The sequence below is a fragment of the Meles meles genome, chromosome 5 (assembly GCF_922984935.1).
Source record: "Meles meles chromosome 5, mMelMel3.1 paternal haplotype, whole genome shotgun sequence".
NCBI classification, from domain to species: Eukaryota; Metazoa; Chordata; class Mammalia; order Carnivora; family Mustelidae; genus Meles; species Meles meles.
In genome coordinates this window covers 22,127,325-22,415,682 of record NC_060070.1, presented here as the reverse complement: position 1 = coordinate 22,415,682, position 288,358 = coordinate 22,127,325, and the positions used below count along the sequence as shown (strand labels likewise).

At 40.1% G+C, this 288,358-nt stretch overlaps 2 protein-coding genes and 1 pseudogene across 5 annotated transcripts in view; 1 reads left to right on the top strand and 2 right to left on the bottom strand.

Annotated features, from left to right (window-relative positions):
• Window positions 1–16,322: 16,322 nt before the first annotated feature.
• On the bottom strand, window positions 16,323–23,769 carry LOC123942096 (annotated as a pseudogene).
• A 47,304-nt stretch (window positions 23,770–71,073) lies between these two features.
• CDK19 (cyclin dependent kinase 19) lies at window positions 71,074–243,578 on the bottom strand. 4 transcript variants are annotated; one of them, XM_046005668.1, is made up of 14 exons: window positions 243,287–243,405; window positions 197,540–197,601; window positions 175,640–175,715; window positions 121,454–121,564; window positions 119,040–119,180; window positions 96,864–96,921; window positions 91,804–91,935; window positions 87,294–87,437; window positions 87,056–87,125; window positions 82,595–82,667; window positions 82,092–82,189; window positions 81,124–81,202; window positions 80,160–80,420; window positions 71,074–75,404 (listed from the first exon to the last, which is right to left on the bottom strand). In XM_046005668.1, the coding sequence occupies exons 3-14, from the start codon at window positions 175,661–175,663 to the stop codon at window positions 75,273–75,275; spliced, it is 1,323 nt and encodes a 440-aa protein (XP_045861624.1). In that variant the 5' UTR covers window positions 175,664–175,715; window positions 197,540–197,601; window positions 243,287–243,405; the 3' UTR covers window positions 71,074–75,272. The 4 variants fall into 4 exon arrangements, with proteins under 4 accessions (XP_045861624.1, XP_045861625.1, XP_045861622.1 ...); XM_046005669.1 differs by lacking the exon at window positions 243,287–243,405 and adding an exon at window positions 235,819–235,841; XM_046005666.1 differs by lacking the exon at window positions 197,540–197,601 and having other exon boundaries at window positions 243,287–243,578.
• A 43,203-nt stretch (window positions 243,579–286,781) lies between these two features.
• Window positions 286,782–288,358, top strand: part of AMD1 (adenosylmethionine decarboxylase 1) — a 21,827-nt gene continuing 20,250 nt past the window's right edge. Inside the window, exon 1 of the mRNA XM_046005000.1 lies at window positions 286,782–287,222. Within this exon, the coding sequence (XP_045860956.1) occupies window positions 287,113–287,222 (110 nt within the window). The 5' untranslated portion in view covers window positions 286,782–287,112. The remainder of the gene's footprint in view (window positions 287,223–288,358) is intronic.

The following is a 288,358-nucleotide window of genomic DNA, read 5'->3' as shown; positions in this document are numbered from 1 at the left end:
TTTAACATTTGTCTGAGAATACCTACATACTATATAGACTACTATAGAATATACATATATATATCCTATAGTAGGATCTAGAATAACAGACTATCACAGCTGCTTGGACCTTGAAGATCATTCTGGAACAACCCATGTTTTTTACAAATATAAATACTGTGCTGAGAGAGGCAACCTGGCAAACAGCAAAGTACAAACAAGGTGGAAGTTCGTCTGTTTGAGTTTGTTTCCATTAGACCACAAGAGGCCCCAAACTATGGTTACTTGTACTGAAGTGTCACCCACACTGCCAAACGGAGAAGTTCTGGAAGAAGCCGAAGATTCTATGAGAGTAAGATCTTCACCTTTCCAGACCAATGACAACTACTTTGCTGATTACTGGGGGCACAATCAGAAAAGTTTAACACATAGTACCTGCCTTAAATAGCTTCATTACCAACAAAACTATTCATCAGACCCATAGAGGCAGAATTGAAAGCTAAGAAAATTCAAAATAAGTTTGAAACCTAGTGGTCATGTCTCGTTTGTGTCACTAGATGTCCTTTCGCCCTCATTTTTATAAAATATTTTCTTCTGGGGGCAAACTTCTCACCCTTCCTTCAGCAGGGATAGATACAGGTTTTGTGAAATTTGAAGTTTATGCAATTTGGAGAAACCACTATAGAGGATAAAAAAAATATTTAGAATGAGGAAAAAAATTCAATGCATCTTGCATTACAAATTTCAAAAAGCTGACAAATACAAAAAAACAAAATCTCAAAAACTAACCTAATATTTTTATTACTGAATGCTCTGACACTCTTTATAATCCTTTTATCCTCTATAACGTTGTGCGCTGGATCAAACCTTACCTGAACTAACCACATCTGGACTTTTCTGTTACATAAGCCAATATTTCTCTTTGGAATTATTTGCAACACAGGATACTAACTGATACAGAGATAATGAAAAACTCATAATAAACCTTAAGGATAAATGGATCTCCACACACAAGGAAAAGCACTTGCAAAGCACAGCTTACAAAATATAGAATGATTTGTGCAATCATACAATTACCTCCACTAGCAGAAAGAACTTAGAATCACTTAATTTTTAGTACTGTGCAATAAATATAATTAAATCACACAAGGATATATGACAGAATAAAAACACTTGTAAAGCCAGAACAATAAAACAAAAAGATTGTTATTGCCTTTACTAAGTACTTATTAATTAGCACTTAATGAGAAATGGTTAATGGCACCTTTGATGTGGTTGCCTAGAATTAATCGTTGCCTAATACTGTTTTATTTCCAACGCAATTATTTCCAAGCAATAATTGATCTGTGTAAAGATAAAAAAAAGTGGGGAAAAGTTTAATTGGCTAAAAGTCTATTTACTTAAAATCCATTAAGTGACAACATTTGAAAGCAGCAAGCAGAAATCATAACATACAAACAGGCATTAGGTAATATAGCTTTGAGACATAAATGTGCTGTGGGAAAACAGCAGCTCTGAATAGAAAACTCTATACAACTTCTTGCAGTATGGGGAAACAAATGGTCATTTTGAAACTGTTTGGGTCTGTTTGGAATAATGAAAGAAAGGAACCAAAACAATAATTGCAGAATATGATGGAAAGGAATCCTGCTGGGATTCATGGCTTAATTACTGCCCGCTAAATAACAGAGAAGGCAAAGCACACTAGGTTTTAGCATGTCTTCTACAATTATGGTTCATTTAATAATGACCTTCTTGTATTTGCCTGGAACCTTAAAAAGGACAAAAGGACAGGATAACTTGAGAGCTCTGCAAAAACAGTTAATACTGGGGATGAATTTTCTTTACAGCAATTTGGCAAAACAACTTCTCTAGTTACTGCTCATAATGAAAAAATGGGTTCCTTGGCAGAATCACAGCACTGGGGGGTGGGACCTCAGAAAGCACCTTATCTAGAATGTACTTTGCCCCTAAATTAAAGGACTTGTTGAAGACCACGCTGTCAGTTGGTAGCCCAGTGGGCAGTAACTAACCCTGTGTAATCTTGGTCAAAGAGATAGTTAAGCTTAAGGAGAAATATTCCAAGTTACAAAATGTATGCTTCCCATCCCCCTGCAAATTCTCCATCAGTTCTCACCACCTTCCTTCTCTCCACCTACCCTCAGCAGATACCTGAGAATATCCCCTTTCCCCCAGTTACTTCAGTTACAAAATTTGAGATTTATTCTTACAGGAAAATACACCTCCATAGGTTATGTGTTCCAGAAGGGATCTCATCCACCATCGCGTCTTGACCTCCTAGCCTGGTGGTGGCCCTCAGCCAATGTTTGTGGAATGACTGCTGTGCCACCAAAGGTAACTGACTTTCTAAGTAAAGCCTTCTCCTGTTAGCTGGCCTTCAGTTTCTTGGGTCCCCTAAGACATCTCATCAGCCTGCCTTGCCAGTAGGCACGATGGTCTTTACTTGCCAATTCATTTATCTTCTATGATACAACTTGGACCAGCTGGACTTCATCATAGGCAGAACTTTTCCCTCACCCCTGGTGTGACTGCCTTCAATCACCCAGCCCCTCAGTCTCAGCTGACACTTCTTATTTCACCAATGACACAGTAGAGAAGAATTAGTAAAGGTCTTGTACACACTCCCAGCACCACATCTAACCTCTCTCCTGCCTCATATACATACTCTACTTTCTCACCACTGTGAAGGACAGACTCTGTTCCAACTCGGGCCACCCCTGCAACCTGTGAGCCGTGTCCCCATCTCCTCTCTCTTACTCAAGGTCATCAGTCATGCAGGTACCTTCTCTCTCCCCCACATTCCCCTCTGCTTGGGATCTCTTGTCTGCATATAAGAATGTCCCAATATCTTGAACCAACCATCCTCACTCCCTGGTTTCCTCCTGTCTTGATCGCTCTTCCTTCTCGTGCCCTTTCCTGAATCTTTTCCCTCTTTCCAACTTCTAAATGTTAGATTGCTGTAAGAGTTCATTGACCTCTTCTCACTCTGCACTCACTCTCTCACAGGTCTCATAGTTTTAAACACTGTCCTTACACCTGTGACTCCCAAATCAGGATCTCTGACCCTGAACTTTTCCCTGAACTCCAATTTCTTGACACGCCACTGGAAAATCTGATGGGCGTTGAATCCTGATTTTTTCCAAAACAAAATTTGTAACCGTTGATCTCCCTAAAGCTCTCATCTCCCAATGTCCTATATGTTAGTGAATGGTACCTTTAGTGTATGGTACCCTCAGTCCCTTAATTACTTAGTCCCAAAACTTTGGAATCCCTTTGACTCTTCTTTTCTTCTCATATGCTACACCTGAGCAGCAGCAAATCATGCTACCTCTACCTCCCAGATATACCCCATTCCAACCACTTGTCACCACCATCCTTGCCACTTCCCTGGGCTATTGAAGTGGCCTCTCAACCGATTTCCCTGCTTTTGTTCTTGTTCACTGACCCCAGTCAATTTGCAACACAACAGCCAGAGTGATTCTTTGGAAATATGGGAACTGCTACCTTAAAGAAACTCTCACTAGGACATGTACTAGAAATGTTATGGTTTGTGATAGAGGAAAATTGGGACCAACCTGTCAGTGGAGAAATACACTGTGGCATATTCCTGCAGCAGAATACCATGCAAGAGGGGAAAAGTGAGGGTGATCCGTGTGGGAGATACAGGAAGATCTTGAAAACACATTGCTCTGAAAAATAGCAATTTAGGAAAATGGCTAAATAATTTATGATGCATCCATACAATGATAGTGAGTAGGTAGAACAATATGTCCTAAATGGAAAGATGTTGAGGTACTTGGGTGGCTCAGTCTGTTGAGTGTCCCACTCTCGGTTTCAGCTCAGGTCATGATCTCATGGGTTTTGAGATCGAGCCCCACGTCAGGCTCCACACTCAATGGGGAGTCTGTTTAAGATTCTCTCTGTCCCTTTACGTGGACCGCTCCCCCTACTCGCACACATGCATGCTTATGCTTCTGTGCTCTCTCTACCTCTCACTGTCTCTAAAATTAATAAACAAATCTTTTTTAAAAAATAATAAAATAATTTTTAAAGTAAAAATTAATGAAAAGATGCTCAGGATATATTGTGAAAAGGTAAACGGATCCTTTTTGCCTAATAGAAATGTCCCGTAAGAAAAGGAATTATAGGCATATGCTTAAATATATAAAGAGTATCTCTGGAAGGTTACACAAAGGATGGATAAATTGGTGTCTTCTAGGGAACAGAACATAGGGGTTAGATGAAGAAGGGGACCTTTATTTTTCACTTTACACTTGGGTGCTGCAAACTTTCTGCCATAAGTATATGTGTTCTTTTATAGCCGTATTCTTAATCCTGAGAAACTGTGCCCACCGTGCTCCTTCTCTGCTGATGTGCTTTCAGTCCAGCTCTGTGGGTGCATAACTGTGTGTTTAACAAGTATTCACCTGGATTTATAGCATCATTTTGCAGGAAACTGCCTCCAAACCAGCATGTGGTTAGGACTGTTCATCTCCCATTTAAATGTTGCTGCATAACACTCCCAGCTGCCAGGTGGGCCTAGGGCCCACAGGAACTGATCTCAGTGTTAAAAAAGACTTGGAAAATTTCAGCTTTTACTGGGTTCCAATCACTTCTCTTTTCCCCAGTATATTCAAAAGGCAAAATCCTGCTCTGTTTCTTCTGGCCTTCCAAATAGGTAAGTTCTCTCTGTGTTCTACAGTGTGATCGCGCTGCACAGAAATGCTCTGTACATTCCCTACAATTAATCTGTCACTATAATGGTAACGGGAAAAGAATAGCAGCGATCACGCAGTGGAAAATGAGTGTAGACTTCTGTATTACAGATTCAGTTCTCTGGACAGCCCTCCCCCTACACACCAACTAAAAATGCCAGATGAAATTATTTGAGTGGTTTAATTTACCTAAATTTAAATATGTAAGAAAATGTTAAATTGGGAGTTTTGAGTGAGACACCAAAATGCAATCAGTATCAGGCACCAAACCAGTTATGAGACAGACCAAGATGAAGATGTTCATCACAGGTGGCCAAGAATACATGCCACTGGAGATGAAAAATAGTGCAGTGACTTTCCATCTGGAACCCCACTGTGGTGGACTTGTGGGAAGATTTCCCTGGTGAGAGCCTCACGATGCTGTGAGGGGTGATGGCCTCTCTCCCAGGTCTGGTAAGAGGAGCTTCCAGGAAACCTCTTAGCTTGATATGTGTTTCCAGAAATTGTGAGGCACAGGGGACAGGTGACTCATGGGTGAGGAAGCTAAAGGTAGAGGTCCGGGGCAGCAAGGCAAACAAGCGGAGTGTTTTTGCATCGTGATGAATCTGCATTCCAAAATTTATATGAAAACGCAAAGCACTAAAATGGCCAAAGGTCTTTGGGGGGAAAAAAAAAAACATAGTTGGAAAACTTATATTATTTGATTTCAAGATACATTATAAAGCTACAGGAATGAAGACAGTGCATGTTGGCCTAAAGGTAGACATGCAGAGCGACTGAACAGAAAGTCCAGAAATAGATTTACATTTATACAGTCAATCATCTTTTGAAAAATGTCCCAAAGCAGTTCAATGGGAAAAGGATAATGTTTTCACCAGTTGGTGCTTGGATAAATGGATGGTCCTAAGCAAAAAAAAAAAAAAAAAAAAAAAAAAAATGATCTATAAAAAATTAACTTGAAATGGATCAAAGACATACACGTAAGAGTTAGAATTCTATATATTCTAAAAGACAACTGTACTAGCTATCTATTGTCTAGTAATAATATTACCACCAACTTAGTGGCTTCAAACAACACACATTTGTTATCTCACAAGTTCTGCTGGTCAGGAGTCCAGGCATGGGTAATGAGTCCTCTGCTTAGGGTCTTACAAGACTGCAGTCATGTCAGCCAGGCTTCAATCTCATTCAGGGCTCCACTGGGGACAATTACTGGCAGTTGTAGGACTGAGGACTTCTATATATTGCTGGCTATTGGCCAGAGGCTGCCCTTAGCAACTAGACGCCCCCCACCCCACCACAGTTCCTTACAATGTGGGGTTCTCCAAATGAATACTTGCTTCCTCAAAGCCAGAGAGAAAGAGACCCCAGCAAAGTGGATGTTAGAATTTTAAGTTACATAATCATGGTATCACATATTTCTCATCAGTTTTGCCATATTCTGTTGATGAGAAACAAGCCATAGAAACTATCTACACTCAAGGCCAAAAGCAACTGAACAATTAAAGAAAATATATAGCTTTTCTGCACTAATAGGGGAAAAATGTGCATGACCCTACAAATCCTTTGTTTAAAAAATAGTTCTACATTGCTGTTTCTTTTATACTGAACTGTATGGTGATATCTTTTCTATGTATGCTTTTTTTTTTGGAGGCACAATTGACATACAACATTATATTAGTTTCAGGTGTACAACATAATGATTCAATATTTGTATTTATTAGCAAATGATCACCACAGTAAGTCTAGTTAATATGCATTGCCACACACAGTTACAGAATTATTTTTCTTGTGATGAGAACTTTTAAGATTTATTCTCTTAGCAACTTTCAAATATGCAGTCTAGTATCAACTGCACTCACCATGCTGTACATTACATCCCTGTGACTTATTTAACTCCCTTCACCCATTTTCTCCCAACCCCCATTCATCCCATCCCTGGCACCAATTTGTTCACTGTATCTATAAACTTGGTTTTTCTTCTTTTAGATTCTATATATAAGTGAGATCATACAGTACTTGTCTTTCACTGTCTGACTCATCTCACTTAGCAGAATGCCTTCAAGTTCCAACCATGTTGTCCCAAATGGTAAGATTTTGTTCTTTTTCATGGTTGAATAATATTCCGTGTGTGTGTGTGTGTGTGTGTGTTTTGAAGCTAGCCCCATGCCCAATGTGGGGCTTGAACTCATGACCCCAAAATCAAGAGTCCCATGTTCTACTGAGCCAGCCAGGTGCCCTGTATACAATTTACACAATTTTTTTTTTTTTTTGCCCATTTCATCCATCAATGGACACTTTGTTTCCATGTTCAGATATTGTAAATAATGCTACAGTGAACATGGTGGTGCATTTTAGATCTTTTTTGAGTTAGTGTTTTTGTTTTCTTTGGATAGATACCCAGAGTGGAATTGCTGCGTCACATGGTGACTCCATTTTTAACTTTCTGAGGAACCTCCATACTGTTTTCCACAGTGGCCACACCTATTTACATTCCCACCAACAGTGCACGAGGGTTCCCTTTCTCCACATTCTCACCAACATTTGTTACCTCTTATCCTTTTGAAAATAGGCATTCTAACAGGTGTGAGATATTATCTCATAATGATTTTGATTTGCATTTCCCTCAAAATTGGTAATGTTGAGCATCTTTTCATGTACCCATTGGCTGTCTATGTATCTTATTTGGACAAATGTCTATTCAGATCCTCTGCCCACTTTTTAATTAGAATAGTTTGGTTTTTTGCTATTGAGTAATATGAGTTCTTTATATATTTTGGATATTAACCCTTTATTGGATATATTATTTGCAAATATTTTCTCCCATCCAGTGGGTTGCCTTTTCATTTTGTTGATGGTTTCCTTGGCTGTGAAGATGCTTTTTAGTTTGATGTAGTTTATTTTTGCCTTTGTTGCCTTTGCTTTTGGTGTCAAATCGAAAAAATCATCACTGAGATTGATGTCTGGGAGCTTACCCTTGTGTTTTCTTCTAGGAGTTTTATGGTTTCAAGTCTTGCATTCAGGTCTAATCCATCTTGAGTTAATTTTTGTGTGTGGTATAAGTCAGTGGTCCAGTTTCATTCTTTTGCACGTGGCTGTCCAGTTTTCTCAACATCATTTATTGTAGGGATATTCCTTTTTCCACTGTATGTTCTTGCCTCCTGTCATATATTAATTTTCCATACATACATAGGTTTATATCTTGGGTTTCTGTTCTCTTCCATTGATCTGTGTGTCTCTTTTCATGCCAGTACCCGCCTGTCTTGATTACTATTCCTTTTTAATATAGTTTGAAATCAGGGATAGTAATGCCTTGAGTTTTGTTCTTCTCAGACTGCTTTCACTATTCAGGGTCTTTTCTGGTTCTATACAAATTTTAAGGCTGTTTGTGCTATTTCCCTAACAAATGCCATTGGAATTTTGGTAGAGATTGCATTGAACATAGGTTGCTTTGGATAGTACAGACATTTTAACAATATTCATCCAATTCATGAACATGAATATCTTTCCATTAATTTGTGTTGTCTTCAATTTTTTTTATCAATGTCTTATTCTTGTCAGAGTACAGATCTTTCATCTCCTTGGTTAAATTTATTCCTAGATATTTTGTTATTTTTGATGGAATTGTTGTTTTCTTAATTTCTCTTTCTGATAGTTCACTATTTGTGTATAGAAATGCAACAGATTTTATCAGGGCACATGGCTAGCTCAGTTGATAGAGCATGTGACTCTTGATCTCAGGGTTGTAAGAACAAGCCCCACATTGGGTACAGAGATTACGTAAAAAGATGATCTTTTAAAAAAAAGCAACAGATTTTGTTTCCTGCAACTTTACTGAATTTATTTATCTGTTTTAATGGATCTTTTGAGTATGGTCTTTAGGGTTCTCTGTATGTAATATTATGTCATCTGTAAATAATGACAGTTTTACTTCTTCCTTCCCAATTTGGATGCTTTTTATTTCTTTTTCATGCCTAATTACTCCAGCTAGGAATTATAATATTATGTGAATAAAAGTGGCAAGAATGGATATCCTTGTCTTGTTTCTGATCTTAAAGGTAAAGCTTTGAGTTTTTCACTGTTGAGTGTCCATGTGGGTTTTTATTTCCCTATTTAGATTATAAGTTCCTGAAGAATGAGGAGTATCTTACACTTTATCAGTCTCGAGGCACCCAGCAGTGGTGTCTCACATGTCTTAAACACTCAAGAAACATTTGGGTAGAGAGTCAACTTGGCACAATGGAGAAAGTATGCAGGCTTGTGGAATAAGGGAAAGATGAATTCAAATCCCAGCTCTGCCATTTATTTGTTAGGTAAACTCAGTACTTAATATCCTGAGCCTCAGTTTCCCTCTATAACCCCACAGTTTTGAGATAAAATAGGTAAATGTATGTAATATACTGTTATGTATAGATGTAAAATGAGTGCATGTTAACATTAAAGCAAATAATTAAAATGACAGCTTCCTATGATGGATATTTCTTTGCTATCAAAACATCATGATTCCTTTTGATTCCTGCTCCCCTTAGTGTAAGAATAACCCCACTCAAATGTACATGCTGTAAGGTGCCCCAGCAATGACTCTTTTCTGCAAACCATCTTTTCCCTTGAATAAACTTTGCCAAAAATAAATCCGATGAACAACTAAAATAGGTCAGAGCATCTTCTGAATTCTAATTATAATAATATTTCTGCCACAAGAGGGCACAGTGTGACTGTGTATACTGTATGAAAGAGAGGTTAGTATTACACAACAGATACTCTGCCTCAGTAACCATTTTCATTTGAAAATTGTTTTTATATACTTACATTAATTTTATTCTTTAAAGCAAGAATAATTGAAAGCAGCATATTTCTACCACTTCCTTCTGGAACATCTTTTCTCAGGCTATAACCAGTTAAGTACAAACTTAGCATCATTCTCTGTTTAAAGTAGTGATTCATCTCTTTTCCTGGAGTCATTTCCTGTAGGTCCTTAAGAGGCCTTCTAGCTCCAAATTACTGTATATTCCCAGTTCTTGTTATGTTTCCTGCAGGCCATCAAGTTCATGGGTTTTATTATAGCCTTGCAAATTAGCAGGAAAAAATTTACTAGCCCATAAACATTTTATCAGCTTCATCTTGTTCCTGGGGGCAGATTGGTAACAAAACAGCTGAAAGCACTGTTATGCATAACTTACTCGGCTATGAAACTAATGATTGTTATGCAACCCGTCTCTAACTTTTTATTTCCTCCTTGCAAAGGGTGTCAATGTACAGTGGCTATGGGCATGAATGTAACCAAATAAACCCGTGACCCAACACTATGCAATCTGTGGCATGCATGGTGAAAGTGATGCATGCCCAGATGGATTTCATTGGCAAATGGAAATCCCCCTCTCCTGAAAAGTCTGCCTGGCCTCTGCTCAAGGGAATGACTGGCCAGAACATGCCAGTTCCCTCCTTCTCCTCCTTGTCCCTCTGCTCCCCCTACCCTGCACCCAGACGCCTAGAGGGCGAGTGGGCAGAACCTTGGCACACTATTTTATAAGGGTTTCTGATCTCCAGGCTGAGAAGGATGTTTCCACACTCAAGAAGTTGCCACCTGGGTGCTGTGGTGCCGTGGCCTAAGTCACTATCTACTTTTATCCCTTTGCAAAGTCACATGTATTTCTTTGTGGCTGCTACTCCCCATCTCAACTTAGACTTCATCCTGGCCAGCATTAACATGGCTGAGGATAAATATCCTTACCCCTATACTTTGGGAATGTCTGTCCCTTTCTGTAAGAGTAGTTGTGGTTCTACATCTTTCTCTTCATACCAGCTATAGCTCTGCCCCCAGGACCCCAGCGGTCCACCACCTAGCACCAGGTGGGAGAAAAGCCACACAATAATTAGTAATGCATTCAGATGTGCCACAAAAGAGAAACAGTTTCACGTAGGCAAGAGGGCAGGTGAAGACAACCATGGAGAAGAGGCCAGTTCTTTTTCAACCATCAGGACTTCCCTCTAAAGTCAAGGCTCTGCGTAAGTCAGTGGGAGTCTAATTGGTCTCATTATTGGGCACTGGCTCATGATTTGAGCTCTGCCCCATAAGCAAAGGGAGTTGGTAAGGAAAGTGGAGAGTTGGCAGCAATAAGAGAGGGCGGTTGAAAGTAGGATCGCCAGCAGTTCCTTGTCCTGGGTTGCCGAGCAGGATGTGAGGATGCTGACAACATGAATTTCAAGACAGACTGTAGGACCCCCCTTTTCCCAAAGAATATACCAAGAGAGGTGAATTTTGGCCTGTGAAAACGAAGTTCCACAAAGTTTTCTCCACTACAGGATTTCTCAGAGTCTTTCACAGGCCAAAATTTGTATCTCCCAAAGGGAGAGATTATTTTACCACAAAACCTGTTTTTGGAATAATGTCATACAAACCTAGTGTTTTAAGTTGCACACAAGGGAACTGTTTTTCTAATCGTCTAATTTGAACCAATTATCTAAAAGAAAAAAATGTGGACAGCTACATGTAAAAGAATGAAACTACACTGCTTTCTTACACCATACACAAAAATTAAATCAAAATGAATTAAAGACTTAAATGTGAGACTCGAAACAATAAAAATCCTAGAGGAGAACACATGTAGTAATTTCTCTGACAGCAGCCATTTTGGTAGAAAAAAATCAACATCTCCTAGATATGTCTCCTATGGCAAGGGAAATAAAAGCAAAGAGATGTTTTGTTGAGATGGCAACAAAATAAAAAGCTTCTGTACAGCAAACGAGACAGTCAACAAAATGAAAAGACAACTTACTGAATAGGAGAAGATATTTGCAAATAACATATCTGATAAAGGGATAGTATCCACAATATATAAAGAACTTACACAACTCAACACCAAAAAAGCAAATCATCCAATTCAAAACAGGCAGAAGACATGAACAGACATTTCACCAAAGAAGATGCACAGATGGCCAACAGACACATGAAAAGATGCTGAACATCAGTCATCATCAGGGAAATACAAATCAAAACCATGATGAGCTATCACCTTATACCTGTTAGAATGACTAAAACTAACAACACAAGAAACAACAAGTGTTGGTGAGAATGTGGAGAAAAAGGAACCCTGTGCACTATCAATGGGAATGCAAACCGGGGCAGCCACTGGGGAAAAAGGTATGGAGGTTCCTCAAAAAATTAAAGATAGAATTACTATATGATCCAGTAATTCCACAACTGGGTATTTACCCAGAGAATATGAAAACTCTAATTCAAAAAGATACATGACCTCTATGTTCATTGCAGCATTATTTACAATAGCCAATTTACAGAAGCAGCCCAAGTATCCAATGATAGATGAATGGGTAAAGAAGATGTGGTAATATATATAATGAAATATTATTCAGACACAAAAAAGAATGAAATCTTGCCATTTGAAATGACATGGATAAATCTAGAGGGTATAAGGCTGAGTGAAATACTTCAGTCAAAGAGAGACAAATACCATATGGTTTCACTCATGTGAAATTTAAAAAAACAAAACAAACAAAAAAGGAAAAACAAAAACAGGCTCTTCAGTATAGAGAAAAAACCGGTGGTTACCAGAAGGGAAATGGGTAGAGGGACGGGAGAAATATGTGAAGGGGATTAAGAACACTGAGCTTATCGTGATGAGCACTGAGTAATGTATAGAATTGTTGAATCACATATAACATTGTTATATTGTTGTTATATTGTTAATTGTTATATCACATATAACATTGTATGTTAATTATACTGGAATTAAAATAAAAATAATTTAGTTTAAAAATGATAAGTGTTATTCCTTACTAAATAAGAGCAAAAATGGTTTTTCATGTGTCACCAAAAATAAGACTGAGGAATACCTCTAGGAGGTTTTTAGGGGGTTGGAGATAGTATTACCCTATACATTTGCAAATACCCAGGGTCCTAGTGAAGTGTACAAAAATTGCTTTTCATGCAGCTGCATCTTTATCCCAATGAGCTCTTAATGCTTCTCAGATGTCACCTTGTAAGAATCCCCAAGTTCTAAAGACTGGTTTAGAGGTTGCCTGCCCCATGATGTGATAAACTGATAGATGAAGAGGCTACATGTTCTTTAGGCAGGCTCTGACTGCCTGATATCAGGCAGACCTGAAATAACTTGTAACTAGGTGTTGTTACCATTGTCTTTAATAATTGCCATGGTAACGCAAGAGATGAGCATGCAAGAAAATGTTTTGGCTGGGTCATTTGGAGGATAGGGAGTGCTCCTTACCCATCTACAAGGCTTCCATGAGTCCTGCTGATCTTGCTCTGCTCTGCACTGTGAGGGTGATGATGAAGAATGTTGTCCTTAGAGCATGTCTGAGTAAGTGGGGAGAGCCAGGAGTTACCATCTGAATTCCAAACAGAGGAAACCAACCATCAGTCTTCAGCACTCAAGAATAAATGACAATAGCTCAGCATATATTGAATTGGGTTCGTGTGATCTAGCCATAAACCTATAGACATTGTGCACCTATAGAAACTTCCTCTAGAGTGTCTTGTGTGAGTACTTGTGTCAGATTGGCCTAAAAGGTAACCTACAAAACTCTGACCTATGAAACTCAGCCATCTATTCTGAGAAACCAACGTCTGACTTTGAGATGAAAAAAAAAAAAAAAAAACAGAAACTAAAGAGAGAGAGAGAGAGAAGGAAGGAAAGAAGGAAGGAAGAAAAAAGAGAAAAGAATCCATAATCTCCTCCAGAAACCCAGGGAGAGGGAGGAGGTACATACCAATACTTGTGGCCACACGGAGAGAGGACTTAAATGGCCCGAGAAAAAATGTGTCATTCTAAGTGGAGAAGAAAACGGCTATTGTCTAACACTTAAATCAGAAATACTGTATAAACAGCTAACAGCTGTTTTTCAGCCTCTGCTTTTTAGAGCAAAAGCCAATAAAAGAAAAGATGTACTCTTTCAAATGTGGTTTTTGTTCAGAACCCAGATTTTCTACAACTAATTTCCAACCCAGAAGTAGGTTCTGTTTTGGATCGTCTTGTTCTGAAGACCAGAGAAAAGGACAATGTTTAGTGCTACAGCACAGATCTGGACGGAGGCTGAGCCAAACGGACTTGCCATACCACAGGGAAGGCATATACGTGTCCAAGGGAATTTTAGTATTAAAAACCAGAAGCCAGGGGCACCTGGGCGGCTCAGTTGGTTGGGCAACTGCCTTTGGGTCAGGTCATGATCCTGTAGTCCCAGGATCCAGTCCCACATCGGGCTCTCTGCTCAGTGGGAAGTCTGCTTCTCCCTCTGACCTCTCCCTCTTATTCTCATTCTCTCTTTCTCAAATAAATAAAATCTTTAAAAAAAAAATAAAAACCAGAAGCCAGTCCTCTCAAAACGCTCCTCAGTAACTGCATATTGTAAGAAAGAGATGTTCACTTTGCATGCGGAAGTAGGAAACAAGGTGCATGTCTTTGAGGTATTGTTTGATTTCAGGACCCTGAATTCCAAAATCATCAAGGAGAGTAAATGACATGGTTCGTTCTTTTGTTGTCCACATATGAAAGCCACCTGATAAGACCAGGAGGACTCTAATGAGCACCCATCTTGTAAATAAGGAAATTACAGGGAACTTTTTAAAAGGGATATTCAGATGAAAAATTACTAGCTAAGTCTTATAATTATGAAACCAGAGGAATAAAATAACAGTGAGGCGAGGTCTGGTTTATAAACAGACTCAAAGATAAGGCCTTACTTATTCCCTCTCAGTGCCTCTGTTAATGCTGTTTACTCCACCCTGAACACCAGCTTCAGTCCCTTAAAGGAAGTATTATACCTGCTTTGGGTAATAGCTCTTCACTCATCTCTAACTTTTCTATTATAAAAGTGTAATGTATGTATATACACATACGTGTATGTGAGGAGTGACAGACAGAGCTTTGAAATGTTCTCTTTTTCGTATGTTTATCTTAAAATGGTGATGTGCAGGCTGTGTTTGCTTCCGTGTGTGTATATCTTGCTTCTGTGTCCGTATGACCTGAATACTATAAACACATGATACCCGCTCCCAGCATCGTGGCAGAGCTGACCATCTGAAGGCCCTCCTGCTACAATTCTATTAGATCCTAAACACAATGTCATTTTTTTAAAAAGATTTTATTTATTTACTTGACAGAGAGAGAGATCACAAGTAGGCAGAGAGACAGGCAGAGAGAGAGGAGGAAGCAGGCTCCCCACGGAGCAGAAAGCCCGATGTGGGGCTCGATCCCAGGACCCTGAGATCATGACCTGAGCCGAAGGCAGCGGCTTAATCCACTGAGCCACCCAGGTGCCCCCACAATGTCATTTTTAATGTGGGGCCTGCAGAGAGCAAGGGAACCCTCCAGAGTCCAAAGAAATGAGTAGAGAGCTGAAAGTCGAGCAAGGGTGGTAAGGTGAGTACAGGACCAAATCAAACCCTAAGTCCTGGGCCCATTGCAAGGTGCAGAAGCCAAACTCAAGTCCTGGTTTAAAATCTAACCATCCATGGGGCTATATCGTCATTTGAGTCCTGGAGGAACCAAACCAAAAACTCTTTCAGAATAAGTAACTCTGATTTAGGCCCTCAGCACTCCCACAGATCAAGAAAATGAGTTCAGAATCAAACATCACCAAACAGCAAGAAAATAAACCACAACAGGTAAGAGAAAGCAGAAAGCACAAATTCATGCTTCCAAGACTTTGGTACTGGAATTATCAAATACAAATTTTTAAATACTATATATGAAATATGACCAGGCAGATTTGGAAAAGAGCTAAGTAAAACATTTTTAAATGAAAAATATAATTGTTGAAATTAACAACTCAGTGGCTGGAGTAAACAATACCTAAGACACAGCTGAAAAGAGAATCAGGGAACCCGTGTGTCTGAAGAAATTACCCAGAATACAACACAGAGAGACAGAAAGCATATTAAAGAGGGGTGAAGACATGGAGGACAGAATGAGTTCTAACTCATTCTAACTCATTCTCATGCTGATCCTAAGAGCCCCAGAAAAGACTAGGGACAATAGGTGAAAGGCATTATTCAAAGAGATAATGAATGAGAAAGTCCAGCACTGATGAGTGATAGGAATCCACAGAGAGGGGAGCACAACAGAGACTATGCAGGATTAAAAAAAAAATTAAATCTGTACTAAGACACATCTAGTCAAACTGCAGAATGCTAAACTCAAAAAGAAGATCCCCCTGTTGTTGAAGGCAACAAGGGGGAGAAAAGGCAGATCACTGACAAAGAAACCTATAAATGCGTCAAGAAAAATGGAAACCAGAAAACAGGTAGAATAATATCTTCAAAGTGATAAGAGAAAAGAACCCAGAAATGCATGTGTGGCAAAAGCTGCTTTTAAGAATGAGTGTGGAAGAGGTGCCTGGCTCAGGGGGTTGGGTCATGATCTCAGGGTCCTGGGATCGAGCTGCATCGGGCTCTCTGCTCAGCAAGGAGCCTGCTTCCCTCTCTTTCTCTGCCTGCCTCTCTGCCTACTTGTGATCTCTATCAAATAAATAAATAAAATCTTTAAAAAAAAAAAAGAATGAGTGTGGAATAAATCATTTTTAGATAAACATGATATATGAAGGAAAAAATGAACAATATGAAGGATGCTATGCTTAAGCCTCCTTCTGGGCATCATACCAGGAATGCTTTTCTGTGAAGGAAAAAAAAGATTTAAGCAGGAGTTTAACATTTACTTAGTTGAGTGACAAAGAGGGTTTTTGGTGTTCTCTGACTCCCTGGGAATTCAGGAAACAATTGAGTTATTGGTGGTTTAAAATGTCAGAGAGCAGTAATCACAATGTGCTTCCCACTCTCAATTACTTCAAGTATTGTCTGATTTTGAGGCTATTCTTGAGAACTAAATGTTTTTCTAGTATATATTGTGCAGTTTCCACGTGCTCAGTATGACTAATGCATTAGTCACAAGTTATAAAATGAGACACTCAAGAAAAGACAGTCTTGGTCTCTGGAATGACTCTCTTCCCAATACTTAGTCCCCCCATCCCCCACACCCCCCCCCCCCCCACCAAACCAATTATTGTCCCCTACCTCTGATACTGGCTCTATTCTGGACAAAAGATACCTCCAGAATACAACCTATTGCTTCTTGGAGCCTTTACTTCCCTAAAAAGCTCCAACATGGGCAGACATTCTTCCTGTATTTCTCATTCCTTTCCCTATAATCTCTTGTCTACTAGTGGGGAAATGTGTGAGCTCAGCTGTTAAGAGAAGAGAAAGGGGGAGACAGGAGAAAAACTTAGCTAGGGTTGACACAAGTCCAACAAAGATATTTTAAGCTGTAGTTTTTGTAATATGGAAAAGCAGGGACCAACCCAAGTCTCCACCAATTAGGATCCAGCTAAGCAAATTTTAGCAAACTTTAACATCTAAAAAAAAAAAAAATGGAATCTGATCTTGCCATGGCTGATGACAAATGCAAGCCTCTGTGGACTCTGGGTCCATGTGGCTTATGGGATCACATCCAACTGCTTACGTAAACCCATGTCAAACTGATAAACATAGATCACAGACTCAATTGTGCACCAGGGTTACAACTGGTCATGCAGATAGAGGGCTGAGAACTAATAAAAGATACAGATTTTTCTAACTTATTAATTTGTTACTTATTAGTAAATTTATAGTGAAAATGTTTTTATGTTGTTTCCAATGCTCCATGAATTTTTACATGTTTTTCCATAGAAGAGATACAACTTTATTTAAAATGGCAGACTAAAAAAATATATATGTTATGGTAAATATATTACAGTGTAAACAGGAGACAGAAACCACACAGTAATCTACAAGGGAAGTTAACTATAAGGAACTATTAACGGGGAATTGGAGTACAAGAGATTGGCTAGTAAAAGTAAAGACTGCTCTACAGAAAACAGGAATAACAGGCACAGAGAATAGCTGTTGCCCTTGTGACTAAGACAGAACATTCAGGAAGAGGCCACCTCTTCCTAAGACTGAGATCTAGACCTTATTGGAGAGGGTACAGCCATGGCGCTCTGAAAGAGTTCATAAGGGGATGCACTGGTGAGACTTTCCAGAGACCCGCTGTCTGGAGTAGCGAGGAAGCCATCCATTGAACAAGATACCATGTCCTAGAAATCATGACCGAGCTTTCCAATGGGGTGCCAGGGAAGACATCCAATGAGAGGTAGCCCACCTTTGGCACTCCATTGTGACCCTCCTGTGGGGGTTCCAGCCGGAATCGTTCACAGGGATGGCCCCAGGAAGCTGCCCACAGGAAGGCCCCATTGTGGCCGGCCAGCTGGCAGGGCAGAAAGAGCCACGCAGGCCACAGGAGCGTGCCAAGGCAAGCCCGCCAGAACCAGACAGAGAAGCCCCAGCCTCTCCCAACATACCCGTCTACTGACAGAACTGCACACCACACTAGCTGGCAAAGCAGAGCCACGCAGAGGGTCCTGGTCCATTATTGCAGAGCAAGTAATGAAAGGTGAATTGGGATGCGATAGGCGACCAGTTGGCAACTTCCACAAGGAATTTAGCTGATGGCTCTACCTACGTTCATTCCAGGTTGGAAGGCCTGGATTTTCCTATCGGAGAGCCAAGCCCGTGCCGGAAGCCTGGGCTGCTGAGCAGACAGCTGCGTGAGCTGGTTCTCAGCCTCCCTGTGTGCAAGAGCATCTATGAAAGCCCGCTGACTTTCCTTACAAATCATTCCTGGTCTACCCAAGGCAGGATGGGCCAAACGGATCTCCCAGTCTGGTTATTGTAAATGCACATCTAACAATACAAATGGGTCTTTTAGCTATGTCAAGGAAAAGAATGAAGTGAGAATACTGTAGGAATGAGTTAAGAATAATGAACAATGAATAAGTTTAGTGGTTAAATAAATGCCATTCGTGGTGTAAAATTTCTGCAGCATACCTTGGGACAATGTTGTGAACAAGAAAGAGCACAGGCTCGGAGCGATTTACTGATTGCATCAGCTGGGGCAAATTACATCACCTCTCTGTGCCTCGGTTTTCCCTTCTGCAAGTGGGGATAATGACAGTACCTGCTTCAGAGGATTGTTGGGAGGACTAAGGAGTTCATGGTAAAGCTCTGCAGACCAGGTAGCACAGAGCCCCCAGGGAGCCAGTTATTTGCCAGTTATCATTGTGAATATTTGAGAACAGATACACTCAGGCTGATGTACCGAGGCCCCTTGCAAGTCCCTTACAATCTCCCCTCTCTCCTCCCATAAAACGTTGACCTTCCCCTCCAGTGCTGTTCTCTGGGGGGCAGGCAGGCACCGGGCAACCGCGGAATCATGCCGTGTATCCCCTCCATTCCAGTGGTCACCCAGGACACTGGCTTAGCGCTCCTCTGTCATCAACGCTGGACAGAGAGGCTGAAAGCCAAAACAAGTAAACTGGCCCCCACAGAACTGATCCAAACGGTCTGGGGCCTGGCAGTACCGGTGGAAGGGCTTGAAAAGAAAAACAACCAAAAACAACACACAGGCTTGTCTTTGTCATGACTGACCCAGCTCGCAGCCAGGCATGGAAACAGAGCAGCTTTATGAGAAAATGCCTTTCTTTCCACGTGGTAATTGAATCCAGTTGTGGCTTGAGGTTGCACATGAATGAGTGGGGTTTAAGAAACGTTTGCTTCTTCGATACATCTCCTCCAGCTGAACAGTCTTTTCTTTCTATTGAATTGTCCTTAAGCAGGGTGTTAAAGCTCCCGCAGACCATAAGATGCTTTGGGATCTGGCTCTCACGCTCACCCTAGAGATAACTGGCCATCCCGAAGGCACTTCAAAAACTAAACTCGTGGGCGAAGTCCAAGATGGTCCCTCTGGATCCTGGACCCCGCTTTGTAGCAAACAGTGTTTGGGGCAGTTTGGGGGACAGCTGAATGTCTGGAACTTGTTAGATCAACTTTGACAGAATTCCTCTTCAAAGGGGCCCTCCTTATCTGATTACCATCCTGCCTCCGGAAAACCCCCACAGGGCAAGTGGGCTGAGGCTAGGACAGGATGTTTCGGAGTCCGATTTGGTTGCGTCTTGTCCCATGGCTACTGCTGCCCGCTGACAGCATGCTTTGCTCCACTAATGAAACGAAACAGTCCCTGTTCTAGCAATTGCCACCCACGTGAGGACAGCAAGTCTTCCACCGCCCAGCTGGAGTCCTGCCCTGGAGCCCTTGGGGCACACATTCAGAGACCTTAGCCAGAAACTCCTCAGTAAAGCATGTTTTTAAAAAATTTTTAATTATTTTGGTATTCTTGCACGATGAAATGCTCCACGTGGGAAGTAGTGTGGGTTCAGTGGGAAAGGGTACATTTCCTTTAGAAACATAAAAGCAAAAGATATTGGGCATTCACTCCATGTACTAGAGTCTGATGGGCAGACCTGACACCATGTTGGCAGTCTCTCCTGTCCTCCGACTATGAGCTGCCTCTTCCAGCCTCCCCGGGGGAAAGGCTTTCCACCCGGTTAGGGCAGGGTGCAAACACTTGGGGGGCACAGACCTCAGGGGCCACCCACAGAGGTGTGGGCGGGGTGTGCAGAAGCCACCAGGATGGACAGTGCAAAGGCATGGGGCCAGTGACAGTGGGCACAGGTACCACCCCTTGCCCAAGGATTGAAGGCAACCAACCACTACTAGATCTAAAGAGAAAAAGCAGTGACAACGCCTACGAGGGCAATTCCATAGCAAGGAGCCAGGGGAGCAAGAGCCCCCCACCCGCCTCGCAGGGGATCTCCACCAGCAGAGCCCGCCGGAAGCTGGGGACCGAGGGGGCCTGTAGATGGCCCCACATAGGTCAGCCTCTCAGGCATAAACAGGTCAGCAGAGGGATGTGGAAGAGCCAGTGGGAGACACACCCAGCACACACACCACACCCGAACCTCCTAGAAGGTAGGGCCTAGGTTTTACTCCTCATTATATTCAAAGGCCTGGCACATAGTTGCTCCGTGGTATTTGTTTCTGAACAAATGCATGAAGGAGAGAATGAGAGCGAACACACATCCATGAAAACTATCAGTGGCAGAAGAAAAGTGAGAGGAACGGGGGATGACAGTATTCCCAAACCAGAAATTTTCACAGGAAAGGGAAGGCACTGTGGACTGCTTAAGTGGAAAGGGCTTTGTGAAGAAAGTAGGAAAGCCGGGTCTTAGACGAAAGGCACGGTTAGATCAGTGGCGACACCATGCCAGGTGGAGGAAACAGAACAAGCAAGAACCCAGAGCCATGTGTTGAGGAAACAGCAGCCCAGAGTGGGAGGTTTGCACAGAGATCAGAAGCTGTCATGGGGACCAAGTTCCAGAGGCCACAGAGTGGTGGCCCAGGAGCCTGTGACGTGCCCTGCGTGCCATGGGCAGACTCAAAGACCCAGAGAGCTGAGCACGCAGTAGTCACACCAGGGAGGGGATAAACACCAGAGGTTCCAGATAGGGACACCTGAGCAACAGGAATGAGAAGGAAAGGAGAGAGAGGAGCCAAGTGAGAGAGAAGAGAAGGACTCAATGCATTGCTGTGGCGGGGGATGGGGGTAGACCATGACCACAAGAGGCTGAGAGGCTGGGGAATGACTGAATTGGTGATGGAGGACCCCGTCGGAGCTGTGCTCTCCCCATGGGCCACCCTACCCACCAGTCATGTCTGTGGCCACCTATCACTGTCGCCACAAGAAAACTGAGGCAGCTGCCAGACACTCCCCAGCCCTGCCACTAAAGTCCTCTCCTCAGACTTTGAAAGCTCCCAATGCCAGACTTCCAGGATCTGTGGGGAGCAGGCAAGTTCAGTGGGGGGGAGGGAGGAAAGGCAGCGTGTCAGCCCCGCCCCACCTCCTTCAGGCCTCAAAATAGTACCCACGTGGGTACTGGAGGGGGATCCTAGCCCACACTCATCTCCCCGTCTCCACCAGGATGACGCGGAGGGTTTGGTGGGAAGGCAGACATGTCTGTCCCTGGGGAGCCTGGCCCCCCAGGAAGGCCCACCAGGGCTGGAATTCGGAAGGATGGGCATGGCTGAAATCAGGAACTACTGTACGTCCCAGTTGTGAGGGGCAGACCCATCTCCAGGCCTCTCTGGAGCTTCTCCCTTTGCCACCTGGTGCCCTGCTCAGTCACAGACTCCCAGTCACCTGGGCCTGTGCAGATGAGCACAAGGTGTGAGCTCGCAGGGAAGATTTCCCCTAGAGACCTCTGGAGCTCACGCTGGCTCCACTGCCATACCTTCAAAGACACAAAGTGAAAGAGAAAGACCTGAGCACTGAAACCTTTGTTGGTTTTCTGAAACTGAGTGAAAGAGGAAAAAAATGAAGGCAAAGGGAAATTACACCTGTAAATGAAATCCTGCAATTTCTGTTTATTTGAGGCCAAAGTTTCTAAGCTCATAACCAAGCACCTGGTTGTGCTGGCCCTGGGGGGACACAGAACACTAGATGCCCAGGGTACAGCCCCAGGTCTGTTTCAGGACCCCAGGCTGGCCAAATACCTCCCACCTCCTCCTGCGTTCATGTCCCAGGCTGCTGGAACAAATGCCCACCGACATGGCAGCTTAAAACAATCACCACATTGTCTCACTCATATGTGGAACATAAGCAAGAGCACAGAGGACCACAGGGGAAGGGAAGGAAATCCAAAAGGGGAGAAATCAGAGAGGGAGAGGAACCATGAAAGGCTATGGACCCCAGGAAACGAACTGAGGGTATCGGAGGGAAGGGGTAACAGGGTGACGGGTATTAAGGAGGGCACGTGTTGGGATGTGCACTAGTTGTTATAGGTAACTAATGAATCGTTGAACACCACATTGAAAACTAATGATGTACTATACAGTGGCTAACTGAACATAATTTTAAAAAAACAATAGAAATGTATTCTCTCATAGTTCTGGAGGGCAGACGTCTGAAATCGAGGTGTTGGCAGGGTCATGCTCCCTCCAGGGGCTTTGGGGAAGATTCCTTCCTTGCCCCTTCCAGCTTCTGGTGGTACCAGGCATCCCTGCCTTGTAGCTACACCCCTCCCATCTCTGTCTTTGTCTTCATATGGCCTCCTCCTAGTCTTTTTGTATTTTCTCTCGTGTCTATTGCAAAAGTACTTGTCATTGGATTTCCAGCCCACTGGAGAATCCAGATGATCTTATCTCAGGATCCTTTCATTACATCTGGGAAGACCCTCTTTCCAAATAAGGTCGCATTCCCAGTTCCAGTGGTTACAATGTGGACATACCTTTTTGGGTGCCATCATTCAACCCACCCCTCATCTTTATTCTCCCCCTGCCTCTGGATCCTTACACTCAACCTAGAAACATGGTCAAGTTGCCGCATCAAAAGAAAAATAAATTCTTTCTATCCCATTGCCCTTTCAAGCTGGGCCATCCTTCCTTTTCTTTCTACATTGAGCTACTGATCTCTCTCAAAACGAATCTGTATTTGTTACCTCCATTCATGAATTACCACTTAATTTTTTCCTGCTTACTTTTTAAATCAGTTTCTTTCGAGCATAGAGAGAAGTGTCGAGAATAGTATGACTTTTTTTTTTGGCATGTATTTTATGCAGAATTTACTCTGGGACCCTAAGTTTTGTTTCTTCACTTTCTTTTGGGGTATCTTTTTCTTCTCTGCAACCTTCTGTTCTGATTTAGGAATGGTCTGCACTTTTCCAATAAGGACCAGCTCAGTATGGCAGGGAGAGCTCACATAAGGGTTAATCCGACCCTGAGCCCTGTAAATTCTACACCTCACCATGGGGCTTTGTTCACCTAGATGTGCTCGAAGACCAGAGAATCTACATCTAGCCCCTTGAGTGCAGCAGTACTCTCTGTATTTTTCAGCATGTGCAGTAACAATTCAGCACTCAATTTGGGCCACTGACCCTATGTCCAGCCCCGCTATTTGGCTGGGCACACCTTACCCACTCCACCATTGTCGTGACACAATGGCACACACTTCCACAAAGTGATGTCCTTCAGAGACCCGGTGGCTTTTCCGATACACGTACCCTTGATGGCCTGGGCAGTTTCACGTGTGTTCTTAAAGTGAACATGAAGATTTGAACCTTTTGGTTTGTATGATTTTGTAGGATTTTCTGGGTCAAGTGAACAGAGAGCCGTTTTCAGAGATCATCTCAGGCCACTGGTGAGAAGAGATGATTTTTTTCAATGTTTACATTTTTTGCCCACTTACATGTTTTTTTGTGGTAAAAGGTGACACAAAGTTTGCCATTTTAATCATTTTTAAATGTACGATTCAGGGGCACCTGGGTGGGCACCTCAGTGGGTTAAGCAACTGCCTTCAGCTCAGATCATGGTCCCAGGGTCCTGGGATCGAGCCCCACATGCCTGCTTCTTCCTCTCCCTCTGCCTCTGCCTCCTCCTATGCCCTGCCCTGCTTGTGCTCTGTCACTCTCTCTCTTTCTCTGTCAAGTAAAGAAAATCTTTAAAAAATAAATGTACAATTCGGTGGCATTAATTATAGCCACTTACTTTTCAGTGTTCTGTCATTTGGTTTCGACCCCCACCACTGTCCTGTAAGCATTCTCTCAGGGATCAGCAGCTCCCGTCCTCAGCCTTCTCTGCCCCTTTACCAAACTGGATACTGCTTCCCACCCCCTTCTTAAAACTCTTCCTCAGCTTCACAGACGGCTGTTCTTTTCCAGATGGACTATTTCTCTAACTCCTTCCTCCCATTCCCTAAATCAGCATTCTTCAAGGACTTGCCCAGTTCCCCTTACTTTTGATTGCTCCCTTAGAGACCTCTCATATCCTCATCCAGAGTTATGGCTCCGACCAAACCCTCGGTGCAGGCATGGGCTAAAATCATAGCTAATAGTTTAATGGGGCGCTTGGGTAGCTCCGTTGGTTAAGCTTCCGACTCTTGATTTAGGTTGTGATCTCGGGCCATGAGATGAGCCCCACGTCAGGCTCTGTGCTCAGCAGGGAGTCTGCTTGAGAGTCTTTCTCTCCCCCTCCCCTCGCACACACTCTCTCTCAAAAAAAATAAATCTTAAAAAAATAAAAACTTAGCTAATAGTTTGAGCCTCTGAGTTGTAGGTACACATATCCAGTTGCCTTCTATCTAAGCAACCCCACTTATCTATCTCATCGATCCCCCAAACTTAGTATGTCCCAAAGGGGTTTCATGGTCCCTTCTTTTAAACTTGTGCTTCCTAGAGGGCAACATGGAGTGTCTCAAGCCAAGCAGGGGCCTGTGTCCTGCAATGACACAAGCAGTTAACGTACTGCAGCCAGGGGATATCGTGGGCACCCACATTAGCTGACGCCCCAGAACTGATAAGGAGCAGAACCAGAGGAGGTCTCAGAGACCCCAAACTGATTCAATCCCTTTAAAAAGGGGGAGGATTTGGGCAGCAAATTGTCAGACTCTCCAGGCCTGACCCCTCTACGTCTGACCACTTTAAAAAGGCAAGTTCCACTAAAGGCTCTGCCCAACTGATCTCCGAACAGAACCAAAAGCCTTCCCTGCTCTAACATCAGAAGCGGTGAGTGCCTGAGCTGACCCGGACCAGCTGAGACCTCATCTCAGCTGCGCTCCCCCGGAACTGACTTTGCGTTTGGTGCGTTCACTTCCTGCGCCCTTCTGTTAGCTTGCATGTTATATGGCTTGTCTTCTGTCCTGCTGTGTGCCGCGTAAGAAGCCAAGTTCAGCCACATGGTGAATTGTCACTGAGTTTGGAATTCTGAACCTGCTTTAGAATTGTGAATTAACTTTGCTTTATGATCCAATACAGCTGATATTGTGGAAACAAACAGCTCATGTGTGCGCCTTCATAGTGTGCTCGTGACATGCTTCCTCCATCTTCTTCCTACCTCTGCACACGGCACTACCCTCCTCTCCATGTGGAAATCTTGGCACCGCCTGTGGCTTCCATATGCCCTCTGATCCTGTAACTTCTGTCTCTATAGTAGCATCCTCAGATGCCATCTTTTCCATCCGACACTCTCCAAATGCTAATGCCTGCCTTCCTGCTTCAGCCTGGCAGACTCTAGAGGACCTCTCTCAGGTCTCCCTGCCTCCACTCGCTCTATATTCCATTCTGTTTCACATATTGTTAATAAATTGTTCTCCCTGAAACACAGTTCTGCTCCACCACCCCAAAAGCCCTTGGCTCCCGCTGCTTTGAAAATAAAGCTGAAACCCCTCAGATGAACCTTCAGTGCCCTCCCTAAAAACTGGCCCTGACCTCCTCCTGACCACCACGCCCCCTTCACTCCAGCCACACAGATGAACGGTCTGCCCTCTGGACACATCCCACACTTCCTTCCTTACACCAATCAAAATATGGGTTTCACAGTCTTCTAAAAGACCTCTTTTCTTTCTGTTAAAATATGAGTAACAAAATAAGGGATACTGACGAAAGAGAAGACTGCCAAATTCCACCAAATGGGATCACCCACCTCTTATTTCCTGTACGGAACAGAGAACACATCCCAGATTATTATCTGACAGGGTTACAAACAGAGCTTTGTTTGCTCATGGCATTCACCAACTTGGAGTGGAACCATCACCTTCGGAGGACCCAAACATTTTCTTGGTGACTCACCTGTTGGGGGGAGGAAAGCATCATCTTTCCTGCTCTGAATTTCTGTAACAGGAAAGGGACTCTGGAAGCAGATAAGATGGTAACAGAAACTATCACTGCAAACCTGAAATCTTGTGACTGAGAGTTTCAGGAAGCCAAATAACATTAGAGATGTAGAGCAAAAATTAAAAGAAAACCAGCCCACAGATACACGTGGAGGTACAAAGAGAAGAGACTCTAAGATGCTCTCCCTGGGTGCTCCCTTCTCGTGCATTTCTTTCTTTTTTTTTTTTTTAATATTTTATTTATTTATTTGACAGAGAGAGAGAGTTAACAAGTAGACAGAGAAGCAGGCAGAGAGAGGGGGAAGCAGGCTCCCTGCTAAGCAGAGAGCCCGATGTGGGGCTCGATCCCAGGATCCTGAGATATTGACCTGAGCTGAAGGCAGAGGCTTAACCCACTGAGCCACTCAGGTGCCCCTTCTCGTGCATTTCAATTTCCAAGCCCTTGTCCCGACCAAGAGATGGCATCAGAATGCTTTCATGAACCCCACGCACGCCTCACCAGTCCAGGTACAACAAAAGGGAAGAGGTTCTTTTGGAAAACCTAGGTGTGGCATCCTTTAATCCATATTAAAAGACCCAATTCGTGCATCCTTTGGCCTATACAATATCTGAAATTTTAGATTTCTTCTTTTAAATCCCTTGTCCGTGTAGTGCTATTTCTGTCCCTGTGGCCTTTGAGATGTTCAAAAGCAACTAAATCTTTGACTTCTGAAGGTGCAAAAGCACTCTGAGCACTAAAATCCCTCCAAAACACAACCAAACACTAGTTTAGGGAATGGGATGTTTTCTTAGCAGAGAATGATACTCTGGCCGATACAACCTGGGCTTGAATCCTGTGGTGAGAGCCACTAGTTGTGTTGCTCTGGGAAAAATTATACACCCTCCCTCGGCCTCAGTTTCCTCATCCCTGAAATGGGATGAATCGGCTACTCTGCAGAGTCCTAGGAGGATTAAAATAAAATGTCAAGGGTGTAGGGCAGGACCTGGCACTGAAAAAGTTCTCCTTAATAGTGAAATTGTTTTTAACGGTGAGAATTTGGTTGGAAATGAAGACTAGGTTAAGACACATGAGCGTTTTTTTCTTTAAAGAAAAAAAAAAAACGTAGTAGTAAACAAACTAAGGTGTACCCTTCAGATTTATGTCCATTTGACATGATTTATTTAGTCACACCTCCAGTATGATTCTGGCACTCACTACACTTGAAAGCAAAATCTTCCCATAATCTATTCTGTCATAGTTCTTCTGTCTATGCAAAAAACATTTCAATGTTTTTCTGAGATAGAGATTCCCAGGATATTATTCCCCAAACAGAGACTAATTTTCAGGTGAGGATCTACCTCTCCCCGCTCTCCGCAGCTCCCGATCTCCCCACCACCCCACTGCGCCCAACCCGACCCCCAGCTTCCTCCCATCCCCCCATGGTAGCCCCTCCCTCCTTTAGCTCCTGTGGGCTGGATGAGGGTTCGCCCCCACCTCCAGGGCTTGGGGAGTGGCCCAGAGGTAACCAATCAAAACATCGTATTCTCTGGCCAGTCATTGGTTCAGAGATAAGCATGTGACCTAAATCTGCGTCCCTAGGGAATTGTGGGAGCCACTAGAAAAGACGCTATCTTCCGTTTGCCGGTCAGCAAATCCGAGAGGATGTGAAGCAGAGGCTACTAAGGTGGTGTTATCATCTAACTGCAGTTAGGAAGTAGCACAAAGGCAGGGGGGCAATGGAGAGAAGGTTCAAAGCCCTAAGACAGAACAGGATTGGAGGGGAATAATTCAAATTATTGAAATGGCAGAAGGGACGATAGTAAGACATTAAGGGCTGAAAGGGAAGTAATAAGAGGATATAAGAGAAAAAGAGTAGGGTGCCTGGGTAGCTCAGTCGGTTAAGCAGCTGCCCTCTGCTCGGGTTGTGATCTCAGGGTTCTGGGATTGAGCCCCCAAATCGGGCTCCCTGCTTGCCAGGGAGCCTGCTTCTCCCTCTGCCTCTCTGCTGCCCAATTTGTGCTCGCTCGCTCTCACGCTCTCTCAAATAAATAAATAAAATCTTTAAAAAAGAAAAAGGAGTAGATGAAACAGGTAAACAGAAGGAAGAAAAGGACAAGAACAGCTTCTCCAGGCTTCTCTGAGTTTTAGCCATTTCTTTTCTTCCACCTCTTCTTCTCTTCACTTACCTGTACTCATTTATTCAACTAAGAATGTGTATTACTTGAAGAGTAAAAAGGAGATAAAATAACCAAGTGTCCAGGCTTCAAGTGGGGTGGAGCTCGCCAGGTGTGAAGGGCTCTTCCCAGGAAAGCCAGACACCCACCCTATCTTCAGGCAGAGGCATTAGCTGCAGTTCTCCTGTGGCACTAACCTGGAAAGTAACTGCCCGAGCCTAGGGATGTTCCAGAAGCTGCGTCTGGACTCAGAAACCATCCCTCTGCTGAAAAGGAACACATGGCATATGAGGCCTTTCCTTGCCTTGAACAGGAGAGAGGTTACCTCTCTCCTGTTCTCCTTCTGAGCAGGCAGGCCATGCACTAAAGAACAGCCAGCTGCAGAGAAAAGTCACAGTCCAAGAGCCAGGCATGCTGGGAGTTCCCTAGGAGCAGGGTAGAGAGGGTGGATGGTCTCATGAGCCCCTTTCTGGCCTCATTAGCATCTCCCTCACTCCTGGGAACCAGCACATTAAGATGAAAAGTCTTCACAAAAGTAGTTGTGCCCTTGGGAGGAGGACAGTTTTTGTTTGTTTGTTTTCAAGGCATTAAAGCTTTTTATTTTTCTTACTCTTTCCAAATGTACTATACCAAGTCTACCTTCTCCAGTGGGTGGTATATCTCTTAATGGCATTGTCAGCAGATCCATAATTTTCCAGTTGTTTTCAGATATTAAACCTCAGTAGAATTTAAAACATCCATTCCAATCTCAGTTCCATTCTCACATTCTTAGCTCCCCCCACCCCTCGTACAACTTGGAACCTGATTGATTGAAGGTCTAATTCGGGGTCACTTCCTGCCCCTGCTTTCTTCTTCCAGATCAGGTTCCTCTAAGAGTTAAGACAGGGAGAGGGCAGGTGTCTTACACTAACAGACCACTGCTGTAGGCTAGACTGACAGTTGATGCCCTCTGGGCGGTGGACACCCAAACATTGGCCTCCTCTGGGGGATACATGTGAGTTCTTCAGAGGGACTTTCAGGGCAGGTATATGGTAAATCTAGGTTCAACCCTTCCATGCTCTTCAGCTCCCATCACTGAATGTACACCTACAGACTCGAGCTAGAGCTCCCTGGGGAATAAGAAAGAACTATCTTAGGATGGAAATGGAACAAATCCAACTACTTTCTAAGTAACAAGCACATGAGCCACAGAGAACTCATTCCCTAGCCTTGGCAAACTGGGGGTGTTCCAGCTTCTCCCTGCAACCCTTCTGTGTGCCTTCTCTTCTTTCTCCAAGACTCTTCTCCGCTCCTAATGATGTACTGGTAAATCAGCAAATCCTCTCTCAGTTGTCCAACTGGAGAACTACTTTCTACCCCAATCTGTATTAATAATTTTCTTATAACTCCCTTACTGGAAAGAAAATACAGCTACCTCTATTTTTCATCCCCACAGGAAGGGGAGGAATTGTCTTTCCTCATACCCACTATACTCCAATGACTCCTGGATTGACTTCTCTCTCTCTTTCCTCATCTTTTTACATAGAATACGGTGGTTGGTGGTAACAGAGCCACATCTGTCTCATCTTAGGAACCCTTGATTTTCCGGCTCCTATGGATGTTGGCTTGAGTATCGAGTAATTCTCTTTTCTCACTCTTGGGTCCTGGTACCCAGGTCAACAGAAAGAGACCCACCTAAGAGCTTGTTATGTGTATAAACTAAATGAAGTTCCACCTCCAGAGTTCTCCATCCCTTCGTGTAGAGGCAGAATTTTATCCCGTTTCATTTTCCTTCTGCCTGAAGGACTTTCTTTCATGTTTCTCTAATATTTCTTCCAGTACAGGTTTGCTGGGGCTCAATTCTTTCAGGTTTTGTGTATCTAAAAAGCCTTCCTTTTGCATTCATTTCTTGAGATTATTTTGTTGGGTATAGAATTCTAGGTTGACAATTTTTTCTTTCATATTTCTGAAGATTATTGTTCCTTTTTTTTTTTTTTGCAACTTGCTCTATTTCTGACAAGAACTCTGCTTTCATCCTTACCTGTGTTCCTCTGTTCATAACTTTTTTCTCTACTTTGAAGAGTCTCTCTTTTTCACTGGTTTTGAGCAATTTGATTATCTTATGCCTTGAAAGAATGCTCTTCATGTTTCTCTGCTTGAATTTCACTCTACTGAGTGCTGGATATTCTTTTATTTTTAATATATTATTGGGTGTTATTCTGGGACACAGTTACTTGGAAATAGTTTGGTCCTTTCAAGGCTTGCTGTTAAGCCTTGTTAGGAAGGGCCAGAACAGCATTTGGTCTTAGGCTAATTAAGCCCATTCCTGAGACAATACCCTTCTGAGTACTCTACTCAACCCCATGAATTTTAAGGTTTTCAACTCTGGCTGTTGGTGTTAGGGACTATTCCCTGTCCTAAGTGAGCTCTAGGGATTGTTCCCTCTAATCCTTGTGGGTGCTTCTTTCCCTGGTCTCATGGAGTTCCCTCACACGCTATGTGCTGTTCAGTACTCAGCTGAACACTTGAAGATGATACTCTGTAGAACTCTGCAGTGTTCTGTGTGTACAGTTCCCCCCTCTCCAGGATTCTGTCCTGTGAATTCTAGCTTTGTTGGTCTCTCTGGGATCCCAGCTCCATCTCCTCTACTCAAGGATACTGCTGGGGCCCACCCATATTCCTTTTCACTGCACTATGGCCTGGAAGTTCTCTGAAGGTAGTCCACTGGGGACAATCACAGGATTCACCTCATTTGTTTCCACTTCCCCAGGAATCAGTGCTGGCAGTCCAATGTCTGAAAATCATTAGTTCAGTCATTTTTCTGGTTTTTCACTTGTCAGAATGCTGGTTTGAGTGTGCATTTCCTGGAATTGCCAGAATCCAAATGTTAGCTCTTAGATGGGCTTTATAAATCAGCTAACCTCATACCTCCCATTCGCCATGGGTTTAGTGCCTTCAATGACGTTGGCCCCTTACCTCGATTTTTGCATTAATGAAGAGGCTTTCATTCTTTCCCTCCATCCTCTACCATGTCAGTCTCCTAGAAGGATACCGTGAAATCTTCAGAACCACAAAGAGGCAAATAGTATAATTGGAATTTGAGCTCATACCCCAGAGACTTCCCAAGAGAGTCTGAAGGTCCTCTGAGCATTACTGTGTAACAAGGAAACTGGGACCAAACAGGTTCACTGGTGCACCCAAGCAGGGCGTAGATCTTGGTTTTGCCCTCAGATGCCCATGTCTGAGAGACAGTGTGTTTAAGCGTTAAGCAGTCAGCTCTTAATGCTGAATTTTCAATATAACCTCAGCTCACTTTGTTGTTTCCCTGCAAGAAACACTTCACACCCAGCTGGGTTTATGTGTCAGAAACTTTTCCAAGTCTTTCTGTCCATGTCTTCAGTGCACTTAGACCAGTCTGTTTTGCTTGTTTATCCATGCAGTGGGGTGAAAACTCCAGACACAAACCTGGGGTCACTGTGAAAGGAAGTTTTGGAGAGGAGGACCAATGCCAGAGAGGAGGAGGAGGAAGGAAGGAAGCAATGAAAGCAATAAGCCCATTTCTCAGGTCACTTCAAAAGCCTCCAATTCAAGATACCGAACAGATAAACATCTATTTTTCTTCGCTTTAGGAACTGCTCCTCCCCATTTACTTTAATACAATGCTAAGCACACACTTCTCAGCACGTAAGAAGTCAGGGACAGTCCAGATTTTGATGCAGGGGGCAAACTTTGCCTTGCCTTGTTGACTAGTCAGCACAATGGGGCCTTTCAGTGCAAAAGCACATGGTTCCGGGCAACGTGACCTAAGAGCTGGCAAAGGCTCTGGGCAGCACAAAGGAACGGAACTTGTCTTTGTGCTGTGAGCTCAGTGTTAGTGTTTGGATTGCCCCGTGGTTCAGGGCTCTGTTCAGGGCTCAGGCAATGGTCAGTGCCACTCGGTTGCACTTCCTGACCCCTTTCCTACACCTCGCCAGCCCAGCCGATGGGGAGCCCGCAGCAGACCAGGATCCAGGAGGAGGAGGAGGTGAGGTCTGGGTGAAGTTAACCCGCGGAAAAACACCTGTGAGCATATAAAGCCGTCTTTGTAGTGGTCAGAAAACACCCCTCTCTACACACCGTGCTCATTGTTTTCACCTCTTTGGTGAATGTGTAAATTTTCACAGGGTGTTCATTTTTTTTTTAAAGACTGTATTGATTTAGAGAGAGTGAGCAAGAGAGAGAGAGACTGAAAGAGAGAGCACTAGCTGGAGGAGGACGTGGGGCTTGATCCCAGGACTCCAGGATCACCACCTGAGCTGAAGGCAGACACTTAACCAGCTGAGCCACTCAGGCACCCCCAGAGAGTGTTAAATTAAGCAAAGTCTGAAAGTGGAGAATTTTCACATAGATAAAAGTGGGGAAATAAAATTGGGTCATCAGGAAGAGCCTCATGGCAAACTACATCTTATATCCAACTGGAGGAAGAACTATTTTGAACATTGTCCTTAAGGCAATTTAATGGGTGTTACTTAATAACTCCCCCTCCATGGCCCCTACAGCATGAGGTGGGGTCTTCGGGGACTTTTCATCTCAACCCACAGGGTGAGGGGGAGGGAGCACCAGGGACAGCTGGGCTGGAGTGACATTCTGTCCTTTGACCAATCTTCACCTCTTCCTTAGGGCAGCAAAATACTAACCTGGCCTTCTTTAAACAGCAGCCCCAAAACCTGAGGAGGTCCTGATGTGCTTTCCAAGCATCAGTTCAGCATGTTCAGCACAGTTTGGGGGATTCACTGGAAAGGGCACTCAGCGTATGGCAGTTACTGAAGACCTACTATGTGTACTTTGGACCTGCTGCCAAGCTCCCTGATCACGGTTTCACTGAGCTCCGATCACCAAGAAAATCAAGAAGGCCATGAGACTATTAAGGATTAGATAAAGGATGTTTATGGAACCCTGTGGGACTTTGTACTAGGCTCTTCCTTGCAGTATCTCATTTAATGTTCAAAACAACACCGTGAGGAGGGACCAGCCTCTCCCATCTTCCAGAGGAGCAAACAGGTTCAGCGAGTTGAAGTGGCCCAAGATCACAGAACTAGAGCCCGGACTCACACTGAGCGAGTGGACCCACAGACCAGGCACTTACCCACTAGCTATTGTGGGAGCTGGGGAACAAGGAGCAGGAAGTAGAAAAAAGGAGGAGGCAGGAAGATGGGGTTGTAAGGCAGGTGGGGTTCAGACGACATCCCCTGTGAATCTCCCCGAGCTGAGATGGAGACTTCCTCTCCACTATGCCAGATGGAGAGACCATAGAGAGAAAGAAGAAAAAAAAACAAAATCCCAAAACACAAAAACCACCCCAGCTCCCAATGAGGAGCCAGCAGCGGAGTGTTGATGGCAAAGTCTCGGTGAGACAATGTGGTTTATGCTCTTTGTCTTCCTTCTCGGGCTCCCCTAGCAACCGAGCGGTAACACCAGTGCTAACCCACAGCACAGCACGCTTACTTGACTCTTGCTTCAGGCAGGAGGACTGCTAAACAGAACCGCATGCTAATTTCTGCTCTGTTAAACAAGGGAACCGTCACCAGGGTCTGCCTGGTGGAAAGGACCGAAAGCAGATGGAAAGATGCTTAAATTTCAAGGTTATGCAAGAACAAAGAAGAAAGAACAGGTTGCAAATTATTTTTTGGAATATTGAGCTATGAACAAAACCCTGACACTCACCAAGACAGACAGCAGAGGAAGTAAAATGGGGGGCGGGAGGGGGGATCGTGACTGGGGCTGCTTTGGCACATCTTGCCGCTGCCATGTTTTTCTAGAGTGTCTGAAAATCTTGGTCTTTAAAATACATATGCATATTTTTTTTTTTGAGCCCTGTGTGTGTGTGTGTGTGTGTGTGTGTGTAGCCTCAGGGCTGAAAAACAAACAACTCTATCTCCATGAGCTCATGCTGGAGTCCGTGTAAATTGTTTCCCTCCGATGTATAATGTTTCTAATTAGGACTATTATGGAGGATGAGCTTTGTGGGCTGGTGAATTGGCTCTTTGTGCTAACTGCAAACAGAGGGCTCTGTGCCGGCCTGTACTGGGCTGACCTGCTTCTTAGATGCATCACTAGGTGGGGCGACCCCTCCAACCCCGCTCCCTGCTGTCCTGCATCAGGGGAGTCACTGAGCGGACTTGCTCTCTCCCCCTCATCACGCTGGTCATTGAAAACAAGACCACGCGAAGAGATGATGACCCCGGCTTCTAGCTGGCCCTTGTACTCTGATAAAACACCTTTCATTCACAGAAGTCCTGGGTGAGGCAGTTTCTCTGAGAGGGAACTATTTCCCTGAAAGGAGGAGGGTGAACGATACACAGATCTCCTTCCTCCGCATCAAGAATTTTGGAAGGATCGCACTTGGACATCTGTGAAATGAAAACTGGAGAAGGCCTCCCCTTCCCTGACCCGCTGAGGCCTCGGAGGAGGAGGTAATCTGGAAGGTTTGAGACTTCCTGGCTCGGACTCCACGGTTCCCCACTTCCCTGGGTCCATGAGAAGGACTTAAGGAATCCATCTTCCACCACCTGAGCAACTGACTAAGCTCAGGTAATTGCCTTCTACAGGTAAAAACCCTGGTCATCCTTTTAAGAATCATCTTATTAATTACTACCTTCCGGGTCTGGCCGAGGTATGCAAGGCCTAGAAAAGCAGAGTTGGCTTGGCTTGGAGGTCTCTGCCTTGGTCACAGAGGCCCTCGGAAAGGTCCCTTGCTGATCCAGCAAAACGTTTCCATCGTAGGACTAGAGGCTTCAGAGTCCACGAGAGAGGCAGAATTTTAAGGTGGGTGGAAGCTGGCACAGAAAAGCCTACCCCAAGGATCCTGATAAGCCTGGATGGGGTGATGGCAGTGGTCTTGGGCACGCTTCTCATTGCCTCGGGCCAAATGTATCAGTGCCTCGTCCAGGCCTGCAGAGTTAGGATAGCCCAGCTCACAAGCCAAAGCCACATAGAAAGGAGCTCAAGCTGTGGCCAGAGAGCCTGGTGCTGCCAGAAAAAAGTACATCCTTGCCACCCCAAGGCAAACACAAGACAACGGGCAGATCCTTCTGCCTAGGGGCCCATTGGCAGCTCCCTGGACCCAGGAACCCAGCAGGGCGGAGAGTCCCCAGAGCCAGCAGGACACGGGGTTCTGGAGCATCTAGCTGCAAGCTGGGTCGGGGGATAGAAGCAGACTGCTGCCCTGAACCCCCAGAGGCATTCATGCCTAATGCCTGCTGATCCGTCTGGGTGCCCTACCCGTGACTGAATTTTTTACTTGGCTTAAAAGGAGAAAAACCAGTATTGCATAGTGTATTTTTTGTATTTTTAATGAATCAATTTGTTCAGTTTTGGAGAACTACCATTCGTTCTGGGACAATGTCTTTCTACTTTTTTGGTAGGAAAAAAAAGGGGCTTATTATTTCAGAAACATATGGGATAATGTAATAGATGATAACATTTTTTGGCTTTCTTTTTCATATTCCTATTTATCAAAATAAGCTATGACAATACTGTTAGTCTTCCCTTTTGTTTGTGTGTTTCTGTTGGTGTGTGTAGTAGCTTGAAGTGGTAACAAATTCTTTGGCACTTCTCCCATGGAGAGGGATGTCTAATTTGTCTCCCCTTGAATCTGGGCTGGCCTTATTGACTTACTTGGCTGATAAAATAAAGTGGACATACCAGTCGAGATCTCCAGCAATTAGGTCATAGGAAGCCTTGCAGCTTCCTCTAAGGCCTTCTGGAACACTTACTCTCAGAACCCAAATGTCGTGCTGTTGGAATGCCCCAGAAGCCATGAGGACAAGCCCATAGAGAAGGGAAGCAAGGCCCCTGGCCAGTATTGGATGAGATCCTCCCTGATAGCCACCTCCTGCTTGCTAGACATTGAGTGAGCCCTTTCGAAAGAGGATTCTTCCGCTCCGGCTGATCTGTCACAACTGATACCGCATGGACCAGACATGAATTCCACCAACGCTGCCCAAATTGCAGCTTTGTGAGGACAATAAATGACTTTTGTTGCTTTCAACCACTAAGTTTGGGAGTGATCTGGTACACAGAAATGGATAACCAAAACAGCTTGTTTGTCTAAACAGTTTGTGAAATTCGAAAGTCAGAGAACTGCTGTTCATGGTGTTTGTTAAACATCTATTTCAGGTGGAATTATGGCCCTCCTCCCCCAAAGATGTCCATGACCTCATGTCCAGCATCTGTAAATACATTCTGTACATGGCAAAAGGGAATTAAGATTACAGATAGAATTAAGATTGCCAATAAGCAGACCTCAAAATGGGGAGACTTTTCTGGGTTATTTTGATGGACCCAATATAATCACAAGGGTCCTTCAATACGGAAGAGGGAGGCAGAAGAGGAGGTCAGAATGATGCAGAACTTGACCTCTGTGGCTGGCTTTGAAGATGGAGGAAGGAATGTGGATGGCCACTCAAAGCTGGAAGAGGCAAAAAAAAAAAAAGGTTCTCCCATAAAATATCCAGAAAGAAACGCAGACCAGCCAACCCCTTGATTTTAGCCCAGTGAGGACCCATGTCAGATTTCTGACCTTCAGACTGTAAGAACATACCTCTGTGTTGTCTTAAGGCACTAAATTTGTTGTAATTTGTTACAAAATCATAAAGATCAAATACAGTGCCTAGCCTGTACTACTATATACCATTGACCTCTTACCCAGTGTCAGAATAGATGGTTTAATATCCTTGAAAATCTTGTATAGCTCTTATTTTAAAGATGGAACTATAGAAGCCTGCAGACTTAAAAGTCAAACAGCTCTCAACACCCAAAGAACAAACAATCCAATCAAGAAATGGGCAGAGGACATGAACAGACATTTCTGCAAAGAAGACAAGCAGATGGCCAACAGACACATGAAAAAGTGTTCCACATCACTTGGCATCAGGGAAATAAAAATCAAAACCACAATGAGATATCACCTCACACCAGTCAGAATGGCTAAAATTAACAAGTTAGGAAATGACGGGTGAGGATACGGAGAAAGGGGAACCCTCCTACACTGTTGGTGGGAATGTAAGCTGGTGCAACCACTCTGGAAAACAGCATGGAGGTTCCTCAAAATGTTGAAAATAGAACTACCCTAAGACCCAGCAATTGCACTACCGGGTATTTACCCTAAAGATACAAACATAGGAAACCGAAGGGGCATGTGCACCCGAATGTTTATAGCAGCAATGTCTACAATCGCTAAACTATGGAAAGAACCTAAATGTCCATCAACAGATGAATGGATAAAGAAGAGGTGGTATATATACACAATGGAATACTATGCAGCCATCAAAAGAAATAAAATCTTGCCATTTGCGACAATGTGGATGGAACTAGAGGGTATCATGCTTAGTGAAATAAGTCAGTCGGAGAAAGACAACTGTCATATGATCTCCCTGATATGAGGACGTGGAGATGCAACATGGGGGGTTAGGGGGATAGGAGAAGAATAAATGAAAGGAGATGGGATTGGGAGGGAGACAAACCATAAGTGACTCTTAATCTACAAAACAAACTGAGGGTTGATGTGGGGAGGGGGGTTTGGGAGGGGGGAGGGGGTTATGGACATTGGGGAGGGTATGTGCTATGGAGAGTGCTATGAAGTGTGTAAACCTGGCGATTCACAGACCTGTACCCCTGGGGATAAAAATACATTATATGTTTATTAAAAAAAAGAAATAAATAAAAAATTAAAAAGAAACAGAAAAAAAAAAAAAGTCAAACAGCTAATGTGTAATATACCCAGGACTAGAACTCAGGTGCTCTCAAATCTAAACTCCTCGAGGAAGGGAAATGTGGGGAGCGATGGGGAGTTCTCTTTGGTTCATCATTCTATCCCTCATGTCTAGAACAGTGCTAGTACATGGCAGGTATTTGTGGAAAGAAAGGGTAAAAATTAATTCCTACATGCTGCTGTCACTTCCTCCAGTAAACTCACCAAAGGACAAAATCCACAGCTTCATCAAAGACAAAAAATTTCTCCATCACATCTTATATTTTACATCAGGTTATGTGGCTTTTAACAATGTTCTGTCTTCAATCTTACCATTTGCTCAATGTCAATTATAAGATATATTTTTATATAGATACATGGCACAAAATTTTAAAAATATGAAAGAATACAATGAAAAATCTCATTTTCATCCTACTCTCTACACATCACCACAGTTACCACTTTCTTGTGCATTCTCCCAAAGATATTGAGCCGTATCTTTGAGACTTGAGGTGGAATGGTTTTAAGTGTGTCTACTGGAGTCATTGGATTTGTACCTTCTCAGCACCTCTGTTGTCATTTGTCACTTTGGCTCTGAAAGAGTCTGAATTACTCCCTGTAACTAGGCAAGACTCAACCAGCAAGGCACCTCCTGCCCAAGGTGGAAGTCAGGGGTCTTCCCCGGTGCTGGGGCTTACACAGACCTCTGACAATAGGGTTTATGGTTGTTACTTAGCTCCAGGGCTGGTTAGTTGAAGCCCAGGCAAATCCGACACCATGTCCCATGTCCCACAGCTGGTGGAAGAGACATGAAGATCTCAGTCATGCTTTCTGGAAACGCTCTATGAAGGTTGATGTACACTCAGTTTCCTGCTTGAACCACTGGTTACTGATATAGTCCAAGAGGCAAACTGGCTCCTTTTCCTGAACCAGTCTAAGGAGTAGCTGGTAGGATGCTAAGTGGAAGTGGGGGGAGCCAGGAACTGTCACACCTGTCAGCCGTCTGCAGATGCTCCTCCCCAGCCCAGGTGAGAATCCTCATGGTACCCTCTTCACACTGCACAAGCCGCCCCCTTGCAGCTCAGTCTCTCCTTATTTACATGTACAATACTACTACACAAAAAAAGTTTGTAACAAGTACAACTGATTACATGTAATTATTTGATTAAAATCTAAAGACACTTCATTTAGACTAGAAGCTTCCAGAGGGCAAGAACGGCACTTCTTTGCCTCATGATTGTATCTCCATCAACTAAAGCAGCTTGTGGCAAATGGGTACACAATACAAAGGTGCTGAATGAATAAATAAATGAGCGGAGAGCCAACCTTTGCGCCAAATGCCAGGCATTCACAAGTGCCCGATATGTACTTATTCTTCCAATTCTTCCAACAACCTTCTGAAAACAGGCCGTATTATTATCCCCTTTTACATAGAAGGAAACTAAGGCAGAAAGTGCTTGAGTAATTTGCCCAGTGAATGGCAGTCTGGCCCAGAGCCTAGCTGCTTAACCACCACATGACATTGCCTTTCAACGAAATTTTGGGCAGGTGCCCAATGACCGAGACTCAGAGGCCAAGCGAAGCAACGAGGGCTTGTGGAGCCCAAGGAAGCGGAACTGTGTGCAAGACCAGGGACACTGGAAGGAGAGGAGAGCCGCAGACTGGTCGTCGGCCTGTCAACCGGGACTCTGGTGCTGGGCGTCACAGGTGGGGAGTAGGAAGGCTTGGCCTTCAAGCCTGAGGGGTTTCTGCTCAAATTCCTCCTGTGCCTCCTGACCAAATGCCAGCACCGCAGATTCTGAGGTGAAGCGGAGCCGCGGTGGGATTGAGCGTTTGAGGGGGAGGACAGAAGGCCAGTTCCGCCCCCTCGAGGGAGTCAAGCCCTCACCAGCCGTCAGCCTCTGGGGAAAATGTTGGCACACAGGCACACCAGGGACCCCAGGCCCTGGACTCAGTGGGCCCCTGCAGCCTCCTCTGCCCGTCCAGGGCCGCTCTGGGAGCCCGGCACACTTTCCCGGAGCCCCAAGCCCCTCGTGCCTCCGACTCACCCTGGAAATGGGCTGTTCTCACTCTGTTTCCCTCTCGCGGCCTCTTCCCCATCAGCCACCCTCCAGCCTCCCGCTGTGCTGGTCAGAAGCTGCTGCGCCAGCAGCCCCCGCCCTCCTGTCACGGCTCCTGCCAGTAAGTCAGACTCAGCACCCTCCGACCTCCGGTGAGGGACCTACCGTGCATGCGGCGCTGCTCGTCATGTTGTCGTGAGATGGCCTCCGCGTGTGGACCGCATCCTGCGGGAAGCCCCCTTGCGGGGATCTGGAACTCTCCGCCGTTGGTTCTCTGCACCGGCTCTGTCTCACTGCGCATGTCAGTTTGAAAACCAGCGTGTGGCGGCCTCTTCTACCGTTCTTAGCACTGCGGACACATAAGTAAAAGTTTTTTGTTAAAGGAAGATGGGTTATTGCCAAGGAGGTGGGGAGGCATTTGGGGCGTAGGTAAAGAGGGACCCCACACATCGCAGGCCCGCGCATGCCCAAGCCGGCGCCCCGCTCATCATGGCATCAGCACCAGCTCCGTGGCCTGCCTCCGCTGTGTCAAGGTTTAGTCTCTCCATGAGCCCGCTCGGGCCCCGGGGGAACTGGGGGGCTCAGTCAATCAAGGGTCTGTCTTCCACTTAGGTCATGATCCCAGGGTCCTGGGATCGAGCCCCATGTTGGGCTCCCTGCTCAGCGGGGAGCCTGCTTCTCTGTCTGTCTGTCTCTCTCTCTCTCAAATAAATAAATAAAAATCTTTAAAAATATATAAAAAATAATAAAAAAAAATAATAAATGAACGCCTTTGGGTCCAAAGGGAGGAGCAAGAAGTTGTAACACCAGAGCTGTGAGTCAGAGTTTCAGGGAAGGAAGGAGATTGATAAGGTCTTCTGTCAATCGTCATTTCCTTCTCCAAACTGCATAAAAAACATAAAGTAAGATATGAAATAAAATAAAATTTAAAATCCTTCCCGGTGCTTTCAGAGGTAGACCAGTCTTGGCCTCTACCTGGAAGACACTAATAACCTCATTCAGTTTTGGTATGAGAGCAACTATCTATTTATAATAACGTTCAAGGTCCCCGCTAAGAACAGGGGATGAATTAATGCTTAGGAATTTCTCTTCTCTGCAAGTGCCCTGCCATTTAAAAAAAAAAAAAAAAAAAGCTGCCATTTTGATGACTCACATTTCCCTCAAAGACAAGATAAGCACCTTGATTCATATCCATGTGCAAACGCCCCCATCATGCAGGGAAAGCGGTTCCTCTGAAGGGCTGGGGGGCTGAGAAGCCCCTGGTTTTCTCTCAGGACTCTTCCGGCCCCCTGCTGGTTTTCAGGAAAGAGCAGCCATCACTGTCTCCTAATTCTTCCTTCATGCTTTCCTTCTTGCTTTCTTTCTTTCTTTTTTTTTTTTTAAGACTTCATTTATTTATTTGACAGAGAGAGACTACAAGTGGGCAGAGAGGCAGGCAGAGAGAGAGGAGGAAGCAGGCTCCCTGCCAAGCAGAGAGCCCAATGCGGGACTCCATCACAGGACCCTGGGATCATGACCTGAGCCCAAGGCAGAGGCTTAACCCACTGAGCCACCCAGGCGCCCCCTTCCATGCTTTCATTTTAGCTTTTACTTTGTAGGAACTGAAAAGTGTTTTGTGAATCTTTCGCCCCCATTAGTATTTCAGTACTCTCTACTCCAGGAAATACTGCAAGAAAATTCTTACTGAAGAATTTGGATCTGTAGTGTGTGTGTGTGTGTGTGTGTGTGTGTGTGTGTGTGTGTCTGTGTGTCTGTGTGTCTGTGTGTGTGTGTGTGTGTGTGAAATGTTGTCTGGGTTTGGGATCAGGGTAATGCTTCCCTAATAAATGGAGTTGGAATGTGTCTCCTCCTCTTCTGTATCCTGGAAGAGGCTGTATAGTATTGGTATTATTCCTTTAATGTAGTAGAATCTGCCCATGAGAACATTCAGAGTTTATTTTATTGAAAAGTTTTAAACTACAAATTCAGTTTCTTGTTAAAGATTTATACAGAATTTCTCTTTCTTCTTGAGTTAGTTTTGGTAATTTGTGCCTTTTCATGATAGTCCAATAAAATCCTTTCATTTTATCAGGGGTGCCTGGCTGGCTCTGTTGGCAGGGCATGTGATCCTTGATCTTAGGGTTTTGAGTTCAAGCCCCACATTGGGTGTAGAGATTATTTAAAATAAATAAACTTGAAATAAAATAATAAATAAAAATTTAAAAATACTTTTATCAGATTGGTAGTGATATTTCCTCTTTCATTGTTGATGCTGATAATTTGTCTTCCCTCTTGTTGTTCCCTCCAACTCTAACTAAAGGTTTATCTTTAAAAAAAAAAATCTTTTCAAAGTACATAGTTTTGGTTTAATTGAATTGATTTCTGTGTTACTTTTCTGTTTTTTATTTTATTGATCTCCACATTGATCTTTATTTTTTCCTTTCTTCCACTTACTTAAGGTTTCATTTGATCTTGTTTTATAATTTCTTAAGATGAACATTGAGGTAATTGGCTCATAATATTTCTTCTTTTTTTAAGATTTATCTTATTTATTTTAGAGAGAGTGTGTGTGCAAGTGAGCATGGTGGGGAGGTAGGAGGGAGAGGGAGAGAGAATCTCAAGCAGACTCAGTGCTGAGTGTGGGCCCAACCCTGGGCTTGATCCCATGACCCTGAGATCACGACCCGCACTGAAACCAGGAGTCGGATGCTTAACCCGACTGTGCTATGCAGGTAACCCAATATCTCTTCTTTTTTAATAGAAGTATTGGGTGTGAATTCCTCCCCACCACTGCTTTAGCAGCAGTTCATAAATTTTAATATGTTCTCTTTTAAGTTAATTATGTTTTGAATTTTCCTTTTAAAAAAGATTTTATTTATATATTTATCTTACAGAGAGAGGAGGGGAAGAGGAGAGTGAGAAAATATCAAACAGACTCCACCCTGAAAATTGTCAATTTCTTCCTTCAATTCTGTCAATTTTTGCTTCATATATTTTGGGGTTCTGTTTTAGGTGTGTATATACTTATATCTTCCTGATTTATTGAGATTTTAAGTATTGTGAAATACCTCCCTCTGTCTCTCATATATAGCTTGTTTTAAAGTCTGTTTGAGGTCACCTGGGTGGCTCAGTTGGTTGGGCGACTGCCTTTGGCTCGGGTCATCATACTGGAATTCTGGGATCGAGTCCCGCATTGGGCTTCCTGCTTGGCTGGGAGTTTGCTTCTCCCTCTGACACTCCCCCTTCTCATGTTCTCTCTCTCTCTCTCTCATTCTCTCTCAAATAAATAAATCATTAAAAAAAAGTCTGTTTGATATTAATATAGCCATTCCATCTCTCTTATGTTTACTGTTTATAGAGCAAACATTTTTCCATCATTTTATGGTCTATTTTTATCCTTAAATCTAAAATTTGCCTCTTAGAGACAGCAGATTATTGAATCTTATTTTATACCCAATGTAAGAATTTCTGTCTTTTCTTTTTTTTTTAAGATTTTATTTACTTATTTGACAGAGAGACACAGCAAGAGAGGGAACACAAGCAGGGAGAGTGGGAGAGGGAGAAGCAGACTCTCCTGCTGAGCAGGGAGCCAATGTGGGACTCAATCCCAGGATCCTGGGATCATGACCTGAGCCAAAGGCAGATGCTTAATGACTGAGCCACCCAGGCACCCCAGAATTTCTGTCTTTTCGTTGGATGATGAGTAATGTAATTTAATGTGATTAGTGATAGGATTGGATTATGTCTATCATTTTGCTATTTAATTCCTATATGTTGCAGGTATTTTTGTTCTTCTGTTGCTCTTTTGCTGTTTTCTTTTGTATTAAACAAATATTTTAAGTGCAACATCTTTATTGTTGATTTTTAAAGTATTTTTAAAATTTATTAATGATTCCTCTAGGGATTAAAACCTTACCTTGTCATAATCTAGTTGTTCAAGTCAATTACTTGACTTAATTCCAGTAAAATATAGCAACCTTGTTCCAATATAACTCCATTCCCCCTTTCATTATGCAGTTTTTGTTTATGTATTATATATGTGTTCATTATAAACTTAATCTTAGTGTTATATTATAGCTTTACAACATATTGATTTTTAAAGAAATTAAGAGAAGAAAAAGTATACTTATACAGTCCTTTATATTTACCCACATGTTTACTGTTTCCCATGTTCTTCATTTTTTTCTATTCTTTTCTTTCCTTTCTCTTTCTTTTTTTCCTTCCTTCCTTTCCTTTCCTTTCTTCCTTTCTTTTTAATGATGAAAACTTTACATTTAGAATTAGCCAGCTGGACTCAGTTTGAATGACCCAATTTTGTTGGCAACATCCAAAGCGTCATAGTGAGGAGCCAGACATATATGTCTTCTTCTGTTCATCAGGCCTCATCAGGGTATTGACCCTGGACATCATGTCACAGAGCTTCCTCATGGTCTATGTGATCTGGTTCTTGTTGACCTTGACATCCACAGTGAACACAGTGAGTTGTTGTCTTCTAAATTCTTCATGGCTGACTCAGTGGTTAGGGGGAACTTGATGACAGCATAGTGGTCAAGCTTGTTTCTCCCCAGGCACTCTCCCAGAGAGATTGGGGTTGGCCCCTCAGCTGCAATGTCTTGGGCCATTAGAAAGTAGGTGATATGTGGATCTTTCTGTGTGTGGCTGTGAACACATTTTAACACCACATCTTTGCCTTCAGAGCCTTTGCTTTGGCTTTGGGGAAGGAGAAGGGATCTCCTTCTTTGCTTTTGGCACCATCCTTGTAAAATACTTCATTTCTTCTCTGGATTCAAGTTACCATCTTGTGTCACTTACTTTCAGCCTGAAGAACTTCCTTTAGTATTCCTTATAAAGCTGGTCACCTAGCAACAAAAATTCTTTCTATCTTTATCTGGGAACATATTTATTTCATTTTCATTGTTAAAGGATATTTCATTTTCATTGTTAAAGGATAGTTTTACTAGATATAAAATTCTTAGCTGACAGTGTTTCTTTTTCCTTTGTGCAATCTGAGAATCTAATTCTATTGTGTTTTGGCTTCCATGGTTTCTGACAAGAAGTCGACCATTATTGTTCCCTTGCACATAGAGACATTTTCTCACAGGTTTCAAGATTGTCTTTTGTATTTGGCTACCAATAGTTTGACTATGATGTGTCTAGATGTAGATCTCTTTTTATTTATTCTGTTTGGAGTTTGTTAAGCTTCTGGGTCTGGTAGTTTACTGTTTTCATCAAATTTGAGAATTTTTCAGCCATTATGTTATAAAATATTTTTCTGCCACTCTTTCTTTTAGCCTTCTGGGACACCAGTTACATGTATGTTTGTATGCCTTGTGTTATCTCACCAGTCTCTGAGGCTCTGATTACTTATCTTCAGTATTTTTCTTCACTGTCTCTCAGATTGAATAATTTCTAATAATCTGTATTCAAGTTCACTGATTTTTTTCTTCTTCTGTGACCTCTCCTACTAGAGCTTTAAATTTCCATTTTTATATATTTCAACTCGAATTTTCCATTAGGTTCTTTTTTATAATGCATACTTCTTTGTTGTGATTCTCTACTTGTCAAGTCATTGTCACTGAACTGTTCTTTAGTTCTTAAGTGCAGTTTCCTCTAGTTCTTTAAACATATTTATAATAGCTATTTTGACATTTTTTTTCTGCTAAATCTAGTTTCTGGACCTACTCAGAGAGTTTCTCTTATTTTGTTTTGTTTTGAGTATGGGGCACCTTTTTTTAGAGTATGAATCAGATTTCTTGTTCTTCTCATGTCTCATCATGTTTCTTGAAAATTTGACATTTTCGAAAATATTCTATAGCAACACTGGATTCTAATTTCTTTTTCTGAGGTGGCTGTGTTGTTTTTATTAACTTGTCTGGACTTAATCTGTGGAATCTGTGTCTCCTTCAGTGTGCAGCTATGAATATTTCTGCTCAGTTTTTTGTTTTTAATTCTTACATTTAGTTTTAGCCTAGTTCCCAAAGCATTGTCCCTGTCTGCATAATTTAGTGGCCAGTTGATGACTGGGCAGAGGTTATGCTCAAATACCTTAAGCCTGTAAGATCCATCCTCTGTTGATGGCTCCGTATGTGGGTTGAAGAATGCATTTAAAGGTCAGTCAGTTTTCAAGTCTGCCTGACTTGTACTTTCTTCCAGGCTTTCTTGACTCTTCTTTGTAAATATGCATAGTTTCTTGGTCAACTAGAGATTCATGGAGAACTTACATAGCTTTACTATGGCTCTCTTATTTCTGGGGTTTCCCCATTAAATGTCTGACTGGTCAGCCACTCACTCCAATCAGGACTGCAGTCTCAGGCTAGCCGCCCTTCTAAGTTTCCTTTTTAAATCCTACTGAGTTTGCTGCTTGTACTGACAGTAAAACTGCTGGATATGGGTTTTCACCTTTCACTCCAAATCAAATCTACCTCCGTCTGACAGTGAGACTGCTGGTTTTCACAGCCAGTATGGTGCAGGTAAAATGACCAGGCTAGATGTGTTGGGGGCACAGGGAAGGGAGCCCATGAAGGCCTCAGACTCTCATCTCATCATTTTAACCTAAAAGGTTAGCAGCTTCTCATGACTAAATGCTTCTCAATTTGTTCTTTCCCTTTGCTTGATTTCCCAGACCCTGAAATTGTTTTTGCCGTTTTGGTCAGTTTTGTATTTTATTTTTGGGGGGTGGGAATTTGTCAACCTTTCACTCTGCCATAGGCAGAAGTCCCACCCAATATATATTTTCAAAATACAATCACACTGCACATTCTGTTTTCTATACTGAAAAGTCTATCTATTGTTGATTTTCAGTTTCATTTGTGAATTTGATAAGTTGACTTCTTTTAGTTGCTTTTCTGAATTCCCAAATTGAACTCTGGGGATCTTTATCTCCTTTGACCTAGGATCACTTTAAAAACTCAAAGGAATTTTAAATGACCATGTAGTTAGGAGACTCCTAACCTGGACCCCTTAAACCTTGGGAGTAGGAGAAAGTAGTGACAAGGACTGAGAGGGGCAATTAATAAGATAATTTCCATATTCAAAAAACACTACATGAGAGGAGACTCAAGGTGGCGGAGAAGTAGCAGGCTGAGACTACATCAGGTAGCAGGAGATCAGCTCGATAGCTTATCTAAACATTGCAAACACCTACAAATCCAATGGGAGATCAAAGAGAAGAAGAACAGCAATTCTAGAAACAGAAAATCAACCACTTTCTGAAAGGTAGGACCGGCGGAGAAGTGAATCCAAAACGATGGGAAGATAGACCGCGGGGGGAGGGGCCAGCTCCTGGCAAGCGGTGGAGCAACAGAGCACAAAATCAGGACTTTTAAAAGTCTGTTCCACTGAGGGACATTTCCAGAGGCTAAACCGGGGTGAAGCCCACGCGGGGTCAGAGTGGCCCCAGGTCCCGCAGGGTCACAGAAGGATCGGGGGTGTTGGAGTGTCGCAGAGCTCGCAGGCATTAGAGCAGGGAAGCCGGCTACAGAGACAGAGCCGAGGACTGAGCTCTCAGCTCGGGTTACCTTGAAGTGGTCGCAGGCTAGGTGAGCTCGAGAGCGTGGCTGGAGGCCGGGGATATGGGAGTGATTGGGTGCTGTCCTCTGGGGGCGCACTGAGGAGCGGGGCCCTGGGCTCTCTGCTCCTCCGGGCCGGAGACTGGGAAGCCGCCATTTTCATTCCATCCTCCCGAACTCTACAGAAAGTGCTCAGGGAACAAAAGCTCCAGAAAGTGAACCTGAGCGGATTACTTAGTCCGGCCCCTGGTAAGGGTGGTGCACTTCTGCCTTGGGCAAAGACACTTAAGAGTTACTACAACAGGCCCCTCCCCCAGAAGATCAACAAAAAAATCCAGCCAGGACAAAGTTCATCTACCAAAGAAAGCAGGTTCAATACCAAGGACAGCAGCAGCATTCCAGAGGAGGAGAAAGCAAAGCATGGAACTCATGGCTTTCTCCCAATGATTCTTTAGTCTTGTGGTTAATTTAATTTTTTTTCAATTATTTTTTTCTTTTTTCTTCTGCTAAATTTTTTTAAACTTTTACCCTTTTCTTTTTTAATGTTTTTTTAACTAGTTTATCTAATATATATATTTTTCTTTCTTTTTTATATTTTTTCTATATTTGTTTTCTTTTTTTAATTTTTTCTTTTTTTTTTTTCTGAACCTCTTTTTATCCCCTTTCTCTCCCCTACGATTTGGGGTCTCTTCTGATTTGGTGAAAGCGCATTTTTCTGGGGCCTTTGCCACCCTTTTAGTACTTTACTTGCTCCTTCATATACTCTTATCTGGACAAAATGACAAGGTGGAAAAATTTACTACAAAAAAAAAAAAGAACAAGAGGAAGTACCGAAGGCTAGGGACCTAATCAATACAGACATTGGTAATATGTCAGATCTAGACTTCATAATGACGATTCTCAATGTTCTAGCTGGACTCGAAAAAGGCATGGAAGATATTAGAGAAACCCTCTCTGGAGATATAAAAGCCCTTTCTGGAGAAATAAAAGAACTAAAATCCAACCAAGTTGAAATTAAAAAAGCTATTAATGAGGTCCAATCAAAAATGGAGGCTCTCACTGCTAGGATAAATGAGGCAGAAGAAAGAATTAGTGATATAGAAGACCAAATGACAGAGAATAAAGAAGCTGAGCAAAAGAGGGACAAACAGCTACTGGACCATGAGGGGAGAATTCGAGAGATAAGTGACACCATAAGACGAAACAACATTAGAATAATTGGGATTCCAGAAGAAGAAGAAACAGAGAGGGGAGCAGAAGGTATATTGGAGAGAATTATTGGAGAGAATTTCCCTAATATGGCAAAGGGAACAAGCATCAAAATCCAGGAGGTGCAGAGAACCTCCCTCAAAATGAACAAGAATAGGTCCACATCCCATCACCTAATAGTAAAATTTACAAGTCTTAGTGACAAAGAGAAAATCCTGAAAGCAGCCCGGGAAAAGAAGTCTGTAACATACAATGGTAAAAATATTAGATTGGCAGCAGACTTATCCACAGAGACCTGGCCGGCCAGAAAGAGCTGGCATGATATATTCAGAGCACTAAATGAGAAAAACATGTAGCCAAGAATACTCTATCCAGCTAGGCTATCATTGAAAATAGAAGGAGAGATAAAAAGCTTCCAGGACAAACAAAAACTGAAAGAATTTGCAAACACCAAACCAGCTCTACAGGAAATACTGAAAGGGGTCCTCTAAGCAAAAAGAGAGCCTAAAAGTAGTAGATCAGAAAGGAACAGAGACAATATACAGTAACAGTCACCTTACAGGTAATACAATGGCACTAAATTCATATCTCTCAATAGTTACCCTGAATGTTAATGGGCTAAATGCCCCAACCAAAAGACACAGGGTATCAGAATGGATAAAAAACAAAACCCATCTATATGTTGCCTAGAAGAAACTCATTTTAGACACGAAGACACCTCCAGATTTAAAGTGAGGGGGTTGAAAACAATTTACCATGCTAATGGGCATCAGAAGAAAGCTGGGGTGGCAATCCTTATATCAAATCAATTAGATTTTAAGCCAAAGACTATAATAAGAGATGAGGAAGGACACTATATCATACTCAAAGTGTCTGTCCAACAAGAAGATCTAACAATTTTAAATATCTATGCCCCTAACGTGGGAGCAGCCGACTATATAAACCAATTAATAACAAAATCAAGAAACACATCAATAATAATACAATAATAGTAGGGGACTTTAACACTCTCCTCACTGAAATGGACAGATCATCCAAGCAAAAGATCAACAAGGAAATAAAGGCCTTAAATGACACACTGGACCAGCTGGATATCACAGATATATTCAGAACATTTCATCCCAAAGCAACAGAATACACATTCTTCTCTAGTGCACATGGAACATTCTCCAGAATAGATCACATCCTGGGTCCTAAATCAGGTCTCAACCAGTATCAAAAGATTGGGATCATTCCCTGCATATTTTCAGACCACAATGCTCTGAAGCTAGAACTTAATCACAAGAGGAAATTTGGAAAGAACACAAATACATGGAGACTAAGCAGCATCCTTCTAAAGAATGAATGGGTCAACCAGGAAATTAAAGAAGAATTGAAAAAATTCATGGAAACAAATGATAATGAAAACACAACAGTTCAAAATCTGTGGGACACAGCAAAGGCAGTCCTGAGAGGAAAATATATAGCGGTACAAGCCTTTCTCAAGAAACAAGAAAGGTTGCAAGTACACAACCTAACCCTACACCTAAAGGAGCTGGAGAAAGAACAAGAAAGAAACCCTAAACCCAGCAGGAGAAGAGAAATCATAAATATCAGAGCAGAAATCAATGAAATAGAAACCAAAATAACAATAGAACAAATCAACGAAACTAGGAGCTCGTTCTTTGAAAGAATTAATAAGATTGATAAACCCCTGGCCAGACTTATCAAAAGGAAAAGAGAAAGGGCCCAAATAAATAAAATCATGAATGAAAGAGGAGAGATCACAACTAACAGCAAAGAAATACAGACAATTATAAGAACACTATGAGCAGCTCTACACCAACAAATTTGACAATCTGGAAGAAATGGATACATTCCTAGAGACATATAAACTACCACAACTGAACCAGGAAGAAATAGAAAACCTGAACAGGCCCATAACCAGTAAGGAGATTGAAACAGTCATCAAAAATCTTCAAACAAACAAAAGCCCAGGGCCAGACGGCTTCCCAGGGGAATTCTACCAAACATTTAAAGAAGAACTAATTCCTATTCTCCTGAAACTGTTCCAAAAAATAGAAATGGAAGGAAAACTTCCAAATTCATTTTATGAGGCCAGCATCACCTTGATCCCAAAACCAGACAAGGATCCCACCAAAAAAGAGAACTACAGACCAATATCCTTGATGAACACAGATGCAAAAATTCTCACCAAAATACTAGCCAATAGGATTCAACAGTACATTAAAAGGATTATTTACCACAACCAAGTGGGATTTATTCCAGGGCTGCAAGTTTGGTTCAACATCCGCAAATCAATCAATGTGATAGAACACATTAATAAAAGCAAGAACGAGAACCATATGATACTCTCAATAGATGCTGAAAAAGCATTTGACAAAGTACAGCATCCCTTCCTGATCAAAACTCTTCAAAGTGTAGGGATAGAGGGCACATACCTCAATATTATCAAAGCCATCTATGAAAAACCCACCGCAAATATCATTCTCAATGGAGAAAAACTGAAAGCTTTTCTGCTAAGGTCAGGAACACAGCAGTGATGTCCATTATCACCACTGCTATTCAACATAGTACTAGAAGTCCTAGCCTCAGCAATCAGACAACAAAAGGAAATTAAAGGCATCCAAATCAACAAAGAAGAAGTCAAACTATCACTCTTCGCAGATGATATGATACTATATGTGGAAAACCCAAAAGACTCCACTCCAAAACTGCTAGAACTTGTACAGGAATTCAGTAAAGTGTCAGGATATAAAATCAATGCACAGAAATCAGTTGCATTTCTGTACACCAACAACAAGACAGATGAAAGAGAAATTAAGGAGACAATCCCATTTACAATTGCACTCAAAACTATAAGATACCTAGGAATAAACCTAACCAAAGAGGCTAAGAATCTATATGCAGAAAACTATAAAGTGCTCATGAAAGAAATTGAGGAAGACACAAAGAAATGGAAAAATGTTCCATGCTCCTGGATTGGAAGAATAAATATTGTGAAAATGTCTATGCTACCTAAAGCAATCTACACATTTAATGCAATCCCTATCAAAATCCCACCCATTTTTTTTCAAAGAAATGGAACAAATAATGTTAAAATTTATATGGAACCAGAAAAGACCTTGAATAGCCAAAGGAATGTTGAAAAAGAAAGCCAAAGTTGGTGGCATCACAATTCCGGACTTCAAGCTCTATTACAAAGCTGTCATCATCAAGACAGCATGGTACTGGCACAAAAACAGACACATAGATCAATGGAACAGAATAGAGAGTCCAGAAAGACCCTCAACTCTATGGTCAACTAATCTTCGACAAAGCAGGAAAGAATGTCCAATGGAAAAAAGACAGCCTCTTCAATAAATGGTGCTGGGAAAATTGGACAGCCACATGCAGAAAAATGAAATTGGACCACTTCCTTACACCACACATGAAAATAGACTCGAAATGGATGAAGGACCTCAATGTGAGAAAGGAATCCATCAAAATCCTTGAGGAGAACACAGGCAGCAACTTCTTCGACCTCAGCCGTAGCAACATCTTCCTAGGAACATCGCCAAAGGCAAGGGAAGCAAGGGCAAAAATGAACTATTGGGATTTCATCAAGATCAAAAGCTTTTGCACAGCAAAGGAAACAGTTAACAAAACCAAAAGACAACTGACAGAAAGGAGAAGATATTTGCAAACAACATATCAGATAAAGGGCTAGTGTCCAAAATCTATAAGGAACTTAGCAAACTCAACACCCAAAGAACAAACAATCCAATCAAGAAATGGGCAGAGGACATGAACAGACATTTCTGCAAAGAAGACATCCAGATGGCCAACAGACACATGAAAAAGTGCTCCACGTCACTCGGCATCAGGGAAATACAAATCAAAACCACAATGAGATATCACCTCACACCAGTCAGAATGGCTAAAATGAACAAGTCAGGAAATGACAGATGCTGGCGAGGATGCGGAGAAAGGGGAACCCTCCTACACTGTTGGTGGGAATGTAAGCTGGTGCAACCACTCTGGAAAACAGCATGGAGGTTCCTCAAAATGTTGAAAATAGAACTACCCTATGACCCAGCAATTGCACTACCGGGTATTTACCCTAAAGATACAAACATAGGAAACCGAAGGGGCACGTGCACCCGAATGTTTATAGCAGCAATGGCTACAATCGCCAAACTATGGAAAGAACCTAAATGTCCATCAACAGATGAATGGATAAAGAAGAGGTGGTATATATACACAATGGAATACTATGCAGCCATCAAAAGAAATAAAATCTTGCCATTTGCAACAATGTGGATGGAACTAGAGGGTATCATGCTTAGTGAAATAAGTCAGTCGGAGAAAGACAACTATCATATGATCTCCCTGATATGAGGACGTGGAGATGCAACATGGGGGGTTAGGAGGATAGGAGAAGAATAAATGAAAGGAGATGGGATTGGGAGGGAGACAAACCATAAGTGACTCTTAATCTCACAAAACAAACTGAGGGTTGATGCGGGGAGGGGGGGGTTGTGAGAGGGGGAGTGGGGTTATGGACATTGGGGAAGGTATGTGCTATGGTGAGTGCTGTGAGTGGTGAAGGTATGTGCTATGGCGATTCACAGACCTGTACCCCTGGGGATAAAAATACATTATATGTTTATAAAAGAATAAGAAATAAATAAAAAATTTTTAAAAACACTACATGAACATTGTATGATTACAAGAGATAAGGCAAAGCTTCCCACAGTGTCTCATTTCTAAGTTTGGGGCTGGAATTACTTCAACTCAATATAAGGGTTCTGGCAACCTTATGCTGATCAGAGGACTTTGTTGGTAGTTATAAATAGTGCCAGTTAACAAAAGTGGGAGAGTAAGCCAATTATTACCTAATAAAGAGGTTTATTTTAAACATGGGTGTGGGTCCAAGGGAACAAAGTAACAAAGTGACCTTAGAGATAAAATAGATAGAAACCTCTGATGTGGCCCACACCTTCCTGGTATAGATCAGGAAACATAAAGCCAGTCCAGTAGGCCACATGGCAAGTTAATAGCAGGACCCAAACCTACATCTATGGGCAACTCAACTTTCCCTTTAAGCCTAGAAACCTATTACAGCACAGAGTACACAGTCACTATCAGTTAGGTCCTATGATTTAAACAATATAAAATACAGATCGATGCTATCTAACAGAACTTTCTACAATTAAGGAAATATTCATATTTGTATTGTCCAAAATGGTAGCCACTAGCCACATGTGGCTATTGAGTACTTGAAATATGGCTAGTAAAACGGAGGAACTGAACTGAATACTTTAATTTATAGTCGCTAATGTTTTGGAGAATGAAGATGTAAACAATGGAGTCATTCATAAAATTAAAGTCCTCCTCTAAGCTACTCAAAGCATAAGGCAGTTATTTTCAAATTTTATTTTTAATTTTTTTAAGATTTATTTATTTATGAGAGAGAGAGAGCATGAGCAGGGGGAGGTGCAGAGAGAGAGGGAGGCAAGCAGACTTCGGTGCTGAGCAGGGAGCCTGATGTGGGGCTCCATCTCAGGACCCTGAGATCATGACCTGAGCCAAAGTCAAACCCTGAACCGACTGAGCCACCCAGGTGCCCTTCAAACTTTAAATCACAGAATCCATTCTTTAAAAAAAGAAAATATTGTTCCCAAACTAATAATGTGTAAATCACCAAAGCAAACAGGAGAGTGGGCATGAAGCCAAACTGTCCCTCCTCTGCTTGCCACCTTTACTGAGCCTCACCTGACCCACCCACGGGGCCCCTGGACACCTCCTCAGAAGCCCTCAGACTGCACTGAGCATAGTGTGACAATCACCAACAGAAAGTGCAGGAGAAGAGAGCAGCAGCAGGTAATTCCCCCAACAATATTAACTGAGCAGCAGCTGGAACTGGACACTGGTCTAGATACTAAGGAATTACACAGGAAATATGACCCCTGTGACGAAGAGACAGGAAAAGGCAATAATGCTTACCAATAATATCTTAGCTAGATGCTATCCATACCTTATCTCATTTTGTCATCATTTTAGCTCTGTGACATGTTATGGTCTTCATTTCACAGACAAGCACACTAGGCTCTGGAAGAGAAATAACTCCACCCAAGAACACACCCACAACTCATCAGGAGGCAGTGAGACCCAGGTCAGCCAGACCCAAAACTGTGTTGTGCCCCCATCAGGGCTCACCATCCAGATGGGGGGAGTTGTCTGTACCTGGGGGCTCAAATATGCTCCCTTGGGAACTGGAATGAGAGGAATAATATTGTTCTGAGGGTTAAAGTGCCATTGGATGGAAAAGGACAGAGTCACAAGTAGCTCCCAGAAGCTTCTGCTGTCACCAGATAGGTCAGCCATAAAAGAACAGGAAAAGAGAGGCTAGGCTGATAAAGACAAAGCAGAATTACAGTCAGGGCACTGGAATTTGGCAAAGGAGCTGAGTAGTTCTAGCCCTTACATAGCCTTGCAGGGCATCCAACGGCAAGAGGGAGACAACAGTGTGATACTGTGATATAATAAGAAATATATATTTGGGGGCACCTGAGTGGCTCAGTGGGTTAAGCCTCTGCCTTTGGCTCAGGTCATGATCTCAGGGTCCTGGGATCGAGCCCCACATTGGACTCTCTGCTCAGCAGGGAGCCTGCTTCTCCCTCTCACTCTCCCTGCCTCTCTGCCTACTTGTGATTTCTGTCAAATAAATAAAATCTTTAAAAAAAAAAAAAGAAATATATATTTGGTCTTTGTTCTCAGTTCCTAGCACAGAGTTCTCAAGCCCCTGGTAATTTCCTGAATGGTAGGGGTAATAGGAGCATCTTCTGTTACCATATTTGGTCTTAGCCTCTGTTTCCTGACACAAAAACTTCCAAGACCCTAGCAGTCCCCAGAGTGGAGGGAGTGCCTTTTCTTATGCTAATGAGATTATGGGTGGCTAGGCCTCTAAGACAGCTTTGGGATGGAGGACTGGTCACCAGAAAGACAAAGGCATGATATCAGCCCGGTTCCCCAACCTCCAGGGAGTGGAGAGAGGCTGGAGATTGAGTTAATCACAAAAGGCCAGTGATTTAATCAATCTGCCTCCATAAAGGAACCTCCATAAAAGCTCTGGACAAAGGGTTTGGGAGAACTTTCAGGATGGGGAGCACATCTGGGAGGGTGATGTGCTCAGAAAGGGCAAGGAAGCTCCATGGCCCCGCACTTCCCACCATACCTTGCTCTATGCATCTTTTCCATTTGCCTATTCTTGAGTTCTATCCAATACAATAAACTGGTAGTAGTAAGTAAACTACCTGAGTTCAATGAGCCGTCCTAGCAAATTACTGAACCTGAGGTGGGGGTTGTAGGAATCCCTAATTAATAGCCCGTCAGTCAGAAGTATAAAAGGCCCAGACACATGACTGGTTCTGAAGTGGGGGAAGTCTTGTGGAAATGAGCCCTTCAACTGTGGGGTCTTCACTAAATCCAGGTAATTAGTGTCTGAATTGAATTAAATTATTAGACACCCAGCTGGTGTCTACAGAGAATTGAAGAATTCTTGGTGTAGTAAACCCACATGTTTGGTGTCACAAGTGTTTTGAGTACAAAGGATCATATTAATCAGCATCGTGAGCTTAGAACCAGAGAATCCTCTGGTCCTCCAGCTCCCTCGTTTCTGTGTCCAGGCTCCCCGTGCCCTCTCTCTCCTGTCATCTACAAGAGAAGGAGGTACCAGCTAAAGGACATTCTCTTTGGTGATGCCTGTCACTGCAGTTCTTCCAGAATGCCATGACCTCTGAGCCATACCACCCAGCCCTAGTTCATACTTCTTTCTCACCCTATAGCCCTCTATGCTTCCATGCCCAGAGGAGGGTGGGTTTGCAAGCAAGTCCATAGCCTGGGAAGCTTCTGTCATTGGACAGGGATTTCTCCTGGTTTTCTGTAAAGCCATGACCCCAGGAAGTGACTTTACTGATTGAATATTGAGATGTGAGAGTCAGATGAGATGTGAGATGTGAGAGTCAGAATGAACAGCAGAGCTCACAGACTCTGCTTAGGCCCAGAAATTATATGAAGCAAAGACTTCAAAGCAGCTATTTTAAATATATTCAAAGAATTAATGAAAACTATGATGATGAAGATTGAAATACATACAGAGTCTTGACAGAGAAGTAGAAACTACTAAAAAGAACCAAAGGGACATCCATTTATAGCACAAAGGGCTGTGAAGGTCAACACTTCCTCTCACAGAAAATAGAAATCTGGATAAAACTGTCAAAACATATATAACATTTTCTTTTTGAAACGGAAGATCCTTTGCTCAAACAGAAGTATAGATGGGAGCTCATCTGGTAAATGGAACAAATGAAAACACCTGCTAGTCAAGAGACCACCCTCCACCCCCAGCTGAACTGGCAGCCTCCTTTGGTTCATCAGCAACACCCCCTTCAGAACCCCAGCAGTGGACCAGTACACTGATATTTGGGAGCTCACCTCCTGCTCCTAGATCCTTTAAAGCAGAGATTCAGGTTCTGGATTGTCTGGTAGTAATCCCACCCCCACTGCCCTTGGTTTAGCTCAGGGGATGTCTTTAGAACCAGCTCCCCCAGAGGTTTTTTTAGAAATCTGTGGGGACTTTTGGGGTAATCCAATGACTGGAGAGTACTGCTGGCCTGCAGTGGGGGAGGGCCAGAGTGACTGAGCACAGTAAACTGTGCAGGCTGTGCCCCACAAGAATTGTCCTAGAACCAAATTTACCTTATATATAAACAAAAAGTATTTTCTGCATAGTTTTCATATACTGAATTGTTAGGAATGAGATTACCACATAAATCAAGGTAAATTGTACTTTGTACTTTTTTGCTTATCATTAAGATTGTTTATCATTCATTTATCATTTCAGAAAGTCCCATCACTAACAGTATCATGGCTTGTGGCATTCGAGCTGCCAAGACCACATGTTACATCGGCATGCATTGTCTCAGTAATTCACTGTGGCTTCTCCTACAGCTGTGATGTTTACATATTGATAATTATATTACTTTATCACAAGTTACTTTTCCTTTTCTTCTCTTTTATACTACAGCTAGAGCACTGAATTGATAAATGGGTGACCTTAAACGCAAGGGTCACTTATGTGCAGGGGGTCACTGACTATGCAGATTTTTTTAACACAGTACAGAGCTGCAAATGTATTCTCTCTTCCTTAGGATTCTTTTAACAACATTTTCTTTTCTGTAGCTCCATCGTAAGAATACAGTATATGATACATGTAACATACAAAGCATATGTTAATTGTATCTTTTTTTATTTTTTAATTAGTATATAATGTATTACCAGTTTCAGGGGTACAGGTCTGTGACTCATCAGTCTTATATAATACCTGGTGCCCATTACATCACATGCCCTCCTTAATGTCCATCACCCAGTTACCTCATCCCTCCATTCTCTCCCCTCCAGCAGCCCTCAGTTTGTTTCCTATGATTAAGAGTCTCTTATGGTTTGTCTTGCTCTCTGGTTTCATCCTGTTTTATTTTTTCCTCTCTTCCCCTATTATCCTCTGTTTAGTTTATGAGTGAGATCATATGATAACTGTCTCTCTCTGATTGATTTATTTCACTTAGCACAATACCCTCTAGGTCCATCCACATTGTTGCAAATGGCAAGATTTTTTTTTTTTTTTGGTGGCTGAGTAATATTCATATATACAAATATTATATATTTCTTCATATATATACATACATACTGGTATTCCATATTATATATAGATATATACATATCTCTCACATCTTTTTTATCCATTCATCTGAATCAACTGAGTATATTATTGATAAAGCTGCCAGTCAACAGTAAGCTATTAGTGGTTAAATTTTAGGGGAGTCAAAGGTTATATAGGATTTTCAGCTGGATGGTTGGTGCCCCCAAGTCCCATGTTGTTCAAGGGTCAACTGTATTTTGAATTTATATGTATAGGCCAGTTGCCTTATCTATGAACTTCATGCTAGATAAAGGGGTGTTACAAAAGTATTTCTTATAGGGGCACTGGGTGCCTTAGTTGGTCAAGCACTGTATTCTTGATTTTAGCTCAGGTCATGATCTCAGGGTTGTGAGATCGAACCCTGTGCTCAGGGGAGTCTCCTTGAGATTCTCTCTCTGTCTCTCTCCCTCTGCCCTACTCCCAATCATGTGCACTTGAAGTAAAAAACCAAATAAATAAAGAAAATCTCAAAAAAAAAAGGCATTTCTTATAAAATAAGTTTGTTGGACAGGACAGAGGTGAGCCACTGACCTGGACAATAACTCTTGTCATGTCCGCCTTCCCTTCACTCCTTTCATCCAACAGGGGGCCTACACGAAACACAAACAAATAAGAGAAAATGTAGGGTGTTTCAGTTAAACGCCAAAGTGAATGATTCAGACTGGGTATCTAGGAAGAATCCTTCCAAAAGCTGTTTAATGGAAGCTGGAGTAACTTGGGAGATTCCTTGCAGAGGGGACTTCAGCAGGGCTGTGATGGGGAGTAAGATTAGGAGGAAGGGGAGGGGACCTACCCAAGTTTTGCACACAGGAAGAATTCAGTGCAAAAGAGAGAATAGTCTCAGCCCCGAAAACACGCGGCAGACGCCAGGCAACCACAGGGAGACACAAGGCTGTTGTGTGTGTCCTGCTTCCTATGCACAGTTCTGGCTCCAGGGCTTGTGGTGAGTTATGGATTTCACCGTGACAGCATTCTGATGATTGTTTATCATCTCAGCCTGCCCCTGCTGGGAAGGAATAAAGGTCTCATTTCTAATTCAGAGCCACTAAAAATGGTAATATTAGAGTCATTCACTTAAATATTAAATAAAGATGGCAGATTCTGGTGATAATTGTAGTAGACACTCAATATGTAATAGGCTATTGCTTTGTAACAATTAACGTTTCCAAAAAAATTAACATTTCAATGCTTTGTTCTATACTTATGCCAATGGTATTGAGGCTCTGACTGGTGAGAACCCCATATGTGGATGATTTTGACTGCAGATATGGAAAAAAAAAAAAAGGAAATTGATGTTTAAAGTAAGGACTATTTATAATGTCTCAGAAGAGAACTCCAGAGATAGGGCAGTTCTAGGGCTGCCCAATGAGCAATTCAGTGCAGTTCTCAAGACTACAGGCTCTTTCCACTTTTCTTATCAGTGATCCTTGGTATTTCTCTGAGGCTCCCTTCATGGTCTTGAGATGGCCGCCACAGCTCATATTTAGAAGTCCAGAAATAAAAAATGGAATGTTGGTGTCTTGGTTATCTTTTTAAGCTTAAAACAAATTCTCCTAAAAACCCTCCCTGAAAGTTTTCCCTCAAATTTTATTAGCCAGGATTGCATTACATCCCCATGCTTGAACCAGTAGCTTAGTAAAGGGAATGAGACCAGTGAGTTGAGTTTGGTCCAATCACTTGTCATCCTCTAGAGCTGAGGAGGGGCCCAGCCTCCATGGAAGGAGAAAGCCACCCTAGAAAGGGTAAACCAATAGGACTTCTGACAGCAGGGAGAAAGCAGGAAAAGGCCAGGGAGGAGGCAACAACATTGCCTGCCACAACCAGGGATTTCCAAATTGGTTTCCACAGAGCATTCTTTGGAGGTGCAAGAAATGAAAGGTCTTTGATCAATTAAGTGTGGGATGGGGTGCAATAAATCATCTTCCTGGGAATTCACAATGTCATCAGCATATTAAAGCTCTGAGAAAACCTGTAATTCATGTTAAACCCAGAATTTCCAGATGTGTGTAAACTTTTGTTTGTGAAAACCTGTGAACAACCCACTACTCCACTACAGGAGTGGTGTTTCATGAAACGTCTGTTTGTGAGACACTGGGTTGGCTATTGGATCCTTGTTCAGCTTTTGTAATATTTTAAGTCGGATTTAAGTGTTAATAAGTTTTGTTGTTTTTTTTTTTAAGATTTTATTTTTATTTATTTATTTGACAGAGAGAGATCACAAGTAGGCAGAGAGGCAGGCAGAGAGAGAGAGGAGGAAGCAGGCTCCCCGCTGAGCAGAGAGCCCGATGCGGGACTCGATCCCAGGACCCTGAGATCATGACCTGAGCTGAAGGCAGCAGCCTAAACCACTGAGCCACCCAGGCGCCCCTAAGTGTTAATAAGTTTTATGTGTCAATGCACTTATAAGAAAATTTTAGACAGTTTTATTTTAGAATGTTTTGCTACTTTTTAAAAAGACCTTAAAAATGTTGCAGAATTCATTTGTTCCCTTCTCCAAATTAGAAGGGGTGTGGTGGCGGTGGTAGACTGGAGACCATCTTGTTTGCTGAAACTAGATCTGGTGTAAAGATCTAGATTCTAGATCTATTGTTTTCATTCTTAGCCTCTGGAGCAAACAAAAGTTAATTCTGTTGGCCAGGGTAAGCTCCAGATAAGCTGTCCAGCCTTTCTGTAATTTTGTTTTCCCACAGAACACAGGGACAGGAATAATTCAAAGAGACTATCCAAGTCACATGGTACATAGCCCACTCCAAGGGCAATACAACGGTTAATAGTTTCCAAAATGAGGGCATGCGGCCTTGCTTAGGTTCACTAACCACTTAGAACAGTTTCAACTTAGGAAGTTGCTCTATATGCTCAACCTGATTCTTTACAGCTCACTCACAAATTCAACTTAACGTTGACTATGTGTGTAAGGCCCTGGGAATTTCAAAGGTGAACAAAACCAGAAGCATGGTCCTTGCTTTAACAAGTGCACTATCAGGGCGCCTGGGTGGCTCAGTCAATTAAGCATACGACTCTTGGCTTCAGCTTAGGTCATGATCTCATGGTTGTGAGATCAAGCCCCATGTGGGGCTTTGAGCTCAGCACGGATTCTGCTTGAAATCCTCTCTCCCCCTCTACCCCTCCCGTTAGTGCTCTCTCTCTCTCCCTTTGAAATAAATGAATAAATGTTAAAAACGAGAACAAAAAACAACAAACAAGTGCACTATTTAGTTGATGTCAAGATACAAGTCCATGTTAACATGATACCAGGATAGCTAAATGATGCAAGCAACTTCACCAGAGAAGTCACCAGAGAATATTAATTAAGACTACAGGAGACACACCCTGAATTGCTGTCTAAAAACTTATTTTCCTTTGTCCAATTTTCACTGGAAATAAAGAACGTGTTACAACAAATTGTATAAGAATTTTCACATAATTTTGTTGTTGGATGCCCCCACTTAACTAGTTCTTTGGATCATTTTCCTATGAAAGTTCCTATGAATTACAAATGAGTAATTATATATGAAAACTATGTACATACATATATTATAATCAAAGCTAAGCTCTTTTTTCTTAATATGGATGGGGAAACAAATATAAACCTATTTCTTGTTTATACGGAAAGAAGTACGTGGGATTTTTTAAGCTACTGGAAAAATCAAGAAAGTGGTTTTTGAAAAGATTTTTTAGATGCATGTGTACAATGGAAGTGCTCATGATTAAGAGAGCTTAATACATTTCTACAAATACCTTAGGGGGAAAATGCCTTTGGATTTTCTGGACCCATCTCCTCTGCCCCATGCCCTATTTTCATTTGGACCTTCTCTTTCCTTTTACGCTGTAGCCTAGGCCCTGCTCAATTTGGATGTTGATGGCTTTCTAGAAGGGAACTTTGTTTTATTGGTTTGGAGTTTGGGCTCAGATCGCTCCCACTCCAGCAGGCCTTTCCTCCATGTCACTCCCCAGCAGACTGGAGTCTCACCTGCTAAGGGCTGCTGTTCTCAGTGGGACCCCTCATGTTGTCTAGGTACAGAGAGAGGAACTCTTTCCCTTTCTTTCTTCCCTCCTGCCCCTTGAGTGGCACAGACCTTCCAAACTCAGCCTATAAGGGCTAAAGGGCAAAACTCAAAGGCTGTTTTTATTCCTGGTGATCTTTCTCCAATGAGTGGTACAAAAGTGTTCATAGCGGAGGGATTTTGCCAGTCTCTGGACTGTGTCTTTTGTGAGATGTGATGACTCAGGAATTGGAAGTACAGATGGTAACTTCTGAGAACCACAGTGAAGAACTGGAGGAATTACGTTCTCTTTGGCCCTAGATTTTGTGGGTGGCTTCTGCTTCATGTTACAATTTCATGTCCAGAAAAGATAGCTGCTCTCATTGGTATAATCATAGCTACAGATGGTACAGAAACAGTACCTAATGCATTTATTCTCTCCTTTTTAAGTTTTTATTTGTTTCTTTAAGATTTATTTATTTTAGAGAGTGTGTGAGGGCATGAGAAGGAGGAGGGGCAGAGGGAGAGAGAACCCTCAAGCAGAGTGGTTCATGCCCCACTGAGCATGGAGCAGGTCACAGGGCTTGGTCTCAGGACCCCAAGATCAGGACCTAAGCCAAAACTAACTGAGCCACCCAGGCACCCCTAAAGTTTTTATTTAAATTCCAGTTAGTTAACACAGAGTATAATATGAATTGCAGGTACACACTGTAGGGAAATGTGGGAAAGCAAGAGAAAAGGTGATGGGTAATGCCGCCAAAACACAGTGAAAGAGTCCCTCATCTTTTGATGGTGTTTCCATAATGAATGAACCCAGATGCTTGTTATAGAGCCTCCTGCTTCTAAGAGTGCTCTTTGGCACAATGGGTGGTGTCTTTGGCATTCAAATGGCTGACCAGTAATCTGTGCAGATATAGACATCATTCTCTGTACAAAGAGAGAGCATCAAATAAAGGAGATGAAGGGTAGTAAACTTCCTACTTATACTAGAAATTCATTCAAGCACATAGAAATTTCAGAGGAAGGAGAAAACCAACGGAATCCATATTTACTGAAAGCTTACTGTGGGGCAGGCATTCTTCTGGGCATGATACATATTAAATGATTTAATTATTTTTTAAAATATTTTATTTATTTGACAGAGAGAAATCACAACTAGGCAGAGAGGCAGGCAGAGAGAGAGGAGGAAGCAGGCTCCCTGCGGAGCAGAGAGCCCAATGTGGGGCCCGATCCCAGGACCCTGAGATCATGACCTGAGCCGAAGGCAGAGGCTTAACCCACTGAGCCACCCAGGCGCCCCTAAATGATTTAATTCTTAAACACTATGAGGTAGATGCTTTTTTTTTTGCATCTAAGATCAGAGAGGTTCAGTAACTTATCCAAGGCCACATCGCTCAAAAGAAGAAGTGCTGAGTTTCAAGCCTAAATTTGTCTTCAAAACTCATGTTCTTTCTCTTGTGCCATGTTGATATGACTGATTATCACAACCCAATAATCATTAGAGACTATAAATGGAAATTATCCCAGTGATTTTTTTTAAACCTTCTTAGGTTATTTATCCCAGTGATTTTTAAAGTAATCTTTATGCCCAACATGAGGCTCAAACTCATGACTCTGAGATCAAGAATCCCATGCTCTACCAACGGAGCCATGCAGGTGCCCTAGCCCTGTGATATTTAACCAGCTCAGTTTTTATGGGGTCTTTTCTGTAATGTGGTGAAAATATAATGGGAAACACCATGAAATTGAATCATGGGGACCTTTGGTGAATCAAGGCTTTTCTGTTCTTGACATGAGAAATATACTCTCTTCCCCTGAAATGTCAAGATCAGGGATTAGGTTCCCCCAAACACTTCTGAAGCTGTCACTTGGGGTGACTGCGAATCTCTTTGCTCCTACACCTACTGTCCTCATTGATATTCAGTGCACTGGCACCACAACTGCACAGAGTTTCAAGGAAAATACACATTTTTAAAAAAGGACTGTCATTAACAAAAGCTGAAGAAGACTTGTATTTCATGCTCAGGAAACAAAAAAAAAGATTTTTATATTTATGTAAGAAAACCCATTTGCTTCTCCTTACTCCTAAAGAATGAGGTTCATTTAGTACTCAAGCACCACATGGTTTCCTGGCAAGGTTAGAAGCGTTAGACTTGAGAACCCCCAAAAAAGGAAGGTCAAAGAAGTCAAAGGCCATGCAGAAGACAAGAGACCCAAGCAGAGCAGGAGAGGGGAGAGAAAATGACTCATTGAAAGGAGAAGCAAAATACATATTTTTTAATAATTTTTTTAAAGATTTTATTTATTCATTTGACAGACAGAGATCACAAGTAGGCAGAGAGGCAGGCAGAGAGAGAGAGGAGGAAGCAGGCTCCCTGCCGAGCAGAGAGCCCTATGTGGGGCTCGATCCCAGGGCTCTGAGGTCATGACCTGAGCCAAAGGCAGAGGCTTAACCGACTGAGCCACCCAGGTGCCCCGCAAAATACATTTTTTTAAGGAACAAGACGGGGCGCCTGGGTGGCTCAGTCAGTTAAGCATTCAAGTCTTGATTCCAGCTCAGGTCATGATCTCAGCGTCCACGATCAGTAGGGAATCTGCTTGAAGATTCCCTCCCTCTGCCCCTCCCTCCATGCTCTTTCTCTCTCTCTCAAATAAATTTTATTTATTTATTTATTTATTTTTGGTAAAAGGAGTCAAGACACTATTTTTTGCCTATCAGACTGGTACATAATTTAAAGACTGCTCATAATGAATTTTGGTAAGGCTAAGGGACAGGGGCACGCACACAAATTACTGGTGAAAGTAAATTAATCTAGCCTTTTTAGAAGGCAATTTGGGAGTATATGTAAAAAGAGTATGGTACAAGTCTGGAGTTCTCAAACTCTAGCATGCATCAGAATCACATGGAGGTTCATTACAACCAAATTGCTGGTCCCCACCCCCAGATTCAGAAGTATGGGGGAGAGTCAGAGAATTTGCGTTTCTAATGTTCCCCCATTATGCTAATGCAGCTGGTCTAGGGAATACACTTAGAGAACTACTGGTGGAGATGGCTGGGAGTCTGGCCCTGACGCTTGTCAGTTGTGTGACCTACACAAGTTACTTAACCTCTCTGTTTTTGTTTTTTTTTTTTCTTTCTCATTTATTAAAAATGGGGATGACAGGGTACCTGGCTGGCTCAGTCAGTGAATAGTGCAACTCTTGATCTTGGGATCGTGACTTTGAGCTCCACATTGGGTGTAGAGATTACTTAAAAATAAAATCTTAAAAAAAAAAATGGGGATAATAAATAGTGTCTACCTCTGAGAATTGTGAGAATTAAAAGTTAATAAATGTAAAGTGCATGTGGGAAGTACTCACACTAAATGTTAGCTCAATAAATGTTTTAATTTGGGGGGCACGTGGGTGGCTCAGTGGGTTGAGCCTCTGCCTTGGGCTCAGGACATGGTCTCAGGGTCCTGGGATCGAGCCACGCATGGGGCTCTCTGCTCAGTGGGGAGCCTGCTTCCCCCCCTACCCGCCCCCGTCTCTCTGCCTGCCTCTCTGACTACTTGTGCACTCTCTCTGTGTCAAATAAACAAATAAAATCTTTAAAAAAAAATAAATGTTTTAATTTTTTATTAAGATTTTACTTATTTGAGAGAGAGAGTGCATGTGTGAGCGCAAGCACACACATGCACCAGCAGGGGGATGGGGCAGAGGGAGACTCCTGAGGAGCAGGGTGCCTGATGTGGGATTCTAGTCTAGGACTATGACATCAAGACCTGAGCCAAAGGCAGACGCTTAGCTGACTGAGGCGCCCAGGTGCCCTTCAATATGTTTTCTTAATTAAAAAGTTCATTCTTTTTGATTTGACAATTCCGTGTCTAAGTATGTATCTCCAGAGAAATATTTATATTACAACCTAGATGAAATAAATTCATTTAAAAATATAGCTTAATAAAGTATTCTTGACTCAAGAAGAGAAAATCTGTATAGCTCTATAATTTTAGAGTAATCCAACTTATAATGAAAGTGTTTCTCATAAAGAAAACACCAGAAGTCCTCACTGGTATCTTCTACCAAACTGTTTAAGGAAGAAATAATACAAGTATTGTACAAACTCTCTCAGACAACAGAAGAAGATAAAACATTTCCCAAATTATTTTATGCGTCCTGCATAACGTTGACACCAAACTTGACCAGGACATCATGAGATAATTAGAGACCAATATCCTTCATGAATATAGATAACAAAAATTCTTTTTTTTTTTTTAAATACAAAAATTCTTAACAAAATATTAGCAAATCTGTTGTCGAAAACTGACCTTTGTGCTCTGGAGCCAAAATACGTAATGCAAAGATAGAGTTTGCATATAAAGAGGAACAATAGCTTTATTGCTTTGCCAGGCAAAGGAGGTTGCCTTCAAAACTGCAAACCCGCCCAGAGGAAGGGGCTGGGAGTTTTACAGAGAAATACAGGATCTAGCCAGTTTGGGTAGGAATTGTGTACGTGCTGGCAGCCTCCCTTGCCATGTCTTCAGGGTGGGATCAGGTTCCTGAAACAAAAGGCTAAGATGGGAGGGGAGGTTTGCAGAAGAGCAGGGAAAAGGTTATTTAAAGGTTTATGCATTTCTTTTCAAGAGAGAGAGAAAGAGTGTGCCCGCACATGTGTGCAAGTAGCGGGGAGGAACAGAATCTTTCAAGCAGACTCTCCAATGAGTGCAGAGCCCCACTCAGGGTGCTTAATCTCACAACCCTAAGATCATGATCCTGAGATCCTGACCTGAGCTGAAACCAAGAATAGGATGCTTAACTGACTGAGCCACCCAAGGACCTAGGGTGACTTTAAAATCAAGCTTTGCTGAAGCCTAGATGTAGCCATTTTGATTTTGTTCCACTTTATGCTTTTAAGCAGTTTCAAATTAAAGCTAGCAAATTAGAAAAAAAATGGTAATACACCATGACCAAAATCTGTATTGGTTTCCAATGTTTGTTGTAACAAATTACCACAAACTTGGGGGCTTGAAAAAACAGAAACGTATTCCTTCTCAGTTCTAGAGGCCAGAAGTCTGAAATCAGTGACAGCAAGGCCACATTCCCTCCAGAGGCAAAAAGACAATTCATCCTTGCCTCCTGTAGTTTCTGGTGACTGACAGCATTCCTTGGCTTGTGGCTACATCACTCCAGTCTCTGCTTCCATCTTCACATCACCTTCTCTTTATGTCAATTCCAGGAATGCAAGGCTGTTTTAACATCTAAAAAACAGTCCATGTCCACATCCTGCATAATTCCCTTCACTTAAGCAGGGCTTGTGGAAAGGATGGAATAGTCATATTGGTGATTACATTAGATTATATAAAATCCCACTGCAATAGACCAAAGAGGAATTTTGCTGGTGGCCCTGAAGAAGCCAACCACTGTGTTTTCGAGAAGGCCATATGGCAAAGTACAGTCTCTAGGAGCTAAGAATGGCTCTCCACAGACAGATCCTACAACCACAGGAGCTGAATTCTGCCAAAAAACAGTGATCTTAGAAGAGAACCCTAATCTTAGATGAGCTCAAAGTCCCACTTGCCACCTTGAAATCTGGTTAGACCCTGAGCAGAGGACCTAGTCAACATAGGACCACACTCCTTAACCAAAGAAACAGTGAGATCATAAACTTGTGTTGTGCTAAGCCAAAAAAAAAAAATTCTTAAATTTATGTATTTAAGTAATTTCTCCGCCTAACGTGGGGCTCAAACTCACAACCCCAAGGTCAAGAGTTGCATGCTCTTCTGCCTGAGCCAGCCAGGAGCCCTTGGCCAAAAATATCTTTTAATGTAATTCATCATATATTTTTTTTAAAGATTTATTTATTTGACAGAGAGAGATCACGAGTAAGCAGAGAGGCAGGTAGAGAGGAGGAAGCAGGCTCCCCGCTGAGCAGAGAGCCTGATGTGGTGCTAGATCCCAGGACCCTGAGATCATGACCTGAGCTGAAGGCAGAGGCCTAACCCACTGAGCCACCCAGGTGCCCCAGTGTAATTCATCATATTAACAGCATAAAGGAGAAAAATCTTATAATCATCTCATATGCAGGAAAGGCATTTAACAAAATGCAGCACCTCTTTGTGATTAAAACTCTTGTCAAAACAGAAGTAGAAGGAAACTGCCTCCATTTGACTTAGGGCATCTGTGAGAAACCTTTATCTAACATCAGACCTAGTGGTGAAATATAGAATAGTTTCTCTCTAAGACTGAGAACGTTACAAGGTATTCATTCATACCAGTTCCAGTCAACATTGTATGGGACCTGCTAGCCCATGCATTTAGGCAAGAAAAATAATAAAATTCCTTTACATCAGGGAGGAAGCAGTACAACTGTCTTTATCCACAGATGACAAGATTGTATATGTAGAAAATCTAAGGGAATCCTCTCATTTTAGAACAGTGAATGTTGCAACAGGATATCAAGGCAATATGCAAAAACCGATTGTATTTCTCTATATAGCAACAAATAATTACAAAGTGAAATTTCACCCCTCAAAAATTCTACCTTCCATAGAACACTAGAGAACAATTGGCCATGTTCTTTGCAACTTTGTAACAAGGACTGCCTTTTCTCCAGTTTCCAATTACCTGTTCCTCATTTCCATCTGAGGTCTCATCAGAATGGCCTTTATATCCATATTTCTACCAACATTCTGTTCATGATTACTGATGTGTTCTCTAAGATGGAAGCTCTCTCTCCCACTCTCCTCTTTTCTTTCTGAGCCCTCACCCGAATTGCCTCTAACATTTCTCATTTCTACCATGCACCTCAGACTCCTCCAGCCTCCTGTTATCCCCCAGTTTCAAAGCTGCTGCCACGCTTTTAGGTACTTGTTACAGCAGCAGCCCATTTCTTGGTACCAAAATCTGTATTCGTCTGCATGAATTGCTGTGACAAAATACCATAGACTGGGTGACTCCAACAATAGAAATTTATCTTCTCACGGTTCTGGAGGCTGGGAAGTCCAAGATCAAGGGCTGGCAGGGTTTGGTTTCTGGTGAAGGCTGTCTTCCTGGCTTGTAGATGACAACCCTTTTTCTGTGTCCTCACATGGTAGGGAGAGAAGGCTGTGGGGAGAAAGAAGAGAAAGTCGGGGAGGGAGGGCGCAAGGTAAAAAGGAGAGGGAAGAAAGCTCTGAGTGCACACCTCTTTTCTTACAAGGAAATTAATATGATTATCAGCGTTCTGTCTCCACCCCCACCCCAGCCACAGTCTTATCCTTATGACTTCATTTAACTATAATTACTTTGGTAAAGGCCATGTCCAAATACAGCCACAAATACAGGGGATAAGGGCTTCAACATAAGAATTTTGAAGGGACACATTCGGTTCATAATAGCACCTTGATGTGAAAAACTTCAGTAGTATTTTCTGGAAAAAAAAAATCTAAGCAGCAGAAAAAATCTGAAAAAGCAGAATGTACTTAATACATCTTAATGTTGTAAGTCAGTATTTTCATCTCTTTCCCTTATATTCTCTCATTTATAACAAATGAGCAAACGTTTCTGTTGGGCATGTGTTTTGCTGGTCCAAGGTGGCTTTCTACTGCCTGAGAGATAAAATGATACTATTTGAGGTGTTAAAATGGAATATGATCCAGGAATTCTATGCTAAAGAAAAAAAAAAAAGATGCAAATGACTTGCCCTATTAATTGTTCTGTGTTGGGTATCATGACAGGTGCTAGGAGTGCAGGAGGAGTAAAACCCAGGGGGCTGCCCACAAAGAACTTACAGTTGGCCAAGGACACAGACCCATCCTTTCAAAGTGATTTCCCCAGGAGTGGTAAGGGGCTTGTACAGTCTTCCACATTCTCTTATTCAGGTGGCTGGTTAGAAAGGCGCCTATGGTCAAAGAATAGTCTTCCAAGGGAAGCTCTACTCTCCAAATAGAACCGTATTGAATATACATATGGTCTGTGCCAAGCTGTGGAGCCTGGACATGTGCAGTATCTATTTTAAACAGAAATGCAAGTTTTGTGTTTGTGCCCCTTAAACGTTCTTCAGTTCACTCCATGATGCCCTTGACTTTTGGAGTAACCATGTTAGGTACATCAAGTAAATTAGTAAGGGGCAGCCCAGTAAAACAGAGTGTTCTTGTAAAAAGGAGTAGAACCCATTGCCACTCTACCCAAAAAATGCTGCGTATTTGTGTTTTCCTAAAAGGCCATTCTCATCTTCCTTTTTTAATAAAAAGGATGTTTTCCCGAGAAATGTTTTAAAAACTGTGATTTTGCTTCGGAGGCATATGTAAGCAGTGTGTCTGTGGTTTTGTGACATCATAAGCATCCTGAACAAAATAACACATTGCAACTTCCAGGGAGACTTTGCATCTCTGCAGGACGAGTGTCATCTGAAAAGCTTCTAGGCATGCAGATAAAATTTTGACACTAAAACTTATTCACAGTTTTCCTAGACTCAAAAAATCCACCAAGAAACAAAGTCAATTAAATTTTATTACAACCAAGAATATAAAATAAATGCAATGTAATTTATTTTAGCTTTAACAGTCATTTCAAGAAGGGTGTCAGGACAACTCAAATGCGGGGAAAACACTCTGGACTCCAAAGTGGCTGCTCTCCTGCCCCCCACGGAGCTCGCTCACTCACTGGGGGGACAGCTGGCTCTGAGTGCATACCTCGCCGCAGAGTGTGGGAAGCGTACGCGGTCATCTCTATAATCATAGAAAGAGGGGTGCGTGCAGAAAATGGCTGAAAGAAGAGACAAAGACAGGTACACTTCACAAACAGGAATTATGGGAGTTACAAACTAGGCAGTTGAGAAAGGATATACTACATAACATATATAAAAAGTACTTTAAATTGCTGTTAAAAAGGACATCTTCAGTCCAGATTTTGTGTAATACTTTTAGTGTCTATACAGACAAATCTTTAAAAAAATTAAATAGTATTAATTTACTAAATATTTAGGAGATAACAGTGCATTAAGGATTTTTTTTCAATATAATACATACGTATCACTCCTTTGCAGTGATAGCACAGAAGAGTAAGTATGGCCTTAGGTACAACACATTTCTTTAAAAAATCCTAAAACGATGAACTTTGCTTTATGGTATCTGTGACTACTCTTGAAGATGATGGGGCCTGAACTGCTAGGTTTGATATAAAACATTACTTAATCCTTGAATCCTTCGAGCCTCCTTCAGGCTAACTGCTGTCTTATTGCCTTTCTCCATTCCCTCGAAAGATATCACCGGAGAGGTAAGGATTTCCAATTTTCCTAGAATTTTTCCTTCATTGTATAGTTTCTGCCACATCGTTTTATTCAAAAGCAGATTAAGCTGCAAATCTTATTGTCCAATGATTTTTCCTATGCCCTGGAGCAGAGAAAACAGCTTCGTTTCAGAGGCATACACCCAGCAGCGGCTTCACCATGAGTGAGGCAGTGAACATGGAGGTAAACGTCGTCCCTTTCCATTCTTCTACGTCAATTAGGTTTACAAGAGCGAAAGAGTAGTGCAGAAGGCCAAAATTCTAAGTACTAAAGTTTTAAAACCACACAGATATAAAAATATACAGGCCCTTGGTTTTCGTATGTTACTGCACGACCTATCATCACAAAGATTGCTTCAGCCTCGTAGAAACAGCCCCGCCACCAGGCTACCTTATCCTGGAGCTGGCTCTCCTGAAACTAGAATCCCTTTTCCCAAACACACAGCTCACCAGAAGGTAATTGGAAACTGATTTGTAATATGTAGGGCAGAGAACCTTCACTTGTATTCCTTCCTTCCTTTCAAATAACCTCCCTCAGTTTGGGTGTTCTCGTGGGCTTGGCGGGGGCTCCCTGCGTTCTCAGGGAACAAGACAGTAATGCGTCTTCAAAGAGAAATGAGGTCATTTGGGGACCACAAAGGTAAATTTTAACCTCAAAAGGCGTCACAGAGCTCCCTTGAGGTCCCACAGTTTAGGGTCCATAAGAATGTTAAAGGCTTTGTTCCCTTTTACCAGGAAAAGGAAATCATGAGTCTAAATTATTTCAAGGGTACTGGGCCCAACTGGCGCCCCCAACTCCGAGGCAAGAAAAGGGCCAGTACCAGCACAGTGACCAGAATAATGGGGGTATCTGCCTGTAACCTGGAGAACACCATGGACTAGAAAAACGGATGGTTATCCCCTCACGGTTTCTGCATCAGTTCTGCCAATAAAATTAGCTATCTGCAAGGAAAGCAGGGTACTCCGGTGATTACATAAGCACGTATCACAAGAACAGTATATCAAAGTTGCTTATAAAGTATGAAGGGGCGTGGTATTTTGGTCTACGCCCGTAGGTGGGCTTTCCTCTTATTAACTCTAAGTGCCCCCCCAGGGCAGCCACGGAGCTTCTGTTTTCCCTGTAATTTCCCACAACCACTTCAGAAGTGCGTTCTGCTTATAAGGGCCACCAACTGTTGTTGAGAGGCTGCTGTGAACATTTCAAAGCCGCATTAATGCCTGTTGTGATATTTAATCACTGGCCTTCTCTAAGGTCAATAGAAACCTCTCGATAACACTATTGATCACACAGCAGCTTTGGAAATAATAACTCTATCCAAGGGAGTTTAGATGTAAACAAAAGGACCCTCAGACTCTTAAAAGCCAGTCCTCTCATCCCAGGAGAACTTGTGGTCGGTCGTGGAATGGATCCTAAGCTCCTTAAGGATGAAGCATGTCTTGCCCTTTGAGTCTCCCAGCAGGAATGGCCCCGGGCACATGGTGATGGTGCAGTGAGCAGCTGATGGCCAATAACTCTGGACAGCGAGGCTTCAGGGCACAGGATAGAATTTTATACAGGCAGCTACGTTATGCAAAGGGCTACTAATTTCCCATTAAAAAAAAAATGGAAGGGGTGAATTACCATTGAGATGATCAGAAATTCCTTCCAATGGAGCATGCCAACTGCTTCATCTTCCATGTTCACGAGTGTCACTATATAGCTTCTATTATTAATAAGCATTATTATGCTGAGATCAGTAAGGTCCTTGCTGGCTACAGTATCACATTAATAGTGCAAAATGTATACTGGCTTCTGTCTAAAATCTTATTTGTGTATGGACCCAGAGTATCATAACCAGGTAGATAAGTTCACAAATAGTTTTTAAAAAATGCATATAACTTGCATATACAACAATCAGCTATTTCTTCTAGCTCAAGAAAACATTTAAAACAAGGCTGGTGCTGCTAGTAGCATTCAGAAGAACACAAATTTCTTGCCCCTTACATTACAACGGGAGCTCTAAGCCTTTACATTTCCTGTGACTCTGGGAAGCGAGGGGCTCCTTTCCCTGGCTGAGAAAGAACTCAGCCTCTAATTCATAGATCATGGAAACGTATAGTCATGTATACTATCTGCCCATAGTTTTTTAGGCACAATTATTAAGTTTTCTCCTAGGGGCAAAGAAAGCATTCAGTGCAATGAAAAGATTCTTGATAGAATTAAGTTTCAGTTAACAACAGCAAAATTATGCATACATAATACATCCTCGAAACATGAATAAAACCTAAATTTTTAACATGCTTTAAAAATAGTCACTCTATGTCTAATGCAAATATGAATGGAGAACACTGCTCTTTATTTTAAAAGCAGGTTAAGTTGCAAATTAATTTGCAGGCTTCTGTTTGAGTACTCTTGATTATGTAAGAAAGTTACTCAAGCTAACCCCCGACGTGAAGAAACCAACAGTTCTTTAGAGAAGCCAACTTTATGTACAACACACACTAAAAGCTTTTCCTTCAAAGGTAAGTAACACATCCTTTGATCGACGTTACTCCTTAAAGAAACCCTAGTGCAGTTAATACTCTCTTCTGCTTTCTGGTGTGGGGCACCAGAGGGCTGCAGTTCCTCAAAGCTCTTGAAACCCTTTTTAAGTTAGACTTAGCTACGTGATGGTTAAGTGAGAATTCTTCAGTACTGAATACTCTTCAGAACAAGGTGATTCGGGAACTACGTTCCATCTGAATGATTGATTATATAAAAACTAGCACAACAGTTCTTCGTAGCATAAAGCATAGTAACTGTAAAGATCTAGGCTGTTTTTGGTTGTAGGTTCCCTCTGTCCCACCATTTGTCTTTTTTTTTTTTAGACCTTCCCTGAAACTAGATAAATAAAAACGTAATAGTAAAGTACTTTGGGACAGTAACAGTTCCTGTTTAAGACTTCCATGAGCAAAACAGTCATATTCTGCAAAAACAACGTAGTGCTTTAAAAGGTGCATTTTTACCTGTGTCGCTAGATCAGTTCATGACGTATAAAACTATACACCGCTGGAGTCCTGTTTCTAAAACATTAAATCCTATTAAAAGAGCTTTGAAAAGATAAATCATAGTGATTGCTACAGCATGAGAAAGGTGCACCAGGAAATCCTTCGAAAAAATGCTGAAGGTTACAGAAGTGAAGTGCTAGGATTAGATCAGACGCTGGATCAGAGTCGCAATGGAACACATGCGGGGAAAGGGCGCTGGGGAAACTTCACAAAAATCTTCTTGAAGTCCATAAAGAAGACACATCAGTTAGTCCTGCAAAAGTCAGGATGGAGTCTTCCTCCTATGTGGAGGAGTTTGAGACGGCATCATCGTTTGCATTTTTTGGTTCTTTTCAATGCGGACATCATATTGCTGGAGTCTGCGCCCTGAGCCGCGGTCAGTAGCGGTGGCCCGGGTGAGACGGGTGGTACTGCGTGCTCTGCTGGGACGAGGACGAGTAGCCGAGAGTGCTCTGGGACTGAGAGGATCCCTGAACGCTGCTTTGGTAATTCAGGCGTGAACTGGAGTGCTGGGGGAAGGAAAGAGAGAAAGGGAATCACTGGGGGAAGCAGAGAATGGCTCAGGGTGTTCATCCCGACAGCACGGGCTCCTGGTTCAGATCCATGGTAGCGGACAGTGGACGTAAGCTCGTTAATACATTTTGCATATTTGAACCCACGGCCTGCCACCACTGAGACAACATGTTTTGGCAGGCATGAAGCATGGCTGGATTTCTTTGGGGCATAAACCGCAGTGGCAAAGAAAAGCAGAGGGGAAACGCAGGCTGACCCCTACTCTTGATACTAACTCTGCTTAGCTGTTCTTTGTGTGACTGAGATTTGCAAACAAGAATGATCAATTTGGCACTGAATTAGTGGTATTCGTAATGTATCTGGATGTGCTGTTAATGTCCTCATAAGAAACAACAAAGTGATGACTAAGAAATCATTTCTAGAGGCACCTGGGTGGCTCAGTCGTTAAACGGCTGCCTTCGGCTCAGGTTCTGATCTCAGGGTCCTGGGATCGAGCCCCACATCAGGCTCCCTGCTCGGCAGGAAGCCTGCTTCTTTTTCTCCCACTCCTCCTCTTGTATTCCCTCTCTGTCTCTTTCTCCCTCCGTCCAATAAATAAAGAAAATCTTAAAAAAAAAAAAAAAAAGTCATTTCTAGAGAAGAGAATTTGCAGAGGTGGCGGCTACAGTGGCCTCAGCAGCACCACCCAGAGGACAAAACACGGCAGGGTGGACGGGATGGGGCAGCAAGAAGTGCGTTGTATGAACCTCAGGTAACATTTAGAATGAAAAAAAAAAAAAAAAAAAGTTCATGCATGAGAATGCCCTCAAGAGAAAGCAGGAACAAATGTATTTCAATTCAATGTTTTTTTATTACCTTAAATGAAACATTCATCTTCATGGTGTCAGGAGCAAATACAAAAAATATGTTTAAAAAATCATCTACAGGGGCACCTGGGTGGTTCAGTCAGTGAAGTGGCTGACTTCAGCTCAGGTCAGGATCCCAGGGTCCTGGGATGGAGCCGCGCGTTGGACTCCTTGCTGCACGGAGAGCCTGCTTCTCCTTCCCCCCGCCCCCCGCATGCTGCTCTCCCTACTTGTGCTCTCCATCTCCCTGTCAAATAAATAAATAAAGATCTTTAAAATAAAAAATAAAAAATCATCTATAGAATAAGAACATGTGTCTAGTTAAAGATAAGTAAGCTGGAACCAGTGTCTTTAGCTAAGCTTGGAAGCCTGGTTTTTCCCATGAGCAAAGTGGGAAAGAGCTTACTAATAAAACCGTTACTCAGAGTAAAAAATGTAAATGACCTTGTGCTGGCACTGAGGGTTTAAGGAAGGATATAGCAGCAGGGTCCCCCCGCTCAGTGTGCAAAGGCTGCCAAACCAAACTTGCAACATCTGGTCTAAGACAGCAGGGCCAGAAGATAGTCTTGGTGAAAAACAGCTCTGCCTGGCTTCTTCCCCGTTACAGAACTCTGGCTAGTTGCAGAGAGCAAGATGGAGTCACACACGTCAAGCAGCCACTAAGGGACCTGCGGCTACCAGATACTGCCGAAACCAGCACCAGCTGATGACACTGCGGAACTTATCACGAGACGCAGGGGAGGCTGGCAGGGGCCCAAGACTCACTAAATCCCTCTAAAAGTGGAGAATTTCTGCAGCACGCTGGCCCACTCCTCAGACACTGACCCCTCTATGCCCGACCACTTCAAAAAGACACCAGCAGCCGAAGGCTCTGCCCGACTGATCTCTGAACAGAACTGAGTGCCAAAAGCGGACCCAGACTGGACCGAGACCTCATCTCAACCACGCGCCCCAGAACTGATTTCTGGTTTGGTTCGGTAACTTCCTACCCTCTCTTCTACCTTGTTTGTTGTGTGACTTGTCTTACGTTCTGCTCTGTGTGCCATGTGAAGAGCCAGGGTAATCGTGTGGTGAAATGTCACCGAGTCTGGAATCCTGCATCTGCTTTACAATGATGTGAACCCTGCTTTGTGACTGAATAAAGCCGACATTGTGGAAAGACGCAACTTGTGTCTACGCCTTCCTGGCGTGCTCATCACACTGGATGTGTTAGTGTAAGAACCCTTTCAGGCTTCCAGATCCCCATGTTTTATTTTTAAGTTTATTATGAAAAACATGTTCTTTCCACTCACAATTGCTAGGCTGGCTATGATCACTTTACTTCAGCAGATTAGATTCAGCACGAAGGTTCCTCCACACTCGGCAAAGAACAAACATGTTGAAATGTGAGTCACGCGTAGGTGCAAGGGGCTCTCCCACCTCCACATTGCACAACCTCTCCAGCTGAGGAGCTGAAATATCTACCCGTTCCATAGATCACGCTGTTTTTATTTTTAAGTGGATAGCATAGTATGGGAGAAAGAAAAGCAGCTTAAAGAATTCTTAGATTTGAAAGGAATACAGTAGGGTAGTAATCTGTCCGTAATGGACTATTCTCAGGTGAATATAATACAGTCAGAGACACAAAGATGAACCAGTTTATGATAGAGGTTTGGTGCTCCCATAATAGGAATAAACTACTGTTGGGGTGAAACAGAATTTATAATAAAATTCAAATGTGTTCATGACTACTACCCAAATAGCAAGCTGTTTTCAGTACATCAAAATGAAGCCTTGATTAGTTTCATTGTGTTTAGAGAAGAAAACCACAAGCCCAAATCGTGTCACTTGGGCCAAATCACCAAACCAGAGCTTAATACCAAATCTAACTGCAGTTTCAACTTTCCCCAGAAATGGAGTTTACCAGGTCAGCCAGGAAATTTTCTGATGGGTGCCAAAGAGTCTGCCACCTGGGTCCTCTCTATTCCCCCAAAGGTAATTTGCATGTAAGACCCCTGCTCTTTCCCCCTAAGGGAAAGTGACCCAGCCTGGAACCAGCTCTTCTCTTTTGCTACTCACTTTCTTGCCCCGCCCTCCTTCCTAGAAAAACCTTCCGTTTTATACAACTCCTAGGAGCTCCTCTCTACTTGCTAGATGGGATGCTGCCAAATTCACAGATCATTTAATAAAGCCAATTTGATGTTCAAACGTACTCTGTGGAATTTTGTTTTTTAGCCTGTGGAACCAGTCTCAGTGCTCGTGTGTACTCCCCTGCTTGTGTGTACTCCCCTGCTTGCACGGACTCTTCCAAAAGAAGTTTTCAGAGAAGACGTTTTGTGAAAACACATTCCTTTGTAGATATATTCAAAATGTAAAGCCGGTTGAGGAAGCTATTTATTATGTCTTTCTCCTTAATGTTTCTTTTGATTCCCATTCCTTATCAGTGAGTTTATGGCTCCCTTGCCTGAGGGTTTTGTTTTTTTATTTAATCTCCATCCTCTTTCTCCTCTTCCACCAGAACCCTGAGAGTCTACATTTTTTTTTTTAAGTTTTAAGGGTGTTTTTTCCCCCCACCGCCACCCCCAACTTCCTAGATCTTAGCTGATTACTTTCCTTGAAAATGAGGACTTTAAAAAAAAAAACAAAGAAAATGAGGGTTTTGTGGGGTTTTTTCATTTTTGCAGTATTCCCTATGGTTTTCACAGGTATTTTTACCTCTCTCTTCCCAAATACTAATTATCCTTAGACTTTTTTCCCTTTAATTTGCCAAATTAGTAGTACCATCTGTAGAGGCCACTTTTAGACAATAGGCTCGAGCAATGGGAACTTGACCAAGGCAAAAGGGCGCACAGCAACCCCCTGGCTGAGCACAGGCCCCTCAGGGGACCCACCTCAAGGATCCATAGACCCCAACTGATGAGTGTGCTACTTACAACCAGGCACAGTTAGCGGAAAAAAAGGAGAATTCCATAGTCACCATACCTCCTCACCTTCCCGCTTTAACTACAGCCCCTGACCCACCGCCTCCTGGCACACAGCCTCTCCTCTGCTGTCCTCCAGGGCTCCCTTGTGGTGTCCTCAGTAAACTTCTAGCTCCTTTGTCGCCCTTTCACCGCGGGGACCACCAGCTGCCACTGGTTTCCACCCACCCCCGCCCCGCACTTGGGAGCCCCCCTCCCATTGAGAGAGACACCACATTTAGACAGATATCACACAACTGTAGGGTGTTTTTTATCTTAATAATAAAAAGTACCTTCTAGTCTCAAAAATACTTCTAGTGAGACTTAACAGTGATTTCTGAGAAGTTTCTATCTTAATCCCTTTCTGTGTTTTCTCGGCTACTTACTGATTATTTCCTCTCAGTGACAGCAAATCTTTCTCTAGTATGCAGCTTATTTTGTCCAAAATAAGCCGCTGCTCCTCTCTCAGTTGCTTATCTAGTTATCTTTTTCTGACCCAAAGCTGACAGGCAGCTAGAAGGATAATAGGAGAGATCTTCTTTGAGGAGGGAGATGCCTGCCTCACCTTCCCTCCTCAGGAGGCAAGGAAAACAAGGCAAGAATGAAATGTTTTGCAATTACATGCAATATGATCAAAATCTTCATTTTCATATAATGACCTAGAAGTAGGATTGTAGCATTTGTACATTCGAACTTTAGAGTTAGGTACTACATAAGTCTAAATTGACTTCTGGGTTGCCTGGGTGGCTCAGTCTGCTGAGTGCCAGCCTTGGTCTCAGATCCGGATTCTAGAGTCCTGGGATCGAGCCCCTCTGTGGGGTTTCCCGCCTGCTTCTCCCTCTCCCTCTGCCTCTCCGCATTGCTCAGGTTCTCACTTGAGCTTGCTTTAAAAAAAAAAAAAAAAAATCCTACTTCCCATTTCACAAAATGTATGGCCATTAACAAGAAAAAAAAACAAGTTGAGTACCTGATAATCTGAGGGCAGAACAGGCCCGCCTGAGTTTGCGCCCGAGGGCCCCAGGCGGGGCTTCTTGTTCGCAGGCACCTGACCGGAGTCCTGACTGTGCTGCAGGCCAGGCCCCGCAGCCCCGGTGCCCGTCCCAGCCCCGCCCGCAGTCCCATTGGTCTGCGTGCTGTTCTGCTGCGGTGCGGGTGCCTGTGGGGGGGCTGCCGCCTGCTGCGGGGGCGCTGTGGGCTGCTGATGTTGGTTCTGCTGCTGCTGCTGATTCTTGGAAGGAAGAGAAACAGGTCAACTCGGTATGGAACCACATTAATAGGACGGTGCTTTCTTTTCCTTTTCCTTTTCTTTGTAACAGGACATAACTTTGAGAACTTGATAATGCACACGTGACTGCCCACCCTGCTGGACAAGGTGGGACAGGCAAGTACTGCAGCCGGGGAACGCAGCATCCCCAAAGGTCAAGAGTCCCGAGTCCTGAGCGGGATTCAGTCTCTGAAGTTCATTTAGGATTGCGCAGTCAGCCTCCACCCCAGTCCCAGACACCCCGCTGGAGAGCATGCGGCACCCAGGAAGTAGTTCTGCACTCTTGGAGCAGTGATGGTCTCCATCACGGGTTTGGAGAAGCAGAGGGATAGGGGGAGGGCCTGATATATTCTATTAGCAGCGACGAGAAAGATGCTTTGAAAGCAGGCGGCACAAAGCGATGATGATGACACCCAACAAGCAAAATGCACAGTTAAGAATTGGGGAATAAAATTGGCTCTAAAACAAGTCAGAGGATCATTTATCTGTAAACTTATTATATTTCAAATCACAAAGTACAGCTGCAATCACTTAATTAAAGTGATTTAATTAATACATGCTTAATTAAAGGCATTTAAATACACAGGAATCATTAAATTATACTTCCCTAAATTCTTTCTGCCTCCTTTACTCTCTGGACGTGAAGTATATACTGTGTAGTTTATACCTTGTCACCTTTCTCTTCAGGTTCATCTTCATTAAGGAATTCTCGTTTGGGGTATGGAATCTGGCAGCCAGCAAACACACTACAAAATCATTAAAAAAAGAATATACATCATGGCATAAAGTCTACAATATCAGTGACCTTGTTAACTTGAAATTCCACTTTTTTTCTTAACATATTTCCCACTTTTCATCTATAACTACTATTTGCTAGATGCCTCCCAAGACAACTCAATTCAAGCAAATCAGAAAAGAATTTGTGGTGTGCCTGGGTGACTCAGTCAGTTAAGCATTCAACTTTTCATTTGGCCTTAGGTCATGATCTCAGGGTCGTGGGATTGAGCCCTGTATTCCGCTCTGACCACACTGGGCGTGGAGCCTGCTTAAGATTTTCTCTCTCTCCTTCTGGCCCTTCCTCCCCTCTCTCCCTCTCTTAAAAAACAAAACAAGACAAAAAAAGACTTCATTGTCTACATTTTTAAAATATTTTATTTATTTATTTGAGAGAGACAGAGATAGTGAGAGCGAGCATAAGTTGGAGGAAGAGGAGAAGCAGGCTCCACACTGAGCAAGGAGCCAGATATGGGGCTCGATCTCAGGACACTGAGATCACGACCGGAGCCAAAGACAGATGCTTAACCAACTGAGCCACCCAGGTGCCCCTATTGTCTTAAGTTTTATACCCAACTGTATAAACTCATCTGGCTGACTGACCTAAAAGTCCCACCTGTTAGCTTGAACTTTTTTCTGTAATACCAAATAATGGTGATTCCTAAAATACTTGTTTTCATTCACACCTCTCTATCACTTTGCCTGTTTCAGAATACACGCCCTTTCTCTTGAGGACTTTTTCTTCAAGGCAGTAATCATGGAGAACTTCAGTAATGCTGCGGTAAAGTGTCCTCTTACTTTCAGACACCATCAAACACCCTCAACCTGGAGCAGAGGACACAGAAAATGTAGGATACATACTCTAATGTTGGCAAGGGGTCCTCCTGAAAATAGGGATCCTGCAGAGCCTGCTCCGAGGTAATTCTCTTGGTGGGATCCATAGTAAGGAGTTTCTGAAGCTGGAGTAACACATAAGAAATTGAAAGCAAGTGGAAAGATCACTTATAAGTCAATGTTTTGACTTTTGTATAAATGTCTAGCAGGATAAATATCAAACGCCATTTTGTGGAGCTCACCACGCTATTAATACACTACATGCATTAACGTGAGATTGGCAGAAATCATTAGTGTTAAAGCTCTTTAAGAATGTAATTTTTTTTTTCCTGCTGATAAATTGCTGGGAAAAATTAAGTCTAGAAGTCAAGGGGGACATCTCAAAAGAAAAATGTTTAACTTTGCTTCAGCATCCACCAATTTCTTTTCTTTCTAAAGAGGAGGAGTAGCTAAGACAATTCCATGGTGAACGGAATGAGGTGGGCCTGTGCCACAGACCTGAAGTCCTCGTCTGGAAGACAGGCACCTACCAAGAGGAACACTTTGCTGTCAGGCTTGACCTTGTGTTTCTCCATGTACTTTATGAGGCTACTGTTGGCATACCTGCAAAGACATGACAATCACACATCACTGGGAACTCTCACACATTCCATAAAATGTTTATTACTGAAGTACAGCTTACACACTTTGTATTTTTTAACGGAAAGCTCCCAGATTGGTTTTCCTATAAGGCATAGGTTTAGACCATTGTTTTTTTCTGATTAATCAAAGAACACATAACCAAATATTGGTTATGTGTGAAGAATCAGAAATTGTTAAACAGCCCATGTAAGAGTTTCTATTGTACAATGGCTTTGGAAAACAATTATACATTAACCATTAGAGTTGAAAATGTGAACAACCTAAAATCTAGCAATTCCTCTCCTAGGTACATACTCTAAGAGATTCCTTTGTGCATGGATATCACAGGATACATGAAGAATATTCTTAGCAGCATATCTATAGCAGAAAACACTGTAAATAACACAAATGTCTACCAACTAAAGAATGGCTACATTGTTTTATATTCACAGAATGGAATGTTACACAATAGTAAAAATGAATACAGAGGCTGAGTGCAGAATAAAAGCAAATAAAAGCAGACTATAATACAATTTATATAAAGTTCAAAGATATCTTAAACTGGAACAATAATCCATTTAGAGATACAAACATCTGTGGCAAAACCAGAATAAAAAACATGGAATGAACAGGAAGGCAGGGTAGAGGGTACACAGAGCACTTCGGTAATCTTAGTAATGTTCTGTTTCTTCTGTTGAAGGTTGAGTAGTGGACTATTTGTTTTATTATTCTAAAAAGACTATGTATAATATTTTTGTCACATATGTTCTTTCCTAAATATGAAATATTTCATATTAAAAAGGTAAAAAATAAGTAATATATATGTTTATGGTAGAAAATTTAGCAAATAGAGAAAGCATAGAGAAGAAAATTGAAATTACTCATGGTCCAGCCATTCAGTGATTTAAAAAAAAAAAACCCCACTGTTGAGATTTTGCTGATTTTCCTGTCATTTTTGCTACATATCTATATATGATATAAACACAGAAGAGTTTTTGTTTTGTTTTTATAAAATTGGGATCATACTAAACAAACTGTCTTACCTCTTTTCACTTAATAATAATGTTTCATAAACATTTTTCCTTATCTAACGCTACCTGAACTACTAATCTGCAATGGTTGTATATTCCTACTGTTACTGATGTTGCTTGTTTCACGACAGTTAAGAAATATGGGTCCTTGTAGGTTAATCTGATCCGCATAGTAGGAGACAGTGCTGCACAGCCTGTGAGAATCAGAGACCCCTTCCAGACCCTGACTCTGGCATTTACCCGCTGTGTGATCATGGGCAGTTCATTAACCCCTGTGAAAGCCTTAGGTTCCTCCTCTGGAAACTGAGGATTATAATCATACCTATCTTACAGGGTTGTCATGAGGACTGTATGAGAAAATGCAGGTAATGGCTTAGCACCAAGCCTGACACACAGTAAGGACTTAGCCATGTGTGGCTGCTCTGATTGCTTCCATAGGAAAAATTCTTGGATTTATTAGGTCAAAGGATATGTACATTTCAAAGCCATTTATATGTGCTCTAGAACCTTGCTACACAAAGCTGGCCCTCAGATCAGCAGCATGGGCCCCTGAGAGTCTGCATTTTTAACAAGGGCTCCAGGTGATTTGTATGTACATTAAAGTTCGAGAAACACTGAGAAACAAGGAAGCATGCCCATTTTATCATACCCTTGCCAACCGTAAGTATGTTCACTTTCAAAATCTCTGCCATGTATGTTAATTTAAAATTTTCTCAGAGTGCCTGGCTGACTCAGTTGGTAGAGCATGTGACTCTTGATTCAGGGTTGTTAAGTTCAAGCTCCATCGATCATGACAGAGACTGCTTAAAAATAAAATAAAATTTTTTTTTACATTTTTGCTCCAACACCAGGAATATTTTGATTAGCAAGGTAACCACTAAGTTTGTTAATGGGAAGAAATTTTAAAGTTTATATAGAAATGGAGTTTGTCTACATACACATCTTTGGACTTTATGCTTAATCAACTGATTTCCTGGGTTAACTCCAGATTCTAAGTTATGTGTTTCTATCATAATATCAGGCCATGCTTACTGGAACATTCAAATTGAAAGTCAGCTTAGAGATTTCCTTTTAGTCCCACTTTCACCTTGCCTTCTACTGAGCTAATAACCCCGGATAGATTATAGAAAGTCCTATTCACTATCCTTCTCAATTCACTGAAGAGTAATTTTTTTGGTTCTTTTCATCTGATACAATGAAAGCAAGCTGTATTACTTTTTATGTCATTTCAAGTCATGTTTTCTGGAATTTTTAAATTATATTTTACTTTAGTGACTTGTATGTACTCCATTAGATTTAGCTAATTTTTAATATATTCCTTTCATCTTATGTATCAGTAGTCTGCTTTCACTGGGTTAGGACCATTTGCATTAGACATATGGGCTCTTATCACTGAGTTTTTCCTACTACTTTTCCAACTGAATTTCATTTATCTTTTAAAACTTCTCTCCTTTTATTTCTGGTTACTGTAAACACTATCATTTTATGTGAAAATTTTCCTTTGGTCTTTAAATACTAAGATAAATGTTAAGTGCTTACATTAATTTTCCCCATCTTTGATGCTATTAGCGTGTCTTCAATTACTTGTGCCACTTCCATTAATACCCATTTGACAAGTAACTAATGAGCATGAACTATGTGCCAGGCCCTGGGGATACATATAACAGCGTTTAGAGAAGACACAACCCACACCATCTAGAGGGAAAGGCAGGTGAGCATTGAAAAGCAAACTGTAGGGCCAAGTCATCAGTGCTGAGAGAAGCAGCAAGGACGCTGGGGGAGTACCTAACTCAGACACAGAAGGTCAAGGGAGACCTCCGCAGGCAAGCGATGCCTGAGCCAAGACCCAAAGGATAAGGAGAAAGGAAAAACAGGAATTAATCTGAAGTGTTAAAATGAGTGGGAGGAAAGAACATCCTAGACTGAAGGAAGAGCATGTATAAAAGCCCAGAGGTCAAAAAAAAGCTCTGGGTTTTTCAGATTCTTAAAGAAATTAATGATGTCCAGGTTACAGAATACAAAGTGGACAGTGGTTTAGTAGATGAATTTGGTGATGTAGAAGCCACATCTCTATAAGCGATCCTTAAGAACAGAGAGCAGCGGTGAATTAAGAGCAACTAGGAGACCAACACGATCCAATTTGCTTTTGGCAATGACTGCAGTGTAGACAGTGAGCTGGAATAAAGACTGGAGGTAGAAATACCACTTGGAAGGCCACAGCAGGATCCTAAGTGAGAGACGGGGGTGGTCTGGACTGTAATAGCAGCAGAGTAGATGGAGAGAAATACAAAGAACTGACTAGACTTAATAACTGTTTCTACCCTGCAAGGTCGATTGGGAGAGAATGGGATAAGAGAAGGATCAGGGATATCTCAGGTCTTCCGCTTGAACAACTGGGTGAATCATGGAGTCATTTCCTAAGATAGGAAATACAGCGGGAGGACAGTGTGGGAGGACAGAGGATGAGTTCAATTTTGGACATGTAACTGAAGTATTTATGGAACATTCAAGTTGGGATTCCATAAGGCAATTAGACAAGTGGGTCTGAAACTTGGAAAAGAGATCTGACTCGGATGCATAAACTGGGAGTTATCAGCATAATCAATGGTAAATTGTGGCCAATAAAATCGGAGAAACTGCCTGAGGAAAACATCCAGAGTGAGAAGAGAGCCCAAGAAAGAACCTTGAGCAACACACGTGTTATCTTTAGGAGACAGATAGAGGAAAAACACCCCACCGGGACCGTGTACAAGAACTGCCAAAAATGAGGACTGCCATTTCCTGCTTTGCTTTATCAGGTCTGCTTTTGTTCCTCCAAGCCATCCTGACCTGAAATCTTCTGTTCAGTTCAGAGAACCTCTTTCGCCTTTTCCTCTAGGCATGTACATTGATAGCAAACTCCTCTCATGCTGTCACCTTTATTCTCTTGTTTCCGCTCAGTATACACCAGTGTGTTCTACTTAGCTTCTGGGCCATGCGTTCGTCCTTCTGCTATCCTTCCTGGTTGCCTCACCCAGCATTTCGGTCACTAGTCGTTATTCGGATAAAGATAAAAATCACAGTTGCAGCCTTGAACTCTACCCTCATTATGCTAAAATAGGAGAGTTGTTTAAACACTATATTGATCCTTAAAATTCTTAAAGGTTTGTAAAATACTACAGCCTAAGCCTGACATGTACATTTGTAACATCTGGGACATCATCTTTCAATCAAAAGCATAATTAATATATTAAAATCTAAATTTCTGGTTTAAATGCTAATCTATATCTGGTTTTTAAAAGGATTAATTTAAATATTCCCACTGAAGTTACTACTTATATTTAATATCAAATTACTTACGTTGTTCTTCTAAAGTCTTTCTGAAGTGTGGGGTATTCCGGCATCTTTCTAATATCTTCCCAATCTTTATCTTACAAAAAAAAATCAAATATTATTATAGAACATAAGGTTACTTACATAAAACAATCTACTTATTTGAGCTTAAAAATATACATAAAAATACTCAAAATATGCTTTTGAAAAGGAGTTAGTTTTGAAATATGACTCCAATATTATTTTGAAAAGAAAAATAAATTACCTGCAGGAAACCCCATGACACTAAATATCCGATCTAGTTGATCATGATGAAAGGGATTGCTTGTTTTTATATCTTCCTGACGACAGTGAAAAATAGGTTCTGAAGTCAACAATTCAGCAAATATGCAACCTATTGCCCATATATCTATGAAGGCAGGAAAACATTTGTTATATTTCTTGGGTTATATAATTCCTGAGTATAATCACAACCTACATATAAAAATACTTTTCAGTGATGGAATATACAAAGTTTGACAACTATATTAAATATATATATACATATATATATGACATGAAATAGCTGTATCATCACATAACAGATTAAAAGCCAAATAAAAAACATTTACTTATAAATCTCCTAAAGAAGATATACTTGGGAAACTCAATTTACACTTACATGAATTTACATTTAGGCAAAAGCCTTTCTAACAACTATTAATAATGTAGTCACTAAAGCATTCAGCCGATCATCTAATGCAGGGTTAAATACTCATGACCTGATAGACTAAAACAATATCAGCATCAGGTTTAGTGATATATTCCTTCTTAAAAATATATTCCTTTAGAACAATCAAATGAATAATGATAGAGCATAATTTCTGATTTGTGAGTAGACAGTACAGACCATAAAAAATGATTTGGAAAAACTCAACTTTTGTATGAAAGACTACCAACTTCAACATTTTCAACAAATTGTAAGATCTAGAAGCTGATAAACACAAGTATCTCCAGATACAACATGACACCCATAGAGATCGATTTTATTTGAATATATTCACTTGGATTAAACTGCTCCAACCCTCCAACCCTCCAGGACAAAGTTAGGCATCTTTAAAAGTTTAACTATTTTAAATCACCAGTTACAGATTATTCTATTTGGATTTTACACGTTGAAAACTGTAATTTCAATTCTGACTATAATATTACATTCACAAAGTTTTGCCAAATATACAAGCGAATTAATTTCTGTAGATATATAATTCATACTTGCCCACTTAAATAAATGCTATTTAATATTTTTTTAAATGCACAGACCACGGTATAGGATAGAAAAGCACAGTGTTCAGTAGCCTACTAAATGTGGGAATCACATTCTGTAGAGAAGCTAAATAAGAAAAAGTCTGATCATGTCCATTAGCTAGAATTAAAGTTGGTAAGCTATTTCATAAAACAAATTGCCAAATGGGGGGAAAAAAAACCCATACAGTAATGTCTTACATAGCTGACTCCATTCAGGAGCGGCTTCCTTTCATGTACGGTAGACTTCTGGATAATGGAAACATACCCCTTCAATAATCGCTTTTTATTACACCATTACCTGCCATCTTAAGAGGCTACAAAATGTAATTTAATCTTTCTTAATGACTCAGAAGAGTCCTCCTAAATATCCATCATGACAGTAGGGTAATAGTACTCTTCAGTGTCTACTTTTAAATTGGTCTCTCTCTCCCACATCGTGTTGTTGTCACTCTTGCCCCTGAGGTAGCTGCTTCTGACACAGTCCCATCTCTCTTCCTGCTGGCTGCCTCTGCTATGCAGTCAACTGGGACTGGTACTGCATATTCCTGGTCATGCCAGTTCCTGGTTTGCCTTCATTTAAAGGACGGAAGCCAGGATCTAGATTCCCCTGAGAACTGCTAAGAGAAGGAACCTCAGGGTAGCAGGTAATGTTGAGTTCTAGGGTTTCTTGCTTCATATTAGCCTCTAATTTTAAATGGTCATCTGGCTCTTGTATCATTTATACCATTTCTCAACTCCCCTTCCTTTGTCAATGACTTGTTCCTCCCTCCTCTACACACACACAACGCACGCACACGCACACACACACAATTGTTGTCACTTCCCTCCTCCTCTAAATGTTGCTCTATAAAACTTCACTGATATCAAATCATCAACTCTTATAGTCTCTGGCTAGAAATAATACTCCTTTCTGACATGAACCAGGTATGGAGGAGAGTAAGAACAAGTGAATGTGTACATATTTATTATATTTATAATGTCTGCTATGACTATCTTTGAAGTCTAAAAATAACTGATTTGGGGATTTTTTTTTTCTGTATCTTTTCCCTAATTTCTATCCAGAACGGATAATAGCAACTTGACTAAAATTGGAAGTTAGTGATTACATTTTTAATCTTTATCTGTAAGTTGCAAACTGGTTTAAATTCAATTTCGATTGTCCTTGCTCTGAGGAAACAGGAAATACAGCTGATTTCCAATTCATACCCAATTATCTTTATTTCCCCCCCAAAACATCTAGTTTTATTTCAACAGTAGAACAGTTAATCAGAAAATATTCATAGAACTGTGCTTCTCAAAGTGTGGACAAAGTATAGGGACCACATACACAGAATCATATAATGGCACGTATCAAAAATGGGACTTACTACCACGGGTTTGCTCTATAAGAATCTCTGAAAGTAGGACAGACTTTGGTGGGGAGTCATTTAGTTCAATGGAAGGTTCTGGCAGAATGTGCCTCTTTTACTGGAAATCTCCCTTCTGGCTATAGACTGTATGGAGCTTGGTAGGAGCCCAGCGCCTGTGGATTTCTGCTGTTACCATGTCCTCTACTCCCTGCCTTGTGTCCTGGGTTATCTCATCATCTGGTCTGCTCTGAGGCACCGCCTGTTACTTCCCAGCTAATACTCCCTTTCTCTGGCATATTTTCAGTCTCTTCCTGTCCCCTTGGTGCCTTCCGAGATTGTCTAAGAAACTTCACTGTTCATGACTGAGAGATATAACAGAAAATACAGACATAATTCTAAAAGTCGCAAAGAGGGGCACGTGGGTGGCTCAGTGGGTTAAAGCCTCTGCGTTCGGCTCAGGTCATGATCCCAGGGTCCTGGGATCGAGCTCCGCATCAGGCTCTCTGCTCAGCAGGGAGCCTGCTTCCCTTCCTCTCTCTCTCTGCCTGCCTCTCTGCCTACTTGTGATCTCTGTCTGTCAAATAAATAAATAAAATCTTAAAAAAAAATAAATAAAAGTTGCAAAGATACAGCTCCCCAGCGAAAATCACTCACTAGAATGTAAGCAGAGTCAGGTTCTGATTTTAAGCCCTCATTTGAGAGTACTCCATTCCTTGCCTCTGCTTGTGTGGTTCTCCCTCCTGCAGCCTTCACAGACAGCTGCCATGGGCCGGCCCAACACCAAGAGCATGGCCTTGGCGGCCTCCGAATGAGCCTTACTCGGGGCTCAGCTGCTCACAGAAGGGTTGAGAGTCAGTCTCACACTCCCCTACTGTCAAACACTCATAGGCTTTTTCACGAATCTAATAAAATCTTTCAGCAATGTTCATAAAGTATAACAAAATGCGAGCACCGTCCTGGCATCTCCATCTTTGGACAAAGGATAAACACGTGCTGGGCGTCAGAATTCTGCAGAAATCAAATCTCCTGATGAACAAAGCCATCACTATAGTTTAACCTTTGTTACTCCTTTTGCCCACAAATAGGTTAATTATCGGTCTAATCTTTTCAAATGTAGGAACTACCTTTGTCGTTCTTTGCATGCCATCAGGCTTTTTGTAAATTTAACAGAGAGAGGCTTGTGCTCATCTATTTTTCATAATTTTATACTTTTATAGTGCCTTAATTCAATAGAACTTAACCAAAGCAGCTAAACGTAGTAAAAAATGATACTAGTCTAATACCAGTAAATGGAAAATTCAACAAAAGGGAAATTTCAAGAAATACAACCTGGCAGATTTTGGTACCTTATAGAACTCGCCCATCACAGTGAGAGAATTATCTGCCCTTCTCTGTCCTCTCTTTTTAACCTCATTTAAAGAAATCTTGAGGTTTGAGGAGAGCTCTCTCTTCCTGACGTCCCCCAGTTCTTAGCTGGGCCCTCCCGCGGACAGTGGAGTGATTAGGTAGCAAAATCCCTGCTGTCTCTGTTCGGGAGCAGACTTTAAATCCTACAGAGAGAGGGTTTGTAACAGGTTTTCTTACCTACCATTTTTTCACTTAGTGAAATGGCAAGATGCTGAGCACAGCTAATGCACCCAGACTCTATTTCCTGCTGTAACGGGGAAACCGCCATTCTGATAACGGTAATGGCAGGAGAGAAAAATTAGTCACATTATTTCTTGTTGAGGGAAGGACTGACTGACTGACTTTTCCCCAGATAGAAGGGGTTCTCTTCCACACCACACTCTGCTTGGTTTCTGTTTTTCCTTCTGTGGAGAAAACAATTCTAAACCTCTCTCCAGTTCTTCTGATCAATGGTAGGTAAGTGCAAAATAAAATTAGCGCGTTATCATCTCCATAGCAACGCAACAGGATCAGATAACTCTATTCCTAACAAAAAATGCTTTCTTCTTTTTAAAGAACCGTTTCTCCTATAAAGTTAAAAATCCTAATCTACCAGAATATAGGAATACAGAAGACAACAGGACTTTTGAAAGTAGTATAAAAGTGGTTTTTACAAAGCAGCTTCGTTATTATTATACCATTTGGAGTTCATGATAATTCGATGCTACGACAGTACATCATTTTAGACTAACTTACCAATGGCCTTGGTATAATGCCTTGCACCAAGCAGAAGTTCAGGAGCCCGATACCAAAAAGTCACAACTACTGGATCCAAATCTGCCAGTGGCTTTAGAGGAGAATTGAATAATCTGGCAAAACCCATGTCAGCTAAAAAAATGAAACAAATTAAGATAAAACTCAGTTTGGCATGCTACTAGAACCATGCAAGGTTGAGGGCAATAGCCACTAGCCTTATAAAGCAATCCTTTTCCTCCCTTTTCAACCAGGGGTCTGCACCAGGCACCAGATCCCCCCTTTGGAGGTAGATATTACTACTGTGCCTATTTTACTGATAAGGAAACTTAGGCTTAAAGATAGTCTGACTTGCCCAAGGTCATAGAACTAGTAAACGACACAGAGTCATGATGAGAATCCAAGTCTGACTTCAGACCCCTGGCTTTCAGAAACATTGCAATAATCTTAAATTGTTTTATAAAATCGAAATAGTCTATAAGTTTCCAGGATTAATTATGACCCCTGTACGTCTGTGCATCTAAAGACTGACTGTATCTTAGTTTGGTGTGAGCTGGAGTTGTCTCATGGACACATGAGAGCCAATTTACACACATTTCTTCCCAATTCTGAATTCACTGATGTCATGCTGGTGACTGGAAATTGGCTATGATGGAATATCTGCATCCTGAAAAACAGCAAATGCTACAAACTGGGGCTTTTTAACCTCAGAGAGTCACTGCTGTATAATTACCAGCACATCATAAACATGTTTCCAAGAACATTCCATAGAATATGTAAGACATAATTTGTTATAATTCAGGATTTAACAAAGGTCTATATCAAAGCTAACTGATTTAGATTAGAGATGTACACAAGTAGTCAAAAGAATAGTTATTACTATAATAAGTTCCTGGAGACTATCTAATTTTCTTAAGATTTCATAAAGAACAAATACCTTTGATCTATCAAGCACTTTAGAGTTTACAGATGGTTTTCACACATATCATCTATCACTTCATCAGATCCTCATACGAATGCTGGCTCAGTTAAGTATTTTGTTCACCACCTCTGAGATGAAGAATCGAAAGCCCATGGCAGTGAAATGACTTGCCCCAGGTCACAGGGATAGACAGAAAAAATGTACTCAAACCATGTTATAATTTAGCAGCTGTATTCTTAATCATTGATCTGACATCCAACAGACACGCCCATGTCACAAAGGTAAAACCATGAGAATAAAAGACCTCTATCATTTGAAATACATAATACGCACAGTATATTTTGATTGCATAAGGAATAATGTACATTCTGTAATAGCACATTAAGGTTTCAACTATACAGAATCATTTAATCTAAAACTAACATGTTATGATATACATTACAATTTTAACTTACAGTGACTTTGTTTTTTTGGAGTTGGAATAGTTTACAAGGCTTTCTGAGAATGCTCTGGAGAACACAGGTCATAAAACAGAAAGCTATCCAAGGAAGACTGTGCTATGCCTGCTCTTTCTTAACTAAATTGCCCTAGAGCAAACAAAAACATTCAAAATCATCCTACCAATATTATGCCTACTTAAAGCACCGCTTTATGTATTTAATAGATGCTGATTGTTACTGATGACAAAGTTATATGAAAAGCATGTATTTTTAAGTTAAAGCTGTATTTCTCCCCTTATTCTCTACCTTCTTAGTTTTATATAAACCTCATCGATTCTCTGTCAGATGAAACTAAGTCCAAAGGAAACAATAAGCATTTTTCAAAAATAATTTTTGTTTATCATTTGAACTTTAAAGGAGTTTCAAACCCTTTCAAATAATTACTTTAGGGGCACCTGGGTGGCTCAGTGGGTTAAGCCTCTGTCTTCGGCTCAGGTCATGGTCTCAGGGTCCTGGGATCAAGCCCCGCATGGGGCTCTCTGCTCTGCAGGGAGTCTGCTTCCCTTCCTCTCTCTGCCTGCTTCCCTGCCTACTTGTGATCTCTCTCTGTGTATCAAATAAATAAAATCTTTAAAAAATAATAATAATAAGTACTTTAGACATAAGTAACCAGCCCAAACATTACTAACAGTTGTTTTCCTAAAATTAGATATGAGTGAAACTGTCCAATTCAATGGACTGCAGAAATAACATTCTGGTGTGAGTGCTAATTAGATAGTATCAAATGACTGAGAAAAACAGGAAAAGGCAGTGTCTACCACTAAGGGACTTACAGGAGGCTGAGGTGACAAATACACGGAGTAGATAAAAACAAAAAAGGGTAAGGGCTGTAAAGCTAAAGGCAAGTTGCTGTGGCTTCTACTAGACTCGATGTCCTTTGAGGGGAGGGCTCTTGTCTCCTTCCTGGCTTTAACTGGAACAGTGTTTGGCAAACCTCTGCAGCGCTGGACTACATTAAACGTGGGACTTGAGCTATATTTCTGAAGGGTGAGCCACTGTGAAGAGTAAAGGGAGCGAGCAAGCATTTCAGGTGAGGCCTGAAGTCTTTAGGCTGCTGGGGCAGGGGGCAGCTCAGGTGCAGCAAAGGGCCCGACGCATTTTCCATTTGTACTTTTCTTTTCAAGTCCTTTTCAAAAAAGGACTATATTAAAATGTTAAGCATAGGCATCCATTTCTAAATAAAATTTAGAAACAATTAAGTCAACCAGATTGTTGACTGGACTGTTGACATTGCTTATTGCTTACTTTTAACTCTGACTTTATCCCTAATCTTGGATAGAATTACAATCCTAAAACTCTTAACAGGAGGGCAACTGATGGGCCTGGCTGGAGAACAGAATTTATGCTGCGGAGAACTAGAGATCCCTGGAAGTGGTGAGAAGACAAGTGCAGTGGATGAGGATAAACGAGACAACTGATACAAACAAGGGAGAATACGAGATGGTGATGATGAATTTGGTTTGAAACAATGGAGGAGAGGTTGCCAGCAACAAAAAGTAAAGAAAAAATCAAAGTAAGGATTTCCGCTACGGTGAGAGAAGAGAATCTGAGATTCAGATTGTAAAATGATTTTTTAGAGAATCCATGATTTTAAGGGCACAACTTAGCAGTTCCTTAAAGAAGTAATTGTAGAGAGAGGCCATGCCCCAAGCCAGTGCCTAGGGGATCTTGAAACAAAGGCTAATAGGAGTAAAAACCAATAGTGAATAAAATGCAGAAGAAAGAGCAAAAAGAACAAATAGAAAAATAGAATTCTGTGATGCCACAGATCAAGGGAAAAGACAGTCCTGAATGAAGCCAGACTAGTCAGAGGAAGGAATGACTAAGGCAAGACAGGAAAATGGTGACTCACTATGGGCCACCGGCTCTGGTGAGACAGAGGTCATAGGTGACTGTTGGGAGAGCAGTTTCGACAGAGGGAAGGAATTAGAGGACAGATTATAACAAATTAGGGTGAGTGGAACCCGTGGGTTAACACTGTGTGTTCTAGAAGTAGAGGAACAAGGGGGAGAAAAATGAACACATGGTAGAGAAGACACAGTGGATATGAGAAGATTTATTCTAGCATTGGGAATAGGGTTATCAATGTTGAAAGGTGATGAAGAGAAACCTGGGAAGTGGAGAGTGGAGACACAGCAGTGTGAGAACTTAACTACAGCCGGAAGATATTTAGAACCTGGGGGTGGGAAGGGGAGGTCACCAGCCTGCACTCAGGAGGGGAGAGTCACTCTGTTGGAGACCCTTTCAAAGGCAGCACGGTGCTGACAGAACGTGGTTGGTGAGGGTACAGCAGACATCTTTGATATGGCCGGGCAGCAGCGCTGGTAGGGAAAGAGACACCAGACGTGGAATTTAAGTTCTCCGAGAGGCTGTGTAAGCTGCAACCTCTCTAAAGCCAGCTCCCCTCCTCGCTCACATCCACCGGGCAGGGGGTAGAGTAAAGTCAGTGAGGTAACATGTGATGGCGTTTACCACTGGACGGTGAACTGTCTACGTCACTGTCCCTCACAGGGAAGGCTACCCATCAGTACCCTTTCCCTTCCACCAATGTCTAGCAAAAGGTAGGGACTCGAGTGCCTACGAGAAAAAAGTGTGAGCACGAGACAGGAGCAAGTGAGAAGTGGTGGAAAGGCGGTGGCAGTGGGGGGAAGGGGGGAAGGGAAGGAAAGCAGCTACTTGGTTCTTAGTGACCACAGACAGTATTTTTTTAGGATTCTGAATCTCAGTAAACTCAGAGTAGAGGTATGAAGAAAGGGAAGTTGGTATAAAACAGCTTTTTCTGAAACTGGGCTAGCAAACTAATTTGAAGAAGCAGAAAACCAAGGAGCAGGCAGGCAGTTGCAGTAGGACAGGATGGACAGACAGGTAGCAGGTCAAGTCAGCACAATCTCACATCACCCCTACTATGATATATTCGAACAGCAAAGAAAGCAGGTTGATGAAACAAAATTTCTTTTAAAATTCTAAAAACCATTGAACATTTAACAAATGTAATTTCTATAACAAAAAAAAAATCAGAATAAAGCATTTCTATAGCTCATTTTTTTCCCCAATATGTCATGGGTATGAATGATGCCAATTTCTTTTAGAACAACCTTCAGGGTTGCAAAGGAAATTTTAATATATAGATAGGATTCCTGCTGGTGCCTTAACCTAAGACCACCACCAAGTAAAAGAGTCTATAAAGATATGTATTCATTTGGAAAAAAATATGTTGTACCTGCCCCAGGCATGCAGGGGGCAGGGGACAGGTACCTGGGAAGATGTGTGTATTAGGTCAGGTAGCAGAGAGGCATTCGGGAAAAGAGCACTGGTGAAGGTGAGACAAAAGCAAGACTTAGCAGATTATGCTTAGGGTCATGTGCAGGACAGTAATCACAGCATAAACACAAGCTTAGGTACTGTACGGGAATGAAGTTTTGGTGGGCTTGCTTGACTGAGCTTAGAATCACAGAACCTTCTTTGGGGAATAAACCTAAGGAGTTTTATAACTATTGATCTACACTCCCCAACATATTGCCTAAAAATATGATGAGGAAGTCACTGAAAATTAGCTACTTAAATAAGAGTCTTAAAAAGGCGATACCACCTTTGCAGCCACTTCAGTTTCTTAACAAATTATTTTAGAAATAATTACCTACCTATTTTGACTCTCCCCCTTTCAGGACCTTCTCCCATTACTAGGATATTTGCTGGTTTCTAGAAATAAAAATAGAGCATTCAAATTACTATGTTTATTCTTTTGACATGCTCTAAAATGGAAAGAAGTTCTTAAAATATGAAAATATCATTTCTATATTTGCATTGAAACCATAAGAGAATATTAAGTACCCTCTATATAAAAGCATTTGACATACTTGAAGTTAGCACTAAACTTCTATAAACATCGCTGCTTTGAAAACATCTTATTTTCAAAATTATAATTATAAAGAAATTGAAGCTATCATTTCTGTTTACTCCATGGAAGTAACAATAATTTTTTTAAAAACCTGCACATATTATAAAAAGTCCACTTGCTGTCCATAACGAAGAGTTTTTGTGGTTGAAAATTTTTATGTAAAATTTCCACCCACAACATCACTGCCTTCATTTAAATGATTCAAATGGAATATTCCTTGCTCAATATTTCTAAACTACTATAGAAAAGCATGATCAACATTCACGAGACTCCATTAAAATCCATATGCAAAGTGAGAAATTCCAAATAGAATTTCAAGATGTAGGAAAATAAAAACCAGGACTAATACAGAGCTATATAAAGAAAAGAATGAGCTGCAAATGTATCCACTGTTTTTTAAGTCATCCTCATTTGTAAATCTTTGGAAACAGAGGAACTGTGGAAACAGGCTTTTGGGCAAGTCAGTCTCCTCTGTAAACTACTTAGGAAGAAAATTTATGATTCATTCATTCAATCAATGAATATATTTTTAGCGTCTTCTAGGGAGAAAAAAAACATATTAACAATTAAAAGAACACAAGTGCAATGATGAACCAAATTTCTAACCTCCAAATGCTCATTACATAAGTAGAAAGAAAAAACAGCTCTGTATCTTAAAAGCTAATGTCATTTATGAGTTACAGAAAGAAGTGAGGTCTTGGGTTAGAGGTTAAACCAGATTACTTTAAATCCCCTCCAATTTGCTGGCTCTTTTCAAAGTTTCAATGAAAACAATAAGCACTTAAAAAAAAAAAAAAAAAAACCAGCTCAAAGTCGGAAGTGATTAACCAGAGTTTCCATTGTTGAGGGAAATATTCATTGTGGGTGAGGGCAAGGGTGTTTTCCATTATCCAGATCCTGAAAAATGAACAGGAACTAGGATGGTAGAGTAGAAGGGTAAGAGAATGACAGAAGGTGAAGAAGGCTATGAATGAGGTAGGCTTAGGAGACAGTAACCTGGACAGAACTCTGGACAGAAACCAGAGGACTCGTGTTGAGGGTAGTAAAGTGAACCTAGACTTGGGACAGTCTTAAATGCCAGGTGAAGTAATCCGACCTTATGTGACAGGCGTGAGGTGATAGGAAAAGGGGCATTATCAGAACTAGGCTCTGTCTAAGGTCTTCTCGGCTGAAACGGAGTGGGGGGTATGGAGCTGAGGAGTAACACTGTAAAGAAGAAATTAGCAGGACTTTGCATCTAGTTGAAGTCAGAAGAGTAAGACAAAGGGTGATAAAAAAAAAATTTCAGCAAGGTTTTGAGTTTCTGCAACTAGAAGGATGGTGCCTTTATTATGGAAAAGTTATGAGAGGTCCTGGTTAGGGAGGGGGAAACAATGTGAGATGCCTAAGTCCCACTAGCCAGGGGAATGGAAATAGGAAGGTTTGGATTGCAAAATCATTGTCACTGGAGTATGATGACTGAAGACGACATGAGACAAAAGTAGTTTATCACAGCCAAAAGAGAAAATAGCACTAGATGAAACCCAAACCCACAAGGTTCAAGTTTGACAACAACTTATCAACAATCCATTATAGATAAAACACCATACTGCAGACTTTCTGGGAAGAAAGAAAAATAAAACATGAAGCTCTTAATTTCAAAGAGCTTTCAAATCTAGTAGGGAAAGATAGACAAACTGCTTTTTAGACTATCAAGGAGGTTACGAAAAGTACTAAAATAAACCAAAAGTAAGTAGAAGTAAAAAGATAATGGTAAGGGCAGAAATCTATGAACAAGACAGTATTTATGAAGCCTCTAGGACAACGATGCAAGAGAAGGTACAAATAAACATTACAAATTACAGGAGTTGCCATAAAAACAGGTCCAATGGAGGTTAGAAGGATAAAAGAACCCCACAAAGAACTTTATATCGATTAATTTTAAAATGTGTACAAAAGAGACCAAATGAAGAAAATGTAACCAACAAATTGACTCAAAATGAATTATAAAAGCTTAAGAAACCAATACGTGCTAAATAAATTTAAAGTTAAAAATCTTCCTACCAAGAAAACACTGGACCTCAAATCATCACAAAAGCAAGTTCTCCAAATTTTCGATGAACAGATTGTTCAATCTATTCAACATTTGCAGAGAACAGAAAAAGAGGGAATGCTCCCATTACATTCGAGAAGGCCAATATAATCTTGGTAGAAAACCCAAAGTATGAGAAAGAAAAATTTCAGGCCAACCTCATAAATACAGATACAAAAATAGTCATGAGTATAGATGTAAAAATATGAAACAAAATATTATTAAGTCAAAAGCTACTAACAGGAATTCCTGGATGGCTTAATGTGAGAAAACCTATATATGTCCTTCACCCTATTAGCATACTAAAAAAGAAAAATAATATAATTATCTTGATAGAGGCTCAAAAAACACTTGACAAAACTTAACACCCATTCATGATAAAAAATCTCTCAGCAAGTTAGGTTAGAAAAGTACCTCCTTAACCTGATAATGGATAATATATCAAAAACTAAGAAGTAGCATGGGAAGCATTCCCATTCCCTTTAAAATCGGGACTAATGCAGAGATACCTACCATTACCACTTCTAAAATCAACATCGCAATGTAAGTCTAGTGCTATAAAGCATTAATTAAAGGAATATGGATTGGAAAGGCAGTAACAAAATTATTCTTTGAAGATGATATAATTATTTACATAAAAAATTCAAAGTATTTACAGACAAATTATTAGCAATAGTAAGAGAGTTTAGTAGGATGTTGGTCTAACTGAACAATATGAAAAAGCCAACCGTATTTCTATATAACAGCGAAAAAAAAAAAAAAGGTAGGCGGGGCGCCTGGGTGTCTCAGTGGGTTAAAGCTCTGCTTTCAGCTCAGGTCATGGTCCCAGGGTCCTGGGGTCGAGCCCCACATCGGGCTCTCTGCTTGGCAGGGAGCCTGCTTCCCCTGCTCTCTCTCTGCCTGCCTCTCTGCCTACTTGCGTTCTCTATCAAATAAATAAATAAAATCTTTAAAAAAAAAAAGGTAGGAAATAAAATTTTTGAAAGGCAGTATGTCTATAGTAATAAGAAACTATAAGGTTCCTAAGAATAAATACACTAAAGGAGGTACAAGATTTTTATACAGAAAATCTTGAAACTTGTTCTTAAATGACATTAGTAAGTCCTAAGTATATTAGGAGGCCAGCTTATAGATAAGCGGACTCTATAAAGACATCAATTTTCCCCATACTTATCTGTAAATCCAATGCAATTTCAATTCTAATTCCATCCAAGTTGTGTGTGTGTGTGTGTGTGTGTGTAAACTTGAAAAGCTGATTTTAAAATACAGAATATAGGGGCACCTGGGTGGCTCAGTGGGTTAAAGCCTCTGCCTTCGGCTCGGGTCATGATCCCAGGGTCCTGGGATCGAGCCCCACATCGGGCTCTCTGCTCCGCAGGGAGCCTGCTTCCTCCTCTCTCTCTGCCTGCCTCTCTGCCTAGTTGTGATTTCTCTCTGTCAAATAAATAAAATATTTAAAAAAATAATAATAAAAAAATAAATAAAATACAGAATATAAAATGTATGTCTAAGGGCAAAGACCTAAGGTTGGCCAAGATAGTCATGAAGTGCTAGAGGTAGGGGATGAGGAGAAGCGTCTGGCTGGAAACAGGACATCGTAATTTATTTTAAAGCCAGTAACTAAGACAGTGTTATACTGGTAGAGAGAGAGAGACAGACATATAGATCAATGGGATAGAAAGGAGAGCCCAAACAGAACCATGATACTGGGAGAAGAGGAACTTCAGGTCAGTGGAGAAAAGAGGAACCATTTACTAAATGGTGTTGGCACAACAGGTCATCCAAGTGGGGAAAAAATAAATAAAATGAAAGCTCACCTCATACCATACACACAATTTCAGGCAGATTAAGGATTGAAACATGAAAAACAAAACTTTAAAACTGTGGAGGGTAAGGGAGAATGCAGAGAATATCTTTCTGACCCTCATGTAGGAAAGAATTCTTTAAACAAGATAAAAAAAAATCATAAAAGACAAGACTGATAAATCTGGCTATTAAAAATTACTTTCGGGGCGCCTGGGTGGCTCAGCAGGTTAAAGCCTCTGCCTTCAGCTCAGGTCATGATCCCAGGGTCCTGGGATCGAGCCCCGCATCGGGCTCTCTGCTTGGCTGGGAGCCTGCTTCCTCCTCTCTCTCTCTCTGCCTACTTGTAATCTCTATCTGTCAAATAAATAAATCTTAAAAAAAAAAAAAAAAAAAAAAATTACTTTCAAGGGTGCCTGGGTGGCTCAGTGGGTTAGGCCTCTGCTTTCAGCTTGGGTCATGGTCTCGGGGTCCTGGGATCAGGACCTACATCAGGCTCTCTGCTTGGCGGAGAGTCTGCTTCCCCCTCTCTCTGCCTGCCTCTGCCTACTTGTGATCTCTCTCTGTCAAATAAATAAATAAAATCTAAAAAATAAATAAATAAATAAAAATAAAAATGAATAACTTCCAGGGTGCCTGGGTGGTTCAGTGGGTTAAGCCTCTGCCTTTGGCTCAGGTCATGATCCCGGGGGTCCTGGGATCGAGCCTCGCATCAGGCTCTCTGCTCAGTGGGGAGCCTGCTTCCCCCTCTCTCTCTGCTGCCTCTCTGCTTACTTGTGATCTCTGTCAAATAAATAAAATCTTTAAAAAATTTAAAAAATAACTTTTAACCATCAAAAATAAAGAAAATAAAAAGACAAAGCACAAACTGCCAGAAGTATTTGCAATACACATCAGTAACAAAAATTTTGTGTCCAGAATAAAGAACTCCCACAAGTCAATATAAAAACAACCTAATAGAAAAATGAGCAAAATGTCCGAACAGGCATTTAACAAAAGAAGAAACATTTTACTCCTAAGCATATGAAGATGCTCATCCTCATCGATCATGAGGGAAATGCAATTAAAATCACAGTGAGATACCATTTTATACCTAATATATGGGTTAAAAATTAAGAACTATTGAGTAGGAAGCAGGTCAGGGGGAATTCCAATACATTGTTGGTAAGAGAATAATTGGTACAACTTCTTTGGAAAGCAATTTGGCATCATCTTGCAAACCTGAACAATTACATGCCCTTTGACTGAGTAATTCCATTTTTAGACACACCAGAGAATGTTCATAGCAGCATAGATTGTAACACACACACACAAAAAAATCTGGACACAACCCAAATTTCTAGCTAATAGAAAAATGGAGAAAATAATTTTGGTAGAATCACACAATGAATTTTAAAATAGCAGTGAAAATTTGGCAGTTACTAATAAAGGTAAAAAAAAAGTCTGAATCTTGGAAGCATAATGTTGAGTTTAAAAAGCAAGTTTAGAAGACTATATATAGCAGAATGCCATTTTCATAAATCTTAAAAACCAAGCTCAGTGGATTGGGCCGCTGCCTTCGGCTCGGGTCATGATCTCGGGGTCCTGGGATCGAGCCCCGCGTCGGGCTCTCTGCTCCGCGGGGAGCCTGCTTCCTCCTCTCTGTCTGCCTGCCTCTCTGCCTACTTGTGATCTCTCTCTCTGTCAAATAAATAAATAAAATCTTAAAAAAAAAAAAAAAAAAAGAATATACTGTACAGGCACACATACTAATGGGATAAACCTATTTTTAAAAAAGGAGTGAATAATGGATTCAAAACTTAGGATATTTGTTAACGTCTTCAGGAGGCAGGAGGTTGGGATGGAGGGAAGCATAAACAGAAGCAAGCTATCAGTAATGTTCCAGTTACTGGGGTAAGTGACAAGCTCTCAACTGTTGTGCTTTTGTAAGGTACATAACATTCCAAATACTCTTTCGTATATATCGTATATTAGGACGATAATAAAGACAAAAAACAAAGCGAGGAATGGGGATATGCATTGCTGGGAGGTTGTCATTTTCAAGAGTAATAAGCACTATTTTAAAAGGCTCAGAGAATGCCTCCTTTTGAGAAGGTAACTTTTGGGATAAGCCCTGAAGAAAGCAGAGTAATGAGCTGCTGTAATCTAAGGGAAGAGCCATCTAGGTAGAGGGAAGGGGAAACTGAATGGTTTGAGACAGGAGCTTGCCTGGTGAACTGGAGACCTGCTAGGGAGAACAGTGGGCATCAGGAAGCACAGGATAAGGCGCTGATGATTCTAGAAAATCTGGAAAGCCAACAGAAGGCTTGCTTGTTGTTTCCGGTTGGTTCTGCTTTTGGCACAAGTCATCGGAGTACCAGAATTCGGCAAGTTCTTGAGCACCGTCTGGTAAACGCTCTGAGAGTAGATGAGGGCTCCCACGAGATTTGCAGAAGGGCAAGACCATGGCGTAAAGCAGTGAGGAGAAGCCTTGGTGAGCTAGCAGGCTGGCTAACTGGAGAAGGAGTGAAGAGGTCAATGTGGCTGGAGTCAATGAGACAGTAGGAGAGTTAGCACGGGAGAACCAGTGGAGAGATATGGTGAAGCTTATCAGTCATACAGAATGATGCAGGAACTTGGAAAGACAAGGTTTTACATGACTAGAATTCACATCATTCTATTATATATTACCTTTTGTCCTACCCATAATTCTCATAGGTAGTACAATATGGATTTTGCCATTTTGCCAAATCTCTGATAGAAGGATATGGAGAGACTATAATGTTCTATAACACATATTTCTATAATGTTTGACTTTGTATTTTTTGGTATACATTAGAGAAACAGGTTTTTTTTTTTTAAGATTTTATTTTATTTGATGGAGATCACAAGTAGGCGGAGAGGCAGGCAGAGAGAGAGAGAAAGAGAGGAAAAAGCAGGCTCCCTGCTGAGCAGAGAGCCCAATGTGGGGCTCTACCCCAGGACCCTGAGATCATGACCTGAGCCAAAGACAGAGGCTTAACCCACTGAGCTACACAGGTGCCCCAGGAAACAGTATTTTTTAATAAAAAAATAAATAATGCTAAGAGAAATAAAAGGTGCTTCGAGGAAAACGAAGCCAATGAAAAACCCTGTGAAGGAGCAACTAAGGTAAGAAAACAGCATTAGGGTTCTAGAAGCTAAGAGAGCTTGAAAAGAAAGAGGTGGTCTTTAGGTGCAATAGAATGAAAGATGGGAAAGACAACTTCTGCCCATTTACAGACACCATAAATGAGACCCAAATAAGCAGAAAGAAGGTAAAGGCAGAATCAGAGTATCCTGTTGAAGGCCTTAGTAAGAATAGACTCTCCGGGATATAAAAATTCTTTGGGAGTCTGGTTGGCTCGGTCAGAAGGGCATGCAACTCCTGATCTTGGAGTCATGAGTTCAAGCCCCACACTGGGTACAAAGATTACTTAAATTAATAAAACTTAAAAATTATCAAATTATCAAATAAACCACCTTACATACCCTTTGCTACATTATTTGTAATTCCTAAATTTTGAGCTTACACCCTTTCAAAATAAATCTGTAAGATAAAAACACAAAGTATGTGATGCGGGAGCATAGCTGCTTCACATAAGAAATGAAAATAGATTATGAGCCTTTGAATGGGAGAAAAGCAGGAAGCTGGTCTCCGATCACTGCCAGCTAACTCTCAGAAGTTTGTGCAGTCATGATCTATAGAAACAGAGAATGTGAGCACCACAATGGAATGAGGTTACAGAGATAGAGAAAAGAGGATTCTAGCTGGTACCGAAGTTTGTAAGGAATACCTTTTATAGAAGATACTTGAAGCCTATGGAAGCTCTAAGTGTGGGGTCCCCCCGTAGAGCGTGAGTTGAGGGCAGAGGCAATGACGTGGTTGAGGGGAGCAGAGGCTATAAGCTCTTTTGTACAACCTAAGAAAGGAATCCAGGGCTTGGCAGTATCCACAGAGAGGGTTGCCATAGTCAAGTTAAGAGTCAGAATTACACAGGAAGTCATTTTAAAATACGTACCCCTTAACTGGGATTACATGCCCCCCCCCCCAGAACAAGTAAATAAATATTCAGGTCACAAGATATGTGATTGTTTCAAAATAACAATGATAACAACAAATAAATATTATAAGCATCATTAAAATGCATTTACATTTTCAAAGCATTTTCATATCAATCATGTCCTTGAAATACTCATGGGCCTCCAGGTGTGGGGCAAGTCTCAGAGCTCCACCTGATCCTCAAGGTTCCAAACCCAGTCACATTTACAGATACTATGCTTCATTTTCAAAAGACTAACTTTAATAGTGATTACTTTAAGTGAAAGTATATGCTTTAAAAAAATTAAGCCAACTGCAGCTCAAGCACACGCACCCACACCCACGCACAACCTCAAAGAACGGAGAGAGGATACCAAAGTTGTTCTGACCTACTTACATCCCAATTAACACGGACTACGCTTTACTAAAACTCCTCTTACTGTGAACACAAAATGCCAGCTGTGAAAGAAAGTGATACTGCTGGGTTTGCACACTTTTGTTACCATAGCAACAGCAGAAATGGCAGGAGTTGGATGCCTCGCATTTAAGTTATCAGCAATAAAATCGGATAGACAAATCAAGGCTTCAGGGTTCGTTTCGGTTAAATTGTACTTTAAAGGCAAAAGTCAGGGAGATCATGTGACAATGTGATTACTTAGAAACTATTCTTGAAATAATCAGCATTTTAGCAAAATTTAGCTAATTCTGAAGTTACATTCAGGATGCTTTGCATGTACTTTGGATTTGCTTTCTCCTTCTATAGAACCAATTTTCTCCCTACAGGTTTAAATTTATTTTAGTTAATTGGCACCTCATAAAAGAACAGCCTAAAGATACACAATCATCCTTTACTATATTTCCTTTGTACTCCCCACCCCAGGACATTTGCAACAAATATATGAAGCCACAAGATGACTCTTACCAGCACCAATAAAGACGACAGGAAAACACAAACACAATTGTCTACCATCCTGAATAATAGGGACAAAACCAGTCAGAATATCAATCAGGCTCATTTCTGAACAATGAATAGCACGGGCTTCATATGGACAGCTAGAACTATTCTTTTACTTCAATATACGAGGGGCACCACTCTCCTCACATTTGATATGGAAGTACATTCCCGGGAGAAAACCTCCCGTTTATGTTCTTTATACCATTTTCCATTGTTCACCCTGAACAAAAAAAGATGCTGTGTTGTAACAAATTGTGCAAAGAACGAGTGAGATATACTTGCTTTGTTTCCTTAGCAAAGACAACAGTCATTTGCTAAGAGCCTCAGTTTATCATAACTATTTATGCCTTAAAATAACCTTGATCGTATAAAAAAAGCAATACCTGCTTTTTCTAACTGAAAGAAATACGAAGATTTCGCTTTTACAAAAAAAAGGTGAGAAGCGAAGATCGTGATCAGCCTTGTTGCACAGCAGCCCTCATGGTGGCCATGGGTCCGTGCAGGGAGAATGGCTTGCCAGCTCCTTTCCCCATGCAACGCTCAGCGTCAACCTGCCATTGCTTGCAACTATGAGCATCTGGGCTTTCTCTGGATTTATTGTGTGCATCCGGTAGCAAGATGTGTCCTCAGGCATCAGAAATGCCTGAGGGAGATTATTTCTTGTGTCTAGGAAAGCTCAAAAACCTCCATAAAAATTAATGGTTACCATTTCTTTACTCCATTTCAGCCTACAAAAGATTTCATAGGAACATTCTACTTTGGGATACGGGTAAAAACCCACAGAGGTTGTTTTTTTTTTTTTAAAGTCCCAATTTCAGTTTATTTTAGAGTTTCAGCAACCACTCATATGCTAATGACACTCAAATCTATAACCACAGGTCTCTAGACGTAGATATAACTTAGAGTTAGGTCAACGGTAGGTTAGCTATCTCCAAAGTCATCTCCACTTGTTCAAACAGATTTTTTACTGCCTTTTTTTCTGTATTCCCTTCTCAGTCAACAAAAGCAGAAGTCTGAACACCCTGTTCTTTATCCCTCAAATCGAATTCTCAGATCTGATTATCTTACTTTCTAAATATTCAGCTACTATTTCTGCTCCTGTCTATCTTGATTACCTCTGCCAGGTCTTCCTCATTTCACCACCACCTGATTATGTATCTGTCATCCCGGCACCCTCACATCAATTCTCCAAATCCCTGCCTGAGTGGTCTCTCTTAAGCAAAAACCTGACCAGTTCAGGTCCAGGCGGTCACAGGAGAAGTCCACGCTTCTGAACATGATGGTGAAGAATCACCACAGTCGGGTCCTTACTCTTCCTTTTTGCTTGTCGGTCACTACTTCTCGCTTCATTCCAGTGATACCAACATCCTTGCAGTTTCTTAGCCCATGCTCTTACTCCTGCTGTCTCCTCTACCTGGAATGCTGCCCTGCGTCTCCCCCCTTTCATTTTATAAATTTCTATTCCTCCGTTAGAGTCAGCTCAGTGTGAGTCCTCTCAGACCGCCCCCATCAGGCGTCCTCCTGTGTGTTCACTACCTTACGCATAGCGGATACCTGACTGTATCTCATACTGTCTTTTTTTTTTTTTTTTAAGATTTTATTTATTTATTTATTTGCGAGAGAGAGCACGTGCATGGGTGGGGTGGGGGAGGGAAGTAGAGGAAGAGGAAGAGGAAGAAGCAGATTCCTCCTTGAGACAGGAGCCCCACGCAGAGCTGGATCCCAGGACCTGGAGATCAAGACCTGAGCCGAAGGCCGACACTTTACCAACCCAGGCCCCTCCTTCATGTTTTTTAAGCCCTGTTGTTCTGTGATGATCCCTTTGTGTTTCTTCCCCACCCTGCAGTCACTGAGGGAGGGGACTGTATTTCATTTATCTGTATAGTCCCAGCACCCAGCATAGCTCCTGGTACATATTAGAAGATCAAAATCTGTCTGTAAAGCAAATATTCTGAGTCTGTAAGCCACCACTTCCCCCACAGAATTTCAGTTATAAGTGAACCATCTACTTACAATGACAATTAGGTTCCATAGTTCTATAAGCGTCCCACTTCAGCTATATTGTGGGTGAAACAGGCCTTTGTATTCAGAAAACCTAACCACTGTTCGAACTGCTGTTTCTAAGCAAAAATGCCTTCACAGTTCAAAATTATTTATCTACAACTAGATGCCGGCTATCTGTAACTCAGGAGCGGTCTACAGTATTAAATGCTGTGATTCATTTCATTTTGCCTTAAAATGGTCTGGAGGCATCTGTAATAGGTTAATCTGAATAACCTCTGTTCATCAAACCTTGGTGTTCATAGTAAACAATGCCTGCCAACCCAGCCGGCACAACAGTTAACAATGCACTTCTTTGTTTTTGCCTTTTAGGAGTGGTTACAGGCCTGGACACCAGAGATAAGGTTTTCTTTTCTCTAACAAGAACCAATAAAAAAGCAGCCATTATGAAAAGTTTAATGCAAGACAAACAACAGGTATCTAGAAGACCACTTAGCTAACTTACTGCAAGGTCACTAAGAATATAATCAAGATAAATCCTACATTGATGGCAATGCCAGGCCTAATGCTAAAGACACCCAGATTCTATCCTTCTCATTAACGAGTACAGTCTGTCCTCAGAACAGCCATGCCGGTAGATAGAAGTTTTCTATTTACATCTGTGGCATTCATATTTAAATCAAATAATTCAGTCTCACTATCATGAGACACTAAGAATGGCAAAGGCCCGGCTCCTCGCTCTGTTTCTCCGCCATGGTGCTGTGTGCGGTTGACTGTTCCTGGCCATGTCTTCTCACCAGACTTTGAGGATCAAGCGCTTCCTGGCCAGGGAGCAAAAGCAGAGTCGTCCCATGTCTCACGGCATTTGGATGAAAACTAGTGAGAAAATCTGGTGCAGCTCCAAGAGTAGACATGGGAGAAAAGCCAAGCTGAGTCTATAAGGGACAGCGTATGAGACAGCACGTGCTCACGCTGCACGCAGGTCACGTGCTCACGCTGCACGCACGTCACGTGCTCCCGTCCTATCACTCTGTACACGCCTACCTCAACAATAGACATGTTTTATGCGGGAGGGTGGATGGCTGTTCTCTGTTGGTTCAGCAATAAATAGGGGCAACCTTTGGTTTGGGTGGGGGGAAGGTCAGAGGTAGAAATTATGAAACTGAGCCCTCTCTTGTGACTCAAGAAGACACGCAGGTGAAAGACCTACAGCCTTACCCAAGTCCCGTGTCTCCCTGACAGTGGCAGACCCAGGCAAGATCAGAACTCAAGTCTCCCAGAAATGCACCACAGGGGCACCTGGGTGGCTCAGTGGGTTAAGCCGCTGCCTTCGGCTCGGGTCATGATCTCAGGGTCCTGGGATCGAGCCCCACATTGGGTTCTCTGCTCAGCGGGGAGCCTGCATCCCCCTCTCTCTCTGCCTGCCTCTCTACTTGTGATCTCTCTCTCTGTCAAATAAATAAATAAAACCTTTAAAAAAAAAAAAAAGAAAGAAATGCACCACAGACTGGGGTTATGAGAACAAAATCACATCTGGAAAATGCACAACACTTGATTTATGGCCCTTACCTCTAGAAGCCTTCTACTCAGATGAGTGCTTAGTTGAGAATATGGTCACCCAAAATAATCATCATATGCAATCTCCCAATGAAATAAATCATCAGTCCGTGCAGGTCAGATCCCCTTTTGATGAGAACACCATCATTCTCAATGAGGGATCCTGAATGACCCCAGAGTGCTAGTCACATAGGATGCTTGCGGTAGTGATTACCCTGGTATACACATTTGTCCAAAGTGATCAATTTCTAACTAAAATGGATACACGTTATTGTTTGTGAATGCTACCTCAATAATACTAATTTAATGAAATAAGATACCTGAAATGATTCTTCAGTTTTAAACACAGGCCTCAAAGTGTTGGGGCTCCTGTTTGTAGCTCTTGGTTCTTAACTAGTCCCTGCCATTCCTGCCACTGTGGAACATATCTTGACTATTGCCTCTCGGCGACTTTGGAGTTAGTTTGGCAAACCACCCTCTACATACACATGTGTTTATCAGTACAGGCTACTAAAACTTCACGCACAAGTCAGGGATCATCACAGGAGCCTGTCCCTGAGCTGAACCTGAAGAGGTCTCAACCCCCATGAAGTGGGCCCTCTTGGAAGTGTGATTCTTAGTGTGTATCACCTGTCTATGGAACAGATGGTGCAGCATTTCACTCCAGCTCACACCAACAGATGTGTAGGGCTGTGCAGAAAGCTCCTGTGACTGGGGTATGGTTGTGCATGATGGTCATGCCAAAAAAAAAAAAAAAAATCACAGCCCAGGGGTGCTTGGGTAGCTCAGCCGGCCAAGTGTCCAACTCTTGATTTTAGCTCAGGTCATGATCTCAGGGTTGTGAGATCGAGCCCCACGTCCGGCTCCATGCTAGGCATGGAACCTGTTTAAAATTCTCTTCTCTTTGTCCCTCTGCTCCCTATCCCACTCACACACATTCTAAAAAACAAACAAACAAACAAACAAAAACAACAAGACAATCAGAGCCCATATGTAGAAAACACCTCAATAATACTTTCTCACATTTTAAGGTATCCAGAGCACCTTAAGAAACATTATCTCGCCTCATCTTCACAAGGCCTTACGTACAGGCAGAATGGGAGTCACTGCACAGGGGAGTCACTACCATCAAAGGCCTTCAGGCTGCAGACACAAACTGCTAAGCTACAGACTCTCCAGGATCCAGCCCCAAGAACTAGTAAAGAACCAAAGGTCACCAGCAGGATCCCCAATATGATTCACCAGCATGACAAGATCTGCAATTGTCCAAAGTCACCTAAAATTGCAAGTCAGAAAATAACCAAGCCATATTTTCCTTTTTCATTGTTAGTTCTGCATTCTAAAAGAAATTACAGTGATTAAGTCATATTAAAATAAATGCTACTTTCTGCCATAATTCTTCAAGTAGCATGTTAACTTAATAAACCAAATAAAAAATAATAGAAGGAAGTCATTCAATCAGCATGATTATTAGAAGGAAAAGTAAGTTATTTGAGGCTCTTACTCATTTTGATTTCACTTAAGCAACTGTTTTTAACTGATATTTTTAAATATGAAGACTCGGCAAAAAATATTTGCACTGTTTAAATATAAACAGGGTGAAACACAGTTTACTTTTTTTTTTTTTTAAAGAATAACACCAAGAAGCATGTTCACATGTTTCTAATAGGTCTCTACACTGTAAAGCAGAAGGGGCTAGAGTTTTAGGCGAACGGAATTATGGCAAAGAAGGCAGTTAAAAGAAAGGGCATCCTTGGGGCACCTGGGTGGCTCAGTAGGTTAAAGCCTCTGCCTTCGGCTTAGGTCATGATCCCAGGGTTCTGGGATCGAGCCCCACATCGGGGTCTCTGCTCAGCAGGGAGCCTGCTTCCTCCTCTCTCTCTCTGCCTGCCTCTCTGCCTACTTGTGATCTCTATCTGTCAAATAAATAAATAAAATCTTTAGAATGTTCAGTTTAAAAAAAAGAAAGAAAGAAAGGGCATCCTTGGATTACTGATGGGATCCAGAAGCTTCTACAGAGGGAAATTAGGAGGAATTCAGGAATTCTTACGCTAAGACTGGGAAGCCAACAATTGTACAAAGTACCTATCATTATTCCCATTTTATAAATGAGTAAGCTGGGGCTTACAGATCAAGATTAGCTATCTGAGAAATAAATTTTTTTAAGTCTAAGATCTCAAAACTCCCATTTTATAAGAACTAAGCAAGGCTAAACTCTAAAACATTACTAAAATTCTTCACAATGCCAGCATGATGGCTGCAATGAGATTTTAAGGGGGTTCATTGTGGTATAAAACATTCACCTTGTCAGGCACTGTTTAGCACAGACAAAATTAAAAGACTTGATGTATCTCCTTGTCAGACAAGGTATGAAGAGAAGCTGTGCTGCACACAGAGATTTCTAGAAAATTCTCCAACCACCGAGCACTTATTTTAATCAAACCTTCACAAAGATGAACAGTACAGTACTTCTTCTCCAGCTGAGTGGAAACAGAGGCCATCTTTTGACTTTTGTATATTGGTGTTTCATACAGCGATGTTCCTAAAGTGCCTTCAAATGCTCTCTCTTAAGGGACTATAGTATTTCATGCCTCCACATGGTGTCCTTTTACTGCTTCTCAGCCACCTGTTACAACTCAGCAGCACTACCAAATTTTGGTACTGGGAAACTTAAATTTTTCTTTGCATTTTTGCCTTCATTTGACACAAATGCATGAAAAATAGAAATAAGAAAGTAGTAGTAATAAGCATAGGCCTCAGACTGTATAACAAAGATGGGATCTCTAGGAGCATTCAAAGTGAAAAAAATCCTGGATCTCAATTGAACACATCCTCCAGATTTAAACAGATTAAACCTGTGGTTCAATAATGGGGAAGGAATGGAGGGGAGGGGGAGGAGGCAAAATGTAAGGAATATATACCGACTTCTGAAAACAAATCACTGAAGAATGTAAAAGGGAAGGGATAACTAGTACATTATAGTATCTTTTAGCTCTTTAGAACCAGAACTATCCCCAAACTCTTGCCACTCAAGCCACTTTTCAACATGGAGAAAATGATGCATGAAAGAAGGGACTTCCTGGGGCACCTGGGTAGCTCAGTGGGTTAAAGCCTGTGCCTTCGGCTCAGGTCATGATCCCAGGGTCCTGGGATTGAGCCCCGCCTCTGCTCAGCAGGGAACCTGCTTCCTCCTCTCTTTCTGCCTGCCTCTCTGCCTACTTGTGATCTCTGTCTGTCAAATAAATAAATAAAATCTTCAAAAAAAAAAAAAAAAGAAAGAAAGAAAGAAAGGACTTCCTGCACTTTCTTATGTTTCCACTAAATAAACAGAGTAGTAACAGGATCCAAATACCATGTAAAAGCCTCTTAGAGAATAGCACGGAGGACACTGGGAGAAGGAAGGGAAAAATGAAGCGGGGATATTGGAGGGGAGACGAACCATGAGAGACTGTGGATTACAAGAAACAAACTGAGGGTTTCAGAGGGGAGGGGGCAGGAGGATGGGTGAGGCCAGTATTAAGGAGGACACAGACTGCATGGAGCACTGGGTGTTATACGCAAACAATGAATCATGGAACATTACATCAAAAACTAATATACTGTATGGTCACTAACATAACATAACTAATATAAAAGCCTCTTTAGAGGTCATGGTAAGCAGCATTTGACATGGTTCCCAATATACGCTCCCCCCTGCGCAGCACACACACTCTTGTGTAATCACTCCCCCCCACCCCGAGTGTGGGCTGCACAAATGACTTCTAGTGAATGGGAGACGGAAACAGTAATGGGATGTCCCTTCCATGATTCACTAACAGAACACTGTGACTTCCGTCTTGCTAACATACATTCTCTTGCCTTTTTGTTGGCTCAGTCTGGTGAAGAAAACTGCCATGTGCAGAAGCCTACATGGCAAAGAACCAAAGGAATCCTCCACCTATCAGCTCATGAGGAAATGAATCCTGCCAACAACCACGTGGACAAGATGCTTCCTAGTCAAGACTTGAGATGATGGCAATCTTTTAAGGAGATTCTGAAACAAAGAATCCAAATAAGACACACCGAGATTCCTGACCCACAGAAGCTGGGAGATGATAATTGTTGTTTAAACATATTAAAAGCAACTAAGTTTGGGGGCAATTTGTCATCCAGCAGTCGGTAACTAATACAGACTTAAAATATACACAGCCAACAGGTCATAAACAATTGAGAATGCTGTTGAAAATCAAGTATTCTGCCTGAACAAGCTGGTGTCACAAGGAAAAAAGTAACAAACCAAAACTATATAGCTCTCTGTCAGTTAGTATGACAAAGTATCCAGAGTCATATAGCTAGAATATCTATGATACCATTTTCTTTAATCAACTGAACTATATCTGACTCTAAGTATTGGCAAGTTCATTATTATTATTACTATTAACCTCTAATAGAACAAATAAGTTGTTAAGTCTGTAACCGAAGTGACTTTTTGACAATCCTAAAATGTTTAGTAGATGTTAACCAATAACTAAACTCAAAAGATTACTGGATACAAAATTATCTTCTCCTACAACTAGATCTTACAAAATTTCCATGTACCATGTTTGCAGATAATATAGTTACTTGTGCCCATAGACTTCAAAAGAGTACAAATTCACCCACTACTGTGAATGATAACTACCATTCAAACCTGAAGTTACAGAGTTTTAGGATGGGATGCCCACAAATATTTTTTTTAAGATTTTATTTATTTATTTGGCAGACAGAGATCATAAGTAGGCAGAGAGGCAGGCAGAGAGAGAGGGTGAAGCAGGCTCCCAGCCGAGCAGAGAGCCCAATTCGGGACTCCATCCTAGGGCCCTGAGATCATGACCTGAGCCACTGAGCACCCAGGTGCTCCCACAAATATTTTTTAAAAGACAGAGCAGGTCAGGGCCCTGGGGGGTTTACTCAGATCTTTCATTCCATAAAGACCTAGCACTATCATGTGTTAGGTACTGAGATATGAAAGTGACAGAGTTTAACTTATAGTTCAGTTTATGCCACTGATCCAGTAGGAATACTGAGAAACTAAGGAGCCATAAATCCTAACCACTCTATGACTTAGCTAGTATTTCTCTCTTTGCTAAAGAATAATAAGCAATTGCCAGATGCTTTGCTGAAATGCAATTCAAGTAACTTAAAACACAAACAATATACCAACACTAGGAATACAAAAATTAGTAAGATATGATCCTTGCTCCCCAGAAGCTCATAATTTTGAAAAAGGGATAAACTTTATCTTGGCGCCCTTCCAGCCTACCAGAATAGTCATCTAATAAAAGTGAGTCATCCTATATTTCATCTTCTTACTCTTAGCTATATCCTGCTGTAAAATTAAAATACATCTTTCTTCCCTTGGTGTTTACAAGTTCCAAATATTTATAGACTCATGTCTCTACTTCGCTGTCTCTCAGCCAAGATGAATATCTTTAGCTCCTCTCCTCCTTTCCTTTTAAAGCAATTCCTTAATATAAGTAATCTTTTTAGTGACTTTATTTAAATTCTCTATTTCTGTTTTAAATTCTGGGATCCAAATGACACAACTAAATACTATTTCAGATATGTAATCAATCACAATAAAAAACCCCACTCTTCTTTGATGATATAATGCCTCTGTTTGTAGAGTCCAAAACACTGATTTTTTTTTTATTTACTTTTTAAATTTGGGGGGTAATACTATTACATTGCAAATTTATATTTACTCTAATGCCTTTGATTGTATGGATCTTGCAGGTTTCTCACGTCAAATGAAAATTAAGAGATGGTACATACTCTGAAACAATTGTAACCAACAAATAGTATACGGCAAAATTTCTTACAATAGGAAATGAAGCATTAAAAAAAAACAACACTCCTGACTAAAATCACAACTCTATTAAAATAGGTTCACACACAAAAAAATTTTTCAAATGTCCCCATCATTTTTTTTTTAAGATTTTTATTTATTTATTTGACAGACAGAGATCACAAGTAGGCAGAGAGGCAGGCAGAGAGAGGGGTGGGGAAGCAGAGAGCCCGACCCATCCTGTTTTTAACACCACATTCATATTTGATATACTTCATATTTCTATACTGACTACAGAATACATCTAAAGTAAACAGACAATTTAAATCTTCTACTCCTAAAAGTACTTCGGCAGAACCATGACAATACGGTCCAAGTATCAAGATTCACGATCACTAACAAGAACTGAGCAGGCTGTCACATGGCAGAGTCCTACTGATTTAAAGTTTCAAATATTATTGGTTACCTACTTGAAGAAAAGAGGCATTCAGTGAATGCAAATTATGAATGTGCTATACAAGGTCAGAACCACATTCAGAATATATTTTTTTCAACATCATGCTATGGCTGAGGTAATAATAAGAGTGGCTTCTTTAATGGGAAAAAAAATATTCATTCTGGGAAAAAGTGTTCATTCTGTTGTTCTCAATTTTTTTTAGTTAACTCCACACCACATGCAAGGCTTGAACTTGCAACCCTGAGATCAAGAGTTGCATGCACTACCCACTGAGCCAGCCAGGCGCCCCTGCTGCTTGCAAACTTTTAGTACTTAAGAACAAACTCCCAGGGTCACTGGGTGGCTCAGTCAGTTAAGCATCTGCCTTAGGCTCAGGTCATGATCCCAGGGTCCTGGGATGGAGTCCCACATCAGCCTCCCTGCTCAGGCAGGGAGCCTACTTCTCCCCTGCTTGTGCTCTCTCTCTCTCTGTGTCAAATAAATAAAGAAATCTTGAAAAATAAATAAATAAAATCTCCTGATATCTGGCTTCCTTGATCAGGTTCTAACCAGTATCTTTCTGGTCTTAACCACATACTACCACAATTTAGCTTATCCATATTGGAATCAGACCGAATTCCATACTCTTTCTGGGACAATTCAAGAGCTTTCTCCCCTCAGAAGTTTTTACACCCAGCACTCCCTTAGGTTACCCTCTTCTCTCAAATCTCTACTTACGATATCAGTATAGCCGAGAGGTCTTAGGTGCCAGACTCAAGCTTCGCTTCCTCAAGTCTCTATTTCGATTCTACTTATCCTTCAATGTCTAGCTCACGTGGCAGTTCTGTGAAGCTTTCCTTTCTCCCTCCGCCCCTCACAGCCTCTTCTAACCTTGAGGAGCATTTAGTCTGTGCCTGTCCCATAGCCACGATCACATTCTTTCTCCTCTAGTTTACAGCACAGCTGTTTGTGCCCATGGCAGATTTCTTCTCTCAGAGTAAAGTCCTGAGGAGAAGCTCTTCCACGCAGTCATCTCTGTACTGTCCCCATCCCTCATGCTTTAAACATACAAGGTAATAATAAGTGTTTATTATAGACAGTGTGTCGAAATATATAAATACGTTACTTGATCCAAAAGCATACCATAATAATCAGTATTCTTACTCACATTCACTCACTGAGGAAATATTTACTCAGTACCTGTTGTGTACTCAGGTACTACTAGCATGCCAAAATGAATCATAGACCCCGCTCTCTCAAGAAGTATATGGTCTAGAAGATGTTCTAGGGTACCTATATATACTGCTACCATACTAACAGATAAGCATCATAAGAGAAATAAAGAAACACAACAGCAACCAGCAAGAAGGAAAGATTATTTCCAAGTAGGAATGGATACGAGGGTAAGTTTTAACATTTGTCCAAGTCCTCAAAGACAGGTAGTATTTGAATATGAAGAGATGGGGTAATAAGTAAAGGCCATTGAAGCAGGAAATCTCCGGACACAGGGAACAATCAAGGGTTTAATGGTACAGTGTAAATGAAAGATGACAGGGATAAAGAAAAATTCTAAAGGCAGTTGGAGCTATATCTGTTAGGACCTTGAAAGCCCAATAAGGAATTAGAGCTTCAGTCTGCAAGCAATGAGGAACTATTTCAATGTTCTTGAACAGGGGCTATGTAGTTATTTAGAAGGTCCAAAGCGGACAGAAGGGAAAGAGACTGCAAGGAGACAAGTTGAGAGGCTAGTACTATCCTTCAAAGAAGAGATAATAAAGGCCTGAACTGGGAATGAGGCACTAGGGATGGAAATGGCCAAATGGAAGAGATATTTTAGAGGTGAAACCAACAACACTAGGCAAGGTCTAGATGTATAGTGCAAGGGTCTACAGGGGTAAAAGAACCTTCTAGGTTGAGAGGAGGGTGATCCCATAAATAAAATAGACATGAAAGCAGCAGCAAACCAACTAGGAGAAAACTGACTCCTAGTCATACTGAGTTTTAGTACAGGTGGATACTCACGTGACAAGATCAGAAATAAAATCTGTTAATCTATGCCATTCAGAATAAAATATACAACTTTGTGAAAAAAGAGAAGAGTTGAAATTAATCTTCAATAAAAGATTCTGATCAGTGATTCAAACATGATCATTAACTCAAAAATAACTCACATCAGTTATATTAAGCACACAGCAAATTAGTATCAAAAAAACCATTTATGAAGAAGGTTTTGAACTGGAATGACCTCATGTACCCATGTAAAAATGTGCTTATTTTATGGTTTATAGTAAAATGAGCAGGTGAAAGTCTTTGGGAACAGTTCAAACTTATGAGGTGAAATGCATCTATTGAATTGGGAAGTCCATCTCTGTGGTTACCGTCATTGGGCTTCAACTTAACTTCAATGTAACAGCAAGAGATGGTCAAGTCAGACAGCAAGGGGTACTAACTAGATGTCCTTGTGTATTCATTCCTCTCTATAACAAATACCTCTCCTCAATTAGTAAAACTGAGTCGACCTAGGTTTATCCCTACCATATCCCTAGAATTGCCAAAAGCCTAAGAAATAATAATCATGGAACCACTTTTTTGAGGAGAGTTGGAGAATAAAACTTCCAATTATAAACTCATGGGTATTACAACTATTCAGTAACCATGTTTTCTCTCGAACAAACAAAAAAGATCTCACCAACATAAACTAACGTGACAATAATGCAAAGATAACCAGAATTTGACATTAAAAAATGTTTGATACATGTGTACTGAAAAAAAGTAAAAACAAACATTTGATTTGTTGATAATACTGATAACATTTATTGATAATACTGATAACATTCTGTTCACTGGATGCAATGTCATTATCTCAACTTAGTGCTTAAGGAAAAAAAACAATGAGAACTCAATCTTTAATTATTAATGTTTTTACTAATAATGAGCAATAATATAAAAAAAAAGGATTGAAAGGTACTTATTTCACATATGACTATTCCATTAAGATTATACCGATCATCTGTTGAAAACCACACATTTTATAGCTATGCATTAATACAATGGAAGAACATACACCAAATATTCATAATGGTAATCTTTTAACTGTAGGCTTATGGGTGATTTTATTTCCTTCCCTTTTGCTTATATGTGTTTTCAAAATTTTCTACAATAATGTTTATAATAATTGCACTAAGAGGAAAAAATATTTTTTAAGAGAAGGTAAAAAATCGAATTGATCAATTTAAAAGAAACATACTTACCAGATCTCTGTGAAGCACCCAATTTGCATGGAGGTAATGGATACCATCAAGAATCTGGTAAAGTAATGATTTAACCATAGATCTTGGCAACTGCATGGGCTTTTTATTTGCTTTTGATGCACGGTGAAACTTAATAATATGCTAAAAATTTAAAAAAATAAAACATTCAAAATAATATATAGTATTTGCTAATATTTATATCAATAAAACACAAGTCTACAATAAACTCTCTACATTTAAAAATTACTTATTAAACGCCAATAATGACTCAAAGAAAAATAATTTGAATACTAAGGTCAACCAAATAGAACCTATATTGGTGGTCAGTCAACGTGACAATGTTATTGAGGGTATAATGACTAGATTTATTGAAACTATCAAGATTTTCATTAAATAAAACTAAAAGATAAAAAGCATTGATACTTAAAAGCCTACATAAAAATAGCACTAGTTGTATTCTCTATTGACAGAATGAAATACTAAAAAAAAAGAAGACCCTGTGAATCTTTACTGTTCTTTTTTTTTTTTTTTAAGGAAACTCCATGCCACACATGGGGCTGGAACTCACAACCCCGAGATCAAGAGTTGCAGGCTCTACTGACTGAGCCACCCAAATGCCCCTGTATCTTTACCATACTATAAAAAGTTAGCAATTAGAGCATTTGTGTAATGTCACTGACTCCATGTACATTTGAGGTCACTAGCTATATGTACATTTATTAGAAAGTTCTACCTTCTTTGGCACAGCATGAAATTAGGTTATATTCCTAGTAGTTAATATTAAATAGGAAATCACTAGGAAGGAGGAGGGAGAGAAAAATGGGAAATTCAATCCCACTGAAATAAATACAACTGTGTCAACATATTCATATGTTTATGTCCATATGCTATTTTGTAGGTCATGAAAACATTATAATGATAGGGAAGAAATGCTACCTGTCCTCCAAACCTGCATCTACATCTCCACCTCACCCCGATGCAAAACATAACATAATGGGTATTAAAGGCCATTTAAACCCCTATTAAACAACACTGGAACATTGCTCCACTAACTTTAAAATGGTCAGATGGCATGGAAAAATTTTAAGCTATTTACATAGCTTTCTTGCTTTTTTTATAAACTGTTCAACAATATGTACTAATACAATATGTATTAGTTAAAGAACTAATAGAAAATTAAGGTTTATACCATAGCAACAGTGTCCAATATATATGTACAGTATGAACGACACATATATAACTTCTACCTTCTTATAGCCACATCAAAAGAAAAAAAAAACAAGTAAAATTAACGTAATGTATTTTAACTAACACAGCATATTAAAAACATGATCATGTCAACATGTAGTCAATATAAAACATATTGATGAGACATTTTTCATTTTTTTCCTACTAAGTCTCCAAAAGTCAGTATATATTTTATATGTATAGCGTATCTCAATTTAGATCAGCTACACTTCCAGGGCTCAACAGGCACATGCGGCTGGGGGCCACCAAGTTACAAACAACAGGTCTACAGGACCTGATACTCCAACATGCTACATGTTTTTTCCCTCACATCACTGATATTCAAAATGGCAGGCGAGAATTCTACCCCTGAACCACCAATGCCTGATATTCATAATGAATGTTATCAAATAAACCTTGGGAGAAATATAAAGGATACAGAGAAATGGAGAAAACATAATTTTTATGAACAGCCATGAGAAAAATTCACTGGACATTCTTGTCAATATCCTATAATAGCGTACATTCTTAAAGTTCCTTCAAGACCTATAAGTCTGTTAAAGTTACTTCAAAACAGATGTGCCATATTTATAAATGACACACCATACTATGTTAAGTCAAAACTTAACTACCAAAAATTTGGACTTACTGCCAAGTCTGAATTTTTTTTACTTTTAGCAACTCCTTGGGTAAAATGTTTAAATACCCTGATTTCGAACATAAAAAATTTGGAATTAGAGTTTTTGGCTAATGTTCATAAAACTATACATATATACTTCTATATAATTGGCAAAATGCTGCAAGAGACTGACCTTAACTTAGAAAGGGAAATTATTCACAAGTACATAACTGGTGAAATTTGAACTACTGTGTGTACCACAAAAGAAAGCAATTTTCACTACACATTATCAGTAAGCTGTCTTTGATGACTTGCCTAAAATTAGTCTCACACACATTAACACTTTTGAAGTGACATTTCTGAATGTTACAAATACCATCTTCTCAGTATATGACAGCGTTTATTGCTTGAGTTCTCTTAAATCTGCATTTGCATTGAATACTTATTTTAAACTCTGGTCAACAAAGCAAGTTTTCCTTCACGTGCATTAGCAATACGCAACATTACATACATCTGTTTCTCCGTACCTAGATGAACAGTCCTAAAAATAAAGCGAGTTGAGACTTACCCACAAGTCATGTTCCGCATAATCAAAGAGCAGCCACACCTTCCTGTCACTGTGAGAAAGGAACACCTTCTGCAAGGCGATCACGTTAGGGTGCTTCAATTCTCGCAAAAGCTGAATGCAAGAGGAAGAGAGGGGGTCACTCTCTTGTTCGCAAGCAGGGGGAAATGATGCATTTTCTAGTGAAATCTTTGAAAATTCAGACAATCCAGATAAGCAAAATGAAAGAAAAAAGAAATCCCTCCTCTGAGATAAGCTCTGCCCTCTCTTGGTGCATACCCTTCAAATTCTTTTTCCACGTGTATGTGTGTGTTTTCAAAATGGGATCATTTTAAACAGTAAAATGTGTAAAACAGTAAACAAAAGTAAATATCGTATCATGAAGTAATTAAATATAATTTGGAATGTGCCTTTTTTTTTCTTTTTTACAATTGAGGGGCAGGAATCATGTATTAATTCTGGTTTTTTCTACCCTAGCACAGTAGGTACTCAGTAAATACGTGACAAAAGAAGGGAAGAGATTTAACAATCTCCATACTTACCCATGCCTAGAACACGTGTTTGAGGTGTTTTAGAAAAGCAGTTGAGTATAAGATAATGACTCTCATTCCCACTGATTAAAAAAAAAAAAAAATGGTGTGGAGAAGAGGTCCCATAAATATAGAGAATAAGGAATAGGCTCTCACAGAGTAGAAGCTGGACCCTGATAATAAGAAGAAAATCATAAGAAGACAGACCAGATCCGCAAGTGAAACCTTAGCCCTTGGCACATACCAGGCAGCTGCTTGATAAATTACTTAGCAACAACTTTCGCTGTTGGAGGGCAAAGCCTTATAAACACGCCTGCCTCGGGCGTTCCTTAACCAGGGCTCAGATTTAACACTAACATGCTCAACTTGCTATTTTGAATGTCTTTTAAACGTAAAACTCTGTGGGAGATACAGAAAGAGGGAATAAAATTTCTACTGAATACTTTTTGTGTATAGGATGATTAGATATACATGCTTTTCTCTCATTTAAATCTTCTAACAAATCCTCTGATCCACATGGAACCTGAGGGCCAGTGTTATAAAAATAACTTGACCAAAACCAAACATCTAGAAAGAAAAGCCATTTGGTTTAAAGAGATCTGCCTAACTCCAAAGTCCATGCTTTGTGCACTATGGCTAAAGCCCTTGTCTTCATTTCCTACAGTGTAACAGGCAACACAGACATACAAATCGATCAATGAGGCAAGAGAAAAATTGTTTACCCATTTTAATAACTTTATTATTTTTTTTTTCCTAAGTGCCTGAGCTGGAATCCTGTTAAAAAAAAAAAAAAAAAAAAAGTCCTGGGGGGGCACCTGGGTGGCTCAGTGGGTTAAGCCTCTGCCTTCAGCTCAGGTCATGATCTTAGGGTCCTAGGATCGAGCCCCGCATCAGGCTCTCTGCTCAGCAAGGAGCCTGCTTCCCCCTCTCTCTGCCGGCCTCTGCCTACTTGTGATCTCTCTCTCTGTGTCAAATAAATAAAATCTTTTTTAAAAAATTGTGTGAATTCCATCTCTGGAACTTTTATAAATTATTTCCCAGTTGCTGAATTCTTTACAACTTTCAATGCTGTTTCCCAGTCCTTCAATTCTCTGTTTGGCTCTGTCCTTTAGCTTTTTCTCTTGGCCTGCCCTTTGACCACCTTGCTGGAAGGTGGCGCTCTACCAGGTATAATTTGGGCATGGTTCCCGGATAGGACTCCACAGGATCTCCCTCAAGCCACCTGCCCCAGAACACAGCTAAGAAGCAAGGGTTAGGATGGGCTGGGCTGCCCTGAGACACACTTCTACTTTGCACAGTCAGCCTCAGGGTTCTATGCACATTTCCTACTTGATCTAGGTGGGAAAGGACAGCTGGAAAGAAATGTCCAGGGAAGATATAATAGTCCTACTCCCTTGGTGAGCAGGGAGGGCAGGGGGCCATTAGGCGAGTGTTCGGCTATCGGCTGCTGCCTCTGCTCCCATTGCCTAAGAAAGGTGAAACAATCCTGCCTCTTGCTTCAGATGCAAATGTTAGACATGATATGCCCCTAATCAGCGACTGTATCAGAGAAAGTGGGGGGATGCAGAACTATACCCAGACAGTTTTCCTGGTTTTGAATGGTTTAGGCTCCTAGACTCAGTGGGTTAATGCTTAATGACCCTATTTACCATGGTCAACCTTCAAGCACTTGGACCCTGGTGAGAGGCCCTCCTGCAGAAGCAATGTCTCTCCCCTCTCTTTCTGACACTTGGTATTAATGAACTTAGAGAGTTTGGCTCTTTGAAGTCTCTACCCAAAATGCGTTCTCTTTGTTGCCTGCAGTGGAAGGGAGGTGAAACTCACTTCTGCATCTACACCAGGCTCTGACTCGTCCGAGGGGAAGGAAGGTCACATGCAGCAATATTTCATCCATATATCTAAAAATTTACGTTTGGGGCGCCTGGGTGGCTCAGTGGGTTAAAGACTCTGCCTTGGGCTCAGGTCATGCTCCCAGGGTCCTGGGATCGAGCCCCGCATCAGGCTCTCTGCTCAGCGGGTAGCATGCTTCCTCTTCTCTCTCTCTGCCTGCCTCTCTGCCTACCTGTGATCTCTGTCAAATGAATACATAAACTCTTTTAAAAAAAAAAAAATAAAAATAAAAATTTATGTTTTCTGTGACTACAAATTGGTGATCCCTCTACAATGCAAACAATTTAGCTCCCACGTTTAAACATTATTTTGAATAGGTAATACATTTACATGGTCCAAAAATCAAAAGTACATAAAAGGATATACATTGAGATGTCTCATGACCATGCCTGCCCCTGGTGACCACAGTCCTCTTCACCTGCCAGAACTAACAACTTTTATTAGTTAATCCTTCCGGTGTTTTTTTATGCCAATAAAAGCAAATATGAATATATATTTTTATCTGTCCTTATTTACTCAAAAGATAGCACTTAACTTTTTTTCAATATAATCTATCCTAGAAATTCCCTCCACTATCAATATACAATATTAGTAGGTAGAAATCTTTCTTTTTCTTTATTATATCAGCAATGTATTTCTAAGTCTTTTCCTTTCTAGTTCTTTTTTTTTTTATTGTGGTCAAGTGTGCATAACATAAATTTACCATGTTAACCATTTTAAGTGTACCGTTATCCTTTGATACTCATTTTGCAGAAATATCTCACTTGTACTAACATGAAGCTGTTACAGTCTTTATTCATTCAAGTAAGGTAAGGGGTAAGACAAAGGCCAAGTAACGGGGAGCCTTGTAAGCCATGCGGAAGTATCCAATTCCCACACTTTGACTATCTCCTGTGCATGTCTCATGGTCAGGTCACCGAACGAGGAAGTCTAAGGGTGATGGAGTTTAAGACGACTCCCAGATTTGGCTTCACAGAATCATCTGTATTTCAGGTGTATCTATATTAGTATATTTTCATACTGTTTTAACTGTTTAAACTGCCCCCCATTAAACCTCGAGAACAATGTTTAGTGTATCCCTGGATCCCCAGGGGTGAACACAGAGCCCGGCACAGAGAAGAAGCCCTGTTTTTAGTGATCTCATCTAGCTGGAGGGCTTTCAATGTCACCTGTGTGCATGAACTCCCAAATGTTTTTCTCTAGCCTGCATATCTTCCCTGAACTCCAGCGATGTGTATCCAACCGGAACAACATCTCCACTTGAATGTCTAAGGACCCACACTGAGGTGGTGATCTCCACCTCCCCTGTCCTCTGCCCCAGCTGCTCTTTCCCCCAGTTCAGTTCATAGCAGCCTCATCATTCCAGTGACTCAGGTAAACAACTTCATCTACTTTAACTCTCTTCACAATGGCCCCTTCTCAGCGAGTCTTTCCTGGTTCTTCTATTTGAAATTATAACCACCCTCTGCACCTTTATTTTTCTGCAAAGCACTATCACTGTCGGGAATATTACAGCTTTATATTCCTTATCTATAATTCTAAAGAGCTCAGAAAACAAAGGCTTCTAGGAACTCATGTAGGAAAAAAAAAATTTAACGTCAATGAAAAAAAATACACTGTCAAGGGCACACCCTTTCAGGTTATCAGATTCTGATTCTACAGAAGCTATTTTACAATTCTGTTACGTTAGAGACAACTGATAACAATGCAGGATAATTCTTGTCTATACACGTGCAAACTGTCCTGTCCAGGAGTTTCACAGACTTCCCTCTCCCATTATGGAAAAGGCGAGTTCTGCCTCAATTTGCCCATCATTTTAATATTCCTGATCTATAAATATGTCTAAGAATTCTCCTCTGAAAGGGCTATACCATCTACTGGTTTCCTTCATTTAACAAGTTAAAGAAAATCTTCAAATGTGTTCCTTTTATATTTGTGTCATATCATAATTCTACCTTTTTGGAAAACTATCCTTTGATACTCGTTTTGCAGAAATATCTCACACTAATGTGAAGCTGTTACAGTCTTTATTCATCCAAGTGTGAATGATCATACTTCTATACTAAAGAATATTAACAGGTTTGATTACTGCTTCCCTGGGTGCTAGGTAACATAATATATATACCATATTATCTTTCTAAAATCTTTTTAAATTTTTTGACTCTAAAACACATCTGGTTCCTGAAGCTTCATTTAAGGATTTGGGGGCCTAGGTATTGTTTATTTATCTTGTTTATTGTCTGTCTCTCTCCATTAACCTATAAGCCCCATGAAGGCAAAGTTTTTGCTGGTTTTATATCCCCCGTGCTTAAAATGGTGCCTGGCACACAGTAAGCACTCAATAAATATTTGTCACAAGAATTAAATGTACTGAACTTACTGAACTTACCTAGTTCCTACAGAATAAACCAGTATTATTATTTACAGAATAAACCAGCTTGGAATATTATAAAACTTCGGTATCCTTCCAAAGGTGTTTTGAATGCTTTTGTTTTTAAAAAAGTGAATAGACTATGTCTAATATGGTTTTTCTAAGGATACTGACTTTCTGCAAGCTACATCTATTTTAAGCTTAAGAAGGAATAGTTCTCTCTACTAGTGCCCACACTACCAGAAGCAGAAGAGAGCTGCCTTGATGTGAAGAGCAGACACATAGCTCTTAATAGCTCAGGGTGAGGTATTTCAGCAACACAGAACCTGAAACGGAAAAGGGCGCTGCGAGAGTGTTTCCTGAAAGGACTACGAATGAAATAAGTGCTACAAAATTCTGAAGAAAATGCACACAGGAAAAGGGGACCGGGGGGATACACCTGAGGAGCAAAACAGAGATGAATCCCATCACTGGTTAATTTCAAGGCTAATTTGCTAACAGAAGGCTAGACCCTAAATAAAAGCCACACAAGAGTATATTCTCTACCCCGATTTACCAAAGCTGACAAACAAAAAAAAGGAAATTTCTCTACCACTCATTACTGAAGAAACGAATGTCCAATAATAAGAAAGCCAGTAAGTGAATTACGGTATATCCACATATTGTAGCCTCATGCATATGCCAAGAGTTTTTAAATACATGAGAAAAGACTTACACTATAATATTGTGATGTAATATAAAAAGGCTGCAAAATATTGACTGTCTATAAAATAAGAACTACATCAAAACATTAATACAGTATCAGGGTGCTGAGATTAGGTGTGATTTTTACTTCTATTTTTCTATTTTACAGTTTTCTAGAGTAAGCTCCTAAATTTAAAAACTTACTCTTACCATTTAAAAACTCACACACATGAAAAATAAAAATAAAAATAGGGGTGCCTGGCTGGCTCAGTGGGTTAAGGCTTCTGCCTTGGGCTCAGGTCATGATCCCAGGGTCCTGGGATCGAGCCCCACATCGGGCTCTCTGCTCAGCAGAGAGCCTGCTTCTCCCTCTCTCTCTGCCTGCCTCTCTGCCCACTTGTGATCTGTCTGTCAAATAAATAAATAAAATCTTAAAAATAATAATAAAAATAAAAACTCACACACATGTACACCCACCCACACACACACACACACACACCCTAGAGACAGTCCTTTCTCTCCAGAAAGATATGTTCTGCTAAGATAAGATACTGTCAAATTATCACAGTTTCTTATGTGATTGATCTGTAAAGGGAGTCAAAGAAAGAAGGAGATGGTCGTACTTATACTTTCCTTCATTCTTGGCAATATCAGATTTTATCAATGGACTTGAATTTCTTGTCACACAAATATTTGTTCAACGTGACATCATGCACCTACAGATATGCTTTAATCATATCTAAATAACAGTTAAACATAACGTGATTTTCCTGTGAAAATTCCACACTAAATGATAACACCTCCTGTGCAGATACTCAGAGTACTAACATTATCTCAAAGGAGCCTAATGAAGAATGTGCAACGAACATCCCAAGATTTTATCTGATCTTCCTTCAAGGGCATATTAGTGACTATAAAAAGTATCCAATTTTCACTATACCAAACATATAATAATTCAAAGTTACAATCCTAATCTTTTTTCTCTAAGGCACTATTTAGGATCCTGACTCACTTTGGGGAGGCTTGGGCTAAACTACCTAAGAACCCATCCTTACTTTTATACATACATCCTTCTGGGGGAGGGGGCTATGGACATTGGGGAGGGTATGTGCTATCGTGAGTGCTGTGAAGTGTGTAAACCTGGCGATTCACAGACCTGTACCCCTGGAGTTAAAAATACATTATTTGTTTATTAAAAAAAAAAAAATTGGAAGGGGAGGCGAACCATAAGAGACTATGGACTCTGAAAAACAACCTGAGGGTTTTGAAGGGTCAGGGGTGGGAGGTTGGGGAAACAGGTGGTGGGTAATAGGGAGGGCACGTTTTGCATGGAGAACTGGGTGTTGTGCAAAAACAATGAATACTGTTACGCTGAAAAAATAAATAAAATGGAAAAAAAAATTAAAATATACATACATCCTTCTTTCCCTCTTATCCCCTCTTTCTGTTCTTCAAGTCTCTGATGCCCCCATGGGTTCCAGATTCCTCTTTTAGGGTATCTGAGTGGAAAGGGTCCTCTTATACTTCAATAACTCACTTATCTCAAAGTAGATTCAATTTTTAATTCTTTTTCTTTTAAAGAGAGGGAGAGAGAGAGGTGGGGGGAGGGGCAGAGGGAGAGAATCTTAAGCAGGCTCCATACCCAGTGCAGAGTCCGACACAGGGCTCAATCTCACAACCCTTAGATCGTGACCTGAGCCGAAATCAAGAATCGGACACTTAACTAACTGAGCCACCAGGCTCCCCTCATTTTGCTGTTCTTATTTGATCTGTTGAAAGTAACCATATGATTCATTTGACTCTGGATCTTTCCCACAGTGAAAACGGCTTTACTTTAGGAAACACTGAATGTATCATTTTTTTAAGTGTATGACCCCCACCTCACACATACACAAAAAAGGAAGACAAATGAAGCAGTTTATCTTATGGCAAAGAGGGCACTCTAAGATGCCACAGTATTCCTAAACTGAAATCTAAGAGTTAGCATTTTGAAATCTGCCATGCCCACATCTGTGACAGCAGCCCTTTCGGAAGCTGGTCTTTGCAAGAACGTGGATGCATTATAACCTTCCAGCAGGTGGCACTCATACTCTGAAAAGGGGTCTACAAACCAGTAGCCCAGCTCTGGTTCCAGGTGGCCCTAAATTATTTGGCTTCATTTTACTCTAGGGACGCTGCTCAGGTACCAGTCGTAAGCTTCAGGAAGGTCGGAGCTCCCACCGCCACAAAGCAGAGGTGACAGTGAAGCAGCAGGCCTAATGCAAAAGTACGGGTTTTAGGATTCAGAGATCTGAGTTTGAGTCCTGATTTAGTAAATGTATGATATAAAGCAGGTTGATTTCAAGACCCCTCTGGGCCTCATGGAATAATGAATACCTACTGCCAAACACAAACACAGGATCTATAAGAATTAAATGAATATAACTACATTGACTGTGTAACACAATGCGTAGGACATATTAAGTACTTGATACATTATAGTTATTACTCTTATTAATTACCTCTTATTAACAAGACTGTGATTGTGGACTAAATGACATAATATATGCAGAATGCCTCCTGACATCTAAGTTCTTGGTGAATAACAGCTGTTATTGCCCGTATGCTTAAGTGGAAGAGATCCATCAGTCTGGACAGTCAGAGAACCTAATTAAAAGGAGATGTGGTGCTAGGGCACCTGGATGGCTCCTTAGGTTAAGTGCCTGCCTTTGACTTAGGTCATGATCCCAGGGTCCTGGGATCAAGCCCTGCTTCAGGCTCCTATCTCAGAAGCAGACCGTCCCCTGAGCAGGGAGCCTGATGCCAGGCGGTATATCCCAGGACCCCGGGATCATGACCTGAGCTGAAAGCAGATGACTATGAGTGTTTTATAAGCACTGCGAATAGAAAAAGTTTAAGTATGGAAAACAAAACCAATGCAAGTCAAAATAAAGAGTTTACAAAGTAAAACCTACGGGAACTGGAATTCCAAGGGCTTTCTGATTCAATGAGGGGTAATCAGAAAATCTTTTCTTGTTTCAATGCTCCTAGTTGAAAATCTTCTCTACCTTTGCAATTACTGAAACTAAATTTGTCTTTGACTCTGGACATTGTTTTAGAGTCTTGGGGTTTCAACAAATAAACTAACAAATGTTTATTTTCCTCTTATCTACCCTTCTGTTTTTGTCCTAGAAGTAAAAGGAGAGAGGGGGAAAATCTAATAAAAAAATTCCTTATTTAGATCCTTGCTTAAAAAGAAAAAAAAAAAAAAAAAAGGACTGTCTTACTCTCCATAATTCTGTCTCTGGTTCTCTTTTCCTTCTCTATTCTGCAGTCCCTCTTGACATCTTACTCATGTGTCTGAGGTTAGCTACTACTTTTATGGAGAATCCCAAATCCCAATCTCTATCTCTAATCTTGCCCCTAAACTCTGACATCAGTTTCCAACTATGCATATATACATCCACATGAAATCCCACTGCACCTGAAAATCCACAGATCCAAGACAGAACGTCACTTGCCCACCTCTACCTCTTAGTGTGACCACTATTCCTGCAGTTACACTAATATTTCCTCATCAATAAGGTAGGCTCAAAACTTATAATCAATCAGTGTTCAGCCACTGAACAAGTAATACTCTGCCTCCCCCTTATCACTCATGAATTCTCATCTTTACACATGTGCTCCTGTCTCTGCCTGGAAAGATCTTCCCTATCCTCTTTGTCTGATGAACGCCTACTTGCCGTTTTAGAAAGGCAGAGTCCTTTCTAAAGGACAAAGGAGGAATTTATCACTGATTCTAAGAAGTCTTCCCAGAAACTCCTAGTCAGAACTGGGTATCTCTTTTCTGTTTCCATCCATTCTGTATTTCTTGTTAACACACCACTAATGAAATAAAATCATGATGTAGTTTAATTCTCTATCTCCCTTAACAGATTTAAGGTCCTGGAGTACAGGGACTATGTCTTCTATCTCTGTCTACATTTCCGTTGTCTTGAACAAGCCAGACACATGGTAGGTGTTCAACAAATGCTAGATGAATTAACGAATGATTATGTAATGCCTATCTCTTCTATTTTTTTTTTATTTTTTAAGATCTTTTTACTTATTTGAGAGAGAAAGAAAAGCACACGAGTAGGGAGGGGAAGAGCAGAGGGAGAAGCAGACTCCCCACCAAGCAGGGAGCCCAATGCAGGGCTGGATCCCAGGACTTTGAGATCATGACCTGAGCCAAACGTAGATGCTTAACCGACTGAGCCACCCAGGCATCCCTCTCCTATTTCTTCTAATACATTCTATGCACTGATATCAGAATATCTTCCTAAAATAAAATGTCTGATAATGTTAACTCTCCCATTCCAAAAATCTTAAATGACTTCAAAGTTAAAACTCCTAAACACAACATTCAAAACCATCCACAACAAACGGGGGATGGAGTGCCGGAGGGAGCTGAGACTCAAGAAAAAAACTGCATTGTAAATAAGGCAGGTGGATAAGATCCAAATAAAGGAACAGCGAGCTTTTCCCTGATAAAGGGAGTGTGATCACTGCCATATGTTGTGGCCTTCACCATAAGGATATTCTCTATGCCATCATCAAGAATGGGCTCCCAAGGGACGCCTGGTGGCTTAGAGGTTTAAAGTCTCTGCCTTCAGCTCAGGTCATGATCCCAGGGTTCTGGGATCGAGCCCCGCTTCGGGCTCTCTGCTTAGTGGGAAGCCTGCTTCCTCCTCTCTCTGTCTGCCTGCCTCTCTGCCTACTTGTGATCTCTGTCTGTCAAATAAATAAATAAAATCTTTAAAAACAAAAAAAAGAATGGGCTCCCAAAGTCTCAGAATTCAGCCCATTACCCAATATCTCCCACAAAGCCTTGCCCTAAGACATGCAGATGAGGCAGAAGTATGATAGAAAATACCCTGCAGTTAGCAATGACAAAGAAAGAAAAAAAAGTCAAAATTCCTTAATAAACATGAGCCCCTAGCCTGTTGCAGGCACAGGTAGCCTCGGGTTAAGTTTACCACGTAATAGAGACCAAAGAGGAGAAAGAGTAAAGAAATAATTTTTAAATTGTAATTATGATGAAACTATTAAGAAAAATACAGAATATGCATACACAGCAAAGCTCACCTGCTCTGGGAAGTCAGAGAAGGTGCTCCTAAGGCAGTATGCTTGTTGGGAAGAGAACTGAGAAGCCCAGAGTCTCCACCATCCAGCAAGTGCACCCATGGTTACTCTCATCATGTCATGAAGACACCAACTCTAAGAACTCCTTCCCCAGAGCACACGGGTTGTTCAGTGGCCTCTGCCTTCCGCTTAGGTCATGATCTCAGGGTCCTGGGATGGAGCCCTACATCAGGCTCTCTACTCAGCAGGGAGTGTGCTCCCCTCCTCTCTCTGCCTACATCTCTGCCTACTTGTGATCTCTCCCTCTGTCAAGTAAATAAATAAAATCTTCCCCCCACCAAAAAAAAAAAGAACTCCTTCGCCATTCATCTTTTAGGAGGACATATCAAATGAAATTCTGACTTTATTCTAAATTTGCCATGGCAGACTTCTATCACTGTGTAACGGAGATGTGTCTTTTCTTTCCAGATGAATATTTATAAAACCACCTAGCCCAGGACCTGGCACAAAGCAGACATTCAGCAAGTTTTGTCGAATGAAAAAAATGAAAGCAATAGTACATGAACTGGTTTTCAAATATGTTGGTTAAATCACATTTATTCCACATGGAAAAAATCATATTTTTAAAACTAAGAAATAAAATTTCTAACAAGGAATTTAGTAAACCTGAAAATTGAAGTTGGTATTTGATGAGTTAAGCCAATAAAGTAGTATTTTTATCCTAAATGGCCATAATAAACTTTATTTTTACTTCGGTGCACTCTCGAGCTATCTGGGTTCACACCTAACCTGTACCTGTATAGCTTATAATTCTAAAATATATGGTTTAGCTTTTCTTCAATACAAGCAGGCAACCAAAGAGCCCTGAAAGTCATCCCCTGCCCACTCCCTCCCTGCCTGCCATCTAGATGACTCTGGGTGGAGATCTTCAGGGAGGAGAGGGTTTCGCTTTCTGAAGGAGCTTGTTTCATTTGTATTGGATATTCTGCTTTTTATAATGACTGACGTCATCAGTGGTCAGACACCCCTCCCATACAACTGCAAGAAATTGCACTAACATTTACAATTTATAGCTAAAGGTTTTGATTAATTATTAATAGCTAAAATACCAATACCAGTAACTCAACATATTTCACATCACTATGCTTCCAGGGAAGATAAACACAGTGAAGTCAAGGCTCAAAGAAATTAATCATTTATAGCTCCTGAAGACCTCACGGAAATTTAAACAGTAGTAATAAGTAAAGCTACTAAATGATCTGACCAAAATGTAATCCAGGAAATGTCTACTGTATTGTTTCCATTAAACAAAAATCTACTTCCTTCCTACTCTGCTTAAAAAACCTTTGAAGGCATTATAAGCAAACACAGAGGGTGGTGAGTTTCCACAATGAAATAAATGACTTCTTTTATATTAAACAACTACTAGAGTTAATAAATCCTAAATATTTCCACTGAGTTTTAACTTTAGTTTTTTAAAAGAGCTACACTGTGACAAATGTGACTTTTAGGAAAATATGTTAAAACAACTGGGGGGAAAAACCTGGTAATTACTACATTATAAAAATGAAAGATAATTCGGGGCGCCTGAGTGGCTCAGTGGGTTAAGCCTCTGCCTTCAGCTCAGGTCATGATCTCAGGGTCCTGGGATCAAGCCCCCATCAGGCTCTCTGCTCAGTGGGGAGCCTGCTTCCCCTTCTCTCTCTGCCTGCCTCTCTGCCTACTTGTGATCTCTGTCTGTCAAATAAATAAGTAAAATCTTAAAAAAATAATAATAATAATTCAAAATACTACAACTTTCAATAATATTGAGTTTAGCAAAGCACAGATGCAAAAAATAACATTAACTTTAAAGTAAGCTTTCTTTGAATAATCCTGGAGCTTTGAAATGTCTTCATTCAAGGCTGCCTGTAAAATACATATAAAATGTCAAATCTCACTAGACCCTCCTCTTCAAAATGTAATTCTTCAACATAAGTTCTGGTCATACTTAAAATAAACATCTGCTATAGAAAAAAGCTCCTTTTAAATAAAATTCACAAGGAAAAGGTTAATAAAACTATCTTGTTCAGAAAATATATCCAACCAAAGTCAAAAGGCTAAAAACAAATGTGGAAAAGATCACCAAATTTTAAGACATTAACATTAAAGGGCTAATTTGCTTAATTTACAGGGCTTACAAAAATCATTAAGAAAAAAAACACTTCAATAAAACAATGGGAAGAGAATATGAATAGACATTTCACAAAATGAAATACAAACTAAAATAATAAAAAATTGTATGAAAATATGACTATCTCACAATATAAGAATGCAAGCTGAAGCAATGGAGATTTTTTCATCTACGAGACTGGGAAAAAAATTTAAAGTTTAAGAGTTTCTAAATGGTATCAATAGGAAACAGGCTGAATAAATTAAAGGCCCATCCCTATGGTAGAATATTATATAGCCATTAAAAAGAATGCAATAAGAATTAGATAGATCTGTATTGTTGGCGTGGAAAGAGTACAAGATAAAATGTGAAGTGACATAGATACAACAGAATATATAACATCTTTTGATACTTTTAAAAAATACAGGGGTGCCTAAGTGGTTCAGTCATCAGCTGAGGATCGGACTCTTGGTTTAACCTCAAGTCGTGATCTTGGGATCATGGGATCAGCTCCTTGTCAGGGTCTATGCTCAAGGCAAAGACTGCTTGTCCCTCTCCTTCCCTATCTGCCCCTCCCCCCCACACACACACATTCTGTTTCTCTAAAATAAATGAACAAAGAGAACCTAAGTGGCTCAGTCGGTTAAGCAGCTGCCCTTGGCTCAGGTCATGATACCAGGGTCCTGGGATCGAGCCCCACATTGGGCTCCCTGCTCAGCGGGGAGCCTGCTTCTCCCTCTCTCTCCCCCCAAAACTCACTCTCTCTCTCACAAAAATAAATAAGTAAAATCTTTTTTAAAAAATAAAACAAAATAAAATAAATGAATAAAATATTTGAATTTTTTTTAAAGACAGAGATATATATGTGCTAATATACACATAAAAAAATACATTGGTAAAGCCAAAAGAAGTCATTTATAGTAGCTACTTTTGTACAGAAGCACCAAACTGAGAAAGAGGTTTAAAACTTTCATTTTAAATCTTTCAATATTTTTTCAATTCCTATTATATTATACTGTTCTGCATTTTTCAAGTTAATTTTTGTAAAAACCTACTCTAAGATACGGTTTTTCAAACTGCACCTTATAACCCATTAATGGATTAAGAAATCAGATTAGTGAGTTGCAGCCAGCAGTTCCCATCCACCAGAGGAAATCACCTCAATTGGAACTGGAGAAAAAAATAATTGAAAACACCGTGTACCTCATAGGTTATGAACAAGAGAGAGCCAGAACATGAGTGGATCACAGTCAAAAAGAGCTTGAAAACCACTGCTCTCAGACATTATATGTTAATACTATTTTGAGTCAAGAACAATCTTACTGACCTTATCATTTCCGGTCCAAAGCCAAGAACCATCTTATATTAAGCTTAGTTTTTATATGTCATTTCTTAGTATGACCAAGTTGAAAAAAATATTATTAGTTGAAATGATAATGAAGAAAAAAATATAATTTCTGAAAAATCTAAAGAGATGTATTAACAAGACACTATACAATGTAGATGAAGGCTTGAATGAATTTTTTAAATGAGTGAATTTTTAAAAAATGAATCTACATACATTTATTAATGGCAACAGCCCCACATTTTAAGTTCTAAACATTAATAATCTCTGGAATTTATAAGATCAAAATTAAAGAAGTTTGGTTAAGATTGTTTATCTATTAAGAAATCACCAAAATAACGGGCTTTTTAAAAAATGCTAGGCTATCTGAGAATTTCAGAATATTGACAGAAGACCACATAGCTCAAATACATATACAAAAGATATTCGCAAAGTCATGTATTTTAGGATCTTTTTGGTGTCAAAGGATGTGTTTATTCTGGTTACAAACACAATCTATTGCCCAATCACCTGTTTGATGAGGGTAGATAAATAACTAAAAAATGATTAGCCAGGATTAGGAATATAGTTCAGTCACCATAAATTAAGTAAAACTGAAGAACTACAGGAGAATGAAATCAAAAGACTTTTTTTCACGAACATGGCAATTAAACCCTAAACATTATGCAGTCAGTGTTTTTTTTTTTAAATTTCACAAACTTTAATTTCATGTATCTTTACTCCTTCCATCTTTTTCTCCCTTTCAGTCATGCCCCATCCTCCATTAAGCCTTGCTGGCTTTTTGCTTCTTTTGTTCCTTTCCATTCATGAAGGGCTTTGCTATTAATGATCTCTCACTCTTCCAAATCCCTATGGCAATTATATATACCTCATTTTGAATTTAACATACGATTACTTATACTATCTACCTTTTTTATACATATCCTAATACTTTTACATATTGTTATAAACATACATTAACTCTTTGGTAAACTATATGGTCATTCCATACGATGAATATAGTAAATATCAATAAATCCTTTTAGTTATATTTTTAAGTTCTCATATAACTTAGAAGTCAAAAGCTGTTCAGGGCATGAACATGACTAAATAGATTCTAATAATCCACATCCCTCCCAGGAGTATGGGGTCATAAGCCAAAACTAATTTTGTAAGCAGCTTAGTCCAATAAGTCTTTAAAAAAAAGAGATAGGTAGGGGTGCCTGGGTGGCTCAGTTGATTAAGCAACTGCCTTCGACTCAGGTCATGATCTCGGAGTCACAGGATTGAGTCCCACATCCGGCTCCCTGCTCCACAGGGAGTCTGCTTCTCCCTCTGACTTTCTCCCCTCTCATGCTCTCTCTCCTGTCCCTCTCTCAAATAAATAAATAAGTAATCTTTTTTAAAAATAGAGAGATAAGTAGAATACTCCTCAGCCATCAAAAAAAAAGTGAAATCTTGCCACTTGCAATGACATGGATGGAACTAGCAGGTATTATGCTAAGTGAAATAAGGTAATCAGAGAAAAACAATTAACATATGATTTCACTCATAGGTCAAATTTAAGAAACAAAACAGAGGAGGGCGCCTGGGTGGCTCAGTGGGTTAAAGCCTCTGCCTTCAGCTCAGGTCATGATCCCAGGGTCCTGGGATCGAGCCCCTCATCAGGCTCTCTGCTCAGCAGGGAGCCTGCTTCCTCCTCTCTCTCTCTATGCCTACTTGTGATCTCTATCTGTCAAATAAATAAATAAAATCTTCAAAAAAAAAAAAAAGAAACAAAACAGAGGATCTATGGGAAGATGAAACAAGAAGAAATCAGAGAGGGAGAAAAACCATAAGAGACTTTCAATCCTAGGAAACAAACTGAGGGTTGCTGGAGGGGAGGGGAGTGGGGGGATGGGATTATGGGGTGATAGACTTTAAGGAGGGCATGTGATGTAATGAGCACTGGGTATTATGTAAGACTGATGAATCACTGACCTCTACCTCTGAAACTAGTAATATATGATATGTTAATGGAATTTAAATTTCTCTTGAAAAAGAGACAAGGAGGGAGGATATTACTGGATATGAACAATGGCAATAAGGATAGAAAGGAGGTCAATAAAAAGAGGGCTGGGCAGAATTAATATGATACGCTAAGGGCAAATGATCCAGGATGACACAAACCACAGAACAGATAATGGTGTGACTTTTTTTTTTTTTTTAAGATTTTTTTATTTATTTATTTGACAGAGAGAGAGAGTACAAGCAGGGGGAGGAGAAGAGGGGGAAGCAGACACCCTGCTGAGCAGGAAGCCTGATGTGGGGCTCTGTTCCAGGACCTGAGCCGAAGACAGACACTTAACCAACTGAGCCACCCAGCCCCTGCCCCCGCCCATAGTGGTACAATTTAGAGCCAAGGAAAAGCATTACAGCTCTGAGGTGGGGGAGAAATGTTGATTTTACTATCAAACACGATTGAGTTTGAGATATTCATGGGGCACCTTGACAGCAGTCTTGGATATGTGGATCTGGAACTCAGGAGAGAGAGTGCAGTTGGAGACAAAAAACTGAGGGGTCATCAGCACAGAGATAAGATGGGCCCAGAAGTGTTTTCATGCAAAGGTGAGAAGGGCAATTAGTAGAGAGAACTTTTGGGAAACAAAAACATTTTAAAGATTTTATTTATTTGAGAGAAAGAGAGTGCGCGCATGCACACGCTCATGTGCAGGGGGAAGGGTAAAGGGAGAGGGAGAAGCAAGCTCCCCGCCCAGCAGGGACTCCATCCCAGGACTCTGGGATCATGACCTGAGTTGAAGGCAGATGCTTAACCGACTGAGCCACGCAGGTACCCCAAAATGAAAACATTTTAAGAGTCTAAGAAAGATTTAAGAGAAAGAGAATCACACAAAGATTCAGAATGTATACTCAGGAAAAGCCTCCTTCTCCCAGGAGAGAGGATATTGGTATAAAAACCGGACGGTTTCCCTTCTCTGAGAAGGGAAAATAGATAATGATTTCAAGTGTTGAAAGAAGTGTCTATCTGTTAGATTTGTCAATCTCTATTGGAGGTATTTAGGAAGATTAGGAAGAACAGTTTTCTCCACTGGCACTTTAAATTCCAAAGGAAAGGTGTCATTGCTATCTTATTCATTTGTTATTTACTGCACAGAGAACAAGCCAGTCATTTGGTGGACACTCAACAAATTTTCTTGTGGAAACAAAGTCAGATTGCAACAAAAGCTAGACTGTTCTTAACAGTGGTGAGGAGAAACCATCAGGCCACGAATGGGAGCACTACTAAGGGCTCAGAAATGTGGTTTTATATTGTTTTGCTTTGTGTGGTAGGAGAATCTTCAATATTTTTTTAAATATGGAGAGAGAAGAATACACTGGGCAGGAAGAAAACATAAACATCTGCTTAGAATTCATATATAACCCTTCCCAGAATTATCTGCTAACTTTAGCCCAAATGAATATCTAATTGGTTGAAGATCTGAAACACTTTGTTTTAATGAGCAGGGAAAAAACCAACATAGGATTACGATACAGAACAGAATACCCTCCTTATAAGCGAGCGAGTATAGCGAAATCAGCTACTGAACCACTACGTATCTTCCCCAGCTTCCTGTCTTTCTCTACTTCTAACTCACAAATTCTTTAAAGGTGTCCCTATGGCAGGGGCAACAGGACCCTGTGGGAGTCAGAGGTTGGTACAGGTGTGATGGTAATTAGGGGAACTAAGGGAATATGGAAGGAAGGAGGAGCTGAAAGAACCTTCAGGAAGGGTATTGTTAAATCACAAAAACATTTGTGATTTAACACAATCTGTGATTGGTAAGATCCATATCATTTAAAAAAGAAGGAGGAGGAGGAGGAAGAGAAGAAGAAGAAAAGAAAAAGAAAGAAAAGAAAAACCATGATCTCACATAAACGTCCACATTCAGGTTCAGAAAACGTCAGATCTGAATCTACGGCATCTATTAAATGTGAGCATTTTTTAAAGATCTGAACCAACCAAAAAATGGTCAGCAGTTTCTCTTATCCTAAACCTATTTCCGAAAACATTGACACTAGAATTCCTTGACCTCACTGGCAGGCCTCTGGCTTGTATTCTACCTCGAGCCACACCAACCCACTTTCAGGCCACCCAGCACCCCATGCTGCCTCAAACCACAGCTGCTTCACTGCCAGAAAGGCCTCGACCCCGTCCTGCAAATACTCAAGACACTCCCCTTCAAGATCCGGCTCCATAACCTGGCCTTTTCTTGATAGCCCCTTTTCGCCTTTCTCGGCCCACCACGCACCTTCACTCAAAATATAACTGACCACTTCTCTACTGGTACCGTGCCGTACCCGCTCACTTTTATCATACCCACATTTAACATCTGACTGTTCTGGTTGTGTAACTGCCCACCTGGCCAGACAGACGCCCTTCGTGTTCATCTCACTCCCTAGAGTCTAGAACAGAACCTGATACATGTAAATGTGAAGCAAAGTGAAATATAAAAGATGGCTGCCATCCATTTTGGAACTACAAAATTAAGGCTCTCCACCAAAGCAATACCCTACCTAGATGTCTATAGCTTCGCCAACCATCTACACCACCATTAGAGTGACTGAACCCCAAAAATAAGCAATCACAAACAAAACCATTTCCGAATAGAGATAAATGCACGGTTTTTGCCCAGATTACGAAGGATACAAGTTAAAACAGAACTTGTCTTAGTCTCCCCAGACGTAAATGTGATTAAAACTATAATTCTACATTTTGGAATGTGTTTCAATTACACTACTACATTTCCAACGCTCTGAATTTTACAGATTTTCTATAACCACAAAAATAGTTGTGCATCTCTAAAGAGAGTGATGACGTCTGTATTATAAATCTGTATCATAAATCTTTCATCCACTTACCCTGAGTCATTTTTGCGCAACTGATATTATCAAATAATAATTACTTAGGCACACAGAAAGTTGTGTGGGTTTCTTTGACGATTTTTATTTATTTGACAGAGAGGGAGCACAACTAGGCAGAGGCAGAGAGAGAGCAGGCTCCCCACTGAGCAAGGAGACTGACGCAGCACTCGATCCCAGGACCCTGGGATCATGATTTGAGCCGAAGGCAGAAGCTTAACCGATTGAGCCACCCAGGCACCCCAAAAGTTTTAAACATTTTAAAACTATAGAAGTAATATATGCCCAAATGCAATGCCAGAATCCGAAAACATAGAAAAGCACAAAGAAGAAAATATAGGTCACCTGCAATCCTACCAGACAACTTGCAAGTACTTTTTATGTCCTCCCAAACTTTTTCCCACGCACATATACATATGATAACAATAATAATCACCATGACCACGAAAAAGCTGCTGTTTTATGTGATCTTATCAGAGGATGACACAGGCATCCTGCTAAGCAATTCTGCCATGTTATTTCATTTAATCTTTAAAACAACCCAATGAGATAGGTGCTATTTTTAATCCCTCTTTTACAGTGGAAAAACTGAAGAGGCTGAGAGGTTCGGAAACTCACACAAGGTCACAGAGCTAGTTAAGTGGCAGAACGAGGATTAAGAGAAATCTTGGGATGCCTAAATCCCAGATCCTACTTACTCACGTATGTGTTTACATACACACACACAACCTTTTCAAATATTTACACAAAAATATGGAACACACTAACCACGCGGTTTTGGAACCAACCTCCTCTTACTTAACGTATTGGAAAAACCTTTTCTGTCCATGAATGTCTATCGACATCAGCAGTCTCCTGGCTGCGCACTATCCCGCCGCTGGGGGATGAAATAGACTGAACCAGCACATTTACGTTACTCTGATATTACCTATGCTTTTTAATACTAAAAACAATGCTGTGACGAATAGCTTTCGTCTGATCCACTGCTTCAGAGACAAATAACAGAAAGAGGAAACCCTTTTTAAGGCTTTTGGTAGTTATTCGGTTCTTAGCTCCATTTTAAGGGCTCCAAAGCCCTGTGACTAATGGCCACATACTGGACAGCCCAGACATTTCCCTGACCGCAGAGTTCTATTGGACTAGTCCACACTGTACAAGATCATGCGATCACGGCTGAGTTCTTGAATAGGTCACAGCCTCCCCGTTCAGCCTAAAGCTGGCAGGAGTAGGAAACTCCTCTATATTCACTTACTACTGAGGTAAGTTACCCGTCAAGGTAACGTCCACTCTGACCCCACAGCTGCGGCACTCAGGACATACACTGGAGAGTTAGCGCCCCCCTGCAGCTCCACCTAGGGTAGGATAGAGATTTTACTACTTACATCACCGGTCCCTAGCTCCCAGCCTGGACGTGTTACCAGGTTTACATGGAGAGGCAGGCTTTCGGAACAACCTCCTTAGCCAATTTCTCCTGAATGGGCTGGCTGGCAAGGGGCGGGCTGACGTATACCCTTACCCGCTTTTAACTGTATTGTTTCCCACCACAGCTCTTCAACAGGAGGACGGTGGAAATGAGATTCTCCATCTGTTTTCCTAAGGTGATAGAAATTTTTCTTGCATTCTACCATTTGGGTTGTTTCAAAAGGAAACGGGTTAGAGGGTGAAAATTAAAAATAATCATCACCACGGACTCAGAAGTTAAAGCTTTTTAAAAGTTTATAGACATTATTAGAACAGTTTTAAATAACAACTTGATATCTCAACTATCTCTCTTTACCTTTCCATTTAGAGTCCTCTTAAGAAATAAGTACCTAGTTATGTAATGAGCACAGCATAGTAAATAAGACTGATGAATCACCGAACTCTACCTCTGAAACTAATAATATATTTTCTATTAATTAACTTAATTTACATTTTTAAATGGTTTTAAAAAACAAATTTAAAAAATAAGAGAAATAAGTACCTAGGAAAGGTCTGCCTTGGTAAAGTATCAGAATACATTAAGCAAGAAATAGTAGATTGTCACAAATTTACTATGTAAATAGCAACTAGACTTTACATGGAATCTTTATTCATGGCAATGCAATTTCTTTGAGGTAGAAGGAAAGGAAGTATTTTCCAATGTTTTTACATAAGAAAATAAAGATCAGCCCACAGGTAATTACAGAACGAAAAAGCAAAGACTAAAAAACAAGAATTGAAATCCTCAGTTCTCACAATCATGCTAGAAAGCCTTTTTTAAAGATTTTATTTTTGTTTATTATTTGAGAGAGAGAGAGAAAAAGAGAGAGGGAGCATGAGTGGGGGGAAGGGTGGGGGAGAAGCAGACTCCCCACTGAGCAGGGAGCCAGAGCTGGGGCTCAGTCCCAGGACCTGGAATTATGACCTGAGCCAAAGGCAGACACTTAACCGACTGACCCACCCAGGCACCCCATAAAAAGCCTTTTTAGGGAAGCTATATTATTCTTTAAATTTTTACATACCATCAAAATATATATAGAAGAGTAGAATCTGACCAAAAATAATATTAAAGATAAACTTCTGGTGGACAAAACATCTGTTTGCTACTGATATATATCTGTATATCATTACATGTTACTATTTTTCCAAAGAGACAAATAGGGTTTTGACTTTAGGAATTCATCATCTCACACAGACACACACAAAAAGATTACAGTATCGATTCTAATTTCATTTTCAGACAACAAAATAAGTACAGAAGTGAAAATATTATGCCCTAACAGCCAGTAGATCACAGCTAACAAGGCCAAGTACAAGACACCATTTGAGAAGAAAGGCTGCTTGTGACTAGAAAAAGCAAATACAAGAGAAAAACATTAATTTCTAAGCAAACAAAATTAAAATCAGTCTTAAAGCCAACGCAAACAAAAGCAGAGCTTTCACTTCATGCTTTGTCGAAGTGCCAAGACAGTCTTGTGAGAGAAGATCTGTTCTGGTTCATCAGGAACTCACCTGGGAGTCATTTCTATTTCATCTGGGAGAAGCTCTGAAAGCAGCATGTTCTAGCACTGCCAGACATGGCTGACTTGTGGGGAATCAGGAGCCAACCACACAGAAACAACTCCGAACAGAAACCTGGGTCACCAGTCAGAAGACAGAGCAGGAGATCTAAATGGAAACATAATACACCCCTAAAACACTCAAGAGGAATCCAATCCACAAGGCCATAGGCTTTATTTCCCCATTAGACTCAAGCACCGGGCCTAAAATAACAATAAAAAAGGGGCAAGCCACAAGAATCTAATCTTACCCCATCTATAGTAAGAGAGCCTCACAGATTATTGATGAATATGAGTGATAGCTATTATAAAGTTCTCAAGAATAAGAAAGAATGAAATGAGAGGCATATGATAGAGAAAAGAAACTCAAGAACATGAAATGACTAAAACTTTTTAAAGCTAAAAGCCTACACTAATTACGCCTAAAAGAGAAAAAATGATACCTACTGTGTATTTCATAGGAATACACGATGATACATACTTTTAGTGTGTCTGTAGTTATAAGTCCATAATGGATAAACACTGAGTGCCAGCTGTTTCTGCAGAGAAGAATTAACAAAGTGATGAATTGTGCTTTATTAATTATACCTACTATACCCAAGGCTAATTATTTTTAAGAAAGGGCCTGTCTTAACAAAAATCCTTGGTAAATGAAAACATGACTTGGCTTTCAACGGGTGTTTGAATTAGACAGGTCTGAAATGTTATAACAGGATCAACAAATGTATGTACTACAGCTTTAACAGAGCTGAGGAATGCTCTTGAAAGCTGGGAATGTCCTAAGTGCTTTAGTCACCCTTCCAAAAAATATTTTGATACGCTTAAGTAAGAAAGAGCAAGAAAATCACTGAAAGACAACAATCTGACACTATCTGACACAATCTCTATCTTGATAGAGAATTTACAGGATAACTCTCTCTATATGATGTATGTTACACAGAACATATGAAGGACAGGTAGTTTTTGGTACTAGCTGGTCAAAGTAGCTACTTTTTGGAATTAAAATAAAAACTTAGGGGCACCTGGGTGGCTCAGTGGGTTAAAGCCTCTGCCTTCGGCTCAGGTCGTGATCTCAGGGTCCTGGGATCAAGCCCCACATCGGGCTCTCTGCTCAGCGGGGAGCCTGCTTCTCCCTCTCTCTCTGCCAGCCTCTCTGCCTACTTGTGATCTCTATCAAATAAATAAATAAAATCTTTAAAAAAATAAATAAAAATAAAAATAAAAACTTAAATAATAGAACACTGTAAGTTAACTAACTGGAATTTAAATAAATAAGTAAATAAATATAGCTACTTTCTTTAAACTGCAGTTGCACAAATTTACAATGCTCTAAGACAATGTCTTCCCAACTGATGTTATTATGTGAGACATTAATAGCTATGCTGCTCCTGCCCTCCCCACCAAAAGTTCTGGTCTCAAATAAGTTTGGAAATGCTGAGTCAAACAAGTTTCTTGACTTGTTTCAGGGCCCTTAAAGGCTTGAGTGTGCTATGGACCTCCAAGAGGGGATAAGCAGCGTTTTCTAAATATATTTGACCGTGGGATCCTCCCCCTTCCAAAGCAGAGCCTCTAGTAATATTTCCAGGGACTAGTACTCTGTAGAACATATTTTGGGAAAGAAATAACTACCCTCAAGACAGCCTACATGTTCTACGCTGAACAGAAATGCAAATTTACCAAATAAGCTATACAATAAACATTAAATAATGTTTGATTTCTGGAAACAGCAGGCCTGTATGAAACCACCATGCTCACATCTATGGACAATTCTTCTAACAGATTTCACGAAGAAGACAGGGCCTTTGTTTCATTAGCTCTCATTCACCTTTCCCCCCGTTTTGTTTTGGGGTCCTTGCTGTCCAGGTTTCCTTGGTAAAGTGGAAGAAGTGAGGATGGTGAAACATAAGAGGATCTGGGTAACTGAACAGGACCACCGTGAAGCAAGATCAACAAGGCGTTTATCCAAAGTGGCTGGAAACAGTGTCAGTGAAGGAGTAGGTTGGTTAACCATAGAGACCTTAATAATGCTAATTGAGCAGTATAGATTTTATTGTAAGAAAGGCATGCGTGAAGCTCACAGCAGTAAGAAGTCAAGCAGATCTAGAAGAAGATGGCAAGGAAAATGTAAAAGGTTGAGAGACACTGCTCATGACCGAAAAGAGGGCCAGCCAGTTAAAAAGCAACGTACTAGTCACAGTATCCAACGTGAGACTGCCTCTTAGTGACTTATTCAACCCAGCAAAACCCCTCTGAATGAGGCCCAAAACACACATACCTTGTACTAAAACCTGCTCTAAAGAATATTTATTTTAGGGGCACCTGGGTGGCTCAGTGGGTTAAAGCCTCTGCCTTCAGCTCAGGTCATGATCTCAGGGGCCTGGGATCAAGCCCCACATCAGACTCTGCTCAGCAGGGAGCCTGCTTACCCCTCTCTCTCTGCCTGCCTCTCTGCCTACTTGTGATCTCTGTCAAATAAATAAATAAAATCTTAAAAAAAAAAAGAATATTTATTTGACGTCATACATATTTTCACTAAATATGTTTTATAATTTTTCTAAGCACAAAATAGCAATGTTGAAAAAAAGTTTTGATTTTAAAATTCTTACTTTAATATTTCACTGAGAATTATAATTACACTGAATATTCTTTTTTACTGAGCTAAAATGCCTATAATATAAACTTTACTATTTTAAAGTTTATTTAAATGTACTAGAAGTACAGTGACTTCCAGGATATTCGTAAAGTTGTGCAACCAGCACCACTAATTCCAGAAAATTTTCATGAACCCAAAAAGAAACCCCATACCCACTGAGCAACTACTTCCCATTCCTTGTGCATCCCAGCCCTTGGAAACCATTAATCTGCTTTCTGTCTCCTAGATTCAACTATTCTAATCATTTCTTTTAAATGAAATTATATAACATGTGGCTTCGTGTATCTGGCTTCTTCCACTTAATATTATTAAGGTTCGTCCATATTGTAGCAAGTCTCAATACTTTACTCCTTTTCATGGCTGAATAATATTCTATTGTATGGATCTATCACCTTTTGTTTATCTGTTCATCAGCTGATAGACAACTGGGTTGTTTCTCTTTTTTGGCTATTATGAATAGTGCTGCTATAAACATTTGTGCACCCGTTTCCAGTTCTCTTGGGTATTTACCTTGAAGCAGAGTTGCTGGGTTAGATGGCAGTTCTATGGCCAACTTATTGAGAAACCACAAAAATATTTTTTACAGCAACTACACTATTTTACATTTTCACCAGCATTGTAGGAGGGTTCCAATTCTCCACATCATCATCAACAGTTGATATTTTCCTTTTCTATTACTATTGCCATTCCAGTTGATGAGAAGTGGTATCTCATTGTGGGTTCCTTAATAACTAATGATGCTGAAAATCTATTCATGTGCTTATGGGCCACATGAATACCTTCCTGGGAGTAATGTCTATTCAAGTCCTTTGTCCATTTTTAAATTAGATCATCTCTTTTGGTGAATACTCCTTTTTAAATCTATCAAGCCACTATCTTTTCTTTAATTTTTCATATCTATAAACTGGTTTTACCAATATTTGGTAGGACATTTTCCTTTAACACTTAATATTTTCCTCTAATATTAATATTTTCTTCACTGTCCTCCATGTTTATATCTCACAATTACCTTCTAGGGCAATGAGGGCCATTTCGCAATATCTAATATATCTAAGGGTAGCTTACTATGTGAAAAGGAGAATATTATGCTACTAGGTTAACAGGTCAAGATTAACTTGGTCATTTAAACTCAGCCAACATTTTCTGAGCTTTGTTAAAGTACTTAATTATAAGTCTCGCAAGTATTGAAAATCTTCACAATGGTGCTACCATTCATTTCACGTGTTCAGTTCCTTGGCAAAAACTTGATTTAAATGATCTAATCAAATCTCTGAACTCTGAAATGTCAAGTAGTTTGCTTTTCATAGCACTTTTATAAGATTAAGTAATAGACTAAAAACAATGGAACATCTTTCTAAGAATAATCAAAGTATTTGGGGATTGTAAATATTTTTATTTTAGTATCCTAAAATAGTTGGCACTATTCAATGACATTCTTCATGAACAAAAGCATATTACATTCATTTAAAAAGCATACATTTTCTCTATGGAAGGAAGTGTAACAATACCAATTGTGTTTTAAATCCATGGGGACCATTAAAAAGAGTTACATAAATAATACTGTGGCTTTTCTGAGCTTTGGGGTAGGCAGATTATGAAAAAAAAGATAAGATAATTAATTTACAGATGTAAAACATTTCCTTCATTCCACATTTAACACTCAACTTTTAAGAACCTTTTTTTTTTTTTTGACAAAGATCACAAGTAGGCAGAGAGGCAGGCAGAGACAGAGAGAGTGGGGAAGCAGGCTCCCTGCTGAGCAGAAAGCCCGATGCGATGCGGGGCTTGCGGGGCTTAATCCGAGGCCCCTGAGATCATGACCTGAGCCAAAGGCAGGGGCTTAACCCACTGAGCTACCCAGGCGCCTCTTAAGAACTTTTTTAAATAAAGAAAGCTCAAGTATAAGGAAGTCACAGATATACAAACATATGTTGGTATACATATCATTTTTATCAGAGTATTTAACATGATTTTATACCATAGAATTAGTAAGTACACCCTGTATAAAAAAAAAATCAAGCCATAAAATTCATACTTCATCTATTTATAAAAAAAAGTACACCTTACTGGACCACCTATCAGTTCAAACATTTTATCAAACTTTGGGGCACCTTGTCTGGCTCAGTCAGAAGAACTTGTGACTCTTGCTCTTGGAGTCAAAAGTTTGAATCCCACTTTGGATATAGAGATTACTTAAATAAAGTGCCAATCCAAATATTTTATCAAACTTCAATTTAAAAAGCATGACTTTAAAGGAAAAAGCCTGGATGGTTCAGTTGGTCAAGCATCTGCCTTTGGCTCAGGTCATGATCCCAGGGTCCTGGGACCGAGCCCTCAGCAGGGAGCCTGCTTCTCCCTCTCCTCCCTGCTTGTGCTGTCCCTTGCTATCCTCTGTCTTGCTCTCTCTAGTAGATAAGTAAAACATTTTTTTTTTAAGTATGACAAATAAGAATATCTAGTGAATGACAAGGGAACAATGTAAACAGTATAACCCCACATGATACTGGTACTGAGGATCTAGGAACCACACTCTGAAAAACACTACCTTAGATCATGGCAAAGAGTCTTTCTATAGAAAGAGTCATTAAAAAGAAGTATTTTAAAAAATCTTCCAAGATAGTTAGTCATGCCTAGGGTTGCAGGCTTTAATAGACTCAAGTTAAACAGGAAACAGGAGCTCAAGGGTATTGGTCCACAAGCGTTGTGTATATAACAAAATGGTACTTTCAGTCTCTCGGGCAAATAAAGCAATCAGTCAATCACTCAATAAGAACCTGGAGCTCTGGGCATATTAAACACTTCAGCTAACATTTAGAATAGCACTTTGGAAACCTCCTAACACAGAGAAATAAATCTCCTGTTTTCAAGACTCTCTCATTTTTTTGTTTCCTACTGTTAAACATATGTTAAATGGTGAATCCAAAAAGACAAAAAAGAAGATTCCCAGGTTCCAGAAACAAAGAGAAAATGCTAATCAGAGCCAAAAGAATAAGCTGGTGTATAAAGCCTATGGAGATGTGCAACCTGGATACAGGCCCTAGAAGTTGAGGTTCTAAATCCCCATGAAAAATGGAAGATGACATCTTAGGTATCTAAGATTGGGGTGGAGGATAAGCCCCTCCACAGAACCCTGAGGCCAGGAGGCACCACAGTGAGAAGTCAGTGAAAAGAGGACCAGAAATTCTATCCTCTGGCTGGAGAAGCAATAAAGACGTTTGCTGTATAACCTGGGCCTTGTGTTAATACAGTAAGCAGAACGTGTCAAAGGCAAAGGGAAAACCTCAAAATCAGAGAGAAAACAGATTACCCAGAGAGGTGAGACCATGACGCTGAGAGCAGACATGACATCAGCAGAAATCAAGCCCAAAAGACCACAGAAAAATCTTCAAAGTGCTGAAAAAACCCAACATTTAATTCTATATCTACCTAAATGATATTTCAAAAGTAAGGGCAAGACAGACAATTTCAGCCAAAGACCAAAAAAAATAACTGGTTAAACAAGTCCTTGATGAAAGAACCACTAAAAATACACCCCAATAAGGAGTGTATGCAAAAAAGAACCATAAAATAATAATAATAATAAGTAAACCTAAATAAGTCCTGACTGTAAAGAAACCTAAAATGTACAAAGTTGGGGACGGGGAGAAGGGAGGGTAAGTAAAAACAAGGTAGAACTAAAATAATAGAAGTAATAGGAGGGAGAGAGCTGAGTTAAAGAGGTTTCAAGTCCTACCACTTGGAGGAAACAGGGTAAATTTGAGAATTTAAGTCAAATATGCACGTAAAAATATAAGAATAACTGCTAAATTAGAAAAAAAAATATGTGATTTTCAAGCCAGATGTTTAGAAAAAAGGGAAATAAAGGAAACTCAACCAATACTTTAGAAGCCAGAAAAGAAGGGGGAGAAAATCAAAGCATGAGACATAGAAAAGAGGAAAACTAGAAATAAAAAGAAATATACGAATAAACACATTAGGGTAACGCATTAGGATAAACTCTCCACAGTTAAAAAGGATACTGACATTAGAAAGGAAAGGATATTAAATTTAAAAGAAAACTAAAATTAATTCCACAAAAATCAATTCCATTTCAATTAGAAGAATGCTAGCTTTTCTTTTGAATAAAGGGCTAAAATAGTAAGCAGAATGGTTTTTAACATGCCAGTGGTTTTAACAATCCAATAGATTGCTACAAGTGTTCTAAAAACTCAGATTCACAAAGTTATGTAACAGCACATGGCATCAGAATTCCCCAGCGGTCTAAGACTTATTCTTAGGAGAATCAATGAGCTTCTTTGCAACAGAAAACAACCTTATATTCCACTCCCATCTCTCAAAAGAAGGTCTAGACAAGGAAGTGATTCAAGGCCCTGACTGGGATAAAGTGTGACTTTCAAGACCTTGGACAAGACTTCTTTCATGATCTTTGGCAGAGTCTTCGATGCTCATGTAAAAGCAATGATTCATGGGGACCTATGGAGCTTCCTTCTTCATAAAAACAGCAAAACCAGATGTATTACCAGGTATACCATCAGTTTTGATGGCAAGCCACTTTTCACTGTTCTCTCTCTCAATGGTCTTTCCAGTGTCCAAAATGGGTTCACAAAACAAGAATCTTGATGGCCTCAGCATGCTCATAAAAGACAAAAAAGAGCAACCAGCTTTACTAAGGAAACAGCAGAATCTCATTTGGTTACATGCTCAAAGAAAACGGCTAGCTGCCAATGCCTTGAAAACCTTGACTTGCAAGAAAACAAGGGAAAAAAGTCAACCGTTCCAGGAGAATAATGTCACCTGAAAAAGGCCTTCATGGTTTGGCCTCTGGTCACAAACCATCAGGGGTTCAGAGATCTTCACTAAGACCTCTCCAATCATATCACTATTTTTACTTGCCAGATTTTGTAAGATAAGGCTTTTTGGTGCTGGGGTAAATCCAAATTTCGGTAAGGTTCAAGCCTTTTCAAAATAAGCCACCTTCTTGTCAAAAGGAGTCACACTATCCAGTATGTTTTCTGGCTGGGCAGACATAAAGGCATCTTCAGCGGTGTGGCTTCATTATCAAGAATTAGCAAGAATCTTGCCAGAGAAAAAGCAAGACTTTGTATCTTTGCACATTCAGCCTTTAGAGTAAGGTCAAAGGACACACAAGTTTTCTCCTACTTTCTTTTTCTTTTCTCTTTTTTTTTCCTTTCCTTATCTTTTTTAATTTTTAATTTTTATGTAGCCTCTGCATCAATACAGATAGCATGGTAAATTTTCATTGATTCTTTTTTTTTAATTATTTTATTTTTTTATTTGAGAGAGAGAGAGATAGCAAGAGAGAGCACAAGCAGAGAGGAGAGGGGCAAGCAGATTCCCAGCCGAGTAGGGAGCCCGATGTGGGGCTTGATCCCAGGACCCTGGGATCATGACCTGAGCTGAAGGCAGATGCTTAACAGACTGAGCCACCCAGATGCCCCCAGTTTTCATTGATTTTTATCAATGGGAAAGTGTCTGACATTGTCTCCACATGCATCAACAATGTAATCTGAACATAATCTAACTGGTTACATTAATGACCCAGGACACTATACTTATTTAAAGTAAGAGAAAGAAAGAAATACCTAAGCAATTTTGACTTGAAAGGGGACAAAAAATGCTCTCAAAAAGCCAACTGTCAAAATAATAGAAAAACATACTTTTTAAAATCTTTTATTTTTTAATGTTTTCAACCTTCAGTTCACAGACTCCTAAAGTCCTAAATTCCGTTCATGTAAACAGGTAAAGAATTCTTGGTCTTTTATCTCTAAATTCATTTGAAATATGAAATATGACAAATATGCATTTGAAATGAAAAAATATTATCAAATATTGGACTTGATTATTGTGGCAGGATGTATTTTCCAAAGATGGCCATAACAGTATCTCCAGTACCAAATGCTTTCCTAGAATCTGCCACCCTCCCAGCAAGAGGTGAAGTCTATCTGGGTGTGCATATGCACACGTTTATAACCCACAAAATGCAGCAAATGTGATGTGCATAGCATATGAGGCTTTATTAAAAAACAAAACTATGCAACTTTCTCCTCCTTCACATTAACATTTAAGCTTGATTTGACTATGCTGAGACCACCATGTCACACAAAAGTAAGGCCACACACATGTACAGGTACTCTGGTCAATGGTCCTAGACTCTTCAAGTCTTCCCAGCCCTGATGCCAGACGTGATGGCGATAAACCTTCAAATTATGAAATAATTATCCAAATTATTCCAGCCCCTAACAGTTGATCCCAACCTTCAGGTTTTCCCAACTGAACACCCATCATCATAAGAGCTGAGAAAACTATCCCCACTGTGCCTTTTTGAGTTCCCAACTCACAGAATCTATGTGCGTAATGAAAAGGGTTTTATGCTGCTAAGTTTTATAAAATGTGTTAGGCAACAATCCTAACTGGATCTCAGGAGCGAAAAAGGTAATCTCATTTCTAAACTCCCACGTTTTTTAACCTAAACAAAGTGAGTCTTCCTATCTACAAAAGATTGTACGAAATATGATAAAATTATACATGGGCTTTCTCTTGTGTCTACCACCAAAACTTTTAAATAAGTAAATCAAAATCTGGGCGCCTGGGTGACTCAGTTGGTTAAGCATCTGCCTTCTGCTCAGGTCATGATCTCAGGGTCCTGGGATCGAGCCCCACATTGGGTTCCCTGCTCAGCAGGGGAGCCTACTTCTCCCTCTCTCCCTCTGAGTCCTGCTCCCCCTACTTGTGCTCTCTCTCTCTGTAAAATAAACAAAATTCTTTAATAAAAAAATTAATAATAAATTTAAAAATGAACAAATAAATCAACCAAAATTTGTACTAACCGCTCCTGATTTTCACAAACGACATTAAGGGTCTTATTTATATTTCAACTCTTAATTAAGTCCTACAGAAATTACATGAACAGGCTCATAGCCTAGATGAATTGCTTATCTAAACTGGGATTTCTTTTCCTTTGTGAGAATTAAAAGAATATTCACTTCCCACTTTTTAGAAAGAATGATTAACACAGTCCAGAATACCTAATATGTCTTCTATACATAGTCTACAATTGATAGTGATCATTTATTGCAGAAGCTAAGACCCTGGAAAACATACAAACATTCTAAAAAAACTAGTTTTAAAAGAGAATAATCCAAACCAGCCATTATAAATTCAACAAACTAGATGAAATCGTACTGAAGTGCAAACACTGACTCAAGGCAATGGAAACTGGTTCTGAAATAACCTGTCTAGAATGATTATTCAGAAAATTCCTTTTATCTCTTCTATAGTCTGGAAATAAAAATAAAGAAAAAAAATACATATCAAACAAAAGTACATAACCCGGTGAGGAGTGAAAAAGCATGACTTACCAGGGCCCTACTGATCGTCAGGGGCCCCAAGGTTGCCACCCCCCTCCCCCAAATCTTAGTGTTTGGTTCTTATTTTAGCTAGAAACACTGTGGAGCAGGGAACTGATATAATCACATCTACAGTTTAAGAAGACCAATCCAGTGGCTATGTTTGGGCCAGGAGAGGCAAGGAGAGAGAGAATACTACTGCTAAAGTTTAGGCACAAAGAGGGCTTAGACAGAGGCAATGAAAATAAAAATAGAAAAGGGAAAGATGAAAAACTTTTTGAAAGAAAAATTAATAAGATTTGCTAATCCAGTTGGGTAAATCTTGAGCTAGTACAAAAAAATACATTAGAGAAGACATATACCTAGATAAGATTAAGTTTTTGTTTCTATGCCTGAATTAAATATAACTGAAACTATAGTACAACACCAGAAGTATTAATATATAGACCTCTAGCTAGAAAATGAAGTATACGAAGTTACCCAGAATTCTAAATTATATGGAAATGGAAACGATATCAGCCAGTGGAGTCTTTCAAATTGGCACTATGAAAATAGAGATGAAAAGAGCCAACTGAGCAAATGCAAAGAGTGTTCACAAAAGCATTCAAAATAGTTAAGTCTTGGGAGGGAGGTGGAAAGACAGGGTAACTGGGTGATAGACATTAAGGAGGGCATGTGATATAATGAGCACTGGGTATTATATAAGACAGATGAATCACAGGCCTATACCCCTGAAACCAATAATCACTACGTGTTAATTAACTGAATTTAAATTTTTTTAATGTTCTAAAAGTCTTCAGCTGATATCCGTCAGCATTTTTTTTCACTATTATATCTCCGCATCTGGAATTTATTGAATGAATCAGTAATTAAAGTACATTAAATACAATCTCCATAAATATATCTATGCCTCCAAAAATATAACCTATGGTAACGTCAAAGGATTTCTTACAGATCTATAGCTTTCAAAAACTCCAGCAAGAGAATGGAAAGGAAAGAGCATGGTAGCCAAACTAGAACATATGCTTCTGGAATTGTGAAAAAGCCAGAAAGACTGAGTTAATAGGAATTAAACCAAATTTAGAGCAAGAAAAGTAATTAGAGATTATTAGGCTAAATGAAATAAGTTACTCAGAGAAAGACAAATACCATGTGATTTCACTCAAATGCGTAATTTAACAAACAAAACAAATGAACAAAAGAAAAAAAAAGACAAACCAAGAAACAGACTCTTAACTGTAGAGAACAAACTGATGGTTATGGGGTGGGGGGATGGGTTATATAGGGGATGCAGATTAAGGAGAGCCCTTGCTGTGATGAGCACCGTGATGAGTAACAGGTGACATTTGATATATGGAACTGCTGAATCACTATATTGTATACCTGAACCTAATATCCCATTGCATGCTAACTAACTGGAATTTAAATAAAAACTTTTAAAAAGAAGAAAAATAAGTAAACACTAGAGGAATACATGGGTTTAATATTTTGTTATAAATATGTCTTCCCTAAACCTTCTTGAAAAAATAATGAATTAAATTCTGAGATGAAACTGAGTATTACTAAAAGCCAACAGATAGTAAGAACCAGCTTAAAATGGATGATATAACTTAAAAATTTAAATGCAAAAGGATTTAAAATTACTTGACATTGATTTTACAAATGAGTAGACCAAAAAAAAACCCTACAAAAACAAAAAAGAAAAAAAATCAGAGGAACAGATCCTGAATAAAATCCACCATGCAGCCTAAGCGGTTGGAAAATCATTACAAGAGTATTATGAGCATTGCTCTTTGCACTAATAGTATTTCTTTTAAGATTTTTATGTATTTATTTGATAGAGAAAGAGAGACCACCAGGAGGGGAAGCAGCAGAGGGAGAGGGAGAGGGAGAAGCAGGCTCCCCCTTGCTGAGCAAGGAGCCTATGCTGGGCTGGATCCCAGGAACCTGGGATCATAACCTGACCCGAAGACAAGCTCTTAGCGGACTGAGCCACCCAGATGCCCTGCTCTAACAGTCTTTAAGCAGCCTACAAATACTGGCTTACGGGTATTGTGTTTAAGCAGAACTTACAAATTATTTAACTGAAATTTGGCAAGATTTCCATTTCTTATTTAAGCTGTTCAAATCTTATTAAGAGGGAAAAATGTCAATTTAATACAAATTCAAAAATGAACTTTTCTATAAGCAAGAAACTCACTGGGAAGCTCACATTACATCGATGTGTAAAATCCTCTGTTACAGTCTGCTTAAAAATGCTTTCTTAAAAATAAACAGTTATGTTCTGTTGGCTCGATTTTATAAATAAACTCTTACTGAAAGCATTTCTCTTTTTCAACCCAACTTGTGAAAGATGCAGCATTTGCCGTAAGAAATCGGTAAGGTGTTACTATGGGAACAATATTTTAATATTATTTTAAAACACCAGTAACTTCAAAGAACAATGAAGTAAAGAAAAACTAAGGGAAAAAAGGGGGAAAGAGTATCCTAATAGTTCACGATACAACCATTATTAATCATTCTGCAACAGAACTTCATATACCTTTTTCTTTCTGTACTTGTAGGGAAAGTATCTGAGATACCTAAGAAGATAATAGGAGACTCTTAGAGAAAGCCTAATAATGCCAGCTGTTTTGAGTAAACAGCTATAATCAGGTCCTTCCTCCAAGAGTTAAAGAAGGAAAGGACTCATGTGTGAGCAAAAACTATTAAAGGGCCATAATTTTGGAAAGCCCTCAGAATCAAAGCCTGGAGAAAATGAGGCAGGGTGAACTAATTAAGTAATGACTGATAACAGGTATGGCCTGAAAATATTCCCTGCCTAATTATAGATACATAAGTGGGGTTTTTCTTATCTTTAGTGGGTAATTGAGAAAAATGTTTTAAACTAGTGGGTTAAGTTTATTTTATTTGTGTTAATAAAGAACTTTTTTTTAAGATTTTATTTATTTGAGAGAGAGAGAGCACAAGCAGGGGGAGCAGCAGAGAGAGAAGCAGACTCTCCACTGAGCAGGAAGCCCCGATGCAGGGCTCAATCCCAGGACACTGGCATCATGACCTAAGCCAAAGGCAGATGCTTAACTGACTGAGCCAGCCATGGACCCCTAAGAACTTTATTTTTGCTTATAGCAAACACACTATAATTAAGTGGGAAGGAAAGAGCACTATATACTTACAAAATATACCTTGCCTATAGAGAATGAAGTTCTTCAGACTCCTAAGACAAAGACTTAGGAGGAAAAAAGTCCACTGATGGCAATTCTTTTGCTAAAGAACAAAGAATATTTACTTCTAGATTCTAAACAGTAGCATAGAACATATGGACGGGTTAATAATGATAATACTTTGCATTAGCATAAAATCATAAAGTCTACAAGGTACTCTCACATAAATTAAATTGGATGTCACTTTTCCCCTAAAATATCAAGCTAGAAAGGATAGCCATTACTACGTGGCACATCTGAACAGGTCAACAATATAATACTGAGTTTAAATAATATGAACTTTTCAATAAGTAGGAAAGGTGGAACCATACAAGATAGAGTTACATTATATAAGATAATTTCTTATGATAGATATCAAGACACATTATGCAAGTCAACTAATATATAAAAGATTCTTGGTTGAATTGTGATTAACACTGATCTAACACTAATATTATCTGATATGAAGCTTTGAGAATACCATGTCCAAAGTGGCCTCACTCCACTTACTCTACTATTCTTCCAAAATGTATTCATTCACACCTTGTAGCACTAATTATATTCAAAAATGTATCTTGTGGGGTGCCTGGGTGGCTTGGTTTAGCGTCTGCCTTTGGCTCAGGTCATGATCCCAGGGTCCTGGGATGGAGCCCAGCATCTGGTTCCCTGCTTGGCGGGGTGTCTGCTTCTCCCTCTCCCTTTGCCAATCCCCCCAACCTCATGTTCTCTCTCTCATTCTCTGTCTGAAATAAATAAATAAAATCTGAAAAAAAAAAAAAAGTGTCTTGTCTTCCCAACCAGCATATGGTCAGCATATAAGCTCCATAAGGGAGAGAACCACGTCATGGATTGCTATCTTTGAACAGGATCCCCAGGGTATGTGCAGGCCCATAAAGTTTGAGAATTTCTGGACTATAGAATGACCGGCTGTGATAATAATGGAGATAGGCTGATATAGAAAGGATACAGCAAATCCATAAAGATAGAAAGTAGGTTAGTGGTTGCCACGGGCTGAGGGCAATGGGGGGAAGGGACATGACTACCACTGCAGGGTACAGGGTTTCTTTATGGGGTAGTGAAAATGTTCTGGAGTTAGTAGTGATGGTTGCACAACTGTGTGAATATACTAAAAATCAATGAACTGTACACTTTAAACTGATGAGTTTTATGGTATGTGAATTATATCTCAATTTTAGAAAAGAATATAATAGCACTAGACCCTCTGCAGTCCCTCCCCTGAACAAGTCTGATTTCTTCAATACTATATGGTTGACTATTAATATTAAATATAGAGAGTTACATGGAAATCTACTCTCTTGAATAAAACCACCCAGCTTTCTCTACTTGTATAAACTATCCTTTGTTCACTAGTTGTATTTTATATAGATTGTGAATGGCAAATCATCTATGTCTTCATAAAGAGAAAAGAGAAGAATGGGTAATGAACAGCTTCAGCAGAAAGTCTTAATTATAAGGCTGTAATAACTTTAGTCTAATTATATTTCTAATTATATTACTATTATATCATCTTCTGTATCTTTCCCAAAACTAAGCAATCAAATCTGTGAAATTCAGGTCAACCTCTTGCCTACCTCTGCTCTTTTGCTCAGTATACCATGCTGTCATCCACCAAGCTGATCAAGAGAGAAACGCTGTGGTCAGCCTTGTCCTCTCTTGCATTCCCCATCACTAAATATCTGCTTCCTCCAATCCCTTTATTATGTTCCAACACAGACCATCATCATCTTTCATTTTGGCTTCAGCAAAAGCTTCTCAACAGGTATTCCTCCATCCATTCTCGCCTCCCTCCAATTTAAATTGAACTTATGGGACACCTGGGTGGCTCAGTTGGTTAAGCATCTGCCGAAGCTCAGGTCATGATCCCAGGGTCCTGGGACTGAGTCCCACATCGGGCCCTTGCTCAGCAAGAAACCTGATTCTTCTCTCTCTCTGCCTGCCACTCCCCTGCTAGTGCTCTCTCTCTCTCTGACAAATAAATAAAATCTTTAAATAGATAGGTAGATAGATAGATAAATGAATTCAAATTTAATACTGTCTCTCTTAAAAACCTTCAATACCTTCCTGATATTCTTAGGATAAGCCTTAGTAATTTACAAAGTCATACAAGATGGCCCAGCCCTGTTAACATAACATTCCTATCCCCAACTCTTTCTCTCAACCCAACCATCTTAGACTTTCATTCCCTTAATGCACCAAACTCTCTAGTCTTTATTTTGTATTTTATACTACTAGTATTTTATTGAGGTAAAATTTACATATAGTAAAATACACAAGTCTTAAGTGATCGGCTTGAATTCTGACAAACATAGACATCTATTTAACCATCAACTAGATCAAGACAGAGAATATTTTCATCACTCCATAAAGTTCCCATGTACCATTTCTACCCAACCTTTCCCCCAACTCCATGCAATCACAATTCTGATTTTTTTTTAAAGATTTTATTTATTTATTTGACAGAGAGAAATCACAACTAGGCAGCGAAGCAGGCAGAGAGAGAGGAGGAAGCAGGCTCCCCGCTGAGCAGAGCAGGACCCTGAGATCATGACCCGAGCTGAAGGCAGCGGGTTAACCCACTGAGCCACCCAGATGCCCCTCACAATTCTGATTTCTACCACAATAGAAATTTCTGTCATTCCTGAATTTCATATAAATGAGATCATACCCATATGTATTCTTTTGAGTCTGGCTTCTTTTATTCAACTTAACATTTTGGATATTCATCTATGTTACTGTAATAGTTTTCTTTTCTAGAGTTAAGTAGTAATCTTTCCTATAGATATACCATAAATTGTTTATTCATTCTCTGATTGATGGACATTTGAACGGTTTCCTGTTTTTTTATGAATAAAGCTTTTATGAACATTCCTCTACAAGTGTCCTATGTTTGTATGCATTAACTGTTCTTGAATTATACACCTACAGATGGAATTGCTGGGTCAGACAGTGTGTCTATGGATAAATTCATCAGAAACTGCCAAGTTTTTTCACCAAAGTGTCTATACCATTCTACACTTTCACCAGTGCCAGTGACTGCATATCCTCACCAACGATGAGCACTCTTCTTAATCTTAGCCGTTACAGTGGATGTATAGTAACTTTTAATCTAATTTTTTAATCAAAATGATATATTTATAATTTTCAAAAAAAACACAACATAGCAGAGATTATAATCTAACAATCCTCTGATCATCCCTCCCCTTCCCTACATACAACCACTTTTAACTTTTTCTGGTTTGGGTTCTCCTGATTATTTCCTATCTCTAAGCGTTTATATCACTATTCTTGACTTAACTTTAAACATTATTGAGTTTCATGTATTCTAGATGGAAGTACAGTTCATTTCCCATACTCCATCTCCATGTTCCCTCTCTATCTTCTTATACTCAGATGATCCTTTTCAGTTCATCTATTGTTTACTTTAAAAATTATCCTTAACAGGGGACGAGTCAAGATGGCGGAGAAGTAGCCGGCTGAGACTACATCAGGTAGCAAGAGATCAGCTAGATAGCTTATCAAAGCATTGCAAACACCTACAAATCCAAAAGGAGATCGAAGAGAAAAACAGTAATTCTAGAAATAAAAATTATCCTTAACACAAACTTTTTGTTTCAACTTTGGATAGCAAATTTATCATTCATACATTACTGAAGGTGACCCTAGCTACAGTAGTAGTTAAACCCAAAAATTCCAGTTGCTTAACACAATAGAAATTTATATAATGCTCTTGCAATAACTAATAATTTAGTAGGCTTAAGAGAATTTAAACAGTGTACTTTGAGAATATACTTGTTCATAAAATGTTAAGATGTTAAGAGCATCCAGACTCATTCTCTCTCATTTCTGGGCCTTCCTACCTGTTGTTTCCTTAGGCCAAATGCTCTTCCCTACTTCTTCCCTTCTTTACCCAGCCAGCTCCAAAGTGTCCCTCAGATTTACACAACCACAAAAATCCCTACAGAGCCCTCCCGACTCCCTCATAAGGGCTATGTGTTCTTCCAGCATTGTGCTTAACTGTCCTAACACTGATTATATTGTGTGGAAATCTGTGTTTTCTTATCTGTGTCCTCCAAAACTATAAACTTTTTAAAGGAAAAAGAAAAATTTTGTTCACTGCTTCTTCCTGGATTACAACAGATACTCAAATATTTCATGAAAAATCAACTTATTTAAATAATTATTCATATACATATTATTTCTGTCACTTATCCTTTAAGTCACACACAGTTAGGGGAAGGAGAATCAGAAGGGATCCCAAATTTTAGACAATACAAATAGTCCACAAAGTTTAATTTTATATTTCAAATAATAATTGGCTTAAGCAGAAAGCTTAAAATCTTCCACTACTGGGAAAACTTCAGAACAAACGTAATTGTTAATACTGATAATGTAACAAATGCAAAATGTTGCATTTATTCAATAATTTATTAAGAGGCCACTTTGTTCCAAGTATTGTACTAAACAGATTCCAAAAATTCAAGAGTGAATATATCAGACACAATCCCTGACCTAAAAATTATGAAGGCAGAGTGAATTGATACTGAAAATACCTTTAATGTATTATGAACAACAACCAAAAAACCCACAAAAATGAGAATCTCAACTTTAAAAACTCCAATGGCTTATTAACTTTTGTTTTCAAAAAAGCACTTCAAATTGTTCATTAACTTAATTGAGCAATTGTTTATATAATAAAGGATTTCCTTATGCCTCTGGGAAAACTCTGAGTAAAAACCTACATATCTTGCATAACTGAGCAGACAGGAAGACAGTCCCAAATAAGAAGAAAAATAGATAAAACAAGCATCGTCTTTGTGCAACAGATCTACTTTGGCAAAGGGCAGAAAAAAAGAAAATACCTAAGAAATAAGGCAGAAATAAAAAGAGAAATATCAAATAGGATAAACAATAGCAGAAGAAGTAAGTGAAATGAAAAATCAAATGACAAGATAAAAGTATTATCTAATGTGCTAATGAGCTTCACTCTTACATTCCAGATTCAAGGTAAAAATCTGGGGAACAATTAGAATTTCTTTTCAGAATCTCCTACGGCACTGTGAAGCCCACAAGTAAATTCAATTCATATACACCACAGTATACATCAGCACAACAACAAAAAACAGTGCTAATTCAAAGGTACCCAAAACCAAAGACTGCAACCCAACCCCATGTTTCACAATTAGGTATGCATCTAGGATCTGATTAGCATTTAGATATCATAATAAAAATGCCTGATTCTTCAGCCTGCGTGGCTCAGTAGGTCAAGCATCAGACTTCTGATTTCAGCTTAGGTCACGATCTCAGGGTTGTGAGATTGAGCCCCACCATGGGCTCTGTGCTGGGTGTGGAGCCTGCTTAAAATTCTTTCTCTCTCCCTTTGTTGCTCCCCATCTTCCCTCTCTTTAAAAAAGAAAAAAAATAGCCTGATTCTTATATATTTAAATATGTTATTTCATTACAAACTACTTTCTTTTGCTTTTTTCATAATAAAGGTTTATCATCATCATTATCATTATGTTTTTAGTTATGCATGAAAATAGGTTATATTATCTATAAATTTCAGTTCAGGATAGTAAATAGAACTATACAATAATTCTTATGAAGGGGGAACTAATTAGGTCAACTGGCATTAAGGAGCACTACTACAGCATCTACATCTAGGAAGGAAATTATTGGATAACAAGGCATGTGTATCTTAACTTTACTAGATATACAAATTGTTTTCCTCAGTGCTGCAATATAATAATTTATAATTCTACTAGCACTATGTGACAATTTCAGTATTCCAAATCATTGGATGCTGTTACCAATCTAGTGGGCAAAAAGCATATCTTATTATGGTTTTAGTTTCTATTTCTCTGACAATTAACATAATTGAGCATCTTTTTTATTTACTGGCCAATAATGTTTCACCTTTTTTAAAGTTCTTATTTAATTCTTTAGATGCCTTTTCTATTGGATTAAAATTATCTAAGATTAGGGGCGCCTAGGTGGTTCAGTTGGTTGAGCATCTGACTCTTGATCTCAGCTAAGGTCTCTATCTCAAGGTTGTGACTTCAAGCCCTGTGTTGGGCTCACAAAAAAACAAACAAACAAACAAAACAAAACAAAAAAAAAACCCACCTAACTTTAAGAATTCTTTCTGAGGGAGAATAACTTAAAGTAAACACCATACACCATGCCAGCAACATCCAAAGGCCAAAACCACAAAAAAACTGGGCTTCTCGGGGCACCTGGGTGGCTCAGTGGGTTAAGCCTCTGCCTTCAGCTCAGGTCATGATCTCGGGGTCCAGGATCAAGCCCCGCATCGGGCTTTCTGCTCAGCAGGGAGCCTGCTCCCCCCCACCCGCCCCTTCTCTACCTGCCTCTCTGTCTACTGGTGATCTCTGTCAAATAAATAAAAAAATCTTTTTTAAAAAATAAAACAATTTTAAAAAATAAAATTAGGCTTCTCAATCAGATTATTTTAATATAAGATGGTAGAGCACACTTAGCAGAAAGGCAGACAATCTGGAAGGGAAAAAACTTCTTTTTCAAATTAAAACTTAGAAAAAAAGGTGACAAAGCAGTTTATACTCAAATCCGTTATTACTACTATGAAAATAAGATTTTCAGTATCTTTTTCCCTTCTTGATATGCTTTTACTATGAAGAATACTTAGCATTATCTTGGGTAAATTTCAATCCTCTGGCAGTTATTCAGTTTCAAATGCTAATTTACCTTCAACTATTTGAATGCTATATTGTCTAATAATATCAGTAAAATCTACAAACTATAGAAATTCCAATTAGAATGAATTTCTTCTAAGTAGCCTCAGAACTCAGAATTACTGAGTTGCTGTATATGTTCAGAAGCCTGTAAGCCAACATTTATGTTAAATGTTCATCCCGCTCCCATTATATACTGCCTTTTATAATAATACCAAATTATCTGGGGATGCCTAGGTGGCTCCGTTTGTTGAATGGCTGACTCTTGATTTCAGCTCAGGTCATGATCTCAGGGTCCTGGGATGGAGCCCCACAGTAGGCTCCACACTCAACAGGAGTGAGCTTGAAGATTCTCTCTCCCTCTGCTTCTGCTCTTACCCCCTTCCCCCACTTACACACATGCACACACTCTCTCTCTCTAAAATAAATAAAAATCTTTTAAAAAATAGAATTACCTGTTTTTGAATAATAATCTTCCTCCTTTCAATATGCAGTCTATTAACTCGTTTGTATCTGTTAAAGTTCTATTTCTCTTTTTTTAAGATTTTTATTTATTTATTTGACAGAGAGAGAGATCACAAGTAGGCAGAGAGGCAGGCAGAGAGAGGGGGGGAAGCAGGCTCCCTGCTAAGCAGAGAGCCCGATGTGGGCCTCAATCCCAGGACCCTAAGATCATGACCTGAGCTAGAGGCTTAACCCACTGAACCACCCAGGTGCCCTAAAGTTCTATTTCATCTTAACAAACGATCAGAATGGTGCAAAGTTATTTAAGTCAAAGACCCATATTAAAAATGTGAACAGCTTACGTCACCAGAAAAAGAGATATAAAGCCAAAGTAACTGAACAGTAATATGAGACTATGTCATTATGATAATCCACTGGTACTTGAAGTAACTAAACTGCTTTGCCTAATTATACTAAATTCTTTGCTATCATGTGTTACTGTATCAAAACCCTAATTATGGGCTCTCCCTGTTTCTGATCCCGATCACATTAGATTACCCCGTTCACTAGTTCTCTACTGACTCAAGACAGCCACTGACTAACCAAGAACTTCCACGCCTCATTTACCTGTTTACTTCCTGAAACCCCACCAGCTGCCTCCCAGGTCCCCAGCCTTCTCAGCTCCCTCATTATCCCTGCCCTCCTTTATTTCTCCCAGGCAAAATCCTAGTCCCCAGTCCTCACTGTTTGGATAAGACAATTTCTTTCCCTTTTTCTGGTTGCTGTAAAGCCCCCTAACCTATGACACTATGGCTCATCTTCCCTAATCCCTACTCTAGTTTCTAATGCCTCAGACCCCTGGCCAGTGACCTGGATGTGAAGAGCCTATTTCCTTTTAGAAAACTATGACAAGGCAAGGTATAGCCTAACATATAAGACTTTAACTATGAACATGTTTCTTCCTCAAAACAATGTTATAAGTAGTGCTCAGGTACGACAGTACTAGAGCACCACAGCTCAGTTTCCTACGGGTAAACAGGTGTTGGTACAGTAGACTGGTAGCCTGGGCATGACTTACGTCAGTGTTCCCTGAAGCAAAAGGCATTTCAAACAACTGGCTTAAAAAATAAAGACTTACCGGGGCACCTGGATGGCTCAGTAGGTTGAGCGTCTGACTCCTGGTTTTCACTCAGGTCATGGTCTTGGGGTCATGGAATTGAGCCCCATATTGAGCTCTGCACTCAGTGCGGGGTCTACTTGAGATTCTCTCCCTCTGCCCCTTCCCCCCCATTCACATGCACTCCTCTCTCTCAACTAAATAAACAAATAAATCTTTTTTAAATAAATAAAATAAAGACATCCATCCTCCAAAAAAAAAACCACCCTGTTCTGTATTCTCTCGGTAAGCAACACTATGTTACAAAGAGCAGTGATCAATTTCTGTTAATTGATTGATATATTTGAAGGAATGGGGGCATGAGGGCAAAATCATATCTGCTGCTACAAGTACGTTTTAAATACAATCCAGCATTCACAGACCACAGTGAACTGAATTTTTACAAGTGTATTTACTGGCCTCCTGTTTTTATTACTGATCAAAGCTAAGGCCACTAACAACTTACCTTTGCATCACATTAACAAATTCAACTTAAGAGAAAGGAGGAAACCAAACCTTCACTGAGAATTGATTATGAACTAAAACGTTTATATGCTTTAACAATTCTGTGATAGTAGGTACCATTAATCCTATTTTAGACACGAAGAAACCAAGGTTCACAGAAATTAGATATTTCAATAGTTGGGTTATGAATAATTTTTATTAGGCCAAAAAAGAGAGAGAGAGAGATTGGATGTTTAATTCCAAATCCAAATAAATCAGAATAAGTTGTCTGAAGGATGAACTAGAAACATAATTAGAAATTAGCCATATTTTAACCCAAGAGCTTAGAGGCCCAGGTAGTGTGCATCACTAAAATATATGCTAAGGTCAGACTCTGCTCTCACAGGCAACTCCTCCCTCCTAAGAACTGTTAAGATTCTTGAACATATCTGGAAAAAAGTATTTGTCCAAGTATTTCGTGTGATTTAGCTGATATTCTGGTTCCAAGGTACAGCTGAGAATGACCTGGAACATAAGCAAGAGACTCAGAGGCTCAGAGAATCTGAAAAGTCTGGGCAATCTGTGGGCGGCTGCATGGTCAGCTTCCTTGGAAATGCTAGCCCTAGAGGCAACTCAAGACATAACCCGACTCCCTGTTCAAATAGCTTCATTTTTAAATCCCGATTATATGTCAATACAATTAATTTAATTAAAATAGCTTCATTTCTACAGCTACCTAGAAAATGGGTCCTTGAAGAGCAACGTGCCCAAGACATACAGGAGTAATGGTGAAGTGCGTGACTCCATATTCCTTCTGAGTTTACAATCTGAAGCCAAAGCCATATTTTAAAAAAAGTTTTTGAAGTTTTCCTACTTCGATCTCTTATCCTCAATCTGTTACCAAATTTAAGTTAAATTTTATAATTTAGTATCTTCTATAATATGCTTCAAAAATTAAATGTATAGAGCCTTAAAAATAATTTACTTTGACCAGTGAAAACAATTTCAACTAAAAATTATATTTTCTTTGATTAGAGTTTAAATAGGAAAAAGTTGTTACTGTCAGCAATAATAATAATAGTAATAAGAACGATTTACAGTGCATTTACACTCAGGCTGTAAGATAAGCCCTTTTCATACCACTATTAGATTTATTTTCAGTCCTTTACTCTGCATAATATCACAGTATAATTTTGATTCAATATTATTTAAGAGAAAAAGAAACAACACTAAAAAATAGGGAATAGTCAATTAAATCTAATCTAATTAGAGCAGGAAGATGAAATTAATCATTTTATATTTTTAGAATGGAAATAACTAATTTATTTGATTTATTTCGTAGGGAGGATACTGATACAGCAAAAAGCCAACTCTTCCAATTACACGCCCATTCTTCACAGAGAGAAAGGAACTACAGAAACCAAAGGCCCCTAAAGGCACTGCTTCCAACCAACTAATCTATTCTCCTAAAGAAGAAGACTGAACAGTGGGTGAGTTTTTAGTTACATATATGACCCATGTTACCACACCAATCCATCTTCCCTCACCATAACACACACACACACACACACACACACACACACACACACACACACATAAAAAAGTGGTAAGGAAAACCAATTTTAACTTTTCCAAAACTATTCCTTCTCACCTTAGTCACCTTTATTTAAAAAACTCAGAAACCTACATGACCCGCCTCTTTTCTAGCACTGGAAACAATAGGTATTTATTAATTAATTTTTTTAAAGATTTTATTTATTTATTTGACAGAGAGCACAAGCAGGGCAAGCAGCAGAGTGAGAGGGAGAAAAGGCTCCCTGCTGAGCAGGGAACCCCATGTGGGACCCCGGGATCATGACCTGAGCCAAAGGCGGATGCTCAACCATCTGAGCCACCCAGGAGCCCCAACAATAGGTATTTAAGTCAGCTTCTGAGAATACAAAGATTTACTGCTAGTCTTCTCAGAACAAACAAAGTGGCTTGAAATAGAAGCACACACACACAGATACACACACACACACAATGATAAATTATAAGAAGACTCGTGACCTAACAAATGTAGTAAGGCAGACAGATCCACCACAAGACTGAAGAATCTGCTTGTGACTCCTCTTACCTCTCCCTTCTACCTTCTCAGCTCTTGAAAGGAAATGAAAAGTGCTATACATGGTTCCTCCCTATGCTGACACTATATCCATTTCCCAGATTCATCCTAAAATAATCCCAAACCCCATCCCCAACTCATACAAGATTCTATTTTTCATTGTAAGAATCACCAAGAATATATCTATTTTGCCAAGAAAGCTAAATATATTTTACATATATATGAGAAAAGTGGTAAATATCGCTATTCAATCAGTGCAAGAAAAAAACACATTTTAAAAAGGAAAAAAAAAAAAATCTATGCTGAGTCTTCAGTCCCAAAAGTAAACTTTTGTTTGTTTCTAAGGAGAACACAAGGACCACACCAAAGAACAGATTTTGCTCAAAGGCAATTTCATACATAATTTATTTAGTTCTAGTCTCCTAAAATCATGCCAAACTTTTTATATAGTTATCATTATATAAAAATAATTATTAAATAATCATGTTAAAAGTCTACTGGAAAAAAAACTTTTCTACTCTTAGTGGTTTTCACAAAACCTTAATAATATAGTTTGATTTTGTCTCCTTCATAGAAAGGGTAAAATACCTGAATTACACATCTATTTCCACAAATCTATACCTCTATAAAGTTGGACACATATATAAGGAAAAATCTGTGTTCCATGCAACATAAAAGCAATTGAGAGGATATAATTAATCTTGATGAAAATAAACAGGTATTTCTCAACCTTCAATATAAGAAACTTTAACAAAATGGTTTTAAGGTTGATAAAAAAGAAATATATTAGTAAGAATTAGAGCCTTCCTCATAGACATTTTAAAGTTCTTCTCAAGGAATCCACAGAAAATGTACATTTTATCAATTGCATTTCACACATTTAAAAAAGCAAAAGCTTATCCTTTGATGACAGGGGAAAGTTCCAGGCATTCCACTGAAGTTTTACATAGTGGCCTGTTACACTCCCATAGTGGCAAGAGAGGTGAAGAAATGGTGGCAAGTCTGTTAACTGCCATTCTACCCTCTCCACTCTGTGCTATGCAGAAAAACTGCAAGGGACAGTACATTACAGCTGATCCAATCTGTTACCTGTTACCATGGAATCATTGGTGTTGGGTGCTGGTGGTTACATAGAGTCTGGACAAAACTGTGCAGAGGTGAATGAGGAAATGGCAAATGAAAACCAGCAGTGAGGAAGATAGCAAGAATGACAGGAAGTCAGGTTTTCTCTATTTCTCTTCCCTCCTCAGCCTATGCCTCTGCCCTGCTTCCCTGACTAATTTTCCTTTCCGTCTGTCTTCACTTTCTTTAGGAACAGCTCTATTTTTTGAAGAGTACTCAGGAGTATGTATGTATGTATATATATAAATGTATGTATATATATAAAGATTTTATTTTTTTTAAAGATTTTATTTATTTATTTGACAGAGATCACAAGTAGGCAGGCAGAGAGAGAGGAGGAAGCAGGCTCCCTGCTGAGCAGAGCGCCCGATGCCTGGCTCGATCCCAGGACCCTGAGATCATGACTTGAGTCGAAGGCAGAGGTTTAAACCACTGAGCCACCCAGGCGCCCTATAAAGATTTTATTTTTAAGTAATCTCTACACCCAACATGGGGCTTGAACTCACAACCCTGAGATCAAGAGTCACAGACTCTGGGCACCTAAGTGGCTCAGTCGGTTAAGCAGTTCAGGTCATGATCCCGGGGTCCTGGGATGGAGCCTCACATCGGGGGCAGGGAGGGTGGTTTTTGGAGTTGTCTACATTCTCCCGGATCTACAGTCCAGTCCCTCTTTACCCACCTTACAGTCTCTGTCCTTCTACCATATCAAACAGAAAAATCCAAATCTGCCTTCTCACACAGGGTTGCTAATGAAGAGAACCATACAATCATGCAGACTGGTCCCATGACTCATCTCCTCCTTTAGGTGGACTACAATACTACTATAATCTTATCTTTGATCAGCAAATTTTCACATATCCTTCATCAATTACCTCAAATGCTCATCACTTAACACCACACCCACAAAAAAGAGGCACAAAAGAATGTAACTACCTCATCATCTCCCTAGCAAACTGACATATGTTGACATCAACATTTCTTCTCTCACTGCAGTTGCAGAGAATAAACTAGCTATTCCATTTCCTATTCAAGGTCCATCCCTCCAGCTGGGCTATGATCCACTGATTTTTACAAATTCTTCATTTATAGACACTTTATCCACTAATAAACCCATACAGCTTTACTGATTTTCCTCCAGATTTACTGAGATATAATTAATGTGTAATAACCTGCACAAATTTAAAGCATACCATTTATGAGTCTTGACATAGCTGCACACCCAGGAAACCACCATGACAATTAATATGATGAAGACTTACATCGTCTCCAAAGATTCCTCATACTCCTTTGTAATATTTTCATTTCCATTCCCACCCTCAAGCAATCACTGACCTACTATCTACCACCATAGATTAGTTTGCATTTTCCATAACTTTCTACAAATTGAACCAGGTAGGAAAGAGCGCAACTAGAAAAAAAAAAATACTGTAACTATGCCCATGTGCAAAATGTGGACATGTCCAGGAAACAGATAAAAAAGGCTCCAATTTCTCACCCATTAAGGCTATACAAGCAGGATATGAAAGCTAAAGCAGAGTCCCAAATTAAACAGCAATAAGATACTTATTAGAACAGCTAATATCCAGAACACTGACAATAATAAATGCTAGAAACAATAAATGTAGAGCAACAGGAACTTTCATTCATTGCTGGTGGGAATACAAAACCGTACAGCCACTTTGGAAGATGGTTCGGTGGTTTCTTCCAAAGTACACATACTTCTACCATACAATCCAGCAATTGTACTCCTTGGTGTTTACCCAAAAGAGCTGAAAGTTATGTCCACATAAATACGCATATGTCCATATATGCATGCACTGTTCATAGCAGCTTTATTCATAATTGCCAAAACCTGGAAGCAACCAAGATGCATTTCAGTAGATGAATAGACAAACGCACTATGGTACACCCAGACAATGGAATACTATTTAGTGCTAAAAAGAAATGGGCTATCAAGTCATAAAAGACATGAAGGAATCTGAAATGTCCATTACTAAGTAAAAGAAGCCAATCTAAAAAGGACACATACTGTATGATTCCACCTATAAGACATTCTGGAAAAGATAAAACTACAGAAACGGTAAAAGGATCAATGGTTGTCAGGTGCAAAGGAGGATGGGAGGGCATATAAGATAAATATTCAGAGCATAAAGGATTTTTAAGGCAGGGGAAATATTCTGTATGATATAATAATGACAGATACCTGTCATTAAATATTGTCCAAACCCACAGAATATACAATACCAATAGTGAAACCTAATGTAAACTATGGATTCTGGGTATCACATAGTTCATCATTTATAACAATTGTACCACTCTGGTGAGGGATGTTGATAATGAGGCAGGCTCTGATAGGTAGAGGAGGGAATATATGGGAAATCTCTATAGACTTTCTACTCAATTTTGCTGCTCTAAAAAAAAAAAAAAAAAAAAAAAAAACTGCTCTAAAAAATAAAGCCTATTAAAAGAAACACATAGTAATTTTGGAGTTGAAAAGTACAACAGCTAAAATGAAAATTTCAGCAGCATATCTGAGTTGGCAGAACAAAGAATCAGCAACTTGAAGGTAGGGAATTGAAAGTAGCCTGTCTACAACAAATAGAAAAAAAAATAATTGGGAAAAATAAGCAGAGTCTCTGAGACCTATGGGACACCAACAAGCCTATAAGCATGTGCATGTTGGGGTCTCAGGAGAAAACGAGAGAAAGGGGCAGAAACAGTATCTGAAGAAATGATGGCTGAACATTTTCCAAATTTTACTGAAAAATATTAACCTATACATCCAAGAACACAACAAATTCCAAATAGGATCTACACTTACATACATATAGTCAAATTGTCAAAGGAGAAAAAAAAGAATCTTGAAAGTAGCAGGAAAAAAAACTCTTGTGTGCAAGAGATTCTCATAAATTTAACAACTGACTTCCCATCAGAAACCAGGGAGGCCAGAAAGCAGTGGATTAATATAGTCAAAGTGATAAAAGAAAAACACTGTCAAATAATTCTATATCCAGCAAAACTATCCTGCAAAATCAAAGGAGAACCAGTGAGGAAAGAAAAAAGAAGCAGCAAGTAAGATATTCCCAAATACAAAAGCTGAAACAATTCATCACTAGCAGCTCTGTTTTATAAAAATATACTAACTGGAGATCTTCAGGTAAAATGAAAGGACTATAGATAGTAATTTATCTACACAGAAAATAAAGGGCACTGGTAAAGGTAAAAACATGGGTTTAAAAAAAAGAGCATAAATGTATTTTTTTGGTAACTTTTTTCTTGTATATGATCTAAAAAAACAACTACATAAAGCAATAATTACAAAACTGTGTTAGCAGGCTTGTAAGGTACAAAGAAGTATGTATTCACTTAGCCACTACATAAGAACATCCATGCTCAACTTACATCAAAATCGCTATCACATTGGGGCTAGGTCATTCAGGTAGTGATAAAATACTATTCAATCTAGAAACTGTGTACTTTCTAAACATCTATTAAGCAAATTCTCAATAAAACTATGAAGACTGTGAATGGGTCATGCTTTTCCAGCTTCTGCACAGCAAAATAAACAAAATGAAAAGGCAACTTACAGAATGGGAGAAAATATTTGCAAACCATGTATCTGATAAAAGGTTAATATCCAAAATAAAGGGGAGCCTGCATGGCTCAGTCACTTAAGCACCTGTTCTTGGCTCGGATCATGATCCCATAATCCTGGGATCAAGCCCTGCATCCAGCTTTCTGCTCAGCAAGGAGTCTGCTTCTCCCTCTGCCCCACCCACTCCCCGCCCCCCATGCTTGCTCACTCTCTCAAATAAATAAATAAAACATTTTAAAAGAAAAAAAAATATCCAAGATATATCAGAAACTCATACAATTCAATAGTTTAAAAAGAAAATCCAATTTTAAAAAATAGGCAGAGGGGGGCACCTGGGTGGCTCAGTGGGTTAAAGCCTCTGCCTTCGGCTCGGGTCATGATCCCAGGGTCCTGGGATCGAGCCCCACATCAGGCTCTCTGCTCCGCAGGGAGCCTGCTTCCTCCTCTCTCTCTGCCTGCCTCTCTGCCTAGTTGTGATTTCTCTCTGTCAAATAAATAAAATATTAAAAAAAAAAATAGGCAGAGGAACTGAATAGACATTTTTCCAAAGACAACAAACAAAATGGTCAACAGGTACATAAAAGGAGCTCGACCTTACTAATCATCAAAGAAATGCAAATCAAAACCACAATGAGGTATCACTTCACACCTATATAATGACTATCATCAAAAGACAAGAGATAACAAATGCTAGTGAGGATGTAGAGAAAAGGGAACCCATGGATTCCTCATTATAGAGAAGTCTCTGTTTCAAAAACAACATCTACAACTAGGCTTTCATTTCCTAATAACTAATACCTTAAATATCAGCTTCTTTTTTTCCTGGGTGCCTGGGTGGCTCAGTTGGTTAAGCAACTGCCTTTGGCTCAGGTCATGATCCTGGAGTCCTGGGATCGAGTCCCACATCAGGCTCCCTGCTCAGCAGGGAATCTGCTTCTCCCTCTGACCCTCCACTTTTCGTGCTTTCTCTCTCTCATTCTCTCTCTCTCAAATAAATAGAATCTTTAAAAAAAAAAAAAAACCCTCTTTAAAATGGTCTCACTTATTTGTGGAGCATAACAAAGAACATGGAGGACATGGGGAGATGGAGAGAAGGGAGTTGAGGGAAACTGGAAGGGGAGATGAACCATGAGAGACTATGGACTCTGAAAAACAACCAGAGGGTTTTGAAGGCGGGGGGGTGGGGGGGGAGGTTGAGGAACCAGGTGGTGGGTAATAGGGAGGGCACGTACTGCATGGAGCACTGGGTGTGGTGCAAAAACAATGAACACTGTTACGCTGAAAATAAAGAAACTTTTTAAAATGGAAAAAAAATCAGCTTTTCTCCCAATTAACTCACAGAAAGTGAATTAATACTATACTAAACGATGGTACTCTAAAAGAGCAAAATTGCACACTATATTCATATTGGTTGAGATAATATATTTAAGAATTTTAGGGAACTAAAAATCACTTACCAAATGCTTAATAGAAAGCTGCCAAGCAGGAGTTTTTTAAACAATGTATTTATATTCTAAAGCAAACTTAGGATCATTGACTGCTAGTAGAATTTTTTTTTTTGTTCAGTTTGTTCATTTATTAATTCAACAAACATTTATGGACCACCAGCTATGTGCCAGGCACATAGGAACTGGGGATAAAAAGACAAAGTCTCTACCCTTTAAAGTGTGCACAGTCTACAGAGGAGCTCCCATTCTGAAAGCAAAGAATTTATGACTAGAAGAGACCTTATAGGTCCCTTATTTCACAAAGAAACCAGCATTCATGGCTAATAAGCCACTCAGGCCAACAGACACTCAGGTCTACAGATTTCCTGCTCCTGTGTTCTTTGCACAACACATTTTCTCTGACTGAGTGGTGATGGAGTCCATCCATGTGGGTGAGGCAGAAACATGGAACTGGGAACAATATGTGGAGAGTTACCAAGTTAGAAACTGAAACACCTAATGGACACAGGTAATATAAATATTTAACAATTTAGAGACCTAAATCCCTAATAGATCTGATATCATGATAAAGCCCCAAAAAGAAACTAAAGAACTAAAATAAGAAACTGAACTAAAATAAAGTAATACAATGAATGGTAAGTCTTCCAAGCCATAATTATGGCTTTGCCTCTGTTTACTGATAATGTTAAAAGGAGATATTAAAGGTATTATTTCATATGACTGTTGTGAAAAGTAAATTAATTAAGTCTTGAAAGCACTTAGTAAACCTAATAGATACTCAGTAGACGTCAGCTATTGTTATAGACAATCATTTTTTTTAAAGATTTTATTTATTTATTTGACAGACAGAGATCACAAGTAGGCAGAGGGCGGGGAGAAGCAGACTCCCTGCTAAGCAGAGAGCCCGATGTGGGGCTCGATCCCAGGACCCTGGGATCTTGACCTGAGCCAAAGGCAGAGGCTTTAACCAACTGAGCCACCCAGGCGCCCCTAGACAATCATTTCTTAAATGCACAAATATGTCATATAAAGACAAAAAAATGATCTTTCTTTAAGGATTTATCTTATTATTATAATGATAGCCCTATTTTTCTAGCTCTCAGTAAAATCTAGTATTAAAACATGTATTTCAGAAAAAAATATTTATTTTTTTTTTAATTTTATTTATTTATTTGAGAGAGAATGAGTGAGAGAGAACGTGAGAAAGGAAAAGATCAGAGGAAGAAGCAGACTCCCCAAAGAGCTGGGAGCCAGATGCGGGACTTGATCCTGGAAGTCCGGGATCATGACCTGAGCAGAAGGCAGTCGCTCAACCAACTGAGCCACCCAGGCGCCCCAGAAAAAAATATTTAATATGCATAATATCTAATATCACCCTTTCTCTGTAGGCATATATAAGTCCTAAAATTACAAGAATAAAATTATTTTATTAACAATGAATTGTATTAATAAAGAGTTCTATTGATTAATTATATTATTAGTTATATTAATTCATAATTTAAATTAATTAAATCATCCTGTAGTGCAGTATTCCTAAGATTATAAATCCTAAATCATTAAAAGAATGTTTAAAGGTCACTTTCAGGGGTGCCTGGGTGGCTCAGTGGGTTAAGCCTCTGCCTTCAGCTCAGATCATGATCTCAGGGTTCTCGGATCGAGTCCCGCATCGGACTCTCTGCTCAGCCAGAAGCCTGCTTCCTCCTCCCTCTCTCTCTGCCTGCCTCTCTGCCTACTTGTGATCTCTCTCTGTCAAGTAAATTAAAAAAAAAAAAAAAAAAAATGGTCACTTTCAAGTAATTAAAAAATTTATGCAGCGTTTCTCATCTTATATAAAATATTGAACTAATCAACATCTTTGCAATAGATGGAATACATCAATGAAACTATTTCATATTAATACCATTCATCATCCAATATCAATAACAAAATAAATAACATTGAGATCCACTTACTGCAATCTCTCTGCAAGCCGACATGGATATTCCTGTGCCTTCAATTTGCTTCAATGCATATTCCTTTTCATCTTTTCTGCATATAAACAAAAAAAATTTATTTTTTCTAAACATTATTTTCAGATTCAAAATCATAACTACAAAAACAATAAGTATACACTAGCTTCTCAGTGATATATTAACACTCTCACTAGGCACGCATTGCTTACTGCTTCTGATAATATTACAACTACAGAAATATGAAATACCAAAAAAATTCATGTTACGATGAAAACAGCAGACAGAGCCAAATCACAAAATTCAAAATTGAAACAGGATACTAAACACAGCACTACTTTCAAAGAGTAAACAAGCATAAATATGAGCATATTGCAAGATAATTCTACTCCTGTCTTAATTATCTGTAATCTATGAAAGCATTCTGTTCTAAACATTAACTACAAAAATAAATGACAGATGTAAACTTCTATATTTGTTTAAAGTAATTTCCGAGTATAAGAACCACTTAATAGGAGGGACGGGCTATAGAAGAATATCGACCCACCCTAGGGTCACCCTACTTCTGATCTAGAATAGGGAACATTCAAAAGCCTCAAAACCTCAACCTAAAGCCTTGGAAAGTCTTTAAAACTCTAGCCACCAATGTCTCATTCTCAAGAACTCTAGGAAAAACCTAGTGTCACAGTGAATTTTCCAAATAATGTAGGCAGGGTTAGGGATTCTGCGAAATCCCAGTAGTTACCAGGGTGCTCAATCAAGGGAAGACATCAGTTCAATAACAGTGATACAGTCCATAAAAATATAGTATCACATGAGGGGTGCCTGGGTGGCTCAGTCAGTTAAGGGTCTGCCTTTGGCTCAGGTCATGATCCCAGGACCCTGGGACTTAGCCCCGCCTCGGGCTCCCCACCCTGCGGGGAGTCTGCTTCTCCCTCTCTCTCTGCCTCTGCCTCTCTCTCTGGTTTGTGCTCTCTCTCAAATAAATAAATAAAATCTTTAAAAAAAAAAAAAAAAAAAGGTAGTATCACATGAGTAGACCAACACAGCATCCTCAGGATATCGACACCAGAACAAGACCCAGCAAAACGTCAGAAATGTAGTTCATATTGTGGGTTGTTCTGAGAAAAGGAATATCATCCACAGCCTCTGAGTTTTGTCTTTTGATTATATTGGAGCCTCAGCAAATTTTCATCATGTCATGATGGTTTTCTCAAATGATAGCACCTAAATGGTGCCTCATCTGTCCTACTTACCTATTCCTTACCTTCCCCCATGCGCATTTAATAGCAGACAAAGCAGTTTTTTAAGGAGCCTCCACACCTAGCACGAAGCCCAACATGGGGCTTGAACTCACGACCCTGAGATCCTGACATCGAGACCTGAGTTGAAATCAAGAGCCACACACCTAACTAACTAAATGAGCCACCCAGGTGCCCCACAGAAAAAGCAGTTTAAGAGTTTTATTTGTTATATGTTTTTTAAAACATTTTATATGCCTTTTGAAGATTTTCATCTATGGTTTGGGCAATAAGTGAATTATAGTTACTTTCTCCCACCATCAGTTTGACAATTATATCCATTAAGGAGCATTCTGACAAACAGAAAACACACCAGATACATCAACAGGATATAGACTGTTCTGCAATTATTAAAATGATAATCATGATCATCATCAGAAAATGGAAAATGTTTACTATGTATTAGTGAGAAAACACACACATTATACCAGATAAAAATATACATACATCTAGACATATGCTGAAGTGACTTAAAAAATGAAAGTCAGTTTGTTAAGATGTAGGAACTTATGTTAATTAACTTCAGTGCTAACATTATATTATATTGTTTTTTAAATTAGAATTAGAGGGAAAAAGAAAAGCCAAAATAATTTGACACCCTGAAAATAGTCACCTACTAAAATAATCCTTAATATCTTCAAAGTATTATCTTAGACATGTTTTAAAAAGCGAAGTCAAAACTAGGGAAAGCTTAAGTGATCACTTTTTCCTTTTTCTCTATACTGTTTCCTCCAAGCATAATACTAGACTTTTTCCAGCCTACCCAGAAGCCACTAAGAAGTACAAACCGCAGGTAACTGAATGTAATTCAAGCCAAATGTTCCCCAACCCCCAACCTTAAATGTACGTGTGAACATGAGTGTGAGAGCACTTATGCCTGAGATGTGTAACACAATGCTCACAATGCAAATTTCACACTTAATAATTAATTTAACTATCAAGTACTATTGCTAAATATTTTAAAAAATTGTTAAATTCTTCAAATTACATAAGCTCTCTGGTAAAATTTTCAATGAAATCATAATTTTTTAAAACACAAATATTTCAATCCCCAGTTCCCCTAAATGAAGTGCTCCAGAAGCTCATGTAATTGCATGGTTTTATTTTTAATACTGTAAAGAATATTACACAATCTGGATAGGTTATTGTTGCTATGGAAACCATAAGTTGGGTTGTTTTTTTTTTTTTGCAGTAAGTCAAAAAGTGCAAAATTAACACCACATTAATGACTTTTGAATTTCACATCCAGGCTGTCAGAGGAATTTGAAAGCTTGAGCAGAATCAACTGAAGCATAGGCCTTTACTCTGAATTACAGGATGGGATCTAGGAACAAACCCAGTAATTATTTCACTTAATAAGTTTAAATATAACTTCCATCTGCTAAATTAGCAAAATACTCCAAGATCTGCAAACTTAAGGTTTATCTGCAGCTTTGACATTGAGAGTGAAAGAAAGCAGATTATCTAATGGCCACTTCTCTTGTATATTAACTGTCAGAGGATGAGTGACAGATAACGTGGCACCTCCGAGGTTTCCCACATGAAGAAGCGGCAGATCCCACAGGGCACGCGGGACTCACTTTCCCCTCGGTGCTACGTCAGTGCCAGTCTTTGGTCAGATGCCGACACCTTAGTTACGGAAGCTGCAGATGCGTCCTTTCCCACAATGCCCACAAATACTTCTTCAAAGATTAGCACGTCGGGCAGGGAGGCTTTGTCGCTCTCAACCTATGGGAGTGCTGCCCCTCTTGGAAGCTTTCTCCAAGTGGTAGTGACGATTCATACCCCACAGCTTGTGTGTTCGGGCACACATAATATTAAGTATCATGAAGGAACAATTTGTTCTTTTACATGACAAGGCTGAAAAGCAGGTACACTTGCCCTTCCTACATTGCTAGGATAGCCTGGCTTTTGAGGCCGCTTGTTCTTTCTTTCTTTTTCTTTTTTTTAATTTATTATTTATTTGACAGAGATCACAAGTAGGCGGAGAGGCAGGCAGAGAGGGGGAAGCAGGCTCCCCGCTGAGCAGAGAGCCAGATGCGGGCTCGATCCCAGGACCCTGAGATCATGACCTGAGCTGAAGGCAGCGGCTTTAACCCACTGAGCCACCCAGGCGCCCCCTGCTTGTTCTTTCTTAAAACGATCTTATTTCTAAATTACTTTAACTTCTAAATAAACCTGTACCCCTGAAACAAATAATACATGTTAATTTAAAAATAATAAATAACAAAATAAAATAAAAAATAAATAAAAATACTTCTTTATTTACTGCAATAAAGACGGACAAAGCAATTCCAAAGCCTTCAGAGAAACTACTTTCTAAATTTTAGTGCATATTAGACACCATGGTTAGAGTAACTGTATATTCATAATAATCAAAGGTTACTAAATAAATCCAGGAGAATCAAAAACATGTAACTTTGTAGAATAAATGTGGGTATATTTAATATGTACTTTTTTAAAAATTTAAAGACATTTCTTCTATATGGCTGTAATGTATATCAAAACCATGTGGGCTTCCCTCTCAGCAGTGACAAAGAAAAACAATTATTCAACAAGAACATTATGTAATAACAAAATAGAAAAATAAATTTGGAAGACACTGCAATTCTATTAAACTTTCCATCTGAGACACTATGTTCTGGAAAACTCATGAAGTAAGCAATTCTATGCATAATAGAAAATATAAGCAGCACGTATTTGTACAAGTTGTAGAAAATGCTGCCTTGAAAGCTTTATCCCAGGCAGAAAACCAGGCTCAGTGGTAGAATTTAAATGTAATTCAGGAAAGAATTTCTCAAGTTTAAAGAAGCACGTTCAGGAACATTTCTTGAATGAAATATTAGGAACCGGTTTAATGGAAATGGTAGTCTCACGCCTTTCACTAATGTCCAAACTTGGTGACCAGCCTCCAGTCACTTTTAGGAAGGTAAAGTATCATTCGGCAGCCTGTATGTACAAGTGTAGGCCAAAACCCCATCTGTTATCATCATCATTAGGCCCAAGGCTTTTTTGACTCCCATCAATTCTACTACCAAGTGTCCAGATCAGCCCTGGGCCATCTTTGGTCTTAAGGATCTACAAGAGAAAAAAAAAAAAAAAAATAGAAGTATCTTTCAAGATAAGATGAGGAAATTCAAGCTCAAGCAAGGCTGAGATAAAAATTGTAATCTTCATGGGGTGCCTGGGTGGCTCAGTCCAATGAGTGTCTGACTCTTGATCTCGGCTCGGGTTATGATCTGAGGGTCCTGGGATCAAGCCCTGTGTGGCATAGGCTCTCTACGCTGGGGAGTCTGCTTGAATATTCTTTCTCTCTCCCTCTCCCTCTGCTCGTTCTCTCTCTCTCTCCCCAATATTTTTTTTTAATATTTTTATTTATTTATTTGATAGAGAGAGAGATCACAAGTAGGCAGAGAGGCAGGCAGAGAGAGAGGGAAGAAGCAGGCTCCCTGCTGAGCAAAGAGCCCAATGCGGGGCTCGATCCCAGGACCCTGAGATCATGACCTGAGCCGAAGGCAGAGGCTTTAACCCACTGAGCCACTCAGGCACCCCTCCCCAATCAATCTTAAAAAAAAATTTTAGTCTTTGAACTAATAGGGTTAAAATGCTTTTCTTATTGTTTATATGGAAAACAGAGGAGACTTATTATTTTATTTTACATCAAGCAACAAAAAACTACTGAGTAAATATTGTATGTCCCAACACTGTGCCAAACTCTGAGGATGAACAAAATTAGAGACTGACAACCCTAGATATCTTGAAGTTCACAATCCACCTGGAAAGAGATTCTGGGTGAGTGGGAAACATAAGCAAATAACTCTGATACGACGTCCCCACACCCAGGATATATGCATACCAGACGCAGAGAGGATGAGACTAATGTTTCTCTCTGAGCTTCAGGGGAGGTAACTCCATGAGTGGTGCCTTTAAGGGAGGAGCTCCCCAAGCAGAGAAGGGATGAAGGGGTCAGAGAATTGCAGATAGAAGTGCAGCATGAGGGGCGCCTGGGTGGCTCAGTGGATTAGGCCGCTGCCTTCGGCTCGGGTCATGATCTCAGGGTCCTGGGATCGAGCCCCGCATCGGGCTCTCTGCCTGCCTCTCTGCCTACTTGTGATCTCTCTCTGTCAGATAAATAAATAAAATCCTAAAAAAAAAAAAAAAAAAGGGAAGGGACTACGTGAGTCCTGCAAAAAAGTTTGTGCTTCGAAAAAAAAAAAAAAAAAAAGTTTGTGCTTCGTATGTCAACAGTGTGGAACAAAAGGGTTTTAGAACAGAAAAGGCAGTTAACTCATCTTTGCTCAGAAAGATAACTCTGGTAACTAGAAACTGGTGGCAGACCAAACATCTGGTAGTTTGCGTCAAATGTCCAGATAAGAGAAGATGAAGAGCCAGATTAGAACAGTGGCAGCAGAGAGCAAATACAGATTCAAAAGACATTTCTGAGGCAGGACGGACAGAATTTAGAAACCAATTTGATTCTGAAGGTGAAAAAAAGGAAGACTCTGAAGATGGATGGAGAGAACACCACTAACCAGAGAGATGATGGCATGAATAAATGGAGACCAGGAAACAGAAGATTTTACTCCACAGGCAATGAAAGTTACGTATGAAGATTAATCTCATTAGGAAGAACTGAGACTAGAGGTGTGAAAAACATGAGGAGGTAACAGCAATGTAAGTGTGAGCAAGTAAGGACCCGGATTCGCGTAATAGAATGTTAGCTTCAAAACGGGTGTAAAATGACCCTGTTAAGCCCTCCTCGTTTTAAAGATGAAGAAGCTAGGCAAGCAGCTGGCAGCAGAGCTGAGATGAAATCTTCCAGTTCCATGTCCAACAATCTCCGTAACAGAGTGGTAACAGTAAGACTGGAGAAAAGAAGGAACCCTTGTGACAGTCATTCTATAGAAGGAGTTGGCAGGACCAAGTTAACAGACAGTGAAGATCAAGGAGGCTGAATCAAGGAGAAGGCTAAGGTTCTGAACTTGCTGATGGGGAGGACCAAACCACGAAGAACAAGACTTGGGCAGATCTCAGAAGGTCCTTCAGCTTACACATGACTCTTTTCGATAGAAAGAAAAACTCCAACCAAAAATGAAAATATCTGAGAAGTTCAAAAGGGAGATGCCCGAAAGGTGTTTACTGAGAAACTACTATAGTACTTTCAGACTGAAAAGACTTGAGCCTATATATACATTACCAGATTTGAGGAAGTAGCACAAAGATGACCTTGTTGGTGTCTAGGAAAAAACTCAAGGCAACAAAGGGAAAAGGAAGACAGACAGAGAAGGAAGAAAAGACAGAAGGCAGAACGATCTCTGAACACTTTTTCTCTCACATCCCTTAAGAAGACAAACTATTCTATGAATTGTTCAAATTTCCTTTTCCAAATCTTAAGAGTAGAACTCAAATAATGAAATCATCAGAGAGATAGTATCCAAGATGGTACAATATTACCAGTTTTTATAGTTAGGTTTTATCAATAAGTTATCCTTCAAACAATACGACAACCCAAGTCTTACCAACAAATTTTTCTTCAAGAATGTGGACATAAATCAATATCCTATCCCTTTATTTTAATATGTGATGATTGGGCTTAACAGATTGAGAGGCTTCCGTATCACACAGGAGAAAACATAACTATATGGAATTAAAAAAACTGGAAAAATAAAAACCAAAAAAGATCACTTAGGTTTACATTGGTATCATTCTGAGTTATTCAATATTATGAACTCCGTATTCAGCCAGCCTAATAGTAATGATTCTTTACTGGGGAACTCTTTCCTTTGTTATATAATATCATAATATTGTAAAATTTTTTATCATGAAATTTTCCAAAACTGAACAAAAAAAAAAAAGCGACAGTGATATTCTATGTATCTGTCACATGGCTTCAACAATCATCAACACATGGCCAGTCTTATTTCCACTGCCTATCCTCCTCTTGATTATTTTGAAACAAAACCCAGATACCGTACCATTTCACTCATTAACAGTTCAACCATAATATCAATCATAGTATCTTTATATATCAATATTCAACCATAGTATCTTTAATTATCAGGAATTTTTTTTGCTTAAACGATAAAAGACGTTTAAAATAATTCTGAAATATTAAAAACCTGTAACACGAGTTACTCTATTTGGTATTCCCCTTATTAACGAAAAATGTCGAACAGTACCAGCACCCTCTTAATGTCTTCATCTATAAAACATTTCGTCTACTCATTCTCTAAACATCATCAAAATACAATAATGGTCTTTCCTCACTGAAGTTCAGGATTCCCTTGCAACATGGAAATTTGACAAGTTTCTCTTTTTGCCTTCATTCATTTGAAAAACTGCCTTTTTTCGGGTTTTCTTAAGAACTGATCAATGTATCTCTTTCTCTAGAAATCAGTCTTTCATGTTATACTATGCCCATTCAGAATTCCAATTCCAGATAAACATTTATTAATTCAAAGGCTCTAAAATGATAAAATTTCCAAAACTCCTATTATGGCAAATTCATATGGCTCAGAAGTTATTTCAATTAAAACAAATGTATCGGGGAGATGAACCATGAGAGACTATGGACTCTGAAAAACAACCAGAGGGTTTTGAAGGGGCGGGTGGGTGGGAGGTTGAGGAACCAGGTGGTGGGTAATAGGGAGGGCACGTACTGCATGGAGCACTGGGTGTGATGCCAAAACAATGAACACTGTTATGCTGTAAATAAACAAATAAAAATATATATATAAAGAAGATTAAAAAAAAAATGTATCTGCGGTAATACGTTAAGACATAAGGCATCAGGGGGCGCCTGGGTGGGTCAGTGGGTTAAAGCCTCTGCCTTTGGTTCAGGTCATGATCCCAGGGTCCTGGGATCAAGCCCCACATCGGGCTCTCTGCTCAGCGGGGAGCCTGCTCCTCCTCTCTCTCTGCCTGCCTCTATGCCTACTTGTGATCTCTGTCAAATAAATAAATAAAAATCTTAAAAAAAAAAAAAGACATAAGGCATCAGAGTGTTAAGTTTAAAACAAATAATTCAGGACTGTATTACACAGAAAGCAATCATTAGCAAATATGTTGTATAAACCAAATCATTAATATAAAATATTATATTCCAGGTGCCTGGGTGGCTCAGTTGGTTAACTGGCTGACTTCAGCTCAAGTCATGATCCCGGGGTTCTGGGATCGAGCCCCTCATCAGGCTCCCTGCTCTGCAGAGAGCCTGCTTCTCCCTCTCTTTCTGCGCCCCCCCCCCCACTTGTGCTCTCTCTGTCAAATAAAATCCTTTAAAAATTTTTAAAAATAAAATAAAATATTATCTTCCTAGGAGAATTCGTGAATCTCAAATCAAATTTACTTGCTACAGAAGGTAAAAAGAAAGCAATGCCAGACTCTCCTTTGTACATGTGCTGTGTGCCAGGCCTTGAGTTGGGCTCTAGGAACAATAGGAAGAACAAGATGATCCCTTCCCTTGTGAACCTTTACACTGAGAGGCACACCAGCAAGGGACACAATCTGATAAGCAGTACCACAGATGTATATGCAAAGTACATCAGATAAAGAATGGAAAGGCTTTGGCTCTGGTGGAAGGGATAGACAGAAGGCTATCAGGTATATAAGTTCAAAGGGAACATCTGAGTGGACCTTGAGAGGTGAATAGGATTTCATTAAGCAAAAAAGAAGGCTCAGGGTCTTATGGACACCGGAAATATATGGACGAAGTCTGAAGATTAAAATCTATGCTATATTCAAGAAATTAGCAGAAGACTTACATAGCTGGAACACGAGACATGAAATAACACAAAAAGAGCAAAGCAGAATTAGCATAGTCTTATACGGTATGCTAATAAGTTGGCATTTTCCTGTATAATGAATGGGAAACCATCAGAAGTTTTCAAGCAAGAGAAACATATGATCCGACAGGTACTCCCAACAAGCACACAGTGTACAGGATGAATCAGAGGATTTAAAAGCAGAGGCTGGGCAAATAGTGTAAAAGTTCTGGAAAAGGTTGATAAGGACCGAAATCAGAGTAAATACAGTTAAGAATGGGAAGAATGTATGCAAGAGGCATTCCAGAGACAGACTCATCTACCATAGCCAAATGGGCACACCAAAGGCATTAAAGAAATACTTGATGTGTAAATGTGTATGCACATCTGTGTTATGTGTATGAGAGAGAGCTCAACAGCCAGAGAAGCAGCTGAAGACAACTGAGGTTTCCCGCCAGAGTGTTGTTTCAGTGAAAGTAAGGCCATTTACACTATACCTTCTACACTCCCCGCCTCCGTAAAGATTACTGACAACGAGCCAGTTCACAAGCAGGGAATCAACTCATTTTGGTGATTCTGAAGGGGCTACTAGATAGCCGGAAGAAGATGAACCAAAGGAAAGAAAAGAAATGGAATTTGGAAAAGAAGACATCACTACACCAGCAACTGTTAAAACCCGAGAAGTAAATGTGATCACAAGAGAAAGTGCTTGGAAGAAAAAAGGGCTGAAGATGGCAGTCACTGTTCTTTCATATCATGGCACCAATCTATCCGCGTAAACTAACAGCACTCACAGCAGAGGTCAAGGGACTCATAGGCTTCCAGGGCCCCAAAATCCACTGATGGCCGAAGAACTTAGAGGATTAGGGGCGCCTGCATGGTGCAGTTGCTTAAGCATCCAACTCCTGGTTTCAGCTCAGGTCCATGACATGATCACTCATTGAGCTCCGCATGGGGCTCCGTGCTCAGCGCAGAGTCTACTTGAGATTCTCCCTATACTCCTCCCACTCATGCTCTCTCTCAAAGAAATGAATCTTTTAAAAAAAGAACTTAAAGGGCACCGGGTGGCTCAGTGGGTTAAACCCTCTGCCTTCCGCTCAGATCATGATTCCCAGGGTCCTGGGATCGAGCCCCACATCCGGCTCTCTGCTCCGCAGGGAGCCTGCTTCTCCCTCTCTCTCTGCCTACTTGTGATCTCTGTCTGTCAAATAAATAAATAAAGTCTTTAAAAAAGAACTTAAAGGATTAAAAATAGGACCCATAACCCATGCACGGCACCCATGCCACCGGAGTTGGTAAGTCCTCCTACAATTAATGCTGCCCTCCAACAGGGTACAGGAAGAGAAACTTTCAAAAGACCTTGATAGGCAAATCTAGATGTGAGACATTCTATAAGAAAATTGGCCTGGCTGCTAAAAAGAAGGAAAAAAAAAAGATTCATAAAAAAGGTAGATGGGGGTGAGGGTAGTCTATTCGAGACATGTAATAACCAATAATGTGCATGAAAATCTTGAGTAGACTGTAGTTCAAATAAAAACAACTAAAGAGTAGGGCACCTGGGTGGCTCTGTCGGTTAAGCACCTGACTCTTGATCTCAGCTCAGGTCTCGATCTCAGGGTTGTGAGTTCAAGCCCTACATTGGGATCCATACCAGGCATGGAGCCTACTTTAAAAAAAAAAAAAAAAAGCTAAAAAGGTTTATTAGTGGGACACCAGTAAAAACTTAATTTATAGACTAGATAATTTTATTTCATTGTAAATTTTATCTTTTAATTTTTATTCTATTATTTTTCTTTTTTTTTAAGATTTTATTTATTTATTTGACAGAGAGAAAGAAAGAGAGCACAAGTAGGGAGAGCAGCAGGGAGAGGGAGAAGCAGGCTCCCCGCTGAGCTGGGAGCCCCATGCAGGGCTCGATCCCAGGACCCTGGGATCATAACCTGAGCCAAAGACAGTCACTTTAACTGACTGAGCCACCCAGGCACCCCTATTTTATTAATTTTCCTAAGTAGAGGGTAATCTATGGTGATTATGCAGAATATCTTCATTCTCAAGAGATACAGGTTCAAGTATTTTGAACTTGTATGACTTATCTCATGTCATGACACTTGCAATTTATTTAAAATGGTTCCACAGCAACAAAAGACACACACACATGTATATACATATATATGTGTATATATACATATATATATATATATATATATATATATATGTATATATACACAGAGTGAGAGACAATACAGAAAAATGGTAACAAAACTGAAATCTAGGTGGAGGGTATGTGGATATTCACTATTCTACAATTTAAGTTTTTCGCTTTTTTTTTTGCCTTTTTTTTTAAGTCATGTATTTATTTGTCAGAGGGAGAGAGTAAGGGAGCACAAGCAGGGGGAGCAGCAGGCAGAGGGAGAAGCAGGCTCCCCACTGAGCAAGGCACCCTGTGCAGGACTCCATCCCAAGATCCTGGGTTCATGACAGGAGCCAAAGACAGACACTTAACCAACTGAGCCACCCAAGAGTCCCTCAACTTTTTTCCTTTTACAAAACTTTTCTCAATAAAAAAACAAAACTGAGGAGGAAAATAACTAACGGGCAGCAATTAGAAAGTTAAAAGAAAAATAAGGAAGCTGTACATGGAAGCTAAAAGACAAGTATTAAAACATAGCTGGGCAAAATTAAAAAAAAAAAAAAACATAGCTGGGCAACAGTGGCGAAATAAGAAAGGAAGGCCAAGAGCAAGAAGACTGTGGACTAGCCTCTCCAAGACCATCTCCAAAGGGCTGAAACTACTTCCAGGTTTATATAAAGAAAAGATAGGGCAAAGGTGGGTGGGCACGTGCAGGCAGGCAGTGAAGGTCATATGGATCGCTGTCATGGAGTCAATCACCAGGAGGGTCTTTGAAGCTCAGGGCAGTCCTTACTGGTTTAGGGGGTAGTTTCGGTTCCCATCAGGGGATACTCTGCCCTCAAGGTCCAATGCCTGAGCCAAAAGACAAATGCAAAAGAAAAACCCAACTAAAAAGTTTCAGTCAAAAGGGAGGCAGCTGAAGTCCTCTATCACGATTCAAAGCCAACACTTAAAATTTAAATACGTATCAGTTTTTCACCATACTACTTAAGTTTCTACTAAACCTAGACCACTCAGGAATCTTCTTTTGATAAAATTTAGGTTTTGCATGTTTTCCTGGTTAACCTTAACTACTTAGTTAAGTTAAGGTTAACCTTAACTACTGTGATGATAGAAAATGTGATATTGTGATAGAATAAGAAAAATGTATTTTGGTCTTCCTCCAGGGTTCCTGGCTCACATCTCCTAAAACCCGTGTAATTTCTTAAGTGTTTAGAGCATAAAAGCATCTTTTATTACAATACCTGGTTTTTGTTCCTGGAATAGCTCCTGAAGGATAAAAGCGAAAGAAACTCTTTTGTTATTCATACCAAGTCCCTTTCAACCAAACCTGAGTTTATATAATGAGGCTACATTTAGAAAGTCTCTGGAAAACGACTGGATGGCTGATCGATACAGGGGAAAACTAGGTGATGAGAAATTTCACTCCACCCTTCAACCTCACCCACATCCCCAAAAAGGGGGCTAGAGGTTGAAAATCAATGGTCAACAATTTAATCAATCATGCCTACATAATGAAGCCTCAGCTCTGTAGCACAGAGTTCTAAGAGCTCTAGACAGGTGAATAAGAATACATATACTTGGGGCACCTGGGTGGCTCAGTGGGTTAAGCCTCTGCCCAGGTCATGATCTCAGGGTCCTGGAATCGAGCCCCGCATCAGGCTCTCTGCTCAGCATGGAGTCTGTTTCCCCCCTCTCTCTTCCTGCCTCTCTCCCTACCTGTGATCTCTGTCAAATGTATAAAAAGAATCTTAAAAAAAAAAAATACATATACTTGCCAAGAGGCTGGAATACCCCAAAACTCCATGGGGACAGAAGCTCTGGTGTTTCAGACCTTCCAGAACAGACCGAGCTCCATTTGTTCTTCATCTGGCTGCTCATTTGTATTCTTTAATATATCCTTTGTAATAAAACAGTAATCTAGTAATTAAACTTTTCCTGAGTTCTGTAAGCCATTCTAGCAAAAGACTGAACTTGGCAGAGGGTGTCATGGGAACATCGAATTTATAGTTGAGCTGGACAGAAGTTGTAGGTGACTTGGGAACCCACCACTTTCTATGGGAGTTTGAAGCCGGGGGCAGTCTTGTGGGGCTGAGCCTTTAGTCTGTGGAGTCTGCACCAACTTCAAATAGTTAGTGCCAAATTGAGTTAAACCGTAGACTATTCAGCTGGTGTTGGAGAATTGGTCAGTATGAGAAATCAATCACACATCTGGTATCAGAAGTGTTCTGGGAAGTGTTGGGTTTAAATAAGTAGAATTGTGAATAGAAAAAAACAAGACATTTTCCTTTTGGAGAATCTATTTAATAATATAGTAAGTATATGGGGTGCCTGGGTGGCTCAGGTCATGGTCCCAGGGTCCTGGGATTGAGCCCTGCATCAGGCTCCCTGCTTAGTGGGAAGCCTGCTTCTCCCTCTCCCACTCCCCTGTGTTCCCTCTCTCACTGTGTCTCTGTCAAATAAATAAATAAAATCTTAAAATATAACAACAATAATAATAATATAGTAAGTATCCCTGCGAGATCCCAAGCAAGGATTATAATCTGAACCATTATAATCCACAATCTTTGAAATACATTTGAAAGAAAAAAGTGAAATCCTTTAAAGGACTTTACTTGAAACTTTAATCAGCTTGGCACATAAATCATAAAGTAAAAAGCCAGCTAATTATTAGCTATTAAGAATTGATTTTCTTTTAAAAGTTACCATGGAGGGGGTGCCAGGGTGGCTCAGTCAGCTTAGTGTCTGACTCTTGGTTTCAGCTCTCATGATCTCAGGGTCATGAGATTGAGCTCCACATCAGGCTCTGCATTCAGTGGGGAGTCTGCTTGGGATTCTCTCTCTCCCTCTCCCCCTCCTCCCACTTATGTACGTTCTCTCTCTAATAAATAATAAAATCTTTTAAAAAACTAAAATAATATAAAAAAAAAAGTTTCCATGGAGGTTTACCTGAATTAGTTTGTATAAAAATCCAGGTAAGCCTAATGTTGTCAAATGATCCACTTCATGAGAATGTCAACCTAAGACCAAATTTTAGTCACTAAAAAGCTAAAAGACAAGAAGTTAGGAATATAAAGCTGCTGCTCATCCAAGAAAAAAGATAAACAGCAATTGTAAAAACTAGCCCATCAACTCGTAATTTATGGGGAAACAACGTATTTTTTTCTGTTATCATTAAATCATCCTAAAAACATAAAAAGTAATGCCATCCAATAGCACAACACATTTATAGTAAGAGTTATAATAATGGCCACATTTATATGGTCCTCAGTCTGAGGCAGGTACCGCTTAAAAAGCCTCACTCTACTAACTCTTTCAATCCTCACAATATGCTGTGAAGCAGATACTATTGCCATTCAGTCATACAGTTGAGGACACTGAAAGCAGAGAGGTTAAGTAACTAACTGTAGGTCACACAGCTAGGTAAGGGGCAGACTCAGGATTCATCTGAATCTAGGAAGTCTGTCTTCAGAGTCTGTGCTTTTTTTTTTTAAGATTTTATTTATTTATTTGACAGAGAGAGAGATCACAAGTAGGCAGAGCAACAGGCAGAGAGGGGAAAGGCTCCCCGCTGAGCAGAGAGCCCGTCATGGGGCTCTATCCCAGGGCCCCGGGATCACGACCCCAGCCAAAGGCAGAGGCTTTAACCCACTGAGCCACCCAGGTGCCCCCAGAGTCTGTGCTTTTTAATCACTACAGCTTCATGTCTTCTTATTCCCCTTCTGGAAAAAGGGAACAGCATGTACTGCAGGCAAGAGAGCACTACGCCCTTGACGTTCAGTAAGGCTGATGTAGAATAGGGGAAAGACTGAACTTTTTTTTAAAGATTTATTTATTTGAGAGAGAGTCTGGGGGGTAGGAGGGTGGTAGGAGGAGAGGAGAGAGAGAGAATCCCAAGTACACTCCCCACTGAGCACGGAGTCTGGCACAGGGCTCAATCTCAGGACTCAGACCATGACCTGAGCTGAAACCAAAAGTCGGATGCCTAACTGACTGAGCCACTAGGTGCCCCAAAGAAAATGGACTTTATCCCAAGAAAAAAAGGATTTTAAGCAATGTGTGTGTTTGTGATTTGATGTTTTGGGGAAGTTGAAGTTGAGAGGACTGTGGTGGTGTCTAAATGGAGATGCCCAGAAAGCATTTGGGTGAACCAATAGCTTAGAAGGGAGACTGTGGGCTGGAGACGGAGATGTGAAAGCATTTAGGAAAGGAAATCTTGAGACTGGAAGAGAGGACAGAACCCTGAAGAGCATCATTTAAGAAAAAGGATCCTACAGTAATGACACTGTAAACATGATTTGGTGCTTAACATTGCTAAGTGGTTTCTCATTACTTCCTTTACTCTGGTCTTCCCAAAATAAACACTAAGTTCATTGAAAACAATGATACCTCCTCTCGCCTTTACAACTCCACAGCCTTCACATATTAAAGGCTATCTGTGGGGTACTTAACCAAATGAGATATGAGGAAGGGATAAATAAAACATACTTGATTTTAGGAAAATATTTTTTTTAAAGATTCCTTTGATCTTCCATTTCTCCCCGACTTTTGTTCTCTCTGAACTAGCCACACTGCTTGCTGCAAGACAAGGCTGGGGACCAATGACATGGATGCAGTGGTTCTGTGATCTACTCTCTCATACTCAAAACCTGATAAGCAAATCCAGTTGAAATGATTTTAAGAGAAAAATGGAGGATAGGAGTTCTCATTTAAAATAAAAAGGACAGGGGTGCCTGGGTGGCTCAGACAGTTAAGCATCTTGATTTCAGGTTACATCTTCTGATCAAACCCCTGGCAGGCTCCGCACTCAGCGTGCTCTAAATCAATCAATCAATCAATCAATCAAGTCTTTAAAAATAAATAAAAGACAAAATTTGTTCTATGGCATTTTACTACTACAGCAGGAATTTTTCTTATATTTTTATACTATATTGTCAAATCACAAAATACTTCCTATTTTTGACTCTCTGTCTTTTACACGGTGATGAATCTCCCTGATCTCTCTTCCCCCTTATTATTCCTATCCATTAGACAAGCTTTCCGAAAATTTTTTAACACTCTAGTCTAAGGTCAAAGCTCTCGTCCCTGCATTCACCGAGCACAACTCTGTATTATACACATGACATTCATCCTTCACCACTTCGTACGGTACTTTTCCATGATGTATGAATTAGAGAGCATGGGATATGGGATTATACACCTGTTATACTAAGTCACACAGGTAATAAGTTACTTACACCCTCAGGTTATCAGATTTTGCATTTGTAAATTGAGAATAATAGTAACAACACCACACAATTGTTTTGAAGATAACTGAGATCACATATGTAATGTGCCTAGCACTGTGTCCAGCTATAGGCTCAATAATTGTCAGTTCTTGCATCAAAATTGTAAACTTTTCATAGAATAATATGAAAGAAGTCCATGAATATGAATACTTCCCAAGCATTTCAATTAAAATGCTTGGGAAGGGGGTACCTGCGTGGCTATGTCAGTTAAGTGTCTGATTCTTGATTTTAGTTTAGGTGATGATCTTAGGGCTGTGAGATCCTGGGTCTGGAACCTACTTAAGATTCTCTCTGGGGGCACCTGTATGGTGCAGTTGGTTAAGTGTCTGAATCGTAGCTTCTGCTTGGGTTGTGATCTCAGGGTCATGAAATCGAGCCCCATGTCAGGCTCTCCGCTCAGAGCACAGTCTGCCTGAGACTCTCTCTGGCCCTTCCCCCATCCCTCTCTAAAATAAATAAATCTAAAAAAAAAAAAAAAGGATTATCTTTCTCCATCTCCCTCTACCCCTCACCCCAAAAAAAGAACGCTTAGGAAGTAACACGGGAATATGAGTTTTTGGCAAATATTAGCCAAAATGGAACAAAACATTTGAAATTAACCTTTCCTATATGGATAATAAGTTTCCAGAGAGGAGGTGTCATTATCATGTATACCTTTGTAGCCATAACAATACCTAGCAACTAACAATCAAGTATCTTATGGATTAATTGATTAGAGGACTGATGTTATTGGTTATCTCCCTTTTCTATCTCCTTTCTAATGGAGGTTTACAGGAGAGCCAAGGTAGATGTTTAACCTTAGCTGAGTGCCCTTAATCCTATCTTACAGAAATTTCAATGAGGGGAAGGAATCCTCCTATGATCTAATATGAATAGTAAATTGCATCTCTTGTACTACTGATTAGGATAATCTATCGAGATTCCTCATACTTCATGAAGAGAAACTAGATGGTTTTCCTGCTAAGATCAGGAATAAGGCACTCCTATTCAATATCACACTGGAAGTCCTAGCTAATACAGTAAGATAAGGAAATAAAAAGTATACAGACTGAGAAAGAAGACATAAAACTCTTTGTTCACAGATGATATGGCTGCTTTTGGAGAAAATCCTAAAGAATCAACAAAAAATTCCTGGGACAAATAAATGATTATAGCAAGGTTGCAGGATATAAGGTTAATATACAAAAGTCAATCGCTTTCTTATATACCAGCAATAAAAGTTGGAATTGAAACTGAAAACACAGTAACATTACATTAGCGCCCCCCGAAAATGAAATACTTAGGAATGAATCTAACAAAACATGTACAAGATCTATATACAAGGAAAACTGAGGAGAGAAATCAAAACAGACCTAAATAAAGGATAGATAGATATTCTATGCAGGTGCCTAAGAAGACCCAATATTGACAAGATGTCTGTTTCTCCCAATGTTATCTATGGATTCAACAAAATCCCAATCAAAATCTCACCCCGTTATTTTGTGGGTATTGACAAAATGTTTCTTAAGTTGCAGTGGAAAAGCAGAGGACTCAGAATATCCAACATAATATTAAAGAAGAAGAGTGCAGAACACTGACATTATCCAACTTCACGATTTACTATAAAGCTACAGTAATCAAGACAGGGTACCACCGGCAAAAGAATAAGCATATAGATTAATAGAATGGAACTGAGAGCCCAAAAATAGACCTACATAAATATAGTCAAATAATCTTTGACAAAGCAACAAAGGATAGCATTAGAGAAAAAAGTCTTTCAACAAATGGTGCTTGAACTAATGGACAACCACATGCAAAAAAATTAATCTAGACACAGACCTTGCACCCTTCACAAAAATTAATTCAAAATGGAACACAGATCTAAATGTAAACTATAAATCAATAAAACTCCTATAAGATAATGGAAGAGAAAAATCTAGAATGACCTTAAGTTTAGAGATAACTTTTGACTAAAACTTAAAACTTCTGCTCTGCAAAAGACATTTATGAGACTAAAAAGACAAGCCACAGATTGGGAGAAAATATTTGCAAGAGCGTCTATTAAAGGACTGATATTCAAAACATTCAAGTTAATATTGTTTAAACTAGGGGCACCTGGATGGCTCAGTCGTTAAGCATCTCCCTGGGCTTGAGTCATGATCCTGAGGTCCTAGTATGGAGCCCTGCGTGGGGCTTCCTGCTCAGTTGGGCTTCCTGTTCAGCAGGAAGCCTGCTCCCTCTCTCACTCTCCCTGCTTCTGTTCCCACTCTCACTGTGTCTCTGTCAAATAAATAAAATCTTAAAAAAAAAAAGAAAACCTCAACAATGTGGGGCACCTGGGTGGCTCAGTTGGTTAAGTGTCTGACACTTGATGTCAGCTCAAGTCTTCATCTCAGGGTCATAAGTTCAAACACTGTACTGGGCATGGAGCCTACTTAAAAAAAAAAAAAAAGCAAAAAACCTCAACAATAAGAAGAAATAACTCCATTTTAAAACGGGCAAAAGATCTATGCAAACATCTCACCTAAGAAGATATGCAGATGACAAATAAGCATATGAAAAGATGGTCAACATCACGTGTCATTAGACGGTTGCAAATTAAAACACAAAATGAGATACCATTATACACCTATTAGAATGGCTAAAATCCAGAAGATCAAATGCTGAAAAGGATATGAAGCAATAGCAAAGCTCATTATTGTTGGTGGAAAAGCAAAATGATAGCCACTTTGGAAGAGTCTGGCAGTTTCTTACAAAACCAAACATTCTTTTATCATATAATCCAACAATTACACTCTTTGGTATTTACCCACATGAATTGAAAACTATATCCACACAAAAATCGGCACATTAATGTTTATAGCAGCTTTATTCATCATTGCCAAAACTTGGAAGCAATCAAGATAACCTTCAGTAGGTAAATGGATAAATAGACTATGGTATATCCAGACAATGAAATGTTACTCCGCACTAAAAAGAGCATCAAGCCATGGAAAGGCATGGAGGAAGCTAAAATGCTTATTACTAAATGAAAGATGCTAATCTCAGGCTACATGTTGTGTGATTGCAACTATGCCATTCCAGAAAAGGTAAAATTATAGAGATGGGAAAAGATCCAGTGGTTGCCAGGGGCTCGAAGGAAAGGAGCCAGGGATAAATGGGTAGAGCACGTTCAGGGCAACAAAATTATTCTGTATGATATCATATTCATGAATACATTGATTGTACATTTGTCAAACCCACAGAACATCTACAATAAAAAGAGTGAACTGTAAGGTAAAGTGTGGATTTTTTTTTTTTATATTTTATTTATTTATCTGACAGTCAGAGATCACAAGTAGGTGGGGGGGGGGGGAGCAGGCTCCCTGCTGAGCAGAGAACCCGACGCGGGGCTCGATCCCAGAACCCTGGGATCATGACCTGAGCCGAAGGCAGAGACTTTAACCCACTGAGCCACCCACGCGCCCCAAGTAAAGTGTGGATTTTAATTCAAAATGATGTAACCGTACTGGCTCATCCATTACAACCAATGTACCACACTAAAGCAAGACATTAATTAACAGGAAGAGGAGGCAGTAAGGGGATATATGAGAGGTCTCTGTACTTTCCACTCAATTTTTCTGTAAACCTAAAACTGCCCTAAAAAATAAAGACAATTATTTTTGAAAAAATACTTTAAAAGCCATCCATGTCACCACCTCTTTCTCATAGAAGCTGGAGGGTGAGGACCTGGGGAGGAGAGTCCTTCTCTGCCTTGACAGAAACAGAACTTTATCTCTTTTATACTAGTACTTAGATAACCTACTGAGATTCTCAACTGGTAAGAAAGTATACCACACTCCGAGAGTTAATTAAGCAAATACAAGGCTGTAGAGCCAACTAGCCTGAAAATGAAACATGAACAGGCCTTCAAGAAATTACATCCACCATTACTGGTAAATAGAAAATATCCTCCAAGTGGCCACTGAAAAAAGTAAAGGAAAGAGGGTCTAAGAGGTAAAATTGCACTAACCACAATAAACAGTCTAAAACTCATCTATCTTCTCATTAACTCTCTCCCCGTTAATTTAAAAAAAAAGCTTCTCTGAATAAGAGGAAAGTGAAAGAAATAGTTAAACTCAGTTGATTTTAAGATGGAGTCTGTGTTGGGCACAGAATAGAAATTTAAAGAATATGTACCACCCTAAAATATACATATATATATATCTTACCTTGACTTTGTGTAAGGTATACAACCTGCACATAAGGTATAATGTGCAGCCACCAGAAATAAAACTTCCAGAAGACATAAGGAAATTATTCCTTTGATTCCCATTCAGATTTCTCTCTAAAAACTAGCCACATTATGAAATTTATGTCTAAGAATACATTTTGTTAGCGGCTATAGATCGTTAAACAAAACAAACAACAGTGGGCACCTGGGTAGCTCAGTGGGTTAAAGCCTCTGCCTTTGGCTCAGGTCATGATCTCAGAGCCCTGGGACCAAGCCCCGCATCAGGATCTCTGCTCAGCAGGGAGCCTGCTTCCCCCTCTCTTTCTGCCTGCCTCTCTGCCTACTTGTGATCTCTCCCTCTCTCTGTCAAATAAATAAATAAAATCTTTGTGTGTGTGTGTGTGTGTGCACAAATAAATAAAATATTAAAAACAACCACCACCACAACAAAAAAAGCCCCTCTATACAAGTGTCATCTGAAGAAAGTTCATAGTTCACAGAAAGTAGTAGTTATCATACCTGGCACATAAAAGGGAAAAATGTTTCTATTTAAAGAAAAAAAATTAAAGAAGCATTGCCCAGAAAAGGTGTGTCACATTATTTTCTTAAAAAGTAACTCATTAAGAAGGTCTCTATAAAAACATATTTTACAAATATGTGGGATGTGTTTGTTTCTTTACTGAAACAAGAACTAACTTGAGAGAAGGGCATATTAACACATTCTGAAAAGAGAGGTAATTAACATATTGGAAACTAACATTTTTGGCACATGGGACCTACAGCAAGAATGTCTATCCTCTAGTCATGAGTCATGGACTAGGCTGCCTCTATTGTGAAGCAATCTTTCAGTAAAAGGAGCAGCAGGGAAGAATACAGCAGATGAATAATGACTTGGACAACTTCCCAGGAAGAAATCATCATGAAGCTAGGTCTGAGACAGCTAGACAGTAGATACTATACATTATGCTAATGCTCTCTTTTCTTAATCACCCCTACTGTTTAGTTAACAGCAGAGGGTGAAATTCAGTCTTTAGTTCTGTCTAAAGTCTTCTATTTGGTATGGATTTTAATAATACTGAATAAAATTATACAACTTGTTCTCAAATTTTGTGAATTATTTAATGCATTACTATAAATTATTTGTGATGACAGTCGTGAAGAGTTCTCACCTGCCACATACCCACCCCAGCACACACACACAATGACACCAGAAGGCAACACTCTGCTTTACCTTCTGCTGAAAAGTCTGCTACCTCCAACGCTTGAGGTCCATACACGAAGCCCTCCTGGTATCTATGAACACAGCAGAGGCAAAAGGCAGAGAAGTTTATGTAGATTTAAAGTTACACTGCCCAAAACACAAAATGCCAAATGCCTATCATAAGTCTATATATCTGCCAAGGAAATTGGATTTTAGATTTGACAGTGAGCATATCAACAATATATTGATAATATTCAGAGTTCATTATATATTAGGTAGCTAATTATGTGGAAAAAAGTAAAAGTGGAGCCTTAATTAATGCATACTCCCACCAACAGAAGTGATTTATAGTCTCTGAAATACTAAAAGAGCAACAAGTATGAATTCATATATGGTCAAAGCACAATTTAGTTTTTTAAATTATGTGAGAGATGGGGCACCTGGCTGGCTCAGTCGGTACAGCATGCAGCTCTTGATCTCAGGGTGGTGAGTTCAAGCCCCACGTTGGGCACTGAACGTACTTAAAGATAAATAAATATTAAAAATAAAATTACGTGAAGAGCCAATACACACATAAGAATATGAAAGAAATTACGTAGAAAAATATTCTTCACAAAATGGAGTGTGATAGACCCTACAGCTAAGGTAAATTCCATCTTAGGACATGAGATTACTGGCGATACTGGAGAAAAACAACTGGAAACAGACCTGGAAGGGGACAAGGTAGAAGAAAAAGGGAAAAGTAGAACCGAGAAGATATTCTAATGCCAAGTTTGACAGTAATTTTGAAATGAGCAAGGTACTACACACGCTGGGCAGTTAAAGGGGGAAATCTACCTTATTCCAATATTATAAAATAAATATAAGCATGAAACATGAAAAGCTCTTCAGAAAACTTCCATGTAAAAAACTAAGTATGTCATCAGGTAAAATATTTAGAACTCAGATTTCATCTCATTCTTTTCTAATGATAGGGATAAAAGATTGTAAAATGCAGCTTGGGTATGAGGGAATCAGATAGATTTTAGTAGCTATTAAATTTAAAAGAGGGCAGATGTTATCTCTATGTAATATTTAGAGATCCTTAAAAATGTCATCAAATAATTAGGAAGGAAGATACAAAGTGTTGTCTTAAAACATGGTATGTCAAGAAAGAAACATAGCCTTACAAAACATTGGCCCTAAAGTCAGGTGGCTTGAGTTCAAGTTCCAGATAAATCATTCAGTTGCTTTGCAACATCAGGCAGCCCACTTAATTTCTTAGTACAATCAGAGCTGTTCCATGAGGGCTCCTTTACCATCTCACAGATTTATAAGGAATATCAAAAGAAAAAAAGATTTTAAAAATCACAGAATGCTATATTTTGTAAGAATTTAAATCAGTGCATTTGACTTAAATTAACAACTTAATAACAGTGGTCATATAGGGGCACCTGGGTGGTTGAGTCAGTTAAGTATCTGCCTTTGGCTCAAGTCATGATCGCAGGGTCATGGGATCGAACCCCACATCAGACTCTCTGCTCAGCGGGGAGTCTGCTTTTCCCTCTCCCTCTGCTGCTCCCCCTGCTTGTGCTCTCTCTCACTCTCAAATAAATAAATCTTTTTTTTTTTTAAAGAAAAACGTGGACATATAGAGGGAATACAGAGTGCCAAGCCAAGGAATTTGGAGAACCAGATGGGGAAGGTAGCCCAAAGCCAAAAAGACTGAGTTGGCCAAAAGAGTCTAGAGTACTTGTCAGAGCTAAATGCAGCCAGAAAGGTCACCGTCCCCGAGAGAGGGTTGTATCATATTACTGATTTAGCATTTTGCCCGGCACTATCTGCCTCGCATTTATCTTAAGTCCCAAACAATCTTAGAGACTGCACCCTTCTTTAAAGTGCTGCTTGTGACGTCTAAACTAACTGACAGGATCTGAGACACAGGAACTATTTTAGAACTATATGCGTATTGCATATAGTTCTAAAAACCAAACAGATAATATCTCACCCGATAAAACAATAATGGCAGCAAAGTCTTCCTATGGAACGTATGATGTGCCGGACACAATTCTAAGAGCTCCACGGGCATGAGGTCATTTGGTCTTCGTAACTCGGAGATCTTACCCTCACTTTACAAATAAAGAAACTGAGACCCAAGACCTTAAGAAGCTTGCTTAAACACACACAGCCAGAAGTAGCAGATGTGCAATTCAAACACACTACTTCAAGAGCCACACTCTTCGTCACTCTGTCATACAGCCTATGGAATTAAAATCATACAAGCCAGGCACTTATCTACTGTAAGAAACCACATAATAATAAATATTCAATTTCTTCATAAATGTTCAACTGAATTCAGTGTAGTCAATCATGCTATATAGATCCTTTAGCATTTGCAACATTTTCCTGGAAAATTAAAATCCAAATGATTGTTCTAGAAAATATGTAAAAAATAAATGAGAAATGCTTATGAGCCCAGTCATGAAATAGATCGATAGATAGATAGATATCTCCAAATAACAGTAAAATAATACTGGTGTTAGACTAGCAAGATTGAGTGATTTTGTTCCATTTTTTTTAATTACTGCCATGTGGGACACCTGGCTGGCTCAGTCAGTAGAGCATGCTACTCTTGATCTCAGGTTGTGAGTTTAAGCCCCACGCTGGGTGTGGAGCCTACTTAAAAATAAATAAATAGGGAAACCTGGGCGGCTCAGCCAGTTAAGCATCTGACTCTTGATTTGGCTCAGTTCATGATTTCAGGGTCCTCAGAGCCCCACATCAGGCTCCCCACTCAGCCAGGAGTCAGCTTGTCTCCCTCTCCCCCTGTCCCTCCCCCTGCTCTCTTTCCCTCTCTCTCTAAAATAAATAAATAAATATTTATAAATTAATTAATTAAATTGTTGCCATGTGATTATATAACTCACTCTTAAACGTTTTATAAGCTTCAAAAAAATTCAACATAATGAGATAGTACCACATGCCCATTAAGATGGCTACTGCCAGTTTTTTTTAAAGGAGGAAAATAAATGTTGGTGAGGATGTGGATAAATGGGAACCCCTGTGTACTGCTGGTGAGAAAATGTAAAATGGTGCAGCTGCAAGAGAAAACAGTATGGCAGGTCCTCAAAAAGTTAAAAACAGAATTACCATATTATCCCACAATCCACTTCCAGGTAGAGCCAAAAGGATTCAAAGCAGGGATTCTCGAGGAGACATGTATATGCCCATGTTCATAGCAGCATTATTCATAATAGCTAAAAAGTGGATGCCACCCAAGTCTCCACCGGTGGACGAATGGATAAACAAATTGTGGTATACTTGAGGCATACCTCCTGTAATCTCCAGTGATGGAGGCACCCACTTGACTGGGAAGATCATACAAGCCCTAATGAAAGACTTGCAAACTTCTTGGAATTATCATTGCCCGTATCACCCTCAGTCATCAAGCAAGGTTGAAAGAACAAATCAGATCCTCAAACTTAAAACTTCAAAACCTGCAAAAACTACTGGACTTCCCTGGCTAAGCGACTGCTTTTGATCTTGCTGACTGTTCCCAGTATCCCCTGTGGGAAACGAATTCATCCCACGTAAGAAAATCGCCAGCAGATCATTGTCTGGCATACCACCTTCCGCTGATCCCTTGTTGCTTCAGGCCAGTATGACCAGCTACTGTAAGTCTCTAATGTCTCACGCTCAAGCCTATTATCAACAGGTTAAGCCATCCCAGATCCCAATTCAAAGGATCCTGTTGGTCACAGTCTGGTGATGGTGAATTCCAGAAACATCGCCAGGGGATCGCAGCCCAAAAACCTTATTGCAAGGGATCTTACCAAGTGCTCCTGACGACTGACAATACTGCAAAATTAAAAGGCATTGAACCTTAGATATGCATCTCACAGAAGGCTCCAGCCAACACCCACTACGTACAGACACTAGAGATCTCCAAATGAATTTGACGAGGAAGAGAAGTAGCTGACATCAAGGTAGACGGTTTCCACCCAAGACGATGGATCAAGGCTTCATACTTTAACATGAAACTTTCTCCTTTTCCTTTCCTTTCCTCTGGCGTTGGCCTGGAAAGATTGTGCCCTCATCTTTATCTCTCAGGTCATTGCTAAGGGAGTTCTGGTAAGTAGAACAACCTTTTGTTTCAGGCTAGGAGAAAATCTAACTATGCCCCTAATTTTTTTTTTAAGATTTTATTTATTTATTTGACAGAGAGAAATCATCAGTAGGCAGAGAGGCAGGCAGAGAGAGAGAGGAGGAAGCAGGCTCCCTGCCAAGCAGAGAGCCCGATGAGGGACTCGATCCCAGGACCCTGAGATCATGACCTGAGCTGAAGGCAGAGGTTCAACCCACTGAGCCACCCAGGCGCCCGTATGCCCCTATTTTTTTACAAGCAAAATGAGACATCTCATTGGAAGGTTCCCCTCAACTTACACTGCTAATTTAAAAGGGACCTAGCAGGAAATAGTCATGATTCAGGATCCACTTCTTTGACAGGTCCCTATTTCCCTGGTTAGGGATAAATGTAATGAGGCTATGATCAAGAACTTATTCATTCTTAAAATTATTGCAAAATCTGCTGCTAAAGTAATAGCTGCCCCCCACCCCAAAAAATCGAAGTTGCTCTTGATAACAGGATAGTTCTTGATTATCTTTTAGCTGAGCAAGGAGGTGTTTGTTACAGCCAACACCAGCAGTTACACAGGGATTAACATTTCTGGGGAAGTTGAAACTTCACTACTAAGATCCCTCAGCAGGCCACTTGTCCAAAAAAGGTGACTCCTTCAGGGGGTCTTTCTTTCGATTTTGATTTTGATTTGTTTGGGTCTTTTGATTTTGACTTGTTTGGGTCTTGGGGACCATGGCTTTGAAATGCCCTCCAAACACTGGAAATTATCCTGTTTATAGTCATCATAATACTCTCCCTGGAAAATTGTATTCTCACAAAGGCTCTAAGTTAAATGTTTGCAGCCACTAACCACCAAGCAAATGATCTCCTCAGAAAAGGAACAAAGAGAATGACTGACTTAAAAACTGCAAACCTTGTTACTTGTGCATATCACAGAGGTTAAGCAAAAAAAAATCATGATCTATGAATACCACACAAAAAAACTGCAACAACTGTAGGAACTTTCCAGAGCAGTAACCAAGAGTGCTACTCATGCCTTAAATTATAAACACATCTCTCAGTTAAATCACGAGTGTGATCCCTAGGTGATAACTGTTAAAAAGAAAATCAAGGGTGGGGAGGGGGGAACCCTGGGTGGCCAAGTCAATTAAGTGGCTGACTCTTGATTTTTGGCTTAGGTCATGATCTCGGGGTCCTGAGATGGAGTGCTGCCTCAGGCTCTGTGCTCAACAGGGAGTCTGCTTGAGGATTTCTCTCCCTCTGTCCCTTTCCCCTTCCTCGTATATATGTGTACGTCCTCTTGCTCCCTAGCTCTCTCTCTCTCTCACTCACTCTCTCTCCAAAATAAACAAATCTTTAAAAAAAAAAAAAAGAAAGAAAGAAAGAAAAGAAAAAAGAAAATCACAGCCCACCAAATGGCATCACTTTGTTTAAGGCCCCAAATCAGTAAACAAGGGCTTAATACCCAGATCTAATTGTAGTCTCAACCTCCAATGTCTTTTTTTTTTTTTTTCAAGATTCTATTTATTCATTTATCTGGGGGAGAGAGAGCAAGCAGGGGGAGGGGCAGACTCCACACTGAGCACAGAGCCAAACAAGGGGCTCGATCCCAGGACCGTGAGATCATGACCTGAGCTAAAGTCAGATGCTTAACCAACTGGGCCACCCAGGAGCCCCTCAACCTCTAGTGTCTTAACTGGTCCATTATAAATTTTCTGACCGGCACCAATGAGGTAATACGTGCCATGGGTCTTCTCTATCCCCCAAAGGAAGATGAGGTAATCTATACAATATGCCCCCAGTCCATTCCCTTACGGGTATGTTATCTTGCCTGAAACTGTCCTTTCTTCTCTTTTCCTTATAACTTCCTTGCCCCACACTCTTTCCTATAAAAACCTTCCATCTTGTTCTACTCCTTAGAGCACCTCTCTACTTGCTAGATGGATGCTGCCTGACTCATGAATCATTTAATAAAGCCAAGTAGATCTTCCATTTTTTTTTCTGACACACAACATAGATTATAGAACATGATAGATGACATAAGTAAGTCACAAAAGGACAAATACTGTGTTATCCTACTTCTATTGAGGCACCTAGAGTAGTAGGCAAATTCATACAGACAGAGAGTAGGATGGTGGTTGCCAGAAGCTAGGGGAAGGGGAGAAATGAGTTAAAGGTACAGGGTTTCAGTTTTGCAAGATGAAGAGTTCTGTGCAGGATGGTGGTGATGGCACACAAAAAGATGAATGTACTTCATGACACTGTACACTTAAAAATGATTAAGACGGGAGGGCGCCTGGGTGGCTCAGTGGTTTAGGCCACTGCCTTCGGCTCAGGTCATGGTCTCGGGGTCCTGGGATCGAGTCCCGCATCGGGCTCTCTGCTCGGCAGGGAGCCTGCTTCCCTCTCACTCTCTCTGCCTACTTGTGATCTCTCTCTGTCAAATAAATAAATAAAATCTTTAAAAAAATAAAATAAAAAAAAAAAAGTTTTTAAGACGGGAGTGCCTGGAGGGGGTCGAGTCGGTTAAGCGTCAGACTAGTTTCAACACAGGTCATGATCTCAAGGTCGTAAGACTGAGCTCCACACTGGGCTCCATACTCCGCCCAAACTCTGCTTAAGATTCCCTCTCCCTCTTCCTCTGCCCCTCTACCTGAGGGAGAGACTCTCAAGCAGACTCCACACTGAGTGCACAGCCCCACAGGGGGCTCAATCTCATGACCCTGAGATCATGACCCTGAGATCACAACCGGAGCTGAAACCAAGAGTCACTTAACCAATGCGCCACCGAGGCACCCCTACCTCATCTTTTAAAAAAGTATTATGCTAAGTGTATAAAACTTAAAGTATAAAGAAGAAAAACAGAAACATTATTTCCTCCCCCAGAAAAAATACATTGTAAATCCCCCTTTAATGTATATTACTACCCAGCTGAAAATGTCATGCAATTTTTTAAATGTAATTTCTATTGATGCCTTTCTTATTAGTGTTCATCCTCTTTAGCGCCAAAATATTTAATTTTATGAAAAGCTTAGTTGGAAAGAATCTCTTTAACTCAAGGGCTAAAATAATTTAAGCATAATTTTTGCTCCCCGAACTTGAATAGAATGGTATCAAAATAATGGCTTCAGGAGCACCTGGGTGGCTCAGTTGGTTAAGCGTCTGCCTTCGGCTCAGGTCATGATCCCAGGGTCCTGGGATCGAGTCCAGCATTGGGCTCCCTGCTCAGCAGGGAAGTCTGCTTCTCCCTCTCCCTCTCCATCTGTATGCTCACTCTCTCTCTCTCTTAAATAAATAAATCTTTAAAAAGCAATCATAATAAGGGCTTCAATCTTCTAGTTTTCCCAGAATACATTCTCTACTTAGTTACCAAACACATTCTTGCATTTCTAGACTAGCAATCAAATCTCTTCTGTAAGATATTGCAAGTATTACTACTTAGCTGTTGTACTAAATTAGTCTCCCCAGCTCCATTCTCAAACCTCTTTGTGGACGATACTGCTGGCTGTCTCTATACCCACTCTCTCTCTTCTCAGTAACAGACCCCAGCTTTATTCTGGGTCGTATGTCCCCAGGTCAAAGTGCCCCCTTTCCGGCCTTCCCAGCTGCTACAACTGGTCAATGAGCTGGAAGGGGAAGTCATGAATGTGACTTCCAGGAAAGCTACTTGAAGGGAAGTGACTCAGCTGGGAGTGTGTCCGTTACTGGGACTTGATGGATAGCAATCCGGTAGTGATTCTGTACCACAAGGTAATGGAGGCAATGCCAAAGGACAGTGAAGCAAACAGGAGGAACCCAGTCCTTGATGATCCCAGCTTGATCTTACAAAAGACTTGTAGCCTTCTCGTACCACCCTGCCTTTGCATAAGCTGCTTGCGATGTCCTTTTCCTCAATCTTTCTCCACCTGTTCTTCAAGTCTCAGCTCTTCCAGAAAGTCTGCCTGCCGCACCTGCCACTGATACAGGCTCAGACAACACTTCCACGCACCAGCTATGAACAGACTTCCTTTTCTATGTTCACCTTTTCTGGGCAGGTACTATAGAATTTTTCAATGATAATGTAATGTTGGTTTTCTTTTCTGCCTTTGTCACTGAGATCAAAGTCCCTGAGGACAGAAACCATCAGTAATTCTTTGGCTTTCCATAGCCCTTAACACAGGGTCTAGAGTACACAGAAGTACTCAGTAAATGTAGGGTGAATGAATGAAGTTCAGAGAAACAGTCATTCGTAAGCCCTTTAAAAATTTAATATCCTCAAACTTTTTTTTTTTTTTCTTTTTTGGTGGGCAACAAAGCGAAGTTTATTGAGTGATAGCACAAGCTCCAGAAGAGGGAGGGAACCCACAAGGGTTGCCCGTCCTCAAACATTTAAAAGCACACTGTTGGGACGCCTGGGTGGCTCGGTTGGTTAAGCGACTGCCTTCGGCTCAGGTCATGATCCCAGTGCCCTGGGATCGAGTCCAACATCGGGCCCCTTACTCGGCAAGGAGTCTGCTTCTCCCTCTGCCTACTACTATCTGCCTGTGCTCGCGCACGCTCTCTCTCTCTCTCTCTCTAACAAATAAATAAATTTTTTTAAAAAATCTTTAAAAGCACACTGTTGCCTTCATTTCAAATCACAAAAATCCTGATATCATGGAATATATCAGAAGACATCAGGATTTTTTGCCAGTTAGTAACAGTGTACTTAATTTCCTACCTACAAAATATCATTTCTCTTCCAAAACAAACCAAGTATCTTGAGTGAATAAGTAAATCTATATAAGTAAACAACTTGTGAGGTGTTCAAGAGAAAAAAAGCAATAGAGAACATTTTCTCTCTTTGCAAGACATCCTTCTAACACATATTGAGGACTATTTATGTGCCAACCATTATACTAGGCAGTTACAGAACAGAATAATGAGCTCTTTGAAAGAGAAAAAGCCCCCAAGAAACTGTGAGTGCATCTATTCCCATCTCCACGGAATGAGAAGGCTTAACGGAAATGGCCTTTAGAATATTTTTATTTTTAGGAGACTTTAGTTTTCCATTTTTTTATGAACTCGAGTTTGTTTTTAGGTAAGACAGAAGGAGCCCGCATCTCTTAGCGCCCACTGTGCAGCACTGTACCAGGTTCCAAACATACATAATTTCAACTAAGCTTCACAGAAGTTCCGTGAGATGGTTCTTCACCTCCTTTTAAAGGCTAAGTAGTACATGATCTGCGAAAGTTAAACAGCTAGGATCTGTACTCAGAAATGTGTACCTCTAACAATGGTTGTCCATTACATGCTCGCTCTTAAACTCTGAGATATAAAATATAGGAGCCAAGAGAAAGTTACCAATAAATAACTCACCAGTTAACTAAGCTTTCATATGCTTCATCACTATTTACGACATTTTGGTTGGGTGCAAGGAAGCCACTTTTTTTTTTTTTTAAGATTTTATTTATTTATTTGACAGAGATCACAAGTAGGCAGAGAGGCAGGCAGAGAGAGAGAGGAGGAAGCAGGCTCCCCGCTGAGCAGAGAGCCCAAATGGAGCTGGATCCCAGGACTCTGGGGTCATGACCTGAGCCGAAGGCAGAGGCTTTAACTCACCGAGCCACCCAGGTGCCCCAGGAAGCCACTTTTTAAATGATGAGAAAAAAACTAACTTTGAAGACTGCCTAGCTGCCTCAGTCAGTAGCACATGCAACTCCTGATCTCAGAGGGGCAAGTTCGGGCCCCACACGGGGCATGGAGCCAAATAAATACAGATAGATAGATAGATAGATAGATAGATAAAACAACTGATAGAACCAAATCTATTTCCAACCTCCATCCCAAGTGCTTACACCAGCTGTCCTATATTACTTATTGCTGTTTCTTTTTATCATAATTTTATACATTTTTCTTCTTCTGTGTAGAATACAGAGATGTAACAATAATTTTGATTCTGTTCCTAATAGTCAAATTGCCTCCCACTGGTAGTTATGATAAAGTCTGTAATCTAAGAAGAATAAATTCTCATTTATCTCATTTTGTACATGCTATTCCTACTGTAGCCTACAGTCCCACAGCTATACCAAGACACTAAATTATTTTCTTCTAATCAAGGAAACTGATGTCTTTAAAATGATAAAATAAGATGATGCTTTGTATCCACAGCCCACAAGATGATATTAGAGGAAGACAATGCAGAGTACTACATCTGGGAAGGGGATGGAGGAGTAAAGAAAAACAAAGCAAGGACCCTGGATAAATTTGCAGCATAATTTTTCAGAGTACAAGACCTTTACCTGAAGTATTATAAATTTTCTTATCAAGTAAAAGCATAATAAAGTTAAACTTGAAAACAATGGGAATATCCATATTACTTTCCCTCCACCTTTTAGCATGAAAATTCCAAAGTTGGCCACTTCTTTAAAAACACATAATTGGGGGGGAGGTGGGGAGGGAGAGGGTGGTTGGGTTATGGACATTGGGGAGAGTATGTGCTATGGTGAGTGCTGTGAAGTGTGTAAACCTGGCGATTCACAGACCTGTACCCCTGGGGCTAATAATACATAATATGTTTATTAAAAAAAAAATAAAAAAAAAACCACATAATTGGCTTTGCCTTCCTTCAGTTTCTTCTACCATGTAACAAGTACCAACAATCAAATGGAAATCAGACACTATGTAAACTCTTCTTCTGATTATAATTACATGAAATTCTCTTTCAAATCATATAAAATACAGAAACAAAGCCCAGATTTATAAAAATATGAACCAAACACATGGAAAAAAATCAGAATGTTCTTTCATTTTATTGTGTAATTGGGTCAAATGAAAGCAGCAAACAGTGCTACCCAATACTTTGAGACTTTAATAGACTTCTACCTAGAGAAAAAGATAGGGAGGGCGCGTGGGTGCCTCAGTTGGTTAAACATCTGCCGAAGCTCAAGGTCATGATCCTGGGGTCCTGCGATCAAGTTCCACATCAAGCTCTTTGCTCAGTGGGGAGCTTGCTTCTCCCTCTGCCTCTGCCATTCTCTCTCTGTCTCTCATAAATAAATAAATAAGATCTTTAAAAAAAAAAACTTTTTTAAAGAAAAAGGTAAGTAAAGAGGAACAGGAATAAAGATAGTTCAATAGGTTACGATGGTTGACGAGCAAATCTAAGGATTTTCATACTTTTTGTGCTACATTACACAGTCTTGGTTCTATTAAAAAGAACAAAACTATCATGCTCTTAGCTATAATAATGATATTACGATTACGCAGCAGAATGTGCTTATATGTGGGAGAGGCATGTTAAAATATAAAAGGCTACAGTGCCATGTTTAACCCCATCTGAAAAAGCAAGAGAGGGTAACATTAATGACCTAAGTCTTTCTCACCCGGGAACAAATGCCTTAGCTCCATAAACCCTGCCCACCATTAAACAACCAATCACCTTTTAGTTAACTGGATACAGAGGATCCTTCACTGTGTCCCAGAACTCAGAGTCCATGCTAACACTGCATTACTATGAAGATGCCAATGGGCCAAAGTTTCACATCATGAATTCTACAGGCTTGTTTCCAATGAGGAGAAACAGAACAGAATCTGGTGAAAGCAAGATCCTACTCAGAGACCTAGAGAGCCCTTAATTAGGAGTAAAGAACCTCTGCCAGTAACTTGCCCAAGTGTCCCCTTTACCCCAGTCCAGTCCCAGTTCCTCAAAATAAAAAGTTAAAGACTGCAACAAGAACTTTGTGAAATGTAAAAATTATGCCTCAGTTACACACCAACAGAGAAGCTGCTAACCTTAAGTAATTCAAGAGAGGAACAAATAGTAAGACAAAAGGGTAAAATATAATATATAATAGCTCTTATCTGTCAAAATAGAATCGAATTCTTATGTTTACCCTCCCCTTCTAAATAAGCCTGGAAACACAGGATAAAAATAAGAACAAAGAACACACTTTCCACTAGAATGATGCCATTGGCAAAACTGCTATTTTTCCTTTTACGCCCCCTTCAAATGACCCCACAATTTGGTCCCAAGTTCTCACACCTCTGGTCCTCTCCACCATCCATACCAGTGCAAAACTCATCATGAAATTCCCACTGTCAGTCTACACACCTAACTCTTGGCAGGGGAGCTCTCTCTCAGGAATGCCTACATTTTATATTAATTGTCTGCACTTTACAACAAGTATGTGTTCCTTTTATGATCAGAAAAAAAAAAATTACCATTTCCATTTGGGGAACTATGACCATCTATTCCCTTTGGAATCTATTACTCCATGTCTCCATCAGGTTAAAGGCCAAGTTCTGAAGCCAGGCACACGATGATCATGCCGTGATCATTAACTTAACTTTGAAGTGGTTCAGAAATACATAAACACATTTACAGATAAAGCAAATACAGCAATCTGTCAACTGTTTAATCTGGATCTGGGGATGGCAAACTACAGCCCAGGCCAAATCCTGCTGTGCCTGTTCCTGTAAATAAAGTTCTGTTGAACACCGCCATGTCCATTCCTTCACCCGTTGTCTGTGGCTGCCTACTCACTACAACTACAGACCTGAGAAGCTGTGACATAGACTGGATGGTCTCCAAAATCTAAAGTATTTGCTGGCTCTTTACAGGAAAAAAAAAAAAAAATTGCTAACTCCTGGTCTAGACAGTGGATATACAGGTGATCATAACAGGACTAAGTCTTTAATAAAATTCCCTGTATGTTGCCACCTGGGTGGCTCAGTCGGTCAAGTGTTTGCCTTTGGCTCAGGTCATGACCCCAGGATCCTGGGGTTGAGCACTACATCGGGCTCCCTGCTCAGAGAGGAGCCTGCTTCTTTCTCCTGCTTTTCCCTCTCCCTCTGCCTATCATTCCCCCTGCTTGTTCTTCTCTCTCACTGTCAAATAAATAAATAAAATCTTTAAAAAAAAGTCCCTGTATGTTTGAAAGTTTTTATAATCAAAAGTCGGAAATATATACAATTTTATGCATGAGTCTTTTGATTTCTCAAGAAAACAGACGAATACAGAAAGAGATCTTTGAGACGGAGAGCTTGGACACAACCGTAATAGTGGTATGATACTGCAAAGAGTTATTATGCAGGTTTTAGTGCAAAAGAGAGAACTTTTTAAAACAGCATTTGATGATATCTATTTCCAAACACAGCTACCCTAGTAGAGATTTATGCTACAGAAATACACAAGTATGAAAAGATTAATAGTGATAGTACGGCTTGTCATCTGCCAGCGCCTGTTGTAAGCACTCCACGTGTCACGCAGTCCTCAGACACAGTTAATTTGCCCAAGTCAAACACCTAAAAACTGGTACAGATGGGATTATGAATGCAGATAATAGAACTTCAAAGTCCAATCTTAACTGCCAAACACACTGCCTTATGAAAAAAGTATAAGGAGGAAATGAATGCGAAATACCCAAAAGATGAATACAAACAGTGAATTCACAAATGAAGATGTTAAAACTCCCTGGTAATAAAATAATAATAATAATATCAATAAAGGTGAAATATCATCTGCCTAGGAATTTAGGTAAGTGGGCAAAAGCCAATGTGGGCAAGGACAAAAAGAAAGAGAGAGGACTGAGCCCTTTTGATGGTACAAATTGGCTCAACCTACCTGGAGAAAGAGTGTGATAATACAGTCCTAAATTTGAAACAGGCATACCATGTGATCCAACAATTCTGCTTCTAAGAATTTATTTGAAAGAGATAATCAGACAAGAGGGCAAACATACTAGGCATTATTCAGTGAAAAAAAACTAGAAACCACCTAAATATTCATAAATAGGGGATCAATCATATTAAAATATTGCCAATGAAATACAATAAAACAAAATGATTATACAGATCTATGTTCCTATAGATCTATAGAAAGATAACCTCATAAAGCATTTAGATTAAAAAAATAAGATTAGGGGCGCTTGGCTAGCTCAGTCCATAGAGCATATGACTCTTGATCTCGGGGTTGTGAGCTTGAGCCCTACACTGGGTGTAGAGATTACTTAAAAATAAAATCTTTAAAAAAAAAAAAGATTGAAATTACATATGTAAAATGATCTTACATTTATAAATTGTTTTTCTAAAGGCAAAATGTGTGTTTGTGTACATACCACAAATGGATAAAAAGATGTCAGAAAGAAAATGCACCAAAACACTAAGTAATTATCACATAATGGTGGGATTTTGAGGGTTTCTTACTTTCTCACTTACAGCTTTCCTTACTATCTAATTACTTTTACAGATTGTGTACTTTTATAATTATTTTAAAAACCACAGTCAATTGCTTTTACAGCTCAATAATCACCATCTCCTTATTAATAACACACGTATAACCATTTCCTTGTTTAGAGTATGCAGTGTATATTAAGTAAGAAACTAAGAAGAAAAAAAGAAATTCAGAACAGTTTGTTCTTAAGGACTTCATGACAACCTAGAAATAAAAAGATACTAAAGAACCAATGATCATCAAAATTCCATGTTAAAAAAATTAATGGCAACAGGATTAACCCATATATTATTTATAGTATAAAAGCATCACCTTCATTAATCCTCACAATTCATAAGGAAAAGACACTGTCCTACAGATTTTTATTTTCAGACCTTAATCCTTTCCAGTTCCTCCCAATGTATTAAAAAACTTTTTATACACATTTAGAATTTATCTGGCCCACACAAGAACTGAAATCTCCTCCAGATCTCTGAGTTCATTTCATCTTTCACCTCTATACGATGTATTTACCACTCATCTTACTAAACTAAAAACCACTTCTCTGTCTGGCTTACTCTTTGATCTTCGAAATTCAGTTATCATGGGATTTCCCCATACTGGGAGGGTTTCTCAAGCACCCAAACCCTCATGGGTCAGTTCAGTGTCCCTCCTAGTAACCCCCACAGCATTGCATACATAGCTATATAAAACAATTCATAGCCCTGTACTGTAATCTATTTTATTTTTTTCTCTAGATCGTAAGGAAAGGAACTACGTCTTTTACTCTCACACTACTAATTCCTAAATAGGGTTTTTCAGTCAGTGCGAAATAAATAAGTGAAGAGTATTGCTAATTATGCCATATATGTCTAATTTAGCCAAATACACTGTAGTCCTAAAAGGCTGGAACCTTGTCACAGGTCCCCTACACTGAAAAAAAGAAAACACTGCCAGACCTAAATGTAAGAGCTGAAACTACAAAATTCTTAGAAGAGAACAAGGGAGTAAATCTGTGCAACCTAAGATCAGGCAGCAGTTTCCTATTACAAGCAACAACAAAAGACATAAACTGGACATTATCAAAATTAGAAACTTTTATGCTTCAAAGAATACCACCAAGAAAGTGAAAAAGCAATCCAAAGTGAGAGAAAATATTTACAAATCATAACTCACACAAGATCCTAGTATCCAGAATATATAAATAACTCTTATACCCAACAACAATAATAAAAAGAATAAAAAGAAAACCCAATGAAAATATGAGCAAGGGAGTTGAATAGACATTTCTCCAAAGAATATACACAAATAACCAAAAAGCACAAGAAGATATTCCACATCATTAGTTATTAGGAAAATAAAAACAAAACCACAATGAAATGACAGTTCACACTGACTAAGGATGACTAGAAAAAAAAAGACAGACAAGGGCACCTGGGTGGCTCAGTTGGTTAAACATCTAACTCTTGATTTCAGCTCAGATCATGATCTCAGTTTATGAGACTGAGCCCCGGGGTGGACCTCTGTACTCAGTGGGGAGTCTGCTTTAGATTCTCTCTCTCAGTGGGTTAGGCCGCTGCCTTCGGCTCGGGTCATGATCTCAGGGTCCTGGGATCGAGTCCCGCATCGGGCTCTCTGCTCAGCGGGGAGCCTGCTTCCCCCTCTCTCTCTCTGCCTGCCTCTCTGTCTACTTGTGATCTCTTTCTGTCAAATAAATAAAATCTTAAAAAAAAAAAGAATAAAAAATAAAAGAATGATGTACAGTTGACCATAGAACACAGATTTAAACTACATGGGTTCATTTATAGGCAGATTTTTTTCAGTGAATATATATATAGTACTAAAAATGTATTTTCTTTCCAGTTTTCTTAATAACATTTTCTTTTCTCTACCTTACTTTGTTATAAGAATACAGTATACAAAACATACAAAATATGTGCTAATCAACTGTATATGTTACCAGTACAGCTACGGGTCAACGGTAGGCTATTCGTGGTCAAGTCTTTTTTTTTTTTTTTAAGATTTTATTTATTTATTTGACAGACAGAGATCACAAGTAGACAGAGAGGCAGGCAGAGAGAGAGGAGGGAAGCAGGCTCCCTGCTGAGCAGAGAGCCCAACGCAGGGCTCCATCTCAGGACCCTGGGACCATGACCTGAGCCGAAAGCAGAGGCTTTAACCCACTGAGCCACCCAGGCGCCCCTCAAGTCTTAAAGATATCAAAAGTTATATGCAGATTTTCAACTGCATGGGGATTGGTGTACCTAACCCTGGCATTGTCCCAGGGTCAGCTGTATTCATACATTGGACAGCATGGGTGAACTTTGAAAATACTTTGCTGAGTGCAAGAAGCCAGACACAAACCACGTATAGCAGGATTTCATTTTTATGAAATATCCGTAATAGACAAATCCGTAGAGCCAGAAAGTAAAACAGTGCTCCTACGAGCTAGGAGAATGGGGAAATAGAGCTAATGGGTACAGGTTTCTTATGGAATGATGAAATGTTCTAAAATTAGATAGTGGTAATGACTACACAACTCTGTGAATATACTAAAACTACTGAATTGTTAAAAAAAAAAAAAAAAGCCTCTGCCAAGGTAGACCTAAATAAATATTTCACTGATGAAAATGGCAGTACTTATCAATCAATATCTTAGGAAGTTTATAGAAAAGTGCATCCCAAAAAATGATAACCAATTTGCCTTCTTTAGTCTCTTCATTAAAGACTATAGATGCTCCATAAGCAAACAGTTCTCATTACCTTTATATTAGAGTTTTTACAGATAAGAATGTTGGGGTAGGAATTAGAAAATAACAGAAATACACCAGACACTGGAAATATACCATGTGATTTTAAGGGAAGTATTAATATTTCTGGACTTCTTTTAAGGCAAGTGATTTGAACAAGATATAAGATCCCATGAAGTGCTAAACACTTGTGTTTTTACTGAGAATTATAAGTACATCCAGGAAGAAATTTTTTTTTTTAATTTATTCATTTAGAGAGATGGGGGGGGGGGTCATGTGCGAGCAGGGGGAGGGGTTGGGGAGAGGGAGAAAGAGAAACCCAAGCAGACTCCACGTGTGGAGCCAATGCAGGACTTGATCCCACAACCTAGAGATCATTACCTTAGCCTAAACCAAGAGTCAGTCATTCAAACAACTGAGCCACCTAGGCACCCCAGGAAGAAATAGTTTAAGTTTTTTTTTTTTGGTTTTTTTTTTAAAGATTTTATTTATTTATTTGACAGAGAGAGATCACAAGTAGGCAGAGAGGCAGGCAGAGAGAGAGAGAGAGAGAGAGAGAGAGGGAAGCAGGCTCCCTGCTGAGCAGAGAGCCCGATGCGGGACTCGATCCCAGGACCCCGAGATCATGACCTGAGCCGAAGGCAGCGGCTTAACCCACTGAGCCACCCAGGCGCCCTAGTTTAAGTTTTTAATTAAATTATATAAGTCCTTAAAATCCCTACTTCATTCATTCAGATCAATATAGTAATACTAGGAAACACCAGTTCACTTTGAAGTTTTCTGATGATGAACTCCATTTTAAAGTCAAATAGTTCAGCCTATTTTGATTTATGTATTCTCTCCTTTTCACTTTTATTTTTCACTTTAAAAATTCCCTTTCATGGGGCGCCTGGGTGGCTCAGTGGGTTAAAGCCTCTGCCTTTGGCTCGGGTCATCATCCGAGGGTCCTGGGATCAAGCCCCTCATCGGGCTCTCTGCTCGGAGGGGAGCCTGCTTCCCTCTCTCTCTCTCTGCCTGCCTCTCTTCCTACCTGTGATCTCTGTCTGTCAAATAAATAAATAAGATCTTTAAAAAAAAAAAATTCCCTCTCAGAAAACTAAAATTTTAACTGAATATCCATTGATCACAGTGCTGTTTATAATAATAAAAAGTTATAAACAACATAACCATCAATCAATAGAGTAACTCAGTAAACAAATAATGATACATCCATACATTGGAACATGATCCTTAAAAATAAAGATGGTGATTTTCTGGGGAAGGAAGATCAGAAAGCAGACTTTATACCAACACCCTCAAGAAAAACTGCATTTAGAAGGGCCTGGGTGGCTCAGTGGGTTAAAGCCTCTGCCTTCCGCTCAGGTCGTGATCCCAGAGTCCTGGGATCGAGCCCCACTTCGGGCTCTCTGCTCAGTGGGAAGCCTGCTTCCTCCTCTCTCTCTCTCTGCCTGTCTCTCTGCCTACTTGTGATCTGTCTGTCAAAAAATAATAAATACTGGTGGAATTTTGATCGGAATGGCTTAAAAGTATAGATTGCTCTAGGCAGTATAGACATTTTAACAATGTTTATTCCTCCAATCCAAGAGCATGGAACAGTCTTCCATCTTTTTGTGTCTTCTTCAATTTCTTTCATGAGTGTTCTGTAGTTTCTCGAGTACAGGTCCTTTACTTCTTTGGTTAGGTTTATGCCCAGGTATCTTATGGTTCTTGGTGCTATAGTAAATGGAATCGATTCTCTAATTTCCCTTTCTGTATTTTCATTGTTGGTGTATAAGAAAGCCACTGATTTCTGTACATTGACTTTGTATCCTGCCACGTTACTGAATTGCTGTATGAGTTCTAGTAGTTTGGGGGTGGAGTCTTTGGGGTTTTCCATATAAAGAATCATGTCATCTGCGAAGAGAGAGAGTTTGACTTCTTCCTTGCCAATTTGGATACCTTTTATTTCTCTTTGTTGTCTGACTGCCGTTGCTAGAACTTCTAATACTATGTTGAACAAGAGTGGTGAGAGTGGGCATCCTTGTCGTGTTCCTTATCTCAACGGGAAGGCTGCAAGCTTTTTCCCATTGAAGACGATATTTCCTGTGGGTCTTTCATAGATAGATTTTATGAAGTTCAGGAATGTTCCCTCTATCCCTATACTTTGAAGCGTTTTCATCAGGAACGGATGCTGGATTTTGTCAAATGCTTTTTCTGCATCAATTGAGAGGACCATGTGGTTCTTCTCTCTTCTCTTATTGATGTGTTCTATCACACTGATTGATTTGCGAATGTTCAAAGAGCTGGAGCAAATAATCCTAAAATTTGTATGGAGCCAGAAGAGACCCCGAATTGCTAAGGAAATGTTGAAAAACAAAAACAAAACTGGCGGCATCACGTTACCCGATTTCAAGCTTTACTACAAAGCTGTGATCACCAAGACAGCGTGGTACTGGCATAAAAACAGACACATAGACCAGTGGAACAGAGTGGAGAGCCCAGATATGGACCCTCAACTCTATGGTCAAATAATCTTCGACAAAACAGGAAAAAATATCCAATGGAAAAAAGACAGTCTCTTCAATAAATGGTGCTGGGAAAACTGGACAGCGATATGTAGAAGAATGAAACTCGACCATTCTCTTACACCGTACACAAAGATAAACTCGAAATGGATAAAAGACCTCAACGTGAGACAGGAATCTATCAGAATCCTAGAGGAGAACATAGGCAGTAACCTCTTCGATATCAGCCACAGCAACTTCTTTCAAGATATGTCTCCAAAGGCCAAGGAAACAAAAGCAAAAATGAACTTTTGGGACTTCATCAAGATCAAAAGCTTCTGCACAGCAAAGGAAACAGTCAACAAAACAAAGAGGCAACCCACGGAATGGGAGAAGATATTTGCAAATGACAGTACAGACAAAAGGTTGATATCCAGGATCTATAAAGAACTTCTCAAACTCAACACACACAAAACAGATAATCATATCAAAAAATGGGCAGAAGATATGAACAGACACTTCTCCAATGAAGACATACGAATGGCTATCAGACACATGAAAAAATGTTCATTATCACTAGCCATCAGGGAGATTCAAATTAAAACAACATTGAGATACCACCTAACACCAGTTAGAATGGCCAAAATTAGCAAGACAGGAAACAACGTGTGTTGGAGAGGATGTGGAGAAAGGGGAACCCTCTTACACTGTTGGTGGGAATGCAAGTTAGTGCAGCCACTTTGGAGAACAGTGTGGAGATTCCTGAAGAAATTAAAAATAGAGCTTCCCTATGACCCTGCAATTGCACTGCTGCGTATTTACCCCAAAGATACAGATGTAGTGAAAAGAAGGGCCATTTGTACCCCAATGTTTATTGCAGCAATGGCTACGGTCGCCAAACTGTGGAAAGAACCAAGATGCCCTTCAACGGATGAATGGATAAGGAAGATGTGGTCCATATACACAATGGAGTATTATGCCTCCATCAGAAAGGACGAATACCCAACTTTTGTAGCAACATGGACGGGACTGGAAGAAATTATGCTGAGCGAAATAAGTCAAGCAGAGAGAGTCAAGTATCACATGGTCTCACTTATTTGTGGAGCATAACAAATAACATGGAGGACATGGGGAGATGGAGAGGAGAGGGAGTTGAGGGAAACTGGAAAAGGGAGATGAACCATGAGAGACTATGGACTCTGAAAAACAACCAGAGGGTTATGAAGGGGCTGCAGGGGGGTGGGGGGGGGGGGGTGGGAGGTTGAGGAACCAGGTGGTGGGTAATAGGGAGGGCACGTACTGCATGGAGCACTGGGTGTGATGCCAAAACAATAAACACTGTTACGCTGTAAATAAACAAATAAAAATAAATATAAAAAATAATAATAATAATAAATAAATAAATAAAATAAAATAAAACAAAACTACTGCTGGGGCACCTGGGTGGCTCAGTCAGTTAAGCATCGGCCTTCAGAGCAGGTCATGATCCCAGGGTCACGGGATGGAGTCCCAAATAAGTCTCCCTACTCAGCGGGGAGTCTGCTTCTCTCTCTGCCTCTGCTGCTCCCCCTGCTTGTATTCTCTCTCTCATATCAATCAATCAGTCAAATCTTTAAAAAAAAATTTTTTTAATTTAAAAAAGAGGGGCACCTGGGTGGCTCAGTGGATTAAGCCGCTGCCTTCGGCTCAGGTCATGATCTCAGGGTCCTGGGATCGAGCCCCACGTCGGGCTCTCTGCTCTGTGGGGAGCCTGCTTCCTCCTCTCTCTCTGCCTGCCTCTCTGCCTACTTGTGATCTCTCTCTGTCAAATAAATAAATAAATAAATAAATAAATAAATAAATCTTAAAAAAGAAAACCACTGCTGGAAAAGAACATTAAATGAAGTGGGGAAAAGCCATTATATAGAGAGAGATACCTATCTCTCTATATATATTTTAAAGATTTATGTATTTATTTGACAGAGAGAGAAATCACAAGTAGGGAGAGAGGCAGGCAGAGAAAGACAGGGAAGCAGGGTCCCTACTGAGCAGAGAGCCTGATGCGGGGCTCGATCCCAGGACCCTGAGATCATGACCGGAGCTAAAGGCAGAGGCTTAATCCACTGAGCCACCCAGGCACTCGCCATTATATATTTTTTAATGGAAAATTCAGGTTACTAAAATTGGGTGGAATACAATCACATTCTTGAGAAAAGTAAAGCTTATAATGCCCAGAAGAATATATACCATACCATTCATAGTGTTCATCTATGAATTACTTTTTTTACCTATCTTAATTTTTTTCCAGCTTTTAACTATAACTGACATATAACATTGTATAAGTTTAAAGTATACAATGTGATGATTTATGTATGTATTGGGAAATGATTGCCATACATCTACAGTTAACACATCTATCATCTCTTAGAGTTTGTGTGTATGTGTGCTTATCTCTTTTATCTAATTTTTCTTAAACATGTTCTATTTTAATGAAAAATTTTAATCTGGGGTGCCTGGGTGGCTCAGTCAGTTGAGTGTCCAACTCTTGATTTCTGTTCAGGTCATGATCTCAGGATTGTGGGATCAAGCCCCATCAGGGTTCCATGCTCAGCATGGAGTCTGCTTGTCCCTTTCCCTCTGCTCCTCTTCCTGCTAGTGCTCACTCTCTTTTTCAAATAAATAAATAAAATCTTTAAAAATATAAAAATGAAAAAAAATAATAAAAAAATAAGGTTCTCCTGTTTTATATGTTTTATTTTGAAGGATTAAAGTAAAATAGCCCATCAAAGAACCAATTTCTCTTTTCTAAAACAATGAAGTTTATAACAACTCATTGTAATGGGGAGGAAAAATCTAGCTCCCTACTAACCCTAACAAGATTAATCCTTTTCTCAAAACTAAGGTGACTATAATTTTTACTCAGTACCTACCTATTTGCTAATTTAATCTAAAGGGGAATTTAGCATGGAAATCCCCTTAATATATCTGGAGAATAATTAAACCAATACATGTTAGGGATTTTTATACATTATGGTTTAATTACCCCTCATAGCAACCACATGAGAGAGTAATTTATTGTCATACAAAATTTAACAGGTGGGGAATTTAAGGTTCAGAGTTATTACCAAAATCCCAAAGTTAGAGAGTACTAGCTCAAACTTGAGGGGTTCCAGTTCCAAGGTTTCCTGACACCATAGTTGTGCTTTTCATTTATATGTATATTTATTGAGAATTAGAAGAAAAAACCCCTCAGGGAGAAGGGACATTCAAGAAGTTATTTAAGAAGGAATAAGCTGGGGTGCCTGGGTGGCTCAGTAGGTTAAGCCTCTGCCTTCATCTCAGGTCATGATCTCAGGGTCCTGGGATCGAGCCCCCTATCGGGCTCTTTGCTCCTCGAGGAGCCTGCTTCCCTCCTCTCTCTGTTTGCTTCTCTGCCTACTTGTGATCTGTCAAATAAATAAATAAAATCTTAAAAAAGAAGGAATAAGCTTTATTTAAATCATTTGGACTCAAAAGTACTTTGTTTATTCAAATACCTTTGTAATGGAAAATGTTTTTCTGATAAAAGTACTAAATTTATAACCCCAATAAACTAAACAAAGAAGTTTTAGTTGGCCTAGAGCAAAGATCACCCGTAAAATTTAGTATTACTAAATTCTGTTCTTATTTAAGTCCCAAATTTCTCTGTTGTGTGTAGCCATAATGTCATATGGCTCTACTTAAAAGCCCATCTTAATGCACCTAAATTTTAAAGCTTTATATGGACTTAAGGGTCTACAAAATTTGTTTTGGTTAATTATGGAAAATCTTTATATAGTGTGGGAGACAGTGACAGTTCACAAATTAATCATTAAGTACTTGGGTGATAGCTAAGCTTTGTTAAAAACAACAGGCCCAAATGGAATCACTTATGCTAAGCTGCATATCACCCAACCTAGCTCTATTTAATTAGTTTAGGCTCTCCCAGAAATGGAAACTGGAACCAATCAAGAATCTCTAATCAGCATTAGTTAGAGATAATCTGCCTGATAGACCCTGCCATGCCCTAAAGGAAAGTAACCTTGCCAAAACCAATCTGCTTTTTTGTCTACTAGAACTTTCTTGTTCCCTCTCCATTCGGCCTCTAAAAGTCTTCATTTTGTACAGCTCCTAAGAGCTCCTTTCTATCTGGCTAGATTGGGATGCAGCCTGATTCATAAGTTGTTGAATATAGCCAATAAAATCTTTCAAATTTATTTGGTTGAATTTTGTTTTTTAACAGTTAAAAATGAATTCAAAGGTTTCTTTTTCACCACCTCAAAGTGAACTCTTCCACAATGTGTCATAGATTATTATCAACTAGCTTCCCAAAAGCCACTCACAATCTGCCTTTCCTTTGCCTTCTGCTACACTAGAGAAGGCACTTGCTTACCACTTGGTTGGCACAGCCCCTTTTGTCTTTCAGCTTTTGCCTCTTCCCCTTGCTTCCTGCCTAGAATCTGGAATCAGTACCTGGAGATTCAAAACCATTTGACCACGTGTACAAAAACCACAAACCAGAGGGAAGGAGGTGGATCTCTGGTAATACTTTTGGCTAGCTGCACCTGCACAGTACTCTCCAACTCTGGACTTTTTGATACGAAAGAAAATAAATGCCTTACTTGTTTAAGTCCATTATTGATTGGTTTTTCTGTCACATGAAGCTACAATTGACACAAAAACACACCTTAGCCTGTGTTCTTTCCAGAATGTAAAGGACGGCTAGATCTGCCCCTCTTTCCAGCAGTTTGAAATTTTTTTTAATGCTTTTTGACCATTTCTATATGTAAAACACATCATACAGTTTTCTTCAACACACAAGTAGGACAAATGTGGATGCTAAGATTATATAAATACATAGTTTTCCAAGGGGAGAAAAATGCTTTTCATATGTCAAAAATATTTATTAACTATAAACTGGCTAAACACTGGTGACACAGATAGATGATGAACTACAATACCTAAGAAGCTAGAGAGAGATGTAAATTGTACAGCTGACCAGACCGTTATCTGAGTTTCAAGAAAAGTATATAGAAAAATAGCTCTAATTCCTATCAGGCTAAGACAGAAATGACTGCACCTATCAAACTGTGACAATGAACATTCAAAGCATGAAAAGTATTTGAGTTGGCTCGGAACATGGAAGAGTAGGAGGATCCTCAGCTCCCCTGGTGCCACAGATACAACCAGGTAACACCTACCCCAGCTTAACTAACCCAGAAAAACAACTAAAAGACTGGCAGAACAAACTCCATAACTAAAATTGGGGAAGAGACCACATCAAAGAACATAGGAAGAGCAAAGACACAGTCCAGGAGCAAAACAGACCTTGGTGATCCTTGATGGGGAGACAGCTGGTGGCATGGAGAGAGGTGGAAAAATAAGGCTTTCACACTAATGAGGAGGACAAATCCCCATTATTTGCCTTTGAAAGCAAGAACGGCCAAATTTCATTAGTTCTTACAACAGTAGAACTTAAAGCCTGGAATTTTATTTTTTTTTTAATATTTTATTTATTTATTTGACAGAGAGAGAGGTCACAAGTAGGCAGAGAGGCAGGCAGAGAGAGAGGGAGAAACAGGCTCCTCACTGAGCAGAGAGCCTGATGTGGGGCTCAATCCCAGGACCCTGAGATCATGACCTCAGCTGAAGGCAGAGGCTTAAACCACTGAGCCACCCAGGCGCCCCTAAAGCCTGGAATTTTAAAATATGTGGGCTCCACTTTCTCAGAGCCTGGATGATGTTCAGAAGCAGAGTCCCCACCCATAAAGAAACAGCAGACAAACAACCCATGCAGATACAGTATAAAACCAGTAATTTGAAAACTGCCAGCAGCAGACAGAAGGGAGAGGGATTTGCTCATCTCAGAGCATGGCCTAGAGAGATAAGGATCACAGGGAGTCCCCTCCAGGAACAAAGGAGCCGGCGGGTGCTATTTCCCTCCCCCATTCCAAAGCATAAGCAGCCACCTGTGGGAACTAGCACAGTGCAGACACTCACTACTTAACTTGCTTAGACCAAGCCCTGGCCCCCTGCGCATTAGTGGATCCACCAGTCCCAGGCATGCTCCCCTTACTCCTCGTGCTGTGTGCCCCTCCCCAAGAAAACCAGCACAAATTCTGCCATCACCCCCTCTCCTGACCACCACCCATTGTAGGACCTCAGTGCTGGTGAGGTCCTTTCACCAGCACATTACCACACACCTTGTTAAAACACACCCCACCCATGCTAGGGACCAACACTGCCCCCGATAGGCAAAGAGAGGCTCTGCAGACAACTGAACTGAAGGGAAAAAAGAGTCCAAGACTCAACAGCAAAGCACACACAAAACACATAGGAGATATTCCTTGAAGTGCTAGGCCCTGGGGAACAGGGGACAGTGCACTGCAGGGCACTACAGGACCTCTTCTTCATAAAGCTATTATCATTAAGAGCAAGAAAAGTAGCTGACTTTCCTAATACATAAAAACAGATGCAGAAAGTAAGACAAAATAAGGAGACAGAAAAATATTTCCCAAATGAAGCAATAGAACCAAACCACAATGAGAGACCAAAGTGAAACAGATATAAATAATATGTCTGATAAGAGAATTTAATCATAAAGATATACACTGGACCAGTGTGTGTGGAGTGGAGGACATAGTGAGATCCTTTTACAGAGATTAAAAAAGAACCAATCACAGATAAAGAACACAAGAAATGAAATTAAAAATACACTTGATGGAATAGCAGTCTAAATAAACCAGAGGAACAAATTAACAACCTGGAAGACAGAGTAATGGAAAGTAACCAAGCTGAACAAAGGACAGGGAAGAAAATTATGCAAATTGAAAATAGTCTTAAGGAACTCAGTGCCTCCATCAAGCATAGTAACATTCACATTATTGGGATCTCAGAAGAAGAGACAGAAAAGGAGGCAAAAATTTATTTGAAGAAATAACAGCTAAAAACTTCCCTTATTGGGGGAAGGACACAGAGATCCAGACACAGAAGGCACAGAAACCACCCAAAAATTAAACCCAAGAAGTCCACATCAATACACATAGCAATTAAAATGGTAAAAAATAGCAACAGAGAAAATTTTTTAAAGCAGCAAGAGAAAGGGGTGCCTGCGTGGCACGTTGCTTGAGCATCTGACTCTTGCTTTTGGCTCCAGTTGTAGTCTTGGGTCATGAGATTGAGGCCAGCATCAAGATCTGTGCTCATCTGCTTGGGACTCTCTTGGCCTCGGCCCCCCCTCTCCCTGCTCTCTCTTGCTTTCATAAATAAAGAAACAAATCTAAGAAAAAAAAAAAAAAAGGCAAGAGAAAAGAAGACAGTTACATAAAAGGGAAACCACATAAAGCCATCAGCAGATTTTTCAGCAGAAACTTTGCAGGCCAGGAGAGAATGGCATGATATATCCAAAGCGCTGAAAGGGAAAAATGTGCACCCAGGAATACTCTATCCAGCAAGGCTATCATTCAGAATAGAAGGAAAGATAGTTTCTCAGACAAACAAAAACTAAAGGAGTTTATGATCACTAAGCCAGCCCTACAAGAAACATTAAAGGGGACTCTTTGAATGGAAAGGAATGACCATAAGTGAGAGTATGAATAGTAAAAAACACAAAAGCAGTAAAAATAAATATTTCTGTAAAAATCACTGAAGGGATTCATAAAGTAAAAGAACACAAGGGGCACCAGGCTGGCTCAGTCAGTAGACCATATGACCCTTGACCTTGGGATCATTTGTTCAAGCCCCATGGTGGGCACAGAGTTTACTTTAAAAACAGCAAAAGAAGTATATAAAATACAACACCATATACCTAAAACATGATGGGGGGAGGAGTAAAGAATGGGTTTAAATTTAAGGAAACATCAGATTAGTATAGACTGCTAAATGCAGAAGATATTGTATATAAACCTAATGATAACCCCAAATCAGAAACCAGTAACAGACATGCAAAGAATAAAGAGAAAGAAATTCAAGTATATCACTAAGAAAAGCCAACAAACTATGAAAGAGAGCAAGAGAAAAAAGAACCTGAGAAAATCTATAGAAACAACCACAAAACAGTAACAAAATGACAACATAGATCTATCAGTACTTTGTAAATAGACTAACCACTCCAATCAAAAGAAATAGGGTGAGGGAATGGATAAAAAAGCAAGACCTATCTATATCCTGCCTACAAGAAACTCATTTCAGACTGAAAGACACCTGCAGATTGAAAGTGACAGGATAGAGAAACATTTATCATGCAAGTAGATATCGAAAGAAAGCCAGGGTAGCAACATTAATACTGGACAAAATAGACTTTAAAACAAAGACTGTAATAAGAAACAAGGAAGGACACTACATAATACTAAAGACAACAATACAACAAGAGGATATAACAATTGTAAATTTGTATGCACACAGCATGGGAGAAACCAAATACATAACACAGTTAATAACAAATAAAGGAAATAATCCATAGTAATACAATAATAGCAGGAGATGTTAACACCCCACTTACAATGATGAACACATTACCCAAACAGAAAATCAACAAGGAAACAGTGGCTCTGTACATGTGCTGCCAAAGCGAGCAAAAGGAAACAGTGGCTTTGAATGACACACTGCACCAGATGGATTTAACAGACATATTCAGAACATCCCATCCTAAAACAGCAGAATACACATTCTTTTCAAATGCACATGGAACATTCTCCAGAATAGATCACATATTAGGCTGCAAAACAAATTTTTAAAAAATCAAAGTCATACCATGCATCTTTCCTGACCACAATGCTATGAAACTAGAAATCAACCAGGAGAAAAAATCTGGGAAAACCACAAATAACATGGAAATTAAATAACATGCTACTACACAATGAATGGGTCAACCAAGAAATCAAAGGAGAAATCAAAATTTATATGGAAACAAATAAAAATGATAACACAACAGCCTAAAATCTTTGGGATACAAAAAGTGGTTGCAAGTGGGTAGTTTACAGCAATATAGACCTACCTCAAAAAACAACAAAAATCGGGGCGCCTGGGTGGCTCAGTGGGCTAAAGTCTCTGCCATCAGCTCAGGTCATGATCCCAGGGTCCTGGGATCGAGCCCCGCATCGGGCTCTCTGCTCAGCAGGGAGCCTGCTTCCTCCTCTCTCTCTCTCTGCCTGCCTCTGTCTACTTGTGATCTCTGTCTGTCAAATAAATAAATAAAATCTTAAAAAAAAACACAACAAAAATCAAATAAACAACATAACCTTCACTTAAAGGATATACAAAAATAAGAACAAATAATTAATCTTTAACAGAGGAGAAATTGTATAATGGAAAAAGTCTCTTCAACAAATGCTTTTGGGAAAACCTGACAGCAACATGCAAAAGAATGAAACTGAACCATTCTTTCACCATACACAAAAATAAACTCATGATGGATTAGATCTAAATGTGAGACCTGAAACTGAAAAAATCCTTGAACACAGGCAGTAATTTTTCTGACATCAGCCACAGGAACATTTTTCTAGCTCTGTTTCCTAAGGCAAGGAAAATAGCAAAAATAAACTATCAAGACTAAAAATAAAAATTTTCTACACAGCAAAGGAAACAATCAACAAAACTAAAAGACAACCTACTGAGCGGGAGAAGATATTTGTAAATAATATATCCAAAAAAGGGTTAGTATCCAAAGTATATAAAGAACTAATATAACTCAATACCCCAAACACAAATAACCTAATTAAGAAATGGGCAGAAGATATGAATAGACCTTTCTACAAAGACATACAGATGGCCAATAGACACACAAAAAGATTTTCAACACCACTTAATCAGAGAGATGCAAATCAAAACTACAATGAGGTAACACCTCACACCTGGCAGAAGGACTAAGAACAAAAACACAAGTAACAACAAGTGTTGGTGAGGCTGTGGAGAAAAAGGAACCCTCTTCCACTGTTGGTGGGAATGCAAACTGATGCAGCTACAATGTAAAACAATATGGAGGTTCCTCAAAAAATTAAAAATAGAATCACCCTACAATCCAGTGATCACACTACTGTGTATTTACCAAAAAAATACAAAAACACGGGGCGCCTGGGTGGCTCAGTGGTTTAAGCCGCTGCCTTCGGCTCAGGTCATGATCTCAGGGTCCTGGGATCAAGCCCCACATCGGGCTCTCTGCTCCGCGGGGAGCCTGCTTCCTCCTCTCTCTCTGCCTGCCTCTCTGCCTACTTGTGATCTCTCTCTGTCAAATAAATAGATAAAATCTTTAAAAAAAAAATACAAAAACACTAATTCAAAGGGATACGTGCAACCTTATGTTTAGTGCAGCATTATTTACAATAGCCAAACTATGGAAGCAACTCAGGTGTCCATCAGTAGATAAATGGATAAAGAAGATGACGTGCACACGCACACACACAGAGAATATTATTCAGCCATAAAAAAGAATGAACTCTTGCCATTTGCAACAACATGGATAGAGCTAGGGAGTACAATGCTAAGCAAAATAAGTCCATCAGCGAAAGATGAATACCATATTATTTTATCTACTCATATCAGGAATTTAAGAAACAAAACAAACAAGCCAAGAAAAAAGAGAGACAAACTAAGAAACAGACTTTAAAGTTTTTATTTTAATTCCAGTTAGTTAACATACAGTGTTATATTAGCTTCAAGTGTACAATGTAGTGATTGAACAATTCCACTGCTCAGCACACTTCTTAATCCCTACCACCTATTGAAATAGATTCTTTTTTTTTTTTTTTTTTTGAGAACAACTGATGGTTCCCAGAGAAGAGGTAGGTAGGAGGATGGGGAAAATAGAAAATGGAGATTAAAGAGTACACTTATGATGAAAAAAATCAATGATAAAATCAATAAAATGATTTTAAAAAAAGAAAAAAGAATCTTTAGAGCTATTGAAGATGAGAAAAGAGGGGCACATGTATACTGTACGTGATGGTGAATGAAACTACATAGGAAAAGCAATTAGAAAATATTTATTAAGAGCCTTAAAATGATTAATATACTTTGACACAATGAATTTCTTTATAAGACTACTGTAAGAAAGAATCAGATATATGAACCAAAATTTACATACTAAAACATCTATTAGTCTTATCTGTAATATCAAAATACTGGAAAGAACTTAAATGTTCAATAATTAGAAAGAGTTAACTAAAGCATTACAAATCCACATGATAGAAGAATACAGACATCAATCATAAATCAAGTTTTCAAAAGAAATTTAATAATATGGATAAACATTCTTTACATCTTAAATAAGAGGATCCCAAACAATTTATACAATCTTAGTTATCTTACTAACTTGTTCATGACACCTCTAGGTCAATGATACCTAATAATTCCAGAATGGAGGTTCCTCAAAAAGGTAAAAATAGAACAACCATATGATCCAGAAATTCCATTTACTGGTATATAGCCAAAAGAAATGAATCACTATCTCAAAATTGAATTACTAAACACAGCAGCATTATTTACAATAGTCAAGACATGGAAACAACCTAAGTATCCATTGGTGGATAAATGGATAAAGAAAATGTGGTATGTATATACAATGGAATAGTTTTTATTCCATTAAAAACTAGAAAGAAAGAAAAAAAAGGAAGAATCCTGCCATTTGTGACAATACAATATACCTTGAGAGTATCATGCCAAGTAAAATAAGTCCAAGTGGGGCACCTGGGTGGCTCATTTGGTTAAGCAACTGCCTTTGGCTCAGGTTGTGATTCCCACAGTGCCGGGATCAAGTCCCGTAACAGGCTCCCTGCTCGGCAGGGAGTCTGCTTCTCCCTCTGACCTCTCTCCTCTCATGCTCTCTCTCTCTCTCCCAAATAAATAAATAAAATCTTTTAAAAAATAAAATAAAGGGGCGCCTGAGTGGCTCAGTGGGTTAAAGTCTCTGCCTTCGGCTCAGGTCATGATCCCAGAGTCCTGGAATCGAGCCCCGCATCGGGCTCTCTGCTCAGCAGGGAGCCTGCTTCCCTTCCTCTCTCTCTGCCTGCCTCTCTGCCTACTTGTGATCTCTGGCTGTCAAATAAATAAAATCTTTTAAGAAATAATAATAAAATAAAATAAGTCAGAGAAAGACAAACACTTTATCATCTCACTTATATGTGGAAACTTTAAAAACTAAAATAGAAACAGAGAACATATTGGTGGTTACAGGAGTGGGAAGGTGGAGAGGAAAATTAAAAGTAGTCAAAAGGTATAAATTTCCAGCTATACGATAAATAAGTTGTAGAGATGTAATGTACAGCCTGATAACTATACTTAACAATACTGTATTGTATATTTGACAGCTACTGAGAGAGAAAAATCAAACGTTCTCATCACATGAAAAAAATATTTGTAACTATGAAGTAGTGGATATTAACTAAACTTAAGATAATCATTTCACAACATATACATGTATCAAATCATTATGCTGTACAACTTAAATTAATACAGTGTTGTATGTCAATCACATCTCAATAAAACTGAGAGTGGGAAAGGAGAAACCCAGAATGAGAGAACTACTTTACACCCACAGAATGGCTATAATAAAACAAACAGAAAATAGCAAGCGTTGGTGAGGATGTGAAGAAATCAGAAGCCTTATATACTGTAGATGGGAATATAAAACGGCACCGCTACTGCAGAAAACATTTGGCAGTTCCTCAAAAAGCTAAATATAGAATTACTATATGACCCAGCAATTACACTCCAAGAGAACTGAAAACATGCTAAAACAAAAACTTTAGGGGCGCCTGGATGGCTCAGTGGGTTAAGCCTCTACCTTCGGCTCAGGTCACGATCTCATAGTCCTGGGATCGAGCCCCACATCGGGCTCCCTGCTCAGCGGGGAGCCTGCTTCTCCCTCTCTCTCTGCCTGCCTCTCTGCTCCTTGTGATCTCTCTTTCTCTGAAATAAATAAATAAAATCTTAAGAAAAAAAAAAAACTTCACAAATGTTCATAAAAGCATTACTCACAATAGCCAAAAAGTAGAAAACAACCCAAATTTCTGAGTGGATAAATGGACAAACAAAATGTGGTACATCTATACAATAGAATAGTATTCAGCCTTCAAAAAGTACTGAAGTACTGATATTCATCACAATATGGACAAACCTTGAAAATATGCTAGGGGCACTTGGGTGGCTCAGTCGGTTAAGCATCCAACTCTTATTTCAGCTCAGGTCATGATCTCAGGGCTGTGGACTCAAGCCCTGTGTCCTGTGGCTGGCTCCACGCTCAGCAGGGAGTCTGCAGGAGATTTTCTCCCTCTGCCCTCCCCCCACACATGCATGTGCTCTCTCAAATAATAAATAAATAAATCTTTAAAAAAACAAAAAAAAGAAAGAAAATATGCTAAGTAAAAGAAGCTAGCCACAAAAAGCTCCACAGTGTATGATTCCATTTTTTTTTAATATTTTATTTATTTGACAGAGAGAAATCACAACTAGGCAGAGAAGCAGGCAGAGAGAGAGGAGGAAGCAGGCTCCCCGCGGAGCAGAGAGCCCGATGTGGGGCTCGATCCCAGGACCCTGGGATCATGACCCGAGCGGAAGGCAGAGGCTTTAACCCACTGAGCCACCCAGGCGCCCCTGTATGATTCCATTTACATGAGATATTCACAATAGGCAAATCCATAGCAGAAAGCAGTTAGTGGTTGCCACTATCCAGGGGAGGGGAAATCTGAGTGATTGCTTAACAGGTATGGATTTCCTTTTGCTGCAACAAAAATGTTCTAGAACTATCTTATCTTCTTTAGTAAGGAAGAAAGTAGTGGTAGTGGTTGCACAATGGTACAAATGTACTACAACTCACTGAACTGTAAAACTTTAAAATGATGAACTTTATGTTCATCAATCAAAATTTTTATTGTATCTTTATGAGATGACAGAATTAACTAAATCTATTATGGTAAATCATTTCACAATATATATAAATAAAACCATTATACTATACACCTTACCATTATGTTATACATCTTTTTTTTTTTAAGTTTTATTTATTTAAGTAATCTTTATACCCAACGTGCAGCTCAAACTCATGACCCCAAAATCTAAAGTTTCTGGGATGCCTGGGTGGCTCAGTTAGTTAAGTGTCTGCCTTCAGTTCAGGCCTCAATTCCAGGGTCCTGGGATCCAGTACCGCATTGGGCTCCTTGCTCAGCAGGGGGCCTGCATCTCCTCCACCTGCTGCTCCCCTTGCTTATGCGCACTCTCTCTCTCTGTCTAATAAATAAATAAAATCTTTTAAAAAGTTAAAAATTTAAAAATTAAAAATAAGGGTATTTGCCTATTTCCCATTAGTTATATATACTCTACAGTTTAATGTTTTATCATTTTTAAATAGGTAATATAAATATAGTAAAATAAATACATGGATATTTTTCATATAATGCGAGAGTATACACTTTTTTCAAAAAGTCTTCCTCTCAACCCTATTTTTCTTCCTGTAGACAATCACAATTAGCAACTTGTTGTTATACTTCCAGTCTCAGTTTTTGCAGCCTGAGATTACATCTCACTTAACCTTGTATACTCATTACCTATGGCACAATACTTGACTCGAGGAAAGGAATCAAATGATAAATACTAAACAAGGGATAAATGAATGGATACCAGAAAAATGAAGACAGATGAAAAGAGATAATGGACGGAAGAAAGGCAGATGGAGGATGGATGGATGGAAATTTGGACAGAGATAGATTGATGTGAACAGATGGATGATGTTGATGTGAACAGATGGATGTTGTTGAGAATTTACTATTATATTAAAGTGACAGTAAAACCAATATAATTTCTAAAATGTGAAAACAGAGGGGCACCTGTCAGTTAAGCGGCTGCCTTTGGATCAGGTTACAATTCCAGGATCCTGGAACTGAACTCCACATAAGGCTCCCTGCTCAGTGGGAAGTCTGCTTCTCCCTCTCCCTCTGTCCTCCAGCTTGCACTCTCTATCTCTCACTCTATTTGAAATAATAAATAAACTATTTTTCTTAAAAAAAGCTTAAGAAAAACAGAAAAATGTTTCCATTATCTTGGTCTAGCACTCAGATTATAAGAAAAATATAAAAGAGGAAAAGCTAAAAACAGCAAATGGTTGGGGCGCCTGGGTGGCTCAGTGGGTTAAAGCCTCTGCCTTCGGCTCAGGTCACGATCTTGGGGTCTCGGGATCGAGTCCCGCATTGGGATCTCTGCTCAGCGGGGAGCCTGCTTCCCTCTCTCTCTCTGCCTGTCTCTCTGCCTACCCGTGATCTCTGTCTGTCAAATAAATAAATAAAAATCCTTTAAAAAACTAAAAAAAACAGCACATGGTACATGCAAAAAAAATTACTTAAAAAACACTAGAAACAAGCTAAATATTAACAAGGAATTTATTTACTTTATTAAACCAACACCCTATTAAGCTCAGGCAGTCAGACTCAGACCGAATAAAAGAATAGCAACCCCCACCAAAGACCAAATTGGTAATCTAAAAGATTAAATAAAGGAAATCTTCCAGAATATAGAGAGAAAAAAGAACTGCTATTTTTGAAAATGAATTTAAGAGGCATGAAAGATAGGGCATAAGAGGTCAACATTTGTTAGTAAGTATATCTGAAGAAGAGAACAAGAAAGGCAACAGAGGGAGAAGAAAAAAATACTCAAACAAGTAACAGGAAATAAAAATTGCCCTAAACCAAGGCGCCTGGGTGGCTCAGTGGGTAAGCCTCTGCCTTCCACTCAGGTCATGATCTCAGGGTCCTGAGATTGAGCCCTGCATGGGGCTCTCTGCTCAGTGGGGAGCCTGCTTCCTCCTCTCTCTCTCTCTCTACCTGCCTCTCTGTCTACTTGTGACCTCTCTCTGTCAAATAAATAAATAAAATCTTTAAAAAAAAAAAATTGCCCTAAACCAAAGACAAAAGAAAAAGCCCACTAAAAGATCCATAAGAAACTGGCAAAGGGGAGTGAAGGAGTAGGGAATGAAGCAGAAGGAATGCAACTAGACTAAATATCATTTTTTACCTTTAAAGTTCAAATTAGATGCATAAGTTATCTATTCAAAAAAATACTTTGTTAAAGACACAGAAACATAAGCACATAAATTAAAAAAAAAAAAAAAACCTACATTTTCTAGACAGAACTTTGGTGAAATTTTAGAATGCCTAGATAAAATGAAAAATCCTAGGACATTCCAAAGAGGAAAAAGCAAGCTTCCAATAAAGAAATTCCCATGAGCAACAAGAAATACCAAAAGAACAGCAACAGTTTTGGATTCTAAGACAAAAAATATTCTTAATATAGAATTCTCTATTCAGCCAAACTATTAATCTAGTATGAGTATAAAACACATTATCAGACACACTAGAACTCAGAATATGTACACATCCTATATGAAAAAGCTACTCTAAAAGATGTCCTCAACTGAACCAAAACAAGGAATCCAAGAAAAATCACAAATGAGATGTAAAGAAATGCTGTAAGCTAATTAAGCTCCAGAATATTTGAAGAAAAGGCAGAATAACTTAAGAAAACTCATTAGGCCTTAATACCTGGAATTCTGTTTTAAGCAGCAATTACTTAATGCACAGATTACTTTTCCTTCTCCATGGGTCTTAACATACTAATTCATCCCACAATAATTTCATAATCATAGTATTTTAAGGCTATTATATGGTTTTCAGTGTTCCCTCTTTAGAATCAACTCACAGGGACACCTGGGTGGCTCAGTTGGATAAGCGGCTGCCTTTGGCTCAGGTCATGATCCCGGGGTCCTGGGATCGAGCCCCACCTCGGGATACCTGCTCGGCGGGAAACCTGCTTCTCTCTCTGCCTCTGCCTGCCACTCTGCCTGCTTGTGCTCTCTCTCTCTCTCTGACAAATAAATAAAAATCTTTAAAAAAAAAAAAAAAAGAATCTACTCATAGACAAAAAGCAGGATGCTATAAAAATTATACTTTAAATATAGGCAGATGGAGAAAAAGAGTAGGAGAAATATATTACTTTCCTCAATGTTCATATCAGGAAGATCACAAATATCTAAACTGACAAGTGAAGAAAAAAAATTTATGATCTAGAGTCATAAAAGTATTCACTACAAAAAATCTAAAATAACAAAGGTATTAAATTTGAACATTGAGATGGGAAAGGGGAAAAGAGGAGGTAATAAGACTTCACAAAACTGTTCAGCTTTCCTAATGGAAAATCAACAAAAAACATCTAAAGTTGATAAATCAAGTAACAGAATTACAGTGGTATCCAGGTGGCTCAGGTAGTTAAGCACCCAACTTCTAGCTCAGGTCATGATGTCAGGGATGGAGATGGGATCAAGATGGGATGGAGCTCAGCTGGGAGTCTGCCTGTCCCTCTCCCTTTGCCCTGCCCCTCTTGCTCATGCTCATGTGCGCTCACACTCTCTCTCTCAAATAAACAAATAAACATTTTTTAAAAAGAAACAGAATTATATGTGTATTATAGTGGTAAGCACCAGTAAAACTTAAAACAGAAATAGTTAACACTGGTTACCTCTGAGAAATGAGCAAAGCTTGACAGTGGACAATAAGATGGAAGGCTTTTATTTTTCATTCTGTATACACTTGTACTGTTGGAGATTTAAATCATGTACAACTATTATTTAATAAATTTTAATAGCATAAAAATAAAAATATTTCCACTTTAACACAAATATACCATAAAGATCAAAAACTGCTGAGAAATTAGTTAACAGAACTCTGGTTTTCTAAGTTACACAACTTTACAACAAAAGTACATACAATTTTTTTCAGAAAAAAGGCAGGCCACTTTTTTTTTTTTAAAGATTGTATTTACTTATCTTAGAGAGAGACAGAGCAAGAGAGCACAAGCCAGGGGAGAGGCAGAGGGAGAAGCAGGCTCCCAGCTGATGTGGGACTCCAAAGGTCTCAGGATCATGACCTGAGCCAAAGGTAGACGCTTAACCAATGAGCCACCCGGGCGCCCCAAGGTTACTTTTTCTTTAAAATTTTCACTTAAATCCAAAACAATAAGATTCACTCAGTGTTTAAGTCACTCTTAAAATGCAGTTATAGGGGTGCCTAAGTGGTTTAGTGGGTTAAGCCTCTCCCTTCAGCTCAGATCAAGATCTCAGGATCCTGGGGTACAGCCCCACATCGGGCTCTCTGCTCATCAGGGAGTCTGCTTCCTCCCCTCCGCCTGCCTCTCTGCCTACTTGTGATCTCCATCAAATAAATAAATTTTTTAAAATGCAATTATAATAATTACACTGCAAAAGGGAAAGCAAAATACTATGCAGCCATCAAAAGAAATGAAATCTTGCCATTTGCGACAACGTGGATGGAACTAGAGGGTATCATGCTTAGTGAAATAAATCAATCGGAGAAAGACAACTATCATATGATCTCCCTGATATGAGGACGTGGAGATGCAACATGGGGGGTTAGGGGGGTAGGAGAAGAATAAATGAAACAAGATGGGATTGGGAGACAAACTATAAATGACTCTTAATCTCACAAAACAAACTAGGGACTGCTGGGGGTAGGTGGGGTTGGGGGGGGTATGGACATTGGGGAGGGTATGTGCTATGGTGAGTGCTGTGAAGTGTGTAAACCTGGCGATTCACAGACCTGTACCCCTGGGGATAAAAATACATTATATGTTTATAAAAAATAAAAAAAAAAAAGCAACATGCTTTGTGCCTCAAACCACAGGGTAGTTTCATAGGTGAACTTATTTAACAATCATAAAGAAAACTATAACTTTCCCACAGAAAGATGCAACTAACCTATAAGGCAAACTAACCACATGTAAGGCAAAAGTTTTACCTGCTTTTTCCAGCAGCTCTGGATTCACCTTTCTGTCCAAATGTAAATATCTATAAAACAGTATGCATGACATGGTTTTGGTCTGTGGTCACAGTACAGAACAAAATTAAATCCATTTCCTAATCAAGTTCTCCTTGGTAACTGAGACCATCAACCACAAAATCCACTGAAATAACATTTTTTTATAGAAAACACACAACAGGAGCTACCTGGGTGGGTCAGTAAGTTAAGCATCTGCCTCCAACTCAGGTCATGATCCAGGGGTCCTGGGATGGAGCCTCGCATCCGGCTCTCTGCTCAGCTGGGAGTCTCTCTGTCCCCCTCCCTCTGCCCTACTCATGTGCTCTCTCTCTCCCAGTCTGTCTCTCAAATAAATAAATAAATTTTTAAAAAGGAAAGAAATAAAGAAAACACACAGGTTTAAATCCTCTATAAGGAGGGTCTATTTCTCCATTAGAAAGACTCATTATATTAGAAATTAAAGATATTTTTAAGGATACCGATTATTTGAGGACTTTACAGATTTTTCTCTTTGATCCATCACTTACTTTTGGATAAGAATTCAAACCCTCAATAAAAAACTACTGCTGCACACTTGTTTCCTGAATTACATCCTGTCTCCTCTCTTGAGATTCTCTTTCATCCTGCACAATGAGAGCTCAAAAGGGCTATTACAGGAAGTGTTGAACTATCAGCTATTTATAAATGGACAAAATCTTCAAATAGCTTTGTCAGTTACTTCTTCATGGTCCTAGACCTTAAAAACTACCTGTTTTTAAAGAAACAGTCATGTTAGTGACTCAAAACATTAAAATGCTCTCTGGGGAAAAAAATATCTTGTCCCTTCGTTTTGGGATCCAAAAGCAGCACTAACATTACACAGTCCCAACATCACAAGGTAACAAACAGGTTGATCTTTAAAAAACACATTAACCAAATAGCCTTACTCTCATCACTTACCACCAAGAAAATTGCAAATTGTAATATATTGCCTTCAAGTCTTCTATACTGATGCTATATGAGCATTTTGCAAAACAAGCACACAGTTTAACATCACATATTAACTTTTAATCCAGCATATTCAGTCCAAACGTACACAAAAGTAAAAATCCTTGATTCATCAATACTGACATCCATTATATCAAAAAAACCTTTCCACAGATCTACTTTTTTCCTATATGAAACTCTGGAGACATATCTTTCCCATGCTGCTAAAACAGTAACCCCTACTTCCTATAGCAAACTAATGATTTAAAACTCATTTTTAGGGCCACCTGGCTGGCTCAGGCATTAAGCATCTCCCTTCCGCTCAGGTCATGATCCCAGAGTCCTGGGATCCATCCCCGCATCAGGTTCCCCAGTGGGCGGGAAGCCTGCTTCTCCCTCTCCCACCCCACCTGCTTGTGTTCCCTCTCTGTGTGTCTGTCAAATAAATAAATAAAACCTAAAAATAATGATAATAATTTTTAAAAGCCTCATTTTTCTTTATGAATAATTACTCAATTCTTAAAGCCTTAAATATTTATTTTCCTTATTCTCAGCCTTCTTATCTCCATTCTTTAGAGATTTACATCTCATATATCACCATGCTAGCAAATCATTTCAAGCCAGTACTTCCAAAGGTAAACAGCTTACAGAAATTTTAATTAGCTACACTACTATGCACAAAAACTGTACCTACTAGGGTATTCACATAGTATTAGTACTAGCAAAATACTGGAAACAGCCTAAATGTCTGTCCATCAAGAGGGATGGTTAAATAAATTACGTAAGTCAATACAATGGAATAGTGAAACTATTAAGAGGAACTAGGCATCTCTGCATATCAGTTATGTAATGATCTTCAAATTATATTTGTTTAAAAATAAATGTAAACTATCATTAAATACACACAACCCCAAGAAAATCTAAGATGGAAAACCAAGAATGGCTGCCTGTAGAAAGGCAAGAGGGTGGGGAAAGGGAAGGCTTATATATTACATTGTGTATCTTTTTATGCACATGCACTTACTACTTACTGAACACACACTTTTTCTTTTTTTAACAAAACATTTTTTGAAAAAGTGATCAGATATCCTTGCTTGTATTCACAAATTGACAGTTTTTCAGCTCAGGTACCAGTTTGCATTATCAAACTGTTTCAGCCTCAAAATCTCTCCTATAACTTGAAAGACATGAGCTTGTTCGTATTTCACTTCTCCACACTGTCATATACACATTTTTATTAAATGGTCACCTCAGGGGCACCTGGCTGGCTCAGTCAGTGGAGCATGCAATGCAACTCTTGGTCTTGGGGTCGTGAATCTGAGCCCCACGTTGGGTGCAGAGATTACTTAAATAAAAAAAAGTCACTTCGTGGATTTGAAAATTGTGATGCTAAGCCACTCATTCCAAAAATTCGAAACCTTCTCAGTCCAGTATCACAGGGAATGGCCATTTCTCAGCCACAGTAATCACATCCCTTGAGCCACACGTGGCTAGTGACTACTATACTGTAGAGCACAGATGTACCGGCGTCATTGCATGAAGTTCTATTGGACATCACTGCTCTAGACTAAGGGTTGGTAAACTAAGCAGGGCAAACTACAGCCTCCAGACCAAAGCCAGCTGACCACCTATTTTTGTAAACAAAGTTCTACTAGAACATAGCCATTCTAATTTAAAATCATTTACATATTATTTGTGGATATTTCCGCACTACAACAGCAGATTCAAGTACTTATAACATACATGGTATGGCTCACAAACCCCAAAATATTTAGTATCTGCCTCTTTGTGGAAAAAGTTTGTCTGTCACTGCTCTAAACAATCAAATTTCATTGAAAAGAGCATTTATTTCCCTTGGGCTTCGAAAATAAACATTCTGAAGGCTTACACTGCATAAATGAAGAACCAACTAAACATAAACCAATGACTGATTTACTAAGTGCTAAAGATACTGTTTATTAACATAAACCCATCATCTCAATAAATTTCCTAAAGTATGCTTAGATGCTGACATTTTCTAAGCATCTCTATAAAATAGCTAGTAAAAGCACAGAACAGGCACCAGGGGTTATTCAATCAGTTAAGCTTCCAACTCTTGATTGTGGCTCAGGTCATGATCTCAGAGCCATGAGATCAAGCCCTTCGGGTTATTATTTATATTGATATCACATCTTAGAACAAAGAAGAGCAGAATCACATCTAATGAATATACTTGGTGAATAAGAGAAGGCTTCTAGAAGAAAAGCTATTTGAATTGGGTATTAAGGATGAGCAGGAGTATGCCAAGTTAATGGGAGTGAGGAGAAAAGGAACAGAGGAATGGCAGAGCAACACCATTCTACTTTGAACGCAGAGAAGAAAAAATAGATATGAAAAGAATTTACCAAGTCCTAGAAAATATGAATTCAATGCTAGAGAAGCATGGCTTGAAGACTCTGAAATAAAGGAGGGAGTTGGTGGCAAGCATAAAGGCTGTAAAGACTAAAGACTTTAGGATCTGAATGCAAATGGCTTTACATGCTGAAGTGAGGAACTAAGATTGGATGTGATGATTTGAACCAGAGAGAATGCAGTTTTCCAAGATGTGACATGATTAATTTTATTTTATAGAAAAAAAAACAAGCCAGGCAACTTGGATCTTGGGCTATCGTGAGGAAAGACTAAGATAATAGCAGAGACCAATTTGTCTACTGGGCAAATCAGAGATGGTGGACAAAAGTAAGACAGTGAGAATGGAGAGAAACCAGATAAAGAAAATTACAGGTCTGCACTTCTCCTTTTTTTTAAATGTCAATGTGGTATCTTCCCTTTTCTGTATTTGTAGGTATAGATGTATCCTTTGCATGGATAAGGTTTATAGAATAAGACTGTCAAAACTGGAGGCAACGTGGCCTTTTTTGTTTTACCTCCTTTGGTATTAAGGAAAACACGTTAGAAAATGCAATAACTCAGTCACGAGATCTGGATTACTGTCTTGTAATTTGCTGTGAGGTTTGTCTTTGTTGTGAGACTATAGTCATGACAACCTCTAACAGGTCTGGTTTTCTCATTTGTAAGAAGAAATGAGACTAAATGATCTTAAAACTCTTGATAGCTTTCTAAAATGTTATGATCATACTGATACACCTGTTTAACCTCCATAGATCTCAAAAAAAAAAAAAAGGAATGCAAATACTATCATCTATTTTAACTACAAACCAAATACGAAAAATCTATCAAAACCAAGCTATTATGGCCATGCCTATATGTGTCCACGTGTACCTAACAAATTTATTAGTGAAGGATTTCATGACCTACATTAAGACATGTAAGACACCAATTACTCATCTGTAACTTCATACATTAAGATACATAGTCACCAACTACTCATCTGAAACCCTAAGGCAAAACTGAAACTGTTGTCAGCCATTTCACTTTCAATTAACAAGTATCTTTCAGACATCTCCAAAAAAGAAGCATTCTTTGATTGGAATGGTTCAAAGACTAAATGAATGTCTGCAAAGTTGAATAGTAGTATTGTTGGGTACAACAGTTTTCAGACATAACACTATCCTATGGAATCAAGTTTGTTTGAACCTCTTATTGACAAAAGAACTTTTTAACAATATTCCTTTATCAATCAAAACAAAGTTTTTTAAATTTAAGAAATAGGGTCTTGAGATTTGTAACCATAAACTGTTATACGAGACTTTTTACTATTAAAAGAAAAACTATTACAAATTCTTGCTCATACTAAAAAATCTAGAAATATTCTGAACTTGTTTCTCAAGAATAACTTTTAAACCTGATTTTATTTAAAAAGAATGGTTAGGTCAAAAGATGCTCTTCCTTCAAAACGAAAAAAAAAAAAAAAGAAAAAGAACAAGTAACATTTTTATTGAAAGTGAAAAGCCCAAATGTAATCTTTCATTCCCACTGTTATAAATTTATGTAGTAAAATTAACATAGCCTAAGTTAAAGTCATATTTCAATGAAAATTTTCTAAGGTTTTTTAAACTGTAACATTCAACTACAAGCAGAGGCTTTTCTAGTGATGGTTCGTGCTACATTACTTCTTCCTGTGTTTCTCCAAAAGACCTGAATGATTTTTTGGTTATATACTACATTATATACATCAGAATAATTTCTCTTTAATGAACCCATGTGATTTTTTTTCTTGCTCCCTAAAACAGCACTATACATTTTTTTCTGAATTAACCAAAATAAATTCTGTAAAGAGCTAAACTGTAATTGACCGTGATCAGAGTAAAACCCTTTACTATGCAAATGTACATCACAGTGTAGAACCATTACTAAAAACTTTCTATTCTTTCAAATCGCTGTTATCAATGAACATAAAACTAATCCTACCAACCCACAAGAGATTTGTGTTTACTGTAAAGCCTCAAATCTCAACTAGATCCTTGGTCCAAGAAAACCTACCTTTATAATGATTTTTCTTACAAGTAAGATCAGATCCTACAAGTTTCTTTAAAACGTATATTTTGAAAATACACAACTGATCTTATTCTATTAAAGAAACTTCATTAATTCTAATCAAACAAATTTCACTCAAGAAGAAACTGTAGTCGAATCAAGAACTTTATTAGAGAGGAAAATATTCAAATAGAACAATTAGAAGCAGGAATTAAATTGTGTTTTCTGTTATAGCCCATGCTATTGAAATACAATTCAAAAGCAGAATTTTCAATTTTTCCCAAAAGTTGCCTAATAAAGGGAAGCTATTTTAACAAGAAGAATGAAAATACATTTTAGTAATTCCAGATGAAATGTATTATAAAGTTAGCACGAGGAGTTTGAAAAACACCTTGTAACTTGTTTTGTAATGCCAATGTCCAGATAGGAAAACTAGATGTCCTCTCCCCAAGTATATCTGATTAAGATTCCTACAGGGACACCAGTGAAACAAGTAAAGTTAATATTCCAAAAACAAAATACAAGTTAATTATAGTACCTCACATTCCAAGCTATTAATCCAAGGACACTTGGCAATTAACTAAATGAAAGTATTATGAGAAAAGTTTACAACTGAATACGATGGGGCCCGTTCGGTTATAAGACAAAAATTACTTTCAGTAACAATCCTTTACACGTGTATAGTACCTGGTAATTTCCACCATACTTTATGATAAAACAATTTGTAAGGTTGTGCTTTCTCGTTCTCTGTACGAAATTAGCACAGACTCTAACGACTTTCATCCTAGAGTTCATAAATCAACTGTATCAGAGTGCGCAGAATGGTAGGCAGCACTTCAAATCTTACTAATGTCATTATGGCTGATTCTCACTTTATCCAGAAATGTTCCCTTACAACCCTAAAACCTCTCTTTCATATAGTTTTTGAAATCTAAGTCTTTGAAATCTAAGAGGGACAGGTAGATAGACGTTCCTGGGCTTCTAACTCTGGGGGAGGAGAATTCCTGCCACGAAGGGCGGTGAAGAGGCGATTGGTTCAAACCTATCCTTCGCAGGCAGGGAGCTGGTTCCACCTGTCCTACAGCACGAGCCCGTCTACCCTACAGGACGGAGGACAGGCGTTCTCAATACTTTATCCAGTTCGCCTTTTCCTAAGAGAACAATCAATAAAGGCTTCCTAAGAGGTCATTACGGTTCTCCCAAAACTGTCAGGAAAACAAAGATTCACATTTCGTTCTGGACAATCTAGGTGCTCGATAAAGCCCAGCACGCAGTCATTTAGCCAAGATATGGAGTGGAGGACATCAGAATACCCGGGGGGGGGGGGGGGGATAATTTACCAGAGAACTAGGCGAACTCTGAAGTTCTGCGGGTAAAACGCGGTTAGTTTTCCCAGGAGGTCCTACATTCGAGGGAAGGTGCGGAATTTGGAATGTGAAAAAGCGAAATGAGGGCAAATGAAGAAGGATCCAGAAGTCGCCGGGTCTAGGCAGGGACCGGGGGCTGCGCTGAGGTGCCAACAGGCTGGCTGGCCCCAAGGGCAGAGGTGCCCGGCGTGTCAGACCCGTGAGGCAGGCTAGGACCCCAGCGCTCGGCCGCGCGACCGGCTCCTCGGCTAGGTTTCAAACCGCCGCCCCCGGGAGGCGCTCAGCCGATTGGAAGTTCCACAACGACCGTCACCAGCCCAGGGCCGGAGCGGTAACTCCTGGGCAAAGCTCTCCCAGCCCTCCGCGTCTCCCCAAGAGACCAGACCCCACAAACTCCACCTCCAACCGAGGTCCCAACTCAAGTCCCGCCGCCAGCTCCATGCACGCGGAAGGCGCCCTCTGGGACCGGACCGACGCCCCCCGACTGGGCTGCGCCGCGGGAGTTCGAGGGGCGCGACGGGGCCGCGCGGGGGGCGGGCAGCACCAGCGTCCCTCAGTCCGCGCTGGGACGCGGCCCCGCGACCACCTCCGCCTCGCCCCTCCGGAACGGCCCGACCTGGCTCCGACCCACCCATCCCGCGCGGTCGCGGGCAGGGCGAGGACCCAAGCGAGCCTACTCCCCCCGCCCCTGCTCTTACCCATCTTTCCGCCTCGCCTTGTAGACGTGCCCGTAGGTGCCGCGTCCCACTTTGCACCCTTCGTACTCAAACAAATCCTCCACCCGCTCCCGCTCCGCCGCCAGCTTCGCCTTGAAATCATAATCCATTGTCTGCTTTCCCCATAGAGGCACCGGGACGCGGGGGCCGCCGCCGCTCAGTCCCTCCTCCTCCTCCCCCCGCGACCGCCGCTCCACTTCTCCAACAGCCGCCTCTCGGGCGCGCGCGCGCCGCCCGCCGCCCCGCGGTCCGCCTTCAGCAAGGGACTCCTCGGCGGCCGCGGCAGCCACCTCCTCCACCACCTCCTCCTCCTCCTCCGCGGCGGCGGCGGCGGCGGCTCCGGCAGGCAGCCCCAGTCCCGCCTCCCCCCTTCATTTCCTTGTTTTGGAACCTGGTGGGCCGCGCCGCGGCTTCCTCGAGCTTATTAACGAACCATCCCGCCCACCCTGAGCTTGCGGGGGCTCCTGGGAAATGTAGTTCCGAAGGCTACAAAAGAAGTAGAGTTTTGCCAGCAAAAGGAATACAGCACCCAGGTTGCTTTGGGCTGCCACAGCCCCGCCTCCAGAAGGCGTGCACGCCTGCGTACTGGGGCCGCCCCTCCCCCTCAGGTAGCGCCGGACTGCCAGTTCCTGTGAAGGTAGAAACCTCAAAGTTGCAGTATTCTTTCTGCGAGTCTGTGGGAGCCGGAAAGAAGGCCCTTGTTCTGGTGTGAGAAAGGTACTCCACTATAACTGCTTCCAGGCGAGAAGGAGAGTGGAAAGTATTTGGCAAGTGCTTTGCTCAGGAGTTTGCTCCAGGGGTTTGAGAGGCGAGGGCTGTGGTTAAGGCAGTTGTACTGCAGATTGTTTGTTTTTTGTGACAATTGGTCCGCCTGTTGCCCCGCCCCCTCCCCTGTTCAGCCGCTCATTGGCTGAGACTGGAGAATGACGTCCTCGTTGGTGCGTGGGTATCCCCAGGCTTTGGCTTCTTTCCTGCTCCTGATTGGTAATGGGGTGTGCTCGGTTGTTTCTGATAGGTTAATCTTTTTCCTTTACGATGCAAAAACCGTATTTCAAAAGCTGAACCATCAGCGGTTTCCAAGTCCTAGCATCGGTCTGAGGAGAACTTCTGAGACCTAGGCAGCCAATCATCCTTTTCCTCGCGCTCCAGTCACGGTCTCCTCCTACCATATGCGGTTCCCACAGCCAAGCTTTGGCCATCTGTCTAAGGACAGTTAAAGTGCCAAGAGGGGGGAGCCTGGGTGGCTCAGTGGGTTAAGCCTCTGCCTTCTGCTCAGGTCATGATCTCAGGGTCCTGGGATCTGAGCCCGCTGGGGCTGCTTCCCCCCCTCTCTCTGCCTGCTGCTCTGCCCACTTGTGATCTCTCTCTGTGTCAAATAAATAAAATTTTGAAGAAAAAAAAGTGCCAGGAGGATAGATCGTTTTAAAAACAATCATCAGGTTTGGATTTTAAAAGTCTTTTTATGGTCTATGCATAATGATGACATTCTCCTAGAATGTTTAAGAAAGTCTCCTTAAGGTGAAGATGGATTCATTTAATTATTGCGTGCTTAACATGTCAGATGCTTAGGATACAATCTTAAACATGATTGCTGCTAGGCTAGGACTAGTATACCGCTTTTAGAGTGAGCACAAAGGAAGAAATGGTCACTTTTATCTAAAGTGGTAAGGAGAGTTACTAGTGAGTGACCTGCCCACTAGGTTTTGGGAGAAACCTGGAAAACTTGGGATGGGGAGAGGGATGGAGATCATTTATTTACTACAAGAGTAAATTTCTTGGGAAACTTCTCAGATCTTGAAGCCAATCCAAAAGTATGTGAGTTTCTCTTATTTCCAGGAACCGTGATAAGTGCTGGAGATACCAGATGAAATTGGTCTTTTTCCATCCGGGGAACCAAAACCTATTGAAGAAATAAACATGCAGGCAAATTAAAAATAAACCCTGTGGGTACATAGAGTAATGGTAGAATAGGAGGACTTCTAGAGGAGTCAGGCTAAGCTTGGAAAGTCAGTTTGACCCAAAATTTTAAGAACCTTATGTGAAAGGCAAGTGGGCAAATAGCAGGAAATTATTTAAGGCAGGATGGCAAATACATATATCAAGAGAGAACATGATATACTCTGAGAAATGCAACTAGTTTGAATGTTACAGATTAAAGCAGGGAAAGGGGATATCTAAAAAGACGTCAGACAGGTAAGAGATCAGATTATGAAGAGCAATGTATGTCAGGTAAGTTTTAGATTTCATCATTTTATAGGCAACAGTAAGCCATTAAAGACTCTTGAGCTAAAGAATATTATCATCAGTGCTGTGTATTCAAAAACTCCTCCTGGGGCGCCTGGGTGGCTCAGCGGGTTAAGCCTCTGCCTTCGGCTCAGGTCATGATCCCAGGGTCCTGGGATCGAGCCCCACATCGGGCTCTCTGCTCTGCAGGGAGCCTGCTTCCTCCTCTCTCTCTGTCTGCCTCTCTGCCTAGTTGTGATCTCTCTCTGTCAAATAAATAAAATATTAAAAAAAAAAAAACTCCTCCTGATAACAGTGTTCAGAATAGATTGGGAGAAGGTAAGAACAGTAAAGCTATTGCCTCAAGGCACCTGGCTGGCTTCCCAAGTTGGTAGAGCATGTGACTCTTGATTTTACGGTCTTGAGTTCAAGCCCCATTTCTTTTATTTTAAAAAAGAAAAAAAAAGAGGAAGGAGCTATTGCCGTAATACTTATAAAATACAGGGATCTGAACCATAGACGGGCAGTGCTGATCATGAGAAAAAGACAGATATCAGAATCATTTATGAATCAAATTCAACAGAATCTAGTGGTTAATTAAGTGTGGGTTCAAGGGAGAGATAATAATCCAAAATGACTCCCAGGGTTTTAACAATAAGATAAATAAAAGAATAGGAACAATTTTTTAAGGAAAGAATTTTTTTTAAAGATTTTATTTATTTATTTGACAGAGAGAGATCACAAGTAGACAGAGAGGCAGGCAGAGAGAGAGAGAGGGAAGCAGGCTCGCCGCTGAGCAGAGAGCGGGATGCGGGACTGGATCCCAGGACCCCGAGATCATGACCTGAGCCGAAGGCAGCGGCCCAACCCACTGAGCCACCCAGGCGCCCCAAGAAAAGAATTTTAAGTGTGGCTAGAGCATGTTGAATCTGAAGTGCTTGTGCAACATCAAGATAGCAATAAGTAAGTTGAATTTAAATAATTTTTTTTTTAAAAAAAAGAACAAGTATACTGATGAATATTTTTACCTGCTGACAAGATGTCCGGCCTAAAAATATAGATCTGAAAATCATCAGTGTAGAGTATGGAGAATATTTTTTGGTTGATTGCTGTTCTTTTTTTTTTTAAGATTTTATTTATTTATTTATTTGACAGACAGAGATCACAAGTAGGCAGAGAGGCAGGTAGAGAGAGAGGAGGAAGCAGGCTCCCTGCTGAGCAGAGAGCCTGATGCAGGGCTCGATCCCAGGACCCCGGGATCATGACCAAGCCAAAGGCAAAGGCTTTAACCCACTGAGCCACCCAGGCGCCCGATTGCCGTTCTTAACTATGGAGTTTTGCACTCATTTTATCTTCAAAATATCTCTATTAAATTTCTTGATTTATTGCTATTTTACATATGAACAAACTGAGACAGCTAGTAAATTGAAGAGACAATTAATTAGTAAATTAATGAGTATGTACTTGGACATACATGAAAAGTGGGGAAATGTAATTTAAAAATCAAATATAAATTAAAAAATACAGATTATGAAAAAGTCAACTAAAAAAATCAAAGTTTTACCACATCCTGTGTTATTAAGGATATGAGGAAATAGTCTTCTGCATTGCTAGTGAAAGTGCACACTCACAAAATATATACCGATATATACGTTAGATTTTAATCTTGGCAGCATCTATCAAAATTACATAGTAGTCTCCAAAAAATAATAACAATAACACATAGTAGTACCACTCCTTGTGGTGGATGCTGTGATGTACCCCACAGAATGGATAAATAAAGTATGGCACATCCATCAGTGGAGTATTATGCAGCCCTAAAAATAATATGAAGGCTATGAACTATTCTCCTCAGATCTTTCCCTGCAGGGAGGCGCCATCTGCTAAGCCCTGATTCTACCACTGCATTTGCAATGAGGCCGCACTCCCCGTGGACTGCTCCCCACTGATGACTGAGTGTAGCTGGATGTTCAGGCAGGTTCATTCCTGCAGGATGCAGGATTCCTCTGATGTGTGACTTTGTCTTAAGGAATCCCCAGGTTTAAGCCTGTCTGAAACTTTCTTAGAACTATACTGCAGTCTGAGTCACTGACTACCCCAACCCTCCTAATTTCCCACCCGCCCCCCTTCATGGGGCTCAAATCAGCATCACTATCTGATTGTCTCCAACTCCTTTTTCTCCCTCACAGGCATTTCCTCCAGTAAGGTTCTTGCATGTCTAATCCCATCTTGGCATCTGCTTTTGAGAACACTTTAACAATGAGGAAATTGTTTAGGCACTGATATGAAGAGACCTCCAAGATATATTTTTAACAGAAAAAAAAAAAAAGCAAGGATCAGAAGAGTGTCTGTAATATGCTAAAATTTTGATACAAAAGGAAAAATATGTATTTGCTTATATATGCATAGACTGATCTCTAAAAAGACCACAGGAAACCATTTGCTAAGGGAAGGTAAAAGGCTTGAGAATCAGGGATAGGAGGGAAAATTTGTACTGTATGCCTTTTTGAATTTTGATTCATAAGTGTTGCCTTTTCAAAAGGTGAATAAGGGGCGCCTGGGTGGCTCAGTGGGTTAAAGCCTCTGCCTTCGGCGGCTCGGGTCATGATCTCGGGGTCCTGGGATTGAGCCCTATATCAGGCTCTCTGCTCAGCAGGGAGCCTGCTTCTCCCTCTCTCCCTCTGCCTGCCTCTCTGCCTACTGTGATCTCTGTCTGTCAAGTAAATAAATAAAATCTTTTTTTTAAAAAAAGGTGAATAAATAAAATTTAAATGAAAAAAAAGTAAGAGCAGCTGGAGGGTTCAGTCAGTTAAGTGGCTGACTCTTGATTTCAGCTCAGGTCATCCTCTGGTTTGTGAGATTGAGCCCCACCTGGAGATCCATCTCAGACTCCCTGCTTGGTGGGAAGTCTGCTTGAGATTCTGTCTCCCTCTGCCCTTCCCCGCTCACCCCATTTGTGCCTCTGTGTGTGTGTGTGTATGTGTGTGCACGCATGCACACGTGTACACACACATGCACACACACACATGACCTCCTTCTCTCCCTCTCTCTAAAATAAATACATAAATCTTAAAAAAGAAAAAAATAGGAGCTTGGCTAAGAAAGGAGAAAGGTAGAATTGAACCTACCATAGTCAAGAGAAGTTCAGAGTTTAGATTTGTTATTAGTTCATTTTTAATAGGAGGAAGATTTTCATATGCTGAAGGGAAAGAACTGGTGGAGAAAGAAAACGTAAAAACATAGGAAATATTGGAGCTAAAATATGGAGCTTCTAGGGGACAAAACCAAAACAGTGGTAGCTTCACACAGAAAGGGAGAAATCTTCAGAAGGTGAGTGGGGAGAGTAAGACTAGGCCCTCATGAAGGAAAGGGAATTGAAGAACTGAGAGATTCCTAGCCTCATTATAATAAAAGTAATAACTTCTATATAACATGGGGAGCATGATCAAATGCAGAGGGAAAAAAGCCATGGGGCTTAAGCAGGGGGCTTGAAGAAGAAATGATGGTTTTGGCTTTTTTTTTTTTTTTGGCAAGCAAGCAGAGTGGGAATGAAAGTTAACATTTATTGAATCCTAGGCATTTTACATAAATTAGCTAATATGATCCTTACAACCATTCTATGAGGAAGATATGTATTATCTCCATTTTGCAGATTAAAAAAAAAACCCAGAGGCTCTAGGAAGATAAATTACGGAGTGTTACAGTTAGTGATGGGATTTAACCCCAGGTTTCTCTCATACTAGAGGACAATACTATCAAAGATTAACAGGGCCATTTATCAAGAGCAAATGATCCTACTGAAACATTCCATCCTCTTTGTCTTTTTTTTTTCATCTTCTTTGTGTTAAACTTTACTTTGTATATGTTAAAATCACTACCTTTGCTTTCTTTTTCTTCATATGTGGTTGATAACAGTCATCTGTTTCCACTTTCTCAGTGGGTGGAATAGTCATTGGGCTTAGGAAGTACAGAGATTGTAGCATTGCCGCAGCCCTTGAGATGTTCAAGATGTTAGTATGTTAAAGAGGCCTTCCTAGTCTTTGCTCTTCCACTCAAACAGCAACAGCTCTCCGGCCTATCAGATTTCAGGGCATTCATCACCATGTAAATACCTGTGACTCTTCTGGGAGGCATATTCAGACTATTTAAACATTGATTAAAAGTCTGAGAGCAAAGTTCCATTTAATAAGGATGGTCTAAGTGAAAAGCTTAGTATCTTTAGTACACAGTCAATGTCAGGGAAGCTGAGAAAAGAGGAATGAGAGGCAGTTGGAGTTAAGGATCAGACCTCTTGGGGTGCATGGGTGGCTCAGTCGGTTAAGCTTCTGACTCTTGATTTTGCCTCAGGTCATGATCTCAGGGTCATGAGATAGAGCCCCAGGTCAGGCTGTGTGCTCAGTGTGGAGTCTGCTTGAGATTCTCTTATCCCTCACCCTCTGCCCCTCCCCCGCTTGCATGTGGAGACTCTCTAAATAAATAAATAAATAAAATCTTAAAAAAAAGAATTAGACCTCTTCCTGCTAGAACTCCCAAACTAAGGGAGGGATACCCACCTGCTGCTGATAGGGCGTGGGGAAGAACTGAAGGCCTCGATCAGTTTAAGGCTGCTGTTAACAAATTGCCACAGGCTGGGTAGCTTAAAAGAACAGGAATTTATCCTCTCACAATTCTGGAATCCAGAAATCAAGGTATACCAAGGTTGGAGCCTTCTGGGAGAATCTGCTGCATGCCTTCCTCCTAGTTTGGTGACTGTCAGTAGTCCTTGGCGGTCCTTGGCTTTCCTTGGCTTGTGGTAACATAACTCCAGTCTCTGCCTCTGTCTTCACATGGCCATCTTCCATTAGTCATACTGGATTTAGGCCCTACCCTAATCCTCATGGTACAAGTTACCACCTCATCATAACTTCTATGCGTCTACAAAGATCTTACTTCTAAGTAAGATCATACTCAAGTTCTAGGTGGGCATGAATTTGGGGTGAATACTATTCAACCAGGAACCGTGCTCAGTTTTGACTGTCACTGAATGAGAGGCCATCCTGAAGAAAAGGAAGAAAATTATCTTTTCCCTCATCCACACAATATCCAACGGGAATGGGAGGATCTTTTTAGCATCCCCAGACTGGGCTTTCTTGTTTATATTTTTCTTTTCGTACAGGAGAGTCTAGGGGCACCTGGGTAAATCAATCAGTGAAGCATCTGACTCCTGATTTAGGCTCAGGTCATGATCCCAAGGTCCTGGGATCTAGCCCTACGTCTGGAGCCTGCTTCTCCCTCTGCCACCCCCACCCCCCCCCCCCCCGCTCTTGTAAGCAAGTGCTCTCTTTCTCTCTCTCACATGCTCTCTCTCTCAAATAAATAAAATCTTTTAAAAATAAATAAACAGGGGCGCCTGGGCGGCTCAGTCGTTAAGCATCGGCCTTTGGCTGGGGTCGTGATCCTGGGATCATGGGATTGAGCCCCATATCAGGCTCCCTGCTCAGCAGGAAGCCTGCTTCTCCTTCTCCCACTCCCTCTGCTTGTGTTTACTCTCTTGCTGTGCCTCTCTCTGTCAAATAAATAAATAAAATCTTAAAAAAAAAGAAATTTTTTAAAATAAAAAATAAAGGAGAGTCTAACTACAAGAATATTGTTAAAACACTCCCTCTCCTTCTTTTAGCCGGGTTTCTCTGCTCTGATGACAAAAACATGTCACGGTGAATGAGTCTGATCTTTAAAAATTAGCCTTGTAGGGGTGCCTAGCTAGCTTAGTTGATAGAGCATGCAGCACTTGATTTCAGGATCTGAGGGTCATGAGTTCAAGCCCCATGCTGGGTGTGGAGTCTACTTTAAAAAAGAAAAAAAAAGTAGCCTTGTAAACAGGTTACAAGGTCTTCTTGTTCTTATCATTTTTTTAGTAGATAGTGTGAAGATACAGAACTTTTCAAATATACAGGAACTACAGTGTGCTACAAAATAGCAATGAAGTAGGTTCAGTCAGCTGATGCTTATCTCAAAGAGAATTGGGTACATTTTTATTTTCATTCAAAAAAAAAATTCCAAATAGGAGCAAGGCTTCATAGCTACCTTATTTGTCCTTTTGGCTTACTATATTTTCAGGAAAACAAAAAGAAATAGGAAGTTCACAAATATGACTTTGCCAACTATCTTTTCATTCTTTAAACTTTTCAGCTCCGATACAGCACAAACCATTCTCTGACACCTGAATGTAGCCTGCCCTGGGATCTAAGCAAAAAACAAATAAATGATAATCACACAGAAGTTAAGAAGACCTAAATCACATGCCAGTAAGGAATCTGAAAAAGTTTGGCCCACACGTTAAAAAACTGAGTTCATTTGACACAGTAGGGAATCACAGTGAAAGAAAAAAGTGATGGTTTCAACCATTTGCTCAAGTCAGAAGGAAAGGCAGGTGTGCCCCACTTCCAATGGATTAGTCATGAGGAGAACTAAGCTGCACATCTTGCAGATCAGGTTCAGTGCATATATGATAGAAGGAGTGAGCAAAATCATGACTATTTTTTAATGCTTATACCCTTAGTCATGATCAGTTTAAGCTATGTGGAAGCCAAGTTTGAATATGGAGACAAAATTTCTCTTAGTGCAGTCTACTCTAGGTCAGGGAAATTTAATGAAGAGATTTACCCAGTTGTTTCCTCGTGATTCAAGGCTTAACTCAGGATCATCTTCAAGAAATCTATGGCCTCCCCCGACTAGGTTGGGTGCCCTCTCCATGTCGGTAACCCCTGTGAGACCTCTTTACATTTTCTTACCTTAAGCATATCATATTTACCCGTCTTTCTTCCCAGACCGGCCGTGAGCTCCTCAGTGAGCAAAGATTAGATTGGTTGCTTTCCAAACTATATGTTTGATTATTTTTTCACTGAATATACAATTCCAAGTTAAAAATGAAATTTCCTCACAACCCTGAAGGCATACCCCCACTGTTTTCTAACAGTCAGTGATTCAATTGTATTAGAAATCTGTTTTGGAATGCCTAGGCAGCTCAGTCGGTTGGGCTTTTGCCCTTGGCTCAGGTCATGATCCCAGGGTCCTGATATCAGGTCCCTCATGGGCTCCTTGCTTGGTGGGGAGTCTGCTTCTGCCCCCAGCTGGCATTTCCCTGCTTATGCTTGCGCTCTCTCGCTCGCTCTCGCTCGCTCTTGCCCTCTCTCTCTCTCTGACAAATAAGTAAATAAATAAAATCTTAAAAAGAGAAAAAGAAAAGAAATCTGTTTTACCCCCGTACTTTTTTTTTTAAATAATGTTTTTAAAAGATTTATTTATTTGAGGGGTTCCCGGGTGGCTCAGTGGGTTAAAGCCTCTGCCTTCGGCTCAAGTCATGGTCCCAGGGTCCTGGGATCCAGCCCCACATCGGGCTCTCTGCTCAGCGGGGAACCTGCTTCCTCCTCTCTCTCTGCCTGCCTCTCTGCCTACTTGTGATCTCTGTCTGTCAAATAAATAAATTGTTAAAAAAAAAATAAAATAAAAAAGAGTTGGTCCCTATGGTAGAGAAAGAAAAAATATTTTATTTCAGTTGTCTACATGCCTCCTACAGGTTAGAAAAATTCTGAGTGATATTTTACCATGCCTATAACTGATACATAAAATATTCCTCTGATTATGTAAATTAATTTTCCAAGAATTATAGATAATCCATTTCTAGAGAACTTATTAAGGAATTTTCTTTCAGCCTCTGATGGTTTTTAGCAATTAAGGAAGAAGAAAAATTTCTGCTTAGATTCCATCTATCTTTAATCCTCAAGTATAAAGAAGCTGAGACCCCTTAAAAGTCACATTTTTACTATCTTAGCAGCTACTTCCCAGTCGTACCATTAAAATATATCCCGTTAAACTGATGCTGCTCGGATAAGGACTCATGCAGCGCATTCCTCTTGGACCTTAATGCCAAGGAAACTGTCTCTGGAATAAGTTCCTTATGTAAATACTGAGTTTCCTCTTTGCTATGGTGATTAGGAAGCTTGGTGTTACATTTCAAACTTGCCTGTGGTAACTGTGATAGACTACATGGTAGGTATTTTTCTTACTCAACTTCCAATGATTTTCATTTTTGTTTCATTTCTGTTTTAAGCATTTTTTAAAGGTTATTTGTTTATTTGACAGAGAGGCACAACGAGAGAGAGGGAACACAAGCAAGGGAAGTGGAAGAGGGAGAAGCAGGCTTCCCGCTGAGCAGGGGGCCCCATGTGGGGCTTGATCCCAGGACCTGGGATCATAACCCAAGCCTAAGGCAGATGCTTAAAAACTGAGCCACCCAGGTGCCCCTGTTTTAAACATTTTTGTATGTATCTCTTATAAACCCTATTTCATCATTTATGGAAACTTATAATTTATATCTTACCTACTCATGGATTTATATCTTACCTATTCATGAATAACTGACATTTCTTTAAAGCCTTTTTTTTTTTTTTTTGAAGATTCTGTTTATTTATTAATTTGGCAGAGAGAAAGAAATCACAAGCAGGCAGAGCAGCAGGCAGAGAGAGGGGGGAAGCAGGCTCTTCACCGAGCAGAGAGCCCTGTGCCGGGCTTGATCCCAGGACCCTGAGACCATGACCCGAGCTGAAGGCAGAGGCTTAAGCCACTGAGCCACCCAGGTGCTGCAGTAACTGACATTTCTTATGAATTTATAAAAACTATTTTCTATACATTTTTTTCTAAGATTTTATTCATCTGCCAGAATGAGAGAGAGAGCAAAGCAGGGGGAGAAGCAGACAGAAGGAGAAGCAGGCTCCCCACTGAGCAAGGAGCCTGATGCAGAACTTGATCCCAGGACTGTGGGATCGTGACCTGAGCCAAAGGCAGACACCCAACCAACTGAGCCACCCAGGTATCACTATTTTCTACACACTTGAATGATAGAGGGAAAAGTTATTCCCTCTAGGCAAGACATGAAAAAGGAAAGAAAATAAATTATTATTTCATACCTCCTATATGACAGGGGCTGTCACAGGCACTCTTTATCTTATCTGTTTTTAATTCCTTTAACAATCTTGTGAAATAAGATCCTACATATAGAAATGCTAAGTAATTTGTTGAAACTCACACTGTTATTCAGGAGTGGACCTCAGAGTCTGATTCTTTTTTTTTTTTTTTTAAGATTTTTTTTATTTATTTATTTGACAGAGAGAGATCACAAGTAGGCAGAGAGGCAGGCAGAGAGAGAGGAGGAAGCAGGCTCCCTGCGGAGCAGAGAGCCCGATGCGGGGCTCCATCCCAGGACCCTGAGATCATGACCTGAGCCGAAGGCAGCGGCTTAATCCACTGAGCCACCCAGGCGCCCCGTCAGAGTCTGATTCTTAAAACCATGCTTTCTACGTTGTATTACACTGCCTCCAAATTTTATGACTGCTGGAGTCATCAGCAACAACTCTACCTTCTTCAAAACATTTTTCTAGGGCAGTCCCTCTCAAACATTAATGCACAGGGCCACCTTGGTTGCTCGGTTGGTTAAGCATCCGACTCTTGATATCCCCTGGGTCATGATCTCAGGGCTATGGGACCCAGCCCAGCATCAGGCTCATCAGCAAGTCTGCTTCTGTTCCTCTGCCCCTCTGCAACTGTTCTCTCTCTCTCTCTCAAATAAGCAAATAAATCTTTAAAAAAAACTAATGCACAAAGGAACCACCTGGAAATCTTGTTAAAATGCAGATTCTGATTCAGTAGAGCCGGAGAGGGGCCTAAGAATCTTCATTTCTCACTGCACCCGGGTGGTACTCATGCTGATGCTGTTGATCATGGGCTACACTTTGCGTAGCAAGTTTCCAGAGTCTGTTAACCCTGGAGTGATCCAAGTAGTTGCTATATCAAAGCTATGAAAATGAATACCTGCAATATTTCTAAAGTTGCCAACAAAATAATCAACACAGCTGTGGAGAAATATACAACTTAGAGAATCCTGAGTCCCTGCTTCCTGTGTATAGCAGCCTTAAGTGGGTATAACCCCTCCAAGCAGGTGGTTCTTTAGATAATGGGGTTGGGGGGGGCAATCCAGTTAACTAAGACTCCTCATTTCCTAATCATGTTGGTTAAGTATATTCTTTCAAACCTGACAGCTTTCTGGGTGAATTCAGCATTCATACAGGTGACTCACGATACCCTAAGCTCCAATTATGATTACCTCCCTGCATTTCAGCCACCATGGCAGTATAGGAGATTAGAGACATAGAATAGCCCTCTCATATAAATAATAATAATAACAATACTTCTTTAAAAAATCTATTGAAATACATTTCTGAGATACTAAAAAATTAAGGAATAACCAGAGGCCAAAAATCAAGTGAACGTGGGAAACAAGAGAGGTAAACAAGCACAAAAGGAAGATTTTATGGGGCATGAGGGTGTCTTCTGAACTCTAGTGAGCTTGGACTAGAGTTCTAATGACTATGAAGGGTGTAGGAACAAGAGACAAACCCAAGATTCCAGCCAAGGTAGGGAGTGTAAGAGGAGATCCTTAACGCACTCAACATACTCATACACAAACTAGACACAAAGGTCTATACTTTTATCAAACAAAACCACATGCCCTACAACATAGGACAGCAAGAAAACTTATCTGTCTCAATCTTGGCTCTAAATAGAAGGGGGATAAATTATCCTAATAATTGACCAAACACAAGCATGGCTTCATGGCCCAATTCAAAGTATCTACTGTTAGAAGACAATTCTTCATGAGTTGCTCAAATTTCTGCACATCTTGTGAAAAAGAGGCACTGACTCTCTGTGTTCCAGACTATCTTTTCAACAGTTTATGTAGTGAGCAGTCTTGGAAGATACTGATGGTGTCTCCCTCTGGACCAGAGGCAGGTTTGTGTACAGCCTTCAAAGATAGCCAAAAAGTCTACCTCTGGAGAAAAAGGTAGGCATGCTTACTGCCTATTATAAAATATGCACGTTCTTTAAGTTCAGGTTTCCCTTCCTATAATGCAACACACTGGCTATAAGATGTTACCTGGCCTGCTTTGTGTTGCCTGTGGGAATTCGGCCTTGGGGAGCCAACACACATGCTGAAACTCTGGCTACTGCTATTGCTTTGAGTAATAACCTGTCCTTGGTCTCTGACCCAAGAGTAGTGTGTCTTCTACCAAAATCCATGCAATTAAAAGGAAAAAAATCCATGCAATTATGGTAGGCTAACTATGGCAGAGTAAAATCTCAAATCTTTCACGGTTCTTAATGTGCAGGTGGTGCCACCAAACACCTTAGGCTTAGGAGTGACCGGCTGGCTTTTGGTAGAGCACATGACTCTTGATCTTGGGGTTGTGAGTTCAAGCCCCACGTTAGATGTAGAGCTCACTTTAAAAAAAAAAAAAAGGGAAAGGAAAGAAAGAAGAAAAGAAAAAAAAACCTTATGATGAAAATATATTTGAAATTGGTCCATGGGCATCTGGGTGGCTCAGTCTGTTAAGCATCTGCCTTTGGCTCAGGTTATGATCCCAGGTCATGATTGAGTCCCACACTGGGCTCCTTGCGTGGCAGGGAGTCTACTTCTCCCTCTGACCCTCCCTGATCTCATGCTCTTTCTCTCTCTCACTCTCTCAAATAAATAATAAAATCTTTTAAAAAATAAAATAATAGAGCATCTGGGTGGCTCAGTGGGTTAAGCCTCTGCCTTAGGCTCAGGTCATGATCCCAGGATCCTGGGATCGAGCCCCACATTGGGCTCTCTGCTCAGCAGGGAGCCTGCTTCCCTCTCTCTCTCTGCCTACCTCTCTGCCTACTTGTGATCTCTGTCTGTCAAATAAATAAACTCTTTAAAAAAAAAAATAAAATAAATTGGTCCTAAGTTAGTCATACCCCTAGAAAGCTAATACAGTTCTCAATTTATGATGGATTATAATATATATATATTATATATATATCCCAATATACCCACTGCAAATTGAAAATATTGTAAGTTGAAGACACATTTAATACACCTACCTAACTAGCCTACTCTAAACATGCTCAGACCCTTACATTAGCTAATAGTTGGGCAAAATCAACTAATACAAAGCCTATTTTGTAATGAATGTTGACTATCTCATGTAATTTATTGAATACTGAAAGTGAAAAACAATGGTTGTGTGGGTACAGAACGGTTTTAGGTTTTTGTTGTTGTTTCTTAAAAATTTTATTTATTTCTTTGTCAGAGAGAGAGAGAAAGCACAAGCAGGGGAGCAGCAGGCAGAGGGAGAAGCAGGCTCTCCGCTGAGCCGGGAGCCCAAGGTGAGACTCAACCCCAGGACCCTGGGATCAGAACCTGAGCTGAAGGCAGACACTTAACCGACTGAGACACCCAGGCATCCCTGGTTTTTGTTTTGTTTTTGTTTTTGTTTTTTTAATTTTTTTTTATTTAAAGTGGTCTACCCCAGCAATATGGTGCTCAAACTCACGCCCCTGAGATCAAGAGTGTCATGTTCAACCAGCTGAGCCAGTCAGTCACCCCCAGAATGGTTTTAAGTGTACTGATTTCTTACCTGTATGACTGGGTAGATGAATGGGAGCTGCAGCTCACTGCCATGGTCCAGCATCACGAGACAGTGTGTACCACATATCATTAGCCGGGGAAAAGACCAAAATCCAAAGTACAGTTTCTGCTGAACGTATATTGCTTTTAATAAACTGACAGTGAAAAGTCAAAAAATCCTAAGTCGATCCATCATTAAGTCAGGGACCATCTGTATAAGCAAGAGAAAAACCTCCCTGGAAGAAGTGAGACCTCAGACAGTTTCCATAAATAATGTACTGAGGAACTGTGAGCTTTCAGTCAAGTCATCAAACACATAAGAAAATACTGTACCATGAATCACTTAGAATCAGTTAGAATCAGTTTCACAAAAACTTCAGAGATTAGAATTATTATTAGGTACAGAATATAAAATAAGGCACCTGGGTGGCTCAGTTGTTAAGCAGCTGCCTTGGGCTCAGGTCATGTTCCCAGGGTCCTGGGATCGAGCCACACATTGGGCTCCCTGCTCAGCAGGAAGCCTACGTCTCCCTTTCCCACTCCCCTTGCTTGTGTCTCTCTCTGTCAAATAAATAAATTAAAAATAAAAATCTTTATAAATAACAATAATAATATAAATTTAATAAATAAATAATATATAAATATAACTAAATATAAAAATATTAAATATTAAAAATCATAAATTAAAAAGAAAAATCTCTTAAAAATAGTTTAAAAATATATGTTTAAAGAAATAAAAAACTGAAAATTGGAGTAAGAAACAAGAGGTTGTTTAAAAAGGAACAGTCAAGTTTACCAAGGAACCAGTTAAGAGCTCTAGAAAAGAAATACATAATTGTTGACATGAAAATTTTAATGGATGGGTTAAATTGCAGTAGAAATGTTGCTGCAGGGGCACCTGGGTGGCTCAGTTGGTTAAGCATCCAGTTCCTGATTTAGGCTCACATCATGATCTCAGGGTTGTGGGATCAAGCCCCATGTCAGGCTCCAGCTTAGTGCGGAGTCTGCTTGAGATTCTCTACCTCTGCCTCTACCTCTGCCCCCTCTCCCGCCCCACTCACTCAGACTCTCTCAGATAAATACATAAATCTTTAAAAAAAGAAAAAGAAATGCTGCTACAAAAAGAATGAGTATACTGGAAAATAGATCTGAAGAAATTACCTAGAATGTTATACAGAGCAAATATGAAAGCAAGATTAGAGCAATAATAAGACAGAGTTAAAAGGTCTATGTAGGGGATACATGAGTGGCTCAGTTGGTTAAGCGTCAGCCTTCATCTCAGTCATGATCCCAGACTCCTGGGATCGACTCCCACATTGGGCTCCCTGCTCAGCACGGAGCCTGCTTCTCCCTCTGCCTCTGCCTCCCCCTTGCTTGTACTCTCTCACCCTCTCTGTCAAATAAATAAATAAATAAATAAAGTCTGTTAAAAAAAAAAGTCCACATGTGTTAACAGAGTTCTAGAAGAAAAAAAGAGAAAGAATGAAAAGGCAGTATTGAAAGTTGCAATAATGGCCGAAAATGTTCCAGAATTGATGAGACTATGTTAGTTTCCTATAACTACTGCTATAAATTACCATAAAAAATTACCATAACCATTACCATAACTTACAAATTTCAATCCTATCATTACTGTCACAAATTACAATTTACCATAACTTGTTACCATCACCATAACCTTACCATAACCAGAAAAAGACTGTATCAGTTTCCTATCACGACTGTTACAAGTTACCATAATTTACCATTACCAACAACACAAGTTTATTACCTTACAATTCTGTAGGTGAAAAGTCCAACTTAGGTCTCATCGGGCCGAAACCAAGATGTTGCCAGGGCTGCATTCCTTTCTGGAGTCTCTGGAAGAGGATCTGTTTCCTTGCCTTTTTCCAGCTCCTAAAGGCAGCCTGAATTACTTACTTAGCACATAGCCTTCTTCCTCTGTCTTCAAAACCAGCAGGAGCAGGTCAAATTTGTCTCACTTCACATCATTTCTGTCCTCCCTTCTGTCTCCCCCTTCCATATTTAATACCTTTTGTGATTATATTGGGCCCACTTAGATAATCCTAAATAATCTCCCATTTTTAAAGTCATCAGATTAACAATCTTAATTTCATCTGCAACCTTAATTCCTCTCTGTCATGTAACATAAGATATTCACAGGTTCTTAGGATTAGAACATGGACATCTTTGAGGTGCCATTGTTCCAAATACCATAGAATCTACATGTCCCAGGATGCTGATCAATTTTTTTAAAGACTTTAAGTAATCTCTACACCTGACATGGGGCTTGAACTCACAACCCCAAGATCAAGATTCACATGCTCTACCCCCTGAGCCAGCCAGTGCCCCCCGCCATCAATTTTAAGCAGAATAAAAAGAATCTGTAGTCAAAATCCGGACCTAGTCATGTTGCAAGGAAACTGGGGGTGCCAGCGACAAAGAGAAAATATGAAAACAGCCAGAGAGAAGAGAGATTTCCTACAAATGGGCAGTAATTACAGTTGACCTAACAGCTACAACTAAAGTCAGAAGAAAGAAGCATAATATCTTCATTCTGGTGAGAAAAACTGATAGCCAATCTACACTTATTGACTGAAAAATTATACGCTAAGAACAAGTGACAAAGAAATGTACTAATTAAGTGTAAAGTCAGAGAATATTCCACTCCGAGACTCTCAGGATGTTCTGAAGGGCAAACCTTAGGCTGAAAGAAACAATCTGAAAGGCAAGAGGGAATCATGAACAAAGAACTACAGAATATGCATTAGCCATACTTTTACTACAATATGCTGTGTAACAAATCACACCAGAAACTCAGTGGCTTACCAACAAGCATTTATTCTCATGCTTACTGGCTCCACAGACACACTGTGGTTTAGCCAATCCAGGTTGACTCACCTCTGCAGCAAGCCTCAGGCCACAGGTTGGGCTCAGGTTTGCTCTTGTCTCATCTGGGAGCAAGGGCTGAAAGGTAACTATTACTTAACCAGTGTGTGTGTCTTGCACTAGACCATAAGTACTTTGGGAAATGGAAAGAGCATTCTTTATTCACTGTCAAATTCCTGGTAGCTAGTGCTTTGCCTAATACTAAGTGGAAATCCAAGAAGTTTTTGCTAAAGAAATTCATAAATCAACTGCACTGGCCATTATGAATTACAATTATGAATGGCACTTTTAATTGCCAAAGAGCCCAGCAAGTGGTAAGTACTTGGTAAGGGTTTAATATTTTAACCACATTAAAAGAGAGAGGGGGCGAAGAAAGAAATGAAAGGAGAGAATGAAATTTGATCAGTTTTTTAACGTGACTCTATCTAGGCAGACAGCCTCTCCTCTGCTGTCCTGCCCACTGTTCCCTTGTGGTATATTCCATAAACTTCTATCTCCTTTAAAATAAATACATAAAATAAAGTGAATATATCTGAAATGAGTGATACCTATTAATCCTTTCAATTCATTCAGTCTGTGGATAACAAGATAGGTTTTATTGTTATCATGGCCTTTTGAAAATAGCTCTACAAAACAGGCATTTTTTAAAATTCATAAGTTATTCATCCATTTCTATATTTGAACCTCAGATTTTTTTAAAGTTTTATGAGGAGTTCTGAAATTGGATTTTATAAATTTACTTTGAAACATGACTAGTTATGCCTGAAGGTTTTTTTGAAATTAAAAACAGTTTGAAAATCTAATTTTGATTTTCTCTAAGCAAGGTTTTTTAAAAATTCAGTTTAACATTTTTATAAGATCTATATTAAAACTACCTGATTTCTCACAGAATCACCCAATGTGAAGGTTTTTTCCTCTCTACCCCTGTTCCCCTTCCATTTATCTTTCACAAACATTGCCCCCCACCAATAACTCTATCGCACTCCTAATTCCTTCTTGACAGCTACTCCCTGAAGACCCAGGCTTCACAGGCACTGACCATACTTTCCTTATGTAGTAAACAAACCCTCAAGAAGAGAATTTGGGGATCGGATTCCTCGCCTAGTACAGCATAAACAAAATGAAATTAGGATACTAATCATGCATGCAGGACTGCTTTGTGGGCTTATGGGCCTCACCTTCAGAAAGGCATCAGACTTAATTTTATCTTTGAACTTGTGTTTTGCAATTGAAGCTCTCAATAGGGCAATGAAGCATTCTTGTTAGCAACCGAAATACACTGGGAGGGAAGGAGGCAGCCCATGCAGACAAGGGCTCAGACCCCCAGGCACAGCAGATAGCCTGGGTGTTGAGCAGTTGACCCGGCAGCCCAGTGCTGTTCCCACCTTTACCTGGGCCAAGGTCTGGGTCCAGCCCAGTGTTAGTGATAATGGCAGCCACCGCACAAGCTGTAGAGGTAGCAGCATTGGCCCAAATACTGATTCTGTGGCCTGAGTCCCCAGGCCAGTCTGGGAAGAAACACTATCAACAAATTATTACAAAATGTGTGTGCACGTGGATATTGTAATAAATCATTTCAGAGAGTTATCAGAATTCTTGAGTTTAAATTCCAGAGCTTTAAAGATGACAGTATTGCAAAGCAAGTATTCATGGTTTTTACAAATAATTTAAAGATTGTCACATGTGATGGAAAAGAACACTGTTTTCATATGGCACTGTCGGTGAGCACATTGAGAAGGAAGGGAATTTGAAAATTAATTTTTTCCTTTTAATTGGATGTGCAATATTAGGATGCATAAATAGCCACTTTGAGTTATTTGCAAATCACAGAGCCACTTCCAATTTCTTGTAGGACTGTTACAAATTACTGGAAATGTCAGAAGAAACATTAAAATGCCATTGCATAAATTTACATTTACAATTAAATTCAAGCTTACAAGAAGCTAATATAGATGTAGAGTTAAATCTTTTTTTTTTTTTTTTTTTAGTTTATATATTTTTTTAGTAATCACTACACCTGGGGCACCTGGCTGGTTCAGTCAGAAGAGCCTGCAACTCTAAATCTCCGGGTTGTGAGTTCAAGCCCTATGTTGGGTGTAGAGATTACCTAAAAATATAAATAAAAAACTGTGAAAAAAATCAGTATACCCAATGTGGGGCTGGAACTCTCAGCCTCGAGGTCAGGAGTCACATGTTATTCTGACAAAGCCAGCCAGATGCCCCTTAAATCTTTTAGAAAAATTATTTCATGTGAATCATTAGCTGTAGGTGAATTAAAATATACATTTCTTGGGTGCCTGGCAGACTGAGTCAACCATGTGACTCTTGATCTTGGGGTTATGAGTTCAAGCCCCTCACTGGGCATGGAGCCTAAATATATATATATATTATAGAATATATATATTTATAATATATATTTATATTTTAATAAATATATAATACATATATGTATATAAATACATATTTATAATATATATTATATTAAAATATATATTTATATATGGAACCTATGTAAGTATAACATAGCTTATATAAATATATATATATTTATATTTTCATTGTAAAGTTGTCAGAAAATTACCCCAATGTTGTCAAAGTCTATGAAATACTCTTAATAGCTCCAGTAACAGTTGCATCAGCAGAAAGATCCTTCTTGAAATTTAAAATTACCAAAAATTATTTGCAGTCTGACATTTGCTGAGACCAACCGATGTTACTTTCAATTATATTGATTAAAAAATGAAGTTGCTAAAAGTATAAATTTTGATGACCTAAGGAATGAATTTGCAGGCAAGCACGCCAGAAAAATCTTATGATCAATGAAGATATCGCATTAGTTAAGTATTTATTTAAAATTATAACATCAAAAATACATTTTTATAATTAGTAAGTTTATGTTGTTACTCGTGTATCATTGCCTCCATGTGTTTTATCAATAATAAAACATTTTCAAAGGAAAAAGTTTTATGTTTTAGTGTGGCACTTGTTTACTGCGTTTTTGCTTTTACTGCTTTTTATTTATTTTTTTAAAGAATCCCCCATTCCACTTTGTGATTGTATTTTATTTTTTATTTTGAGGGGCGTGGGTAGAGGCAGAGGGGGAGAGAGACTCTTAAGCAGGCTCTATGCCCAGTCTCACAACCCTGAGATCATGATCTGAGCGGAAATCAAGAGTCATGTGCTTAAGCAACTGAGTCACCCAGACACCCATTTCCTGCTCTTTGAATAAGGGTCTCTACATTTTCATTTTGCAGTGGGCCGAACAAATTATGTATCTACCTTCGAAATGTGTATTGGGGTTCTGAGGTACCAGAGGAACAGAATCAAATATATATATTTCTCTAGTACATATATAAATATGTATATTTCAAGGAAGTGTTACCTTAAGCAATTTTGGGAACTGACTAGTCAAGTCTGAAATCTATAGGACAGGCAAGCTCTCTGGCTAGAAATTCAGGCAGAAACTAGAGCTTAAGTCCATTCAATGGAATTTCCTCCTCACATACTTTTCTCCTTTTTTTTTTTTTAGATTATTTATTTATTTATTTATCTGAGAGAGAGAAAGAGAGATACCAAGCACGAGTGATGGGGAGGGCCAGACAGAGAGGCAGAAGCATACTCCTCACGGAGCAGGGAGCCTGACTGACCACCACACAGGGCTCAATCCCAGGACCCTGAGATCATAACCTGAACCTAAGACAGATGCTTAACCGATTAACCAAATGAGCCACACAGGTACCCGTCCCTTCCTGTCTCCAGAAACCAGTTAATTTTTCAGGGTACCCCCCCCAGGGGAAATCTGCATTTCTGTTCCAAGAAGATATGGCTTTGCATACCAAAACAATTGCAAAACCATGCAAGTCTGTATTCATAGGAAACTGGAAAGCATGTGGGAATGGATTCTAAGAGTGTTAGAGCAAATAAAATAGAATATAACCCCAAATTGGGCACAAGTTATCAATATCAAGGCTCTGACTTGAGATCTTGAATTTAGTGTTCAAATTGGAGTACCTGAGATGGCTCTAACCGTTGGCTTGATTAGTTGACTGAAACCTCGTCGAAGCAGTGGTTATTGTTGGGAAAGAAGAAATCCTGATTTTAGTTCTATTTGTGATTAATTTTTAAAATATTCCTATGTAGTTTTTTTTCTAAGTAGTTTTGAAATACAGAAGTAACATGATCATTATAATACCATTCCACTAATAAAAAGTTATCTAATATTTTTAAAATCAAAATCCAGATTGGATACCCCCAATCTCATTCCCTAGAAGTAGCCACCATTAACCATTTGGTGTATATTTTCCAAAAATGTTTAATGTAATGCAAATGTAAATACATACTGTTTGAGCACATTTCTAAGGCAGAATTATAGGGACCGAGATTAGGAATAAATCATATACTACCAGGAGTTAAAGTTCAAGAGTGAAAGGAAGGTCATAGCTACTGGGATTATACGTACATCCCAAGTTTTCTGGGCTGAACCTGGTTTCAGTGTCCTGCCCCGTTGTTGGACTCTTATTCAAATCGTATGTCCGAAGCCTACATTTGGAGAATATAGTTATCATAATTAGGTCTCAGAAACAAGAAACATCGGAGTGCCTAGGTGGCTCAGTTGGTTAAGCAGCTGCCTTTGGCTCAGGTCATGATTCCAGGGTCATGGGATCAAGCCCCGCATCCAGCTCCCTGCTCAACAGAGAGCCTGTTTCTCTCTCTTTCCCTCCGCCTGCCTCTCTGCTTACTTGTGGTATCTCTCTATCTCTCTGTCAAAATAAATAAATAAAAATCTTTTTAAAAAATGAAACAGGAAACCTACTTAAGCAGAAGGAGTAGGTAAGTATGTATGTGATGAGTGAGATTATGTAAAATGAGGCCAGGCAATGAAATGATAAACTCAGAAGAGTTTGTGCTTGATTTGTTAGGTGCTTTGGAACTACTAAGAGTATGAGAAAGGATGTAGGTTAATCAAATTCACCAGTTATAAAGCATCCCTGGTCCAGGCCCTTTTATGACAAAAGAAATAGACCAACCTCACAAACTCCTGCACATTGAACCTCCTAAGTAGGGCTCAACGAACAAACTGTGAACTTCTGAGTAAATTTTTAATCTTTGTAAGCTTCAAAGAGGAATTCCATAAGGAGGAATCCTTGATAAAAAAAAAAAGGCTAATAGCACCCACCTCACAGGTTTAATGGAAAGAACAAATGAGAGGATATTTATGTGAAATGGGAGTTAAAATGTAAATAGTCATAGAAAAAAAGATCATCATTATCCCAATATTACTTTATGTAATATATAAATAAAATTAAAATATAAAATACATAAATATATAAAATAAATAAAATGTAAAATAAAATTATAAAATAAAAATATAGATATAAATAAATGTAAATAACATTGAGTGCTTACTATATGCTATGTACCCTTCTAAAGACTTTATGTGTATTAGCTCTTGAAATTAATTAACACAAGGCATAAAAAGCTACTCAACAACTAATTACTGTGAAGAATCTATATTAATGATCTCATTAACTCTTCAAAGCAACTCTGTAGGAATTTGCTATTAATATAGTCTCCATTTTGCAGATCAAGAAGCTGAGGGATAGAGAGGTTAAATAACTTGTACAAGATCACCTGGGAAGTGGCAGAGCTGCGATTTGATCCAAATCCTACAGTACTCATCATTTTGTGTGCAAATTATATGAACCAGAAATCCTGCAAGTTTTATTCTGTATTCTACATTGTGCTTGATTCTGTAATGTTCCTGTTAACAATTAATTTATTTGGAAGTATTAGAAAAATAAGCCAAACTTCTTTAGTGAATGATGTCATAACACAAGCCTAAATTTCTGAGCAAGGCAGACACTTAACCGATTGAACCACCCCAGTGTCCCCCATTCCACATTTTTATGCACAACTATAAATCAAAATGAGACACTAGTTTGTTCTTTATAGTTAAGAATCTATTTTTTTATCTGTCTCTTTTTTTTTAAGATTTTATTTTATTTATTTGACAGAGAGAGATCACAAGTAGGCAGAGCGGCAGGCAGAGAGAGGGGGAAGCAGGCTCCCTGCTGAGCCCAATGTGGGGCTCAATCCCAGGACCCTGAGATCAAGACCTGAGCCGAAGGCAAAGGCTTTAACCCACTGAGCCACGCAGGCACCCTGATCACTCTTTTTTTCCTTGTATATTTGTTTTGTTTCTTAAGTTCCACATGTAACTGAAATTTTATGGTATTTGTCTTTCTCTGACTGCTTCACTTAGCATTATACCTAACATCCATTCGTGTTGTTGCAAATCACAATATTTCATTCTTTTTTAAGCTGAATAATATTCGGGCACCTGGGTGGCTCAGTGGGTTAAAGCCTCTGCCTTTGGCTCAGGTCATGATCCCAGGGTCCTGGGATCAAGCCCCACATCCAGCTCTCTGCTCAGCAGGGAGCCTGCTTCCCGCCCCACCACCACCCCTGGCCTGTCTCTCTGCCTACTTGTGATCTCTGTCAAATAAATAAATAAAAATCTTAAAAAAAAAAAAAAAAAGCTGAGACAAACCATAAATGACTCTTAATCTCACAAAACAAACTGGGGGTTGCTGGGGGGAGGTGGGATTGGGAGAGGGGGAGGGGGCTATGGACATTGGGGAGGGTAAGTGCTATCGTGAGTGCTGTGAAGTGTGTAAACCTGGCGATTCACAGACCTGTACCCCTGGGGATAAAAATACATTATATGTTTATTAAAAAAAAAAAATTTGGAAGGGGAGGCGAACCATAAGAGACTATGGACTCTGAAAAACAACCTGAGGGTTTTGAAGGGTCAGGGGTGGGAGGTTGGGGGAACAGGTGGTGGGTAATGGGGAGGGCACGTTTTGCATGGAGCACTGGGTGTTGTGCAAAAAGAATGAATACTGTTACGCTGAAAAAATAAATAAAATGGAAAAAAAATTAAAAAAAAAAGCTGAGTAATATTCCGTTGTGTGTATAGATACCACAACTTCTTTATCCATTCATCTACTGATCAACACTTAGCTTGCTTCCATATCTTAGCTATTGTAACTAATGCTGCAGTGAACATAAGGGTGTTTATATGATCTTTTTTTTTAAAAAGATTTTATTTATTTATTTATTTGACAGCGAGAGAGAGAGATCACAAGTAGGCAGAGAGGCAGGCAGAGAGAGAGAGAGGGAAGCAGGCTCCCCGCCGAGCAGAGAGCCCGATGTAGGACTCGATCCTAGGACCCTGAGATCATGACCTGAGCCGAAGGCAGCGGCTTAACCCACTGAGCCACCCAGGCGCCCTGTTTATATGATCTTAATTTTACTATTTGCAAAGTGGAGATAATGACAGTATCTACTTCTTAAAACCTAAGTGAAATAAAGCATGTAGTATTTAACATGACTCCAGGTTGTATAAATTAAGCAGTCAATAAAAATGATCAATATTCATATATTTTAGGCATATTAAGTTTGCCTAAAAAACAAAAGGAAAGTTATACTAGACAAAGAATATGGGCTGAATATACAAAAATAAATAATAGGCACAACTCCCTTTAGACAGTGCTTTTGTGTGTATGTGAGCTCTACACTCTATACCCCACCTTATTTTTTTTAAGATTTATTTATTTTTTTTAGGGTGAGAGAGAACACGAGGGTGAGGGGAGAAAAAAAGAATCCCACACAGACTCCACACTTAACACGGACCCAGTAAGGGGCTTGATCCCGCAACACTGAGATCATGACCTGAGCTGAAACCAAGAGTTGGACGCTCCATGGACATTGCCACCCAGGTGCCCCTACACCCTCTTTAAAAATAATCTCTACACCCAACGTTGGCTCAAACTCAGGACCCTCAGATTAAGAGTCATGTGCTCTTTCAAATGAGTGAAGCAGGCACTCCAACGTGCTTTTTTTTTTTTTTTAAGATTTTATTTATTTGAGAGAGAGAAAGAGTGCACAAGCACATGAACAGGAGAGGGGCAGAAGGAGAGAGAGAAATGGACTCCCCGCTGAGCAGGGAGCCCAATGCAGGGCTCAGTCTAGGAACTCAAAATCATGACCTGAGTCTAAGGCCGACACTTAACCAACTAAGCCACCCGGATGCCCCTGCCTTTTTTTTTTTTTTTTTAAAGAGTTATCCATTTGGGGCACCTGGGTGGCTCAATAGGTTAAGCCTCTGCCTTTGGCTCAGGTCATGATCTCAGGGTCCTAGGATCGAGCCCCACATCGGGCTCTCTGCTGAGCAGGAAGCCTGCTTTCCCTTCTCTCTCTGCCTACTGCTCTGCCTCCTTCTTTCTCTCTCTGTCAAATAGATAAGTAAAATCTTTTAAAAAATAAAAGATTTACTTATTTATTTTAGAGATAGAGGGGTGAAGGATGGGCAGAGGGAGAGAGAATCTCCATCAGACTCCCCACTGAGTTAGAGCCCTACAGGGGGCACGATCTCACAACCGGAGCCAAAACCAAAAGTTAGAAGCCACCCAGGCACCCCTTTAAAATGTGTATAAATTGGGACTCCTGGCTGGCCAAGTCGAGAAATAGCATGCAACTGTTGATCTTGGGGTTGTGAGTTTGAGCCCCACATGGGGTGCAGAGATTACTTAAATGAATAAAACTTTAAAATGTATATAAATTGATTAAAGTCGAACTGAGAGCTGGTATTTAAATTCTATGTAAATTCTATAACTCAATGCATTTTCTTTTTAAAAAAATTTTTTTTAAGATTTATTTATTTATTTGTAAGAGAGAGAACAGAGAAGTAGGGGAAATAGGCAGAGGGAGAAACAGGCTCCCCACTGAGCAGGGAGCCTGATGTGGGGCCTGATCCTAGGACCCTGGGAGTGTGACCGGAGCCAAAGGCAGCTGCTCAACAACTGAGCCACCCAGGCAACCCTGGATTTTCTAATATGTGTTATGTAACTACGCATGTTTAGACTTTCTCCCCACCTCCCTTAACAGTGCGTAATAGCTGTTTTGTAACTCATAGGCCTATCAAATAAAGGCTCTAATTCTAACCTTATCTCCAAAATAAATGCAACAATAATAAATGATTCGAGGAGTTGCTGATTTTGATCTCTATACTTGTTCATTTTTATAACAAACGGCTTATGGAAACCTCACAGTATTATTATAACAGTCTCAATTTCTACAGCAATAGGCACTCAGTGAATAGTTGTTGAATGAATGATTGGATTAATTAGTTAACTAATTCATGAATACATAAAAATGATGCCTAAACCTAGATGTGTTCTGGGGAAAAAATAAGACAAGAAAAATTCATAAGTAACCATGTCATGCTTCAACCACCTGAATTTCTGGACTAATAGTTGAGGTTAGGAACTCTGTTTTGCCTCTCTGTATCTACATAATTTTGCATCTCTTTCATTATATGGTGGGATTGTTGTAAGCCAGCACAAAGCTCAAGGTTGTGTCATCCGATAGGCCCACCGCACATCTGCTCCCCGAGTGTTACTTAGCAACATTTCCCTGCTCTCCTCTCCATCTCCTGCCGGGAAACCTACTCGGATGAGGCGTAACTTGACAAGGGTGAAGGAAAATCCAGGGACCAATCCTTAATGTCCAGGTATTTTCAGACACTACGGATGACTCTTGGTTTTGGAGGGTGAGTTTTGTTCTTTTTTCTAGCTTTTTCTCCCCCCTTATTTAAGGATTAGAAACTATATATTAAAAAGTTTGTTCCACAGCGGAAGATGCAGAACAGAAACGTGTTTGACTGGAATAGGGTTCCGTAGCCCTAGAGATGCCACACCTTAATTGCTAAAGACACGGCTGTTGAGAAACACCGACACTCCCCTTCTCACACTTCGGGTTACAGTTAAGCAAGACACAACTTCATACCAGAGACTAAATTTAAATGAGCTACAACTTTTATGTAGGTCAGCAAGGTGCACGAAAAGGAGAATAAATGAGTACAAAGGAGAAAGGAATCACTTCTTTCTATATATATAACTCCTTGGGTGGAAGTGTAATGTGAATGGACAAAGTATATTCTCCTTCAGTGTAATTATGATTCTACGTGGCTGAAGTGTATACATCAAACCAGCCTATTGGGACAAAACTAAGCTATAATTACTGTAATGCTTTGTTCACATAACTGCTTTCTTAAAAAAACATTAAGCTTTAAAATACTCAATGGAAAATAAAAGTAATAAAGTGAAGTGATTAATTACTTCCTTAAATGTTGTTTTTCTTAGGAATATTCTTAAGGAAAACTAAGCTTATAAGCAACAAAAAGGTTATATTCTTTTTAGGGCTTAGTGCAAGTAATACTTGATACGAAATAGGTTATAGAAATATCAAAATGAATGGAAACTTTCACATTTCATTTAGATATGAAACTAAACAGTACTGTGACTTCACTATTCAAAGTAGATAAAAATTAACTTGTCATACACAGTTAAACTCATAAGATATTCTAATTTTTAATTACCCAAGTGTAGAAACAATTTATTTTCTTTCATCCACTATAATGATTATTTTCATTTTTGGTCCACCTTAGTTTGATAAGGATTTAATGACTGTAAACACTGTGACTGACTTATAAATAAAGGTATGGTTTTTAGTATCTCAGAATTTGCAAGTCATTTAAAGAGAAATCTACTTTAAAAGCAAGTACTTTGGGGATGCCTGGGTGGCTCAGTAGGTTAAGCATCTGTTTTCGGCTCGTCATGATCCCAGGGTCCCGGGATTGAATCCCACATCGGGCTCCTTGCCTAGCGGGGAGCCTGCTTCTCTCTCTGCTGCTCCCTTGCTTGTGCTCACTCTCTCTCTCACAAATAAAATCTCTCAAAAATAAAATGAAAATGAAAAATATGGGGCACCTGGGTGGCCTAGTGAGTTAAAGCCTCTGCCTTCAGCTCAGGTCATCATCCCAGGGTCCTGGGATCAAGCCCCACGTCGGGCTCTCTGCTCAGCAGGGAGCCTGCTTCCCCTGCTCTCTCTGCCTGCCTCTCTGCCTACTTGTGATCTCTCTCTGTCAAATAAAATCTTTTAAAAAATACAAATAAATAATAAATAAAAGTGCATAATTTGTAAAAAAAAAAGGAAAAAACATGCTACTTTGTGATACGACCAGATATCAGAGTATCCATAATTATCTGATGTTTGTTTTGATGTACAAAAAATTATCTATTCTTCTTAACAGTGTAATTTCCCTTACTTCAAATTTTTGTAATTCTTTTATTCTATGGAATGAAATTCATTAGTTGAATTTATATTGAGATGTATTAATTTCTAGTTTCATGCATTTTATGTTCAGTCCTTTGAAAGGTCCTCATCTTGAGTTTGCACATAGTGCTAAGGACACGATAAAATTTTGCTAAGTTGAAAACTACAATTGTGGATTTTGGTTTTCTTTCTTTTTTTTTTAAGATTTTTTATTTATTTGTCAGAGACAGAGAGTACACAAAAGCAGGCAGAGGGGCAGGCAGAGAGAAGAGGAGGAAGCAGGTAGAGAGAGAGAGAGGAGGAAGCAGGCTCCCTGCCGAGCAAGAAGCCCGATGCAGAACTTGATCCCAGGACCCCAGGATCATGACCTGAGCCAAAGGCAGTGGCTTAACCAACTGAGCCACCCAGGCGTCCCTGGTTTTCTTTTTTTTAAAGATTATTTATTTGAGAGAGGGAGAGTGAGAGCACAAGTGGGGGGAGCAGAGGGAGAGAGAATCTCAGACTCTGCACTCAATGCAGAATCTGACATGGGGCTCAGTCCCAGGACCTTGAGATCACAGCCTAAGCCAAGAGCTGGATGCTTAACTGACTGAGCTACCCAGGTGCCCCTACAATTGTGGATTTTGAATAAGTAATACTAAACTGGTTCTGTCAAAAATGTGAAGATTAACCTGTATCCCTGTGGCAAATAATACATTATATGTTAGTAAAAAAATAAAAATTTAAGAAAAGCTGAAAAAATGTGAAGATTAGGAACATTTACAAATATTTACCTGGGGAGGTTCTCTCTACATTCTCTGAGTACATGCCTAAAAATTCTCTATTTTGACAATTTCTCAAATAGAGATCTCAGTACTTTATTTGTCAAACAACGTTGCAACAAGGACCAAGAAAAAACTTCACAAAAAATATAACCTTACATTTTTTTGAAGATTTTATTTGTTTGAGGATGAGAGAGAGAGCAAGACCATGAACAAGCAGGAGGAGGAGAAAGAGAGAGGGAGAAGCAGACTCCCGACTGATCATGGAGACCAGAGCAGGCCTCCATCCCAGGACCCTGAGATCATGACCGGAGCCAAAGGCAGACACTTAACCAACTGAGCCACCCAAGCACCCCAAACCTTATATTTAAAAAAAAAAAAAAAAAAGCAAAAAAACAAAAACAAAAACAAAAAACAAGAAAATAACTACAGGGAAATACCTTTTTTTGTTGTTGTTAAAGATTTTATTTATTCATTTAACAAAGAGAGAGACAGAGAGAGAGGGAACACAAGCAGGGGGAGTGGGAGAGGGAGACGCAGACTCCCCATTGAGCAGGGAGCCCAACATGGGGCTCAATCCCAGGACCCCAGGACCACAACCTGAGCCAAAGGCAGATGCCTAAAGACTGAGCCACCCACGTTCCCCACCACAGGGAAATATCTTGAGGTAACTGGCTGGCTCAGTTGGTAGAGTATACAACTCTTAATCTCAGGGTTGTGGGTTCAAGCCCCATGTTGGGTGTGAAGCCTACTTAAAATTGAGGAAAAAAAATTTTTTAAATAAGTGAAATATTTAACTGTCATGTGGAACAGTATTTTCAACATCTGATGTTGAGGACAAGAAAGTACTATTGTCCAGCAAAGCATTATCAGTGCCATTGATTATGGCAATGTACAAAGGAGAGTTGTATCTTGTTTATAGACTTTAATTTACTGAATGTATTAAAGGTACAGTTTTAATTTTTTAAGGATATTTATTTATTTATTTAGAGAGACTGTGCTGTGCTCCCAAGTTGGGGGAGGGGCAGACAGGGAGGGAGAGAGAGAATTCCTTCCAAGCAGACTCTGTACTGAGCGTGGAGCCTGAGACGGGTCTTGGTTTCATGACCCTGAGATTATGACCTCAGCTGAAACCAAGAGTTAAACACCCAACTGACTGAGCCACCCAGGTAGCCCTTGAAGTTATAGTTTTGTTTTGTTTTTTAATTTATTTTTTAATTTTTTTATAAACATATAATGTATTTTTATCCCCAGGAGTACAGGTCTGTGAATTGCCAGGTTTACACACTTCACAGCACTCACCATAGCACATACCCTCCCCAATGTCCATAACCCCACCTCCCCTCCCGACCCCCCGACATCCAGCAACCCTCAGTTTTGTGAGATTAAGAGTCACTTACGGTTTGTCTCCCTCCCGATCCCATCTTGTTTCATTTATTCTTCTCCTACTCCCCTAAGCCCCCATGTTGCATCTCCACTTCCTCATATCAGGGAGATCATATGATAGTTGTCTTTCTCCGATTGACTTATTTCACTAAGCATGATACTCTCTAGTTCCATCCATGTCATCGCAAATGGCAAGATTTCATTTCTTTGGATGGCTGCATAGTATTCCATTGTGTATATATATACCACATCTTCTTTATCCATTCATCTGTTGATGGACATCTAGGTTCTTTCCATAGTTTGGCTATTGTGGACATTGCTGCTATAAACATTCGGGTGCACGTGCCCCTTCGGATCACTACGTTTGTATCTTTAGGGTAATACCCAGTAGTGCAATTGCTGGGTCATAGGGTAGTTCTATTTTCAGCTTTTTGAGGAAGCTCCATGCTGTTTTCCAGAGTGGTTGCACCAGCTTGCATTCCCACCAACAGTGTAGGAGGGTTCCCCTTTCTCCGCATCCTTGCCAGCATCTGTCATTTCCTGACTTGTTAATTTTAGCCATTCTGACTGGTGTGAGGTGATATCTCATTGTGGTTTTGATTTGTATTCACTGATGCTGAGTGATGTGGAGCACTTTTTCATGTGTCTGTTGGCCATCTGGATGTCTTCTTTGCAGAAATGTCTGTTCATGTCTTCTGCCCATTTCTTGATTGGATTATTTGTTCTTTGGGTGTTGAGTTTGATAAGCTCTTTATAGATTTTGGACACTAGCCCTTTATCTGATATGTCATTTGCAAATATCTTCTCCTATTCTGTCAGTTGTCTTTTGGCTTTGTTAACTGTTTCCTTTGCTGTGCAAAAGCTTTTGATCTTGATGAAATCCCAATAGTTCATTTTTGCCCTTGCTTCCCTTGCCTTTGGCGATGTTCCTAGGGTTGCTGTCACTGAGGTTGAAGAGGTTGCTGCCTGTGTTCTCCTCAAGGATTTTGATGGATTCCTTTCTCACATTGAGTTCCTTCATCCATTTTGAGTCTATTTTCATGTGTGGTGTAAGGAAGTGGTCCAATTTCATTTTTCCGCATGTGGCCGTCCAATTTTCCCAGCACCATTTATTGAAGAGGCTGTCTTTTTTCCATTGGACATTCTTTCCTGCTTTGTCGAAGATTAGTTGAAGTTATAGTTTTAAACAATAACTTCCTTCATTTCAAATTCCCCATTACTTTAGAATCTGGTCTCTCTAGCAAATAAAGGCTATCTACGTTGATACTTCAAATCCATGGTTTTTGCGAAATTCCTTTCTTTTTTCAGATTTTTAAGAATCCTGAGATCAAGGAAATAAATGAAAAATTTCAAAAAATGTCCATGTATACTTAAAGTACTGTAATTATATGTATTAAATCTGTTAAAAAAATAAATAAAAAAAAATAAAACAGGGACATCTGAGTGGCTCAGTTGATTGAGTACCCGACTCCTAATTTCAGCTCATGTCATGATCTCAGGGTTGTGAAATTGAGCCCTGCATTGGGCTCCTCACTCAGCAGAGAGTCTACTTGGAATTCTCTTTTTCCCTCCTCTTCGTTCTCTCCTCCAAAATAAATAAATAAATCTTTTTAAAAAATTAAAAATAAAATAAATCTATAAAAAAACTGATAGTTAAGAATCTTGCAACCAAGATGTAATAGCTTTATTTTACAAAAGAGAGCTGAAACAACAATAAACCATAACAAATCTGTAACAAATCTTGTAACTTTCATTCACAAATTATGTTTGATATAATTCTAAGTCAATAAGTGAAGTCAGATTGTGTAGATTTTCATCAGGTTCATCCTCTGGTTTCTTCTAACATCTATCAGAACTGCTGAAGAGCAGGCTGAGTATTGAAGGAGTGATCCTTTAAGTACCTCCAAATCCCTATAACTAGAAAGACCCGGGCATCCCTTCCGTAGGACATTGTAAGGAAATGTCTTTTCTTCGATAGTTCCATGTTCTCAAATAACTTAAAACATGTTACAGAGGATCTGTAGAATCCAGAATCCATGGTTAGAGAGGTACAAAAAGGCAGAGTCATGGGTGCCAAAAATGAACTTTTAAAAACTATTGAGTCAGGGATTCTTTGGTTACAAATAAAAGGAAGCTATCCAAATTAACTCAAGTAAAAAGGAGGTAATTAGAAGTTCCAGAGAGGAAGGGCATCCGGATGGCTCAGTGGGTTGAGCATCTGATTCTTGGTTTCGTCTCTGGTCATGTTCTCAGGGTCATGGGATGGAGCCAGGCACTGGGCTCCACACTCAGGGCACAGTCAGCTTGAGATTCTATCCCTCACCCTCTGTCCCTCCCCGCACTTGCATGTGCATGTGCGCATGATCTCTCTCTTTCTCTAGAGTAGATAAATCTTTAAAAAAAAAAAAAAGTCCCAGAGAAGAACTCTCATGGTTCCCAACACAAATATAGAAATGATGTAACTTGTCAGACCATTACTTTCTCTTTCTCTAGAGCTGTATGATTTCTGCTTCCTTTGGCACATCCAGGTTATGGTATATTTCTGAGAACCAGATTTCTCAGTTTATTTGCATGTATACAGCAAAAAATGACCGCCATTCCTGAGCCTACCTGACCTTGTAGTTCTAGTTTCCTCCACAGAGTTACTGACTCAATGTCTAGGTCTCTGGGTTCAAATAATCCAGCAAAAGAACTTGACTGGGTTGGGTATTCTCCCCTCATCTAGTCGGCCACAGTTCGGGAGACAGGGTCTAATGGAAGTAGGGCTGCCCCTTCCAGGGACTGTGGGTTAGGTAGAAGATTCTCTGAGGAAGGGATGGGAGTGGGGATGAAACAATTAGTATCTCAAGTTACCAGATACCAGATAGGTTGAAGTTGGACTTTCTCAGTTGTTTTTAAGTCTCCTTCAACTTGGGAGTTCAGGCTGCAGAGGGCAGAAATGTCAAATCAAATCAGCATATTCTTCTTATTACAAAACAAGGCAGGCTTTGGTTTGTGGCAGATATAGTTTGTTCTATTAAAAATGGGAAGGGGGGGCACCTGGGTGGCTCAGGGGGTTGGGCCTCTGCCTTTGGCTCAGGTCATGATCTCAGGGTCCTGGGATCGAGCCCTGAATCAGGCTCTCTGCTCAGTGGGGAGCCTGCTTCCTCCTCTCTCTCTGCCTGCCTTTCTGCCTCCTTGTGATCTCTCTCTCTGTGTCGTATAAATAAATAAAATCTTTTTTAAAAGATAATGGGGGAGCACCTGGCTGGCTCAGTCAGTGGAGCATGTGGCTCTTCATCTCTGGGTTGTCAGTTCGAGACCATGTTGAGTGCGGAGATTACTTAAAAATAAATTTTTTTTTTGAAATGGATTGTACGGGGAAAAAAATGGATTGTATGAAAGGTTCTTGGTTCCTACCTACCTCTCCAGCTTCCGGTATGAGTGGAAGCTTTGAGTGACCAACTAGAACCTGTTTCCTGGTACCAGAACTGCTCTTATTCTTCAACTCCAGATAAAGATATCCTAAGAGAGATCACATATTTATATTGATGGATTATAGCGCCAATTCTTCCAGTTATTATCTTTCTCAAATAAGGAGAGTACAAGAGAATAAGCCATGACAAAAAACTTAAACACTTCTTTTCTATTTTTTAAAAAGAGTTAATTTATTTGAAAAAGAGAGTGAGTGAGAGAGAGCATGAGAGGGCAGAGGCAGAGGGAGAAGCAGGCTCCCCACTGAGCAGGGAACCCAATGAGAGGCTGGATCCTAGGACCCTGGGATCATGACCTGAGCCAAAGGCAGATCCTTAACTGACTGAGCCACCCAGGGGCCCCTGTCAGAGATTTCTTAACTTTTATATTCTTTATTGATATTTTTGTGGAGCCCAAGGCAGGGCTTGAACTCACAACTCTGAGATCAAGATATGAGTCAGACACTCATATGATATGAAATAATGAGTCAGACACTTAACCCACTGAGCCACGCAGGTGCACCAGAGATATCTTCAAATTTAACACCCACCTTTTTTTCTTTTTTTGGTCAGCTAAACTGTTTTTAATTTTCAGGCACTCTCTTTTGTTCTTTGAACATTTTTTATTTATGTAGTATTCTGTTTTTGTCTGTTTTGTTTGTTTTGGTGGATAGAATAATTTCTCCTACCCCTATGGTATATACTTATGGTCTTTTTTCTTAGAAGTTTACTTCTACTGATTACAGGATTTGTTTCCTCTGGTTTCCTTTCTTTCCTGTTTACCTTGATCTCTCTCTAAATGTTGAAGGAAAGTTTTCTTCTAATATCTGATACTTGACTATAAGCATTTAAGCACTACAAAATGGATTGTAAGCTCTTGGCTTCTGAACTTGTCTTCACCATAGAAAGACCAAATGGAGGGTGTGGTTTTTGGATGGTTGGTTTTTGGGGGGTTTTGGGGGGGTTGAGAGACAGAGAGCACATGCATGAGGTGGGGAGGTGGGGCAAAGAGAGAGACTCTTAAGCAGGCTCCTTGCCTAGGACTAGATCCCGCGACCCTGAGATCATGACCTGAGCCATCATCAAGAGTCAGACGCTTAGCCAACTGAGCCACCCAGGCACCCCAAGGCTTTTCTTCTTTTAAAATGAGCCTCGAATGTGAGTATTTGATTTAAGAGGTATTCAGCTTCTTTAAAGTATGAGTCTCCAAACTCTGAGAAGTTTTGGGTTGCTTCCTGAAATTAGATGTTTGACCTGAGGGAGGAAGAGAATGGGGCTAATTTTCCTTTAGAACTTAAAATTAAAAATTCAAAAGAACTTACTTCCCATAATACTTGACTTAATAATTTACCATAAGCAATAGATACAATCACTGAATTTCTGTAAATATTTTCCCTCAGTGAATGTGGGCTTTTTTATTTCAGTGATCTCTACACCCAACGTGGGGCTCAAATTTACAATGCAAGATCAAGAGTTGCGTGTTTTACCATCTAAGCCAGCCAGGCATCCCAGGGGCTTTTTTATTTCAGTCTGACAGATTTTTATGAGATAGACTGGCTGGTGGGACCCAAAAGATTAAAAATTTCTAAGAATACTTCACCTACCTTAGCCTACCGGTGGCATGGAATGACTAGCTATAGTCCAGAAGTAATACTTCTGTGAACTCTAGAATCTGTACCTTAGACCCAGCAAGAAGGACCCTGCCCTTACACGTCACTAATATATACCCACAAAGCAGTTATTAAATAATATATGTGTACCTGTCACTTGAAATTCAGGGCACCTTGTTGGCATAGTGTGATTCATAAACTTAGATATCCACTCCTAGAAACAACACCAATTAGACCCCAGGGAAATACTTTTTCATATCTCTTGACCTATGTTCACTATGCAAGAAACAACTAAGTACAAATGCCATTAAGGTTTATGGTTTATGGTGCTGTTGACAAAGAAGAAAGACCTTTGGAATGTGGGGAGGATCTGAAGAGCAGAAACTGATAAGAGAAGAACCAAAATAATTGTCAAATTCTGCCTCTTATTGTGAATGCGATTTGGGCCTCATGAAGTATCTTTTCCTGGTGCCAAGTATCCATTTTCTTGCTTCTCTCAGGACACCAGAGATATTCACAAATTAGGGTGAAAATTCAAAGAATTGAACATGGCGGAACATTTTGCAATACTGAACACTTGCATATTATTCTTCGATTTATGTAGGTGCACCTGGGTGGTTCAGCCGTTAGAGCATCCAACTCTGGGTCTCAGGTCTGGATGTCAGGGTTGTGAGTCCAAGCCCTGTGTTGGGTGTGGAGCCTACTTTAAAAAGAAAAAAAATTATGTGTAGGTAGGCATAGGCATAATATACAGGAAATATGATACAGACTCTTTACATTAGTAGCAAAATGGATATGCTATACGAGAATTGCAAATAGTTTAACTTTCATAAAAAGAGTTAATGTTTCATAAATTTGTAAAAATTAAATTTAAAAACTTACCTTTAGGGGTGCCCAGGTGGCTCAGTCGGTCAAGAATCTGCCTTCAGCTCCAGTGATGATCTCAGAGTCCTGGGAGGAGGGAGCCTGCTTCTCCCTCTTCCTCTGCCTGCTGCTTCCCCCTGCTTGTGCTCTCTCTCTGTGTCAAATAAATAAATAAAATCTTTTTAAAATAAAAAAAAATAATAAGCTTACTGTTATAATTGTAAATTGTTAGTAATTATAATTCATGTATGTATTATCTTTAATTTTAACATAACTACACATTTTGAAAAAATAACTTTTTGTAGTATCTTCAAATAATGTTATTTTATTCAAAAAGGACTTTTAGGGGCGCTGGGTGGCTCAGTGGGTTAAAGCCTCTGCCTTCAGCTCAGGTCATGATCTTAGGGTCTTAGGATGAAGCCCCGCATCAGGCTCTCTGCTCAGCAGGGAGCCTGCTTCCCTCTCTCTCTCCCTGCCTCTCTGCCTACTTGTGATCTCTCTCTCTCTGTGTTAAACAAATAAATAAAATCTTTTTTTAAAAAAGGACTTCTGGGCTCCTGGGTGGCTCAGTGGGTTAAGCCGCTGCCTACGGCTCAGGTCATGATCTCAGGATCCTGGGATGGAGTCCCGCATCAGGCTCTCTGCTCGGCAGGGAGCCTGCTTTCCCCTCTCTCTCTGCCTGCCTCTTTGCCTACTTGTGATCTCTCTGTCAAATAAATAAATAAAATATTTAAAAAAAAAATAAAAATAAAAAAGGACTTCTATTTGTGACATTTTTACCTTTAATTTATATTTTATACACATTCAGAACTTATTTTTTTAATCCCTTAGATGACAGAAGGAGTACAAGTGAAGATCATACAGAAAAAGAAAACACAAAAGTGGAGCTCAAAAACAGTAAAAAAAAAAAAAGTCTCAAAAGAAAAAATTACAAAACCCTTGAAGAGGCTATCTGCTTAAATATTTAAAAACTAAAACAAAATGTTTATGAACCACATGAAATTTGCTAACAGCACATCACAAATTCTTTGCTTACTGAATATTGAACTACTGATGAAAACAAGAAAATTATTTTAGCATACTTTGCCAGGACATATTGGCCAGGACAATGGCCAGTACATTGTTCATAAATGGCTCTGCCCATTTCCATTAAGGTCATTGTCAATCTTTTCTTATTTTTAAGTTTGTATCTGTGGTTAAAATTTTAACTCAGCCTAGGAAACACCATCACTAAATTTGACACATCAGGTATTACAGTACTGTTCCTTTCCTCAGTACTTTTGTTTCTGCATTTTGCGGTGATAGTGCCCTGTCTTAGCTTGTATGCTGTTCTACAGTTTCCAAACCACTTTTATCACTTATAAACCCACAACAGCCTTGGGTGGTGGAACTCATGTTATCTTAGAGAAAACCATGTTTTCAACATCATGAATGTGACAGATTTGGGACCACCAGTGGTATACTGGTAAACGTTTAACAACAGTTATGGAGAACCCTAACTGTAGAGTTTAGCAATTTCCGTGAAGTAAATGCTCCCACCGTGGCCAATTCAACCTACCTCCTTAAAGTTCTGAAAACTGAACAAATGACTCTTGCAAACAGGAAAAAGCCAGCTCTGGCACACCTCCCAGTGTGGGGGGGGTCACTTTAAATTCAGTCACTTTAAATTCAATCCAGGGGGGGCACCTGGGTGGCTCAGTGGGTTAAGCCTCTGCCTTCGGCTCAGGTCATGATCTCAGGGTCCTGGGATCGAGCCCCACATCGGGCTCTCTGCTCAGCGGGGAGCCTGCTTCCTCCTCTCTCTCTCTGCCTGCCTCTCTGCTTACTCGTGATCTCTGTCAAATAAAAAAAAAAAAAAAAAAAAAAATTCAATCCAGGGACGCCTGGGAGGCTCAGATCATGCTCAACAAGGAGCCTGCTTCTCCCTCTCCCTCTGCCTGCTGCTCTGCCTACTTGTGCCCTCTCTCCCTATGTGTCAAATAAATAAATAAATATATATATATATTTAAAAATAAATAAAATAAATTCAATCCAAAAGTTTATGAAAATTTACATCTGTGCCTTGTGGGATATCAAAATAGAAGATACGGATGTGCCAATTTAGTTGGCATATTCAACCAACAATGAGGCTATTAAATGGCAAATTATGTGGTCTTAATTACTATTTTTTTTAAGATTTTATTTATTTATTTGACAGGCAAAGATCACAAGCAGGCAGAGAGAGAAGAAGGAATTAGGTATTATAGTACAGGCTCTTTGAGCCTGATGTGGGGCTTGATCCCAGGGCCCTGGGACCAGGACCTGAGCCAAAGGCAGAGGCTTTAACCCACTGAGCCACCCAGGCGCCCCTATGTGGTCCTAATTATAAATGCTTCTGGAGGGGCACCTGGGTGGCGCAGTCGGTTGGGCCTCCAGCTCTTGGTTTCTGCTCAGGTTATGATCTCGGGGTCTTGAGATCAAGCCCCACGTTGGGCTCTTGCACTCAGTGGAATTGGCCTGGGTTTCTCTCTCCCTTTCTCTCTGCCCCTTCCCCCTCAAATAAATAGTTAAATCTTTTTTAAAAAATTAATAAATGCTTCTGGAGTTCCCAGAGGGTAGTGAGTGTGGTAATAGGTAGGTTCTAAACTGCCCCTCAGTGATCCCTGACCAGCAGTATTCACACTCATATGGAATCCACTTCCCTTCAGTGTGGGTAGAACTTGTGACGTCATTCCAATTTTCCTCACCAGTAGAATATAACAATGGTGCAGAGCTGGTGGGATGCCACTCCACAATTACGTTATATCAGATTGTAACTTCTGGCTTACTAGCATACCCTGTTTCTGTGTTTGGTGAAGCAAGATATGGCAAGGACCTGTGGAAAGACACTGAGGCCCTCCGTCCAGTAGCTTGCAAGGACCTGAACCACGGGAATGAGGAAATAGCTCCTTTCCTAGTCAAACCTTTAGACGGGACTGCAGCACAGGCCAGTATCTTGACTTGTGGCCTTGTGAGGGACCCTATACAGAGGACTGAGCTAAGCCATGTGCAAACTCCTGACTCACACAAACAGTAAGATAATAAATGTGTACTGTTTTAAGCAACTAAGTTTGTGTAATTTATCAGGTACCCAGAGATAATACAGTCAGTGTGTGCTAGAGTACTGTTCTAAAGAATGTTATGTGGAATTATAGCTAGTATTAGAAATTGAGTAAGATTTTTATAGTGTGAAGAATTGGGGGAGGGCCTTTGAGGGAATGTTGGGAGATAAGATTAGTTTGAAAGAGCAGGATCTGGGGTGCCTGGGTGGCTCAGTGGGTTAAAGCCTCTGCCTTTGGCTTGGATCATGGTCTCAGGGTCCTGGGATCAAGCCCCACATCCGGCTGTCTGCTCGGTGGGGAGCCTGTTTCCCCCTCTCTCTCTGCCTGCCTCTCTGCCTACTTGTGAGCTCTCTCTGTCAAATAAATAAATAAAATCTTTAAAAAAAAAAAAAAAAGAGCAGGATCTATTAGGAGGGCACTTAAACATTCATGTTTTCAGCTAATGCTGATTGAATACATTATGCCAAATACTTTTTTGGGGCAATGCTCTGCAGGTTAAGCAAAGACAAACAAGTTTTACATAGCTTAAAAGCTGACAGAGACCTAACAATCAACAAATAAGTAAATACAAGAGAACAGTAAGAATTATGCAGAGAATTAAAGCAGAATGGTGTGTTAGGGAGTATCTGGCTACTGTAGATTAGAAAGTAAGGAAAGGTGTGGCAGGCCTGGAGAAAGGCCCCCACATCCATTCTCTCCCCGTTTCCTCTTAACAGTATGGGCCAATTTTTGCCCAGGCAACTAGCTACCCAAGTAGGAACCCTACTTTCCAGCCTCCCTTGCAGCGTGAACATGTGACTAAGTGTGCAAAACTGATATTGCAGTTTCCAGGTCTTATTTTTATAAGAAAATTGTTTTTTCTACACTTTCTCTTTTTCCTTTTTTTCCAGGCTGGAATATAGACAGATGTGGACGAGCTTTAATCATGTGAATGAAGATTGCACGCTGTGATAGGAACAGGCTAGAAGGAACCAGGGTCCCTGTACGACCTTCCATAGCAGGGTGCCCGCTCACCCTTTATCACCTCCCTGCCTCCGGATGTTATGTGAAAGAGAAATAAACTTCAATCTTCTTCTCAGGTTACTGTATTTGGGGGTCTCTTTGTTATCTTAGTTTAGCCTATGCCGTACTACCACAGGTGACCTCTCAGAGGCGGGGACATTTAAGCTAAGAACTGAGTGAAAAGAATGAACAAGTTATACAAAGTGGAGAGAGAGCATTTGAGATAAATGAAAAGGACCTAAAAAGGGAAAGGTCAGTATGCCTAGGGCATAGAGAGAGTAAGCGAACAGTGGAGATGGGCTTGGAGAAAAATTAGTTGAGAACCATAAAAAATAAAATAAAACAGGGGCGCCTGGGTGGCTCAGTGGCTTAAAGCCTCTGCCTTTGGCTCAGGTCATGATATCAGGGTCCTGGGATCGAGCCCCACATTGGGCTCTCTGTTCAGTGGGGCTCCTGCTTCCCCCTCTCTCTCTGCCTGCCTCTCTGCCTACTTGTGATCACTGTCTAGCAAATAAATAAAAATCTTTAAAAAAATAAAATAAAATAATCACTCAGGCTTGGTCTGTGGTAAATCATCTGAGAGAGCCAAAGGTATGTTTTGGACATATTAAGTGTAGCAGAATATTCAAATGAGATTAACTGACCAACTTAGTAATTAGTACAAGGGACTTTGAGCCTCAAAATGGTAATGATGCTTGAGAAAAATAATATATCTTACAAAGGACCGATCCAATTGGTAGACACTATTTAAATATCCTCTACCAAATTAACAAGGACTTACCTTGCCAAGATTCTTGGCACTTTTATATTAACTTAAATTGCATTGGGAAAAAGCATAATAGTAATTGAAAAGCAACTAATTATAAGCAATTATAAGCCAAATTATGTTTACACCACAATTAGTGTTTGAGGTGGTTTAATAGACAGATTCATTTCAATAAGCAAGCATCAAATAATTGAATAGCTTGTAAAACACAAATACTTCTTTTATCTTTATTCCAAGTATAACCACCACATTCTCTTTGAATTATTATTATCATAAAATAAGCAACATTTACCTTTTGTCCCAATTCCCAGCTTGAGTTGGATGCTTTTAAAAACATGGCAAGAGTAGTCTATGTACCTAACACACAACATAGCTTCTTTCAACAGGTTTCATGGAGAAATGTGAGCAAATTTACGTTCTTGTAAGACAAATACTACCCTGGAGGGAATCTAGAGTGCAAATTCAAACCACATCTTTTTCATTAAGTTTTTCATGCTTAAAACATTATCTCATTTCACTTTCGGTTAAGGGAAGTCTTTCTCTAAGGATGATAAGGAAGTCTTTTGCGTTGTGACAATGGTAATCTTTATGTCAGGCAGGGTTTTTTTCTCCCATAATCCCGAGAAAAAGTCGTAACTTTGTTGCCACAATTTTGCCACCTCGGGTTAAACTTTGAAAACCACGACTTGCCAACTATTTTACAGTTGACATTGATAACTTAAGTATTACATTTATGGTTCTTTATTTTTTTTTTAATTTTTTAATTTATGGTTCTTTAAATCACCGCTAGCGATAGGTCACAATGCCTGTTCTATGAATTTCCAAATTCTTCTGAAGCACATAAGATGGTATCACTGTAAATTTGTGGGGGGGGGGTGCTGGGGGGGCACCCGGGGGCACCCCTTTCAACTAGTTCATCAGTTTGAGAACATTCAAAGAAAAAATTATCAAACAATTTCAGATTATACTTAATAAACCAGTTTCTAGAAACAGTTTTGCAAAATAAATTCCCACCAGTTGACCTAATCGAGCACGGAATTGCCAGTGCTTTCACGGCAGCTGCCGCACTCGACCAACTCCAAGGCTTGGCGAGCCACATGGTGGGAGGTAGGTAGAGCTGGAGCCCTCCGAGGCTGGGCGCCACGTTGCTTTTCTCTTTTTAAATGGGGGAAACAACGCTTCTGGCTATTGTGTAAACGGGTCGAGAATTGCGTTTACTCGTACATCAGCTAAGGCACGAGCAGAATTAAAGTGCCTTCTAATCCGACCCTTAGCAACATGTGAGTCACGGACAAATATTGAGTTTTAACGCGTGGCTTCTTTCGCCTTGGGGGAAACGCACTTTAGAGAATGGCCAAGTCCCTCAGCAATCGCGGTGAACTGCACAGGATCAAAACCACCACGCCATCCCAGCAGTGGCCACCGCCCCCGCCGAACCCCGCCAACCCTTCCTAAGGATCCACCCATATTCTCTGCTAATCAGTTGTTTAACGCAGCGCGGCACAGCCTTTCCTCACTCCCTTCCCGTTCTCCCCACCCATTCCGCATTCGACCCCAGGTTTCTAAACCCCAGCCGGACCACACAGCACCGTCTCCCGCCTAGGGGACAGCGCGAGCCCGAACCGCAGCGCGGCGGGTATCTCCCCGCGCTCCTGGCAGGCGGGCCGCCAGCCAGCCGCAATTCGCGGCTGTTGATGGACAGGCGGCAGCAGCAATGAGCCTCAGGGCCGGGACGCTGCGTCACTTCCTGGACTTTCGGGGGAGACGGAGTATATAAATGCCGTGCTCACGCAGCGCTCTCGCTTCCACAGTATGGCCGGCGACATTAGCTAGCGCTCGCTCTACTCTCTCTAACGGGGAAACAGCGGACTACAAGAGACTGAACTGTATCTGCCTCTATTTCCAACAGACTCACGTTCAACTTTCGCTCACAAAAAAAAGCCGGGAAAATTTTATTAATCCTTTTTTTTTAAAAAAGTTAATATAAAATTATAGCAAAAAAAAAAAAAAAAGGAACCTGAACTTTAGTAACACAGCTGGAACAATCCGCAGCGGCGGCGGCAGCGGCGGGAGAAGAGATTTAATTTAGTTGATTTTCTGTGGTTGTTGGTTGTTCGCTAGTCTCACGGTGATGGAAGCTGCACATTTTTTCGAAGGGACCGAGAAGCTTCTGGAGGTTTGGTTCTCCAGGCAGCAGCCCGACGCAAACCAAGGATCTGGAGATCTTCGCACCATCCCCAGGTGGGTGCTGGGGGCTGTTGTCGCCTCGAAGGCATCAGCCGCGGGCGGGGGGGCGGGGGCCGGGTGCCCGCAGCCTTCAGGTGGGGGCACGTCCCCGGGTGGGGCTCGTTTCGGGGGCTCTGGTGGGGCTAAGATGTTGGGGGGGGCCGCCGCGTCCACGCGGGGCGCGAGCCGGCTCTTCCCGTCGCCGTTGCTGAGCCGGGCGCTGCCCGGGGGGAGGGGAGGAGGCCGGCGCGCCGCGTGCTCAGGTAACGTCCCCCGCGCGGCGTGCGGGGCGGCGGGCGGCGCCACTCGGGGTGGTTTGTGGGCCCGCGCCGTCGGGCTTTCCTCTCCCGGGTTGGCGGTCCGGGGCCCCGGTTGGGGACGTCTTGGGGCCGCGCGGGCTGCCTCCCGGCAGGTGTGGCTCGGCAGACTTAGTCAGGCGCTAATTTGGGCGTGCCCGTCTCGGGGAGCGGGGAGGGAGGGAGTGAGTCCGGAGCCGGGTTGGTTCTCCCCTCGTGCTGCGGGAGGAGGGGGCTCCCCCGCTCTCAGACCGAGGGTCTGGCGCGCAGGCCTCCCTCCCTCCCGCGGTCCGCGCTGGCAGCATGTGGCGCCCGGGCGGAGGGGATTGGGCGGGAGCAGTGTCGCAGTGGCTGGGCCCCACCGCCGCCCTAACGTGCTCTGCACCAAATCCTTTTCTGGGCGGCCCTGGGGGACGGCCGCGGAGCCCACTGAGGCTTGCCCGGGAGACTCTTGACCTTGGGTGTGTAACCTGTTAACCGCGTCGGCGGGTTCCGGGCGAGGTGCGGGGTGCTGGAAGGTTTGACTGCATTTACGGGCTAGAGGCCCGTCTGAGCCAGGACAAAATACCTTTAGTGCCTAAGCCTGCAAAGGAATCTGGGGCCCCGGCCTCCCACCCCGGGCGGTCACGCGAGAGAGCTTGGCTGATCGCACAGAAAAGGAGAGGTCTTCTGGTGGTTTGGGGAAAGCCGAGCGCAGATAAAAGCGCAGCGGGTTGCGAAGGTGCTGGGCCTTTCATCGCGGCGCTCACACCGCTACCCACCGCTTGCCTTTCCGCGCACAAGTGCGGCGAGTGTGGCAGTGTCGCGAGGAACCGGCGCGGCTGCCTCATTGAGGCGACGACCAATGAGCTCCTG

Excerpts from the sequence above, each read along its gene's own strand:
- CDK19 (XM_046005666.1), bottom strand. The coding sequence starts at position 243,414 with ATGGATTATGATTTCAAGGCGAAGCTGGCGGCGGAGCGGGAGCGGGTG. Across the intron at positions 175,716-243,286 it reads AAGGCGAGGCGGAAAGATGG|AAAAGATGAAAAGGAATATG; the intron begins GTAAGAGCAGGG and ends GTTTATATGCAG. Across the intron at positions 91,936-96,863 it reads AAGGGGGAGAGTCAAAATAG|CTGACATGGGTTTTGCCAGA; the intron begins GTAGGTAATTAT and ends TCATTTTTTTAG.